Genomic DNA, 256,030 nt, shown 5'->3' on the forward strand with positions numbered 1-256,030 from the left:
GTATAAAATTAACTCAAATAAATCAGTAGCCTTCCTCTACACAAAAGAGAAACAAGCTGAGAAAGAAATTAGGGAAACGACACCCTTCATAATAGACCCAAATAATATAAAGTACCTCAGTGTGATTTTAACCAAGCAAGTAAAAGATTTGTACAATAACAACTTCAAGACTCTGAAGAAAGAAATTGAAGAAGACCTCAGAAGATGGAAAGATCTCCCATGCTCATGGATTGGCGGGATTATTATAGTTAAAATGGCCATTTTACCAAATGCGATCTACAGATTCAATGCAATCCCCATCAAAATACCAATCCAATTCTTCAAAGAGTTAGACAGAACAATTTGCAAATTCATCTGGAATAACAAAAAACCCAGGATAGCTAAAGCTATCCTCAACAATAAAAGGACTTCAGGGGGAATCACTATCCCTGAACTCAAGCAGTATTACAGAGCAATAGTGATAAAAACTGCATGGTATTGGTACAGAGACAGACAGATAGACCAATGGAACAGAATCGAAGACCCAGAAATGAACCCACACACCTATGGTCACTTGATTTTTGACAAAGGAGCCAAAACCATCCAATGGAAAAAAGATAGCATTTTCAGCAAATGGTGCTGGTTCAACTGGAGGTCAACATGTAGAAGAATGCAGATTGATCCATGCTTATCACCCTGTACAAAGCTTAAGTCCAAGTGGATCAAGGACCTCCACATCAAACCAGACACACTCAAACTAATAGAAGAAAAACTAGGGAAGCATCTGGAACACATGGGCACTTGAAAAAATTTCCTGAACAAAACACCAATGGCTTATGCTCTAAGATCAAGAATCGACAAATGGGATCTCATAAAACTGCAAAGCTTTTGTAAGGCAAAGGACACTGTGGTTAGGACAAAACGGCAATGAAGAAATTGGGAAAAGATCTTTACCAATCCTAAAACAGATAGAGGCCTTATATCCAAAATATACAAAGAACTCAAGAGGTTAGACCGCACGGAGACAAATAACCCTATTAAAAAATGGGGTTCAGAGCTAAACAAAGAATTCACAGCTGAGGAATGCCGAATGGCTGAGAAACACCTAAAGAAATGGTCAACATCTTTAGTCATAGGGGAAGTGCAAATCAAAACCACCCTGAGATTTCACCTCACACCAGTGAGAATGGCTAAGATCAAAAACTCAGGTAACAGCAAATGCTGGCAAGGATGTGGAGAAAGAGGAACACTCCTCCATTGTTGGTGGGATTGCAAACTGGTACAACCATTCTGGAAATCAGTCTGGAGGTTCCTCAGAAAATTGGACATTGAACTGCCTGAGGATCCAGCTATACCTCTCTTGGGCATATACCCAAAAGATGCCTCAACATATAAAAGAGACACGTGCTCCACTATGTTCATCGCAGCCTTATTTATAATAGCCAGAAAATGGAAAGAACCCAGATGCCCTTCAACAGAGGAATGGATACAGAAAATGTGGTACATCTACACAATGGAATATTACTCAGCTATCAAAAACAACGACTTTATGAAATTCGTAGGCAAATGGTTGGAACTGGAAAATATCATCCTGAGTGAGCTAACCCAATCACAGAAAGACATACATGGTATGCACTCATTGATAAGTGGCTTTTAGCCCAAATGCTTGAATTACCCTAGATCCCTAGAACAAACGAAACTCAAGACGGATGATCAAAATGTGAATGCTTCACTCCTTCTTTAAATGAGGAAAAAGAATACCCTTGGCAGGGAAGGGAGAGGCAAAGATTAAAACAGAGACTGAAGGAACACCCATTCGGAGCCTGCCCCACATGTGGCCCATACATATACAGCCACCCAATTAGACAAGATGGATGAAGCAAAGAAGTGCAGACCGACAGGAGCCGGATGTAGATCGCTCCTGAGAGACACAGCCAGAATACAGCAAATATAGAGGCGAATGCCAGCAGCAAACCACTGAACTGAGAATAGGTCCCCCGTTGAAGGAATCAGAGAAAGAACTGGAAGAGCTTGAAGGGGCTCGAGACCCCAAAAGTACAACAATGTCAAGCAACCAGAGCTTCCAGGGACTAAGCCACTACCTAAATACTATACATGGACTGACCCTGGACTCTGACCCCATAGGTAGCAATGAATATCCTAGTAAGAGCACCAGTGGAAGGGGAAGCCCTGGGTCCTGCTAATACTGAACCCCCAGTGAACTAGACTATGGGGGGAGGGCGGCAATGGGGGGAGGGTTGGGAGGGGAACACCCATAAGGAAGGGGAGGGGGGGAGGGGGATGTTTGCCCGGAAACCGGGAAAGGGAATAACACTTGAAATGTATATAAGAAATACTCAAGTTAATAAAAAAAAAAAAAAAAGACACGTGCTCCACTATGTTCATTGCAGCCTTATTTATAGTAGCCAGAAGCTGGAAAGGACCCAGATGCCCTTCAACAGAGGAATAGATACCGAAAATATGGTACATCTACACAATGGAATATTACTCAGCTATCAAAAACAATGCCTTTAAGATTAAAATGGAGACTGAAGGAACACCCATTCAGAGCCTGCCCCACATGTGGCCCATACATATACAGCCACCCAATTAGACAAGATGGATGAAGCAAAGAAGTTTAGGCCGACAGGAGCCGGATGTAGATCGCTCCTGAGAGACACAGCCAGAATACAGCAAACACAGAGGCGAATGCCAGCAGCAAACCACTAAAGAATAGGACCCCCGTTGAAGGAATCAGAGAAAGAACTGGAAGAGCTTGAAGGGGCTTGAGACCCCATATGAACAACAATGCCAAGCAACCAGAGCTTCCAGGGACTAAGCCAATACCTAAAGACTATACATGGACTGACCCTGGACTCTAACCTCATAGGTAGCAATGAATATCCTAGTAAGAGCACCAGTGGAAGGGGAAGCCCTGGGTCCTGCTAAGATTGAACCCCCAGTGAACTATTTTGTTGGGGGGAGGGCGGCAATGGGGGGAGGATGGGGAGGGGAGCACCCATAAAGAAGGGAATGGGGGAGGGGGATGTTTGCCCGGAAACCGGGAAAGGGAATAACACCCGAAATGTATACAAGAAATACTCAAGTTAATAAAAAAAAATCTTGAATCAAATAAAAAAGAAATCTAGAAGTCTTTAAAAGATGAAAAACCTACAGAATGAAATTCCCTGCTCCCAGAGATTTTATAATAAGAAATCTGGTATTAACACTCCATAAATAATTTAATTGTTACATTCATAAATCTCTTGGGTGACATCTTTCTTTTTTAAAAACTTACATTTCCTTTTGAATGTGTTCATTTTTCATAATATTTTACACTAAAAAAAGTTATTAACTCAGGATTAATAGGATAGAAAGAAGAATATATAAAGGTTCCCATAAATTTATGAGCCTTGTTTTAGTTTTCTGCTTATTTTGTTTTATTGAGACAAGTTTTCAATATGTCAACTCCCACCCCCCAGTGACCTGGAACTTGATATGTAGATTAAGCTAACCTTGAATTCACAGAGACCTGCGAGTCAGTGCCTTGTCAGTGCTCGGGTTGAAGTTGGGCACTCACTACCTTGCCCAGGACAAGCTTTGTTTGATCATATTAAAGTTGTTTCAGTCTTGATCTTTCAAGTCATAATTGATTCCATTATCTACAATCTACCTTGGAATATTAGTTGCAGCAATCAGATGTGTCACATTCATTAATAAAAGGTATTGTTTGGGGGCTAGAGTGATAGATGGCCCAGTAGTTAAGAATACCTACTGTTCATTCAAAGGACATGGTTTCATGCCTAGCTCCCACCTGGCAGCTCACAACAATCTGTAACTCCTGTCCTAGGTGATGAAACACCCTCTTCTGGCCTCTGGCACTACATGGTCATGGTACACAGACATACTTTCGGGCAACAAATCCACACATAAAACATAATCTTAAAAATAAAAATAAATTTTAAAAGAGTATATTATATACCAAGCTAGGCATATGCTTCTCATAGGGTATCAGAGTAGATTGATAAAGATATATAGATGTGTACACTAATCTATGTACACACACACACACACACACACACACATCAATGCACTTACATAAACATTTCTGTCAATTTCTATTAGAGTTCTTTGGTGCATGAATCACTATAGCACCCTCTCCTTCCTTATCTACAACCTCTTCCTTTAACATTGAAAACCTGCTGACATTTATGTTTATTCAGCCCCAGCACAGTTTACTTAACAATTTCAAGGTGACCAACGTGTACCCTAATAAGAAACAATGTTGTCACACAAAAGGACTGAACCTTTTTTTCTCTAGTTATATTACCTTTTACCTGGGTTGGTGATAACTAGAACACACCAGGCTTGAAGAAAAAGCATGCTCCAGAGGAAGCTGAGGCATCCCTGCTTAAGAGCCAGTGGTTACATTTTTCCTCTGCTAGGTCCTGGATACTGTCTCCATGGTGATAACAGCTGTGCCATGTCATTATCAATCCACCAACAGAAAGAGAAGCTTTTAAGCCAAGATAATGTTTAGCAGACAGCAGGGTTTCTGCTGGACACTAAGTACTGCTACAAAACCTTGAGTTTCTAAAAATATTGCTGGAGGTGAACTGTTTCAATCTGGAGAGTAAATGTCAAATCAGAAAGTCCACACAAGTGAGCAATGAAGCCTACTAAATCATCACTCAGTGGAAAACTTGGACTGACCAGCTTGGTCCTTTTTTTAATGATGAGCCCCAAATTAAAATATTTTTATTTTTCCAAGTGAATAAATATTCATTTAAACTAACTGTTCCTCGAACACAGTGGTTTCTTAACCTTCCTAATGTTTCGACCATTTAATACAGTTCTGTATGTTATGGTGACCCCCCCAACCATGAACTTTTTTCATTGCTACTTCATAACTGTAATTTTGCTACTGCTATGAATGGTGGCAACCCACAAGTAGAGAATCACAGCTCTAACACAATCCTTTGGGATTTGAAGATCTACAAAGACATATATTATTTTAAATCAGGAGTACTTAATAAATTAAATTCAGATATTATCCTGTGGTTGTTTTATAGTACTTGCTTTTTGTTCCTTCAGCCAATAACAAGTACTTACTCTATGTCAGGACCTTGAACAGATATCCCTGGGGAAAGACACTGCCTGAGAATATCCATTTACATGATGAAAGGCATCCTCTATGATTTTTTTTTTGCTTTCTTTGCAATGGCTAAAATGTACAAGAGGATGGGGATGGCGTGTCTGGTTAAATAGGAATCCAGTTCTGTAATTAAGTATCCATCCCTCCTGGTGAAAAGATAGGAAGATGAAACCATTGTAATGGATGCCCTAAAAATTCAGGGTACAGTACTGCCCATTGTTACTCATACCTTATAGATCTTGATAAGAACAAGTATTAAAGAGCCTTGGGTTGACTACAATGACTTTGCTATACTTATTTGCCAGGGCTGCCACAACAAAATGTCAGGTGCTTAAGCAATTTCCTGGAAAATGAAGTCTAAGATCAAGATGTCAGCAGCAGATTCCATTTCTTCTGAGGCCTTACTCTTGGCTTTCAAGTAAATACTTCTTGATGTTGCCAAACAGACCTCTCCCTGTATATATGGGCCCAAATATCTCTCTGTATGTGCCAATCTTCCCTTTTGATGAGAACACTATTCAGCTTGGAGATAAGACCCACCCTACAACCTCATTTTTAGTTTAATTTCTGCCTTAAAGTCTATCTCCAGTCCATAACAGTACCCCAAACAATTGCTGTATCCCTAACAATTTTAAGGAACAAAATGTTGCTATATTGGCCAGGGTGGCCCTGAACTCCACAGCTCAAATGATCCTTCTGTCTTAGTTCCCGAGATTGCTGGCCCACCAAGCTTGTTCCACCACACTTGGCTTTAAAACAAAATCTTGAAGTGATGAATCTGTAGTAGCAATGGTAAGTTGGAAAATTATAAGTACAGCTACAAGGTCCGTGGCTGCTTTTTTGGTTCAGTGTGTAAGACTGTATATGTAATAAATCTAATATATCTAACTCAGACAAAGATGAGGCAGAGTGACAGCATATAATGTCAGGGTTTATGAGGAGTTTAGACACATCCAGATACTGCAATATATGCCCCAAGCCCCAAATCATTCCCTCAAGTGCATTTTATAAAACATTTGGGAATTTTTTAATGCACCACAAAACTTACCCAGTTAAAGTACAGCAGTGCAACAGCTCCTATATAATCTGTTCTATGCAACTATTGCTCCTAACTTCAGAATATTGTCATCATTCCAATACTGTACCCATTGGCAGCCACTTTTCCTGCCTTTTATCGATCCAATAAATGGTTTGTCTCATGGAGACTTGCTTACTGTGGACATTTTATGTAAGAAGAATAAAAGAACATGTGGCACTTTGTGCTTAGCTTCTTTTATGCCATAGCATGGATTGGTACATAATTCTGTTTAATTTTTAAGTAATTATCTATTACACATTTAATTTATCCACTCATCAGTTGGTAAGCAGTTATTGTCAGTCTTTGGTCATTATGAATAATGTTGCTCTAATCATTTATGTAAACTTGTTTTGTGTGAACATTAATTTACAGTTCTTCTAGATATGAACTAGGAGTAGAGTTGCTGCGTCATATTATTTTTATTTGTTTTGAGAATCTATCAAGATGTTTGTCACAACTCTGACTTTTTGCATTTCTATCTACTGCTGTAAAATAACTAAAATAGCATTCAAAGATAGCCTTACTATTTTACAATATTTAAAGTTGCATTTAGATTTATTTTTATTTCACATTTATATGAATTTCCTATATATATGTCCCCACATATATATCTGGACATCGTATGCATTCAGTGCCTACAGAAGCCACAACAGTGTTGGATACCTCGGGAAATGGGATTTTTGTACGGATTCTGGGGATAGAACCTGAAACCTGTAGAAGAATAGTCGATGCTCTTCGAAGCCATCTCTCCAGCCCATACTTAGTATTTTTCAAGATTTATTCGTGTGTACACACACACACACACACACACACACACACACACACACACCAATGTGTTGTAGGTACCTGCTGAATTCTGGAGATGTTAGATGGACCTGGAGTTAAAGGAATTGGTGAGCCATCCATCATGGGTGCTGAAAACAGAGGCTAGTGCTCTGAAAGAGCAGCACTTTTAACTGTTCCTCTCCTGCGCTACTTTTCTATATTTAATTTCGTTTTACACATTTGTATTTAAGAGCCTATATGATTATACAATATAAGTAGAATAATAACCATGCTACATATCAATGACATTTTTCACATATATTCATGGCATGTAAATATTCCATCTTATCGCCACAATTTAGACAATCTTCTAACATTCAATATCCACCTGTCTATATCATGGTGACAATGGAAGACAGAAGTAATGTATCTTCTAGGATTTCTGACTTGTGATTTGGGGTTGATCTTTTAAATAGAAGTATAAGCACAAACCCTTAAGAAAAAGTCCTAGATTGTGTGCATCTCCTGCAGTGGAGCAGAGGCCCCTGGTTTGAAGTCTTGGTAACTGGTGACAATTAAAATCTTTTAGTGCATATTATTCATTATGAGGTTAGAAAGACCAATAGCAATAATTTGAAATTGGTAGAACAAAATGACTTAGATGTTAACCATCCATTACTAGGGGAATAGGAAGGAAGAGGGCCCCTGTAGGGACCCCGGTGCTTTACTTCCATTAGGATCAGCACCAAACAGAACCCAAACCAAATAGCAGCCATACATTGCTCTATCTTCTGATGCTTAAAGAGACTTCAAATTAAGTTTTTAGTGAACCATGAAATTAACCTTAGACATTTTTAAAACAAAAAGATTATCTTGTACTCTAAAATAGAACTGCACCTTTCCCCTAAACATTTAAAAATCAGCAAGAAACCACTAAAAGGATGCTCATCCAAGAGTGCCGTAATCTCAACTACTTAGGAAACTGAGGCGTAAGTTTGAGGCCAGCTTGTACAATGTGTCAAGACACTGTCTCAAAGAAAAATAAAACTAAACAAATCACTTGGGCAAAGAAGACTTAAGTAGAACGTAATCTTGGTTAAGTCAGAATCCTTAATCAAAATAGTCTTCCTTGGGGTAAATTTTGGATGCAGTGAAACAAAGGGCACATTTGCTTGGTCCTCATGGTGTTCTATGTATGGCAAGATCAGATAGAGTAACTGCTGAAGTCCCAGATGGGAAGTAGAGTGGATGCAGACAGACTGCAGAAGTAGTAGCAACTGGGACATATACTGGCAGCAGTGGGAGTGGAAATTTATGAAAAGCCTTCAAAACCAATGGGTGTAAAGTTGAAAGGGATGAAGCAGAGAACTATCCCACATGATTGCTGACTTTTCTAGATGGACTTTACCCAAGGAAACTATCTGAAAATTAATCATAAGTCTTAGAAGTAAGGGGCACTCAACAAACGTCCAAGCCATTGGATATACAACAATGTGTAGGCAATAAAAAAGGTTAGAAAAATTGAAGAGATATTAAGACCACTCCCCTCCCTGTGACTTCAATGGCTTCGGTTTTTACTTTGTCTTGGGCATTCACTAAATCAAAAGAATAATGAATTGTAAGTTGTGTTCAGTTCAGCAATTGTTCATGCCTCTCTTTGTCGGAAATGATTTATTTGAAGCTTATAAATAAAAACAATGACATGAAAACATTTCACTTTTATACATTATTGCCAAGAACATGACATTTTGGTTTTTCTCTTTCAAGGTCCTCTCAGTCTAATGAGGACTTCTTAAGTGGTGCTCTGTCTGCATTAGGGTCTTTAGAATCATGGTGGGTAGAGGGCCTGTTAGATTCTGGGACACTGTGAATCACAATCTCTGTGAGAAGGGAAATAGGGATCTGTTTATAACAACTTTCTAGGGAATTGTTTCACACCCTCAAATTGAAGAATCTGTGATCTAGGAATAGAATTTCAAGCATCTAACTTATTTGCATAAAGACCAAGAGACAGATAAAAAACTGTATAAATGGCCCAAGGTCTACAGTCCTTCAGCAGTGTGCTACTCAATACTGCATCTAATAGTGGACCCTCAAACAAACCAAAACAACCAGAATAGTTTCATTTGCCAGTTTACACAGTATAAATATTCCCACCATGTACAATTTCAAGCAAACAATGCTTAGCCATGGTGTGCACACTGTAAAAATGATATTTTGACCAAATAGATATAATCATTGTAAATAAGCTTAATATAGTATAATAACATAATTAGAATATGATAAATGTTGCCTTTCTATTTCGTTGCTATATAAAATGTAATTATGGGAGCCAGAGAGATAACCTGTCTTCTGAGAAGCTGTCTTCTGACCTCTTGTGTAACAACATGGCACATGATACGCACATATATATGGATACACACACATATACGCACACAAGTAACAGAATGTAATAAAAATTACAATTTCAAACACAACTCTACTGTATGGTTTGGAAGTTTAACCAGCCAGAAAGCACACCACTGAACAGAGACATTCCTCAAAAATGCACAGCACTCTTGGTCTACCTATGGACTAATTAATCATTCCATGTGAGCTATCATGGAGAACATTTCTTCTGCCAGGCAAGAAGAAAAGGGTGTGAGAATGATAAAAGAAAAAGTTGTTTACAGATCCAGTCTGTAAATCTGTGTCTTTTTACTGGAGAATTGAGTCCATTGGTGTTAAGAGATACTAAGTAACAGCATTTTGCTGCATATAGGAAATGCACCTCACTAACAAAGACAGACACTACCTCAGAGTAAAAGGGTGGGAAATTTTTTTCTAAGCAAATGGTCGCAAGAAACAAGCTGGAGTAGCCATTCTAATATCAAATAAAATCAACTTTCAACCAAAAGTTGTGACAAAAGATAAGGAAGGACACTTCATATTTATCAAAGGAAAATCTACCAAGATGAACTCTCAATTCTGAACATCTATGCTCCAAATGCAAGGGCACCTACATTAATAAAAGAAACCTTACTAAAGCTCAAAGCATTTATTGCACCACACATAATAATAGTAGGAGATGTGAACACACCATTCTCATCAACAGACAGATCATGGAAACAGAATCTAAATAAAGACACAGAAGTTATGAACCAAATAGATTTAACAGATATCTATAGAACATTTCATCCTAAAACAAAAGAATACACATTCTTCTCAGTATCTCATGGTACCTTCTCAAAAATTGATCATATAATCAGTCACAAAACAGGACTCAACAGATACAAAAGATTGAAATAATCTCATGCATCCTATCAAATTACCTTGGATTAAGACTGATCTTCGAGGTCCACATCATTTAAAAAAAAAAAGACTGATCTTCAATAAAAACGAAAATGGCAGAAAGCCCACATGAACATGGAAGTTGAACAATGCTCTACTCAATGATAACTTGGTCAAGGATAAAATAAAGAAATTAAAAACTTTTTAGAGTTTAATGAAAATGAAGGCACACCACACCCAAACTTATGGAACACATTGAAAGCAGTGCTAAGAGGAAAACTCATAGCTCTGAGTGCCTCAAAAAAGAAACTAGAAAGATATACATTATCAGCTCGATGGCTCATCCAAATGCTCTAGAACAAAAAGAAGCAAATACACACAAGAGGATTAGATGGCAGGAATAATCAAACTCAGGGCTGAAGTCAACCAAGTAGAAACAAAAAGTACTATACAAAGAATCGACAAAACCAGGAGCTGGTTCTTTGAGAAAAATAAGATAGATAAGCCCTTAGCCAGACTAACCAAAGGACAGAGAAACAGTATCCAAATTAACAAATTCAGAAATGAAAATGGAAACATAACAACAGAAACCAAGGAAATCCAAAAAATTATCAGATCCTACTACAAAAGCCTATATTAAACAAAACTGGAAAATATGGAGGAAATGGACAATTTTCTAGACAGATACCAGGTACCAAAGTTAAATCAGGACAAGATAAACGATCTACAGTCCCATAACCACTAAAGTAACTGGATATAAAATTAACTCAAACAAATCAGTAGCCCTCCTCTACTCAAAGGATAAACAGATTGAGAAAGAAATTAAGGAAATGACACCCTTCACAAAAGCCACAAATAATATAAAATACCTTGGTGTGATTTTAACCAAGCAAATGAAAAATCTGTATGACAAAAACTTCAAATCTCTGAAGAAAGAAATCAAAAACCTCAGAAGACAGAAAGATCTCCCATGCTCAGGGATAGGCAGGAATAATATAGTAAAAATGGCCACCTTGCCAAAAGCAATCGACAGAATCAATACAATCCCCATCAAAATTCCAACTCTATTCTTCATAGAGTTAGAAAGAGCAATTTGTGAATGCATTTGGAATAACAAAATACCAAGGATAGCACAAACTCTTCTGAACAAAAGAAGTTCTGGAGGATTCACAATCCCTGACCTCAAGCTGTATTACAGAACAACCATGATAAAAAATACTGCATGGTATTGGTACAGAGACAGGCAGGTAGATTAATGGAACATAAATGAAGACTCAGAAATGAACCCACATATTTATGGTCACTTGATCTTTGATAAAGGCTCCAAAACATACAATGGGAAAAAGAAAGCATCTTCAATAAATGGTGCTGGTTCAACTGGAGGTCAGCATGTAGAAGAATGCAAATCGATCCATTCTTACCTCCTTGTACAAAGCTCAACTCCAAATTCGTCAAGAACCTCCACATAATACCAGATATACTGAAAATAATAGAAGAGAAAATAGGGAAGAGCCTCGAACACATGTGCCCAGGGGGAAAGTTTCCTGAACAGAACACAAATGGCTTATGCTCTAAGATCAACAATCAACAAATGGGACCTCATAAAATTGCAAAGCTTCTGTAAGGCAAAGGAAACTTTCATTGGGACAAAACAGCAACCAACAGATTGTGAAAAGATCTTTACCAATGTTCCATGCAATAGAGGGCTAATATCTAATATATACGAGGAATTCAAGAAGTTAGACTTCAGAGAACCAAATAACCCTATTAAAAAATGGAGAACAGAGCTAAACAAAGAATTCTCAGCTGAGGAATATCAAATGGCTGAGAATTACCTAAAGAATGGTCATCATCCTTAGTCATCAGGGAATTGCAAAACAAAACAACCCTGAGATTTCACCTCATACCAGTCAGAATGGCTAAGATCAAAAACTCAGGTGACAACAGATGCTGGCGAGGATGTGGAGAAAGAGGAACACTCCTCCATTGTTGATGGGATTGCAAGCTGGTACAAACACTCTGGAAATCAGTCTGGAGGGTCCTCAGAAAATTGGAAATAGTTCTACCTGAGAACCTAGCTATACCACTTCTGGGCATATACCCAAAAGATGCTCCAACATATAAGAAGGATACATGCTCCACTATGTTCATAGCAGCCTTATTTATAATAGCTGGAAAGAACCCAGATGTCCCTCAACAGAGGAATAGAAACCTAAAATGTGGTACATTTACACAATGGATTACTACTCAGTTATCAAAAACAATGACTTCATGAAATTCATAGGTGAATGGATGGAACTAGAAAATGTCATCCTAAGTGAGGTAACCCAACCACGAAAAAAACATACCTCGTATGCACTCACTGATAAGTTGATATTAGCTCAAAAGCTCGAATTACCCAAGATACAATCCACAGAGCACATGAAGTTCAAGAAGAAGGACGACTGAAGTGCGGATGCTTCAGTCCTGCTGAGAAGGAGGAACAAAAATATTAATAGGAGGAAATATGGAGACAAAATTTGGAGCAGAGGCTGAAGGAAAGGCAATCCAGAGACTGCTCTACCTTGGGATACAGTACACACATGTATAGCTACTAAACCCAGACAATATTGAATATGCCAAGAAGTGCATGCTGACAGGAGCCTGTCTCCTGAGAGGCTCTGCAGAGCATGACAAATATAGGGGCGGATGCTTGCAGCCAACCATTGAACTGAGAATGGGGGTCCCCATTGGAGGAATTAGAGAAAGGATTGAAGGAGCTGAAGGGGCTTGTAACCCCATAAACCAACAATATCAACCAACCAACCATAGCTCCCAGGGATTAAAACACTACCCAAAGACTATACACGGACTGACCCATGGCTCCAGGTACATATGTAGCAGAGGATGGCCTTGTTGGGCCCTTGGTCCTGCCAAGGCTTGACTCCCCAGTATAGGGGAATGTCGAGGAGAAGGGGAAGGTGGTTGGGAGGGAACACCCTCATAGAAGAAGGGGGAGGGGTGATGAGATAAGGGGGGTTATGGATAGGAAATCTGGAAAGGGGATAACATTTGAAATGTAAATTAAAAATTATCCAATAAAAAATGGAAAAGCATTGTGCTGCTCTTAAGATTCCACTAAAGATAATGTAATATTTCTTCTATGATACTTACAAAATTCTGGAAGTTCACACTTTGGTATTTTCATTCATGTTATAAACATGTAGGTGTCTATTTTTAAATTTATTAGAAAGGACTGGAAATACAGCTCAATGTAGAGTATTTTTCCTAGCAGATATAAAGAATTTGGTTCAATAATGAAAAGTTCCTTTAAAAAGAAAAGGTGTCAAAATTATTTTGACCAACACAACTTGAAGCATAACTTAAAAAGTAAAGGGGGCTGGGGAAAGGTAAGCAAGTGCTGAATCACAGGAGAGTTGTCAGCCATTGGGGCGCTGTTTTCCGAGCAGCAGGCTGCGTGGTGGAAAGGGAAATGCATACATAGAGATGATTTGAAAGGGTTAAGTCCCACAACTGCCTGTAACTCCAGCTCCAGATGGATACATCTCTTCTGGCGTCTTCAGGCAACTACACTCAAGAGTTCTCTCTCTCTCTCTCTCTCTCTCTCTCTCTCTCTCTCTCTCTCTCTCTCTCTCTCTCTCATACACCACACACACACACACACACACACACACACCACACACACACACACACACACACACTTCAAAATAATAAAAACAATCTTTTAAAAAAAAATAAGGCTAAGAACAATACTAAGCAAACAGTTAGAACATTGCAGTAATCCAGGCAAGAAATGGCAGTTGGCCTGGACCAGCCATGTATCTAGCTGTTGGCTAGTCATTCCCTCACAGGATTAATTTGATGATGAAACAATGATCAGGAAAGGGCTGCGTGTGGCACAGTGGAGACTGCTGTTGCTAAACGCAGACCTCATAAAGCAATCGGATGTTTTCTACTAGCAATTCAAATTGTAAAGCATCAAGAAAGACTAAGTGTTTGGTACATTTATAAACCAACAACTGGATACTATGTGTCTTAGTTAGGGTTTTACTGCTGTGAAGAGACATGACCAAGGCAACTCTTATAAGGACAACATTTAATTGGGGCTGGCTTATAGGCTCAGAAGTTTAGTCCATTATCATCAAAGCAGTAGCATGGCAGTGTCCAGGCAGGCATGGGGCTAGAGAAGGAGCTGAGAGTTCTATATTTTCTTCTACAAGCAGCCAAGAGGAGGCTGGCTTCCAGGCAGCTAGGACAATGCTTTTAAAGCACATGCCCAAAATGACATACTTCCTCCAACAAGGCCACGCCTACATCAACAAGGGCACACCTGCTAATAGTGCCACTCCATAGGCCAAGTGTATTAAAAACAGTCCATTCCCTGGTCCCCATAGGCTTTTTCAAACACGTGAGCCTATGGGGGGCATACCTGGCCATAGCATAATGCAAAATATATTTAATCCAACTTCAAAGGTCCCCATTATCTATAGCAGTTTCAACAATGTTAAAAATCCAAAGTTCAAGGTCTCTTCTAAGATTCATGCAGTCTTTTAACTGTAATCCCCAAAGCAAAACAGGAAAACAGCTGGGCAGACTCCAAACCAGTCTAATGCTTAACCAGTCGTCAAATCTCCAACTCTTTTTTCATCTTTGCTAATTGCAGCAAACTTCTTTCTCCACAACCTGTTCCATTCCTTGTTAGCAGCTTTCCTCAACAGATATCCCACAGCTCTGGCAACTTGAACATCCTGGGTTTTCCAAGGCAATTTCAATGTCACAATGTTTGGGAACCACACATGATCTTCTGAGTTCCTCCAAAGGGCTGGTGTCACGTCTCCAGCTATGCCCTCTGTGCACTCTGGTTGACTTTACTCCACTGTTGCAGCTGTTCTTGGTGATCATCCCATGGTACTGGCATCTCCAGTACTCTGGAGTCTTCTGCTGCAACTAGGCCTCACCAATAAGCCTCTCATAGGCACTTGGCACCTTCACCAATGGCCTTCTATGTCCTTTCACAGTGCCAAAACTCAGCTGCTCTCCTTTATACTTTCAAAACCTGGGTGCCTCTTACACATTCCCAAATCCAGCTGCACTCATGCTACAATCTTAGCTGTCTCTGGAACAGCTTCAGCAAAATGTGAAATTCAGCATTTCAGGTTTTCCCATCTCTAATCAATGAGCTCCCTGCCTGATTCTCTGAATTCAGTGGTCGCCAACCTTCCTAATGCTACAACCCTTTAACACTGTTCCTCATGTTGTGGTGACTCCCACCCATAAAATTATTTCCTTGCTATTTCGTGCTCTCAGAAGAGGTCCATCTAACCAGCATCAATTGTCCCAGTGGTGCTTTCTATTTTTAACTCTAAAGCCAGATCCCCATGTCCAAAGCTGCCGAGTTATTGTGCTTGCTGGGGCTGGCACATACCCTACACAAACATTCTATTACCAGCTCTTCTCCAACTCCCTCACTGCCTAAGCTTGGCTGTCCTGGACCTTACTCTGTAGATTGACCTTGATTTGCTTGGCACTGTCTCTTGAATGTTGGGATTAAAGGCATGTACCACCACACCTGGATTTAAGCTGGTAGCTTTGTTGTAAAACATCATCAAATAGGGTGGATCCTATGTAAGACATCATCAAAGCAGGCTCCCCTGAAAGACATTAACAACAAAAACATTGGCTCCCTTGCTACATGTCATTAAACAGGGATTTTCTTCTGGAAGACATCGGGGAAGGTCAGGAGCCTTCCTTTAATACATCATGGGAGCAGTGCCTTACTCTCCTGCTATTGTCATAAAAAGGGACTCCCCTATGAAGCTGTCTTCAGAGGAAAAAGGCCAACCTTGAAGATGCCATCTGAAAGGATGGACCCTCTGAAAGAGGTCATCAGAAGAGGGTGGGCCAGCCTTTAAGACATCAACAAAAAAGGCTATTGTCTCTACCACAAGACATAGTCAAACAGGGAAGCCCCTGCAGAAGTTATCATTAGAGGTCATCATAGTATGGGAGCAGCTAGCTGTATTGGAAGACACATAAAACAGAATGGTTCCTCCATCAGAAATCGTCAAAGGAGTGAGGGCCTTTAGAAGCCAAAGAGTTCAGTGTCTGTGTCTGCCGCAAGATGTCATCAAACAGTGTAGGCCCTCTACAAGATCTATTTGGATGCCCACTGCAAGATAGCCAGCCGTGCTACAAGAGTTCAACAATGAGACTGGCCCAATTTCAGAACTTCATATTAAGTGTATAGGAACCTGAACTCATAAAAAACACTTAATGGAAAAATTTTCAGGGATTTTTTGAGACAAGGTCTGACCTGGAAATTATTATGAAGCAGATGATGACTTAGAACTTCTAATTCTCCTACCTCTACCTCCAACACGATTGGCTCAGAGTGTCTTCAAAATGATGTACAGTACTTATGAGTAGCTCTGCTATTAGCTTTCTTCTTCGGAGCAAGTAGCTTCCCCCTTTCCTGGCCTTCAGCAAAATGTGAAATTTAACATTTCAAGTTTTCCCAACTGTAAACAATGAGCTCCCTGCCAGATTCTCCGAATTCAGTGGTTCTCCACCTTCCTAATGCTGCAATCCTTTAACGGTGTTCCTCATGTTGTGGTGACCCCCAACCATAAAACTATTTCCTTGCTACTTCAGAACTGTAATTTTGCTACTGCTATAAATCGTCATGTAAAAAATATCTGTTTTCCAATGGTCTTTTGGGGGTTGCAACCCACAAGCTGAGTACATAATTACAACTTTTCCCTGCTGTTTACGAGCCTCTGCTTAATTTCACTCACTTCCACTAGAGGGTGACCAGGGAAAGGAGATGAGGCTCAAACCAAATTCTTGTGTTTGTGGCAGTCAGTCTTAGAAAGGGGAAAAAGAAAGTAAGCTAAAGAAATTGATGCCACATGGAGGACAAAATGAAGTCGAGATTTCTGATTGCTGTTGGCTTTTATTTGTATTAAAGCTCTGATCATGTATTAACCAAAGAAAATATGAGAGGTGTTTTACATAATTTCTTTTTAATGAAAATATAGAAAGTGTACACACACACATATGGAATATATTAAACCAATACATTTATAAATCCAGTCTTTACTAAGCCTTGATATCCACGTGGATGTCCCATTCTCTTTATTAAAATGAATTGAAAATTCCTATTAGAAACTTCAACACACACACCCAGACACACACGCACACACACACACCATTTAATCAGCACAGAAATTTCTGACACTCTAGACAACTTTCTTTTTTCTTTTTCAATTCCTAAAAAATGAGTATTGGCCTCAGCTACTGGAGGGGGATGAATTGGGAGGAGTGGCCGGCGTGCTTCAGGGGCTTGTAGGTGATGGAGGACTTGCCCAGGGAGTGGTTGATCATCTCTGGTTTGATCTCCACCTGGTTGAAGGTCTTGACATTATACACACCCACCATGCTGCTGGCTCTCTCAGGCAGAATGATCATGTCCCTCAGGTGGGTCTTCATCACTTCGGGCTTCTCCATGGGTGACGCTTCCTTCTTGAGCCCTTGAGCTTTGAGTGCTGCTTCTGCTGCAGGCCAAGGTTCAGGCGCCGCCTCTGGCGGGTGCTGTACAACTGCAGCAGCTGCTCATAGGATATGTCCAGCAGTTGGTTGAGTCACGCCGAGGTAGGTGAATTTGCGGAAGGTCCACTTCCTCTTCTGCTCCACTTCAGCCATCTTGGCTGCTGCTATGAAAAGGAAATACAGGCAGCATCTGCTCTAGACTTTCCTTTTTTTTTTTTTTTTTTTGCTATTGGAAATTTTTTAATTTGCATTTCAAATGTTATTCTCTTTCCCAGTTTTCTGTCCATAAACCCCCTATCTCATCACCCCTCCCCATTCTTCTATGAGGGTGTTCCCCCATCCACCCACCCTTTCCTGTCTCCCCACCCTGACATTCTCCTACACTGGGGTATCGAGCATTGGCAGGACAAAGGGCTTCTCCCATTGGTGCCCAAAAAGGCCATCCTCTGCTACATATGCAGCTGGAGCCATGGGTCTATCCATGTATAGTCTTTAGTTAGTGGTTTAGTCCCTGGAAGCTCTGGTTGGTTGGCATTGTTGTTCTTATGGAGTTGCAAGCCCCTTCAGCTCTTTCAGTCCTTTCTCTAACTCCTCCAATAGGGACCCCAGTCTCAGCTCAATGGTTGGCTGCAAGCATCCACCTCTGTATTTGTCATGGTCTGACAGAACCTCTCAGGAGACATCTATATCAGGCTCCTGTCAGCATGCACTTCTTAGCATCAGCAGTATTGTCCAGGTTTGGAGGCTGTATGTATATGGGCTGGATCCCCAGGTGGGGCAGTCTATGGACGGCCTTTCCTTCAGTCTCTAGACAACTTTCTAATCAACTTTATTTCCTACTACTCTCTTGAAAAAATGTCCTGCATTTTCAGGAAAGCAGTTTTCCATGGAAATTCAACAAACATAACCTTGGTGTTTGTAAGTTTGATGCAGAAAATAATTTTGCTCTGCTAACTAATAAGGGCTAGATGGCTAGGTGGGTGGTGTGGAGCATGCCATTAATCTCAGCACTTGAGAGGCAGAGGCAAGCAGGTATCTGTGAGTTGAAGGACAGCCTAGTCTATAGAGTAAGTTCCAGGGCACTGAGAGCTACATAAGAGAGAGAGAGAGAGAGAGAGAGAGAGAGAGAGAGAGAGAGAGAGAGAGAGAGAGAGAGGAAGGAGGAGGAGGAGGAGGAGGAGGAGAAGAAGAAGAAGAAGAAGAGGAGGAGGAGGAGGAGGAGGGAGAGGGAGAGGAGGAGGAGGAAGAGGAAGAGGAAGAGGAGGTTGAGAGAAGAGAAGAGAAGAGAAGAGAAGAGAAGAGAAGAGAAGAGAAGAGAAGAGAAGAGAAGGAAAGAACTACAAGCTGGAGTCAAAAAATCATATGGTACCAGAGATAATTAGCTGGTTGCAGTGCATGGTGAGGTATGCATAGAAAGAATAGATTGTAGGTTCAGAAATTACAAGATGCACAAAATAACTGATGGTGGAATATTACAAGGACAGGGATCAGCTTATAGGGGTCATAAGCTAAAACATGGAACAAACAAAACTAAAACCAAATGGAGTGCAGTAATACACTGGAAAGTACTAAAAATAGAAAGCCAGAAGTACATACTTATAATATCCAGATAATAACTCAATGATATAATGGGGTAGTGCACATCGTATTTACAAAAGGATTCCTTGTATTTGATTATGGAGGGGATGATAGAATTGGAAACTCAGTATTCTGTGACCATCATGATAAATACTGATTCAGAAAACAATCTTATAAAGATTGTTCAACATGGGTGGGAAGATGGATAAAGTGCTGAGAGCACACATGTAAGGAACTCCTGATTTCAGATCCCCAGATCCCATATAAATGCAGCCCGATGGGGCTAGACAGATGACTTAGTAGCTAAGAGTACTTGCTTCTCTGGCAGACAACCTGGTTCCATTTCAAACACCCACAGGCAGTTCACAAACATCTGTAATCCCAGTTCTGATCTGATGCCCCCCCCCTTCTATCCTTCCCAGTCACCAGGCATGCACATGGTATCCTACAGCAAAATGGCAGGCAGAGACAAGCATTCTGAGTAGTCCACAGACCAGCTAGTCTGGCACATACAACAGATTGTCACTCAAACAAATGGAAAGGCAAGAACCAACACCCCAAGGGTGTCCTCTGACCTGTACATTCACTCTAATGCAGACATATACACACATTTTACACACACACACACACACACACACACACACACACACACACACACATACACACACAAAGATATAAAAATTAAATTACATTAAAAATTTAAGACTGCATGATAATCCTACTCTGTATGAATTGATATTCATTATGCTAATTGTATAATAAATAGTAAGTAGTAACAGAGAGGAATGAATGCAAATGTCATCTGACCAAATGATTAAAATTAACATCACCAGTAAGGAATAGAGAGACGACTTATCTTTCAGGTGGGGAACCTGAGACAGACCCAATAACATTTGTGTAACAAATTAAGTAGCCAAGTATAGCGGCACATGCCTGTAATCCCAACATCTGGGAAGCTGAGGCAGAAGGATCACAATTTTGAGTCTGTGTCTCAAGAAATCCCAGATTATAAAATGCGAGAATGTAGCCAATGGCAGAGCATTTGCGCAGTGTCAGTTCACCTAAATCTAATCATCATGAGATGTTAAAAAAATAGGAAGCAAAGAGCATTCTATTGGGCCAAGAAAAGAAGAATGGGTAGGGAGTGTATTAATAAAAAAAAATGGCAATGTCATAAAAAAATCTGAAGAAATAATTGCAGATTAAAGAAGATTAAAGCAACATAACAATTGCAGGTCTCCCTCATCCTAGACTGGATCCTATAAAAGGTGAGGTAGGGAATGCTATAAAGGACACTAATTGTACAACTAGACAATTTGGGATAAGGAGATTCAATTGGATTAAAATCACTGTATCAATATTTAGTCAAAGTTGATTACTATGGTTATGTATAAAAACATCACTCTTGAAAAATATTCAAAAAGGCATTGAGGCCTCGTAAATAATAGAAAATGTAAGTGTCTCAGAAAATATGAATATCTATAAAGACTGGGGGATGGATGAGTTGTAGTGATAACAACATGTGGGTCTGGGCAAAGGATGTATGGTGCATTCTGTAACCATCATGTTCTTGAAGTTTCTGGGTACATTTGTGAGTGACAAGTTAGGCAAGGTTGGCACTGATCTCTTAGATTCTCATTTTCTTTCTGTTAGAGTGCTACCCCCACCCATCTCTCTGTCTGTTGGCACTGATCTCTTAGATTCTCATTTTCTTTCTGTTAGAGTGCTACCCTCACTCATCTCTCTGTCTGGAAGCCCAGTGCTTTGCAATTCTATCAGGAATGCCCTGAAATCAATTTGTAGAGCAGGGGTCAATGTGGAGGTTAGGAAAAAAATATTACAAAAGGGCTAAAGCTTGTTTAAGAGATTCTGAAAGGAGAACCTACAAGCTGGCGTTTAGGTCTGACTCTGTGATCACAGAAAGCCTGGCTGCAAAGGATCTTGATGCCAACACTCAGTTTCTGACATCACCAAGTCAAGTAGAAACATGCTGTCCAGTATTTCACAAAAACCCCAGGACACCAACCAAGTAGGCAAAAGCGAAAAATCATTATACAAGTTTTGACAGGGAGAAAGAAAGCATTGCTGCTTGTTTCCTTAGTTACACTGAATGGTTCTTAACTTGATAAATAAAATGGCCGCCATTCTCAGCTGGCCTGTCAGGGATAGGTGTTACAATGAAGAAGATGATTGTTCAGTTCCTGAAGGAAAATGAATGTCTGCTTATGACCTCCCATAGAAGTAACCCAAAGACAGGTATACAAAAGTGCTGCTGCAAGCACAATTAAATATACATACATACATATATATATATATATATATATATATATATATATATATTTGGAGTTGCAGGCTTTATTTACAAATTCTATGCAATGTTTGCTTTCTGTTCCATAGTATAACCAGATTTTGGTGGGATTTTGGTGGTTTGTATTCGTTATGCTGAAGATTAAACCCAGAGCCTGACTCATGTTATAGACATGTACTACACCCAACTCCCACTTTTATTATAAAAATACCACTTAAAATTAGTTGCTGTCTCTAATAGAACCAACAGTCCTGAAAGATGCCTCTTATATGTGACTCTCTTTCTCTCCTATACTGTCCTGCCCTGTGCTGGACTCATTTATTTTCATTTGTAAAGCAGACTGTATTTAAAATCATTTTGTTCTTGATATCAACCAGGTCAATGGATTTATATTTTCATGGGTACACCATATCTAAGCTTCCCAAAAGAGACACCACAAATGAATCGAAGGGCCCTTTAGCAAGTGGAAAGCAAACAGTCGGTCAATAAGAGAAACATTGCCCTAAGAGTCTTGGTGTAATCCTCCCAAAAGTCATTTCCTTCTACATGTATTCATTTGTCTTTATGGGAATGAATGTACATGTGCTCTGGTATGCATATGAAAGGCAGAGGAGAACTTTAGGAGTCTATTATTTCCTTCTACTATGTGGGTCCTGGGGATTGGACTAGGGCTGTCAGGCTTGGCCAAAGGTGTCTTTACTGTTAAGCCATATCACAATCCAAAGAGATTGGTTTATGAATGACACAGAAAGGGGAGGGGTTTGGTATTCTGATCCCTGCCCTAATTTGAGAAATCTCTAAAATTCTGTTGTGCTTCTATAATCCCCATCCCTGGAGAAGTCACCAAGGGTTTGCACAATGCAAGTCTGGTGTGGTAGGTCATTCAATATGACTAGGTCAAAGGCTGAATATTTTTTGGTCGTAGTTGGAGATTGTTAGTTTAGGGAGCTATGAGGGCAATTCTTATTCACTAATAAACATATTGGGAAAATAAGCATAATCTATTTTTTCATATTTTCTTTCAGATTTTTCTCTGACTTCGTCAAGGTAATCATCACAGCACACACATACTTTTATCTCAGTCTTGTTACCTAATATTTTCCCATGTCCTTAAAGAATCCTCTAAGGGGGTTGGGGATTTAGCTCAGTGGTAGAGCGCTTGCCTAGGAAGCGCAAGGCCCTGGGTTCGGTCCCCAGCTCCGAAAAAAAGAACCTCCCCCCCAAAAAAAAGAATCCTCTAAGGATTCTGATTAGTAACTACATCAGTATCCCAATGTGTAACTGTGTCAAAATTTATTCATCATTCTCCTTAATGTCAGAGGCTTAAATTGCTGCTAATTGTTCAGTTTCCTAAATTAAAACTTAGGTGAACATCTTGTATGCAAAATATTGCCTATGTTATGAAGTATACATTGCCATGGTGTCTTAGAACAGAACTGTAAAGACTTACATATTTTGAAGAGTCTGACACATAGTGTATCAGTCAGGGTTCTTAGTCACAATTAACAAGGCTGATTGTGAGAGATTGAGCAGAGTAGTTTCCTAAAGTATCTTAAGCTTTTTACAGATTTATGAGGAGGGTTAAGCTACCAGAAAGGATACTTCAACCAAGCAACAGAACTATCATCATGAAAAAAGCTGTTGAAGCCTTCTGGGCCTATAACCCCAGCAGTACTCAGGAGACACTGGCAAGAAGATGGTCATGAGTTCATGGCCATTCTTGTGCATATAGCGAGTTCCAGGCCAGCCAGGGTTACAAGTCTACATACTGAAACTTTGGGGCCGAAATAAAAGGAGGGACTATTAAAGTCTATGCAAATGACATTCTGTAGACTTGTACTAGCAGTGGTTTTAAACCTGGCTGTAAAAGAGCCTTTCCCCTGCAGTGGTGCCAGTGCCCACTTTAGAGAAATTGATGAGCACAAATGGAAGTCCGTGCTGAATCTGGTTCAACCATGTATCCCACTTATGTAGGACTCCTGAAAGAAAAACTAAAGTCACATGCTTGTGGGCTATCTGCAATGGACATTAAGAGTCTGAGAGGATGTCCACAAATCTAGAAAGTAAGTTTGCCAGATAAGATAGGCCGGGCATGATGGCACAAACCTTTAATTCCAACAATCTGGAGGCAGATGTCAATCTCTGTGAGTGTTAGGCCAGCCTGGTCTATATGTAGTTAGCTGCAGGCCAGCCAGAGCTATACCTTGTCTCAAAAATTAAGAAAGAAGAAGGAGGAGGAGGAGGAGGAGGAGGAGGAGGAGGAGGAGGAGGAGGAGGAGGAGGAGGAAGGGGAGGAGGAGGAGGGGCAGGAGGAGGAGGAGGAGGGGCAGGAGGAGGAGGAGGAGGGGCAGGAGGAAGAAGAGGAGGGGGAGGGGGAGGGAGAGGGGGGAGAGAGAGAGAGAGAGGATAAAAAAGCTTGGGGCTCATTGAACACACACACACACACACACACACACACACACACACACACCATTTCTGTTCTTTGTTCTTCTAGAGAACTCTGCACAATACACTTGCCATGAACGAGGCCTTGGGCTTGATTCTCAGCACTAAAAATAAAAAGGGTGCTTAGTTTGACTTGAATTTTAGATAAAAATGAAGTCATTTTTTATACTAGTATACACAAAATATTTGGGAGCAATTTTAATTACATCTATCATTTTTGTGAGTTTGCATATATTGGGGAAGGGGCACATGTGTTGGATTTGAATTCAGAGCATCAGGATTTGTAGCAAGTTGTTTTTATCCTATGTGTTATCTTGTTGGCCCATAGTTTCTTTTGTTTGTTTGGATTGTTTTGTTGTTGTTGTTGTTGTTGTTGTTGTGTGTGTGATTTGTTCTCACCACCACCATTTGTTTTTTGATACTTATTTTTGTTGTTTTTGTGTGGTTGGTTACAAATCTTTACCTGGAGACTTTTTATGACCAAGTCTTTTACTCCCTGCCCTATATACAACAGATTTCCCCTATCTGGAGATGATATTCATCCATTCATTCTAGCTTATTATGTTTTGTTTTTTTCTGCTTAATGTATGTGGGAAAGGATAATTAAGAAAAAGATTTTTCCCCTAAACTGTTAATAAATTATACTGGTAGGATTAATTAAAGAACCCAGGGGATTTCTTTTCTCAAAGTATCTCTTTATGTAGTTGCTTTCTCTCTTGTATTACCTAACGGCACGGAGTTCTTCCCATTTCTTCTTTGAGCATTTGTCTGTGTTATTTAAAACCACTATGTGCCAATAATAGCAAGAGTCTCACTCTATATCCTCTAGTTTATAAGTCAATAAAGTAAAAAGTTCTCTCTTCAAGACATGTGTAGCCATGCATACCTGTTATCTTAACATCTGGACACCTGAGACAGAATTGTCTCAAGTTTACAAGCCACCCTGGGTTTGGGACTGATTAAATAAACAAAAAAGCAATAATAACAACAAACCTTCTCTGTACACTCAAAAGAATCATACCTGATATTTAAGTAACCCAAAGAATGATTAAATTGACGTTTCGGTACCAAGTGGCCTTCCTGATTGGTAGTCAGGATTTGGACGGAATCCCCAAGAATGAAAAGCCCACACAAATAGCAAAATAGTAAGGAAACTAGTAATGGTAAAGAAAATTGAAGATTTAAAAGATGTTAACAGGTGGAATATGCTGCAAAAGAGTAGCAGGGGAAACCAGCACAGGAGGGGAGGTACTCAAAGTTGTTTGATAATTATTTGTGGTTCCTTCTATTGAATTCAAAGGGAGGAGTGTCATTGACAAGGGGTGGGTGGTTCTCTATTTTGGTTAATAGATTTTAACTATGAAAGACTTTGTTCACTACAGATGTTCCTCTCCATTGTGCATCAAATTTTAATAATATGCATGCCTGATTATGTAAGGGCATAAATAAGATGGCAAATAGGGGATTCTCCCTGAAACTTCATCCAGTTCATCCATGTTTTCATACATGCCTTATTGTGCATGTATGAAAAACTAGTTCTGGCCAGATCGACCCTCTAACACCATTTGCATGCCCTTATGTGAGTAATAAATTTGCATAGAAATTGTCAAAGTACAGTCGTCCAATCCTTAATGGATGGAGTAACTTATCCCATTGTTTAAAGTAGGTTTACACAGTCTGATTGTTTTAGTTAGGGCTAGTAGTGCTACCATAAAACATCGTGACTTGAAAGTCACTTGGAGAGAAAAGGGTTTACTTGACTTACTGTTCATCATCAAAGGAAGTTGGGGCAGGAACTGAAACAGGGCAGGAATCTGGAGATAGGAGTTGATGCAGACACCATGGAAGAATGCTGTTTACTGGCTTCTTTAGCATGGCTTACTCACCCTGCTTTCTTATAAAACCCAGGACCACCTATTCAGGGATTTCACCACCCACAATTGGAAAGTTAAGAAAATGTCTCACAGGCTTGTCTACAGGCCAATTAAGTGGAGGCATTTTCTCAATTAAGGTTCCTTTTTTCCAAATGACTTTAACTTGTGTCAAGTTGACATAAAACTAGCCAGTACACTCCATAAGATAAATTCCTAAGTCCTATTTAAATATTTGTGGAAGGATAAAATTATTTTCTCACTGTGTGGTGGCTTATAGTTATAATCTCATCACTGAGGAAGATGAGACAGGAAAAATTTGAGACTACCCTAGATAACATAGTTAAAAGCCATTCCAAGCTATGTAGCTAAACTTTGCCTCAAAGAAATATACATTATTTTCTCACCATGAGGTAATTTTTAACCTACATTCTTCTGATAAAAGATTTAGGTCCGGGGTTGGGGATTTAGCTCAGTGGTAGAGCGCTTGCCTAGCAAGCTCAAGGCCATGGGTTCGGTCCCCAGCTCCGAAAAAAAAAAAAAAAAGAAAGAAAGAAAGATTTAGGTCCACTCCACTGTCACCCTCTCATCTTATCAAACTACAAATCTTTAATTTGGCTCCTTGTCAACAAGGGGGTGCTGTGTCTCATTTTATGTTCTCTCCTTTCTTCTGGTACTAAAAGTAACTTTTTCCAGAAAGAAAAAAAAAAAAGATCGATCATGTTAATTAGCAACACTCATGTCAGGCAAACACTATTACACAAGCCAATTCATTTACTGTCATCTGGTGTATGAATTGATTACATAAGGTAAGCGCCTGTCTTTGACCAATCTGTAGGTACCATTAAGGAGTACCTAAGGGCCATTTGTTTCAGCAGGGAATTGTGAGAAGAAATGAAAACAGTAGTTGTAATTTCTGTTGAGGTTCATATGTCTAATAAAAAGGGCTAGAAATGTATCTTCTCTATTGTTGGACACTCTATAGCAGAGCTTCTAAATTTTTTTCTATGTACAACCAATTTCTGCCTTAAAAATGTAGTTGTTTGTTTTTAAATAAATGATTAAATCATTAGACTCTGTGGGAATGTTTGTCAGAATTCGTTAATAGCTTGATTTTATAATTGCCAGTTCTGAGAGCACTACTTCACCTAAATATGTAGTGTAGAGTGGAAGACATATGTTTAGGGACTGTGATAGTTTGGTAGGAATGGCCTCCATAGACTTATGTTTTTTTAAAGCTTGACCATAGGAAGTGGCACTATTAGGAGATGTGGTCTTGCTGGAGTAGGTGTGACCTTGTTGGGGGAAGTGTATCCCTGGGGGTGGATTTTGAGGTCTCATATGCTCAAGCTATGCCAAGTGTGGCACTCAGTCTCCTGCTGCTTTCCAATCAAAATGTAGAACTCCATCTCCAGCACCATGCCTGCCAGCATGCCACCAGGCTTCCTCCCATGATGACAGGGGACTCAGACTTCTGAAAGTATAAGGCAACCCTGATTTAATGTTTTCCTTTATAAGAGTTGCTGTCATCAAGGTCTCTTTACAGCGATAGAAAACCTAACTAAGATGAGGACATTTAGAAATTATTGGAGATTCTGTCCTAAAACCAAGCCAAAATTAAGGATAATGGGTTTTTTTTTTATGAGATTCAAGTCAGCAACTTAACCAGCAATGTTTAAAATTAGATATTCTAACACAGTGCAATGCAAAGATACACTGATTTGACATTTACATAATAAATGATGGTGGTAGGAAAATATTGGAAGTCTTTGTTTTGTATAATAAAACTATACTGGGCAGTGGTAGCACATGCCTTTAATCCCAGCACTAGGAGGCAAAGACAGGTGGATCTCCGAGTTCAAGGCCAGCAAGTTCTAGGACAGCCAGAGCTATACAAAGAAACCCTGTCTTGAAAACAATAACAAAAGCATAAACACAACAACTATGATATTGAAGAACAGGAATCTTCATGTGCATAGTAAAACATCATATGCTGTAGTCCACAACATAATATATTCCCAAATCCAAATCGAGAGATTCCATGTTGGGTGTACTGGTGTTTATGTCGACAGCACATACACTGCGTGAGTCTAGTGTTCATAAGCAAAGCTGCAAAGAAGTCCTCAAGTGTGACATGGCTCAGTGCTGCCCAAACCACCTTGGATTCATTACACAATTTTGTTTTTGTTTTTGTTTTTGTTTTTTTGGCTCTTTTTTTCGGAGCTGGGGACCGAACCCAGGCCCTTGCGCTTCCTAGGCAAGCGCTCTACCACTGAGCTAAATCCCCAGCCCCTCATTATACAATTTTGAATAAATCTTCAGGTATTGCATCTCAGAAACCTTTTCCTGTTGGCATTTTTTTCTTTGCAACACCCACATCCAGATGTGTAACTCTATATAGTTCACAAGCCACAGTTCAAGAAGCTGTGTTGTACAGTAAATCTACATAGAGGTGTGACTATATGAACTTCACAGGCAGAAGTAAAGAAGTCCATCTGCTCTTGCAGAGAGAAACGTCTATTTTAAAGTTTTATTGCATACACTCATTGTACAATGAACTTTGATTCAAGTATGTATTGAACATATCTCCTCCCAATGCCCCTGACCCCTACTTTCTCCCTGCCAGTTCCCATTAGGTCCCTATTGTTCCCCATAGGGCCTAGACAGTTTCAGTTCTACATATTAAGAGCCCCATGGCTGGGAGTTGTCCTCTGTTCTTCCTTCTTGGTACTGACATTCATTCTTAAAGCAACAAGTTTTGGCTGCAGAGATGACTCAGTGATGAAGAGCACTTGTTGCTCTTCAAGAGGAGCGGAGTTCAAGACCAGAACCCATATGTTATCTCATCTGTATTCCAATTCCAAGTGATCATGCGTCCTCTTCTGACCTCCCTGGGCATCAGGCATGAGTTTAGTGAGCACACACACGCGCGCACGCGCGCACACACACACACACACACACACACACACACACAGATATGTATATGTATACATATATATAAAGTATAATTATATGTATATATATGTATATATGCACATAGTGTATATATGTACACACACGCACATCTCTATCCTGTCTACATATTTTCATCGTTACAGCCACCACTCTAGTCCGTGTTTCCATATCTTTCATTTGGGCTATTGTAATTGCTACTTAACTAATTTCTACTTCTAATTTTTATACATTTAGTGTGTGGTATATGTGTGTGAAGTTTAAAAATTATGCAGATTCTTTGAAAAAATATCTGGAGTTTGGCTAAGGGTGTCTTGACTTTTTTTTCCTAGACAATGGGGAACTTATGAATGTTTAAAAGCACAAAAATAGTCATGGAGAAAATTAAACTGATGGCAATGTGTAGCCTATTGGAATCGCCTAAAGCCAGGAAATAGATCTGTGAAAATGGGAATGGGGAAAAAATGAAATAGACACAGCACATTGTACAGAAAGAGCCAAATGATTTCAGACATTCAACAAGAATTCAACTTCAGAAAGTCATTTGTTGTAGTGGCACAGGGTGGCACAGGCTTGTCATTCCAGATACTCAAGAGGTGAAGAACGGATAATTACAAGTTCAAGGCCTGCTTGAGCCACAGAGTAAGTTCAAGGTTACCCTGTTTCAAAACAAAAAGTGAAAAGAGAGCTGGAGGTGTATGGTCTCAGTGGTAGAGCCCTTAAGTAGCAGGTGTGAAGAGCGAGAGTCTGTGTTTGGTTCCAGGTGGTAGGAGAGGAGAAAGGGAAGAGAAAATCATTTCATATACATCACCAGTCAATGAATAAGGAACAGAAATATGTGACTGTATCAACACAACCATGAAGATTATATCCAATAAAATTCATCAGCCCTTTATAGGAAACAAGCTTGAAATAGTAAGGAGCATCTTCTAATTGTTAAAGAGCACTTTTATCAAAAACCTATTTACTCCAAATCTAATGTTAGTGTTTACAATACTTTGTAATAGTTTTATTCCTCGGGACTTGTCTCTAATTTTTAGTGTTGTTCTTGCTTGTCTATACAGTGTAGTAAGAGACAAACAAAAGAAATATAAGAATTGAAAAGAAAGGAATAAATTTGAAATGTTTCTACATAGAAAATTCAGTACACGCGGATAGTATACAAACTACAAAGTACAAGAAGTCAGCAAGATTGTTAGGCTTACAGTAAATGTTAAAAAGGCAGCAGAGACAGGCAGATCTCTGAGTTCTAGGGCAGCCTGGTCTACAGAGTTAGTTCCAGGACAGCCATGGCTAGACAGAGAAACCCTGTCTTTAAAAAAAAAAACAATCAAACAACAGTTCAGTAGACAAAGAAGCGAGATGACTTATGGATAAAAGTGCCTGCCATCAAGCCAGAGAAACAGTTCAATCCCAGAGACCCACATGGTGGGAGGAGAGAATCAATTCTGATAATGTGTCCTCCAGTCCCACCCTCCACACAAACTCACACACTCACACACACTTACAGACATACACTTATACACACAAATAAATGCTTACTTAAACAATTCAATAAGGTCCTGTATACCTATACTAAGTTTTAAAAAAGGGGAAAAGATACTCATAGTAGAACAGAAGTTATTCGATTAGGAGCCTTTGATAAATAAATCTAACAAAAGATTTGTTAACCTTTTTTGATGTGTTTTATTACAAGGTAATATTCCTAAAAAAGAAAAAAATTTCCAAGTACTGTATGTTTAGTGATAGAGGAACATAATAAAAAGATGATGTTCCTTCTACCTGACATATAAATTCTGATAACCAGACCAAAATATCTACAGTTCTTTTGTGAAATTTACTATATTGATCATACAAAATATATGTAATAAGAAAGATGCCAATACCAATACATTTTTAAGAACAATATGAGGGTATTTTCCTTATTATAAAGGTAAAGCAATGAAGAGGTGGAGCTCCTGGCACAGGAGTATATCACAGAAGCAAAAACAGACCTACCCCAAGATGGAAACTTTTTATATGGTAGAGGTCACACCAAAACTAAGAGAAAAAAATGGACTGGGGAGATAATAAAGTACTTACCTCACATGAGAACCTCAGTTCGAGAATCTCAGAACCCATGTGAAAAAAGGTCAGGTGTTGTGGCACACTCTGGTAACCCTGGTGCTGGAGAAGTGAAGATGGGGGAATCCCTGGGGCCCAATGGTCAACAGACCTAGCCTACCTGAAGAGTTACCAGACAGGGAGACGTGCCATCTCAAAAGGAGGGCAGGCAACACTTGAGGAATGACAGTCAAGATTGTCCTCTGACTTTCCATATGTACCTGCAAACATGTGAACACACAAAGACAGGCAGGCAGGCAGGCAGGCAGGCAGGCAGGCAGGCAGGCAGGTAGACAGACAGACAGACAGACACACACACACACACACACACACACACACACACACACACACACACACGAGAAATGATAGACTGAAATGATGCCAGAATAGCTGGTTTTCAGAAGAGAGAGCTATGTGATCACGAGCACATGCTGTGCACACATATACACCCAGGTAAATTAAACACGTGGACACTTTAAAAAGACTTCTTCCGGAAGTTTGATGATAGTACTCAGGAGAATGAGGATAGAGAGACATGGGAAATGGAAAGTCTTAAAAATTACACAGTATACTGCCACACCGAAGAACAATTGGACAACAGATGAGAAAGAAAGTGCTACATTAAACAAACCCAGAGAGACTCTCACACATGTGCACATATAATACTGAATTCCAGTAAGTAGAGTGTACTTTTGGAATTAAAAAAAAAGGCCTAGTTATCTTTGACTGTCAATTTGACACAGCCTTGAGTCATTGAGAGAGGTAATTACATAAATCAGATTGGCCTGTGGGCACGTGTGGCTGGGTGGGTCTTGATTGATAATTGATGTAGGAGGTTCTGGTCCATTATGGGTAACACCATTTCCTAGGCAGTTGGCCCTGGGCTGAAAAAGGAAGCTAGCTAAGTGTGAATTGGAATGAGCCAGCAAACAGCATTCCATCATGGTTTCTATTTCAAATTCCTGTTTGCGTTCCTTGCCTGACTTCCCTCAGGAATAAACTGTGGCCAGTAAGCTGAAATAAACTCTTTCCTTCCCCTTAGTCACATTTAGCCAAGTTACCTTATCACAACAGAAAGGTAACTAGAATGAAATGACGTTCAAAATAACACACTAAACAAAATAATGTAATGTATTAATTAACTGATTAAGGTATTTCTTCTGAAATAAAACATTTCTTCCTGGAAATGGAGGACTAAAGTCAGGAAGCTTATGAAACTTAGGAAGCTTTGAAAGTTGTCTGATTCACAAGGTCATTCCCCAAGGTTATAAAAAGCAGTAAACAGTCGCTCCTGGAACAGAGGCTCTGGTGGAACTGTCTGTAGGTTGTGAAGCTGCTTTTGAGTAATGAGTAAAACCCGAATAAATAACCCCAACAATTTCACCAATTCACCAACCCCAAATTAGATAAAATTATTTCTTTGTTCTGTCCTTAGTGCCATATCTGTTATGAATAGACATTTGTTTCTCTCCCCAGGATAAGTCACACAACATTATCACAACATTGTGTGAAACAGTAGACACACAAAATCCTTAGGAAGAGTATGGGGATAGTTCAGTGGTTAGAGTACCTGCGTAACAAGCACAAGGCCACTTTTTTGCATTGCCCAAATTACTATGTTCAACCACAAGCACAGGTTGCAAAATGATATCCCCAATAAGTTATGCAAAAAAGGAAATGCAGAAGGAGAGAGAGAGAGCACCTGTTGCACTGACAGAAGATCTGGATTTCAGCTATTCAAAACAAGGTCATAATGAATTTTGCAGGCAAATGGATGGGACCAGAAACTATCATCTTGACTGAGGTAACACAGACCCAAAAGGACATGCATGGTGTGTACTCACTGATAAGAGGATATTAGCCAAAAATTTCAGAATACCCATGATACAACCCACAGACCATAAGAAGTTTAACAAGAAGGAAGGGTCAAGTGAGGATTCTTCAAACTCACTTAGAAGGGGGAACAAAATAATCATGGGAAGCAGAGGTAGAGAAGAATCTGGGTGGGAGAGGGGAAGAGGGCGTCAGGATCAGGTATAGGGGGAAACAGTAGAGAAGCCCAGAGGGACAGGAAAATGAATGGAAATATGATGCTGCCAGGGACAGAGCTGGGAGGAATCTCTAGGAAGTTCCAGAGACATGGGATATGAGAGACTCCCAGGACTCAAAAGTGGTGACTTTAGCTAAAATGCCCAACACTGGGGAGATAGAACCTAAAGAGACTATCCCTAGTTGATACACGGGGACCTCACTGGACGGATGAGGTCACCAACCCACCTTCAAAATTTTTGACCCAAAATTATTCCTGTCTAAAATAAATTCAGGGACAAAAAATGGAGCAGATACTGAAGGAAAGGCTTTCCAGTGACCAGTCCAACTTGGGATCCATCACATGCATAGGCACTAAAGCCTGACAACATTATGATGCTATATTGTGCGTGTAGAAGGGAGCCAAGCATGGCTATCCTCTGAGAGGCTCTATCCAGCAGCTGACTTGAGACAGATGCAGATCCTTAACCTAACCATTAGGCTTAAGTCAAGGACCCATATGGAAGAGGACTGAAGGACTGAAGGAGGTGAAGGAGATCACAACCCCACAAGAATACCAACAGTATCAACTAACCTCAACCCCTGGGAGATCCCAGAGACTAAGCCACTAACCAATGAGCATACATGATCCACGGTCCCTGGCAAATGTAACAGAGGACTGCCTTGTCTGACCTCAATGGGAAAGAATGCACCTAATCCTGTAGAGACTTGGTGCCCCAGGGAAGGGGGATAACTGGGGGGGGGGCAGGAGAAGCACTCTCTCATAGGATAAGAGGAGGGCAATGGGGTAAAAGAACTCTGGGATGTGGGACCAGAGGTGGGGACAATATTTGGGATGTAAATAAAGAAAATAGTTAATTTTTTAAAAAGGAAATTCACGGGAAGGGTCTGGAGAGATGGGTAGATGATTAAAAGCCCTCTTGCTCTTGCAGATGACCCAGGTTTGATTCCCAGCACCCACATTGTGGCTCACAACCATAGGGTAACTCCAGCTCCAGGGAATCTGATACCTTCTCTTGACTTCTATAGACACCAGGCATGGATATGATGCACATACACACAGGGGAAAAAAACTCACATTACAGTAAATAAATCCTGAATCTTTTAAAATGTGAACTACATATGTTATATGGATAAGTAAATATGTAGTAAAAGTATACAATCTTGCTCAGGAAATAAACACAGTGCTAGTGGTATCTTCTGGGGTAAGCAAAAATGGCATAAGCCTGTAATCCCAGCACTAGGAAGGTTGAAGTCAGAGAAAATCAAGTTTGGAACTAACCTGGGCTGTGATGAGATGTCTCCTCAAAACAAACAAACAAACAAACAAATGGTAGAAGGGAGAGGGAGAGGGGAAGGGAGGAAAAAGGAAGAAAGGAAGCAGGGAAGAAAGAAAGGAAGTGAGGGAGGCGAGAAACAAGGGAGGAATAGGAAGAGAAAAACAAAGTAAAGGGGAGAGAGAAAGAAGATAGAAATTATTTCCGAGGCAGTGGAGAAGTGAAGGGGGTCAAAGAAGGCAGGGCAAGGACTTAACACGCATTGGTAATACTTGTTATCATCAAGCCTGAGTGGTACCATAACTGGGGTCTATTCTGTCCTCCATGTGCGAAAAAATTTTCATCAATTCAAACCATTATTTTTTTTTAAAAAAGTCAACAAGGGGGATGATTGACAGACTGTGGGCATGCAGTCAGGGAGTGAGGGATGAGTCAGGTTGTTTATCTGGTGCTGATGTCAGTGACAAAGAGCAACGATGAGAAGCCCGCTTTCCGAGGATGCTGGGCTGGAAGTCAGACATGATAAGCTTCAAGGAATAATAGAGCAGAGATGCACACCAAGATGTGTCGTGCTGGAGATCAGAACAGGAAACTAGCTTGCAAAATTAGTGACAAATCAGGTCATTCCCTGTGAGCACTGATGTTGCATGTGTCCAAAGGGCCAGGCCAGAAAAGCATTTAGCAGCAAAGAGACTCCAGAAGGAGAGGGGAGGACCAATAATTGAGCTCAGACAATGAGAACTGAGGAAAGGTTGCTCATTAACAGTTCTGACAGGCCAGGGGACAGAAAGCTCCAGTGCTGAGTGAGTGACACCAAGGAGAAAGTGTTAGATGACCATTCATTTAGAATGTGGGAAATGAAAAGGAGGGCAGTGTTACATATATTACTTACAGATATGTATGTATCTGGTAAAAGTGTAAAACTGATTATACTGAAAGGAAGTATAGACCATATACAAGAAAATACACGTGTGCAAATATGCATGAATTGTATATATACTTATATGTGCATATATGTGTAAATTACGAAATGTTTTCCTCACTCATAATACTAATTAATATGCCCTCCAAAGTCTCTCACAGTGAACAAATATATTTCCTTACATATACAGTGTTACTGTGACATATACATAATAATATATGTCCCTGTAGATGTTTTGCATTTGGGATGATCTCAGGCCCTATGTTTTCATGGCAGAAAGAGTCAGTCTTAGAAAGCTATTCATGAAAAGGACTGTGAGGATGAGAAGGAACAAAGTAAATATAAATTGTGCCACAGTCAGCCATTTCAAAAGAAATATGAAACCGAAGTCAATAGCCATTAAGAGTGATTCAAAGCAACACATCGTCCAAAAGGGAAGACGTGAGAATTGCACCCTGACTACTAATGGAAAGGCAACATCTGGAGAGAGGTGGGCGCCAAGCAGAACATGTGGTCAAATGAAGTCCCCTGAACTGGAGGGAGACAGACAAAATAGGAAAGAAGTCAGGAGATTGGAGGAGTGTTTTCACAGAATAACAGACTTAGCAACAATTCTCACAGGTATAAGGCCAAGGGTTACTCCTTCCCCTCCCCTGTTAAAATATTAATTTATTTAATTTTATGTATATGTATGTTTGTTACTGGGTGTATATATAACAAGTATATATAGTCCTGGATATAGAAGAGACATCAGATCCCCTGGTTATAAGCCACCATATGGGTGCTGGGAACCAAACTGCAAAAGCAGTAAGCATTCTTTTTTTTTTTTATCTTTATTAACTTGAGTATTTCTTATTTACATTTCAATTGTTATTCCCCTTCCTGGTTTCCGGGCCAACATCCCCCTAACCTCTCCCCCTCCCCTTTTATATGGGCTTCCCCTCCCCATCCTCCCCCCATTACCGCCCTCCCCCCAACAATCACGTTCACTGGGGCTTCAGTCTTGGGAGGGCCAAGGGCTTCCCCTTCCACTGGTGCTCAGCAGTAAACATTCTTAAGCACAGAGCCAACTCTGCAGCCCATTCATCCCCTTCTTGCAGTGCTGGAGTAGAATCCAACACTCTACCACTAAGCCACTTCCCCAGTATCAGGGGCCACTCATTTATTTTATTTAAAAAATTCCACCTGTTTATTTCTTCAAAGTGTGGTTGAATGAATGCCACAACATGCATGTGGAGGTCAGAGGACAACTTGCAGTTTTCTCCATTTGAGAGTCCGAGAGAATGAGCTTGGATCATCAGCCTTTGTAGGCAAGCATCCTTATCCAATGAATCATCATGCCACGCCTTACCGGCCCACTTTTTGGATTGTCAGAGACAGGGTCTCATAGTGTAGCCCAGACTGGCCTATTACTACCTACTAAGATCAGGTTTTCCTAGAACTTGGGATCCTTCTACTTCCGCATCAGATGCACTATGATTCAAGGCATGAGCTTTCCCAGCTGGCAAGGGACAGCCTTGAAATTAATACATACAGCTGAAATAACACCCCGAGACAATGTGCATTTGAACTACAGTAGGCAGGCAATCAGCAAAAAAGTGGTTTACAGGCAAATGAATTGTTCCTCAAAGCTATTAAAGTTCAACTCATCTGCTTTATAAGTTTTCTGAGACATCAAAACACTTAAGGTAAAATATGTTTAAAAAAATTGAAGATTTTTAAATTTAAAATGTATTAAATTCAGCCACGTTGTGTTTTATATATATATGGACAATTGTGTGTAGTGACTTTCAGTTACCCATATCATCCAACACATATTCATGAAGCACTTGCCTTGGGCCAGGCACTATGCTAAGCACAGTGCCAGGTGCTGGAGCTATCTAAATGAAATAGACAAAAGACTCTGCTCACCCAGAGCTTCTACTCTGCTGGGGAAAATTCAGTCAGCAAAAACTTTAAGTAGTATGTGCTGTGGAAGCAAGCATGTTAGACAGAAAACAAACAAACAAACAAACAAACAAAACAGCAGCCTCTAGGGAAAGGGATGGATTGCAATGTTAAAGAAGATGTGCAGGGAAAGCCTTGCTGAGAAAGTGCATTTGAGTAAAGGAGAGGAGTAGAGGTAGCCTTGCAGCTATCTGGGGTGACTGCATTCCAGACAGAGGGAGCAATCAGTGTAAAGGCCTGAGGCTGGAGCAGGCTTGACCTGATGAAATTGTGCTAAGGAAAAACTCCTGGGGCAGGAGAGCACAGAGGTCACAGGAGGTGACGGCATAGAATCATTCAAAGGACCTGGAGTTTTTTTTACCTAGCGAAATGAGAAGCATGGCAGTTTCCTAGCCGACTTCTATAATACAACTTTCATTTCATTGTTGTGTTGTGGCCACCTGGACAGGACCGAGGCTGCAAGCACAGAGGCCATTGGGTGGCTGTTGTCAGTGGAAGATATGACCACCTTAGAAGAGATAATGAAGCTTTAGACCCTAGCATTAGTAGCAGTGTAAGAACTGCTCTTGTGGTTAGAAGGTAGAGCAGCCAGGGCGTTTGTTTGTTTGCTTACTTGCTCGCTTGATTTTATGGATTTAATGCAACCCATGGAAGAAGAATTAAGAGTAGTACAAATGGTTTAGGACTGGTAGCTGGAAAAAGTTTCTGGCCATTAACTGATGTGAAGTGGGCATGGTGACATCCACTTGCAATCCTAGCACTCAATATGTTGCAACAGGAGGGTTCCTGTGATTTCAAGTCTTGCCTGAACTACATAGTGAGACCCCCCTGTCTTAAAAACAAAAGTTATGGAGACCTCACTGCGAAGTTATACACACATCTGCACTTGATTTCTATTGAGCTATCATTAGAAACAAAGTTCTATACATCTGTCTATCTACATATAACCTAGCAGTCTCCTATATTTATATTTTATCAAATTATTTACATTCATTTTAATTATTCTACTTTTTTGATAGATTCAGAAACAATTTGAGTTTGCCAAACTCTGGGTTTGTTGGTTCGTAATTTTTCATGCAGTCTACTATCCTGGAGAATGAGAATAAGGCAAGGCATGTAGAAAACACAGGGCCACTTGCATATGGATCAACAGACCATGAATATCCATGAGGTGCCATTCACATAGGCTGTAGTGTGTCTGTCCTTTTCCTGTTTCCCATGGTGACTATAGAAGCATACAATATAGTACAACATTCTGAAAAATGTACCTCAGAAATCAGTTGTTGGGGAGGGCAATCCATTTCAGTACAAGGCTGAGCTGGGAATTGGTTCCTAGTGTACATGTATCCATGCTCCTGCTGATCTCCCAAGGACTTCCAAGAGCTCTAGGGAGCAGCACCGAATCTTTGTAACCAGGTTATTATATAATAAGAACTATATGAATGTAGTCCCCTCTACCATGTTGCTTTGAACACTCTGGCTTCCTTGGCAGTGTCTTCATCCCCCAAACCCCCAAAAAGTTTGTCAGGGCTCAATGAAAAGGAATTTGTAAAAACAGACTATATCTATTACATGGCTACAGTTTTACAAGCAATTCCACATGGTCTTTCTACCATGGAAATTCTCATGTACAATCTTTTTATGTACAGTTGAAAAGTAGGAAAGGTAGAAACAACTGTGTTTCTTCTCATGCACCCAGCTTCAACATGTGGCTTCTAAAAATTTTATTTCATGTGTTTAAGTGTTTTTGTCTGCACACAACCACCACATCTGTGTCTGGTGCAGACTGAGTTCAGTAGAGGCCTCAGAACCCCTGGAGATGGAGTCATAAGTAGTTGTGAGCCATATGTCCTCTGCAAGAGCAATACATGCTTTTAGCTGCTGAGGCATCTCTCTATCCCCCATCTTTTGGCTTTTTAAATATAATACTTTGAGAATTTCACACAAGTTCAGAACGTAGTTTGATCATATCACTCCCCACTCTAACTCCTTCCAGACATACCTCCCAACATCTTCCTTTCCCAACATCTAGTGGCCCCTTTAATTTTTAAAAATATTATTTATGTAAGTGATTTGCCTGAATCTCTTTCTGTGTACCATGTGTGTGCCTGGGTTCTGTGGAGGCCAGAAGAGGGTGCCAGATCCCCTGGAAATGAAGTCACAGACAGTGGTGGGCCACTATGTGGATGCTGATATAGTGAAACACATTGATCCAGGCCCTCTAGAAGAGAACCCAGTTCTCTTAGACACTGACCCAGACACCACTACTACTACTACTACTACTACTACTACTACTACTACTACTACTACTACTACGTCATCGTCGTCATCGTCATTGTCTTCTTCCTCTTCCTCCTCTTCCTCCTCTTCCTCCTCTTCCTCCTCTTCCTCCTCTTCCTCCTCTTCCTCCTCTTCCTCCTCTTCCTCCTCTTCCTCTTCCTCCTCCTCCTCCTCCTCCTCCTCCTCCTCCTCCTCCTCCTCCTCCTCCTCTTCTTCTTCTTCTTCTTCTTCTTCTTCTTCTTCTTCTTCTTCTTCTTCTTCTTTGATAATCTACTGAGTCTAATAATTAGTGCTGCCTTCATGCACATGGATGTGGGCCCATCCACTGCAACAAGGACAAACTACCAGTGACCACATCCACAAAGGTAAGTGACGCCCTCACAGCAGTCATCAACTGACAGTGGTTCCTCAAGTAGGGGTAGGGCCTTGGGACTCCCTCCCCAACCCATGCTGGAATTTTGACTGGCTTAATCTTGGAGAGGCAGCCCCAGCTGCAGGTATTCTTGAGTACAAACCTGCCATGTCCAGAAGTCAGCACTTCACCGCATTCCTCTCCATACTTCAGCTTTTCCATTCTTCCAGCTCCTCTTCTTTGATGTTCTCTGAGCCACAGTTGAGGCTTGGTACAGATGTCCCATTTCGAGCTGAGCACTCACAGTCACTTATTAGCACTTTGACCACTTATGAGCCTCTGTATTAACTGCAGCCCACTGTAAAAAGAACTTTCCTGAGCAAGGTTGAGAGCAGCACTTAACTATGGGTCTAAACATAAATATTTAGAAGGATTGACAACAGGACCACTTAGCAAAATAACAATAGTATGTTCTTCTAGAGCCTTGTAATGGGCTTTTGACTGAGTTTACCATACAAGACATGAAATCTCTCCTGTTGGGTAGGCCTCACCTATAATCAAGAGAGTAATTGGTTTCCTCCACAAACAGTCTTGCCACTATTTCACATTGTAGCGTGCAGCAGCAACTTCCAGCTCTGGGTAAAGCCTTTTGATGTCTCTCCCCAGACCAGCATTCCACATAGCACCTTTCAGCACTATGGAAGCTAGCCAACAGCGATGGGTTCTCAATCGGTTCCCAATTAATTTCTCTCTTCCTTGCAACCCAAGTGTGTGTTGTCTTGCCATCTGCTTAAAGTAACAAGATAGTCCTTAAGCCTAACAGAATAAGAGACAAACCAAAGCAAAACATATACACAAATAGAGGACATGAAAGGATAGAAAATAAGCACTAAAGAAGAACACTTAATGAACTGATGGCCCAGTCATGCTGAGTTGAAAAGTGAGTTCTCCTATTGGCACTAGCAGGCTGTGTGGGGTGCTGTGTCCAGGAAAGGGGACTGGTTGCTGTGGCGTCACAGATACCGCTGGCAAGATGGTGATTGGAACGTGAATTGAACAGTTGCCGAGGCTGAGCTTGCATTGCCTTCACCTTCCCTCACCGGGGATTGCCACAGAGGTAGTTTACACCTCTGCATGGTAGACTCAGGATGGCTAGCTAGCTTGCTTACATGGCAGACTGAGGGCTCCAATAAAGGTACCCCAAAGACCACACAGGTACTAGATCACTCTTTCTGTCTGTATCAGAAGTTACGTTATGTTAAGTCTGACTTAGTTATAAGTCCATCTAGACTCAAACAGGGACAGGAAGACAGCAGGACTGTTACGGATGTGCCACGGGTGTAGTCCCATAGGGCTTCTCACTCACAAGATCTCTGCACTAGGCTTTAATGCTCTTGAAATTTGTATTGAATTGTGAACACGAGCTGCTGCCTTTTTACTTCGCCCTGTTCCTGATTTTATAGCCAGTTTTGCCTTGAAAGGAGAAATGCCAGAGCCACGCTGTGAGAAGGGCTCATGAGATGGGAGGTATTGTTGCAGATGCCTTTGAGGAACACAACCTACCACACTTAATCCTTAAGTATGTGGCGTGGACTAGGGCATTTTATCTCCTTAGGTTTCACTAACAATGTCAACCAAGTACTGTTAATATTTCCACTTTGCAATCTAGTAGAGGGTGGAGGAACAGGGTGGGACCCAGTAAGTGCAGTGTCACTCTGGCCCCTACTACTTACCGACCACCTACCTATTCATGTTGGTTAGCAGCCTGAGTTGGTCCTAGCCATGTGGGTCTTGTCTAGTTTTGGTCTCTAGAGTGGCTAGAGAATGTAAGTTATTGTACTGTCAACGTCATAGTAGAGGTTCAGTAAACTTTGTCATCCTCCCTTTCCCTTGCTATAACCTTCCAGTTAAGGGGAATCAGTAGATGGTTTTTGTCTTCATTAATGAGGACTATTAACTACTAAGCGTCAAGCTGGTTTCCATCCTTGTCCTTTGGTTCGTAAGATGGCCCCACTTGCTGGGTGGTTTGTGTTCCCATATCTAGATGAAACCCAGCCTTGGCTTCTGTTCAAAAACATTCCCTTTGCCCTACCAACTAGTCACAATAGAATGTCTAGGGTCTGTTCCAAGTTCCACACATTTACCTTCCCTGTCCTCTTCTTGCTCTCATCCTAGAACAATGTACTCATTCCATACAGGCTCCTGAAAGCCCTTTGCTCTTCAACTCTGCCCCAGGATGAGTGTCTCAGTTTGTTTTCTGTTGCTGTGATAAACATCATGAGTAAAAGCAAGTTTGGAAGGATAGGGTTCATTTTGCGTACAGTTCCACATCACAGTCCATCCTTGAGGGAAGCCAGGGCAGAAACTCAAGTAGGGCAGGAAGCTGGAGGGAGGAACTGGAGCAGAGGACATGGAGGAGTGCTGCTTACTTGTTTGCCCTCAATGGCTTGGACAGTCATTCAGAAGTTTGCATTTACAGTGGAAAAAGCAATCTCTGATGCTTTCTGTAACATTTGAAGTATTTAAGAAGCACACGTTGGCATTTTCATAGATCTACCACTGCATTCCTGAAAGATAAGAGGTAATCTTTAAATCCACAAAGTGCTATGTATAGAGAGTATTTTCTCCTGACATTCCTGCTGGTCTTAAACCTTCCAGCTGACTCCTGCCAATTTAACTGAGGCCTGGTTGTTCCTGGTACTTCTTGGTACTGCTACACATATCCCAGACACTACTGAACTGGACTGCTAATATATCTGTAAATTGTTTACAGTGGATCGAGCTGACGCTACTGACCTATGAACTGAACTGCTGAGTTCCTGACAACACAAATAAGATTTGCTCCAAAGAACCATTTCTAAACAGGACTACTTCCCCCATATCATAATAACCTTTCTTTTACACTACCTCTGGTGGGTAGTAGGCTAAAAGCCAAGCTACTACATTTCAAAAACCATCATTAAAAATAGGTCTTTAAAAAATTAAAACAACATAAGAGGTCATCTTTAAATCTACAAAGTGCTATTTGTAAAGAGTATTTTCCTTTTTCAATGTGTGTGTGTGTGTGTGTATGTGTGTGTGTATGAACATGATAATTTATACATGCATATGTGTCAGTGTGCATGAAGAGGTAAGAGGAGAACCTCGAATGCCTTCTTCCATTTTTCTTTTAAGATGGGCCCTTGCTATGCAGCTGAGGGCAATTCACCAGCCTCAGCCTGAGTGTTGAGATAATTGTGAGTCACCCTGGCCTACTGGAGTGTATCCTTACAGTATCCTTCGAAGAAAAGTAAATTTAGAAAATATAAAAATGTTTGTGGCTTTGCCTAGGAAAACAAGAAATCTCCCATTATCCGAAAGAGTGCAAACATTCCAATAATACTTTCTGTAATGTCTGTATTATTTGAAATGTCTTACAATTGCAACAAGATTTTCCATATATGTCTTCCTATATTGTATCTGCTATTACATCTAGTCTGACACCCTCCATATAAATTATTGGTGATGAGTTCACAATGTATAACGATTGATGGAATTGTTCTAGAGAACAATTGGCTTTCTGGACACTATATGGCATATCTGCAAAAGACCTGTCAAAGACCGTCTCTGCCAACTGCAAAGAACCATTGTCTTTCTTGGTTTCTTCATCTATGAAATGGGAAAAATGACATTAAATCTGCCTACCTCTCAAACATGTTTCAAGGACTGAAAGAGATATGGGCATGGAGCTGGGGAGATTGCTCAGTGGTTAAGACGATTTGTTGCTCTTGAGGAAGAGCGAGGTTCGAGTCCAGAACTCATACAGTGGCTCAAAATTATTCACCATTCGACTTCCATGGGATCCAATCCCCTCCTCTGACCTGTATAGGCATCAGCCATGCAAGTGTTACACACACATACATGTGAACAGAATGCTCATATTCGTTAAACAAATAAATACATAAGTCTAAAAAAATGACAAAGAAAGATGTTTTTAGAGAATATTCAGCTCCCCAAATGACCATTCAGTTGTTATAAAGGCCTCAACAATGCTCAAAAGGTGAGCACAATATTACGATTATTTATGCTGTCTTATTTTTTATCAACCACTAAATTCTCACAGTCCTGAATTGCTTTTATGTCTAAACCTTCTCCTAGGCCTGCCCTGCATTTGACTACTGTGCATGTGCAATGTGGCTCAAGTGATGGAGAAATGACATTTATAATATTACCTAACATATTGTTAAACAATCAAACATGCAGGTTCAGGAGTACACATTTGCAGTCCCAGTTGGATAATAAGGTATAAAGGCCCCTAGCTTCTATTTTCCACTCATGAGACACTTCCCCACCCTCTTAATTTACATATAAGGATATAAATATAGGCATACATGGTTTTTCCTAATAGTTTTCCAGCTTCTTCTCTTTCCACACCACCACCTCCATCTCCTCCTCTTATTTCTTTGAGACAAGTTCTTTTTAGACAGTCTGAGCTGGTGTCTATTCCTTCAGGGTAGCTTCAAACTTCGAATTCACAATCCTCCTGCCTTAGTCTGCTCACGTCTGGGATTGCAGGCATGCACCACCATGCCTGGCTAAGATAGTGTTAATATGATAGGTAAATTTGTGAGAAACATCCAAGCTATTTTAACAAATGTAGACAAGAAATCACCAAATGAAATAGCCTCTTGGAGGCTGGAGAGCTGCCACAATAATTTCTCTCTACCATAGGAGCTCAGTCCTATCTGCATCCCACTCATTCTTCAATGTCCAGCTCTAACAGCCTCTCCTTCAGAAGTGCTCCATAGATGTGCTCTCCACCACCTTTTCATTGTAAACCTGGAATAAGCTCCGATCACAGACTACCTTGTATCACAAACACATGCTCATGAAACTCCCACTTTCTCCCCAGTGAAGGAAATAGACAATGCCATTAATTTATCACCCTCTCAGTGGATAGCACCACTCTTGATGTGTAAGTAATTAAAGAGAAGTTCTAAAGCAGAAAATGTAAAACCTACGCTCTCATTAATGGGCATGGAGTGTATACAACGGCTGGATGGTGTTTGCACAGCATCAGCATGACATACGCTTCCTGTGCCTCACAAGTCTGAAGAAACTGCTACTTTGCTGGCTCCATTTCCTACCTTTCACTTCAATCCTGCAGCCTCCCAGGTCTTTTAAAACATTCTTTGAATACATTAAGTCTGCGTCCCTCTTCACGGTATTCCTTGCTTTCTTGCTCAACCTGCATCACTCCCTCCCTAGGATTCAGCTCAAAGAGGCTTTTCTTGACCATATTATCCACATTAGGACCCCAACTCCAGTGACTCTATCACATTACTTTGACTGCATGGAATAAGCGTGCTCACTTGTTTATAATGGAAGCCCAGTTCTGTGAGAAGGGGGTACTTTTGTCATGTTCAACGCTAAGCAACTTCTGTGGCTCAGAAGAGCCTTCAGTACTAAGGATGCTTTTGGCTAAAGGAAGCAGAACACTTGACTACCTAATAATGACTGGAGATATAATTCACTTGGTCGGGTACTTGTCTAGAATGCCCAAAGCCCTTGGTGAGATACCAGCACTGAAGCCAGCAGGGGTGAGTTCAAGTCAAACTTCAGTTGCAATGAAGAGTGTCAAGGCAGCCTGGCAGGGAGACTGGGTGACTCAAGTATTAATTTTCCGTCCCTGAAAAGAAACACAGAGCTAAGTATGACGGTAGATTTGAGGGCTCAACACTGCTCCGTTCTGATTTGGCTTCTTTAACATCGTCTTGCTCTTCCCTGTTAGTTACAATACAGCTGCCCATTCTTTACATACAAAAATACATCACTCGGGAGAAGAACGAGGGACAGATCTCCCCCTCTCTCTGTATGTATTTATGGATGGATGTCTTTTATGTGTGTTGTATAGGAGTATCCTCTAAGCCAAAGTGTAGAGTATAAAGGCCCCTTGCTTCTTGCTTCTACTTTCCATTCATGAGATACCTCCCCACCCCCTTAATTCCCATATAAGGACAATTGTATCTTAATTCTGCATGGCCTCATAGACTCTGACAAGTAGGGATAAGGGAATTCATCTACTTTGCTGCCTTGGGTTAAGCTATCATCCCCGTTGGGTGCAGACCTTTCAGTGTGACTGCTTTTATGTCAGCCACATTCTTGCCAGTAACATCTCATGTATTGCTTTGTAAGTAAGTCTAACAAACTCCTTGGTTCCCCAGGTGAACTTTGGTGGAACTGTACCTTTGAGGGTCATTGAGACTTTAGCAGGAAGGGTAGATGTTGTTTACATCTTGCCCAGGGAAGGGATTTTAGCAATAGTGTATAAATGTTTTGACTGAATGTGTGTATGTGTACCACATGTGTACCTTGTGCCTGGAAAGGTTAGAAGCACTGGAGTAATCCCCATGGAACTGGACTTCAGGGTGGTTGTGAGCCACAATACAGGTGCTAGGAACTGAACCCATGCCTTCTGCAAGAACACCAAGTATTCTTGAGTGCTAAGCCATCTCTTTATCCTCAGAGGGGAATAGACTCTGCTCTAAGATTTGACCATTGGACCTATGGGCTGGGAAATGAACACCTTCTCTTTCTATCAAGGTGGAGAACTTTCCCAGGAGTTCTCTTGGTCTGCTGTCTTACACCCATTGCCTAAACTGAGTAGGAGTCTAGGCCATTCTACAGTAGAGAAGAGAGGCGAGCATTCACCAATTATGATTCATCAGCACCTAGAGCACTACCTCTCTTTCCCCTGTGCTTTTATGCCTGTACCTAAAGCAGTGAATCTGGGGTTAGCAAGGGGGAAAATGCTAGAGTATTCTGCAGATTCTGGAGGTCACCAACTAGGAGCCAGGTACACAGATATTCACCATTCATGGAACACATGACATGAATTTGTGCTGATCTACCTGCAAGTAACAGTTCCTGCATATCTCTCCCTTCTCTCTCTCTCTCTCTCTCTCTCTCTCTCTCTCTCTCTCTCTCTCTCACACACACACACACACACACACACACACACACACACACACACACACACACTTTGAGGTCAACATATAGGACAATGCCTCAATGCCTGTCCCTTAGAGGACTTTCAGGTCCCGGGTCCTGGAGGAAGCCTTCATCTGTGCTTTATTAGGACCAATGCAAAAGTGGCCAAATTGGCTTGCTGCTAAGAGACTTGATCTTTTCTGGGTTCCTGGAGTCCATTCCCATGCTCTTGTTTCCATAACAAAGTCCTTGTGTAGGTGTGTGACTGTTTGCTCTTTGAAGGCCTGAGAAGTGTGGAAAGTGCCATATGGGTACCAGTGGAAATCCTCAAAGGAGCAGATTGGATCCCTGGTGGTGGGCCATTTCAAACTTAAAAAAAAAAAGTGAAGTGGGGGCTTTCATTTCAGAGTTAAGGCTCGGCAGGATCACTAGCATCCCAAGACTCGTCTTATTTGTGTCTTAAGCATGCATGCTTTACACCTAGTAAGAAAATGTCCTTTGATTCTTGGGAAAACAATTTCTTGGAAGCTGAGGAAACTAAGGAAAGACTGAAATGGTTGCAGGGCACAGGTAAAAGCTAGAGGATTGACATGTCCTCCAAAAGCCTTCCCAGTGAGCACTGGGGCCACATTCTCCTTGTGGAGTCACTGCAGAAGTAACCACTCATCACAGGCTCTGAGGCCCCTCACCACCCAGCTCTCCCTGCCTGGGTAAGACACACTTCTAGAAGCCTGTCCCCTGGTTGCCCTATGAGGTGATGTCTGAGTGAGGAAATGAAGTGGGTTGGGTACAGGACCCAGGCAAGTCTTTCCTGAAGCAAACCCGCTCTTCGTTCCTTTGACATAGGGCAGACCCAACCAGACTGAGTACACAATAGGAGACATGCTGCTCCATGTTGTTTCCAAGCCTCTAGCCGCTTGGGACCTAGGGGCTTGCGGGCTGGGGGCAAGTGAGACTTCTCCCACCCCCTCGCTGGTCTCGAAGTCTTAAGGGAGGCAGAGGACCCTTGAGGCCCAACACAACCCTAGTCTTGGAGACATTTCCTCACCCACCTCTGACCCCCTCCCGCACTATACACTCGAAAAAAGAAGCAGCCTCATCTCGCCTCCCGGATGCGGCTGCACCAGCAACATCAGCTGCGGGCGGAGCCCGGGTGCTTGCCACTTCCCCCTCTTCCCGCGTGACCCTCGCCCCCACCTCCAGCAACCCTCCCCCTCCAGGAGACACACCCTCCTTCTTCGCCTGTTGGCCACTCAGGTCGGGGCCTTTGCGGAGAGGGAGCAGCCGCCGCCGCCCGGCAGGACCCGGAGCTTGCAAAAGCTAGAGCGAAAAGGAGGGAAAGAGGGAGGAGCGGCGCTCAGGAGGAGGAGCCGCCGGAGCTGGGCGCGGGGCGGTGAGCTGAGATGTGGCCGGCCGGTCGGCGTGTAAACACAGGCAGCAGCAGCAGCAGCGGCCGCCCGGGCCCCGGGCACTGAGCGCGCCCGCCGAGACCTGCCCGCCGCCGCTACCATGGCCGAAGTGCGCAAATTCACCAAGCGGCTGAGCAAGCCGGGCACAGCAGCCGAGCTCCGCCAGAGCGTGTCGGAGGCCGTGCGGGGCTCTGTGGTGCTGGTGAGTGGTCGAGCGAATGGGAGTCCCGGGGGGCGGGGGGGGTGGACGCTCACACCGAGAGAGGCGCGGTGGCTTCCCGCGCGCGCGCTGGGGACCGCGGGCAGGATGGGCGAAGCGGCGGTCGGTGCGCTAGGAGCTCTCTTTCACCCTCTGTTCTAGTTAAGTTTTCGCTCTGGCTACCGGCTGCCCGGGGGTGGGAGTCTCAGGCGCCGCGGGACAGCGCTCTGACTGCTCCACTAGCGTGCGCTGGCTAGAAGCGGAAGGGAAAAGCGGGTTTCACAGAGAGCGTGGGTCCCCACCCCGGCGGGGGCGGCAGAAAGCTTCAGATCGCACCTCCCGCTCCCCCGGACCCCCGCACAAAGAGCTGGAGATGAGGGCACAAGGAGATCCGAATCTCTTTAGGAGGGCACCTGGGGCAGCCTAGGCGGAAGGATGCGATGAGCACAGACATACTTGAGCGCGGATACACATCGAGTATACGCGCACACACGCACTCACACACAAAAAACCCCACCCAAAAGCCCAGGGCGCCCAAGCTCTAGCGGGCTGTGTGGACAGAGGAAGCACAGCGACTTCCTCCTGCTACTGAGAAGAGGGAGAGTGGTGATGGGTGGGTGTTGAAGGGTACTGCCAAGTAAGGCAGAGGGAGAGGATTGGAAACAACGGGGGTCTGCGTCTGAGTGGGCTTTGAGTCAGTCGCCTCTGGGAGAGGATGGCCTCTAAGACTTCTGAGTGCTTGGAGGCAAGAGGATGGGGAAAAGACTGGATGTTGCTGTCTAAGGATGAAGACCCTAGAACCAGATGCCTACCACAGAGAACTGGGGATGTCTTGTCGGCGGATAGAGCTGGGGGATGGGGATTGAAAGAGTTCTGACACCCCCCTCCGGGAAACCACCCCTCCCCCGTACGCCAGAGTACCCTCATAAGCCCGGTTCAGATTGTCAAAATCTGGAGGGAAGCCTTGGATGCTAAGGGTCACTTGCTCCTTCGCTTTTAAAGACCTTCGTTGCCAATTTTTTGGACTAGGGACCAAACCTTAAATAAGCAGTGGGACTGATTCATTAGCGTGCTTTTTGTTACTATGTTTTGCAGGAGATTTGCTGGCTTTTGTCTCTTTCCACTCCTATATTATTTTGTGTCATTTGCTGTGTTTAAATCTCACCACTTAAGAGAAGGCTTTTTGTTAGCACAACTTATCCTGGGAAGGGAACCTCGCAGCTTTTCCTTGTAATTTTTATGTTGATCTTGTAGAATCAGCAATACAGCCAACATTAAAGCGAGGTAAGGGGCCTGATCCTAACAGTGGGGAAAGTTGACATTAGTGGGAGTTCTGGAAGAGGATCAAAGGTAAAATATGTACCTTTGAGATAAAAATCAGATTTCTAATAGCTGCCACTGTGCAGAGCCAAGTGACTTTAAAAAAATGTCTTTATCGTGGCTGGACCCTTGAAGTTTTAATCCTGCTGCTTGGTGAAGCTAAACCCAGACCTTTAATGTTGTTTTAATGGATTTGGCTTATTGTATGTTTTGCTCGGAATTTGGAGCCAGACCCTGTTGAGGTCAGATCAGAACCTCACTTGTCATCGGGGCCATTTAAGAGAGGACCACAAGCTGTGTGCAAGGCCTTTATTTTATACTGGGCTGTCATCTTCAGTGGTTATTAGCAAGTGTTCCAGACACAAGTGATCCTACCACAAGGATGGCTTTTCTAAAATCGTAAAGAAAGAAAACCTTGCCCGAGAGTGGCTGGCTACCTACCACTGTAGAGTGGGAAGAGAGAGGGAAGATGGACAGATGGTATCAAGAGAATAAATGGGACACAGGCAACCTCTTCTGAGATTTGACCAGCATTTGACCTGCCACCCCTAACAGTAAAAGGTTAATATTCCTTCTGAGGTTTTAGGTTTTAAAAAGATCAGTTTTGAGACAAGGTCTCAGTGTGTAGCCCAGGCTGGCCTGGAACTCTGGCCTTGTACTTGGTGGTAGGACTTCTGCTTCAACTTCCTGGGTGCTAGTATTACAGACAAGTGCCACCTATAACTTTTGTGCAGCATAGGTGCAGTGGCTTCTTCCTACCTCTCCATCCTTAACAACAATGGAACAAAAATCTATTAAGAGAGAAAGACTTCTTGGAGCTACAGACTATGGCCGGGGTTTCCTGGTCAGTCAATCTCACTTGGGATCAATTTTTGGCTTTTATACAAAGGAATATACAAGTGTGAAATCTACTCATTTCGGTGGTGTGTAATGTGTATTAAGACTTGGTGGGTGTTGAGTGAGTAGTTTCTAGTGATCTAAATCAGTCCATTGAGCCCTTACTGTGTACAGGACATGACGTTAGGTGCTTTAGGACCTTTTATTCATTTATTTAGTTCCAATCTAGGGTGTCTGTATGTGATCTACTAATCACTCTTCCATAGTGTTATTTGTCAATTAAGATATAAATAGCTTTAAAAATACATTTACTCTTAAGAATTACTTTCCTTCCTGTTTCTTGTTGTTTGCTTGGTTTTTGTTTGTGTTGTGTTTCACATCACAGACCTGTTAACCATGGTTAGGAAAGCCATGGGTGACTGGAGAGCAAAACAGCCATGCTGCAGCTGCTGTCAACTTCTGGTTCAGTTCTGATGTAAGCCCCAAGTGTTTATTGAGGGACAGCTGAGATGGGATTTACACTTGCTGCCATAAACCCAAGATAGTAGTAGAGTTTCAGCATAAGTTGGAGTTGTTAGCACAGCAGGGCACACTTTTCTTCCCATGTAATTCTTGACAGAACTTGGAAACCCTACCAAGCTGAACAAATATACACTATTTCCTTTTTAGGTTTTTTTCTTTTTCTTACAGTTACACCCTTGTTGGCATGTCCATAACATCATTCGGTTTTGCTCACTGTTCAAAAAATTCAGAAGGCTTGGGCCCTGGCTATATATAGCATGCCATTATTAGTATTTCCACAATGTATTAACTATGTAATGAAATGGGCAGAGAAAGAGAGGCTGTTTCATGGCTGTATGTTCTAGTGAGTTCAGCATTTCTATGAGGATCAGGGAAAGGGATAATGACCAAATCATCATCGACTGGGATATCTCAAGAGAGCTTTTGAGAGCAGCAAGATAACCCACCAGTGAGGATTGAGGCTACTGGAAACTGTTAATATACATGCATATTTAAAGTGCAGAGTGCTGTCTTTTTGTTATTCTTCAGGTTCTTGGTGCCTGCTGGGGACCAAAAGCATTTAATAAACCTACTGTATCTCCTAGTAGGAGTTTAAATAGTGCTTGCTACTTATGATCAGCAAAACGTTGTTAGACATTACCAGTCATAGCCCCCTTGAGGCACAGTAATTCGGACAGGTCCTTTGGCTGGCATCAGGAATTTCAAATGAGAGTAGTTAGCTCTCTAGACTTGAGAAAGGCTGACAAGGGTCAGCAGCTGTTCACTTCCTCCACCCGCCACTCAAAACTGCCTTTGAGCAGAATGGTTGTCTTGCTTGCCTTTAGGCAAGAGCTGAAGAACTCAGTAAGTAGCTCCACTGTTCCCTCTTCCCAGGGGGCGTGTGGAAAGTACTTAATATAGGACAAAATCTATAGCTTTATTTGGGAGGAGGTGAAGCCTTCCACTGTGGGCTTTGCCCTCTCTGATGCTGGGGACAGAGCTCATGGCCCTGGAGTGTGCTAGGTGCTATTCTACCACTAAGCCACATTCCTAGCCCAACTTGGTTGTGCTTGTTTACTTTCTTAAGTCATGATGTTCCTAACTCAGCCTCCTGAATGCTAGGGGTTTACAGGCATGTACTGCCATACCTGGCTTCAATGTTGGCTTCTTGAGCATGCCTTTCCAGTTCAAAGATTTAGTTTATCTCTTATTGAGTTGAGAATGAGAAAGGTTAGCCACAGCCTTGGCACCTGAACATAAGAATCCCTTATTATTCCTTTTGGTAGTTTCTCTTGTTAGAAGGGTTCAAATGACCCACTCCTCTAAAGTTTGTCCAGAGGAACAACTCAGTTGGTTAGAAAACCAAAGACCTCACTGAGCCTTCACTGAAACAGCAACTAGAATCTTTACCCCCACTTTTTGGTGCATGTGTGTGTGCATGTGTATGTAGGTGTCCGAATCTGTCTGCACCTATGCAGAAATTAGAGAACACTGGTGCCCTGTTCTGTCACTTGACAACTAATTTCCTTGAATCAAGGTATCAGTGACCAGAATTAGACATTCTTTGGGTAGACTGATCTATCTTCTTGTCTCTGAACACCAGTCCCACTATGCCTACAGCCACACCTGGCTCTTTAACAAGGTGCTGGGGATGCAAATGCAAATACTCATACTCAAACAGCAAGCACTCTTACACACTTCGATATTTCCCCAGTCCTAGGATTTGTTTTCTAAGTTTAACATGTTAAGTTAAATTCTCTGGGTTGAGACTTTCCCTATCCTGATTACCAGTGATTTTTCTTTAAACATGTATTACTTTGCCACTTAAAAATACTTATTCATCAAAGAAAACTTAGAGAAGAAAAAAGATTGAAGTATTACTATGTCTTGGTTGGAAGGAACTCAATATTCTAATGTATGTATTTTGACTTTTATATATGAATATTTAAATGTTTTTATTTTGTGATTATGCAAAGCCATCTAGCCAGCTCTTATGTAAATTTTCTCTTTTCTATATCTTATTTATATTTGCTCATATTAGCCAACCTACTCTTACATAAGCGTATTTAATAAAATTGCCAACAATCCTATTAGTAGTTTTTATAGATTAAACCGTCCTTCGTTGGTTGATTCTTTATAGTTTTTAGATTTAAAAAAAAATGTTGTGTGCATACATGTGTGTATGCATGCTCCATGTGCCCATGTGTGCATCTCAGCATTTTCATCACAGTGTCTATGTGGAGGTCAGAGGACAGTTTTCTGCTTTGTTAAGGAGGGGCCTCTCTTGGTTTTGGTGAGCAGTATACTCTAGGCTAGCTGGCCCAGGATATTCTAGGCAATTCTCTTGTCTCAGCCTCACATCTCTCAGGGGGAGGGGCCCTGGAATGTCAGGCCCCTGCACCTAGCTTTTTACGTGTGTTCCAGGGATTAAACTTAGGTCATCAGGCTCGATTTGCTAGCCCTTTTACCTGTTGAGCTGTCTCCCTGACCCAGTAGTTTCTAGTTTCATGCTGCTGTAAACATGTGTTGTCTAGTGTCATAGATACCTGGATTTTTTTCCTTTATTTTGTATTTTCAGATAGTGTCTTTCTCTGTAGCCAAGGCTGGCTTTGAATTTGTAATTCTTACACTTCAGCCTCCTGGGATTTCAGGCATTCCTCCTGTCCCTGACACTTTAAATTTAAATGAATTAAAATCACTTCCTAAATTGCCCTTGCCATAGATCAACTTCTTAGTAGCCACCTGTGGTGGCTACCATATTAGATGGTGCTAAAATACAGCTTTCCATCATTGCAGTTCTGTTAGCACTGCATCCAACATCTTTGAGAGGGTATTTTCAGATTTGCTAGATTTTGCCCATAGATTACATTTCTGGCTATGGAATTCCCGTTCAAAGCCCATATTCATTTTTAGGATTGAAAATTTCTCTTATGGGTGGAGATGTAACTCTGTGTGCCTTGCCTTGAGCTCCATCTTCAGCACCACAAACAATTCCCTGTTTAAAAGAAGTCAAGCCAAACCAAAGCAAAGCAAAGCAGAATACTGTGAGATTGTCCTTCAGAAAGTTGTTCCAGTTATTCCACCAATAGAGCACGAGAGAGTATATTTTTCCTCTCCTGTGCTGACACTGGTTAAGATTCATCACCTTTGTAATCTGGTGAGTTATAAAGAGTATGTTGATATAATTTCTATTTCTTTGATTACTGTTGAAATTGAAGTGTTTCCTGTGTTGATGACCCGTCCACATTACCTCTTTTAAGGACAGGGCCTGACTCAGCCTTGTTTCCTTGTTTTGGATTCTTATAATAATCATCTCAGTCCTTCACAATTCTGTTTGGCTGAGTCAAGGGTGGGGCTACCCATCCCTGTTCTTTAAAGTCACCCCAAGGCTGATCTGGCCACTCATATACTCCAGTCGAGAATGTCCCCTAGACACATCTGAAAAAGGATTGGTTAGATTCTCCTTAAAGCCTTCTTTATGTTAGGAGGCTGTGTTGGGAAACTTGAGTTGAAATTTACTCTGCTGAGTTCTGTGCTGATCTGCAACAAACATTTTGGAACCACATGGAAAGTTTGCTTCCTCTTCCATATGACAACCCTTGAAACATGTGGAGATAACCACCAGGCCATTTAAAATTTCACTCTTCATAAGCTCTGAGACCCTTCGTTTCTTTCCTTCATTTTGCACATGACTTGCTTTTAAGATTCTTCACGCCATGATCATTGCGTTTGACTTGGTTCCAAGTGTTCAGGTTTCTGCTGAACAGAAGAGGCAGAGTACTGGGGATGAAATGAACCCTGGTCTGAAGTCTGACTTCTGCTGCTACTTGCATTGAGAACAAAGGCAGGTTTTCTTGTTTGTCGAGTGGGGACAGACATAAGTATTGCCCTCTTGAGGAATAAAGTAATGTATGAAGACTAGTGGACAGGTGGTTTGTATAGTATTAAAATGAAGGTCCAGGGAGAGACAGTTTTTCTGGTATGTTGACCATGATGCAGTGGAAGGCCACAGATTCAAGTACATTTGGGCAACACAAATTGGTCATAATAGGTTTAAAATGCAAAAGACACACAGTTGAGTGAGCAGGGAAGGGAGTGTGGATCTGTGAAGATTTGGGGGAGCAGTGGATATGATCAAAACACCAGAGCACATTGTATGAAACACTCAAAGAACAAAGAAAGAAAGAAAGAAAGAAAGAAAGAAAGAGAGAAAGAAAGAAAGAAAGAAAGAAAAAAGAAAAATTTGAAAACTCAGTAGAGAATGTTGGACAGCAACAACAAAACAGAACACCTCAGTATCTACCACAGAATGTTCCCTATTCCTTCAAGGTATGAGCACAGCATAGGGTACCTGGAATGCAGTAGGTGCACAGTTTGCATTTTGTACATAGCTGTGGGATTCTTGAGTATTGGGAGAAGAGCCTGGAGTCAGGGAACTAGTGAAAATATATAGTCCAGGAGAATGATAACAGAGGCCTTAACTAAAGCAGTGAGAATGGAGATAAGAGACAGCTCAGTGATTAAATCTATAGCATGTGATAAGTGCTGAAGCGGGAGTGGGAGCAGAGGGAAGAGAAACAACAGGGAGGAAGAGAGAGGTGGAGTCAAGCTAATTTTGAGATTTTACAGCTTAGGTGAATAGGAGGAAGGTGATAGAGAAGGGAGGAGAGAATGAGCACACTCTATTTGAAAGAATTGTGAGGGTCAGGTTTGAGTGAGAACATTCTAAAGGGAGGCCAAGCATGTAGGGTTCCATTTTGGCAGAAGACTAGGGTTCTTGAGGCCAGAAAGGAAAGTGTTGCAAGTGGAGTCAGGAAAGGGAGGAAGAACCAGAAGAGGACTAGGGTTGAGCTGAACTGACAAAGATTGTAGGAGTGATTAGCTGATGGAGGAGGATTGCACTATGGGGGGAGATTAGGGAGTAGGAGCCAGGGTAGGGAAGAAAAATTTGGAGGCTCGCCCTAGACTTCCCATTAGAGTGATAGTAGAAGTTCTCTCTCTCTCTCTCTCTCTCTCTCTCTCTCTCTCTCTCTCTCTCTCTCTCTCTCTCTCTCTCTCACAGACACAGACACACTCTCTCTCTCTCTCTCTCTCTCTCTCTCTCACACACACACACACACACACACACACACACACACACACACACACACACACATCCATACTCATGAGTGGGGATGGGGAGATCTTGCTCTAGTTGTTGGCTTTAGTAGATCTTGGGAATGAGAAACTATCCAGATTCCTTTGGGTGCCTGGGGAAACTAACGTAGTAGTTTCTACCCTTAAGGGACTCCTGATCCAGACATGTGGATGGGATGCACAGTAATGACTGATGTAGAGAAGATGGAAAACAGACACAACGCTGTAATTTTGTCTTCTCTCTTCAATTGGTTAATCCTGTTATCCTTGTCCCAGATCCCTGACACTTTCTGATTTTTTATTCATTTGTTTAGATTTTAGTCTCTTCTGGTCTTAACAAGGTTGAATAAGTCTTCACTAATGAATACTGTTAATCTGTATGACCTTCCTGTGGAGTTCCCCTCCCCCATGTTTTATAGGAATGGTGAGAGTTAGCAGTGACGTGTAATGGTGAGAAATTTGTAGTATATGTGTATAGCTCATTGTCATTCCCTTGCTTCACCTCTGTGGACTCTAATCAGTGGTTGTTACCTTCCAAACTACCACACTCCTGGCTTTTAGGTAATTAATTAATTTACTATATTAAAATTTTATTAGTATGTGGGATGGGGGGCACACAGAAGTATGGCACAATGTGCTTGTGAAAGTCAAAGGCTAACTATCTTGCAGGAGTTGTTTCTCTCATCTCACCATGTGGATGTCTGGGATTGAGCTCAGTTCAGGAGGCTTGGGTAGTATGTCTTAACCTGCTGCACCATCTTGCTAGTCCCACCCTTGCTTTAAAAAATATTTCCTTTTTAAATGTTTTGAGTAGTGATTGCCATAACTCTTACCGCCACTCACTTTCCAAGTCCTCCCATTCCCTCCAAAATTCATGATGTCTTCTTTAATTATTACAGAGAGAGAGAGAGGGGGGGGGAGGGAGGGAGGGAAGGAGAGAGAGAGAGAGAGAGAGAGAGAGAGAGAGAGAGAGAGAGAGAGAGAGAGACTTGTACAGGCTTGCACACAGAGAGATACACAATCTACTGAGTCGTTTTAGTGTTACAACTTAGTACAGAGGATTAGTTCACCCACTTGATATTTTTCTCCTGAGATACAGAGTCATTGACAAGATGTGCTGAAAACTGTAGTTTTAGTCTCTAAATTTTATTTACCACTGAAACCGGAAACCACAGGAGGGAGAGGGAGCTCAAGCAGTTCCTCCTTTCTTATGGTTTTTGTTTTGTTCTGTTTTGTTTTATGATTTACAAACCATAAGGGTACTTTTAGAATATGTTTCTTCTTGGGATTTAGATCTCCTGACTTCCTATAGATTTTACCAGGAAGGCGGAAGAATTCCTGGCTAACATTGGTCTGTCATTTGTATCAACCTGGAGCCAGATGCCTTTTTGGTTCTTTGTACAGCCCCACCCCGGAGGCTTCCTGAGCAGAAGCTGGAGTAGAGTAAAGGGACAGTCTCACTAAGCTGCTGTTGCCTCTAAGCTCACGCTTGCTTGTTAGAGCAATGGGTAAGAAGAGCCTGAGCTCTGGAAGCACGTCATCCAACTGCGTACTAGCAGGATGACACTAGGCCAGTGCATTAAGAATACATTGGAACATATGATCCACATGAATGTTGTGCTAGGAGAGATACCTTGGTCAGTAAAATGCTTAGATGAAGACGTGGCCTTGAGTTCCAGAATACATGGGAGAAATGCCAGGTGTGGTAGTACACCCTTGTAATCCCAGTTCTGAGGAGGTGGAGACTAGTGGATCCCTGGGCTCAAGGCTCAGTCAATCTAGCCTACTCTGTGAGCTCTAGGCTAGTGAGAGATAGTTGGGGTGGGAGAGAGAGACAGAGAGTGACAGACACACACACACACACACACACACACACAGAGAGAGAGAGAGAGAGAGAGAGAGAGAGAGAGAGAGAGAGAGAGAAACCACATATGCATGAGCACACATGAGCGTGCATAGCTTCCTGTATATACCTGTGCTCTTGAGTGCAGGGAAACACAGACAAGCAGACAGACAGACAGACAGACAGTCTCTCTCTCTCTCTCTCTCTCCCTCTCTCTCTCTCTCACAGACACACACACAGACACACACACACACTCTCACACACACACACACACACACACACACACACACACACACACACACACACACACAGACCATGCCTTGTTGCTTCTCAATATCAAGGCTTTATGTCCTTTTTTTGTGTTGTTGGGGATAAAACCCCAGGGCCTCACAGATGTTAACCATGCATGCTACTACTGAACTACACCCATCGTCCCAATGTCTGTCCTTTTGTATTCTACCATTCAGGTTTGTAATAACAAGCTAGATTCTTTTAAGGGTGGCATATCTACCTCCCCAGTCAAGTCTGTCGGGAAACACAGCAGTCATTCCAGCTACACGTGGTTTCTCTATTGTTCATGCAAAACCTTGCACAATCACACCTAGATTTTGCTCTTAATGATTTCCTGTGATTCTTTGCCACTTTATTTTTATTGCCTACAGAGTTTATCATCCACAGGAAGGCTCTTCCTGCTTTCTTGACAGCTTGTATTGGACTGCATATATTTCAAGGTGCTGTAAAGCATTAGGTGTTCAGATTTTTTTAGTTTCTCCACATGGTGCTTCCTCTAATAACAGAGGTATTTTACCAAGTAAGATACAACTGGAGATACTTTGCCAGTGTGCTTTGAAGTCCTTGAGTCAGAATATCTTTATTTGAAGCTTTTCGGTGCCTTGTGATGGAAGGCCAGCTAGTTTATTTGTGTGGAATGTTTTTCAGATGATGACAAGGCCTTGTATTTCCATAGCCCCAATTTTTGTTTCTAGGATTTATTTTATTTTATTTTATGTGTATAGATATTACACTTGCATTCATACACATTCTCCTAGAACTGAAGTTACAGACAATTGTGAACTGCTAGGTGGGTGCTGGGGAATTGAACCTAGGAACTCTAGAGCAGCAGACAATTCTCTTAACTGCAAAACCATCTCCCCACTCCTGTTATAGCCAGAATTTTAAGGAGAGTTAAAGGGCCTGTGATGTCTATGATGTCATATGGCTGTGGATGAGTGTTAAACATCTACTACATTGCTATCACTCCTATGCTATAAATGGAGAAACAGAGGTGTGGGTTCTAGTGAGGCAGCCCAGAGGTCATCCATCACTTTCAAATGATAGAACCAGTAATGAACTCCAGCTGTCTCTTCTCCTTCGCAGTAGTCATGTGAAAAAACAACAGTGGTGTGCCTCCCAGGTTCCACAAGTAATCAGGGGAAGGAACTTCCTGTGTGGCTTGGTGATGGCTTATAGGAAGCCATGTTTATTTCCAAACAAGCTTGGTTTCTTTAGTGGGAAAGTAAAAGTTAAGGACAAGATTATTATTTTGTTATTTAAGAACAGGTTACTGTCAGCTGTTCTTCCTTTATTTTAGCTATTTGAATAAATATATAGAAAAAGAAGACTTCAGAACTTTAGCTCTGCAGACGTACCTAGGATATTTTCCTGAAACTTCTTTTAGGATTTTTTTTTTCTTTTCCAAATTGGTTGGTTCTCTCCAAATATAACACCATTTATATTTCTTTCCATGCCTTTTATATTAGTAGTTTAGTTTTCTCTCTTGAGAATTGGCCAACTTTATGCCTTACAGGGCCTATTGTCACAGTGCTCACGAGTACATGGAACAGTGCTGTTGGCGCGACCAGTTTATTTTTAAAGGCTAACAAGTGCTTCAGTGCACCAAACGGCTTCCTAGAGACCTGAAAGAAGGAATGCCAGTGTCTAAGGTGTCTACCTTACCACCAAAAAATGGCTGATGTCCAAGGAGACTTGGCATCAACTGTTGCAGAAACTAAACAGAATCATTAGTTAAGATCTCATAGGGGCCTGTGACTCTCATTTGTGCCTAACAGAGTATTTATGACATGCTCTATTGCTCTGGAAGCAAAGAGTGCTCTCCTTTCAAACTTGCCCCAGGGAGACTTGTTCCTTCACTTCTAGTGATTGACCTGACAGCTCACAGAGGAAATTGGTATCTGTCTGTCCCTATCAAATGGCTTGTCAGAATTCTCCCTAGGAGCACCAAAGTGATCCCCCAAAGAATTTGATAACTCTTCTTGCTTCAGTTCTCTAATAACTCACTAGCTTTCTCCTTGACTCCCATCCTCCTTACTTTCTCTACTTAGAGCACAGTCCTACTCCAGTATTGGAAGCATCAAGAGATTCTCACATTCAGTGTTCAGGTCCTTGGGTTTAAATTGTATAAACTGCTGGTTTTTCCTATATGTTTGTATTTATTTACTTGCTTATATTTATTCATTCATTCATTCACTTACATTGAGACAGGGTCTTATAGAGCCAGGCCAACCTCAACTTTAACATATAAATATTTTATATTTTATATATATTTTATATACTTTTATTTTAATATAATTTCTATATTATATCATAGATCACGTATCATATTACATATAACATATAGTAATATTATACAATATATGACACAATATATTCTATATCTATAGATAGATAGATATTATATGGAGATAGATCTCTACTAGTTCAAGGCCAGCCTTGTTTGCATAATGAGTTCCTGGTCAGGCAGGGCTTAACAATGTGACCTTGTCTGAAAGGCAATACAAAAATATGTGTGTGTGTGTGCGTGTGCGTGTGTGTGTGTGTGTGTGTGTGTGTGTGTGTGTGTGTGTCAGTGGTATCACTGTGCTGCTAGACGGGACCAACAGACTCCCATACATTGAGTCTACAGCTTCTCAGCTTACGCTCTATACAGCTGAACAGTGTACTGAGAAAGGGAGGGGCTGCTTAGCAAACTCACTGAGTACCAGGTAAGAACATCCAGCAGGTGGGCCAAGCAGACCGCTGGACCAGTGAGACATATGGTGCATCAGTTTCCCACTCCTGACTTAGCAAACTGTCACAAAGTTCCTGTCTTTGTTTATTTACTTATTTTATTGAAAATAGTGTTTTTCATGCAATATATTCTAATTGTGGTTTTCCTCCTCCAACTCCTAAATCCTCCTCACTTTCCTACCTACCCAAACCCACACCTTTCTTTTTCTCTTGCTCACTATAAAACAAACAGGTGTAAAATAATAATAATAATAATAATAATAATAATAATAATAATAATAATAAGTACTAAAATAAAAGCAAACAAACCAGAATAATAAGACAATACAAATAGCAGAAAAAGCCACAGAAAAAGCACACATGAAACATAAAGATGGAGGGACTCACTCATTCACATACATAGAAATTCTATAAAAACAAAAATTCAAAGGATCTGTAAGGTTAAACACACAATGACCAGACAAAGCATTAGGAGACAAAAAAATCCTTCAAAAATACTCTTGAGTTCGTTTTGTGTTGGGCATCTACTGCTTGGCATGGGACCTGTCTGTAAGTATAGATTGTATATTTCCTGTTGGGGGAAAATGCAGTGTTCTTTTGCAAGTGATTGTCTATTAGAGATAGCTTCTGGGTTAGGGATGCTGGCTTGTGTCCATTCCTCATTTCAGTACTGGCTTCCCATCTGGCTTACACCTGTGCAGGTCCTGTGCACGCTGCCACTGCCTCTGGGAGTTCATGTTTGTCAGTCATGTTGTGTTTAGAAGGCCTTGATTCCTTGGTGTCCCCCATCTCCTCTGGCTGAGCCTGATGGGAGGGATTTGTTGGAGAAATCCCATTTAGGACTGAGTGTCCCAGGTATTTTACTGTCTGTATATTGCCTGGTGTAGGTCTCTAAATTTGTTCCATTCTACTGCAAGGGGAAGCGTGTCTGATGATGGCTGAGCAGAGCACTGATCAATGAGTACAGCAGAACGTCATTAGGCACCATTTTATTATTGCCTTTAGCACAGTCGTTCTCAACCATCTTAAAAGTGTGACCCTTTAATACAGTTCCTCATGTTGTACTGACCTCAAGCCATATGAATATTTTCATTGCTATTTCATAATTGTGATGTTGCTACTGTTATGAATTGTAATATAAATAATCTGCTTTGTAGGATATCTGAGATGCGACACCTAGGGGGTCACTAACCCCAGGTTAAAAACCCCTATTTTAACCTGTTTTCCCCTGGCCTAGCTAGCCCCAGATAGAACAAAGAAATTTTTGGTTCTAGAGGTTGTAAGTCTGACACAGGTTTCACTGGGATGAAATTAAGGTTTGGCAAATCTATACTCCCTTCAGGAGCTCTAGAGAAGAATCCTGTATGTTGCCATCGTCTTCAGTTTCCAGAGGACTCTTGCATTCTTTGGCACCTCTGTCTCAATTTTCAGCCCAACAGTGACTGGCCATGTTCCACATCATAGCACACTGCCTCTACTTCTCACCTTATATCCTCTTCTCTGCCTCTGATTAGCCTGTCCCCCCTCTCCATTATAAGACCCCCTTGTTTTGTTTTTGTGGTATTGGTGATTGAAATCATGGCCCTGCACATGCCGGACAACGGCTCCATCACTGTGCTACACTGCCAGCCACATAGAAGAACTTTTGTTTTGACTTTGGTCCTACCTGCATAATGCAGTATGGTCTTCCCATCTCAAAAATTCTTAAAATCACACCTGCAGCTTCCTCTAATGAGTAAAGTAAACATTTCCTGGTTTTAGGGACTGAGCTGAAGCCATGCGTGGGAAACCATTTTTGTATGTAAACTCCATGAAGTCTGGCTAAAGGCTCATGAGTTGGTGGGCTCCTGAGGTTGGATGGGTTCCTGGTTTTATAATGGAAGCCAAGAGAAAAAGAATCTGATAGACTAGCAAACAGTGGGCTAGTGCAAATGCCTTCCCACTGGTCTAGTGAAGAAGCACGGACCCTTTTGAGTATTTTAGCTGAAAGAAAGCACTGCAAGGGTTGTCATCTGCGATTTTCATTAGTTTGTTTTCTGAAATTCTTCATAATTAATTTTTCCCCACAGAGGACTCCATTGGTCTGGAGTTCTTATAGAGGGCACTGCTTTCAGACTTAAGGTGTTTCAGGATACAAGTTGGCCAGACACAGGCAGGCACTTAGCCAGTTCAGCCCTATGGAATTTTCCACTTGAAGTTAAGGAAAAGAGGAAAGCAGTAAGGGTATGTAGGTGTGTGTTGGGGAGCACTGTAGATATATGTGCAGGAGACTAAAGGGAAAGGAATGATTTCACATCACTGAGTAACTCTGGCTCACAATTCCCAAGATGCCTCTCATATGTCCTTTGTAAGAGATACTTCACCTTGGCTGAAGGTCAAGTTAGACAGGGCAGCACCTTCCAGAATTTTCAAGGAAATTGCAGGACGCCTTTCCAGGTAAAGTTTCTAAAAACACATGGTTGGAGAAGGTAGAGGAAAAAACTGGGTACTCTCTGAGTTCCTTCTTGAGTTCATGATGATTTTAACTGAGAGGTAAATTGAAACTTCCTCTCTCTGTAGAATGAGTCTCTGCCATTTTAGAAAGCCACACCATAAATGCTTTCTGGCTGTTTTTGTTTCAGCCTCCTCATGCTGGCCAGGAGAGTACCCATGATGGTCTGATGGCACAGCTCCTTGCAGCTCTGAAGAAGCACTCTATCATAGACATGGGTTGTGTTTGCTATTTTTGCAGCAGTTCCAATTGGCCACGGCTACATTTCACCCTGGCTCAACCTATCCTTTTACAGGTCCTGGGGTAACTGATCTGGCTGTGCATTGAAAATCCTTATGAAAAGGTCAGGGAAAAATCACAGATTTTGTTTCAAAATCTGGAGCTACAAAATGTCCAGCAACTCTCTTCACTCTCTTCTATTCCATGTTTTTTCTTGGACTCTTCAATTAGGAAAATAATTCCCATTATTTTTTCTAAGCAAACATAAGATAAATCTTTAGATATTTTCAGTCAGGTTGTATTAATTTTTCTGCTGTTACATAAGAGTAATCCACTACTTTTTAAATGTGCAAGTATATTAACTATAGTCCTATTTGGGACTTCTTTAGAAAGATTTCTAAGATGGCATTTATTTTTCCGTCTTATGGATCCTTTTCCTTCATACTGACTAATTTTTAGTTTTGTTTTCCCAATTTACTAATCTCTATTGTGGGCCCTCTTCCTTTCTGCTTGCCTTCCACTGAGCTCCATGGCCTACAGGTAGTAGGTACATTGATTAATTTCAGGACAGACTTGATGCCTTAGATGCCAGGGAAGTCTTGGCCTGTTGTAGATAGCAGAAGAAAGTAGAAAGCAATGTGTTGTTGGAGAGTGTGCTAACAGGAGAGAAAGGTATGTTGTGATGTGGTTGATTGCTGCTTTGGCTGATGATCAATACAGATACTTTCATTCACTTGATGCTAAAATCCCAAGGGACAAGCTTTTAGATCTGTTGCTTGAACGGAACAGAAGCAGAGGTTCATTTTCTGCTGATTTCCTTATAATGGATTAAGTCTATTTAGAGCAAACTTGCAGACATAAGAGAAGGCAATAGGATATCTGAGAGAATTGAAGGGTGTGTGTGTGTGTGTGTGTGTGTGTGTGTGTGTGTGTGTGTGTGTGTGTGTGTGTGTTACAATAGGCGAAAAGACAAGAGATTAAAATACTAACAATATCCAATGGGGGATAGCAACCTATTTTTAGAGAACCAGAGAGGAGGAAATCAAAAGCTTCAGACCTTGTGCTAGGTAAGTAAAATGCTTTTGTGAGTAGACACATAGTCAAGCCTGAAGACAGTTCATGCTGCCAAGCAGCGTGAGTCAAGACCCCCCAAATCAAGTAGCTGAGGAATTTTGAATCAAAAACTAACCGTCCAAATCAGGTTGAGGTCCCAGTTTACTGGCTACCAGACACCAACAGGTGTTTTGGGACCCATGAGTGGAGGGGGGATTTGGGTACCCGGCATGCCTACCCTGGTTTCCTTCTTCCTAGCTTTTCTTAGCCTTGAATGACAACACCTCACACCTGTTCCAAACCTGTATTTCTTGAAGCAGCAAACCCTGCTGGACAGGAATGGCAGCAAATGGAGACTGCGCCTCTGAACCACAGCAAGAGCAGCCCCCCACCAGGTCTGACTTTCCTCTTACTATTTCCTTTGTCTTCCAAGTCCTTTCTTCTCTTCTCTAACTTCTACTCAACACTAAGTGCTCTCTCCTCATAGCTCCTCCTGCTCAGCAGGCACCCTGCCATCGAGTTACACGCCCAGCCCTCTCTCCACATGCATACTCCGCATGTTCCTGGTATTCACCTTTTAGGCAAATCCATGGCTCTAGATCTTCTGCACTCCACTTCATTGCCTCCCTGCTTCTCTTTCCACGATGCTAATTAATATCACCCCAGTGTGGGCACATGCCTACTTTATTTCCTTTGTTCCTTCTTTCTTTTTCTCTCTCTCCTTCATCCTCTCTCCTTCCCTAGTGCTAGGAAAACAGGTGGGACCATCACATCCAGCTCTCACTTCTGTCTGCTCATCTTTTCTCCCCCTCCATTCCTTTCTTCTCTTTGACTACAAAGTGCTCACCATGGGGCAGAGACATTACTTTGTTTATTTTTTTTAACCTTTTTTTAAAAAGCCAAGGGTGGAAAATTCCAGAGGCCTGAGTTAGTGATGGCTAGGAGCCTTTTCTGAAAATCTAGTAACTGGAGTGCCAAGGGAATGTCATGGGACCGCACATCTGGAAAAGTCGTTCCCTAAAATGTCCTGGTTTTGAATTTAGGTCTGAATAAAAGAAGAGGAGGTTTTTAGCCATGATGAAATCAATCATTACAACTGAACATCCGGGTTTACATCACTTTCTTTTTCTTTGCTGCTGGGCTTCATTGGGAAATCATAGCCTTTGGCTTTTTAGGACTTTCTACAGTCCAATCCTTTGCATAAGAAATAAATGCATTTCTTACAGCTCAACTTAATTGAGGATTTCACTTTGTTGGAGTCATTGTTTGGCAAAGGCCAGCTCCATTTCACAGTAACCAGAGTGGGTCTCCTGGGGCAGGGGAGCATCCTCCCAGATGTTACTTGGTGTAGCTGAGTAGATGAACCCCACCCTCATGTGCCTTGCTTCTTCCCTGGAGAAATAACCTGGGCAGGGTTTTGCTTGCATATCCCTGAGGGCTGTTACAAATTAGAGGTGACTATCTTGACAATTCGCCAAAAAGCAATCTTTTTGAAATGCATAGAAGTAGTCCATCATTCTGCTGCTTCTTATGAAGGTGGGGGTGGGGGAGATAAAATCCCCAAGACCAGAAAAATGCCAACTCCATTAGCATTGCTTTCATGAGACTATAAAGAAGCACTCAGCTTTTCTTCAAGTCACCCAGCCAAGGACATAGGCTCACCTTTGTCCCATCTCCCCCACCACAGCCTCAGCTACAGATTGAACCCCAGCCTCTCTGAGCTATCACTGCTCAGAAAGACACTATCTGTTCTCTCCACTTTTAGCCTTTCCAAACATCCCTCTTAATCTGAAATGCCCCTCCATCCTTCTCTTATCGAAGGGAGGCCTTAGTCTTCAACATGACCACCTCACGGAGTAGCACATTGTTTTATTTTGTTTTTCCTCTCTGAAGGCATGTAGTATGCCTTCAAAACACATTTTAGACCAAGTGGCGTGAAACAATACATTTATTCTCTCATAGTTTTGGAGGCCGGAGGTTCATAAATCAGAATGACAGGGCCATATTCCCTCAAAAGACTTTAAAAAGTATCTGTTGCTTTTTCTTCTTCTGCCAGCTTTAGTAGCTCCCAGCTTCCTGGGTCCAAGGCTGGATGACTCTGGTCTTTGCCTCTGAGAGCCTGTTACACATCATCTTTTGAACCAAGACAAACTCCCTCTGCTTCTTTCTTATATTAAAGGACATTTGAAATAACATTTAGGGCCTGGCCTTATAAACCACAGTGAACTCCTCATTTCAAAACCTTTAACTCAAGCACATCTCTATGTGCCTTTTTGCCATAAAGTCACATTAGAAGGTGCCAGGCTTTAGACAGGGTATGTGTTTCAGAGGTCATTCTTCACATCACCCTACTAGTTGTTAGGTTTTACAGTGTATTGATTTCATTCTGTCTCATCAGGGTAAACTGTTGATAACTCTTTTCTTCCATTAGAATATTGATGGCTTAAGAGACCGCAGGAGAGTGGCAAACGCTAATGTGCCAGAGGACTCAGCATAGCTCATTTAGTTTTTATTAACAATGGGGACTTCCATGCAGTCGTTTGTAAAAGGGAAAGAATAACATTGTCTTTGGGACTTGGCAGCACTTATTAAAAGACCAAAAGAAACACAAATTTAAGTGTTCAAAAATAAGGGCTAGGAACTTGAGAGATGGCTGAGTGGTTAAGAGTGAATGTTACACTTGCAAAGGACCCATCCATGTAGGGAGACTTAAAACCACCTGAAACTCCAGCTCCTGGGGAACCCAATGCCTCTAGTCTCTATACACACACACATGCTCAAAAATGATAATAAATCTTTTAAAGTAAGGGGCATACACCAGAAACCCATGCAGTCATTGACATGACTTCTTACTATGATTCACATTAAGGAAAAGTTACACTTATGAAACTGCATATAAAGTATCATCCTGTCTGTGGAATAATACACATCTGATTGGTGGGAATTTAGCTATTTAATTACTCTCCACCATCACCTCCTCATCTGCAATATGGATATAATGCTGCTATAGACCACAACAGCAATGTTATGAAGCTTAATTAAAGCAGTAAAATTCTTACAGCAATGCCTAGCACAGAAGAAGCACTGAATTAATATAGCCATTGGTATTATTGATATTCTCAAAGAAACTATCAGTGAGACATTTGAGGGTTTATGATGAATATAGGCCTGTGGATATTAAGAGTGTATACTCTGGATGGTGGTATTGTGGATAAGTTTTATTCTTGCTTTATGTTTTCTGGGTTTTGTTTTTGTTTGAGATAGAATCAACTGTGTATTCCTACCTGGTCTAGAACTCAATATACAGACCAGGCTGAGCCAGAGCCTATGGAGATCCATCTGCCTTTTCCTCTCAGGTGCTGGGATTACATGTATGTGCCACCATGCTGGGACATTTGGGGTTGTTCATTTGTTTGTTTGTTTGTGTTGTGAGACAGTTTCACTAGGTAATCTCTAACTCTTACTACTTACTATGTAGACAGGCAGGTCTTGACTTTGTGGTGATCCTCCTGGCTCCGCCTTCTGAGAGCCAGGATGACAGGCATGTGCCAGCACTCCTGGCATGCTTTCTGTTTTTAAAACTTTTATGTATTTTTACATTGATCACAATCATTTTTAAAAGCAGAAAAGTAGATTTCAAGACAAGAACTGTACTTTTTGGATGGCTATATTTTTTTTTCCGGAGCTGGGGACCGAACCCAGGGCCTTGCGCGTGCTAGGCAAGCACTCTACCACTGAGCTAAATCCCCAACCCTGGATGGCTATATTTATATGACAGACACTTGTATAGCACTATCTGTAATTTACCATATGTTTAATCTTTTTAGACAGGGTTTTGCTATGTAGGTTTTGCTACCTAACCTGGTACTATGTAACCCAATCTGGCCTAGAACTTGTGGCAGTTCTCCTGTCCCAGCCTTTCACATGCTGGAATTATAGGCATACTCTACCATCACCGATTTACTATTTATTTATTAGTTCCACATACGTGTGTGTGTGTGTGTGTGTGTGTGTGTGTGTGTGTGTGTTTGTGTGTGGTGTGTGTATATGTGTGTGAATGTCTGCCATGTGTGTGCATGACAGTGTTCATGGAGGCTATAAGAGGGTGGTAGATCCTCTGGAGCCTATGTTACAGGCAGTTGTGAGTTGCCTGACATGGATGCCAGGTAACTAAATTCAAGGCCTCTAGAAGACCAGTAAATTCTCTAAACACTAAGCCATTTCCAGTCCTATGTGTTGTTGTTGTTGTTATTATTATTATTATTATTATTATTATTATTATTATTATTATTATGTTGAGATAGGATCCCTCTATTATGTAGCTCTGTTCTGGAACACGATATGTAGTCCAGCTGGCCTCAAACTCACAGAGATCCACCTGCCTCTACATCCTGAGTGCTGGGATTAAAGGTGTGTGATATCACATCCAGCTTCAAGTATTATTATTAAGACAATTTCTTCTACAGACCTTCAGGTCCTTGCCCAATGATTTGCACATCTCAAGTTCTCTGTTCAGTGAATACAAGTTTGCACAGTCTGGAAGTTATAGACTTTGATTCCTATTTCCTTTCATTCCTGTTTGCTCAATTATTTCAAGCTTTCATCATAGTATGCTTTATTTCCTCTGCCTCCTTCCTCCCATTCTGTGTCTCAAGAGCAGTGGTTCTCAACTTTCCTAATGCTGAGACCCTTTAATACAGTTCTTCATGTCCTGGTGACCCCCAGCTGTAACATTATTTTCATGAATACTTCATAACTGTAATTTTGCTACTGTTATGAATTGTAATGTAAGTATCTGTGCTTTCTGATGGTCTTAGGTGACCCCTGTGAAAGAGTTGGTCAATTCCCAAAGGGGTCTAGCCCCACAGGTTGAGAACTAATGCTTTAAAGTCTGCCCTTTTTGTGGTATAGAAAAGAGTTTATTCAGAGCATGGAGAGAGGAGTTAAGAGGGTAGTAGAGACAGAGAAAGGCAGCAAGAGATAGAGAGTAGAGGAGTAGAGCCCACAGAGAGAGAGGGGAGAGGGGAACGGGAAGAGAGAGAGGGTAAGGAACAAGAGGAGAGAGCAAGAGCGAAAGAGCCAAGAGAACTAGAGTCTGCCTTTTTTGATAAGGTCTCACTATGTAGTTCAGGCTGACCTTGGACTTGTGACCCTCCAGTCTCAGCCTTCCATTTGCAGAGATTACAAGTTGTGTCACCACATCTAGCTTTGTAGTGTGGGTTTATTGTTGTTCTTTTGTGGTTTTTTCAGAGAGAGAGGGAAAGAGAGAGGATTTTACCCTGTAGTACAGGTTGGCCAGACACTCATTATATAGACCAGGCTTGCCTTGAACTTGAAATCTTCCTTTCTCTTCCTCCCAGGGGCTCATATCTGTGAGCCACCATATCTGGTGGGGGCTTAAATTTCAAGTCAGATTAATTAGTAGCTTACATGCACTATGACTACATGGGTGTATAGCAGTGATTTTCCTGACTTTTTGAATATGCTTGTGTCTTGGTCCTTTTATTTAAAAACATTTTTGATCTTTTGACATAGGAGTGCCCCTGTGTTAGAAATTACGATGTATAGTATGGTATGGTCATTTGCGTCCTGAAGGAATTCTTTACTTTGCAAAGCATGTCAATAGAGTCTATTTAAAACAAAAATGGACTAAGTGTATGCTTAAATTATATGATTTCCCTTAAATTTAACTTTGCTATGCAGCTGTACAAAAGCCGGAACAGCAATTGACAGCTATCTATGTACCATGACTCTTGGCTGTTCACAAAGCCATTTTATGGACACACTGCCACCCATGTCACAGAGTGAAGAGTAGAAGTTATAATTTCTGACTCATAATCCCTCACATTAACAATAAAGTTGCTTGGCTTTTACCTAGTAGCTTTCATCCAAAACCTTCAAAGTGCTCAATCCACATTTGTTTCCCTATAATTAAACCAAATGAGTCAGCAACAGAACTAGGAAAGCAACCTTCCAAAATATGAGCAACAGGAGAAACTAATTCTCTGCTCTGTCCTTTGACAGCAGGAAGTACGCACAAAATCATTACAGTTTATTTTTAGAGAGATAAAGATAATATTTTATGTATATTTTAGGAGCTATTTTTAGAGTAAGTGTAAAGTCTGAGGTGAAACAGAACAGCAAACATTGAGTTCACTTCTCATCTACTGCACAGCCTCCCTTCATTAGCACCATGCACCAAAGTGGTGAGTTACAACAAGAACAACAAAACCTACATTGGGTGGTGAGGTGGGGTGACACTGGCCTGCTGTAATCCCACACTTGGTAGGTTGAGGTATGAGGATAGTGAATCGGAAGGTAATCTGGGCTACCCAGTAAGAGAAAAATAAAGAGGAAATGTCTATAGCAGACTAGAGAGTTGTCTCAGTGGGTAAAGGACTGCTGTGCAATCAAGAGGGTCTGAGTTCAGATTCTCCACACTAAGTGAATGCTGGGTGTGTTTGTGCATAGACTTGTAACCTCAGCTCGTGGGGGTAGAGGCAGGCAGATCTTTAGTTCCTGTACTAGACTCAGTGAGAGGCTTGTCTCCAAATCAGGGTGGAAATGGACAGAAGACAGCCAAAATCAACCTTTAGTCTCTATACATGCACACACAATTCAGTGCACCCACAGAAATACACAAGTACACATATAGGCATTACACACACAAACACACACACACACACACACACACACACACACACACACACACGATGAAATTTTGCTACTTGGTCTCAGTATGCTCTCAACAAGATTATCTAACAATAGCCTCAGTACCAGTGTTGTGTGTCAAACTTTTTTCTGAGGAGAGATTCAATAGAAATATCTACTCACTACAGATAAGGAGCCCAGGACAGACCAAAGTACAGATACCACCAAAGTTCAACTTGGAGAACCAGTGAGTTTTATTGATGTTGCTGACAAGGATATGGGTGAGAGGTTACTTACAGGAGCAGAAATGATGCAAACACACACACACACACACACACACACACACACACACACCCCACACAGTGTCACCAAAGCTTACCTGAGCATGGGTAGCATCTCACAAAAGCTGGGAAACTGAACACAGTGCACAGCCTAGGGGTAGCTCAAGGTTTGGAGAGTTCCTTCCCGAGTTACTCAGCTGCTCTAAACCTCTTCCAGGCAGCTCAGCTGCTATCTGATGCTTCCAGGCATCTGGTCTCTACTCAGAGTCCTCTTTGCAGCTTGGCTTGTCTGAGAAGGGACTCTCAGCTTTTATTGCTTATACTGGCAGAGAGGGTTCTGCTGAACCTGGTTCATTTCAGGGACTTCCTGAAGCTATTTTGAGTGGCTTGCCTTCCTGCTTAAGGAGAGGAAATCTCAAAGGAAACTGTTACAAGGCAACCAAGCAGAAGAAAGCTCTGTGCAAGTAGTTGGTAGGGGTAGTCCAAGTGACTGCCAAAACAATATAGACTATCACTGTTTCCTTTGGTTGTCTGTCAGAGGTTGAGGGCAAGTCCCTATTGTCTAAGATAGCACACAATGCAGACCTAGGACTTCGTTGATATTGAAAGATTTCAGCTGGATCTAATCTGAAAACCTCATTCCTGAAGTCTAGTTTACCATAAAGTGCTATGTAAGCTACCAAGGGAGGGAGGCAATCAATAGTCCTAACCAGCAGTGATGCCTTCAGAGTACTATGCTCAGCATAACAAGATATCCCTAAAGGTGTGATAATGACACTTATATCTTGGTGCTAAAACAACAGCTGTCTAATTGCATGTAAGGCACACACAGGAGGGAAATCTTGCCTGGTACTAGAACCCTAGCCAGCTACCTGGGGCTAGTGATGTCATGGATATTCGAGGAACTTTCTATAACCACGTTACTAGAATACCATAATTCTTAATTGCATTCCAAAACTTATTCATATATCTACCTGTAGACAAAGAACTATAGGCTGTTAATGACTGCCGAGAGAGGGAAAATTAGCTTCTCTCAGGGATGAATCCCTTAATTAGTTATCCAATACCATGTGGTTAGCTCTGAAATCACATAACACAAGCAATGCTAAATGGACTCAGAATGTTGTATTTATATACTTAGGCATAGATAGATATAGATATAGACACACACACACACACACACACACACACACACACACACACACCCCACACAGTGTCACCAAAGCTTACCTGAGCATGGGTAGCATCTCACAAAAGCTGGGAAACTGAACACAGTGCACAGCCTAGGGGCAGCTCAAGAGTTTGGAGAGTTCCTTCCCAAGTTACTCAGCTGCTCTAAACCTCCCAGGCAGCTCAGCTGCTATCTGATTGGGGAACCTGGTTACCATGTGGTTAGCTCTGAAATCACATAACACAAGCAATGCTAAATGGACTCAGAATGTTGTATTTATATACTTAGGCATAGATAGATAGATAGATAGATAGATAGATAGATAGATAGATAGATAGATAGATAGATAGACAGACAGATATAGATACACACACACACACACACACACACACACACACACACGCCATCAATTTGAGAGGGAATGGAGGGAGAAGAGAGGTTGGAAGGAAGAAAGGGAAGGGATGTGATATAATGTTAAATTTTTTAATTTAAAAACCGGCTCGGTATAATCCCAGCATTTGGGAAAGTTTGGCAGGAAGATGACTAGTTCAAGACCATGCTGTGCTACAAATGAATTTTATCTCCAAAAAGAAGAACAAGAAACAAATAAAGCCAAATTGATGTGAAAACCAAAGTCTACAGTGTATATTAGGGATGACTCTTCTTATTAAACATTCTATGAGTACAAATCTGTACCTGTACTATGGAATGGTTTCTCCATTTTTATTTTCTCTGTAAGATATTTGTGTATGTTCACCTTATAGTATGATGAGTGTAGTGCTTGAAAAGAAATGGCTGGGATGAGCAGTGTGGTGGGAAAAGAACTTAAACAAAGAAATGGCATTTAACGATGTGCATGCTAGTAAGGAAATTGGCACACAAGTGCAGAGGGAAAAGGAGGTGCTGGTTACAGGGGTGAGTGCCATAATCCAAGTGTCCTAAGTGTCAGAGACAAGCCCTTACATTCAAAGTTCCCACTTCAGCAGTCCACCTTTCCATTCCTTTTGTTGTGTTGTGTTGTGCTGTTTTCGAGATCTCACTACATAACCATGCCAGGAAGGGAAATCACTATGTAGACCAGACTGGCTTCGAACTCGCAAGCATCCTCCCGTACCTCCCTCCTGAATGCTGGGATTAAAGGCCTGTGCCACTGTGTCTGGCTCCCATCCTTTTGCTTTTCAGTTCTTGAGAAGTATAAGGATTTTTCTTCTTTCTTTTATTTTTTTTTTGAGATTGTAATATAATCACACCATTACCACATTCCTTCTCCTCTAAACCCTCCCATAATCCCCCTGCTCTGTTTCGTATCCACGGCCTCTTTTTTATTGTTACATACATATATGTATGTGTATACACAGACACACATGTATATATGATATATACTTTATTATTATTAAATAACTGACTGGTGTGATCTTCCCTGGGGAAGGCTGTTCCTCCAGCTCTTAGAATTCATTAGTTGTCTGTGGTTCTTTGTGTAGGGTTGATGCCTTGTTGGCTTTTCCCTGTTCACTTTAGCATGTTTCTTGTTGTTGTACTTGTTCAGCTCATGTTTAGGCAGTCATGTTTCTGGACCTCTATGGGTATAGCTTCTGGCATTCGTAGGAGTAATGATCTTACAGCAAACTCCCCAGTCCTTTGGCTCTTACACTCTTCCTACCACCCCCTCCTCAAAATGTTCCTCGAACTTTAAGGTGTAGGAATTGTTTTGTGAGTGTTATCAGTTGATTCCAACTCCACAATGCTGCATTTTGATTGGTCATGGGCTTTGTAGTTATCTCTGCCTGTTGCAAAACAAAGGTTCCCTGATGAAAAGTAAGGGCTACATGTATCTGTTGGTATAAAAACAAATGTTTAGAGTATAGTTAGGGAATTATGCTAGTTTAGGGAAGTTGTATTTCTAGGTTCCCTTAAAATAAGATTTGGTGTTAAGTACGTATAATCAATTGTCATTTGTTGTTTCTTTCTGAGAATTAGTGAACGCAGCCTCTCCATTTTTTTTTGTCTTTTGAGACGCTTTCTTCTTAAATTGAAAGTAGATTCTTCTCTCATTCAATATGTCCCTGCCACAGTTTCCCCTCCCTCTACTCTTCCCAGCTTCCTCCCACCTCCCTCTCTACCAGGTTGGCATTGAACTCCTTAACCTCCTGCCTTCAACTTCCCAAGTGGTGAGATTACAAGGTATGCACCACCATACCTGGCTGTAAACTGCCTGCCAGTAATATGAGCACGGGATTTATTTCTTCATTGAAACCTGAAAGAAATACAAGGCCCAGAAGACACTGAGAAAAGGATTTACATTTTGCTTCTAAATATAAATACTGGAGGTCTTAATTATTAGGAAGCTAATGTAATATGGGTTAAAAATAAATGGTTAGAGCCACTATATTAATATGTGGCTGAAAGGGGTGTACTGGCAGCCATTTGCAGATTATTCTTTTGGAGAATTTATTCTGAAAGCCCCATGGGTCCTGAGCACTAGTGAGACTGTATACTGTGGCCTGCTTTCCTCTTGTGTTTAGGGAGCCCAACCTATCCCTGACCTCATGCATTTTGGAGTGTCCTGTCTTTCCATGCCCTCATGGTGATATTCTGCTAGCTTTGATCCTTGTTGTTTTTCTCTCTCAAGTAGTCTTTAGATCCAACTTTTGTGTGTGACCAGTGAAAAGGAAGTAAGAGTGTCAGTGTGTCCTGTATTAGTGCCTGAAGAAAGATTGTGCTTCTGTACCTCTTAAACACATGTTTTTGACAGTTGAGGATAGGACTGTGGATGGTAAGTTTCTCCAAGCCTGGGTCAGACTGCCTTTCATTGACCTCACTGAATGCTACTTAATGGAAAAATATGATAAGGGCTCACCCTATGGAATCGTTGCTTAATATTGTAGATGACTCATTGGAATTAGTGTGTTAGAAAATCATTTCCAGATGTGTAGCAGAAACTTTTCCAAAAAGAAGAAATCAACTCTGGAAACTGGGTTAGTTTTCTTTAAGTGATCTTAGAGCCAGAGTTAGTCAGTTCTTCTCATTTGTGGTTAGTCAACATTTATTTGGGGTTCTCCCTGGTATGATCCCATTCATGGTCTTTTAGAATGTCATACACAAAAGTAGGTCCTGTCCCCAGTCTATCCCTTTATTCCATGTTGCCTTCTTTACTCTTTAAGACTCCCCATATTTTGAGAATGATGAATGATCTTGAGTGATCACTACTCCCTTGGGCTCTGGCCTTCTTCTTTATCAGTGAAGATTTGTCGTATATTCCTGTGGGAAGGCTTCTTGCTAGGTGCTGTGAAGAATGGGGGAATACCTCAGTGGCAGAGGAAGAGCAGAATGGGTAACACAGAAGTGACTAAGAATGGCTGCTCGAGAGTCTGGGTTTGAAAACTACTTTCTATCTATAGAATATGAGAAAGTTAACTTTAGCATCTCTGTTTCTTTATTTATACAATGGGAGCAATAGTAATAACATTCTGAATGAGGTCATTCCCTTGCAAACACTCCACATAGTTCTTCTCTCAGTTGCCTCTGTGTGTAGTTTGGTGTGAAGGAGGAGAGAGAGAGAGATCTGACTTGCAGATGGAGGCTCTCCAGGAAGCCATCACGGCTTTAGGGTTTTGCAATTCCACCTTTACCATACTTAACTCCAGTAGGGAATCCACAGGCTTCTCACATTTAGTCAATTTTTAGTTGAGCCCTGTGAAAAGAAGTACTGTGTTGTCATCTGCTTGCAAGCAACAGACAGATTTTGTAGTTCGTGCAATAGTCAGAAGGAAAGTATTTGCCAGTAGCACAGCCTGGAGTTCTAGCAAAAGCCAAGTCCGCTCTAATAAGGTGTTTTTGGTAAATATAAACTTGTGTTTTCTGTCCTGCTCGGTTTTCATGACATACTTATAATGTCTCACGTTATAGCTGGACAGCTTTCCACTGGATGTGTGTTCTCTCAGGAGATCTCAAAGACAGCATCAGCAAGTGTACTTGTGTGCTAGTTCATGGGCCTCCAAATTCTTAAACTTGGAAATCATCATCAGAAAAGGAAAAGATGATAAATCCTGTTGTATAGATTTATTGATTTTTCTCATTCCTTCTCTCTCTATTTCTACCTTTATTCCCCTACACCCTGCAACTGAGGATGGAACCCAGGGTCTCACAACTGCTAGACAAATGTTCTATCATTGAGTTTTATATATCTTCTCTACTGGTTTTGAAGTTTTGAAATGTTTAGGAATTTGCACAAGTGCTACAAAAATTCTTGTACTGGTTAAGAGTTCAACTCCAGAGTTAAGCAGCCCTGACTTTGAATCCCTAACAAATTACTTTTCTATTATTCCATGCACATTATCACAAACCTAGAAGCTTAAAATAATGCACATTTACTAGTTCCTGTTTCTCTGGGGTAGTACCATGGGCAGGACTCAGTGGGAGGCACTTCTCTTAGTTCACAAGTCTTGGCAGCACTGGGTCCTCATCTAGATGCTTGTAGATATTTTCCAAGCTAGTTCAGGTCGGCATAATTCAGTTCTTTGTGCTTAGTTGTAGGAACTGGTCCCATTTGCTGTCTGTTGGCTGTCAGCCTCCATCAACTCTCAAGAATAGTGTCAGTTCCAGCCTGGTGGCTGTCACATTACATGGCAGTCTATCAGTCAAACTCAGCAGGTTAGTCTTTCTTTTCAAGATGAGCCCTGCCCATCTTCTAGGTATCATCTAATATGGTCAGGTCTTCTTTGGGTGAATTCTAGGTCAATTGTTCGGTAACCTACTTGGGAGGAGCAATATTTCCTAATAGGCGCAGTTCCTGTTTACGTGTAATGGAGACAGACATACCACAGAGGGGGCTTCATAGAACTCCACTTGCTCTACCAACTCTACCAATCACTTGGGTTAGTGACCTAAGCTCTCTTCTTTTGTTTTCCCAGTGCTAAAGTATGAGTTGTGGTAGCATTCTCCACCGTATGAGGTTGTTGCTAGAATGCACGCTATATGCAATGCATCTCAGCTTAGCCTTGTTGCTAACAGAGCTTTCCATAGACACCAGAGTCATAGCACAGAAGTGCTTCTTTCTGGCCTTCTTTCCCACCTTGTCTTTACTTACTCCTCACCCATAATGAAATGGTTTTGAGGGTGAAGCTCAGGCTAACATGCTAAAAAAAATGTTCAGAATTTTCCCTTAGTGCTTTGTGTTACTTCAAAGAGAGATGACATACATTTGTAATCCCAGTACTAGGGACGCTCAAGAGGATGATTATAAGTTCCCAGGCTGTTTGAGCTATACAATGAGACCCTGTGTCAAAACAAAAAAGAGATAAGGTGAAACATTTCCCAGACGTTACTCGGCTTTTGAAAACTAGCTTGAAGCCAGGTGTGGTGCAGGCAGAGTGGCATGCACTTTTCATCCCAGCACTCGCAAAGGCAGGCATATCTGTGTGAGTCTGAGGCCAGTGAGTTCTAGAACACCCAGAGCTACATACTGAGACCCTGTCTCAAACAAAACAAAACAAACAACCTTCCCCCAAACCAAAACCAAAACCCAAACCCAATCAACTAAACAAAAAGAAAACCAGTTCGGTAGGTTACTCATCTGTAATTGACAGTACTGTTTGGTGTGTGTTTGTTCAAGTAGTGTGTGTGTGTGTGTGTGTGTGTGTGTGTGTGTGTGTGTGTGTGTTTAAATATGTATGAGCACACATATTTTCAGGTATATGAAAATATGCACATAGGGGTGTACATGTTGGGGCCTGAGGTTGATGTCAAGTATCATTCTTAGCTTGTGATTATTGAGACAGGGTCAGTATCATTCTTAGCTTGTGTTTATTGAGACAGGGTCTCTTGCTGACTCCAGGGTTGGCCAGTTCTAGCTAGTATAGCTAGCCAGCTTGTCCCAGGAATCCTGTGTCTGATTCCCCCGCCTTCACTAATGTGCTGAATCTTCCTGCTTGTGGGAGCCTGGAGATATGGATCCATACTTGTTGTATATTCATGAAGACTAGATTTCAGAACCCAGCACCCATGTGACAATCCAAGCATTCTCTAAAGACTTGTAATGCCAGGTCTGACTCTCTTTGGCCTCTGGGCATACAGGTGCCCATATACAAAAAAATCCTTTGTAAGATAGCAATTTTCAAAACCTGAACTGTGTTTCTAACCTATAGACTAAGGACATGGAAGTTCTATAAATGGGCACTCAGTTTATTGTGTAAAAATTATAAAGATCCCGTCTTCTAAACTGAAAAGAGACACATCTGTAGTCATAGCACTTAGGAGGTGGAGACATTTGGATCACTATCTGTATAAAGCTGGTTTGAACTAAGTAGCCTGGGCTACCTAGCAAAATTCTCTTTCAAAACAACACAGAACTCAGCGCTTTGGTTGTTCACATTAGAGGTCACTAGCCAGAGTGAAAAGGCAAGCTGCAAGATGGTTGGAAATATTTGCAAAACAAGTGGTGAAAAAAGAACTTGTTTTAGATAACAAAGGAGTTAAATAGACATTTCTCTTAGGAATATTAAACAAATGGCCAGCAAGCACATGAAATGATACTCAGAACTATGGCAATATGAAGCAAAATGACAGTGAGATGTGAGATGCCATCTCACACATACATGGGTGGTTGTTGCCCACCCCTTCAAAAAAAATCCTGAAAAGTAACAAGCATTAAGATGTGGTGCAATTGGAAGCTGGGCCAGTACCAGTGAGAATTTAAAAATGGTGTAACTTCTGTGGAAAAGAACTTAGTGGTCCTTCAGAATTTTAATTATAGAATTGCTTCTAGATAGAATTAGTAACTCCTCATGAAAGAACTGAAACAGAGACTCCAAAAGATATTTGTACACTGAGGTTCATAGCTGTATTACTCACAGTCACTGAAAGTTAGAAATATTCCAGATGCTCATGGACAGATAAAACAAAACCAAAGTGTATATATGCATGTATGTGTGTATGCATATATATCACAATTATATATGTATTATATACTACACACACATATACATAGTGTAATATTACTCAGTTTCACAAAGTGAAATTTTAATATAAATGACACAATGGGTGAATCTTGACAGCATCCTGCAAGTGATAAAAAACCAGACAAAAATGGACCAATTTTGTTCAATTCCATTTATATGAAATATGTTGACAAAGCAAATACATAGCAATAGAAACTAGAGATCACCAGAGGTTAGGAGGAACATAGAGCAGGGAAGTGATGTTTAATGAGTCTGGAGTTTCTGTTTGATACCATTTAACGTTTGGAAATTAGTAGCGCTGACTGCAGAACAAAGACTACACTCTATTTTTATAATTTGGTTTTTTGAAATAAAGTGTCACCATGTAGTCCAGGGTGGCTTCAATCTCATAAATCCCCTGCCTCATATTCCTGAGTGTTGGTATTAGACATGTGCATCACTGCACATGGCAATGGGACTGTACTTACTGCCACTGAAATGTACCCTTAAAAGAGTGAAAGTGATAGATAAATAGTATGTAGATTTTTCTGCACAATAATAATCTTTCCTCACATCCAGTCCTTGTATGTCTTCAAACTATACCAGAAATATATAGTACTAAAAGTCTCAGAGGGAAGCCTAGACACTAAAAAAAAAAAAAAAAAAAAAAAAAAAGGTCATCACATCCACAACTCTAGGTAAAGCTGATGTTTTAATATCTCCAAATTTTTATTTAGCCACTTCGCCTTTGGCGGTTAACAGTCATTTTCTACCACTTCCTGTGCAAGCGGTATGCTGACATCTACTTAGTGAAGCTTCCCAGTCTTCAACTACTATTAGAAGAAAAATAGAAAGAGCCTCAGAGTTAGGGCAAACACAGCTCCACACCAGGCATTCTGTCACTAAATATGTCCTCAGCAGCAGTGGTTCTTGGGTTCCAGCCACACTATGGGAGCAGCCGTAGCAGAGAGCAGAGAACCTGGGGTCAGCCAGGCTGGCTCCCAGCTAGAATAACATGAACAGTATGTAGCAGGATGGGGAAGTGTTTCACCATTGTCAGAATACACACAGGGCACTGTAACTGAAGCACATGTTGTGGAGGACTCTTACTAATCCTTTCAGCTCTGAGTGCTTCTGCCTTGCCCTCATGTGTTTCTCTCTGGGCCTTCCAGTGGATAGTCTGGCAGTGAGTAGGTCTCTGAGCCAGGGAAAATTGCTGCTGGAGCTTTAGAAGTCTCCTTACAAGGAGACTGATTGCCTGTTTGAAACTGCGCACTGTCACATCTTGGAATTCACCAGAAAACAGGGTAAGTCCCTGAACTGGCTGGGGCCTGTGGTTCCTACACTGGGTGATGCTGGGTTCCCCAGTACTTTAGAATTCTTGCTGACTGAGTTTTGGATTCTCCTTCAGAGAAACTGCCTGGTGTCTAAGGAAGAAAGACTAACAGTTTAGCAGGGGAAGGGGCTGAATGTTGTTGAAATGTATCCAGCATTTGCATGGGCACTACCTGACTTTTGAAAAGAACTGTATTGGCCTTCTTTTTGAAATAGGGTATTATTGGGTTGTGGGTGTAGCTTAGTGATCAACTTGCCCAATAAGCACATGAGCCTGCATTTCAAACTCAGGAAGTACAAATGAGAGGGAAAGGTGTTGGGAGGTGAAGAAAAGAGAAGAAATCTCAACTTAGACATAAATGGCAATAAATCTCTTACTTGATCCAAGAAAATCAATAATCTTGTTTTGCCAGAATTATATTGATTGTGAAGTATGTTGGTGAAATAACTGCACCAAATGGATGTCCCTAAAAGCCACCCACATAGGAAGCCATACACTTACTCCCTAATATTACTATTGATGGAAAGAAGAGGTTTACCTCACAATATACTTACTATATGTTTTATCATGAGTACTTTTCTGGAGTAAAGGGAAATATATCATTTTTTGTAAAATTGACTTCTATGGACCATTGATATAGCATGGCAAGGAAATTTGCTGGCTGCCCACCTCAATAACCTGAGTTTGATGCCTGAGACCCAGAATGTGGAAAGAGGGAATTGACTTGTCCAAGGTGTCCTCAGACCTTCACTCATACACAAATAACTTGTCTCTAAAATATAGGAGCATTGTGTGTATGAGATGCCTCAGCAGGTGACAAGCCTGACAATCTGAGTTTGATTCCCTGGGACCTAGATGGTCAAAGGAGAGAACCAATATCTGACCATCACAAGGGATGAACACTCTTTCTCTCTCAATAAAAATCAATCAGTAAATAATAAATAAAATAAATGTTTAAACATTTTGTAAAAACTGACTTGGTCTAATTGCTTCTCTCCAAGTCTGTAATTGGATTATTGCTGCCATCTGTCTCTGTTTTTCCCCAGTTGATGCAAGTCCAGACATTTAAGTGAAAATATTCTATTTGGTAGGCTGGGGATTCGCATAGCCTACTGAAATCCTAGAAAGTTTATTTGAAACAGGGCTCCTGATGTGTTCCTGACACCCCTTTGAACTTGTGAAGCTCCTGGTTCTACCTTCCAACTACTGAGATCACAGGGGAGCACTACCATGTCCACAATAATGCCTTGAACTTTTAAATTTATGCCCTTTACTCGCCCAGCATATGGTGTTCACATAGTGCATGTGTTCATGGATGTATTTTGGAAATTAAAGGGAGTTTTTTGAACACTCAGCCCAAATTCCTTTTATGCTAAAGTTTCTATGACATCATTTGAAACACTGTGGCTACTGGAAAGCAACTTCACATGCAGTCAGGATCCAACTTGAAATCCTAATAAGATGGGGAACAGCAAACTGTCAGCAGTGTGCTCACAGAGGTGGAGAGTTTCTAAGTAAGTGAGTTCTATTTTCTAAGTTGTAGTTTTAGATTAAAAACTCTTCAGTGAGCCAGGCAGTGGTGGGCCACGCCTTTAATCCCAGTACTCAAGAGGCAGAGGCAGGCAGATCTCTGTGAGTTTGAGGCCAGCCTGGTCTACAGAGTGAGTTCCAGGACAGCCAGAACTACACAATGAAACCCTGTCGCTTAAAAGAATGAAACCAAACCAAACAAAACATACAAACAAAAAATTCATCCATGAACATGTATCACTTTTACAATTATGGAAAATCGGAAATTCTCACATAAAATAATGCAGCTTGTTTATAGCAAAGTTGGCGTGGTAAGGGTTAGCCTTTCTTGGGTCTCACATTCTTTTGAAATTGCTGGAAGTTCCTGACCCTTCTCGAAGGATGTTATGCATATGGTGTTGGCAATGAATTCTCTCCATTCACAAAACCTCAAGTTTCCTATTCTTCTAGGCAACTGCACTATCATAGCTGAATCTCCCAGCTCTTTCCAATTCTTTTGTAGGCTGGTGACACAAAAGTACAGGGGACTTTGAAGCAATTAGAGTGTGCAGGGCTGACAGCCTGGCTAATCTTAGAACTGGAATCAGTGAGGAAACCTGTGAGCACCAGGTTGGGATTTTTCCCCTAGGAATAGGGCATAGCAGAGAAGACAGCACGGAGGCTGATCTTGGGCTTAGAGTGGTGGCAACAGTAGCTACAGTTTAAAAAGGACAACAGCTACATGAGAGCACTCTCAGCCTTTAGGCTCCAGTTCAACTAATAATAAAAGCAGAGCCCTAATGCACTGTCACATGGGAAGCACAACAATTATGTCCTCTAGCTAAAGGATAGGTAAGAGAGAAGGTGCAGAGCATTCTCAGGGTCAGAGTGTTTTGTCATTGGGATAGCCTTTCAGTCAGTGCTCTAGGCAAAGGCCTCTAGAAGTCCTCCATCCTCATGATAGAATTTGTCAGGGGTAGAGTGGGCACTGCAAAGTGCTCAGGTAATGGCATGGGGGAGTGTTTGTTGAAGCAAAAACCTTCTTTGCTTTCTCAACGAATACGATTGTCCTTTGGAGTGCTTTTAGCCAGAGGAAATCAGCAAATATTCTTGTAGGCATGTTCAGCACACAGACTAAATGTGAAGTCAACGGGGGGGGGGGGGAGAGCAGAAGGGAGAAACACAAGGACAGACAGACTGACTGACTGGCTGACTGACTGAATGAATGACTGACTCGTTGGTTGATTGTTTGGGCAGAAAAAAGGCACTAACTACTCTGTTGGGACCTTTGCTTGAGTCATAGTCTTCCTCTCAGTTTTAACTCAGACGCCATTTGGAACTGCCCAGCACAGGGCTTCTTTGTGTCGGTATGCGTTGTCCTCTGACAACTTCATATACAGTACAATGAATGTATACTGAGAGTAATGTGTCAATGACGTTCATGCTATTCAGATGGGTGGGGCAGGGCTCCTGGGTCCTTCTCTAATGAGTGCCTTTCAGTGAGTGCTCATCTTGGAAAAAGTGCAAGAGGAAGACAGTCCTACTGCTGAAGGTCAAAAAGATGTTGGCAGTGGGTCTGCAGTTTGCCCATTCACCCATTCTGGATATAATGTGGGGGAATTGGGGGCCCAGCAGTGACCAAGACCAACAACCTACAATCACAAAGCTTTCTTTGGGTGGGGAGGGAAAGGGAGAAAGACTGATGAACACTAACTACATCTGAATCTTTCAGTGGTGGACTCGGATGGGAAAGCAAGTGCGTAGCATCGGTATCAGAGACTGGCCACATGTACCTGGATGCATCCGGTAGCTTTACTGGGTTTCACAGGGTAGTGGAGGAGAAAACTGAACAGAGGGATCAGGATCAGCAAAAATGAGATCCTGTGAGCTCCTAGGGGCTTTATCCACTCTAGTCAGAGGGCATGGGCTAGACATTGGGTTAAGAGAACAGATCATGAAGAGTCTTAGAGCCCTTCTTGGAAGTCTGGGTCTTATTCTGTAGATTCTGGGAAGCTGCTGAAGGAATGGAAACAAAGGAATACTGTGAACCAACCTTCGTCTATGGAAGAGTTTAACAGATTTGGATCAAATTAGCCAACAAAGAATGAGTTGGGAACAAACTAAGTCACAGATTGGTAGTTGATTTTTTTCAAAATAAAATGTCCAGGTTAATTTAGTCTGACACAGGGGAGATAGATAGGTGTAAATGCTCTCTTGGTGTTCTTTAAAGAAAGATTCTTCATGCAAAGTTCCTACTTGCTTTCCCTCTAGAGTTTTGAATGCAACTCTAATAAGCAGTTTTGCATAATTCGGTGTACTGCTCCTGAGAAATAGAAACAGTAGGCTACACGTTAAGTCTGTTTTGTCAGTTTATGGATTAGTTTCCATTCCGATGGGCTTTCTGGCTCTCAGTACATGAGTATACCGAAACATCTGTTCATGTCTTTCTCTTGCTGAAAACAACAACAGCAGCAAAACCAACAAGAATAAAAAAAAAAATCCAAACAATCGAACCAAAACCCCTCTGCTGGCTCCCTACTCCGACATGAGGAACTAGCTCCAGGTTATGGTCTCGGTGAATGTGCCTCTCCGTGAATGGACCTCTCTAGCTTGTCTCATCCATCTTCTCTTTGCAGAACCTTAGCAACCCACAAACAGCCCTCTTAGCTCTCTGCACTCAATGTCATTATCTTTACTGTTTTTCCCATGCTGCCTGTATTCACATTGCCTGCTCTGAGATGATAATCTCTCATCATCCAGGGATCAACTCAACTGTTTTTTTTTTCTCCTTCACCAGAAGAATGAATCTCTCCCTTACTGGGGGTCCATACACCACTCTATGTATATCTATATCTATTGTGGAACCCCACCCTCTGACCATAACATGGCCATTGCAGTATTAAAATCCGAACAACTGGGATTACCGACATGAGACTGTCAGGAGCTAATGTTCCCTTGCTGAGTGGAAGGAGGGCTCCTGTGGCTGTTCAGGAGATGGTCCCAAGGCCTTCCGGAATATAACTAGTTAAAAATTGCCAGAAACTGGGCTTTTTCACCCATAAGTCGCTAACAACTCAAACTAATTTCATTGAGTCACCAAGCCTGACTTCCCTGGAATCAGTTTTCTGTTCTGTCATTGGTGCTCTACTTAAATACATATTTATCTCCACCCAGGAAATGTTAATATGCTACCATTGCAGTCTTTCCCATGCTCTCTGTGGAAAAGCATGATTGCCTGCCCCTCTAGTTCCTGAGGTCACTAAGAGCCCCATCTGCGTCTTATCCACTTTTCAGCACTTTGTAGCTCACTGCCTGGCCCAGGGCTGATACTTGGTTAGTACATGTGACTAAGTTAAATATTTTCTAAGTATCCTGGAAGAATTCTCAGGGAATCATCGACCAGGAAGCCTTACTTTTGTGGCAGGTTGGCTAGGAAAATTTTGACTGAGGTGTAGGATCTCCTCACGCACCAAAATCTAACTGTGCTAATGAGTAACTGGATTTCTGTACTGGGAACCTATCTCTTAGGAGACCCTGGAGAGTTTTTACCTTTCTGTGTGTACAAGGAAGTGAAACTAGGTAGGCTATTTTTTATGTTTTAGTTTTCTTTTTAATTTTTGTTTACCTTAGCTTACATAGTAATTGGGCTTCATCATACTGAAGTATACTTTAGGTATTCAAAAAGCCTTTCATAGGTCCTGACCCATTATACTTCAAGTCCTCTTTCTCTTCGTGTTGGTTTAACTTTGTTATTTCGAAACAAACAAGAGTCATCTGGGAAGAGGGAACCTCAGTTGAGAACTGTTCCTATCAAAATGGCCTATAAGAAAACCTGTGGAGCATTTTCTTTAATAATAATTGATATTATAGAGGGGGTTGGCCCACTGTGGGTGGTGCCACCTCTGGGGAAGTGTCCCTGGGGTTTATGAGAAAACAAGAAGAATGAACCCTTCAGGAAGCAAGCCACTAAGCAGCGTTGCTCCATGGTCCTGCTTGAGTTTCTGCCTTGACTTCTCCATGATGGACTATAAGCTGTAAGATGAACAAATCAAACATATTAGTAGCGGAGTATTTGATTTAGGCTAAAGCAGCATGGGTATGGTTATAAATCTGTCCAGAGTGTGTGGAGGTCAATAGGGTGGTGAAATACAGAGCCAAACCGAGGCAGGTGTGCCAATGGAGTTATAGTAGCATAGATAGGGTTAACATGGACTAGGTCACTGTGTCCTGTAATAATAAGAAATAGAAAAGTTCCCAACGTTTTATAGATGTAAATTTTGCCTTTATTTCTCTAAGTAGCTTTTACAGTGTACTGTCTCATGCAATGCTACAGACTTCTTCTATTGGGAGGGATTCGCAAAAAGGATGACAAGATGACAAATATGGAGAAGGCTAAAAGGCTTGTTACAAGATGCCATTTTCTCCTTTTCAAGATTCATTTTCAAACTGGAACGTTTCTGTTTTCTTTACTCCATTGTCAGAAGCAAATCAGTGAAGTGGGCGGACTTCTGGTGCAACCTCAGGTGGGAAATGACATGTGGCTGCATGCTTCAGGTGTTCACTTTTTCACTGACAGTAAATCTATGGAATATTTGTACATTTGGATTTTTTTCTAGAAGAATGCAAAGTATGCTATGACTCTCTTTAAAAGTAAGGAGAAAGTCAGGGGGAATTTTTTGTTGTTTCGGGTTTTGCTTCTTTTCAGACAGGGTTTCTCTGTGTAGCCCCAGCTGTCCTGGAACTCTCTATGCTATACTGGACTCCAAATCACAGAGAGCCACCTGTATCTACCTCCCAAGTGCTAGGGTCAAGGGTATGTACCACCACTACCACCACAAAGAGAACGTTTATTTTTTAATGTCAAAACTGAGCTTGAACTCAGGGCTTACATAGTTATGTCTCCGTTTCCCAACTAGTTAGGACTGTTGGAAGTGGGTTCCTCTCCTAGTGAGAGTTTTGCAACTCTGTGGTGATCACAGACACCCAGGCAACTTAAGCATGGAATAAATTGTTTGTCATAATTGGGTATGTCTTGAGAACTTGTTTTTTGATATTTTTTTCTGGAAAGTCGTTATATCTTACCAAAGTGCATTTTCCCCTATCAATAATGGTGTGCTACAAATCAAAATAGCATTATTCTAATTGATATCTCCAAACCCTTCTGTTCATTTCCCCTTCTTCCTGTCTTGCTTTTGAGTCATTTCAAACGTATTAGCACAGAGTGAGTAACAAGCCAGGAGGAATTGAACCCAAATCAGTTCTTGCCTGAGAGCAAGTGGGGTGAGTCAAGGTATAATTAATTATTGGCTGCAGTGAAGTTTGGGGTAGACAGTTCATCAGCATTCTGTTTACCCCTGTGAACAGAATATGGGCTATTTGCATAATATCTGAGTTGGCAGTAAAGAAAACATTTGTAAAGCCAGCTGAGCCTCTCATGGAGCATGTTGTATCATTAGAATAAAATCTTTTTGACTTTTTCAGACTAGTTCTCAAAATAAATAGCAAGTAGACTTTGAAAGGGGAAGTACTCTTGTGTTAAAAATTTCCCGTGTCAAAGTCCTAAAATTGGGGAAAAAATAGGGAGGGATAGGTAAAACTATTTTTGCCCGGTTATCTTTATATTCAGTCTTGAGTACCTTTGAAATCTCTTTTTCTGTTGATTTTTAGAGTTGTAAGTAATTCCTTAAAGCTAGAAACTGAAAATCAGTTCTGAAGTCTCGGCTTTCCTGACCTCCTGGGTGGCCCCTTTGGCTTGAAAAGCTTGTACAGAAGACCAGCCTCTTTGTGTTATGCAGCTGGCTATCCCCAGGAACCACAAAAGCTTCTGGCTTTAGAGTTCTCATGGCTCTCTGCTAGGTTCTGTGGAGGATATTGAGATGAATTAGATACAGGTCCCTTGACAATATTTTACTTTTTTTGTAATTTTATTCTTCCCCCCTTGAATCTGCCAGCTCCTTTCCTTAAAGTAAAAGATTCAAGGTGTTAATCCCTACTCATTGAAGACAAATGCTAAATTGGAAGCATCAGCCTCGAAATGCAAAACTCCTTATCCAATTACAATACAAGCTCTCCCAGTCGCCGTTCTCAGCGTCATCAGGGTAAGAAGGGAGGCTCCCACAGTGGCACATGCCTTTAATCCCAGTACCCTGGAGCCAGACACACACACACACACACACACACACACACACACACACACACACACACAGGTCTTTGTGAATTTGAGAGAAGCCTGGTTTATAGAGCAAGTTCCAGGATAGCCAGGGTTACACAGAGAAACCCTGTCTCAAAAAAGCCATCAAAACAAAAGAAAACCAAAATCCCATCTTTCCAAGTTTTAGAAAATTCTAAAATACAAAGTTCATCTAGAGAAACAGAACATGGTAGTCAGGATCAAGAATGAAGAAATACTACGTACCTGTTGAGTTTAGAGCACACAGGCTTATGGGTACACATTATGGTTAAGGTCAAGATTGCACTCCACAAATATGATGCATTCAGTCAGTCTGACTAAACCTCACTTTCTTCATATGTAAAATGTACATAAAAAAGAAGAAAGCCTTCCAGGTTTTTTTAGGGAATTAAAAGAAGAGACATATGCTTAACAGTGTGCATAGACTATGAAGCAAAGTGCAAGACATCATCTCTGCCGAGAAGATTCTGCTGAGCAAACTAAACTGCAAAGTAATTGAGTGCCAAAACAAAGCTCTGTCTAAGTGCATGCCACAATCAATGAGGAAAATACTGTGGGTTAGAGAAGAGGCAGGTTAGGCTAGCTCAGAAATAGAAGGCCAAGGGAGATGGCTCAGTAGGCCACACAGCCATGAGGACTTCAGTCAGGATCACCAGCACCTACATAAAAGATAAGCAAGCTAGTGACCTGTCTATAATCTCAGCCCTTTCAGGAGGTCAAGACATGGGGGCTGGCTGTCCAGACCAACTGAATTGGTTCAATAAATAAAGTGGAGAATAATCAAGAAAGATACCTGATATCAACAGGGACTTCTACATACATGTGTACCTGTACCACCACATACATTTCCACACATGCAAACAAGCATACACATATGAATAAACATGTATAAGTGTAACAAATTGACAGAATATGATGTTCTGAGGTTGGGGTCTTTTCCGTGTGTGCGTGCACACAGATGTGTAGATAAGGACCTCCTGTGTAATCCAGCCTGGCCTCAAACTCATCTTCTTGCCTCAGCCTCCTGAGTGCTAAGAAGCCAGGGGTGCCACTGCACCTGACTTTCTCCTAGAGTTTCTGAACAAAAGTAGAAATGCAAAAATGATGCTAGACTACATATTTTCACACAATGAAAGCTTTTCATTGAAATAAATGATACTAGACGGATTCCTGTTTTTATGTGTGTGAAGTGATTTGTGCCAACACTTTGCTAGAGGGGACACTGGCTATTGGAAGGTATGTAGAAGTGCAGAAGCTAAGTGTGGTTTTAAGACAGCTTCTAGGATCAAGTCAGATGTCTGGGTTTATCTGCCTTCTACAGTAAGTTAAGAGGCTTCTCAAAGGGTAAGGTCCAGTTTTTTGTGTGTCCATATCAACAGCAGCTTAGCACAGGGTCTGGCCCTTAGTAGGAACTCATTAATATGTCACATACTGAACCTGCTTTGTTTTCTCTCCTGCTGGTAGGAAATTGCCTTCCCCCAGTGGCCATTTTGAGTACAGAGGGTTATTTTAAGATATTCTCAAGAGAGAACACTAGAAACTGCTGTTGAGTGTAAAAGGAGGGGAGAGCCAAGTGACAAAGGGGAGGGTAGAAAATTCCAAGTGAAGGGGGTGGAGGGAGGATGGGATGGAGTGACTTCTCTCCTTTTGAACATGGTACTTCTTTCTTCACACTGTCCTCATCTGTAAGAGAATGTTCAGTGAGGCACAGCCTTATTCCTGTCATCCTGGGGCACTTAGGAGTAGTGTCATGAATTTGGGGCTGGCCTGGGATACATAGTAGGTTCCAGGCCAGCCTGAACTACAGAGGAAGACCCTTTCTCTCTAAAAACAATAACAAAAGAACAAAACCATAGAATTGGGACCCTATTGTCTTAAAAAATCACAGAAATTATATTTTGGACAAAATCATTGTTTTTAGCCATTTGTTGCCATGATCTTTATTATACTGAAACCTAGTGTGGAGGATTCATTCTTGGTAGTGAAGGTTTGAAATTGGCCCCGTTCCATCCTCATTGCTAAGCTTTCTGCTCTCCCTTCCAGTGTTTGATAAAGAAGGGAATCTGTACAGCCAGTGCTCACTTTAGACTTGCAGAAGACACATTCTCTGAATTCTTCAAGACAACTGGTTTCTAGAATAGAAATTTTACTGGTGACCTTTAGTGTAATACCTAAGCAGAAATAAGTCTAGTTGACTTTGTGGTGAGTGCAGAGAAATATGAGATTATTTGTGCTTTAAATTTTATTCTTGTTTATTGTGATTATTGTATGCCTGTATTGTGTTTGAGGGGGGAGGGTTATTCAAATGTGCCATTGTGTGCACGTAGAGGTCAGACAACAGCTCCATAGAGTAGATTTTAGTTGTTTCCTTCCACCTTGAATGGGTTCCCAGATCTGAGGTGGTCAAGCTTCTGTGGCAAGTGCTTTACTTCCAGAGTCATCTCTGAGGCCACTTTATTGTGTGTTAAATGAATGGATCTGTGCTTCTGTTTCTAATGGTAACGTATATAGACTTAACTAGCCATGTGTGCTTTGGGCAATATTCAGGGGTTGCGGTGTGTCAGATATGGTATTTTTCACATATGTACTTAAAATGATGAAAGATGAGCGTGTTAGATGTGTAAGAGCCACTCCAAAGAAGAGTGTCCAAGTTGTAATGCTGTAGACAGACCTTCAGTTGGGGTCCATTCTTTCCAGTCTTTTTAACACAACACATACTGCAGCTGAATCTATACTGATGGCTTCCCTGTTTCTCTAATGATAAGATGGTCTCAATTTGCAAAATTGTGCATTTCTTCCTGGTTTTAGGATTTACACAATGAAGGACATCGAGAGTTTTACTTAGGCAGCTTAAGTATACATGAAACCATGGACTACATACATTTCAAGCCATGGTTTCAAAATGACTGCTGAAAGCTTTTTTTAATACTAGAATTATGTAAATGATTTATTCTCTTTTATAGGAGTTTCAGAAGGCTTTTTAGTAAATAAATGCATCTCAACATAGATGTTTTTAGAGCAGAAATTGAGCCCAGGGTCTCATATAATAATCTAGGCAAGCTCTGTATCTCCGATTGTTTACAAATACATCCAGTCTGTGCAACACTGACAAGAAAAGGAAAAGAATCAGGAGTTGGAAGGTGTGTTTTGGGCTGCGGTGTAGCTCAGGCACTTGTCTGCCATGAACAAGGTCCCGTTTCCAGCATGGCAAAGAGAATGTGAGCTTGAATGATTATAATAGTGATTCTGCTGATATTGATAGATGAGCCTCTGAGCCACTCCCCTACATAGTATTACATATGTAGTAATACTACATAGTAATAGTGATAGTAATTTATGTGTGTACATGATGGACCTTCTGTCAGGTTAGTGGAATGCAGATTTGAGTGATTTCTTAATGATGCAAAGTGATTTTCAAATGAGCAGAAGGAAAGCAAAACAAAACAAAACAAAACAACACAAGACTACTACCAGCAAGTTATTTCGAGAGAACTTATGGCTCAGTAAATAAGGACTTTATTTTTTTCCCTGGTAAAAACTGAGTAGATTCCAGATTTGGACTGAAGTTTTTCTTGTCACTCCTTAGGAAGGCAAGACTGAAACATTTGCTCACTTCACTCCAGATTGTATAAATATATGCCTTTGCCTTTTGTTTAACACTGTTACAGAACTGTAGACGAGCATGCAGTGGGGCCTTGCTGTTACTTGAAGGACTAGTGAAATTTTATTCATTGCAATGTAGGTTTCCGGGGTTATAAAAAGTCTTTGTAGGCTTATCATTATACAGACTAAAAGGGTAAATCACAAAGATGAAGTCCATTTTTGCTTCCTTCTTTTGTTTCTTTTCCGTTCTTTTTTTTTTTTTTTTTTTTTGAGACAGAATCTCTCTATTTATCTCTGGCTGGCCTGGACTCATTAGGATAAGGCTGGACTCAAACTCAGAGATCCACTTGCTTCTCCCTTCCAAGTGATGGGATTAAGGGCATGATCAGCTTTTATTTTTTTAATATTTAATTTAAAATATTTTATTGAATATTCATACATACATACAGTGTATTTTGATCAAACTCACCCCCCCCCATGAAAACTCTGTAAATGTAGTAAGATGTTTTTCTTTGGTAAGCATACAAGTCTAATGATAGAATGATTTTTTAAAAAATTAAAACAAACTTAATAAAGATTATAGTCTAGATGGCTGGGGAGAACTACTATTAAATCCATAATTCTAACCTTTTCCTTGTCTTCAATAACTTAATCCCACTGGAAAGGGAAAAGTAGGGTTTCAGTTACCTCTCCTTTTTTCCACAGGCCTAGCTCTTCTGTTACAGCAGTGGTTCTGAACCCTCCTAATGCTGCGGCCCTTTAATACAGTTCCTCATGTTATGATGACCCCCAACCATAAAATTATCTTTGTTGCTACTTCATAGCTGTAATTTTGCTACTGTTAGGAATTATAATATAAATATCTGGTATGCAAGATATCTAATATGTGACCCCCAAAGGGGTTTCGACCCCCAAATTGAGAACCATTGTGTTGCAGTAAGCATTGTGGTACTCAGAACAGTTACTCTAATTTTTCTAATATCCTGCATCTCGTGACAAAGGAAACAGAAATGACGACTCACAACCTTAGGTTGAATCAGTTTGAAATGAAAAGTAAAACCTTTTCTTAAAATGGAGCATGCAAATGTGACCTTTAAAATGTGGGGAAACTGTAGCTTTCATTTTTACAAGGCATACAGTTTACATCTAAACACATGATTCATTTTTTATATTGACATGACATGAAAAAGCCAAACGAAGAATTTCTTTTTTGTCATTTTGCTAAGTTGCTTGAAGCAGGTATGTGTGAAATTACTATACAGAGATGTTAGTAGATGTTAATTCAACAGGTTACACATTGAATTTGGACTAGTTTTAATATATCTTAGTTTAATTAACTTTGCAATATTGAGGATTGAATCCAGGACCATTTGCATACTAGGAAAATGCTCTACCACTGGCTTATATCCCAACCCTCCTTTTTAGCTTTTTTTTTTTCAAGGTCTTAGTATATAGCCTGGGGTGACCTGGAATTCACTATGTAGATCAGACTGGCATTGAACTCAGAATTCTGCCTGATTTTGCCTTCTGAGTTCTGGGATTAAAGGGATGCACCACCATACCCAGCTCATAAACAAAACTGTGGAAATTATACATACTAATGAGGTTGTGTAGTATTAAAAATGCATATATTATACAGTGTTTAAATCACATTAAACATATTTTTCTCTTCAAATGTCATTTCTTTGTGGCGAAGATTTAATATGTCTTTAATATTTTTAGATTTATTTTATTATTTTTTTTGTGTATGAGTGTTTTTGTCACACGCAAGTCTGGTGCCCAAGGAAATGGTGAGCATCAATGAAGGTGCTGGGTCATTTGCAAGAACAAATACTGTTAACCACTGAGCCAACTGTCTAGCCTCAATTTACTACATCTTAAATCTTTGTTCAGTTTCTATCACTACAAGTTAAATAAATTCACTTAAATAAAAAAACATCCTTATTAGAAATTATTAACAAATATTCTTTAAACAATTAATGTGTATTATTTAAAATAACATGTCAACACATGGTTCTAAGTGAGTCTGAATACCTCAAAGTTCATTGCATAATGAATGCTCAGATGCCTACCGTGGGCAGTGAACAAATTACAGCTTTTCCTTGGCTCTGATGCTAGCAGTTCACAACTGAATCTTGCTGGAAGGGAAATGTAGAGTAGTCCTTTTTCCTTTTACTTCTCTTAGAGATGAAGTTTGGTTCACAGGCCTAGGTGTTCTATTCTGGGAGGCTCCGTGCCTTTGAATAGTCCCAGAGGTAAAAATAGATCATGGTATGTTCAATGAAAGAAAATGATAGGCAGGTAGGTAGTGGAATAATCTAAGTTCAAGACCTTGCACATTCATATCCTTTTGTATTTCTGAGTGGGAAAGAGACTGCTTGAGAGAAAAAGAATGAGTCTTTTACAGGCACAGACCTGGGGTTGACTCTTGACTCTGAAGATTTATTTAGCCTGTTAGGTCCAGAATTTCCTCAACTGTAATATGGGAGAATCAATTATGCCTATTTCATAGGTAGTTAGAAGCATTGCATTGGTAAATATACAGAAAGCACTTAGCAAGTTCCTGCTGTATAGAAAAAGCTCAGGACCTACTGTCACTTGATGGCTGCTGAGCAAGTTTTCTTCAGGGACATAGGCCCTGAGAAGCCATTCCATGCTTTAGAAGATGGTCCAATACCCATGCACATATAGGCATCACCAAATGGACCCAATGGAAGTTAAGAGATGAAGTAAGGGAGATAGGAGAAGAATTGAAAGGAGAAAATAAATGTGGACTTCATCACATCACACCTTATATGCTATTATTATTATTATTATTATTATTATTATTAATGATAATAATACTCTTACTATACCATGTTTTGATTTCTCATCTTTATTGGCCCTGTTCCTTGTAACATGACCTTTAGGCTGGGGCCTTTTTATCAATGGTTAGAGCACTTAACTGTCTAACTGAATTCCACAAAGTTTACCCTCTGAAAGCTCACCCTTTCATGCCCTATGGGCAGGATGAAGCATCTCAAGGTCTTAGCTTGCTATAGCAAAGCTGGAACGTAATACACTCTTTGGACTGTGTATCTGGCCCAGAGAGGGCACATTAATGCTCATATTTTCTCCACTTTATTTACCCAGCAAATAGAGCATATTCACTAAATCACTCATAGGCTTTTAAATATATTATTTTTGTTTGACTTTTGGAAGACATACAGATATAAATGATATGGTACTATATCTTTGGAATTCTTACCTACAGCAGGAAAGAGTGTGTTGGTGCATGTGCTTGATGTTCACATGTGTTTGATATATGTCTGGATGCAGACATATGTAGGGAAAAGGTTTCTCTTATTAAAGCACTTTTATGTTCTTATTACTTCAACACCCCCGCCCCTTTGGCTTATTGAGACAAGGTTTCTCTGTGCAGCTCTGGCTGTCCTGAAACTCACTGTATAAACCAGCTGGCCTCGAACTCACAGAGATCTGTCTGCCTCTGCCTCCTGGATACTGGGATTAAAGACATGAGACACTACCACCGGAACAATTCCCTTTCTGTGAAATAGTGAACCTTCACTACACAGAACAGAATTTCCCTCTTCTGGGAGTCTGACAGTAACATTTATTTTTGTTTCTTACAAAGGAAAAGGCCAAGTTAGTTGAACCCCTGGACTATGAGAATGTTATCACCCAACGGAAAACACAGATTTACAGCGATCCCCTCAGAGATCTGCTTATGTTCCCCATGGAAGACATATCTGTGAGTTCACATGTTCTTTTTAAAAGAATGGGCACTTTATTTTCCAAGCCAGTTCTTACAGCAACAATGTGATTTGATTTCTAGCTCTCAGTGATTGGTCGTCAGCTCAGAACAGTGCAGTCCACTGTACCAGAAGATGCTGAAAAGAGGGCCCAGAGCCTATTTGTCAAAGAGGTAAGGGGCTCAATATCCAGCCAAAGAACTTTGATTCATTATTCACTGTTATTTTTGTTTTTATTTTTTATTAGTGTCTGTGTGTCTTTGAGAGAGAGAGAGTGTGTTAGTTACTTAGTTTATGTGTACCACGTGTGTGAAGGTGTCCCCCAGGCCAGAAAAGGCCTTTGAATTCCCTGAAACTAGAGTTACAGATAGTAACTATGATAGATAGATAGATAGATAGATAGATAGATAGATAGATAGATAGATAGATGGATGTGCATATGTGTTTATGTATGTAATACATCTATGAAGTTCAAATTTAGTTTATACACTATTAAAATATTTTTTACTTTTTTATAATTGGGAAATTAAATTACTAAACCTAACCTGAGTAACAAATCTGTATGTAAGTCAAAAGCTTACACATTTATAAGTAGTGTATGGGGTGTTGTTGTTTGTTTGTTTGTTTGTTTGTTATATTTTTCTTTTAGATTTCAGTACTTTGTCATGTACTTGAAGTGAGAGTTTTCAGAAGGACATATGAATTAGGGTCTGTCTTTGTCAGTTGGGCTAGAGCAGTGGTTCTCAACCTTCCTAATGCTGTGACCTTTTAATACAATTCCTCATGTTCTGGTGACCCCCCAACCATAAAATTATTTTTATTGCTACTTCACAACTATAATTTTGCTACTTTTATGAATTGTAACGCAACCTTCTGTATAGTCTGATGGTGTTAGGTGACCCCCAGTGAGAGGGTCATTTTACACCATCATACTTGATCCCAAGCCAAGATCCCTATACCAACATTACTCAATTAATTAAAACAATTCTGTGGGTATTTCACCAGACTTTGGCTTTTGTGCTTGAGACTTGAACTTGAGATTGACTTTAGATTTACAATCCTACATTCTCTGCTCTCTGGATGCTGGGGGTTACAGGTGTGTGCCACCATGGTCAGCTCTCCCAAACATTTAAAAATATATTTCTTTGTGTTCTTTCTCTGTTTGAAATGGATGATTCCCTACTTTGTTCCAGTGTATTAAAACCTACAGCACAGATTGGCATGTGGTGAACTATAAGTATGAAGATTTCTCTGGGGACTTTCGGATGCTGCCATGGTAAGCTTAGAAGTTAAAGGAAATAGAATTATTATTTTTATTATTATTGTTATTATTATTATTACCACCATCATTAATATCATGGTTATTATTTGGCTTTTTAGAAAATGCTTCTGAAACTCTTGTTATGATTTACAATAAGTCAGACCTCAAACAGCAGCATTTTTGGTTCATGCAGTATTTTGGCCAGTCAAATATGTTTTGATTTTGCTCGTTGACACTCTTCCCAGTGTGAGCTCATATAGTTTGACACATCCATATTGACTACAGAATAATCTTTAGTTCATTCTGGAAAATATAGAGACAGTTTTCCCAGTGGTTTCAGTGAAGAAGTTAGAAACTATTTAGATCAGTTTGACACCTGCTGATAGCCCATGGATGAGAGTGGGGTATAATCTCAGTGAAGTTGAAGGACTGTCATGAGGACACAGACCCAGCAGTCATGGTTCAAGTTGTCTTTCTGCTCTTTCCTAGTGGGCTAGGTTTGAACCACCCAATCAACCTGTTTGAGCTCTCCTGTCACCCCCATTTCTCCGCTGCATGACAGCTGGTCTCACAGCATCTCATCTAGGAAATATGAAGGGTGGGGGGAACGGGACATATTTGCGTAGTCCTCTGTAGCTTTCAAAAACATTTTCCTAGGAAAGAAGCTACTAACATTAACAGTCCAGGTTCCCAAAGCAAACAAAAAGGAGAGCCCAAATGACACAGTGTTGCTTTCTGACCCGTGGAAAGATAAAGTTCTGCCACTGCTGACAGCCCTGGCAGACGTTCCTTAGCAACCTGTGCTCTGCTTGACTCCTATCTGGTCTCTGTTTTATCTTTGCAGCTGGCTGCATATGTGGGAGTCCATCTATACAAATAAGGCAGGGGCGAGGAGGTAGCTTAGTCAGGAGTTTTTGCTTTAGTGGAAATCAAACAAGCAAACAGAAGAGGCTTTGCATGTTTACCCAGGAATAAGGCCTGTGCTTGAAAAGAAGAGAGCATTTTTCCATCTCTTGCCTTGCTTTTTTTTTTCCCAAAGAATGAAGTTGACTTCAGGTTTTGTTTGTTGGTGATGCTTATAGGTTATACTCAGTGTCTAAATTAAATTTTCTTGCACTTTCAGCAAGTCTCTGAGACCAGAAAAGATTCCTAATCATGTGTTTGAGATTGATGAAGACTGCGAGAAAGATGAGGTAATGACGGGGCTAACTGTGTGCCTTTCTTCAGGGGTCACTTCTGCCGAAAGGGAATTCCTTAAGGAAAGATCAATGATGCTGGAACAAGTGGCTATGTGTATCTGTGTCCACCTTTCTAACCAATGAATGGTTTTTAATTAAAAAAAATGGTTGCACTTCAGTAACTACTGAGTGCCTACTGTGTTTATACCGTTGGGCCTTTCATCTATCTATGGTCAATATTTTAAATATTTATGAAAAGTGATAACTTCATGTTTAATTAGGAAATGGGAACAGGTCTAGTTCTGTGTCTGCTAAATGTTGACTAAATAAATGGTTGGATGACCTCTATTTTCCTGATGGCTTTTATTCTTTTCCAGGATTCATCTTCTTTATGTTCTCAGAAGGGTGGTGTGATAAAGCAAGGATGGCTGCATAAAGCAAATGTAAATAGCACCATCACAGTAACCATGAAGGTAGGAAATAGTTATATTACTCCATCATTTAAGTGTATTGACATACATAATGAACCTGGAGAAATGTTTATTTTCTAATCAACCCTCATAGAATCTTTTGTTTTAAGATTAACATGTAGAATAGTAGATTTCATTATGGATTTTTTAAAATACATATGTCATTATACTTTGTTTTCATTTGTTTTCCCCTACCAAAAGTCATTAATGAAAGAATCTTAAGGGATACATGGAATTTTAAAATTCCAACCTCAGAACAGATTTAGAAATGTTACCCTTTAAAGACATATTATGAAGCTCTTGATGTCTGAAGGAAGTTGCCAGTTGAATGAAGGAAATAGCTTTGCAAAAATAGGCATTAGAGGTTGCTATGTGGAAATGGATTTAATGAGTGAATTTGGCTCTTATTAAATACTAGTGACTGGGGACATTTATTGACATCTAAGATGGGCAAGTCCATTGTGTTCAGTAGCTTCATAATTATATTATAAACATTCCACATTAAGTCCTATGTAAAATAGTGCCTTGGGGTGGTCAAACCTGTTTGGAAAATGAAATGGTTTGACTAGATAGTGAATTTGTGTAAGGCAATTGTGGGGTCAAAACCAAGAACAGTGAAAGGCTTTTGTTTGGGAGGCAGTGAAGAGCCATTAAAATCCAGAGGAAGAATAAACGAGTTTCTTGAGGATTCTCGGCAGAAATTATTCCGTGATACCAAATATAACTGTTCTTTCAGATATTCACTCTAAGATCATGTGGCTTCCTGAGTATGATTCACAGTTCCATTAAGTATTGAAAGTCATTCTAGCTTTCAAATAGTCTGAAAACAGAAACCATGGATGTCTACCAAAGGAAGACTCAAATTCAATCTTAATTTAATATTTTGCCTACTGCTTTTCCTTTAGTGGCCATATCCTGTTCTCACTTTCATTTTCTGGCCCCGAAGATAATGAATCCAAATTGTAGGATGTTTCCTATGTATATGTTATATCGAGGCATGGGATTTTTATACATGTGAGAGAATTATTTCAAATCCATTTACTAGGGGATCAACGTATCTCATATTCTGCATTTAATCTGCATGGCAGCCCTATGTGATAGGCACTATTATTATTATTCCTAGTTTCCAGATATGGTAAAATAGACAGAGAAATCTGATGGCTAAATAGATCTCTAGGGCTTGGGCTATGGCTTAGAGAGGAAGGTGCTTGCTGTGCAACATGGGGGCCTGAGTTTAGATCCCCAATAGCAATATAAACAAAAACCCTGGCTGACTACCTTCATCTTGGTTCGCTGAGACATCCAGGCCAGCAAGGTAAATAAAAAGGGAGCTCCAGCTTTACTGAGTGACCTTGTCTTGAAAACTAAGGTGGAAAATGGTAATGGGAGACAATGGCCACCTCTAGCTTCTGCATGTGAATGCTCAGGTGAATATACCAGGACACACATTTGCACATGCATGTGTGTGTATCCCACCCATACAAATATATAAAAACTAAATAAACAGAGCTCCGAGTTTTCAGGAGTGCAATTTCATCCTATGCAATCTATTCTCTTGGCCAGTACATTGTCATCCTCACTAGCTGAGTGCCACATTGCATGTCCTGTCAGTCTTCAGATTCAGAAACACACGTGTGGAGGTTATATCTCTGTGCAGACTCTCAGAAAATGGTTCTGAGTTTTTATGCTTTTAAGAAGGTACATAATGTATGTATGTATGAATGTATGTATAGGTTACAATGTAAACTTTCAATACATATATAATACATAATAAACAATGAATAGATTTGGGTAATTAGCACATATATTAGCCTAAATATTTATCACCATTGCATGAATGCATGTGTATGTTCATACATGTGTGTGCTCCTGCATGTTCTTGTATGTGTGTGGGGGGCATTTAAAATAATCTTTACTAGCTCTTTTAAGATACATGATTAGTGGTTGCCATCTGTAGTCTACTGAGCTGTAGAAATTATTCCCCTCATCTGACTCTATACCCTTGCATGCTATAGATTAGACTCCATTCCTTTCCCCTAACATTAACTATTAAACTATTTTACATCTACCTTAAGTTTATCACAGAGCTAAGGAAATAAGCTGTATGCCATGCTGGATTCTTAAGACATTAGTAAGAAATAAATATTTACTAAGCAATTCAGAAGACTGTTTTAAATTATTTCTCAAATAACACTGAATTACCATTTACTAACTATGGTTCAACTTCTCAAGAAAACATTTTAGGTTAAAAAAAAACTCCAGTTGCCTGTAAAACAGTTCATGTTTTATATCTTCTTTCATAATTTTTAAATTATACACCACTGTGGTAGCAAGACTAATGAATCCCGAAAGATGTTCGTGTCCTAATCCCTAGAACCTGTAAATGTTTGCTTACATGACAAAAGGGAATTCAAGTTGCTAATAAGCCGATAGGGAGACGATTTGGAATTACCCAGGCAGGCCCAGAATAAGCACAAAGCTCCTGGTACATGGATGATGGAGGGAGGCAGGAAAGGAGAGTTGGAGGAAAAGATGTGAACAGAAGCCATAGAGGGATGCTATGTGGCTAATTTTGAAGATGGAGAAAGGAGTTACAAGCCCAAAGATGATGGACATCGTCTTGAAGCAAAAAGAAAGCAAGGGGGGTGGAAATGGACCTTTTCCTACCTGTATTTTAGCCTTGTGAGATCAGGCACACTATTAACCTACTGAACTATAATGGAATAAATCTGTGTTGTTTTAAGCCACCAAGTTTGGAGTAATTTATTATAACCCTAGAAAACGAATACAGTCAGCCAAAGATTGATTGTCCAGCTTGGCTGTTATCTCTGAGGTTGAAAACTCCCACACTTATAGAGACCAGGGAGGAGCCATAAATTCATGGAGTAAAAGGGTAAGTCTAAGGTAACCTGGAGACCACATGGGTGAGGTAAAAGAGGCCAGCTGTTGCTTTTTGCCAGCTAACCAGGGTCTTGTCCTGCTGAGCTAGGTTCTTTGCTTTGTCTCTTTATTTCCATCTGCTTGCTATGTAGCTGAGGATGAACATGAATTTCTGGTCCTCCTGCCTCTACCTTCATGGACAGAACCCAGGCCTTCATGATGCTAGTTATATACTCTATCAAATGAGTTGCATCCCCCAAATAGGTTGTTTCTTCCTAAAACCCCCAGCCTGAGGGCATTGTCCTTGCAACTGTAGGTGCCCTGTCACAGTGTGGGAAGAAGCTCTTCTCAAGTCTACATTCCTTCCGGCTTAATGAGAAGCTAAGTGCCCACGGCTCAGGAGAGCAGCCAGCCCAGCTCTTGCAGTCAGGAGGGGCAGAGGTATAACTAAGTCAGAGGCTCACAGAATTAGAGGTGTGCTGGAAGGAAAGCTTCTGTTTGTTTCTAGTGTGTGACTCTTCCAAATAAAGACTGCTAATCAATTACATAGGAAAATGGAAGATCATTCCAGTGTGAGGTTATCTGAATGAATTTCCCTGCACTCGAGGCAGGTTTATCCTGGGAATAGCCAGAGTTTCCTGCATGCTGGGGGCCTCTTTCTGAACTGGTTAAAAAGTAAGAGAAAGTTTAGCAACCACCACCACAGAACTGGCCCCCAGAGACTCTTTTCTTATCAGAAAATCCATGCTTTAACAATCCTTGCTAACTCCCAGCAAGCCAGGAAACTGCTGCAGAAGGGCCTAGGTATTCATCACGACTCATTGGTAAATAAAATCCCACAGAAGCCAAGCTTCTTTCTTTGTATTTTATCTGAGTCTCCATGATGGGCTGTGGCTTGACACCAGACTGTGTAGCCCCTTGTGCTTCTTCGACAAGTTATGTATTCAAAAGTTTTCAAATTCATTTTAAAACATACAAACAAAAATATCTGAATCTAAAATAATTCTGTTGGAGTAGCTGGGCCTGGTGGCACAGGCCATAATCCCAGCACTTGTAAGGTGGCAGCAGGTGGATAGATCTCAAGGTCAGACTGGAGGAATATACAAGGGAATGATGTTTCATACAACCAAATCAGGAGCTCTATGTAGATTCAGTTCTTTAAGATGTTTGAAATTATACACAGTAGCTTCAGCTTTTTTTTTCTGAGACAGGGTTTCTCTTTGTATTCCTAGAACTCACACTGTAGGTCAGGCTGGCCTCAAACTCGGAGATCCACTTGCCTCTCCCTCCCAAGCCCTAGGTTAAAAAAAGATCTCCTAGATCTTTGAACTGTCACAAATAAGAGAATCAAAGAGCAAGACAGAAAGGAAAAATTAGAATCATGAGTGAAGGTGTCAAAGAAAAATGTGAAAAGATCAGAAGATACCCAGTATAGTTCTGTTGATTTACAAAAGACTCAGAGACTAGTTATTTATGCGATCATTTGAGAAAGCAACCATGCAGCCTTATGCAATACCACCAACACCAGCCAATGCAAATTATGCCTGGACTACTTTCAAAAATTAAAACTACTGTTGTGACTGCCAGAACTCTGTCACAACATTCAAGTTGATTGTGATGGACCCTACAGAAAAGAAGGGCTGGCACACGGACTATCCTGAGTTCTTAATGCTGGAATAAAAATTATATTTTCCCCAGTGTATTGTTCCCCCACACCAGCCCAGAACAGTTAACTTTAGTCAATACTATTCACTGCAATTGTCATTATCTTCCCCAAAGTGCTTTCTGGGTAACCTCATTATCCGCCAACAAAGTCTCACAGAGACATCCAGGCAGTGAAAGAGCTGCTAATGATGTATCTAGCTTCACGGTGAGACACAGTAAGTCACAGTGCCCAAGCATTTCCTCTCCTTAAAGAGGATGCTGGCCTCACACAGCTCTTGCAAAGGCAAAGGCGTTGATTGTAGTCTGGACACAGTGACTTTTTTTTTTATTTCCAGCACTTGTAAATTGTGTTGTTGTGAGCAGTCCTGTTAAGACAGGACATGCTTTATTACAGTGAGCAATTTCCTCAGTTTGTGCTTTCTAGTTAGTGAGAAAACGCCCCATTTCAATTCCTGGAAAAGGACTGGAGAGAAGCTGAAGAGAATCATAGAGAATCCATGATCACTTAGGCAGAAACTGCAGTCCCAGGAGGAGCCTATTTGGTTGCGCTATCTTTCCTAAGTAGCTGCTAGAGACATCTGCTTTATTCAACTTGTTCTGTATCACTGAGAAAAATTAATGTGGACTAGATAACTGCGCTATCTGGCATGACCTTCTCCCGGTATTTAGAACTATTTTTTTTCCTAAGAAGCATAATGATATATGGAATAAGGAAAAAAATTGATCTTGAGGGTGGTTTTTAGTTTAAAAGAGTTGCACATTCTTGGCTAACGCTTGGGACACCCACCTTTGTGCATCTTCTTGGCTCAGTTTGATCACATTCCTTAGGCTCTCTACTCCCTATTCTCAGCAATTAAATGTTGAAGTGCCTTGCTGTGTTATCGGGGTTGCAAGTTCAACTGTCTGATGTATGACTCACTTCGGGTGCCCTTTCTTTTTTCTTTTTTCCCACAAAAGAGAGCCATTTGTTATACATCCAGAATCGAGAAGTCTTTATTACTCTTTGACTGCTGCAGGAGAATTCTCTTCTTGGTAGGGGGAAAACAGCAAATCGAAAGAGGATTTCATCCACGAAATCACATCCAATATGAAAGTAATTGCTAGGAGTTCCAGGTCACTGTGTGTATTGGAACAAAAGGGGGATAGGATAAGATATATTACTTTGATTTGCTACTCCATTTGAATACTTCAGTCTACTAGAGTTACAGTAAAAAAAAATGTATTAATGCTTGTTTATCCTAAGCAGGGGGTTTCTTACTATTTTGTTTTTCTGTTTTATTTCCACTTGTTTGGTGACTACTGCTCAAAACCCATTTATTAGGTGCTTCCTATAAGCCAAATACACTTAGTAATCATCAAATTTATTCCCATATATACAAGGAATACTTTATGAGTACATTCTGGAAGATAGAGAGAAGTATCACATGTGGCCCTTAAGGCTTAGCACCTCTTTGGAGATGTGAGATACAGAATAAAAATAGTTATTTAATGCTTGGCCCAATACCAACTCCGTTAGCATTGGGTCTAAGAAAACCAGGACTTGAAGGGAGCAAAAGGGAGAGTAAGTGTGGGTGTAGTATATAAAAATCATATGCTAGACGAACACTGGTAGCCATGCTAGGTTAATTATCCTATGCATCATGCTCTTTTTTGTGACATAGAGATGAAGATAGTGACAATCACACACCACTGTGTGAGTGGACATGAGCACTCAGAGACAATAAGGCACTAAGGTATGCCAGTCATTATTATTTTATAGTATGAGGATTACAAGAGGCCAGGATCTGACACCTGAGCCTGATCATACCAGAAACATGACACCATCAAAAATTTAAGCAAGAAAAAATGGTTGGGTATGTAGGCTCTTGATTTCAGGCCAGTACTTGGGGAGATTAATGCAGGAATATCACTATGAGATTGAGGCTACTCTGAGCTGTAGAACTGTAGAGTGAGATTCTGTCTCCAAGAAAGGAGGGAGAGAGGGAAGGAGAGAGGGGAAGAAGGAGAGAGAGGGGAGGGAAGGAGAAGAAGAAATAGGAGGCAAGGACAGCAGGAAGTTGAGCAAGGCCATCATTGAAATAAGTCTGAGAAAATAATGTGTCCACAATGACAAGGGAGGATTATAGCTGCCTTCTTTCATGGGTTGCTTCAAAATTGTTTTAAAAATCTCCAGTGCTCAGCTATGATGGAATTATTCAAGAAAAAAGAAAAATTACTTGATTTTTAACCCAGTTTCCCATAGGGTAGAATTGTGAAATCTATTAAAATGTGATAGGAGTATAAGATGATATGGAAAGAGTGGTAGGTTGCCAACCTTCTGGAAGGGGCTCTCCAGAAAGACAAGATTTTCCCATTCTAGTATAATTAAGTATCAGTTTCCTCATAAGGTTTTGGGGGTTTTCTTCCTTACTGTTCCTTCCATCTTTGCATCCTTTCATCCTTCCGGTTTTGAGACTTACCATGGCTCTTGCTCCCCTTTATCCTTGGAGACAAGAGTTTCAAAATGGAGCCACACGCTAGTCCTGAACTTGTAATCCTTCCACCTGTGTCTTACCAGTGCCAGAATGTTGCTTTCTCTTTCTCTGTGCTATCCTGTCATTCTGTTTAGTTGAACACATCAATTAAGTAGATCCCACTGCCTTGTTTCTACATTGCTGTTGGCCCTCCTCCTCTGTCTCTTATCCTTCAGAGCATTTCTTCTTAGGACTTCTGGTTCATATAATGTAGACAAAGTACCCACACTCCAGGTAATGAATATAGGAAAACACCTTTGAGGTTTGTTATATGAGATGGTTAAAAGTTTTCCTAATTGGAAGGCAGGGTAGTAGGCATAGGCAGTCCACCTTTCCTGCTCATCTTCCTTCTTTGTTCCTGGTCCAGAAGAGGTCTAAAATGTTACCTTCCCAACATCTCAGGGCCATGAAAGGACTTGGTATGACATGAACCCTGAGAATCAGCTCTCCTGAATAGACTACTCTTGACAATCCATGCTTCTCATTAACTAAGATGGGGCATTGTCACTATTTTTCTTACTATGTAAGAAAAATAAAAAAGCCACAGAGGATGAGAAGGATGTGGGTGTTACAGAGAAATAGCGTTCTATTGCATGAAAGTGTTGAAAATATGATGGAAGATAAATTGTCATTCTTTTAAAAAAACATGTATGAATTATAAGCATTATTGTGGATTTAAAACAATAGCTGACCTTAACAGTCTAGATAAAACAGTAAAATTTTAAGAAGACATAGATAAATGGAGGTAGATTTGAATAGGGTTCACACTACAAAAGAATGCTACAATATTTACAGGTACTTACGGAAAACCAGTCCAAGGCAGTGAGGCTCAAGTACAGTCCTGAAAGGAAGTGGAAAGGGAATTGTGCGACTATTCAGGAAAGAGGATCCCAGGATAAGGGCAAGAAGAGAAAAGACTTAAAGGAGTTCTTTGGGGTTCATGAGTAATGGCACATAAACTAGTGTAACTGGAGCAGTGTGATTAGATACACAGGCTCAGAAGATTGCTTAGTTGGTAAAGTGCTTGCCCCTTAAGCAGGAGGAGCTGCTTGATCCCCCAGAAATATATAAAAGCCAAATGCTGCCCTGCTTTTAATTCCAGGACCAGGAAGGCAGAGACAAGAGGATCATGGTGCTTGCTGCTCTGAGGTCCATTGAGAGAAAAGATGGAAAGCAATTGAACACACACACACACACACACACACACACACACACACACACACACACACAGAGAGAGAGAGAGAGAGAGAGACAGACAGACAGACAGACAGACAGACAGACAGAGACAGACAGAGACAGACAGAGAGACAGAAACTGAGAGGGGGAGGGGAAGGGAGAGAGGGAGAGAGAGAGAGAGACTGAGACCTGAGGTCATATGCACCATGTTCTAAGCTATGGTACAGATGTCATTTATTTAAAATCTATTATTATTATTGTTTTGGTGGGGTGTTTTTTTTTAAGACAGGGTCTCAAGGAGCCAGGATTGGCATCAAGCTCTTGCTCCTCCAGCCTTCACATCCCAAGTGCTAGAATTATAGGTATGTGGCAACATACCTAGCCATTTTAACTATTTCATACAAACATGTTACATGTTAATGGGATAGCATGAGTTTGGGAAACAGATATACATTGTATCATGTTTAAATTAGATTGAACATATATTTTATTTATAATTTCTATATTGTGAAGACTTTCAGTCCTTGTTATTGTGAAGTGTGCAGTACATTTCATAATCACATGATGATGTAATAGCACCCCAGAGCTGCTTCTTCCTCCCTGGCTGTTACTGATGACCCCTCCCCCACTGCCTTTCCTCTGCACCTTCCACAGCTTGGATTTTGCTCTAACATTAGTGGAAAGCCATTGCAAAGTTTGGGAAACAGGCTCCTTGTGGATATCACAGGATTCTGACTCCAATTTAAGTAGTGACCACTGTGAACTTAAATATGTTTTACTCCCTCTGTTAGGCAAGGTGGGTGGATATATGTCCTGTAAAATAATTATGTATTGATATCCAAGGACTAGAGAGGTCTTTTAATAAAAGCTGTGATGTAGAATTATTACTTTACCATCTACCTTCTTTCTGAAATGTACAAAAATATTTACCTGTACACTAAATACTTACGTCTTGGGAAAGTTTTAAACATCATGCTTCTGTTTCTTCTTGTGTCTGTAGGTTTGATTTAGGATGTTCCTTTCTTCTTTGAAAAATGGACTTATAAACTTCAGAGAAGTTAAAACCCTAACACATAGTGGTGCTAGAAAGATGCCTCAGAGGTTAAGAGCACTTGCTAATCTTGCAGAGGAGGCAAGTTTCAGGTTTATCATCACTCACATAGAAGCTTAGAATCATCTGCAACTCCAGTCTCAGGAGATCTTATGCCCTCTGTTGGCTTCCGTTGGCATTAGTCGTGCAAGTGGTGCACATACATGGAGGCAAAACACCCATACACAAAAAATAATTTAAATAATTATTAAAAAAAAAACAGATACATCCTTGAGTTTGAATTTTAGAATGAAAAGAGATCATAGCCACCTCCCAATCTGTTGTTCAACTCACAAACCAATTTCTACACAAAGTTGATTTAAAATAATTCCTAATCCACACCTGTGTGGTCATGGCTACTCTGGTATCTGAGGCAAGAGGATCGATTGACCCAGGAGTAAAAGGTTATCCTGAGCAGTGTAGTAAGACCTCCATTTCAAAAAAGAGCAAACGAAATAATTCCTTGCTGTGCAAACATTGTGCTTCTAATGTGCAGGCTCACAAGTGTTTGTGTGTATTGGGAGTATAACTGTCAGCCCAGGTAAGTTAATATATAACTTGTTCAATGAGCTTCTCATGCTGTGCAGCTTCTGACCTGTAAGTGTATGTGGTGGGGAGGTTCAGGGGGGTTGAGATAACTGTCACTAGGAAAGCTAATGTGTCACTTATTCGTGTTCAGTGAAATGATTGTAGAGTCTGACAAAATTATTTTCTAAATCATCTGACCTGGTCCAACCATGTTACAAGCAAGGAGACTAAAAGAAGGATATTGTCACAGGAAGTCCTGAATGATGGGCAAGATCTAAGACGTTGACACATCTGTTGCTTCCAGGTGCTCTTTTAGGCAGATGCTCTCGTTGATTTGTGAACTAACCACCTCCAGCATTACCGGGAGGTATAATTGCTAAGTTATGTGGAGTGATTTCCTACAGTTTCGTAACCCCTTACTAATCTTGGAACTGGCGGCTGCTGCAGAATGTCTTTGCTGGGTGAGACAGCTGTATGTGCAAGCATTTGTGCGGACTGTAATTGGACTCCAGGCTACACATAGTTTGCTCTTTGTCCTTCCTTCATCTGGCTTCTCTTTATGGTTGACTGTAGGATCTGCATGCAGATTTGGCCAGCTGCATCACTAAATCTATATAATTTGAGTTTTAGATTTGACCACAATTAAAATTTTAATTAGGTTGCAAGTTTTTTTTTAAAAATTCAGATTAATTTTGCCCAGAAGATATATTCTGATTTTTTTGCCGTGTAAATACTGTCATAACATTTAAAAAAAAGTCTTATTTGCATCAAGTCTCAGTGCTCAGTAAATTATTCACTAAAAACAAGCTCAGAGTGTAATTTTAGGGTTTTCTGGTTCCATCATTTTATTAAGAGATGTGAACCATTGTCAAGAAAAATCCATAAATGTAAAGAATATCATTACCAGTTTTATTATTTCTTTTTGAAACAGGATGTCATATTGCCCAGACTGGCTTTGAACTCACTGTGTAGCCAGGGATCCTTCTGCTGATCCTTCTGCTTCCTGAGCACTGAGATTACCGGCATGTGCCAACCTGCCCAGCTATACTAGTCATTTTTGTTTAACAATTTTCTTGTGTGCGGGAGTGCCTGTGAATTTGGATTAATGATGTAATCTTCTAAAATACTTCTCTGGCACCAACCACTTTAGTTAAAGGTTATTCAACTTGCATATAATGTATGAAAAACATAAATGCACATACAAGAACATTTTCTGTATTTTTGAGTCTCAATAAAGTAATATTTACTTGAGGCACTAAAAAATAGGCTGGTGTTTTCTGCTTGGTCTCCCTTCTGTTGATACAATGTATACCATATGGCTACTACCTGAAATAGAAGCTGCAGCATTTATCAGTCTAACTTGGTAAGGGGTACTTAATACTGGTTTATTTATGTATACATTTACAAATAGATAACACTTAAGTCCAAAATGTCTTTAAGCATTATTTTATAAATTTTTTATTATATATTTCTTTACTTACATTTCAAATGTTATTCCCCTTCCTGGTTTCCTGTCCATAGGCCCCCATTCCCTCCATTCGCCCTCCCCCATACACATGTTCCCCCCCATACATTCCCCTTATCCCCCCCCATATTCCCCTGTACTGGGGGTCCAACCTTGGCAGGACCAAGGGCTTCCCCTTCCACTGGTGCCCCAACAAGGCTATTCTCTGCTACATATGCAGTTGGAGCCCTAGGTCAGCATGTATTGTCATTGGGTAGTGGCTTAGTCCCTGGAAGCTCTGGTTGGTTGGCATTGTTGTTCTTATGGGGTTGCAAGCTCCTTCAACTCTTTCAATCCTTCCTCTAATTCCCCCAAAGAGGGTCCTGTTGTCCTGTTCTCAGTTCAGTGGTTTGCTGCTAGCATTGACCTCTATATTGGACATGCTCTGGATGTGTCTCTCAGAAGAGATCTATATCCGGTCACTTTCAGTATGCATTTTCTAGCTTCATCAATCTTATCTATATCTTATATATATATATATATCACATGACGACCAGGCTCTGAATGGCCATTCCTTGAGTCACTGCTCTAAACTCTGCTTCCATATCCCCTCCTATGAATATTTTCCCTCTTTTAAGAAGGAGGCAGAGCATCTGCATTTTGCTCATCCTACTTCTTAAGCTTCCTGTGGTCTGTAGATTACATCTTGGGTAATTTGGGCTTTTTCGCTAATATCCACTTATCAACGAGTGCATACAAAGTATGTTTTTCTGTGATTGAGTTACCTCACTCAGGATGATATTTTTTAGTTCATTCCATTTGCCTATGAATTTCATAAAGGCATTGTTTTTGATAGCTGTGTAATATTCCATTGTGTAGATCCACTCCTCTGTATCCACTCCTCTGTTGAAGGGCATCTGGGTTCTTTCCAGCTTCTGGCTATTATAAATAAGGCTGCTATGAACATAGTGGAGCACGTGTCTTTTTTATATGTTGGGGCATCTTTTGGGTATATGCCCAAGAGAGGTATAGCTGGATCCTCAGGTAGTTCAATGTCCAATTTTCTGAGGAACCTCCAGACTGATTTCCAGAATAGTTGTGCCAGTCTGCAATCCCACCAACAATGGAGGAGTGTTCCTCCTTCTCCACATCCTCACCAGCATCTGCTGTCACCTGAGTTTTTTTATCTTAGCCATTCTCACTGGTGTGAGGTGAAATCTCAGGGTGGTTTTGATTTGCATTTCCCTTATGACTAAAGATGTTGAACATTTCTTTAGGTGCTTTTTGGCCATTCGAAAATCCTCAGCTGAGAATGTTTTGTTTAGCTCTGTTCCCCATTTTTAATAGGGTGATTTGGCTCTCTGAGGTCTAACTTCTTGAGTTCTTTGTATATTTTAGATATTAGCCCTCTATCAGATGTAGGATTGGTAAAAATCTTTTCCCAATCTGTTGGTTGCCATTTTTTCCTAATGACAGTGTCTTTTGCTTTACAAAAGCTTTGCAGTTTTAAGAGGTCCCATTTGTCGATTTTTGATCTTAGAGCATAAGCCATTGGTGTTTTGTTCAGGAAATTTTCTCCATTGCCCATGTGTTGGAGACTCTTCCCCACTTTTTCTTCCATCAGTTTGAGTGTATCTAGTTTGATGTGGAGGTCCTTGATCCACTTGGACTTAAGCTTTGTACAGGGTGATAAGCATGGATCGATCTGCATTCTTCTACATGCTGACCTCCAGTTGAACCAGAACCATTTGTTGAAAATGCTATCTTTTTTCCATTGGATGGTTTTAACTCCTTTGTCAAAGATCAAGTGGCTATAGGTGTGTGGTTCATTTCTGGGTCTTCAATTCTGTTCCACAGATCTACCTGCCTTTCTCTGTACCAATACCATACAGTTTTTATCACTATTGCTCTGTAATACTGCTAAAAGTCAGGGATGGTGGTTCCCCCAGAAGTTTTTTATTGTTGAGTATAGTTTTCGCTATCCTGGGTTTTTTGTTATTTCAAATGAATTTGCAAATTGCTCTTTCTATCTCTATAAAGAACTGAGTAGGAATTTTGATGGGGATTGCATTGAATCTGTAGATTTCTTTTGACAAAAGGGCCATCTTTACTTTATTGATCCTGCCAAACCATGAGCATGGAAGATCTTTGCTTCTTCTGAGATCTTCCTCAATTTCTTTCTTCAGACACTTGATGTTCTTGTCATACATATCTTTTACTTGCTTGGTTAAAGTCACACCAAGATATTTTATGTTATTTGGGAATATTGTGAAGGGTGTCATTTCCTTCATCTCTTTCTCAGCCTGTTTATCCTTTGAGTAGAAGAAGGCTACTGATTTGTTTGAGTTAATTTTATACCCCAACACTTTGCTGAAGTTGTTTATCATGTTAATAGTTCTCTGGTGGAACTGTTGGGGTCACTTAAGTACACTATCATATCATCTGCAAATAGTGATATTTTGATTTCTTCCCTTCCAATTTGTATTCCTTTGACCTCCTTTTGCTGTCTGATTGCTCTGGCTAGAACTTCAAGAACTATATTGAATAAGTAGGGAGAGAGTTGCCAGCCTTGTTTAGTCCCTGATTTTAGTGGGATTGCTTCAAGTTTCTCTCCATTTAGTTTGATGTTGGCTGCTGGTTTGCTGTTTTTTGCTTTAACTATGTTTAGATATGGGCCTTGAATTCCTGATCTTTCCAGGACTTTTATCATGAAGGGATGTTGAATTTTGTCAAATGCTTTCTCAGCATCTAATGAAATGACCATGTGGTTGTTATCTTTGAGTTTATTTATATAGTGGATTACATTGATGGATTTTTGTATATTAATCCATCCCTGCATCCCTGGGAAGAAGCCTACTTGAACATGATGAATGATCGTTTTGATGTGTTCCTGGATTCGGTTTGCAAGAATTTTATTAAGTATTTTTGTGTCGATGTTCATAAAGGAAATTGGTCTGAAGTTCTCTATCTTTGTTGAGTCTTTGTGTGGTTTTGGTGTAGGTGTAACTCTGACTTCAAAGAAGGAATTTGGTAGTGTTCTGTCTGTTTAAATTTTGTGTTATAATTTGGACAGTATTGGTATGAGGTTTTCTATGAAGGTCTGATAGAATTCTGTACTGAACCCATCTGGACATGGGCTCTTTTTGGTTAGGAGACTTTTAATAACTGCTTCTATTTCTTTAGGAGTTATGGGGTTGTTTAGATGATTTATTTGTTCCTGATTTAACTTTGGTACCTGTTATCTGTCTAGAAAATTGTGCATTTCTTCCAGATTTTCCAGTTTTTTTGAATATAGGCTTTTGTAGTAGGATATGATGATTTTTTAAAAATTTCTTTGGATTCTGTTGTTATGTCTCCCTTTTCATTTCTGATTTTTTAAATTTGGATACACTCTCTGTGACCTCTGGTTAGTCTGACTAAGGGTTTATCTATCTCGTTGATTTTCTCAAAGAACCAGCTCTTGTTTTTGCCGATTCTTCGTATAGTACTTTTAGTTTCTACTTGGTTTATTTCAGCTCTGAGTTTAATTACTTCCTGCCTTCTACTCCTCTTTGGTTTATTTATTTCTTTTTGTTCTAGAGATTCAAGGTGTACTGTCTAGCTGCTGACACATGCTCTTTCCTGTTTCTTTTTGCAGGCACTCAGAGCTATGAGTTTTCGTCTTAGTGTCGCTCTCATTGTGTCCCATAAGTTTGGGAATGTTGTATCTTCATTTTCATTAAATTCTAAGAAGTCTTTAATTTCTTTCTTTATTTCTTCCTTGACCAAGTTGTCATTGAGTAGAGCATTGTTCAACTTCCACGTATATGTGGACTTTCTGTCATTATTGTTGTTATTGAAGACCTGTCTTAATGAGTGGTGATCTGATAGGATATATGGGATTATTTCTATTTTCCTGTATTTGTTGAGGCCTGTTTTGTGACCAATTATATGGTCAATTTTGGAGAAGGTTCCATGAGGTGCTGAGAAAGTATATCCTTTTGTTTTAGGATGAAATGTTCTATAAATATCTGTTAAATCCATTTTGTTCATAACTTCTCTTTGTTTCTCTAGTCTCTTTTTAATTTCTGTTTCCATGATCTGTCCATTGATGAGAGTGGGGTGTTGAAATCTCCTACTATTATTGTGTGAAGTGCAGTGTGTGCTTTGAGCTTTAGTAAGGTTTCTTTTATGAAAGTAGGTGCCCTTGCATTTGGAGCACAAATATTTAGGATTGAGAGTTCATCTTGATGGATTATTTGTTTGATGAATATGAAGTGTCCTTCCTTATCTTTTTAATGACTCTTGGTTGAAAGTCAATTTTATTTGATATTAGAATGACAACTCCAACTTGTTTCTTCAGGCCATTTGCTTGGAAAATTGTTTTCTAGCCATTTACTCTGAGGTAGTGTCTATCTTGTCTCTGAGATGTGTTTCCTGCATGCAGCAAAATGCTGAGTTCTCTTTCTTATCCATTCTGTTAGTCTATGTCTTTTTATTGAGGAATTGAGTCCGTTGATGTTGAGGGATATTAAGGAATAATGATTGTTGCTTCCTTTTATTTTCGTTGTTGGAGGTGGGATTTTGTTTGTCACTCTTTTGGTTTCATTGCAAGGAAATTATATTCTTGCTTTCTGTATGGTATAGTTTCTCTCCTTGTGTTGGCGTTTCCCATTTATTATCCTTTGTAGGGCTGGATTTGTAGAAAGGTATTGCATAAGTTTGGTTTTGTCATGGAATATTTTGGTTTCTCCATCTATGTTAATTGAGAGTTTTGCTGGATACAGTAAGTTGGGCTGGCATTTGTGATCTCTTCGGGTCTGTATGACATCTGTCCAGGCTCTTCTGGCTTTCATAGTCTCTGGTGAGAAGTCTGGTGTAATTCTTATAGGACTGCCTTTATATGTCACTTGACCTTTTTCCCTTACTGCTTTTAATATTCTTTCTTTGTTTTGTGTATTTGGTGTTTTAACTATTATGTGAGGGGAAAAATTTCTCTTCTGGTCCAATCTATTTGGAGTTCTGTAGGCTTCTTGTTTGTTTATGGGCATCTCTTTCTTTATGTTAGGGAAGTTTTCTTCTATGATTTTGTTGAAGATATTTACTGGTCCTTTGAGCTGGGAGTCTTCACTCTCTTCTATACCTATTATCCTTAGGTTTGATCTTCTCATTGTGTCCTGCTTTTCCTGTATGTTTTGGTCTAGGAGCTTTTTGCATTTTACATTGTCTTTGACAGTTGTGTCAATGTTTTCTATGGTATCTTCTGCCCGTGAGATTCTCTCTTCTATCTCTTGTAGTCCGTTGGTGATGCTTATATCTGCAGCTCCTTGTCTCTTCCTTTGGTTTTCTATATCCGGGGTTGTCTCCCTTTGTGCTTTCTTAATTGTTTCTATTTCCATTTTCAATTCCTTCACCTGTTTGGTTGTGTTTTCCTGTAATTCTTTCAGTGATTGTTGTGTTTCCTCTTTAAGGGCTTCTACTTGTTTACTTGTGTTTTCCTGCATTTCTCTAAGGAAGTTCTTTATGTCTTTCTTAAAGTCCTCCATCATTATCAAACAATGTGATTTCAAATCTAAGTTTTGCTTTTCTGGTGTGTTTGGATATCCAGTATTTTCTTTGGTGGGAGTGCTGGGTTCTGATGATGCCAATTATTCTTGGTTTCTGTTGATTTGGTTCCTGCACTTGCCTCTAGCCATTGGGTTGTCTCTGGTGTTTGCTTGTCTTGCTGTTTCTGGGAGTGACTTGACCCTGCTGTAGGCCTCTTTGTCAGCACTCCTGTAGAACTGTTTTCCTGTTTCCTTTTATCCTTTCCTGCGAACAAGGGCTCTGATTTCAGGTGTGTTGGTGCTCCTGGAGACTGTCTTCCAGCTCTAGGTCCTGGCAGGAATCAAGGATCCTGCCCCTGATTTCTCTTAGGTCCTTGCACCCAGCAGGCACAGTTGGCACTATGCCATTCCCTCTTGGGTCTGGACTTTGGGCAGAGGGTATTCTTCTCTGACTACTCAGGAGTATCCACACTTCTGAGGGTCCAGCTCTCTCCACCACAGGATTTAGGTGCAAGGAACTGTTTGGTGGGATCAGTTTGGACCTGGGTGCAGATCAGAACCGTGGGTACTGGTGGCTGTCTGTTCCTATATCCCTCTGTCTAGAGGCACTGTGCAGTTTCCCCTTGGATCTGGGATGTGGGCCGAGGTGTGCAGAGGTGGCAGTCTGTCCTGCGGCCTCGGGATATCTGCACTCCTTGGTGGTCCGCTCTCTTCCCCATGCGATTTGGGTGCAGGGAACTGTCTTTAAGCATTATTATGATTATTATTATTTTACCGCTTTTTATCTCTAAAATGTGTTATCTCTAACACATCTGTATAATTTTATTGGTTCATCCTATAGAGAAGTAAATAACTGGTGTTTCGAGATGCTTTGCCAGAAGTTTATTATGTATGTAGTTGGCAGGAATGATCCGGTCAAATGATGTTCTTTTCATGATTCCTTTAAATACCAGATCACAGATCATGTTGGATCATCTGCAAATGGCAAGCTTAAATCTTAAAGCCAGCTTTTGTGCGTGAGACATTACACATAGGATGCACATTGTATTTCCTCCATAATTACTTAGAGTCTGTTTTTTTTTTCTGTCTCTGTTACCATTCTCATTCTGCAGTGGTTTTAGACACACCATCCTAGGGAATTATGGCTGGAGTAAGTTTTCCTTTCACTATGACAAATGCTTGGAACAGCCTAAAGTTTCTGACCTATTGAAAAAAAATACAAACCTGAAAGTGTTCCTAAATGCCCTTTGCTCACTCATTCATTATGTTCTATGGGAGTGTTTCGAGGGAAAAATAAAGGAACAGCATGAAGGAATTCAGGTAGTCTTCTTCTTTTTCCTCATTCCTTTGTGCTTTGCTGTGAGTTGTAGCAAAAGGCTACTCCTGTCTCTGATCTCATAGCACAGTCCCCTTGGGCCTATTGATCCAGAGTTCAGCACTGCAGACATCCAACAACTGTTTGGGCAGCTAGTGATTCTCTGCTTCCCTGGGAGGAAGCTGTATGTGGGGTTTTAGAGAGCAAGAGTCCTAGTCCACTGTGTCATACGATATAAAGGTGATGTAAATGTGTATGCATTTTTATGCTTGGATTGATGGTAATAAAACAAAATTGGAAAGGATCCAATTTTAGCTTGCAATTAGACAGAAAGGGATTCTGGGTGAACAGTCCAGTGATTCATATGTAAAAGTGCTTCATACATATTCATGTGTTAAATACTCACCATTTCCTATATATTTCCTTATCTGAGGGTAAATTACTTGAATTCATGCTATCTTTAAAGAAACAAGGAACAAAATTAAACCTTATTATTTATTCATTCATTTATGTATTTATTTATTGGGGTATGTGTGTGAATGTGTTTGTGTGTATATGTATGGGTACATGCTTACCATAGCACATGTATGGAGGTCAGAGGACTACTCAGGAGTTGGTCCTCTCCTTCTACCACAGGAGTCCTGGGTATCAAAATCTGGTCAACCAGCTTTGTGTCGAGTCCCTGACTGTGCTGAGCCGCCTTTTTACCAGTCCAGAAGTCTGATTCTTAAACATTTGTGGGATTGTCTGACTATTGTTCAGATTTGGTAGCTGGCAAAACGTTTAAAGTTTTTAGTTCAAATACACAGCCCTGCTGCTATGAGTTTATGTTATAAGTGGATCTTTGCTGCATTTCTCATTATAGGTGTTCAAGAGACGGTATTTTTATTTGACTCAACTGCCCGATGGTTCATATATTCTCAATTCTTACAAAGATGAGAAAAATTCCAAAGAGTCTAAAGGTTGCATCTACTTGGACGCCTGCATTGATGTTGTTCAGGTAAGGCTATTGCGGTAATCATTCTTTTTCTTTTGCCAAGAAGGTTGTTGTTGAACAATTGAGAACCTAAGCATTCTTTACTTCCTGGTTGATGTTATTCCCATGCCCAAATGCCACTATTGGAAATTTCTAAATCTTTTCAGTACACCACCTTCATTCAGTGCTGGTATTTAAAGGTCTATCAAACCCATTTGAGTCTGATTCCAAATTACTTTTTGATACATATTTTCTTTTAATTCTCAGCTTTTTCTCTGGGTATCCCTTGTATTGCCTGTCCTAGAGTTCTGCCTTCTTTTTTGTTTTAAGATTTCTATTTTTATCATTATTTTGATTATGAGGACTTGTGTATGTGGGTATGTGCACATGTGTGCAGGTGCCTGTGGAAGCAAGAAGGGGGCATTGGATTCCCCTGAAGCTGGAGTTACAGGTACTTATACCCTGCTTAAGGAAATTGCTGAGAACTGGACTCAGGCCCTATGTGTAAACAGTGGATACTACTAAACACTGAGCCATTTCTCTACCCCTAAGTCTTGCCTTTCTACTTCCCAATTTGCTGTTTTATGTGAATCCATCTTCTTGAGACATAGAGTGGATAATTCTGTTGTCCTTTCAAAACTTTTGGATCTTGTTTTCCTATCGCACAGAGGGAGATTTAAAAATCTTACCATGGAATTCAAGGCCCATGAGGCTTTTCCTTAGCCTATAGTCTAATTTCATCCCTTTGCAGTCCTATGTAAATCCGTGTTCTGATCACAGCACACTGTGTATTCCATAGAGTTGGGGCATGTGTGTGACTTCTTTATTTATTATTTATTTTTTTGATGCTCAGAATTGAACCTAGGGTTTTGTGCATGCTAAGCAATATTTATAGCCAATGTTTTAGGTTAACAGAAACCTCATTAAATTGTCCTTATCTTTTAAATATTGGTTTAAAATACATTTCAACCTTAAAGTGCTTTCCATTTCCTTCCTCACTCTCGTGTTCACAGGCCGAATCCAGCTCCATGTCCCCTGGGCTATCATTTGGCTGTTACCTTTATCAAAAAATCATACTTTAAATTGTGTTTTGTTCCCTTTTGGGGTTGCATTGCAAAAACCCTGTCTCACTCATTTCTGTATCTCCTACAATAATTAATAAGGCTGTGCACACCCTAGGGAGTTAGCAAATGTTTATTGATTTGGATTACTGGAGCTATAGACAAAGGTTAGGTGGGAAAGAGAAGTGCAGAGAGAGTATTTGAATGGTATGTCAATTGACAGAGAAGGGGAGCCCTGAGCTGCTGAAGAGGAAGTGGTGATTAGTTCAATAACTTCAATTTATTTGAATCCTTATTTTCAAAACTGTAGCGTTAGATTAATAAGCTGCATGTACTCTATCCAATACGATTACCTGAGGCTCAAATGCAAAGAAATTAAACCTGTGAGCATCTGTGTAAATTCAACATACTTTAATCTGGTTTTATTTAGTGTGCTAAGACTGGAACTTCAGTCTTAAGTAGACTTGGCAAGTGCTCTCCCTCTGAGTACCAGTACCAGGCCAGAAGTGCTTTTTATTTATTTATTTATTTATTTATTTATTTATTTATTTATTTATTTGGTTCTTTTTTTCAGAGCTGGGGACCAAACCCAGGGCCTTGCGCTTCCTAGGCAAGCACTCTACCACTGAGCTAAATCCCCAACCCCCAGAAGTGCTTTTTAAATACAACATAATCACACCTTTGAATTTTACTTGAAAGAAAAGAAAGGCATACATGATTTCTAGATTGTCTCAACCAGCCCTCACCTAGTGCCCTTTTTGTATTGTTCCCACAGACATCCATTTATGATTCCCCCTTTCTAGTATTTTCAAATATATAAACCTTTACAACTTGCTACACCAGTTTACTTTCGTCCTTTCCTATGCTTTGAGGACAGAAAAGGAGACCTTGGTTGGTTTCTTCTTAAATAATGACCACGCAGTAGAGAAATATTGATTTATGAGCCTATGAATCTTGACATGATTGCTGAGGCACTGGAAGGGATGCTTTGTCACTTCATTTGCCATGACAAAGAAGGTGATAAAAGAAAAAAATGTGTTCTTGGGTTTGAAGACAGGATGGGGGTTTTCCCTTCTATTCTAATATGCAATGCGGCCCACTCCACATATTTTACTTAGTCACAGTTATGCCCTTCTTTTACCCTAGTGATGTATTTGATACAGTTCTTGTTGAAGTGAATCATATATCTGTTAACTAGTAAATATAAAGGAAGCATTGTATTTATTTTATTTTAGGTCATATTTTAGCTTGCTTCTATCACTGAGTTTTGAAAGTCTATAAATAAAGCAAAAAAAAAAAAGAAAGGTTTTGAGTAAAGATAGCAAAATGCGTTCTTGTTTGAATGGTGGTTTGGTTTTCTAAACATAAAGGATTCCAAGCCTTAAATAATTGGTGCCAACTTTGCCTTTATTCCATTTTGTTCAGACCTGGGAGGAGCATTAAAGATAGGTTTGATGTGGTTGGGGGTGTGCATACCTTATGGAAGAAGCAATGATTTTGTGAAAGTATTCGCGTACATATAGGCTGAGCTAAAAGTAACATGTAAATGAATGCATTTAATATTTAAAAGGGTAGCTGATCTAATTGAATGAGTGTTTTCCTTTCTCCCCTTCTCTAGTGTCCCAAAATGCGCCGTCATGCTTTTGAACTCAAGATGTTAGATAAGTATAGCCATTATCTGGCAGCTGAGACTGAACAGGAAATGGAAGAATGGTTGATAACATTGAAAAAGATTATTCAGATCAATACTGACAGTTTAGTGCAAGAGAAAAAGGAAACAGTCGAGGCAATACAAGGTAAGGATTTTGAAATTATTTGCTCTTGGGTAAGGCCCTCATTTTAAATCCATGGAGACATCCTATGTGCTGGGTGAAGATCGAACCTTAATATTGAAGGCCGACCTGCTTCTTTATGAAGAGTCCCTCCAGAAGAGGCTTTTTAAAGAGCTGGTACTGCATGGGACCAGACACTTAAAACACAATGGTGCTGAAATGGATAAGAAATTTGCAGCAGATTTTCAAAAATCCATTAAAGCTTCCCCCTGTGCTTTCATAATCCCAATTCTTTGCCATAAATCTAGTAGGAAAAGATTGAGTGGGAGCAAGGAGAGTCCTCTTAGGTAATTAGTAACGGTCTGTATGGTTTGGAACATCTGCTTTTAATGAATTTGCAGAGGAGGAAACTAGCAGCCAAGGAAAAGCCGAGAACATCATGGCCAGTTTGGAAAGGAGCATGCATCCGGAACTGATGAAGGTATATCTTTCTTATGGCAGCTTGCCTTCCACTGACATAAGGCAGGGAATCTAGTAAGGTTTTGGTGCTGGATTTCATCTGAAAATGTCACTTTTAAGTTCAAAACCCCACCAAATCGGTTAAACAGGTAGAGAGAAAAGATGCATTTAAATGATGCCCTTGAAAGTATCCATTCGTGTGGAAAATCCTTTCTCTGTCTCTCTCTGTCTCTGTCTCTGTCTCTGTCTCTGTCTCTCTCTCTCTCTCTCTCTCTCTCTCTCTCTCTCTTTCTCTTTCATAGACACAAGAGAAAAAAGAAAAAAAAGCATTATAAACTTTTGTAACCTTATCTATTTTATCTATTTTTATGCAATTTGATTTGATGTATAATTAAATAAATATTCTTATTTCAATGGGCTAATGATGCAGTTCATGCAAATGATATTCAGCCCAAAAACACATGCTAATTTCTTTTGTAAATTATGTGAATAATTTACACCGATAAAGACTTTGGAGAGCAGCTATCGTTTGTGTTATTTACCCTTTGTGGATTTTGAAATGATCAAATTTTGAAAGTAGTTGTTACTGTGCGTTTCTTCGAATATATATTTGCTCTGTGCTCTATGTTATAATTAATTGAAAGTGACAAACTACTTATTCGTTTCAGTCTTTGTTGTGTCTACTTACATTTTTTCTTTATTCATTTCCTTGGACTGGTGATACAAACTTAGTTCTGTTTTTCTCTTTTTCAATTTACCTCTCTCTTAAAATTTTTAAAACGTCTTTAAAATACTGCACTGTACGCATGGCCCCATGGTCTGTGCTGTCTATGGTTTAGTGGATTTTAATTGAATCCTTTTTGTATGTTTTAGTCATGACAGACTGTTATCCCCTTTCCCAGTTCCCCTCCAGGAACCCTGTATCCCATCTCCCCTCCCCCTGCTTCTATGAGAGTGCTCCCCTTCCCACCCACCTGCCTCCTCCCTCCTGCCTCCCCAACCTAGCATTCCCTTACACTGGGGCATCAAGCCTTCATAGGACCAAGGGCCTCTCCTCTCATTGATGGCTGACATGGCCTTCCTCTGCTACATATGCAGCTGGAGCCATTGGTCCATCCCTGTGTACTCTTGAGATGGTGGTTTAGTCCCAGGGAGCTCTGAGGGGTCTGGTTGGATGATATTGTTGTTCTTCCTATAGGTTTGCAAACCCCTTCAGATCCTTTAGTCCTTTCTTTAACTTCTCCATTGGGGACCCTGTTCTCAGTTCAATGGTTGGCTGTGAGCATCCACCTCTGTATTGTCAGGCTCTGGCAGAGCCTCTCAGGAGACAGCTATATCAGGCTCCTGTCAGCATGTACTTCTTGGCACCAGCAATATTGTCTGGGGTTGTTCGCTGTATATGGGTTGGATCACCAGGTGGGGCAGTCTCTGGATGGCCTTTCCTTCAGTCTCTGCTCCACTCTTTGTCCCTGTGTTTCTTCCCATGAATATTTTGTTCCCCCTTCTAAGAATGTCTGAAGCACCCACACTTTGCTCTTCCTTCTTCTTGAGCTTCATGTGGTCTGTGAATTGTACCCTGGGTAATCTGAGCTTTTGGGCTAATATCCACTTATCACTGAGTGCAGACCATATGTGTTCTTTTGTGATTGGGTTAGCTCACTCAGGATGATGTTTTCCAGTTCCAACCATTTGCCTACGAATTTCATAAAGTCATTGTTTTTGATAGCTGAGTAATATTCCATTGTGTAGATGTACCACATTTTCTGTATCCATTCCTCTGTTGAAGGGCATCTGGGTTCTTTCCAGCCTCTGGCTATTATAAATAAGGCTGCTATGAACATAGTGGAGCACGTGTCTCTTTTATATGTTGAGGCATCTTTTGGGTATATGCCCAAGAGAGGTATAGCTGGATCCTCAGGCAGTTCAATGTCCAATTTTCTGAGGAACCTCCAGACTGATTTCCAGAATGGTTGTACCAATCTGCAATCCCACCAACAATGGAGGAGTGTTCCTCTTTCTCCACATCCTCGCCAGCATCTGCTGTCACCTGAGTTTTTGATCTTAGCCGTTCTGACTGGTGTGAGGTGGAATCTCAGGTTTGTTTTGATTTCCTGATGTTGAGCATTTCTTTAGGTGCTTTTCAGCCATTTGGTGTTAGATTTTTACACTGAGTATAAATGTAGAATTTTTAGGTCTTATGGAAATGTATAAAAATCAAATCTGTATCTTATTATGAGTCTCAGTGATGTGATGAAGCTGTATAAATGAAACAGGTATTTGGCATTCTTTTGAAGGAAATGTAGCAACATTATGTATTTTTAAATTTTAGTATGGCAGAGAAACAGAACAGCTGAACAAACTCAGTAGAGGGGATGGAAGACAGAATCTCTTCTCTTTCGACTCGGAGGTTCAGGTATTGATCGATTTCTAACTCAAATTTGATTGAAATGTTGAAATCATTGATGTTTGGTCACCTGCAGGGAAAGCAAATTGTTTGAGATGTCTTAATTCACTTTGAACATGTACTTTGACTGATTCTCCGTTTAATAGGACTGTCAATAGCATGGGGCTGAATGGATATATCGTTTCCTCAGTCCTTTCATCTTGCTGCTCACCATGGTTAAATTAAATAATGCCTAACAATAATTTCAGTATTCTCTGAATCCATTCAGTACATGTGTGATCTCGTGGTAATGAATAACCATAATTTAAAGAACATTGAATTTAATGAACTACGGATTTTCTCTATTTGATATTGCAATAAAGTGTGTAGAAAAAGTCTGTGGTATATGACTCCTATAGTTTCCCTCAGAAAGAATATTTCATGAAGGAGTTGGGGATTTAGCTCAGTGGTAGAGCACTTGCCTAGGAAGTGCAAGGCCCTGGGTTTGGTCCCCAGCTCCAAAAAAAAGAACCAAAAAAAAAAACATTCATGAAACTATTTAGAGGAGTGAATTCTTTGTTTTCTTCCCCCTTTTCTATATGAAACTTCATTGAACAATTTACTATTGTTGGTTTTGTGTGTGTGTGTGTGTGTGTGTGTGTGTGTGTGTGTGTGTGTGTGTGTGTGTGTGTGTGTTATGTTATCTTTGCAGGCAGATATGCCATGACACATTTGTGGAGGTCAGAGGACAACTTGGTGGATTTGGTCCTCTCCTTTACCCTTAATGAGCACTGGGGATTGAATTTAGAATTTCTGGCTTTCATGGTAGTGCCTTTAGCCGCTGAGTCATCGTGATTTTGTTTTAATAAAAAAAGTATGATCACAACAGGTTTTACCTCAGTAAAAACATATTAAGAAATTATAAAATAACTTGAGAAAAAACTGATTTTGTTATTTCTTTTTTATTATGCTTCATAGAGTTCTCTAATTGAGTTTTAAATTAGGCTTGACATTGACATAGTGCGTATGTATAATGCATACAATTAAAAAATTTCCATGTAAAATTGATACTGTGTGCTGTGTACGTGTGGAGCATGCATGTGTATGTGGGAAGGATATGTGTGCACCTTTCTGTGCACCTGTGAAGGCCAGCATTTGCCTTGGAACATTTTCTCTTATGTCTCTCCACCTTATACTTTGACACGGATCTCTCTGAACCTGGAGCTCACTGTTTTAGCTAGACTGTCCAGCAAGGCCCTGGGATCCACCTGGTCCCTGTCATGTTCTTCTCCAGCTCTGGGCTTACAGGTGTACAGTATTATGTCAGACTTTTCTGTGGCTATCCAGGCTCCCGACTGAGGTCCTCATACTTGCATAGTAGGCACTTTACCCAGTGACCTTAATGCCAGTGAATTATTTTTTTAAAAACAACTTCTCTCTTGCCAATAGCAATGTTATAGATTGTTTTAATGTCAGTTATGTGATACATACACACACATACATAGATGTTGGTGAGATAAAATGCTTGATGACTTAAATTCCTAGAACCCTCTTTAAAGGTGGAAGGAGATGATTCTAGAAAATTGTCATCTGACCTTTATGCATGTGCTATTGTATATATATCACACACACATAGTAAGTAAATGTAATAAAACATAGAACAGTGAGTTTCTGAGATGGCAGCTCTGGGATACTCATTCAGAAAACTACTTGTGGCAGGCATGACTGAGCCTTTGATTGCCCTCAGTGATTGGGCTGTAATTGGACATGTCAGACTCTTTGACTGAGTACAAAGGAGGCAGTTGATGGTGGTTGAAACTAAATCTAGTATCTTTAAAAACTTGTGGTTTACTGTTTTTGTGGTCATGAAACTGAACTGATTTTGTGTTTATCAATGAGCTTCAGTGAGGGAAAAGCCACAGATGCGATGAATCTTTAAGCACCATCTTTAAGAATTTAGTGTTCATTGTGGAAGGTCATCTCACCACAGAGTAATGTCGTGTTAAGTAGAAAAGGTGAAATGCTATCCCATAATTTCAACTTCCTTTTCTGGTCACATTTCAATGTAGAGAGAGTAGATTTTTGCCTATGACCTTAGGGAATAATGAAATGCTAGTTTCGCTGAAGGGATATGGATCAAACTTTAAACTGCAGGGGAAGGCCATATAGCTGAACATTTATACTTGGGGCCCATAGAAGGAAAAGGATTTGGGGGCTGGGGTGCTTTGGGCCACTTCCTCTACACATTCCACTGTTTGAGTAAGACAGAGAAGAGAGCAGATAAATGGGCAGAAATTAGAATTGATCTCCATGGCAATGGCTTGACTCTGCTGGCCCATAGATAAGTGTTTAAGGGATCTGCCTAGTCCCACACTTGCTTTATTTTTGTAGATCAATAGACTCAGAGTGGGAAAACCATACAATATTCAGGTAAAAATTTCACACATTAGTCCCCTTAAGTGGGGATTTTTATTATAGACACAGGCTGGGTCAAACCGCCATAATTATTTAAGAGGTATAGTACTTGGTTTTACTGAGAAAAAAAATCTTATATTTCTTGGCCTGACTGTTCCTTCTTGGGAACAGTTTTGATCAAATTCATTTTGAGTCATTTTGCCCCTGCCATGCTTATAGCCTTCATGAAAGTGTAAGTTGTTCCATTATCTACATTTGGCTTTCGGTTTGCAACCAGAATGACAAAAGACTGTGTGAGCCTTGGGAAGTGCAGAGCTTGCTACAGGTTTTTCTGAGGAGACACAGAAGCCTGCCCTGCTCAGAACAACTGACTCCCAGTAGCTTTTGTCTAAAAATTGTATTTATCTTGAAATACAAGTATTTTTTTAAAAAAAACTGTATCCTTTGTGGTAATTAGGGCACATTCCTCAGTTCTGTTAGAAGCTGAGCTCAAGTTTATCTGTCTTCTAAACAGAAACACCTCTTTGTCTCTGTCTGTCTCTGTCTATCTCTCTGTCTCTCTGTCTCTCTCTCTGTCTCTCTCTCTCTCCCCCTCCCTCCCTCCGTTCATCCCTTCCTCCCTCCCTCCCTCCCTTCATCCCTTCCTCCTTCCCTCCCTCCCTTCATCCCTCCATCATTTAAATGTAGGTGGTTATACTGGGTTCCAGCCTTGGCTGCCTCTCACCCTAGATGCCACGACTTTCAAATCCTTATCAACAACCAGACCTCTCAGTTTTCCAGCCAAGTCTCAAACTCAAAAATGTCAAACCATCCCTAACTGAACTGCTCATTTCCACTCACTTTCCCCCAAAATCTACCATTCATTTGCAGGACACACGAAGTTTTTAACATCCGTCTACTGTGCTGTTCTCATTGCCTTTCAAACCTGTTCTTGTCAGCTTGTGAAGGAAGTGCATCCTACTGTCTTTGAGGATATATTTTATGAAGAGGAGGAGGAGCAGGAGGAGGAGAAGAACCAATTAAATAATACTAAAAAGTAATGTTAGATAAATCTAAGAAAGGACATATAGACTGTCAGGATGTATGCAATTTTTTTTACAGGAAGTTGGGGAAATACTTCTCTTCAGAAGTTCATATAGATCAGAGAGACTTGAATGAAAAAGGAGAGCAAGCCAGACAATTCTCTGGGGGTAGGGTCCCTGAAAGAGTAGCAAGTACAAAGCCCCTGTGGTGAGAGAGATACTAGATGTATTAAAAAAAATAACCGAGGAGGGACATGTGATTTGGAGCAGTAAAATGATGGGGAAAGGCAAAAGGCGTGAATTGCAAGGTCACAAACATGAGAAATGAGAGTCAGGAGTCACACCATGTAGGGTAGGGGTTTCTAGGCCCAGGTGGATTTCTGTTGTGTTCATTGCCTTAGGTCAGGTTCTCATCATCTTCTTCCAAGAGTTGTCTGTCCGTGCTCAAAAGCTGTCAAGTCTCCTGACAGATCCTGTTGAATAAAAGCATTAAAGGGGGTTCAAAGTGTACAGGACTGTTGGGTTCTGCCAACTCTAGCATGCTGCTCTGAAGCTGTATCATTCAGTGTTATTATGAATACCGTCTTCTTAAACAACTCATCTATCTGTTTTTACAGAGGTTAGACTTTTCAGGAATTGAGCCTGATGTAAAGCCATTTGAAGAAAAGTGCAACAAGCGTTTCCTGGTGAATTGCCATGATTTAACTTTCAATATCTTGGGTCACATTGGAGACAATGCAAAAGGACCACCCACAAATGTATGTATGACCCTTCCTCCTACTGCCCTGGATCCAGCATATTAAAGAAATACCTTTCTTTTTTATAAGTAGGGACTAATTGGCGGGATGAAAACTCCGGTGTTAGATATTATGATAAATTTGACATGAAGAATTTTATCTCTTTCTTTTGGCCAAAATACAAAAGATGTTTTCTCATCTTGAGAGGATTCCTGCAAGTCTTACCTACTTAGAGTAGCTGATAGAATGTGTTCTCTTTTCAGGAGTGGAATGTCCCCAGAAGCTGGAAAAAAATCTGCCCTCACATGGGATTTGACTAAGGAATAGAATTTCTTTTAGAAAATTGGTTCACAGAAATTAGTTAGTTTCCCCAAGCCTTAGAGAGATATAGTTGCTGTTCAATCCGCTGGGCTCACTCATTGTTCTATAGAATGAAATTCATTTTTGGTGTAAATATTGGGTATCATGAATTGGTGTGGTCAGAAATGCTTGCCACTGTAAATTTCCAATCTTCAAAGACACTAATGTTCATCTTTAGTTTTGATTTCTAGTTCCAAAACTATCAAGTAAAGATGGATTCTTTCACAAAGTACCTAAAATACATCAGAGCACTTTCCTGCCTGCAAAGGGTTAATCTTTACGCCATTTGGCATGAAATTTTTCTTTCTGACCAGGTTTCAAATGCCATCTGTAGGGAAGAATCATGTCTTCCAAATTTGCTGATGGGGCAGAACATTTTTTGTATAATTTGCTGTTGACTGATGCTGGCTCTTATGAAATGTATAGTCTAGTACATTGCAATATCCCATAAAGGAATTTTTTATAATCTATAAATTAGCAATTTTTGGAGTCATGACAGTAAATGTATAAAGACTTAAAATTTTATTCATGGATCAATTTTTCTTTAGGGGAAACTTTTGAATTCTGTTCATCTCTTTAAAACTATAACTTGTTAATTTTTGTGAATTCACAACTTATAAATTTATACCTGATGAAATTAAACTTTTATCTTAATTTAAAAATTAAAATTGAAATAATCATTTCTGAATGCCTTTCCTGTTATTTGACCCAGAACAAATGTAGGTCACTTTTAACTAAATATTAAATGAGAAGGTACCACAATAAACTCAATCCTGAAGAAAAAATAAACTCATTTTGCAATTTGTCTCCCAAAGGCTTAATTTTCAAGTGTCAATTGTATTTCTTCCTAGGTTGAGCCCTTTTTCATCACCCTTGCCTTATTTGATGTAAAGAACAATTGTAAAATTTCAGCCGACTTTCATGTAGACTTGAATCCACCCTCTGTCCGAGAAATGCTGTGGGGTATGTCTACCCAACTGGCTAATGATGGGAACACAAAGGGCTCTTCACCTGAGTCTCTCATCCATGGGATTGCTGAGTCTCGGTTATGCTACATAAGGCAGGTGAGCGTGGATGCTGAGCAGGTGAAACTTTTTGGAATGTATTAATACACCGTTTCCACCAAAGAAAAGGCTAAGAATGTCAGCAGACAGCACCTGAGGACGCTGCAGAGCTGCTCTTTGCAGTAACCCACATACCTTTGTTCCATGTTTAGAAAAACTTCACAACACAGTTACCACATTGGAACACGGGATTTTGGATAACCTGAATCTGTGTTACCAGGCCATGGTTGCAGAATCAACTGTCACTCATCCCCTTAAAATAAAAGTATTAATCAAAATAGAAAGGACTGAATGCAAGGTCCAGTTCTAAGCATACCTTGTGTAGGAACAGCGCGGATAGTCTGTTAGCCAGGCTCAAAGTTCAAGCAGCGTCTTTAAAGCAATACCAGAAACCAAGTTCTGTGACTGTGATATAGTTTGATGGGCCACCCTAGTGATAACCAGACCCCTAATATGTGTTATTCCATTACACCATAGAAGAAGCTTCTGACAACAATATTACTCTTAGTCCCATCATTTCATAGGACCCGAGATGTAGAGAAGATGTGAATTGCCAAAACTAATAAATGGCCAAGCCAGAATCTGAACCCAGGCTTTCTAACTCCTCACCCATATCTTATCCACCTTGTTCCATGTTTGTGCTTGCTGCTTAGTAATCCATCACCCAGACTTGCTACAAGTTTTTTGACTTGGTGGCGGAGGGGACCACTGCTAACCTCACACTGTTTTCTATCATGCTCTGTCAAACTTAGAAACTTCAATTTGGAATTCAATTTAGGAGGTAATATGAAATGCTTTGAAATGCTTTGAAAACTAGACAGCCCTATTTAACGAAGTTGGTAATATACCAAGTAGGAAAACAGAACTTGCTAAAGACCCACTGATGGATTATTCTATTCAAATTCATTTGATGCTCCTTCAAGTATGAGACAAAAATCAGACACAATAGTTAGAGGATTTCCTTTCTCTTTTTTTCAAAATACAAAAGATGGTGTCGTTATTCCACACACATTCAAAGAAAATAATGTCACTTTGGTTGTATCCACATTCGTGCCCTTGAATAGAGGATAAAGACACTAGGCAAGTTCTAAGCCTCTGCTGCCTCCCTTTTCATGGACAGCACCAAAGCTTTTTTTAAACTGCAGAGTTTTCCATAAGATGGTGTATGGGTGTTCGTATTGCCTGTATGTGTCTATGTGGGTTTATGTACATATATGTGCATGTAGGTGTGGAAGGCAGAGTTCCAGAATAGTCTCTTCCTCAGTCACTCTTCATCATATTTTTTTCTCTTTAAGAAATATAATTTCTCTTTAATTTTTTTGTTTTAATCATGTGTGGGTCGATGTATGCATATACGGGCAAATGCGTGTGAATGTCTGTGGAGGCCAAAAGAGTGTTAGGCTCCTAGAACTGGAGATAAAGGTGGTTGTGAGCCCCACCCCCAACACGGGTGCTGGGAAATGAACTCAGCCTTTGCAGGAGGAGTAAGAGGCAACTTTCTAGTTCTTCCACTATTTTTTTTTTTGAGTCAGCATCTCTCAGTGAATCTGGAGCTCTTACATTCAGCTGGACTGGTTAGCCAGTAAACTCCAGGGATTTACCTGTTTCTTCCTAAAACTGGGATTATAGGGCTGACTTCTGGCTCTCTGTGACTGCCGATCTCAGGCGCTCATGCTTGTGTGACAAATGCTTTGCCACTCAGCCATTTTCTCAGCCCCAGATGGTGAGTTTTTATGTTAGGCAAGCAGTGGAAGTGTATTCCTCCTTTTTCACTGTATTCAGTATGAATTGGGAGGGAACCATTTGGTAGTTTTAGCTACTTGGGAGACATACCTTAGTATACACCAATTAAGCCAAACAGTGTCTATTGTATTCATTAGTCCTTGCAAAACAGCTAAACAGAAGGAGCTTGGATGCCTAGGGTGAGCTAGTAAGAGAATAGGAACTGCATTTGGAAAGATACATTCATTGGAAGCTTTGGAATCTGTAGCAAAAACAGCCAGCACTACCCTCTGGATAGCGTGGTGCAGGCCTAGGGTATTAGTAGAGCTCCAGCATTCAGGTGGCAGGGCCAAAATGATTGCTTCAAGTTCCAACCTAGCCTGAGTTATGTATAGCTAGACTGTCTCAAAAAGCAGAAAGTCCCCCCAAATAACAAAAATGTTCTACCTATTCCTGGAATCCTGGACATGATCCTATGTTGAATATCAACATTCTGTACTCTCCACACTGCAAGATATCAGTTGCCAAACAGCCATATGTATGTTACAGAAAAATATCTAACAGAAGTCATTTCTCCTCTAGGGAATCTTCTCAGTGACGAACCCACATCCTGAAATTTTTCTAGTTGTGAGAATTGAAAAGGTGCTGCAGGGAAATATCACACACTGTGCAGAACCCTACATCAAAAACTCAGATCCCATAAAGGTAATTTAAAATTGGTAAATATTTCTGCACAGTAGAGAACTCACCTTTTACTGATATTTTAAAAGGGCATTGTCAGAGACCTTTGTGATGAAAAATTATCTTCTCTGAGGACTTTTTACATTGTCTACTATGGAAAACTGTACCTATATCCACTCCTGTCTCTGATGCAATGAGGCTAGACAATAAGCACATTATCGATGTATTGACTTCAAAGGGTTACTGTTCACTGTGGTCCATCTCGCCCTTTATACTTTTTCAGTATTACTTCTTTCATGACGTGTTCATATATTACATGGTGGGGATTTTTCATTGTTTATTTTTTTCCTGAATGTTCTTAAATGGCAAAATTAAAAGTTGTCCACTTTTATCATTACTTAAATCCTTGGATCATGATATGTGACTGGTTAGAAACCTGAATCCTGTCCTTTCCTGTTATAAATGAGAAATCGAGACCTAGGGAAGGGAAGGATTTGTGGGACAATTAATTCATAGCACCATAGTTATTGTGTATTTAAGAGCCATCAATCTATTGAATGTTAGATTTTAGTGCATTCAAGTAATATTTATTAAGTGGAAGATGCTGAGGAGGCATGACTAATAGGTGGGGGACATATTTGCAGTGTACACAAAAGCCTCTAGCATTTTGTATCCCCAGAGATAAGCATCTAGCCATTGCTTCGAAGCCTATTTAGGCCTTAGCTTATCGCCTTTGTCATCTCTCATTGCCTGTTCAAACAGTGGCTGCTGCCCACATGAGACTAATTGCATTGACTCTTGTCACTTGTGCCTTATCTTGGGAGTAGAAGGTCAACTGTATCTAGGACAAACTTCCCCTATGAATAATGAGTATCTGCCAGCAGTATGGAAGGGAATACACGTTAACACTGCTCAAAGTGTTCCTACCAGAGGGCTGTGGTACAAAGCAGTCCAATATCTCATTAGTCTGTCTTCTAAACTGAAGAAAGAGTTGTTAGGGAGAAAACAACATGCCTTTAAGAATTACGTTTTTGCTAGGGATGTGGCTCAGTGGTAGAGTGTGAGGCTGTTGATTTGATCTCTAGCATAACACACACACACACACACACACAGAGTTTAAAAAGAAATACTTTAGTCTTGGAAAATGGGTACTGAGGATATATTTTAATATTTATTTATAGATGTTTCTTTCCAGGGTTTTTGGTGTGTTATAGTGATGATTTGGGGGAAGTTTGAAGATGAATCCATGGCAGATTGAACAAATCTAAACTCACCTTTTTTCTGACTGTAGACAGCCCAGAAGGTACACAGGACAGCTAAACAAGTGTGTAGCCGCCTTGGACAATACAGAATGCCCTTTGCTTGGGCAGCCAGGTTAGTGTAAATGCAGTCCTGACTCTTCTATTTTTAGTTCTCTGTGAAGTTGAAGACCAATGTCCTTACCAGCAATTCAGCGGTCCATTTCTGTCAGGTTAGTTGTGCCTTGTGACACTTGGGATGTAAAGCTTCTTCAGAATTTGCTATGCATATAAAACCCACTTCCAAACCCCAATTGTGATATGGGAAATTTCTTTTGGTTTGGGTTAATCTGATGGACACTACTTAACCTTATATTTTAGCTCATCGCTAAAGTGGTAAAATTTTCCCCATAGAACTAGAATGTATAACAAATTATGTATAATATTCTCAGCTTTTCAGAGTTGGCTGAGTTTATGACTTTAAAACCTATCAGAATCATTTTGGAAAATGTACTCAAAATTTGATGGCAAAGCATGCAGATTTTCTGGTAAATCCTTTGGAAATAGTGTATTTAGAAACATACATTTTCTATGATTCTTATGTTATAGTAGCTTATGAAAGCGTTTTATCCAAACCTTGCAAATGTACAAGCAATGAGGATTTGAAGCCTGTTTCTTGCTTATCCCCACTTTGAACTATAAGTTCATCAGCTTGTTTGTGGTACAGCCTGTACAACTGACTGGGAGTTCTTGGGAAAGGGCACCATGTTCTGAATAATTCAATTAATTCTGTTCACTGGGTGCTGGGGAATAGCACAGGGTAGGAGATTTAAAGTGAATCAGCTCTTCTGTCACTATTTATAACTATTTCATTTGGGGTAAGGATCTCAAAATATATCATGTGCTGTTAGATGAGAAGGCACCACTTTGCCTTGTTTCTCATACTGCTAAAACAAATGATTGCCAAAGATAGGTGAATGGCAAAAACTAATGCAGGTTGCTGTTCTAGAAGGAAAATTGTGGCTTATAAACATACATATATAATTTTTATAAAGCATCTACCTTAAAAGTCCATTTCTGCTGCTACTACTGTTTAAAATTGATATTTTACTTATAATAATTAAGTTTAACCCTGTCCGGAATACTTACTTATCTAAGTACTTAATGCATATTTTGTTTACTTATTTTTTAATACATTTTTTGCCTTGTAACTCTTCTTAGTCTAGAGCTCACTATTATGTCAACCAGGCTGTCCTTGAACTTGCAGCAGTTTCATGCCTCTGCCTTCAGAATGCTATGATCATAGACAGCCATGCACTCCTCTGCTGGGCTTAATGTATAAATACACATTTAAGAGACAGGTACCACACTTATCTTTGAGGTAAGGAAATGGAGACACAGAAGGAGAGGATGAAGAAAATGAAACCCATGTCTAAACCTTAGAGCATGTAGTAGAGTGGAGATCAGGATACGGGCTACCCCGCATTAGTACTGACTCCAGACCAGTGTGCCATTCTCCTGCTCTTAGGCAGTTACGGGAACTGCCTGCTGCTCTTTTGCCAGGCGAGAAAATTAATTCTGAAAGCTTCACAGAGAAACTCTGATCCCCAATTCTGGCAAGGTCTTATGCTACTTTTTCCTTCCTGGATTGTTTCCATCAGCTGCAGTCGTAGGGATTTACTAAGGTTTGTCCAGGACATTTAAAAAGGGTCTGATAAGCCCCTGTTACTGGGAATAAATATTTTAAAGCAGAAGCAGTGGGCTTTGCTGAGGAGTAAGTAAAATACCAATTTTAAACAGTAGTAACAGCAGAAATGGACTTTTAAGGTAGATGCTTAAGGTAGATGCTTTTAAGTTAGATGAGTTTCTGGCTATTGCTACTCCTAGTGCATTAGGTGTTCATATATTACTTTCCATTTTAGCAGCAAAATAGCTTCTTAAAATGGTAGAAGAGCCTGGGTATGGTGGTGCACACATCTTTAATCCTAACACTTAGGAGGTAAGGGGAGGCAGGCAGATCTTTTCGAGTTCGAGGACAGCCTGTTCAAGACCAGCCAAGGCTATCTAGTAAAACCCTGTCTCAAAAAAAAATGTGGGGAGGACCTCTCAAAATGTTATGACTATATATGTAGTAAACTTTATGTAAAATTACCTTTAGGAACCAATGTAATTTTTATCAGTTTTATGCTGATAAAATGACTCACTATTGGTAATATGTATTTAAGAATCCACCTTAATAAATATTCACAAATGTAAGGACCACTTTAACCATAACTAGTATAATATAGATAATGTTTCTTCCCAGAAAGGGTCCTCATGCCCCTGTCTACTTGCCTTTACCCACCTTTATGCATCCTTGTGCACCCAGGCAACTATCCATCTGATTGTCACTGGATAAAATTTTGTCCCGAACTCATCAAAAAGTGGAATCCTGCAGCATGTATTCTTGGGATTGGTTGTTTCTGCCCAGCAAGCTTTGCAGATTCATCCCTGTTGTGTAGCATTCATTTTCAGTAGCATTCCACAGCACACTATGCCAGTTTGTTTATTTATTGATCAATTTCTGATGTATTACCAGTTTGGAGTTACAACAAATAAGTCCGCTGTGAGCATCCAGGTAGCCTGTGGAACCGTGCCTAGAAAGACAATGGCATTGCTGTAGGGTAGGTGGTGTGTGCTTCACTCTGTGATAGCCCAGCAAAGTACTGCCGTGCATGTTTACAGTTTTGCATTCACACCAGTACAAGTTGACTTTGTTGGTAATTCCTTGTTTTAAAAGCCTTTCTATTGCCGTTCTAGACCCATTTTCAAAGATCTTCAGGGCTCTCTGGATCTGGATGGGAAATTTTCCCCTTTGTATAAACAAGACAGTAGCAAGCTTTCAAATGAGGATATTCTCAAGTTGCTCTCAGAATATAAAAAGTAAGTGTGTGACATTGTTCTACTAAATGAATAGAATGGATGAATTATCATCGACTTCCTAAAGTAATGAATATGAGCTATATATGGGCAAGGTTAAAATTCTTAAAAATTTGAGATTGGGTTTCAGGTAACTAATGTATTTAACAGTCAGTCATCATTTTTTACCTCTAAACTATTCTTGATTTCTACCTAGGCCAGAAAAGACAAAATTGCAGATTATCCCCGGACAGCTGAATATCACAGTGGAGTGCGTTCCTGTAGATTTACCAAGTAAGACTGTATTGCAAACAAACATTGAGAGTTGGAATCAGAGCTTGAGTAGCTATCAATAGTTTACTGCAGGTTTGCACAGTGTCTTAATTCCCTAGGGCTTCCCTAACCACCAAAGGAAGAAGCTAACTAGCAAAGGATGTTTGGGGTCATATGCTGCAGACTGAGGGCATCCTATATATTGTAAAGACCTTGAGATAGAAACATTCTTAATTTTTATGAATAGAGAGGAAATTGGTGTGACTCCATGGTAGGATGTGGTGGGAACAATGGAACAGGAAACGGTAGTAGAAAAAGAATATAGAGAATTGTATAGACTGGTAACACCTTAGATTTGTACTTTATTTTAAGAACATTGAGAAATCACTAAAGGGTTGTATACAGGGAACAATACCCAATGTGCATTTAAAAATATCCAAGAGTGAAATAGATTATTTTTTCACAAAAGGAATCATTGAGGGGAATAGAGAAATGACCCTGTAGCTACTTCTCTTCCAGAGAACCCAAATTCAGGTCCCACCACCTATATGTGGCTACTCACAACCACTTGTAACTCTAGCTTTAGGAAATTTGACAACCTAGCCTCTGCAGGCACCTGAACACATGATTGTGCATATGAACATGTGTGTGTGTGTACATGCACATGTGTGTGCACACATGTGCGCATATGCACACACACACACACACACAGAGGAAATCTTTAATAAGATAATTGAAATATAGCCAGGAGTTTATACATATGCACACAGATGCTTTTTACAATGTTCTTTACTTTAGAGGGAACTTGGAAGCTAACAAAATCAAGATTGTCAGTGAGTTTCAAGTAATTATGGTACAGAATTACCGTAAAACTTGATGCAATGATTGAAATTGGTGTTTATAATTTGCTCAATGAGCTATCAGATAAACTATCAAGTAATCAAGATTGAGTTGTGTACACACCATGGGACTTCCACTTTGCTATGTAAAATGTGCTTAGCGAGAAGACTAGAAGACAACACTCACAAGTATTCATGCTACTTATCAATGCGATGACTGATTGCTATTGTAAATCTTTAATTTGTGCCTCCAGATGTTCTATTATTAGCATGCATTGTTTTAGTAATCAGAAGAAGAAGAAGAAGAAAACAACTGTAACAAAAATGCTGTGTCCTTAGGCTCAGTTTAGCCTTGGTCTTCCTTGTCCACCCACGTGGCTGGACAATAAAGTGTCCTAGCCCTACATAATGCTCATGACCTCTCCTACAGTGGCAGCTTCAGAAACACACATGGTTCAACTGCTTGGCCATTTTGTGTGTTTTATTTTATTAGTGGTAACACATCATAAGGTCTATTATTTCAAAAACTTCCATTATTTTTTAGTGAAAATTTGCACCTGCACTAAGTTAAATTTTTAAAAGCGATTCACCATGAGCTAATTGGAAGCATAAATTTACTCTCTTTGCTTTCCCCGACACTAATAAAAACTTGCAGCGAAAGCTAAAATTGCAGCCACAGGAGGGAAAAAGCAGTGGGTTTCTTTGCAGAGTTTAAATTTGTCAAAATTATGATGTGTTATATTTGGCAAGTCATTCAATGTTGAAAATAAAATTGCAACCCATGTCTAGTGTAAAGGGTCTCATGAAAATTCAGAATTCTACTGTGTTCTTTTCAGGTTCTTAAAGGTGTTTGACTTTTTGTCACCAACTAAGAATTCTGTTTTGAAATTGTTCTTTGCAAACACAATCCATGTATATTTCCACAAATGCAGGAATGTGTTAATGACTGTTATGTTACATGCTTATTTTTGCCTCACCATAGATTGTATTACCTCTTCATATGTGCCCCTGAAGCCTTTTGAAAAGAATTGTCAAAATATTACTGTGGAGGTTGAAGAGTTTGTTCCAGAAATGACAAAATATTGTTATCCATTCACTATTTACAAAAACCATCTGTATGTCTATCCCTTGCAATTAAAATATGACAGCCAGAAATCGTTTGCCAAGGTAAGGCAACTATACGTTCTTGGAGTATGCAATATTTTGATCATCTGTTCACTACATGACTCACTTTGACTGATTAATGATTTTAGGCTAGGAACATTGCCGTCTGTGTGGAATTCCGGGATTCAGATGAAAGTGATACATCTGCGCTAAAGGTCTGTTTATGGTGGTGATCCGTGTGTATTTTTGGAAGAGATTGTGGAGATGAAAATTTAGTACTTGATGGTGTCATGCACCAAGTTTAATGTCTTTATATTTCAACAAGAAAATATGCTAGAGTGACAAAGGTAATATTTCCTTTTCTACTATTACATGGGAACTAAAGGGTCTGTTTAAATAATCTATATTACAAGGTAGGGTGATATGCAGATATGGGAAGATGGGTGAATTTGGGCTGGGGATGTTTATCTATGTGGTGATCCTGCTCTGTAGTACATGCCTAGCATGTACAAGTTCCATCTTGGAAATGAGAAAGTGGATGAGATTTCCTTAGTCCCTTCTTGCATTTGCTCCACTTGAATTTTCATTGCTTAGAGGCCCAATCACCAGGTCAGTTTTTAATGACTGGATAGTTTATAATGTTTCCTTCAGGGGACCTTATGGTGTTACTATTAGGAGACCTTCAGCTCCTTGCGCTTTGAAGCCTGAACAGGCTTGTTGAGCTGACAGAAGCACAGCATGACAGCTTTGATCTGAGGGAGGACTTCTGCTCCATGACTGGCCAAACAGTGCCTCCAAACTTAGCTGTGTGATCTCTGCAAAACAGAGTCTCAGTAGCATGCAGTGCAACCAGGAATACCCATCATGGCGCAGTGCCTTTATGGTTTCACTATAAACATTTCTTCTTAAGCCCAGTGATCAGAACCTGAGGTAGAAGCCCCAAACAGCACAGCCATCACAAAAGTGTGTGTGTGGTTCCTTGCTCCTAGCCTGAATCTAAAGCAGTCAAATGGATTGTTTGGTAGTCATACTCTAACCCACTAGAGAAAGGTACCCCTGCACTCCCAACTAAGTTGTTGAATATTGCACTGCCCCTATGTTTGAAAGGCACTCCCTTTTCCCCCAAAAAGAACATTAAATGAAATTAAAGGTTAGCTGACTCAAATGCAGTAGAATTTTTCCTCTCTCTGCTGGTCTCTTCAGTGGAGATGAGAACAACCAGTTCCCTTTCCTCCCTGAGATATCTTTTGAGTATCATTTAGAAACCCTTAGGTTGGGCTGGAGAGATGGCTCAGCTGTTAAAAGGCTAGGCTCACAACCAAAAGTATAAGAAACCCTTGGGTTACTTTTCAGCAGTTCTTGAAAAAAAAAAGAGCCTTGACAACTGTATTTCAGGAGAATTGGCTGTGGACTTGTGGAGTCTCAATTTCATTTCCTAGCTGGCCTAGAGGCTCACTCCACAGTAACAGTGGAGCAGTTAGTAACTTGGCATGCTGGCTCTGTATTCATTCTTAAACTTATTGGGTCAAGGGAAGTAAAAGTAAATCACAGTGGTCTTGAAATGGGAGCATTCCAAGGAACCATAGAAAGCCTAACATCTAATAGCAAAAAACAAGTGATTTTGAAAAAAAATGGGCCTTATAAAGTGTCAGGTTAAAATGTAAAGAGAAGCTGGGCACACCTTTAATGTCAGCACCTGAAAGACAGAGGCAAGGATCAATGCAGATCTCTGAGTTGGTGATGAACCTGGTCTTCATAGTGAGTTCTAGGCCAGCCAGGGCTACACAGGGAAACCTTGTTCCAAGAAGCAAACAAACAAAGCTTTATGGTGTAAGGGAACAGTAATCTTATCTGTCTGCAGCTTAATAGACATTTTATTTTTTAGATTTTTAGGTTGTTGTTTTTAAATGCACCTTTAAAAAAAAAGTCACTGAACAAGGAACATGCAAAAAGAAAACTCTTGCTAAGGTTCACCTATCTGTCCCGAAGAGCCAGATTATAGAGCATGTCAGTCCTAAAGGAGAAAATATCTGCAGCATACCACTGCCAGCTGGTTGGGAGAGCATACCTTTGGTGGCCAGATGTAGGAAAGCGTTTTATAGCTAGCTGAGATAGGCACTTTCTCAAGTGACTGCATAAACGCTTGGACACTTACAGGCTCATGATAGCAGAAGAGTGGACTTGGCCACGCCCCCTCCTCTCACTGCTTCTAAATGTATGGTTAAGTAGTATCTTATTTAAATACTCGGGTTAGGGATGGTGACTCTGTTTCCTATCTTTTGCAGTGCATTTATGGAAAACCAGCAGGGTCCGTTTTTACCACAAATGCATATGCTGTAGTCTCCCATCACAACCAAAATCCGGAGTTCTATGATGAGGTAAAACTCTGACATTTCAGAATTTTCAAAATTTAGTGCTTGCTAATTCCTTTCATTTTATTTTTTTTTAATTTTCAAGCCATTCACCTAATCATATGATCCCTGAATGTTTTGTCCATAAAAATTGAAAATGTCACATTGAAAGGAAGGGCTCATGCCTTCATGGTATCCATGATGACAGGGAGAGATTTACTTACAATGTGAAAGGCTTCTCTAGTTAAGATAGTACACATATCTGAAACAGGACTTGCAACTCTGACCCTCCATGTTTTTCTCAGACTGGTTCTGTTTCAATGAGAAAGTCACTGTCACTTTTGGGGTCTCCATTTTTTCAGCATTCAAATAAGAAATCCAGAGCCAGGCCTGGTGCAGTAGGCCTGGAATCCTGGCTGTTTTGGAGTATTATAAGTTGTAAGTTCAAGGCTTGCCTGAGTATCTTAATAGGGATGTATCTCAAAATGAGCATTAAAGGGGAAATATAAGCCAACCATGGTTATTCACCTGTAATCCCAACATTTGAAAGGCTGAAACAGGAGGGTCCAAAGTTCAAGGTCATTCTCACTAGCATAGCAAGTTTGAGGCTGGCCTGGGCCATACAAAAGTGTGTCTCGAAAATTATTGAAAACAGATCTGGGGATGTAGGTCTCAGATAGTGAATTTATTTGGTATATACAAGGCCCTAGGATCAAATCCCAGGGCCAGAAGTTAAGTAATTAACTACACAAATGTGGGTGTAGGCCATGAAATTAGAAAAGAGAATGCCAGGAGAGAGGAAAGAGGTGTTGAGGAAGAAAGAAGGGGAGGGGCAATAGTGAATACCTGTGAATGAAGCCAAAGTGAGGCTAAGGGGATGGAGTGAAGGTAGAAAGATAGAAGGCAGCAGGGACATGGTGGGGGCAGAAGGGGGCTATACCAAAAATTGTCTTTGAAAATCCCATACTGAAACAATACTTCAAGTGTTAATTTTAAAACACAAATAAATAGAGATAGATAGATAGATAGATAGATAGATAGATAGATAGATAGATAGATAGATAAACTTCACTAAAACCAGACTAGCTTTTCTGAAGGCATAGCCGGCTCTTTCCTCTTATGGTTTTAAATGGTAAGGGGCAGCTTGAAGCACTAGAGGGAGAAAGCTATACTGCTGGGTGTCACAGTCCTACTGGCTGTCCTGTGTACCTTGCTGAAAGGGATATAAAGGGGATTGCTGTGGCACTGTTTCCCTCTAGTCTGTCTGGTTCTTTCTTGCCACTTCTCTATCTCTGTATTACCCAGGGTGCCTAGTCACAGCCTCTTCTAGCCTCTATGCCTTTGCTTATCCAACTCTGCAGGCTGCTTTTGATTCCTAGTATTTGCATGTGGCCTGAATGGGTATCCTGGGCCAGTTGTTCTGCTGGTTCTGCCTAGGTGCTAAAATCTCCATTCTTGGCTTGGTCTGAAACTCTCCCTCCTGCAGTCAGGATTTCTCTGATCTGCCTGCTCTCCTATGGCCCCTTCTGCCCCAGCTCTGGGCCCCACTCATTCTGTTTTCAATGCATTTTCCCTGGTTTCTTTGGGGGCAGGGAAGGAATTAACAGTGTCTTGCATTTTTGCTACCCAGGGGGGAGAGTATGTCCATGTTTATGTGCAGTAGAGCATTAGATGCCCAGATGGTCGGGATGCTCTGAACAGGCATATTCGGTAATGAATATACCTATAACAGACCTCGGTGATAATGCTCCCAACCATGGCCTTGTATGCATTATAATTGGACCAAATGACCATTGACATACTATTCTTATGTGCCTCTCTATAGCCAGTATCACCCAGTGCAGAGATGTAAACATAATAAATGAGACATGATTATTTCCAGAGTGTCTAAAATAATAGATTTTTTATTCATTCACTATATATTGACTAGAAAAGACAGAGAAAGCAGTTATTTTCATGTGTATCTGTATGGATATGTGTATCAAAGTTAAAATTTTGTTTCTTACCTGCTAATAGGAGATATAAGCGTACAATTGGTTTGTAATTAGAAAATTCCTTGAAATTGAGTCTTATAAGCATCTTTTGAACCTAACGTTTGGAGTTATATGTGACATCTTTTTGTCTGTTCAAGAACAAAGTTTCATTTGTTTTTCCTTGAGAAAGTCTTATGAACTCTGATTTGAGGGTACGTGATGGTGAACATTTGTACATTACTTGTAGGATTTTAATTTTGTCCATGCACAGAGGAACCACAACTTAGGTTATGTAGCATTTCAAATTCAGTGTTCATTGGATTGCACTGGACATGAGGATGTGGTTTTTAATCTACTGTTTTATAAAACCTGCTTTAAAACTTGGGGAATCCATTGAACTATACAGAAAGAAGTATTAAATCAACAAAAGTATTAAATCCCCACAACTCAGGAGAATAGTGCTGTCAAACTGAGGATGAGCAGAAAAACATCTGAAGTGCATTGAAATGATACCTGCTATTAGGCCACTTAGCTTATCCTTCAGGGGGTATTTTTGGAACAGTACAGTGAAACTGAGTTACATGTCTGACAGCCTAACCTAACAGCTAAAACAAAGCAAACCAAAATGGCCTATGTAATGTCTCTACCATTTCAGATCAAAATTGAGCTTCCCATCCACCTCCATCAGAAGCATCATTTGCTTTTTACTTTTTATCATGTAAGCTGTGAAATCAACACAAAAGGAACAACCAAAAAGCAAGACACAGTGGAAACTCCAGGTACGTATGCTGCTTGTTTATTTATTTGTGTGGGGGCAGGGGACTAGTGGTGGTATGGTGTGCTGTGGTATTGGGGATCAGACCCAGGGTCATATAATCTTTCTCTAGGATATAAAATCTTTTCACCAAGTTGTCAACTGCTTCACTCCTTGACCAAAAATTATATCTCTGGATTATACAGCTCATGCTGAGTCAAGCTAAAAGCATTACCGGATCTCAGGAGTTGAAGACCAGCCTGGGCAGCAAAACAAGCTTCTTCTGAAAACAGTTCATTGACAAAAGACAAACTATACATTGATTTTATTATCATGCCTAACAAATATCTTTGTTCAGATGCTCACTAGTACAGCCAGAGTACTTTAAGCGACATCAAGTAATAATGCTGTTTTGGGGAGAAACACATATCACAATACAGCATTGTTATTTCTTTTATGTAGAATTGCCCAGCAACTAGAATTTTCCAGTTCTGCTTATTGAAGAAGAGAAAAGTTAGCCCAGAGCCAGGGACATCTGTGAGCTTGAGGGAGACTGGGGACTGCCTGTTGCTAATGAGAACAGATTTAATGAAGTTGAATAAGCTTTAGCAGTTCTGGTCCTGTGTCACAAAGGCTTTAAATAAACCAGTAGAAGACAGCTTTAGGAGACCATCCAAGGACTGTGAGCATACCCCGTGTTACTTCCGCTTTACAAATGTCATTATGCCTTAGGATGCATTCATTCAGCAAATATTTCTGTATATTTTTGTGAACTATTTTAGTAGATACTATGGAGAATGTAGTAAAAAATTTAATATAGAGCTTGTCTTAGCGTTAATATTGATGTGATAAAATACCATGATCACAAAAGCAACTTGAGGAGGAAATGGTTTATTTCAGTTTGTAGCTTGTAGTCTATCATGAAGGGAAGTCAGAACAAGGACTAAGAGCAGGAACCTGGAGGCAGGAGCTAAAGCAAAGACCACAGGAGGGGTATTGCTTACTGGCTTGCTCCTTATGGCTAACTCAGCCTGCTTTCTTATAGCACTTATGACTACCAGCCTAGGGATGGCACCACCCACAGTGACCTGAACACCCCACCCCCATCAATCATTAATCAAGAAAATGTATGATAGATGTGCCTATAGGTCAGTCTTAGGCATTTTCACAATTGGGAGTCCTTCCCAAATATCTCTATCTTATATCAAGTTGACAGAAAAACCAACCAGGTCAGAGTTCATCATCATTGAGCCTATAATCTAGTTAACTTCATGGGTCCTATGTAGACAATTCTATCTGAGATAATAGTGAACCCTTGATATGTGAACACAGGTGAGCGAATGACTCAGCTAGTGAAATGACAGTGACTGTGACTCAGGAAAGTCTTTCAGGAGATGGTATTGGAATGAAGTCTTAAAGGATGGGGATTGAGCTTAGAATGGTATAATAGAAGGAAGGTGGGGTATTCTGAGATGAAGGAACAGCTTTTACAGAGTTAGAGTATTAAGGGGATAGGGACAGAAAACTAACAAACATACTTATGTTTGTTCTTAACAAAGAAAAAAGAGCCCAGGATGCTGGGTACACACAGGATGTCAGATTGAAAACATTTTGGAAAGCCTTGAAAGCCAGGCTGTGGATCTGACTTTATTAACAGTGTGGGACTATTGAAAGGTTACTAACACCAGTGTGAGCCGTTTAAGAGGAAAATGGTCCAGGAAGCAAAGTAAAGGGCACTGTGAGTTAGAGCAGGAAGAAGGAAGGAAGGACAGAAGGATACCAGTTGGAGACCTATTTAAAAGGTTCTATAAAGGAAGAGAGTACACTATGATCAAATCAGGAAGGAAGAATAAGGAAGAATTACAGAAAAGGAAAGTCAAGGGTGAAGACTTATATCTGTAGTTGTAGCACTCAGGAATCTGAGGCAGGAGGATTGTCATGAGCTTAATGCTAGCCTGTGCTATAGTATGAATCTGTTATTTTTTTTTTTTAAAAAGGAAAGAAAAGGTTTAAGGTTCATGTTCTCTCAGTAAAAACCTCCGTGGGTTCTTTATGAATATACTCAACCACCAGCAGATTAAAAATATTATCTTGTATGTGTGTATATGTTCACATACATGCATGATCAAGCCACAAGACATTCTCAGTATCGTTCCTTAGGCGTCACTCAGTCTTACTGAGACAGGGTCTCTCACTGACCTGGAACTTGGCAAGTAGGCTAGGCTAGGTGCTGAGAAAGCCCTAGGGATCCATCTGTCTCCACAAGTGCCCTGAGCTGGGAATTGCACATCACCACACTTGGTTTCTTCAAAGATTTGTGCTAAAGATTGAACTCATGACTTCATACTTGCATAGCAAGCACTTTACCAAGTGAGTTCTCTCCCTGGTCCTTGTAAATGTTATTCTGGATCCGAAGCTGAGTGTGGTGGCATATGCTTTTAATCCCAACACTTGGGAGACTGAGGCGGGTGATCTCTTGAGTTTGAGGTCTACTAGCTAATTCAAGGATAGCCAGGACTATAGAGAGACACCCTCTGTGAAAAAAATAAAAAAAATGCATCTGTACTAAATTCATATAGGCTTTCCCTCTTGTTTTTGTCCCCTAATTAGTGTAATAAAACATCTCCATAGCAATTACATTCCAACAGATATTATATGTAATCAAGAAATACTTTGAAATATACGGAAGGATGTATGTAGGGTATATGTAAATACTATGCCATGTTATAGGTAAATTAAGCATGCAAATTTTAGTGTCTCTGAGATGGCCTTTGGCCAGTCAATCTCCTGGGAATTCCCAGGGCTGACTACCTGGCAATTAGCTGACTAATTGATGGATGCTTGAGAGTAACCAATGAAGTTTCAAAATTAGGTGATCACAAAGAAGACACAGCAGTATGTGGCAGGCTCCAACTGATGTGTTTGAGGAGCTAGTGAGATCTCGGAGGGATACCATCAGGCCACAGGGTTCAGTATTAGGGAGCCACCATTGAAATTGCAGTTAGAGCAGGAGCCTGGAGAAATGAGTTGAAACCAGGCAGAACTAGAAGAATCCATGCAAGTCCTTTCCACCTGAGTGATAAACTGCAGTTTTCTTATCCAAATTCTAGACAGAAATGGGCAAGGTGTTCGGTGAAGCATGAGGTGGTGATTCTTCACGTCACTCATCAATTCTAACTGTCCTCCCTTAAGTGGCTTCCTACCTTTGAGCCAGATGGCATGCTCGATCGCGTACCTTACAGCTTCCAAGTGCTGCCTATGAGTTTCAACTAAGGGAAACACTTGGCCGTGCTCTGATAATTCACAGTGCAAAACTGTCACCTAAGCAGAATTAGGCAGACAGAAAGTGAATTGATGGTTTTTTGGGTTAGGGAGAAAATGACAGTTGGAATGACGTGTTAAGAGTTTCTTTTTGAAGTGAAAATTTTCTGTAATCCTTTTTAATGGAGCAACTGCAAATACACCAAAAACCTATCACAAATTATACCTCAATAAAAACTTCATGAGGAAAAATATTGTCTAAGAGCAAGAAATAGTTTCTAGTTTGGAAGTGCCTGACACCCCACCCCCATTGGTTTAATTTTCACTTTCACAGTATCGATAGTGTCATTTCTTTATTTCTCTTTTTAATTTTTTTTATTTTTGAGATTATAATTACATCATTTGCCCCTTCCCCTTTTCCTTCCAAACTGTCCAATTGAGGACTGACCATTTGGTATTTAATAACCTTTGGTTTGCTTTTCCCTGGGGAAGACTTTCTTCCTCTCTAAGCATTCCTTAGCTGCTACAGTCCTTTGTGTAGGACTGGGGCCTCCTGGGCTTCCTGACATTGTCATTTTTAGTGGTGCTTCTGCACACAGCACTTTCCTGCTTTTTCTGTGAGCAGAGGTCTAGGGGAAGCATTTTTGAAGTGGGACTAGAGAGGATGCTCTTCGGACATGATACGGTGTATGTGAAAGCCTTTCAGTCTACTGAGAGAAAGCCATATTTTGGTGGTTTTCTAAGAGCAAAAGCACTTGACAAATTATATATGTCCATGAAAGCATTGTAACCAGATTTGTGTTGACTTCTGAGTTCACAATATAAACACACACATGCACACACATGCACATACGTGCATAGGCATTCATGCAAAGAATTTTAAAGACTTGGAAAGCGGTGGATTTACAAAGTGCTCTTCAGCCAACACCCCGCTTCATTTGCCAGAAGTCCATCAAGAGCAAGGTTGGTTTTTTGTTTTTTTTTTATTATTTTATTTTTTACAGCTAAGTTATAAACACTCAAAGCCCAGAGTGATCTGTATAATGGAAGGACAGACACGATGGAACTCGAGCAACACAGACGGCTCTGGTTAGTTATAGCAAAACAGAATGAGTTTCTAATAGAAAGCCAAGGCCCCCCTTTGGGGTAGAAGTGTTAAGAAATGTAGAGATGGCAGGAAATCTCTTAGTGGACTGAAGTCATAAACACTGTAGCCTGGCTGTGTTCCCCTTCTACTCCTCGACCTCCGGGCAGGAAACCTCTGCCTGTCTAAATGATTGACTCCTTTACTACCTTGTATCCAATGCAGGCTGTAACCTTGATTTAGGACCTTAATTTTCCATACTCCAGTATCCCAGGGTTCCCATAAGAAGTTTTAGAACACATGATTGCTGTCCGAGATGGCGTCAACTGTGAGACTTTCAACTCTAAGTAGAAGGCTAGATAAGAGGGATTAGAACCTTCTAAAACACGAGTCTACCCAAACAGTCGCCAACAGTGGTGTTAAGGCACATTTGAGACATTTAAATATTTTCATGAATAACCTTAGGCCGGCTCCTTAATCCTTTTAACTGAAAGGGATATGTTGCTCCCATGTTTACTGCCAAAGATAGAGAGCCAATAACTTTTAGTGGACAGGCTGGGATTAGGAAAAGAGCCAAATGCATTGTTCCTTCCCGGCACCACAGTTGCCTGACACCTGGGCTCCCACATATGGATCCCTAGAAACATCACCATCCCGCCTGCTTCCCCAGCTTGCAGGCATTTGTGTAGCTGATTGTATTTGCAGTTTCATTTCTTATGGTTGATTATTGTCTTGGCAGTTGGATTTGCCTGGGTCCCTTTGCTGAAGGATGGGCGAGTCACCACATTGGAGCAGCAGCTGCCAGTCTCAGCCAATCTTCCCCCAGGCTACTTGAACGTGAATGATGCTGAATCAAGAAGGGTAGGGGGATATCTGTGTTTGGGGAAGCGCTCCCGTTTTATACATTGAAAAGTAGAATTGCGTTGGTATAGCGTGGTGCAGGAATCCTGAAGACTGTTCCTCCTTCGCAATCAAGTTAAGCAGGAAAGACTGCTCTGTGCTTACAGCTGATGATTTCAGTATCTTTTTGAGTTTTTTTTTTTAAGATTTATTCATTTATTATATATAAGTACACTGTAGCTGTCTTCAGATACACCAGAAGAGGGCATCAGATCTCTTTACAGATGGTTGTGAGCCACCATGTGGTTGCTGGGAATTGAACTCATGACCTCTGGAAAAGCAGTCGGGTGCTCTTAACCGCTGAGCCATCTCTCCAGCCCGATTTCAGTATCTTTTAAAACTGGATTTGGGACATGACTTTAAAAACCTCATTTATTTAAGTAATTCATATTATGGTAATTTATATAAATCTGGAGAGGAGTAGAAATCCAAAATTATTTGGGACATGTTTATTCTAAAGGACACTTATGTTTTTCCAGTATTTCCTTTGGTTGAACCTAATACATTTCTTTGCGAAATCTCTTAAAATGCATGGGTAGTATCGTAAGTTGTTCATGTATCTCTGGCTGTAATAGATATGCTCATGGCTGTATTTTTTCCAGCAATCAAATGCGGACATCAAGTGGGTAGATGGTGCAAAGCCTTTGTTGAAGATTAAGACCCACTTAGAATCAACCATTTATACTCAGGTAAGTAGCAGCACCCAAATTCTTCATCCGAATACTGGAATATGTTTCCTCATTAGACTGGACTAATTTTAATCTCCCAGTGCCTTGGAGAAATTGAACTTTAAAAGGCATGTAGAGGCTATCATCAGCATTTTAACCATGAAAAAAAAAAAAAACCTAAGTCTAAGTTAGGAGAAAATAGCTTCCCTGAGGCACAAAATAATAATGAGTGCTAGTTCAAAGTACATATTGCATTTTTCCACCTCCAGATGTGACCCATGTTGTCCAGAAAGTCAAGATGTACAGACTTCATATGAGACAACTGGATTCCCCAGCAGAGTGTCATGGCTTAAGCTGGGTACTAAATACCAGGAATGGTTCGCCAGGGAATCATGGCCCTTCCTGATGCTATGTTTTCTTCACCTGTCATTTCAGAGCTCTGTTCATGGTCACTTCATTAAAATAGAGAAACAACTCAATGCGAGAGAATCCATTATTTCTATTTTGATTTGTTTTGTTTTTTTAAAGCCTTAAATAAGTGCTTGCCTAGTTGGGTATGTTTAGCAACTTCCTGTGTGTTCGGGGACACACTATGTTTTCCTGGTCGTGGTCCTTCATATGAAGATTGAGAAGATGTCAAGGGCTTATGCAGAGATGGCCCCAGGATCTAGGTCTGAGAATATCCAGATAGATAGATAGGCCATCATGAGGCTGCATCAGGGAGAACTGGAGAGCCTGTGCTTGAGGCTAATGAAACAAATTTCATAAGGCTGTTTCCATCTGTGTTCCAGGATCTGCATGTGCATAAATTCTTCCATCATTGCCAGCTGATTCAGTCGGGCTCAAAAGAAGTTCCAGGGGAGCTCATTAAATATTTAAAGGTAAATGAACAGGTTCTGCAAAAGGTTCATTTTTCGTGCCTTTCTGCTGCTACATTTTTGACATGAGAAAAAAAAAAGGAACCAGGCAAACACCTGAAAATCCTCTGGGCCTCAGGAGGGCACTTTCTCTTTTGTACTTTTCCATCAAGTGGCTGTTTAGAGGCAGACAATAGCATGGCTGCATTAGGGAGAAAATGTTACAGCCAAAATTTGACATCATGGTTTAGAAACCTCATGAATTTAGTTGGCGAAATGGCTTTGGGGGGAGGGGAGTCTTGGCTCTTCCTGCTAACTACCACTAAAAGGAGAGCATGTTGTGGTGGGGGAAGGACCAGAAAGAATAAAAACAGTTTTCCTTGCAATAAAATGTGAAATGGTCCTATGTCCATTAGTGGGAGACTAGACTGTCATAAGGGCCCACTAAAGCTAGAAGCATTTTCTGCATGTAGCGCAGGGGAGGGAGTCTTAAGGGGTCTTAGGGATACCATACTGTAGCAATCAGAGAACCTCATGTTAGGCTTATTCCCTCTGTGTGGAGAATGGTGTGCATCCTAGGACCCACCTGGCAGCAGTTGTATCTTTTCATTACTTCATTACTAGGTAAGCTGAGGAGACTATGAGGCATTCTAATTTGATGAGTACAGGATTTCCCTTTACCCGTTGGCTTCTGCCTACCAGTGGTCTCAGGAAGCCCTTTCTTTCAGAGAGATAGCTAGTATGCTGTGACATCGAGCATATGGGTCTGGAAGAATAATCTGATATTGTGCTGCAGAGCTGTCATTTACTTTGTCTGCGGTTAACCTTTACCAAGACACAGAACTTCTCTTAGCTGTCACATTGGGATAAGAGTAATTAATGCCCATTGCTTGTGAGGTTAAAAAAGACACCTCATCCTCTGGGTCGTGACTGTTCGTGACACACTACTTCTGGAGTGCCTCCTGGGAAGCCCGCATCAGGGATCTGAGCAAAGAGAACAGTGTCACCTGTTGTGGAGGGAATGAGCATAGAAACGAGCAAGGAGAGGGGACACATCAAATGATTATAGATACTATAGAGCAACAGTTCTAAACCTGTTGGCTGTGACCCCTTTGGGGGGGGTCACACATCAGATACCCTGCATATCAGATAGTAACATTACGATTCATAACAGTAACAAAATTCCAGTTATGAAGTAGTGACAAAAATAATTTTATGGTTGGGGATCACCACAGCATGAGGACCTGTATTCAGGGTTCACACAGCATTAGGAAGGTTGAGAAGCACTGCTATAGTGAGATAGGGAATGTGGTAGACTTTCTGTCTTACCAGGGAGGATGCCTCTGGCAAAGTGTTACTTGACCAGCTACTTAAAGGATGATGGTGGCCAAGTGTCTGGCTGGGAAAGAGCTGGGAACAGTCAGTACAGAGACCCGGAAGAGTTTGGCTTGGTGTGTTGTGCAACAGGAAGACCTGTAATATGGCTGGCGTATGACGTTAGTAATGCGTGACCTCAGGACATCTGGGGAGCCTCTGAGGGTAGCAAGTAGAGTTAGTTTTTGCAACTCAAATAGCAAGTCTTGCAGGAGTTTGACATAGGCATGACTTGCCATTGTTTCTTTTGCTGTTTTATGGGAGCATTAAACCCAGGGCCTCATGCATGCCAGGTATTTAACCACCCTACCATGCAGCTATAGCCTCACTTTTTGGTATTTTGTATATATGTGTCTGTTCATGTGTGTGGGTACCTGTGTGTAGGATGATGTCATTGTGTAGGATGGTGTCATTATGCAGCAAGGTGGTTCCAGGATGAGGCGAAGCCTATCATTGGATGAGAAGGAAGGGTAGGCGGGGAAAAGTCTAGGAAAGAGAGAGGAGGAAGAGGAAGAAAAAAAAAAGGAAGATGGAGACAGAGGAGGAAGATGATTCCGATCCAGGTGGTCTAGGTCAATTTTATCTAGTCTGGGTGGGAGGTTTCTATCTTTATTAATTGGCAGTGAATTTATTCTGTAGATGCATTGAAGATTGGGAATTTAACATATAAATCGAATTGGTAAACTACAAGTTTCTATAGCTTTGATTTTACCGGACTACAGGGGATGTGAGCAAAGTTCCCAGCAGGCAGACAGACAACCTGTCTCAGTTCTGGAAGCTGTGCTAGGCTATAGAATGCCTGGGGCTAGTGTGGCGTAGTGCCACACTAGAATGGCCCATGGAATGGGATGTGTGTGTGTCAGGCGTGATAACAATCCGCCAAGGGGACAGTGTGTGAAAGCGGCTGGCAGAGAAACATTTGGAACACGCGGCTTCCCATGGGAGCCATTCAGAGTGAGAACTCTCGGGAACCAGTTCTGCCATTATTTTACCGCAACACCGGTGTGGGTAAGCATGTGCATGCATATGTGTGTACATATATATGAAGGCCAGAGGGCAATCTTAGGTTCTGTTTACCAGGAGCTGTCTACCTTGTTTTTTAAGACAGTATCTCTCACTGTCCATGAACTTGGCAAGTAGGCTATTATAGGCCAGAGAACCCCAGGAATCTGCCGATTTCTCCCTCTTCCCTATGAATAGAATTACAAACTGCCAACACCATGTTTTTAATGTTGGTGCTGGAGATCAAAATCAGGCCTTCATGCTTGACTGGCAAGCCACTTACCTACTGAGATATCACCTCAGCCCTGTGTTTTATTTTTAAAATTCAAAATATTTTTGTTAAGTTGCCTAGGCTGGTCTTTTAACTCACTATGTAGCCTAAGTAGGCCTTGAACTGCCAATAGTCCTGCCATCATCTCCTCCCAGACTGGACTGGACCAGACTGGACTGGGATCATAGTTACTAGGTCAGGCTTGACTTTTGTTTTTATAGTACTATCCTGACTGCCACATAAAAAATGTTTAATTTTTGCTCAAGAGAGACAATCAGTAGTGACTCTCAGCTTCAGTTAGCATTCAGGACTATAACAGTCATATAACTTTCAAATCCAATCCTTAGTACCATCTAGGAAGACTCCAGTTATATGGATGGACAGTTTATCTGTTAAAGTCATTGATTTTTCCTTTTGGAGGGACCTTTGTGAGAATTTTCATAGAGTGGTGTTAGATACATCATTTTCAAATACTGGTATTCTTCAAATGGAACAAAATGTGCACTGGTATTTGCTTTTAAGGGTGTAGAATGTCTACGAGTTACACAATGCACATACGCTCTCTGGTGGCCATAAGTGAAATGGCATGCCATGGCAGAAATAGTGCAGAAAGGGGTTGTGCAGCATTTTCTTTCTGAGGATGAGAAAACAGAAGTCTTAAGGAGAGGTGATTTGTCTACAGTGCTCCAGCTGCTTATTAGCTGAGCTGAGTCTGTGACACATCTCTTGATGTGTCCTATGAACATCCCAGCAAAACTTTCTATTATCCCTGCAAATGGCGGTTGCATGAATTCATTTATTTGTTGTTTTGTGATGTATGTAGCACCTAAGGAGCTTGCACAGGAGAATGACTTAGAAACATTGTCCGTATGGATATTACAGCCTAAGCAAAGGCAGAGCAAAAAGTAAGTTAGCTAGCAACTTCTTCATAATACCAAGAGCTGTCAAAAGACAGAGGTTATTAAATGTCATATGTTTGATACAGAATTGCAGGTATTAAAGATTCAGATCGGGGTTGGGGATTTAGCTCAGTGGTAGAGCGCTTGCCTAGCAAGCACAAGGCCCTGGGTTCGGTCCCCAGCTCTGAAAAAAAAAAAAAAGAAAAGATTCAGATCTTTGAGAAGACCATGTAGAGCAAGGACTCCCATTTTGCCTTATTTATTTATTCAGCCATTCACCAAAGATTTATTAAGCACCTTATGTGGGCAAGGCATTGTTCTGGATGCTAGAAGTGTCACTGAGGGAAATTTGGACAGAACTATTTTTGCGTGGGTAGAGTGATTATAAACTTTAGGGGGAAAATGAGTGCCATGAAGAAAAGAACAGGTTAATGAGAACATTCTAGGTAGAGTTGTCAGGGAAGGGTTGTCTGTGGTAATGCCAAAAAGAGGGACCGAAGGAAGGCTGACAGCCATAGATTGAGAAGAGACTGTTATAGCGGGTGTGTGTACCCTATACTGGTGTGTTTACAGGAAAGCGAAGACAGCATAGCTGGCCCACAGAGAGCAGAGAGTGGGGGATGAGGCTGCTGGGAGCTCAACCTGAAGATCGGACTGATCATGGAGGCCCGTGATGGCCTTCGTAGTGCTTTTGCTTGGTTTGTATTTAACAAGGGGAAGATGGCATTAACTAATTTGCATTTCAAAAAGGACACTGTAGTTACTGTTGAGAATAAATTATAGAAGATAATAACTATATAGTGGTAGCAGAGAGCACCATCCTACATGGAATGCTCATTTGCCTTGTCTGCCTGGTCTTCCTTGCCAGAAACATTCCTCTGCTCAGCTCACATTTGCTACCTACTTGCAGTCCTATTGTCACTTCTTTAGTACACGTGGTACACATACCCGCCCTACTATTCACTATTTGTACTGAAGTGATATAGTTCCATGTCTTTGCCCCTTTCGATAGTGAACTCTCAAATGGTAGTAGCTGTGTTCAGCCTTTTTGGTCCGCTTTCTGTCGTTTGGCTTTTAGATGTATATCCAGTACACCTCCATTGAATGATATATGAAATGATGCACTGAAATAAGGATTTGAATTTGCCCCGGATGAGTAATTGGGAATGGAACAAAACAAAATAAAAGAAAGCCTATGGTATATTTAAAGAGCAGTGGTGATGCTAGTTTGGCTTTCTGAAGAACAGTTGTCAGTTTTAAGATTCAAAAACGCAGACTAGGTCTTCAATACACTCAAATTAATTCTATAGCTCAGGATTTCTCAAGTTCAGCACTAATGACATTTAGGGGAGGATAGTTCTTTGCTGTAGAATGTTTAGCAAAACTCCAGGCCTCTACCTAGTAGAAACCAGTAGCACATGCATGCATATGCAAGTTGTGATAGCCAAAACCAGCCACACACATCGCTAAAGCTCTCAGAGACCATGTGATTCCTGAATGAGGACCACCTACTCACAGGAACAGGAACACATCACATTGTAGACGGCTGAGGATGTAGGTCAGTAGGAAAGTGCTTACCTAGCGTGTGGGAAACTGTCACATCTTCAGCACTAATAGAAGAAAGAAGATGAGAACCATTTTGGTAGAAAGTGGCCTAAGGTAGTCAGCATCCAAGGTGGGTGGGCAATCAATTTGGAAATATGTGCTAGGTATATTGAGAATGAAGAGAAACTGTAGTTGTTCTGGAAGAATGTCAAGGGGGTGTCCTGAAAGGGGCCCTCAGAAGAGAGAATTGCAGAGAAAATGCACAGGAAGGAAACCCTTGGAAGGACAACCCTGTGTTCCTGGAGCTTGCCAGCTTATCCCGTGAACCCAATAATGGAGAAGCTACACAGAGGCCTAAAGCTCTTGTTGAGATACAAATGATTGAGTCCTGGAAAGGGGAGGTGCATGTGAGGATGTGAAGACAGAGGAAAGCAGACCAATAAAGGGAAATGATGAGTTCCCTTAAGTGCAAAGACTTGGCTCGTTGTGTTTCCCATAGCACTACACATAGAATTGATTTAAAAAATGTCCTCAGTAAAGATGGATTTTTCTTTTTTGCTTGGCTGATGGAGTGATGAAGCTAGTGACTATGGAAAGAAGAAAGTAGCAAGCAGCCCTGTAACATTTCTACATATACATAAATATATAATATGTCAGCACACATTTGGATGTTTGTTACACCCTTTATTAGAGATGGAGTGCAAGCGTGTGGAATAAATGTAGTCAAAGAATGTTAGAGGACTGGCCAGATGGCCTTGTGGGTAAAGGTGGCAAGCCTGACCATCTGAGTTTGATTTCTGGGACCCATGTAATAGAAGAGAGAAATGATTCCTGCAAGTCATACTGTGGCACATAAGCTCCCACATACATGTGTATGTGTGCTCCTATACAAATACACACACACACACACACACACACACACACATACACACACACACACAAAGTAAGTAAAATATAAAAATTTTAAAAGAATGTTAAAGTGCAAACTATCTCAATTTCATAGATGATGTGGGATAAAGCAAATACCGTACAGACATGTTCTTTACTGAAGCTCACTTAACTTACCATCAGGTTAGCTGGAGGCTATGATTCTCTTAGAAAGCATGTAGAATGAATGGTGTTTGTAGGCAGATCTTTCCAACCCCCACCCTGGCAATGATTATCGATTTACCAAAAGCCGTTTTCTTCTTATCAAGCCCATAAATAAATTGTACTTGCTATCTTCAGTTAGATATTCCTGTCTAATTAACTCGCAGAACCCAAATAGCAAAACAAACAATGGGGTGGATTAAGTCCTTAGCGAGTCTCCTGTCTAGGAAGTGCATATTTCAGCAAGCATATATTCAAGCCAATATGTCGCTCATTACTTAATTTTCTTATTGTTTCGCATTTGCAAATTAGATCATATTTCTGTTTGTTTCCATAACTAATAATGACTTATTTTAGTGTTTGCATGCCATGGAGATCCAAGTCATGATACAGTTTCTACCTGTAATTCTTATGCAACTCTTCCGAGTTCTCACAAACATGACCCATGAAGATGACGTTCCCATCAACTGCACCATGTGAGTTTCGGTGTTATAATGGAAGAAGCTATTTCCTTCAGGTCTTTCTTCTTTTCGTTCATGGCTATAAACTTCCCTCTTAAAAATGTGTTTGTTCTGTTCCATTGGTTTGGTCATGTTGTCCTCATCATCACTTGTCTGAAAGATTTTTTTTTAATTTTCCTTTTGATTTCTTTCTTTTTAAAAAAATTAAAGTAAGTTTATTGTTTAAAAAACTTTCAACTAAAATAAACAACACACACCTAAATGAATGAGACCCAACGTTTATGCATCTCTCAGTGAATTTCTATACAGTCAGAAGAGCCATACAGAATGGAAGCCGTGGAACTTCACTATTTATCATATTTTTATGCATTTAACCATCAACAAAACCAACAACTACATGGCAGAATTATGAGAAAAAATTAGCTGTGTATCCTCTTTCGTGATGTTCATTTATTACACTTGTTCAGTCCTTTCTAATCCTCTAATAGTCAGCCTTTCTTGTTCTTCCATATATGTTATACTGAGCCCACAGGCATATTTGTTTACATATATATACATGATATTGGCTAGGTTCGACATGTGATAGAGACCATGGCTAGTTTCTCCCTGAGACTGTGTGACCTTACTTAATATTAGATATTCTGAATCCATTCATTTTCCTGCAAGTTTACTTTTATTTCTATCTATCTTTTTTCTTTCTTTCTGGCTGGTTGTTCAGAAACATGGCATTTACTTTTCACTGTTGTTTTTGTTTTCCACAGTCTCTTCTCTTACTGATTTTTTTTCTTTTTTTTTTTTTTTTTTTTTTTTGCTTCACCGTACTGTGGTTGAAAACTTTATCTGGTATGATTGCAGTCATCTTAAATCTTATTAAAACTTTTTAAAATAACCCAATGTATGTTCAATCCTGGAGACTATTGTATGCACACAGGCAGAATGTGTCTTCTTTTACTGTTGAATGAAATGTGTTCTGTGTACATATATATTTTGTTAAAGTATAGTTAAGTTCAAATATTTGCTTCCTGATTTTATGTCTGGTTGACCCATCTATTGTTGAAAATGATACATTGAAATCCCACACTGTTCTTGCACTGTTGTTTACTGTTCTACACCTATTTATAAGACAAACATACATTTCAATTGCCCTTTCTCCAATCATGTTCTCTACTTGTATTATACTGATATGGTAGCCACTTGGCACATTTCACAACTGTGGCTAGTTCTTCTGAGGAATGAATATTGAATTGCAGTTCAGTTTAGTTTTAACCAATATAGTCAGTTACCTATGACCAGTGTTTCTTATATGGAACAGAGTGTGTCATTAAAACCATAAGTTTTGACTTGGAAAAGTATTCTATTTCTGTATGAAAACAAAGGTACATTGTAAGGTAGAGGGTGAAACATACTCGAATTTCAGAATGAAAATATCTGACTTGAAAAACTGCTGTGCTCAGTGCTAGATGTCTTTGACCCTGCTGCCCTTTACTGCCTTTGCCCCTAGAACTCAGGCTACAAACACTTCCAGGCCGTGTGCCCATATCTGCTGTCAGGCACAGTCCTTTTCCTGAAAGTTTAAGAAGCATTATTCGAATATAATGGTTCTCGCCATGCTCGTCCCAGATGAGAAGCAGCACTATGCCCGGGAAGCTTATCAAGATGCTAATCACTGAACTTTAACCTCAGCCCTACAAAGTCAGAAACACTAGGCGAGGAGCCAAGCAATCTGATAACACGCCTTCCAGATGACGCTGATGCCTGCTGAAGTTTGAGAGGCACGGCTAGTCTCTTAAGTTTACCTCCAACTTTCATCTCATTTTATTTCTCTGCCCTTCCTTTTCTCTTGACACAGTTTTCGTGTTGTCTTTTGTTTGGTTGGTTTTGGTTTTGTTGAGACAGTCCCATTTGGTAGCCCAGACAGGACTAGACTCATGGTGATCCTCCTGTGTTAGCCTCCCACGTACTAGGATTACAGGTGTGCACCAACCACCTTTCCCAGCCACTTTATCTTTTCTGTTCCTTTTATCATCAGTGGAAGGGATGTGAGTATTTACTTTACTTGAGCTCTTTTACAACCTAGGGCTATGACTATACTTTTAAGTGAATACACAGATTTAGAAAGGAGGTGAAACATCCGGGCTGCTAAAGTAAAGTATCCTTTTGAACCAGGAAGTATATTTTTCAAGGTGCCAAGTGGCTTCTTCAGTGGACTCTTGTAGACCTAAGCCACTGTCACCTTTTTTCTTAACCCTCTGTTGTTGTTCAGGCATTCTGTTCGCTTTGTTTTGTTTTCTGGGATTAGATTTGCTCATATGTGTCAATCACATTAAAGTCAGGAGTTGAAGCATGGCCTGCTGACTTTCATGAATGTTGTTTCAGGGTTCTCTTGCACATTGTGTCAAAGTGTCACGAAGAAGGCCTGGAGAGCTATTTAAGATCCTTCATAAAGGTTTGTGGAGTAAAGCTTTCTTGCTAGATGATTTACTTTTCCCAGGATGGTCAGATCTGATGGTTTACTTGGTTCTGTTTGCAGTATAGCTTCAGACCTGAAAAACCAAGCACTCTTCAGGCCCAGTTGATACATGAAACCCTGGCTACTACTATGATAGCAATATTGAAACAGTCTGCAGATTTCTTAGCTATAAATAAACTTCTAAAGGTAAGGATGGAGGACACAACTGGAAGTTAAGCCAGTCGCTCCATACTTGCTGTGACCTTTCATTTTTATCCTCTTTTGCCCCTGACCTTCGCTCCTTCTCTTCCACTGCACACGTATCTTTCACAGAGCCTTCTTCTCCCTCCATGTTTACCCCTTGCTCTGAATTAACTGTTGTTCTAATTCTTTTTACTATTTCTTTAATTGGTGATAGAATTATGGGCCTTTTGAAAAGAATCAACTAGAGATTTGATGCTAGCTTTCAAATTATATGATATTGCAAACCATATAGGTCATGCAGGCTTTGCCAGTATTGTATCATAGCCAAAGTTGATAATCCAAACTGAATGTAGACAGCAGTAATATTTATTACCTTTATTTGTGAAAGGGGGACAATAGAGGGCAATGAGGTGAACATGATCAAAATATATACATGTATGAAAATGCCATCATTAAACCCATTTAATATATAATTAATATATGCTAATAAAATGTTTAAGTGTTCATTGTAGAGAATTTTTAAAAAGTAATGAAAATAATTAAAAGTTGGTTTACTCTCATTACTAATAATATCACTGTTAAAAAAATTCCTCTCCCATGAAGCAACCTTCCTATTCTTCCACTGTTCCTGCTTATAGAAACTTTGTATTTTTTGTTGGCTAACTATTCCTGGGAATAGGGTCTTCTTGCTCTGGATCATGGCTGATACACACAGTGTCATTTCTTTCTTTCTCTCTTTCTTTCTTTTCTTTTCATTTCTTTTCTTTGTCTGAAACACTTGGGAAGTATTCTGTGAGAATTTAATAGTGAATTGAGGTCACTTGAAAATGTTATCAAACTTCAGAGACAAGATGTCTGTTGGTTCGTCCAATGTTTCAAAGCCTCAAATATTTGGGTAATTATTAAGACATATATGTGTTTTCTTTTTCAGTACTCATGGTTTTTCTTTGAAATAATTGCAAAGTCGATGGCCACATACTTATTGGAAGAGAATAAAATTAAGGTAGGCTCAACAATCATTTAATTAATTAATTAATTAACTATGTTTGAGATAGCCTGTAGTCCAGGCTGGTGTCCAACCCATGTTCAACCTCCCAAGTGCTTGGATTACAGACTTGAGCCATCTACTAGGCCCATTTTAATTGCTAAATGGTAATTGCACATATTTATGAAAATAACCTGTAACATGTATAAAGCTAACTTTATCCATAGCAATAATATGCAAATTCCCTTTTATGCTAATAATGCTTGCCCTTCACTTTCCCAATGTTGCTTATAGAAACAATGAGTATTTGCATAAATCTAAGGTCCCACACTTCATGTTCTTACATGTTCTTTAATTTGCAGCATATAGTTAGAAATAATTATAGTAGAATATAGGTAATATCCTACCGTTACTTACTATATAGAATGCATTGGCTTTGACACTTTGCATTCCTTTTGTGATTTAACAATGTCAATGTTGAAGAGCTGAAGACATGGCTTAGTGTTTGTTGCTCTTGCAGAGGACACAAGTGTGATTCCTAGCACCTCTGTCAGGCAGCTCCTAACCACCTGTTACCCCAGCTTCTAAGAATGTTGCCTTCCTTTGAACTCTACACGCACCCCTACTCCCTCCCACATACACAGAAGTAAAATATATTTTTTGCAAATAAAAGTTTATTGAAAAGATTCAATGAGAAAAAGGAGCATATCAGACATGTTCTGTCTATGAGAAAGGATTAAGGTATATAACAGAAAGGGTAATAAGAAATTTATGTAAATATTAATATAGATTTCTGCATGTGTAATATTTCTGCATCATGTAATAATATCAAATATTTCTAAAATGCAGTATGTACATTGACTTGTTTTTCTATTTTAATGTTATTATTAATTTGTCGTCATCGTTATCATGTATATGTGATGTATGGACAAGACCCCATGTGAGCTACAGAGCATTTGTTGAGACGTCTCGGAGTCGGTTCTCTCCGCCACTATGTGTGGGTTTCTGTGTATCAAACTCAGATCAGCAGGTCCTGCACAGCAAACAATTTTCCCACTGAACAGTCTCACAGGCCCCTTATTTGTTTATGAATCTTGTTTATGAATGTTGAAAATTCCTGAACTGAAATGCCTAGAACTAGAAGGGTTTCCATTTTTTGCATCTTCAGATTTTAGAATATTTGCATATACATAGTGAGATAGGTATCTTGGGGACAGGATGCATGTCTAAACATGACACATTCATGTGTCTTGGATACTTTAAACACAGCCTGAAGACAGTTTTATGCTTTACTTTACATTTGTGCCTGTGTTTTGACTTCAATCAGCAACACAACATCGGGTGTGGAATTTTCCATGTGTAGTGTAGAACTCAGGTTCAGGTTTTAGTGCACTTCCGGTTTGAAATTTTTCAATGACAAACAACCTGTACAAAGAAGTTTTCTTGGTTACAGAAATCATAATGGTGAGGCGTGTAAAATAAAATCTCTTCTCATAGAAATTTCATAGAGTAAGTTGACTGAAATTGTGATACATGCATATGTTCTATATCAGAAAAATAACATACTAGAAGTGTGCCTGCGTCCCAGGAGCTCGGATTCTACAGCTGGGTTATACTGACCAATGCTATGCCTAATGATAATTTCAGATGCTTATATTATTAGAGAATCAGGTCATTCCTTCATTTTCGAGGTCTAGAATAACAGTTCTCAGCCTGTGAGTCACAACCCAGTTGGGGATCTAATGACCCTTTCATATCACATATCAGATATCCTGCATATTAGATGTTTACACTATGATTCCTAACAGTAGCAAAATTCTACTTATGAACTAACAACAGATATGCTTGGGAGTCACCACAACATGGGAGTTGCAGCATTAGGGAGGTTGAGAACCACTGCTCTAGAATAAAGTTTACTTTGAACAAATAGGGGGTCATTTTTAGTTGAAAGAAAAAAAAGTACTTTTTAAAGCCATTTCCACAATGGGACATGTTTGAAAGTAAGGTGACATTTGATCTCTTTAGACTTTTTCAAACTCTGACTCTTTTTCTATTTGTATTTAAGCTTCCCAGGGGACAGAGATTCCCGGAGGCATATCATCACATCTTACATTCTCTGCTTCTTGCAATAATTCCCCATGTGACCATTCGCTATGCAGAGATTCCTGATGAGTCCCGAAATGTGAACTATAGCTTGGCCAGCTTCCTAAAGGTGAGTTGAAGGATCTTAGGATCTGGAAAGCCAGAAGAATAACAGTTCTCTTTTTTCCTAGAAAAGCTGGGTGTTTGGCTTTTTTCTTTTTCCATTGTTGAGGATTAAACCTATATCCCCTGCATGCTGGGCAAATGCTACACTCCTTAGCATATCCCTAGCCCCTAGCTAGGTCTTTTCAAAGCTGTTCGAATGACTCTTCAGACTGATGGGTCAGTTCATCCAGGTTTACTCTCCCTCCACCTGCAGCAAGTAGTTAAATGGCTCTGCCTGAGCCAAAAGACTGGCCATGCTTATTTCACAAAACAGTTTTAAATATATTTCAAATGGAATGCTGTTAAGTGGAGCAAGTGTTGGCCTGGTCAGTGCCCAGTCTTTATCATACTCTGACATCTTTATGCAGTTAAATCATTTTTCTAGTCTGGTTAGCTTTTGAGTTTGTCCCTCTCCTCTCCTCTCCTCTCCTCTCCTCTCCTCTCCTCTCCTCTTCTCTCTCTCTCTCTCTCTCTCTCTCTCTCTCTCTCTCTCTCTCTCACACACACACACACACACACACACACACACATGTGGAGGTGGGGAGAGAGAGAGAGAGAGAGAGAGAGAATGTGTCTGTTGTGTTTTGAGTGTGAGTGTATGTACCATTACATTTGCCCTGAGACTGGAGCAGCACATCTGCTATTTACTGCCATATTCTTTTGCAGCAATGTCTCTCATTGAACCTGAAGCTACACTGGCAGCCCTAAAGCCCTAGAAATCTCCCTGTCTCTCCCAATCCCCATGGCACTGGGCACTGGAGGTACAGGGCTACATGTGGCCATGCCCAGCTTTCTTTGACATAGCTATTTGGATTCTAATTCAAGTCTTCATATTTGTATGGCAAGACTCTTACCGCCTGAACAATTTCTCATGGCCAAAAATTTTTAATGTTTGAACTAAAGGTACCTCATTGCTATTGTCAGCAGAAATTGTTTACTTTGCTTGGTGAGGTTCTTTGAGACGTAACCAAACTCCCACCCTTACAAAAGATGTCAGTTTTTTGCTTTTTGTTTTATTGTCATATATGTGGGTGGATGTGTCTTGTTTTTGGAAATTAGAGAGTTGAAGCCCTTAAGTCTTGATTCCACTGAATACTTACTTTTCTCCTTTTAAGGTCACCGAAAACTCTTGACAGCTCTTCTCGTATTATCCATAAAAATGATATCCACTTTGTGTAGAACAGATTTTTAAATTCTTTAAAATCATGACAAGAACCACTTAGAATTACATAACTAATCTTCCTTCTTTGCCTTATTAGCGCTGTTTGACACTGATGGACAGAGGCTTTGTTTTCAATTTGATAAATGACTATATATCGGGATTTAGCCCCAAGGATCCTAAGGTAAGTTCTAAGGACATAATTGTAGTAGCTATTGGACATTTAAGCATGAAGTCAAAGTTGACAGTTCTAGTCTCTTTTGGAGGATTCAGAAAAGTTCTTCTCATTTGCAACTTTGAGCATTGTTAAAAGCAAGAACTGTTGAGTAGTTTGGAGAGCCACCACGACCACCCACAGATTGGGCAGTTTACTAATAGAATTCAACAGAGAGCTGTAATTCTTCGTGGTGACATTGATTAGAGTGACAGGATATGTATACCCAGCAGGATCAAGAAAGAAAAAGACAGCAAGTGAAGTCTGTGGTGATCCCCATGCAGACAGCTCGTGCCTTTTCCCTCTTGTGAAGATACACTTTCTCACTAGGGGTGAGAAGACAGCTAAAAAACTGCTGTATTTCTGTTTAGAGTCTAGGGTTCTTTGGGATTGACCCAGATGTGGAGATGGGAATGAAAAACATGCAGAAAGACCTAGGGTTAGGTTAGCCATGATGGAGAGATACCGGAAGTCTAGAATCACAGTAGGTTTATTAGCTACAGCTTAGTGGGGATGCAGGTTTATTATACACAACTGATGGAAGAGGTAAGGGCTTCATTTTAGGGGACCACTCTCAGGGTGCAGTCATGCAGGTTGCACACACTGTCAACCTCTACAGATCAAAATTCTAGACTAGTGATTTATGCTGAATACCTACTTTACTTTCTGATAGTCTAGAATTTTGATCTGCTGTAACGAAAAATCAGTTCCACTGGAAGAACTGTGGGAAGCGAGTATACCCCTGGACATATGAGCATTCATAACATAAGCACAGCCATGTCCAGGACCCCAGGTGACTTAAATCCATAGGAATAGCAAGGCCTTCCCCTGGCCAGAGTACAGAGGTTGACATGTTTCCTCTGTGATAAGGACCTTGTAGACTGGCACCAAGAAACACAACCTTATCACAGAGGGAACATGTCAAAATCCCTTTTCACAAATGACAGCCAACATCAATGTTGCAACAGGCCTTTTTTTTTCAATCTACCACTCTAGGGCCTGCTATGTTAACTCTTTCCTGTACAGATTGTACCTGCACGTATACTTTGGAAGATAAATACTTCACGTCTGTTAGGAAACTAGAGATCTTATTTTTCAATCATCAACCAATAAATGCCTACAAAATGAGACCTGATATATAATTTACCATTTAGGTTCTTGCTGAATACAAGTTTGAGTTTCTGCAAACAATCTGCAATCATGAACATTACATTCCTCTGAACTTGCCAATGGCATTTGCAAAACCTAAATTACAAAGAGTTCAAGGTATGTGTTTGTATTTTCCATTATTTGGGATTGTTATTCCTTTTGGGACAGTACTAGTGTAGCATAATGTTTTCTAGTGAAACCAGTTAACTTTATGGTAACTTGGGAATTGTTACTATGTGAAGACAGGTTCCTTAATGGCGTTCTGCATTTCCTCCATTGTATCAGTAGCAGTAGTCTCAGTATGAGACATTTGGATATGCTACATGTATTGTTGCTAAACACAATGTCAAGACACCAGTGAAATTCATTTCTATAACAACAGTGTATTGAATTTTATTTAAGAGGAAATGGGAAAGTATGTGAATGCCTTTCTGCTGAAAGCATCAAAAATAAATATAAAAAGTAAAATGATAATTTTGTATGCAGTAAATTTATGAAATGCCTCAGATTTAATCTCCATTGCTAGTTTTATTGAATGCTTTGTTGTATAGCACTATTCTTATGTTATTATGTTTTTTATTTGTCCCTTTTCTTTTCATATATTAATTAGATTTTTTTTCATTTGCGGTGGACCGTTTGACTTCAGTAGGTAGGTTTAACTCGGTTCACTCTCAAGTAGTATGTTGTGTTTAAACACAATTGATTTGATGAATGGCCAAGATGAATGGGGGCTTTATTTGCTTTTCAAATCCTCCCTAGCCAAAGTGAGCCTTTAATTTCTGGTACCTAAAAATCTTAAAGGCAAGTGCTTGTCTACCTTTAAAATGAGCTTCAGTGCTGTCTGAAGAATCAACTTTCAAATGTCTGTCCTTAGAAAGCAAATTCCTTTGCTGCAAAGCAGCTTGGGAAAAGGGGATGGAATGAATATCTGTTTTAAATGTTTGTCACCTCTCTCAGGCTTGCTGCCTTCTCTGTCACCCTATTAAATGGCTACTTGGCCACAGTCTTGAAGGTGTACTTGACAACACCAAACCGAATTTATTCAAGTCACTGAAGCAAAAAAAAAAAAAAAAATCACTTGCCATTTGCAAATTCTACCCAGATAAGTCCACCTTGGTTATTCAATGTTGTCCTTGGATTTAGAAAGTGATTGGAATTCACAAAAAGTATGAGAATGCAGGAGAGTCTTATGCCGTGGTCTTTAAGGAAGTCTCTACTCAGACGTAGTAGTTATAGAAGTGGTTAAATCATAGCCAACAAAAATAGGAAAATAAATATTTTAAGACAATAGTACTACTATCTAACCACCCATTACTAAGTTAAGAGCTTGTGTGGCTCACGTACTTCCCCCTGTCTTTTTGATAATGATGAGGCAGTAGGGAAAAAGAGGAGATAGGGCATTGGGATTTGAGATTCAATTGGAGAATTCCAACATTTAAAAGTCCTAACTGAAAATGCTGCATTGCATTACATTCTGAGGCAGACAAAAGAAAGTAAAAAGGCATTTTATGTAAAATAAATGGAAATACAGTCTACTACCAGAAATTCCTTAATTTGATCCCCAGCCGCCCTCTAATTATTTTAAGTCCCACAGTATTAATGTGTAGGATTTAGTGGAGATCAAAAAGTCTAGAAAGGAGTGAAAGATGCTGTTTGCAGTGGTGATTTTATGAAATGGAAGGTCTGTATTTATGTGATGGTGAATTGATGTGAGATGTGATGCTGACCTGATGTGCGATGTGGTGGCTTTTTGTATTAACATTGTATCTACTATGAATGGTCAGGCCAGAATGTAGTGATGATCGTAATAATCAATACTTAATACTCTTGACATCATCCTGTTTTCTTCTTTTCACTTTATAAATCTAAATGGATAAGGAAATCAAGCATTACTCTATGAAATTGAGTGCTTAGAGTTAAAATTAAATCTCTTTTGATAATAAAGAAATATGTTAAAAGATGACCAAATATAGAATTTTTTTCATCCCAGAATCTAGTATAATTGTACTGAGATTTGAAATAATTTAGGGGGAAAAGTATCATGGTGACTGAAATAATCATTAAAGCAAATCGTCTGTCCCTAATTTAGGAGTAGTCTTATCATTCAAATTTTGCATGCTCATTCTATAGTACAGAAGAATTGTACAAATCGATTAATAATAAAATTTTATAGTTCTTGCTAGCATGACCACAGATGATCAAAATAATTATAGTATTTTAGTTGTCTAATATTTTTTATTCTTTATTAAAAGTTACAACTTTTATTATACTGCAGATTCCAATCTTGAATACAGTTTATCAGATGAGTATTGCAAACATCACTTCTTGGTTGGGCTACTTCTGCGGGAAACGTCCATTGCTCTTCAAGACAATTATGAGATCAGATACACAGCTATCTCGGTCATAAAGAATCTTTTGATAAAGCATGCATTTGATACTAGATACCAACACAAGGTAAGGATGTCTGTACAGTAGCACACTAGCAAATTTCTACTAAGATTTTTCACTCCAGATGATTACAGTGAGGAACATAGTATGAGTTATCAGTGAAGAGGTAATTTTATAAACTATTGGGGTTTTTTCCTCATTTCAGGCTATTAAGTTTTTTTTAAATGTCATGCAAATTAAGTTAAAGGAAAACATTTTCTCAAATCATTTTTTAATAATTTGATGCTGGGGAAAAAACAAGCTGTGGCCCTGTACACAGTGAACACATATTCTACCACTGAGCTCTGTATCCCCAGCTTCTCAAATCATGCTTTTAAATTAACATATATAAAGATCTGTACTTATAGGATGATGAAAATGAGATTAGGTTGCTGTATGTATTTTGCTTCTATTTAATATAAACATTTGGGTAGTCAAACTCTTTCCTTATTTATTCCATAAACTAGGATTTTTGAAAAGTCTTAACAGGGATTGGAAAAATAGTTGAGTCAGGAGCTAAGAGTGCTCACTGCTCTTGCAGAGGACTGCAGTTTGGTTCCCGGTACTCGCGTCTGGCAGCTTATATCGCCTGTAACTTCAGTTCCAAGGAGATGTTACAGGCAGATCCCACACTTCTGGCCTCCACAGGCACCTTTATTCACATGGATGGACACTTAAAAAATCATATAGAGTTGTACCATGCATGTGCTGTCAAATAGTTTAATGTCTGTAAATATATACACATATCCCTAAATGAATATGATATTGATACTTGTTTAATAAGACATACGAAATATAACATATATAAAATATGTAATGTGAATTTTTCTGTATACTAAAAAGATGTTACGATAATATTTAACTGTCAAACCATGGAGGGGGCTGTAAATCTTACATACATTTAGCATTATTTATGTGTGATCCTACATGGCTCTGGTTGCTGTCTCCTACTACTTCAATATGTATTTAAAAGTCATTTACATTGCAATTTAAGGTCATGGAAAATTAAACTACAAACCAAATGGATTTGGAATAACTCTGTGTGACTTCCTAATATTAAGTAACTCAAGGAAATATAATATTTCCTGTTTGATAATCCATCCTTAATTTCAAACATTCAATATAAAGAAACTTGATATAATTTGTTATTGTAGCTAATTTGAAATTTCGATTTACAGATGGACTTTTTCCTATAATTTTATCATGCTGCATTTTTTAGTTACCAAAATTTTTCTATCTACAAATCTTGCCATTTTTTTCATGATTCTGTCTGAAAGTAAATTGATCCTTCGTTTTAAGATATAAACTATATTATTGTAGTTTGTGATTTTTACAAATTATAAACAGCTTAGTTATACTGATCTTGCAAACAACCTTTTCCTTTATGTGATTATGTTTGAAAGCTGTCACTGGACTTTGTATTTTGAGCAAGTCCAAACAGCAACAAAGTTCTTGGATAATTGTTGTAACTATTAGTTCAAACCTCAAATTTTTATAGCTGTTATCTCACTCTTAGTCTTTTAAATCTGACATATGAAGTCGACCCCATTCATTTGTAGCATATACATACTATTAATCAATAAAGTTTTGGTATTTTTCAGAACCAGCAAGCCAAAATAGCACAGTTGTACCTCCCGTTTGTCGGGCTGCTCTTGGAAAATATACAGCGACTGGCAGGCCGAGATACTTTGTACTCCTGTGCAGCCATGCCTAATTCTGTAAGTGTATTAATGCATTTCTGTCTCAAGTTGTATCTTGTTTTATCTGATGAATGTGGAATTGAGGCCATCTGCTATATGATCTAAATCCTACAAATTCACGTTTTAGTCCATATTCCATTGCTACTGTTTGTCCTAGAGCAACGTGTCTCAAACTGTAGTGTGGAGAACACAGATCTTAATTCAGTAGGCTCTAGTGCCGAAGTGCAGAGTCTGTGTGTCTAACAAGCTTAACTGCCTCTGTCTACTCTAAAGACCTCATTTTGGATAAGGTGGTCCAAAGGAATGATTTTTTCCTATTGTTTTGTTCTTTAAATTTTGCTACTAATACATTTCAGTGTATTTATTCATCTTGAGAGCAAAATGAAAGTTTCTTCACTTCCAGAGTGTCAGACACTGGGGGTTAAGATTCCTTTGTTTTTCCCTACCCTTGATAGTCTCTGTTAAGTATTTCTTGATAAGTCCCCTTTAGTTTACCACAGTTGGGTTAAATTTCTCTCTATTCTCCTTAGTGCCTTAAGACGTAGAAGACCCTGAAAGGGTAACAATGTTTCTGTTTGTAAACAATCTTGCCCTTGTAATATTAAAATAGTCCCCCCTCACCCTTAGACCTAAAAGGGTTTCTGTCAATTGCTCCTAGTTTTGGCCTCTAGAGACCTGTAAAATATTTGTTTCCACCTCTATAATTTGGCCCTTACACATTGTCTTAGAGATTTACTGCTGTGCACAGACACCATAATCAAGGCAATCCTTATAAGGACAACATTAAATTGGGACTGGCTTACAGGTTCAAAGGTTCAGACCATAATCATCAAGGCAGGAACATGGCAGCATCCAGGCAGGCATGGTGCAGGAGGAGCTGAGAGTGCTACATCTTCATCTGAAGGCTGCTATGAGGAGACTAACTTCCAGGCATCTAGGATGAGGACCTTAAAGCCCCTGCCTACAGTGACACTTCAACTCCAACAAGGCCACAACTCCAAATAGTGTCACTCCCTGGGCCAAGCATATACAAATCCTTACACACCTTCTAAATTTATCTCCAGGCCATGTATCACCATTTTGATATTTGTCATTCCAAACCATTTATTTTCATGGTCAGTACTTCTGGATACTCTCCAATGTGCAAGTAACCCTATTAAAACAATGGCTGGGTATCACCACTTGAAAGGCTGGAGCGAATTCAAGGCAAGCCTGGGCTACATAAGATGCTACCTTAAAAAGTTTCGGTGCTCAAATTGTATGTTTTGTACTTGTTGGTTCAGTGGCACTGTTAGCTCCTATTTCTCTTCCTTCTTTGAATGGTCCTTGATCATTCATGTATATACACACACACACACACACACACACACACACACACTTTGCAGAATCATTTCATATTGTTGGACAGCAAGTTGAATTGTGCTTTACAAGATAATCTAGAAAATTTTCCCTGTAAAATGCCCTTGCTAATCTTGAAAGCTACTCCTAAATTCCCAAGAAAGAATCTTTGAAAGATCAGTTGAAGGAAGAATTTTAGTTTTATTTTAAAATTATGCATATATGCATGTGTCAGAGTGTGTGTTCATGCATGAGTGCAGGTGCCTATGGAGACCAGAAGAGGGACAAATGTCCTGGAGCTGGAGTTATGGACAGTCCACATGGCTGTTGGGAACTGAACTCTGACCAAGAGCAATTAGGCACTTAGAATTGCTGAGCCATCATTCCAGCCGTATTAGGTTACTGAGACAGGATCTCACTGTGACTACAGTCCAGGCTGGCTTGGAACTGGGAACAAGTCTCCTAACTAGATGTCCTGAGTGCTAGGGTTACTGGTATACGCCACCATCACCAGCTGAAAAAACCACTTTTAAGCTGGCCTGGTAGCTTTCTTGCTTGTGGCACTTGATTGTGTTAATGACAGGAATAGGATTGTAACCTACTGGATGCCATATCGATCTTCACACATAATAAATAGTTCATGCTGTTGTTCATTCCACACACATTTGACATTCATAGTTGAAATGTTTCAGGATCTGTTCTTTTGCAGCTCATGTTTACTTAGGAACTTTTTGTTACACTTCAACTTCTAGCATTGTCTCTGGTTCCAAGGAAGAGAGCTAAACTGAACAATGCTTAGATTATACCAGTTGTAGCCGTGTGTGTGTGTGTGTGTGTGTGTGTGTGTGTGTGTGTCTGTGTCTGTGTGTGTGTGTGTGTGTCTGTGTGTGTCTGTGTGTGTCTGTGTGTATATAATATCAGATATCAGAGGTTATAACTCTTACTATAGTATGCTGGCAGCCAATATTTTGAGACGTGTCACTTAACTACTAATAGTATTTGATGTAACTTTCATAGTAAGCTTTGTTTAAAATCAGGGTACAATCTAATTAACATTTTTGTGCTAGTTTTAAAATTGGTTAAATGATTCGGGCATCGGGCATCATATCTGTTACAGGCATCCAGGGATGAGTTTCCATGTGGCTTTGTTTCACCTACAAGCAGAGGGAGCCTGGCCACTGACAAAGAACCAGGTAATTAATCACTTTAAAGCTTATGCAACACAACAAATTTTTAGCAATGAACCTCTGCTCTTTTTTAAATATTCTGTGGTAAATCTATACAAATTCTGATCTTTCCTAACGTTTAGATAAAATATAATTCACATGCAGCCATATTTTCTAATTTGTTTAAACATGATCAAGATGACTAGGTACAGTAGAAAAACTAGAAGATAAGGAAAAACAAAACAAAACAAAAAGACACTGGTTTCCTTTCCTCCTTTTTTTTTTCACTAGTATTGGGTAGGCCACTTTCCTAGGCTTGTGTTTCCTTATCTGTAATATAGGTAAGCTGTTTTGTGAAATATGTCGCTTTATTACATGACTTCCAAGGAACTTTAATAAATTGTTTTGAGAGGGGGAAAATCACTTAACATTTACTTGGGTTCTTTTTGCAGCATTTTGACATATGAATTTGACATTTTTAGAAGACCAGGATTCTCTAATAGCATATACTTATTTAAAATAATGTAGTACTTAGTTTTAAAAATATTTTGATGGTTCTTCCTGCTGTTAACAAGGACTTGGACTTTTTTCCAGCCTATGGGTCTTTTCAAAATGGTCATGGAATTAAGAGGGAAGATTCAAGAGGTTCCCTTATTCCTGAAGGAGCAACAGGATTTCCAGATCCTGGGAGCACTGGCGAAAACGTAAGAACCTAAATATATAGAAAAACCTGGTGACATATTAGGCTACCAACATTTTTAAAAAGTAAACATTCATCTATCTGCTCTCATATAGTCTTTTCTGGATCTGTAAAGTACATCCCACAATTCCTGAATATTATAGCAATACTTTCCTGTCCTTGCAGCTCTTACTTGGACGTCTTTTTCTCCCTTAAGCATAGTTAGTGTGACATTTTTAGTGGAAGTTTGAGACGAGGTTTTTCTCAAAGTTCAAGCACACCTCAGGCCATGATGTCTCCCAGACAATCCTTGAGTCTCCTGCTTCCACCTCCAATTTATTGCCCAGGCTGATCTCAAACTTCTGGCCTCAAGCAGTCTCATCCTTCTGAGTAATCCCAACGACAGGCAAAAACCAGGATGCCCAGTTTTCCTGGTTGTCTTAAAACTTTGTATTGGGAATAAGGCAACTATCCTCGAGCAGCCTAACTCTTACTTCCTTTGCTGTAGCTCACTGTAACCTAGAAGGGGAGGTTTTGATTTAAAATGTTTAATCTGCCTTGCACTTTAATGAAAATATATCAGAGCGGGCCTGATTCAGCCTTTCTTTTAAAAAAAAATAACATTTGTTTGAGAGAAACTTTAGGTCGTCCAGTTGATTGTCTCAGAGTTCCAGAATTACTTAGGGTCTTAAAGTATTCTAACTTTTCCATCAAATTGTTTCAAGCCTAACATCAAAATGTGAAATGTATCTGCTTTGAAGCCAAAAAACCACAGCCTAGAGAGTAAAGTTGTCACACTAGATAAAATTATAGAATCATGTATTACTTAGATGGGTCTGTAAATGTTTTTTAAAATAATAAACTCCCACTCATGTTTTTAAGTAAAACTGGAATTTTTACTTAAGCCAGCCATACTTGAATGCATGTTCATAAATAAGAATTTCCTACTATTTTGTGGCGCACATGATGTGCATCAGTCACCTGGAGGGCTTAAAAATAAATGGCTGCACCTCGCCCTCAGAGGATCAGTAGGTCTGAAACAGGGCCTGCTAATTTTTAATACTAAGTCCTCAGGTGATGCTGATTCTGCTGGTGGAAAGCACCCTTAAGAACCACTGGAATAGGCAGCAGCTCTCTGCTCCCAAACCCCGTGGGAGAGAGACCTCACCGCCTGGTCAGGTGGGCACTCCTGAGGCTGCAGAGCGGAGGAGACCACCAACACTGCCCACCCCTGCCCACATCCCTGGCCCAAGAGGCAACTGTATAAGGCCTCTGGTTTCCCGTAGGGGAGGGCCCAGGAGCAGCAGGACCCCTGCGCCTGAGACGCCGCCGGAACCTGAAGGAAACAGACTGCATAAACAGTTCTCTGCACCCAAATCCCGTGGGAGGGAGAGCTAAACCTTCAGAGAGGCAGACACGCCTGGGAAACCAGAAGAGACTGCACTCTGCACACATCCAGACGCCAGAGGAAAACACCAAACGCCATCTGGAACCCTGGTGCACGGAGGCTCCCGGAAAGAGTGGCGCAGATCTTCCCGGTTGCTGCCGCCACGGAGAGGACTTAGGCAGTACCCCACGAGCAAACTTGAGCCTTGGAACCACAGGTAGGACCAACTTTTCCCCTGCAAGAAACCTGCCTGGTGAACTCAAGACACAGGCCCACAGGAACAGCTGAAGACCTGTAGAGAGGAAAAACTACACGCCCGAAAGCAGAACACTGTGTCCCCATAACTGGCTGTAAGAAAACAGGAAAACAGGTCTACAGCACCCCTGACACACAGGCTTATAGGACAGTCTAGCCACTGTCAGAAATAGCAGAACAAAGTAACACTAGAGATAATCTGATGGCGAGAGGCAAGCGCAGGAACCCAAGCAACAGAAACCAAGACTACATGGCATCATCAGAGCCCAATTCTCCCACCAAAATAAACATGGAATATCCAAACACACCAGAAAAGCAAGATCTAGTTTCAAAATCGTATTTGATCATGATGCTGGAGGACTTCAAGAAAGACGTGGAGAACTCCCTTAGAGAACAAGTAGAAGCCTACAGAGAGGAATCGCAAAAATGCCTGAAAGAATTCCAGGAAAACATAAATAAACAAGTAGAAACCCATAGAAAGGAGACACAAAAATCCCTGAAAGAATTCCAGGAAAACACAATCAAACAGTTGAAGGAATTAAAAATGGAAATAGAAGCAATCAAGAAAGAACACATGGAAACAACCCTGGACATAGAAAATCAAAAGAAGAGACAAGGAGCTGTAGATACAAGCTTCACCAACAGAATACAAGAGATGGAAGAGAGAATCTCGGGAGCAGAAGATTCCCTAGAAATCATTGACTCAACTGTCAAAGATAATGTAAAGCAGAAAAAGCTACTGGTTCAAAACATACAGGAAATCCAGGACTCAATGAGAAGATCAAACCTAAGGATAATAGGTATAGAAGACAGTGAAGACTCCCAGCTCAAAGGACCAGTAAATATCTTCAACAAAATCATAGAAGAAAACTTCCCTAACCTAAAAAAAGAGATACCTATAGGCATACAAGAAGCCTACAGAACTCCAAATAGATTGGACCAGAAAAGAAACACCTCCCGTCACATAATAGTCAAAACACCAAATGCACAAAATAAAGAAAGAATATTAAAAGCAGTAAGGGGAAAATGTCAAGTAACATATAAAGGGAGACCTATCAGAATCACACCAGACTTTTCTCCAGAAACTATGAAGGCCAGAAGATCCTGGACAGATGTCATACAGACCCTAAGAGAACACAAATGCCAGCCCAGGTTACTGTATCCTGCAAAACTCTCAATTAACATAGATGGAGAAACCAAGATATTCCATGACAAAACCAAATTTACACAATATCTTTCTACAAATCCAGCACTACAAAGGATAATAAAGGGTAAAGCCCAACATAAGGAGGCAAGCTATACCCTAGAAGAAGCAAGAAACTAATCGTCTTGGCAACAAAACAAAGAGAATGAAAGCACACAAACATAACCTCACATCCAAATATGAATATAACAGGAAGCAATAATCACTATTCCTTAATATCTCTCAACATCAATGGCCTCAACTCCCCAATAAAAAGACATAGATTAACAAACTGGATATGCAATGAGGACCCTGCATTCTGCTGCCTACAGGAAACACACCTCAGAGACAAAGACAGACACTACCTCAGAGTGAAAGGCTGGAAAACAACTTTCCAAGCAAATGGTCAGAAGAAGCAAGCTGGAGTAGCCATTCTAATATCAAATAAAATCAATTTTCAATTAAAAGTCATCAAAAAAGATAAGGAAGGACACTTCATATTCATCAAAGGAAAAATCCACCAAGATGAACTCTCAATCCTCATCTTTGGTTGGTTTATATACAAGTGTGCAATTTCTAGGCTTGAAAGTAAAATGATGCTATCTGGTGCTGGATAGAGGAGCTTTATTTTTTATTATGGCAGCTTGCTATTTTTGTAACATGGTGATTTGGTTGAACACAATAAAGTACAGTAGTAACTGATCTCCCCTTCTTCCTGGATGAGTGAGCAGATGATTAAATGTTGATGTCAGCATCCTTGAGCATATTCAGATGAGCTTCTGCTTCTGTTGAAAATGATGCTGTGTTTGATTGTGGTCCGAAGCTTTGAAGAACTACTTGGCATCTCCTTCCTTGGCGGTCTCACTGCTTAAACATAACAGATTTGATAGCTTGTTGGTAAGGTGAGGTCCAGCTTGTCTCCACTAGGTCATCTTCATGTGAATCTGGTGGTTATACAGTTTTGTTTTAGGGATATTTCATTTTTTTAATAATGGTTTTAGCTGACATTCCTGGAGAGAATGAATAAAAAAAAAAAGAACCACTGGAATATACATCTTTGAACCTTTGGGTAAATAGTAATTTATTCACAATGGTTCCTATTTCACACTATTTTGAATTGTGATGATACCATCACAGATAAGGTGACAGCGATTAAATAACTTCCTAGTAATTTCATGTCTAACAAGCAATCAGAACAAGTTTGTTTCAATCTAATTCAAAATCCTTAGTTTTATGTACCCTGTTAGCTCAGCTCTGAGTATTGTTTAATTAGCAAGGGTAAAACTTTGTGTTATTGTTACTCTTATTTATATAAATCCTCAAATAAATGCGATATTGCCATGATTTTGGTATTTAAAGAGATCTCATTAAATAATAGGAACAACATTACTTGACCTAATTTGGAAATATTACCTGGTCCTTCTTATTTTAATTATTGTATCAGCACATTTGGGTTTTGTTGTTGTTGTGATTGTTGTTTTTACTTATTCACTTTACATCCCACCCGCTGCCAGCCTCCCTGTCAATCTTTCCCACAATCCTTGCTTCCCCTCCCCCTTCTCCTCTGAGCAGATGGAGGCCATACCCCCCTCCTGCCACCCTGGTGCTTCAAGTCTCTGTAAGGCTAGGCACTTCTTTCCCAACTGAGGCCAGACAAGGCTGACCAGCTACAACATATCCACATACAGACAACAGCTTTTGGGATAGCCCTGCTCCAGTTTTTCAGGACCCACATGAAGGTCAAGCTTCATATCTGCTACATAGGAGTGGGGAGGTCTAGGTCCAGCCTGTGTATTTTCTTTGGTTGGTGGTTCGTCTCTAAGAGCCCCAAGCATCCAGGTTAGTTGACTCTGTTGGTCTTCCTATGAAGTTCCTATCCCCTTTGGGGCCAGCAATTCTTTCTCCTATTCTTCCATAACCCAAGCTCTATCCACTTTTTGGCTGTGGGTGTCTATCTGTCTGAGTCAGGTGCTAGGTGGAGCCTCTCAGAGGACAACATACTCCTGTCTATAGCATAACCGAGGATTACTAATCGTGTCAGGGATCGGTGCTTATCCATGGGACAGTTATTGGTTGGCCATTACCTCAGTCCCTGCTCCCTCCCCCATGTCTGCATTGCTTGTTTTGGGTTGAAAGTTTTGTTGGTGAGTTGTTGTCTATCACTCCACTAGGGTTCCTGTATGGATACAGGAGGTGGCCTCTTCGGGTTCCATATCCCCAGTGTAGTGAGTCACAGCTTAAGTCACCCTCATTGATTCTTGGGTTCCTCCCTTATCCCCAGTCTCTGTCTCTCCCTGGAGATGCCCCGCCCCAACCTCATCACCTCGGTCAATTGGAGATTTCCATTCATTTTCATGGCCATGTAGCCATCTCTCCTGTCCTTCCCCACACCTGATCCTGAACCCCATTCCCCTCTGCCTTCCCCCTCCCTCCCAGTTCCCTCTCTCCATCTGCATCTTATGACTATTTTATTACCCCTTTGAAATGAAATTCAAGCTTCCTTGCTTGGGCCTTCCTTCTTGTTAAGCTGCATTGGGTCTGTGGAGTATAACATGGTACCTGTATTTTATGTCAGCCCATTTTTAAATAGGTTATTTGATGATTGGATATTAATCCATTCTAAGAAGTGATTCAAATTTTAAAGTGTAACTTTTAGGCAGTGATGGGGAATTAAACACAGAGCTTGCATATGTTAGGCAAGTGATCTACTTCTCAACTTTATCTCCAGCCCTAAAATATGTTATGTTTTCATATACCTTAAATCCCTCCTTCACATAACAGATATTCTTCCTAAAAATTTTTGAGTATTTTCAGTTTTTGTTATTATAACACAAAGCATACGGGAGTGGAACATTAATATATCATTAATAGCTATATCTTTATGAACAACTGAAGTAATTTCCAGTGATATCACTAGATACTGTAGCAATAAAGACTCAACCCATTTACCTGTAAGAAAGACTATAAAATTTATAGTTTTCCCCAGTAGGACTAGTGGTGAAAAAATAATTTGAGTTTAAAGCTGTGTAAAATCGCCATATTATTTCATAAGTCTCCTCTCTTTTATCTTACAGACCCGGCAGAGTTCGTCAAGAACTAGTGTATCCCAGTATAATCGTCTGGATCAGTATGAAATCAGAAACCTCTTGATGTGCTACTTATACATAGTAAAGATGATTTCTGAAGGTGAGAGACTAGCATACTCAGCAGGAACTGTAGTAGATACCCCCTCCTAAGTTCAGGCCTGTAAATTGAGAACATACATTTTAGAAACAGATCTTTAAAGATTCAAGTCATGAAATATCCCTTAAGATGAACATTAAAATAAGTTTCCATGGATTTGAATGTTTGATAGGATTTAAAACTATTAACTTATAAAAATTATGCAACAATTTTAAGGGTTTTTAGGCAAAGCATAAAATGTTAAGTGGTTAATATAACAGGAAGGAAATAATCACAATACAAAATTAACACTTTAGCATTTATTTGAACTAGGATTTGAAAAACATAAACACAGAAGCAAGAAACCAGGGCTTTCTGAAGGTAGGGGATGCCACCATTGTCTCTTTGAGTACCAATGGTGTTGTCTGGAGTCAGTCATTGTCTCTATAGCATCAATGGTGTTGTCTGCAGTCAGTTGTCTCTGCAGCACCACGGTGTTGTCTGGAGTCAGTCGTCCTCTCTGCAGCAGCCCTGATGTCTGGAGTCAGGATGTCAATCTGTATCTCTTCTTGGAGAAGAATGGTATCATCTGCTAGCATTACCAGTTTCTCTTTATACTATATAACTATAAATAAGGGATTACATTCATATCCTCAGGAGTTAAAATTGCCTTTTCCTCAAATGTCACATTTATTTATAAAATTCCCACCCTCTTCTTCCATTTATCTTTATTTGCTCAAAAAGTATGCAGGTCTAAAGAACATAAAATCTACCTAAGTAGGCATTATACAGTGTATACATATAATATCATATTCTTCCTCAGGAATATAGACAATTAGCAAAGTAAATGTAAACTAGGGGAGCACATGGCTAGCATATATGAGACTCTGGGTTCAATTCATAGCACATGTACAAAACAGAAAAGAAAAATAGTTGTCAACATGCAAAATCAGTAGATAAATTTAAAATAAATTCAAAAAAGCACCTGGGTTCTAATCACCATTATCATATAACTATCTTGTTCAAATTTTCTATTACAGACATATTTTTAGATTTACTATTTTTTATTTCTATTTTGGGCTTTTTTTAAAACAGAATCTCATTATATAACCCTAAATGGCCTGGAACTCACTGTATAGACCAGGCTATCCTCTTTTGCTCAAGTGCTGGGATTAAAGGCACGCACCACCATGCCTGCTTGTTTTTCTTTATGTGTATGTGTACCACATGTATGCCTACAGAGGTGGGAAAAGAGCATGAGATCCTCTGGACCTGGAGTTACAAAAGGTTATGAGCCACCATGTGGGTGCTGGGAACTGAATGAAGGTCCTTTGCAAGAGCAACAAGTACTCTTAACTGCTGAGTCATCTCTCCAGCCCCAATTTATATTCGTTTTGGAGAGAGGGTCATACTATACATAAAGATGGCTCAATCTCTTGATTCTCTTGCTTCAGCCTCTTGAGTGCTAAAATCACAAGGGTACACACCACATTTGGTTGTTTCATTTTTTTCCCATCACACTTGGCTGTTTCATTCTCCCACACATACCTTGGTGTCAGATGACAAACCAAGGGCTTCCACTTTGCACATGCTTATGCAAGTGCTTCACTGTCAAGCTAAATCCTAGGCCATATTTTTAAACTTTTTTGATACTAGAGACATGAACCCAGGGCCTAGCACATGAGCTATATACTCCCAGCTTATTTTATACATACATTTTTACTAACTATTACATACTTTATTTTTGTGACAAAGAAACATTATAACAGATTATTCAGATAGGAAAGCAAATTGTAGAGTACAACAATACCACAGTCTTTTTTTCTTAGCCAAGGTTGTAAATTCACAATCTTCTTACCTATCTTCCAAATGCTGGAACTGGAGGTAACTAGTAGTATGCCCAACTATTTCTCATTTAAATTTTTTTCTGGTACTACACAACCAGGATATCTTTAACAATTTTTAACAAACATTACTTGAATTTCTTTGATAGTACAAAATAATAATATAAATAATACCAATTATTAGATAATAGCCAGTTAGGTACAAAAATATTAAAGCCCTTAGCCACATATGAGTAACAAACTCTGAAATAAATTAGTACAACTCAAAAATAGTATTTTTTTTCTTTTTAAGATTGAATCTTTTTAGCCTAGTTTGTTCTAGAACATACAGACTAACCTTGAATTTGAAGTTTTTCTTCTTCAGCCTCCTAAAGACTGGAATTCTACCATCTCATATAGAAAAATTATACAAATAACTGAATAATCTATTGGTCTCATGAATATACAACTTAGGAGTAAACTGTCAAAATTTTATTGAAGTCAAAGATTGAAGCTCTGTGGGGCTGGGGATTTAGCTCAGTGGTAGAGCGCTTACCTAGGAAGCGCAAGGCCCTGGGTTCGGTCCCCAGCTCCGAAAAAAAAAAGAACCAAAAAAAAAAAAAGATTGAAGCTCTGTGATAGGAAGGTTCTTTGTAGTTTCAGAGAAGACATTTTCAGTAACTCATATTTTGTCTGCATCAAATCTCTTTATCTTTTGCATGTTTAAAGTCAGACTGCATCCCATAAAGTCATTCTCTTTTTATTCTAAAAAAATGTTTACTTCTAGATCGTTTTTAATGTATTAGTTCTAGTGACCTTGTCTAATAAATAGTATTTTTATTACTCTATGTGCATTGAATTCTTACAAGTTTACATCCTTCAGGTGCTCATAATTTTTTAATTGTATTATAAAATTAATAACTTTAATATCAATTTATTCTATGTATACACAATTGTTTTAGCAGCAGGGGGGATTTTGACATTTCCTTCTCTGTCTATATATTTTACTAATAGCAATTCACTATTTTAGGGTCCTAAAGGGCATGAATCAAAGAGTTTTAAGTTCTAATACTTTATTATTTGTTGCATAATCTGAATTTACAGGAACACTATCTTATTGAACACAGACACATTTTCTCAGAAGCAAACATGAAGGGAAGCTGAAACTTTTTTCTATCTGTTTTTTACTTTTCAATGAAATCTCTGAAAGAACTCTCTAGGAATCACTTTTAGACCTCTTTGCAAGATGTCTTATATCTTCAGATTCACAAGTGCTTTTCAGAGTAGTTTCTCCCCTGGAAAGCCGAGGAGCATGACCAGATTTCACTGAAATGTCATTATTCTGACTGCTAGCAGACTGTGTTGCTCTCCTTTTCTGAATATATTTTGAAGTATAGTCCACAGGAAACACCTGTGAACTATTTTGTTCTCTTTTCTTTTCCCAAGATGCCAGTGCAGAATTAGGATTACAAGGCATACTTTCCTCTGAAGTTTCAGATACTATTATAGGTTCCTCTCCAGAGGAAATGCTGGAAAAGCTCCAAGTTAAGGTCTTCTCCTTATCATGTTTTTGTGTGGAAGTACTTACTCTACGACGTCTTGAGGAATTATCTGACTCATCTTTGTTAAAGGTGTCCGATGAAGCTTTTATAGAACAAGCTGTACATGACAGTAATACATTGGCCTCTTTGGTATCATGATCCTCCTCGGGACAGGAAGAGTCCACAAAAGAGGTCTCTGAGACTACCTGGATTTCCTGACTGCTTTGTGGAGTTTGTTTACGTGAAGGAGGTGGTTCTACCTTCGGTGTACAGAGAGATTTTTTTTGTTCATCTTGTGGTTTTGTAACATACCTAGGAGACGACTGCAACTGTACTGCTTGGGAAGGCTCCTTTACTGTATAAATGTGTTTAATTTTCATTTGAGTACCTTTAACGAAATCCTCATAATCACTATCTGAAAAAGCCAACTGAACACGTGAAGGTGGAGTTGCTTTTAGCCTCTCCAAAAGCATTTTGTTTTCTTCTTTTAATTTGTTATTTTCTACAGTAAGCTCAGCAATCTGCACGAGATTTTTTTGTTGCATGTTATTAAATTCTTGTTGCAGCACATCCCTGTATGTTTCGTTCATTAAACAGCGCTCACATACTTTTGAATGGGAGGATTCCAGTGGTTGCGTTAGTGGTTTATTGCCCTTTGGTACTGGGCCACCACACCGCCTTCCCTCTGTCAACCGTGACTTTCTCATATTGCTTAATTTCACCTGTAAGCGGTAAAGCTCTTTATCATGGACCTCTTTCAGTGACAACCATGCCTTTTTAAAGTCATCAGACGCCAAATCACTTACGCTAAGCTTTATGTTACCTGCCCGTGTGGGTTTTCTACCACCTTCCCTGTCTTCACTACCACTACTGCTGGCCTGCATCGTTTTTTGACTTATCGGGAACCGAGAGAGGCAGGGGTCAAGCTTGGCAGGACCACTGACAAAAATGGCCAGAGAGCTTCTGCTAAATACTTGTCACTGACTAGTGACCACCAGGACCCACCAGCTGCTCTTTAACTACAGAGCTGTTAACTACAGTTACTTAGCATGCCACTGACCAAAACGAAAAACAAACAAACAAAAACTGTCCAAAAAAAAAAAAAAAACCTCCACTGAGAACTTGACACCGGCTAGCGACTGGTAGGACCACTGGCCGCTTTTTCACTATGGAGCTGTGGCCAGCAACTTCACATGCCACTGACAAAAAGAAAAAATGGCACAGAAGCCTCTAATTAAGGTCCGCTGACCAGAACACTAGCCCCGGCAGCCCTGCCAATCAGGTCTGTAGGCAAGGGGCGCGGCTGCCCCGTGGCCTCACAGGCCTCACAGGCCTCACCCGCCCCCCTGTCCCTTTACAGACCTGCCATGAAGCTGCCTTAAGACCAGTCCTGCAGAGACTTTTCTGTTCGTGCTGCGGACGGACAGAAAAGCACAGTTTCTTTACTCCTAGAAAGGAGCTAAAAACTTTTTGCCAAAACAAAACAAAAATACCAAAGCTTGAGGGAAACAGAAACCCACCACCGCCTTCAAAAATGGCGCCGCGCCCTCTGAGGCCAAGCAGGAATGCCCTGAGAATGCTGAGGGAGCACGCATGCGCCTGAGAATCACGTGCCAGCCCCGCTCCCTCAGGAGATACCAAGAGGCCAGGCTGGATGGAGGAGGACAGAAGTTGCCTTTAGCTTAATCTTTTAGAACAAATACTTTAGAAAAAGTATCAAAAACATTTTGATTATGAAAGATTAATAATTTAGAATCATTGGAAACTGTTGGTAGTCGTGGTTTGATAAAATACTTTTGAGTAAGGTGAGGACAGTGACTCATGCTAGGGAGCTGAGGTGAGAAAATTGTGAGTTCAAGGCCAACGTACCTCCTGAGCCTCTAGACCCCGACTTAAAAATAAAATTTAGGAAATGCTGTATAATTTGAACAATCTAGAGGCAAAGGCAAAGGAATGGAAAATTTAAGGCCATTCTGGGCTACATTCTCAACCCGGACCCTGTCTTCAACCTGGGCCACGGAGATAACTGGCCGCCGCAAAACCCTTTGCCAAATATCTCGAGTTCAGTCCCTGAAGCTCAAATGTGGAAATGGAGCACTCAGCTTGCACGTTGTCCTCCAACTTCTACTGGTATATCAGTTTAAACATGTTCCGAACATGCACAAGAAATGTAATAATATAATCATGATAATTAATTTTTTAAGAACTGGTAATATAGCTGTGTGATAAAGTACTTTCCTAGAACATATAGAGTATTAGATTTAATCCCAGGATCAGAAAAAAATATATTAAAAAATGAGAGAAGCAACATCAAAGCTCCTTCATCCTACCTCACTCAGTTGTAAGGTTGGCGTTGTCTCCTCAATCCTTGTCTACCTAAGACTGTTGCTTAGGTGAAAAGAGAGTAGTTTTTCTACTTTTTGTGACAAAAGATTTTGTCATTTACAGTAGGATAGCCAATGCTGCTAGGTATATAAGAGGAGTATAAAAAAGAAAGCTATATTGTGACAAAATTTAGTACTTTTTCTTTTTTTATTTTTATTTTTAGTTTTGTTTGGTTTTAGCCAGAGCTGGGCAAAGTGGTACATTCCCTTTATCTCAGCACTTGGAAGGTAGAGGCAAGAGGATCAGGAATTCAAGGTCAACCTGGACTATGAGACCCCTGTCTAAAACAAATAAAATACCTTCTACCCCCTGTAAGTAGGTAGGTAGATAGTTAGGTAATAAAAGATTTTGGAAAAAATGAAAGAAATGTATTAAAAAAAACTTACATGGATAGGTTTAAGATGTTCTTCTCTCTGAAATAGTTGGACACACACAAACCATCAACCTCATTATCCAAAGAGGAAAATGGAAGACGATAATTTCGTTCTCTAAATTCTTAAATCTTTTGGTTAACAGAGCCCTTCAAGTAGCAGATAAAAGCACCTGACTCTATCTCTCTAGAAAACTTCCCATAAACCTACCACTATTTGTAAAATTTTAGAGTTGGCTAAGCCTTGGGTATAAAAGATAAACAAAAATTTCCTTATTTTGTCCTCAGCTATGATAGGAAGATTAGAACTAACCATCAAAAAGAACATTTATAAAGTAAAAAAGATTAGGATGTGAAATAAAGATTACTGATTCATTTGAAATCAATACAAAATATGTATGTGTATTCTTTTGAATGCAGTGTGATAAAACACATTTGTGATGTTAGCACTCTGGAGGTAAGACAGGAAGCAGAAAGTCTGGGCACCTGGGACCAGCCTAGGCCTCTGTGAAATCCTGCCTAAGGAAAGGAGAAAACCCCCTTGGTTGTGCAAGCCTATAATCCCAGAACTCTGAGGTGGAGGCAGGAGGATTAGGAATCATACTCAGCAACATAGTGGGTTTATTGTCAGCCTGGAATATATATCATCCTGTCATAGAATGTGCGGGTGTTGGGCAGTGGGAAGACAAATATAGGGATAAAGTGTGTGATAATGGGCCTTTGATCTCTGATCTAACACTACTTCTCCTATTTTCAGATACCCTCTTGACTTATTGGAATAAAGTGTCTCCCCAAGAGCTCATAAACATTCTCGTGCTTCTAGAGTAAGTTACAGTATTTTCCTAAAATACAGTTCACTTACTTGAAAAAGTTGGCTGAAGGTTATTAGATATTACTGTTTTTCTGTTTTCAACAGTTCATTTGCTATTATTGTAGACAACTAAATGATTTTTAATAGTCTAGAGTCTAGCATTCTTCACCTAGTGATAAAAGGATGGAGGTGGAATACTTGTGATCCCATAGAAAAGGTCTTATCTAGTAATAGACTGCTTTACAGGTGAGTAGAATTCTTACTATGACCTTGAAAACTAGGAAATTAGAATGGTATCAGCTGCCTTGTATCAGTCCTTTGAACCGGATACTGTATTAATGTACAGCTAAAATTTAGATGTTGAACTCTTAGAGTGGAATAATTCTAGACAGTAATCACTTTAGGAGCAGACAGCTGTAGCTCTATGAGTTTATATAGAAATACACATCTACCTATATTTTAAAACGCTCGGGGAAACCAACTATAGTGATTGAAAGGTGTTATATGCTAAGCTACTATTTATCATTATCAAAAGGTTAAAGGAAAATTATGCATAGAGAGAAATATAGGAATTTTTACATAAATAGTACATATGCATTATAGACACGATTTATATACTCATAATATACAGAGAGGATAATCAATATATAACCAGTTGATGCAACCTTTTTAAAAATTACAGAAAATATCTGCTGGTTAGCTGTTAAGATTTCAAGTAGGTTCTCCTAAATATGTATTTCTTAGACTTTTGATTAGTTTACAAAATAATGGGATTTTCATTATAGCATTTTCTTACAAATCAATTCTATTGATCTTCTCTTGCCCCATCCTTTAAACCATTCCCACTCCCGCTTACCCCATTTTTCCATTAGCCCAATTTTTCCTATCCCATAGCCTGTCTTCTATTGTATTTTGTTCCTATTTTTCCTTTTTTCCTATCCCTCCCTGAAGTTCTCTTTTTTTTCACGGTCCCTTTTAAATTGTATGACCTCCCCCAGATGTAGCAAACCCTGTTTATATGCTGGGAAATATTTACCAATAAAGACAACTGATAGTGAGAATTTGCTTGAAAAGAGGCAAGGTGAATGGCAGGGTGGAGGAAGATTAGCTTGCTTTTTATGGAGCTTAAACAAGACTGTTCATGACAGCTATTGAAGCTGGGAAGTAATGAGCATATGGGGATTTAGATGTTATTTTTCCTATTTTCATGTGTTTATGATTATTAATAATATAGAACATTTTAATACCTCTGTACAAAATATAGCATTTGCCTCTATTTCTATGATTAAGGAACATGGTTTAGTCTTAATGATGACTAGAGACCTTTGCTATGGTATGGTACAGTGCACAAAAGATGATTCACATGGGCAATTTTTTTTCTAACTTGTCATTACATTCATATGTAAAGACACAGGACTTTTAATGCTAATATAACTATAGCAAATACATGTGGAAAGGTAGGGTATGGCAGTCCTGTAAGTAGCTATCAATGGAAATGAATGTTAGTATAATATCATTTCAGTAAATTGATCTTTGAAACATATGACCCTCTACTTGTTACTTGTCAAATTGTACCAGGTAGCCATATTTTACTAATGTGCTGTTGTTCTCCTTTCTAGAGTATGTCTGTTTCACTTCCGATATATGGGGAAAAGAAACATAGCAAGGTAATTCCTGCGGGCACTACAATGTTCCATTTCTTTATTCTTTTCCAGCAAAGAGCAAGCCCATCAGTGGCATGCGAAACCTAGTGACTTTAGGTTAATGTGAAGGCAGCTGTGATTTATTCAGCGTATCCCAATTCCAAGTTAAAACCAATGCGAACGAATGCTATGTTTTCAAAAGGGTAATGACTAGAATGATAGAGAAGGCTTCTACCTTCTGAGATCTCCCTAAACTTTGTGTTTCCTGGAGGACTTAAGTAAGGGCTAAATAGGTAGGCAGAAAATCAAAAAGCAGACTTGGCTGTAAAAGTCGCTCTTGCCTGCAGTGTGTTAACATCCCAAGTGCTAAGGTGACTAGAAAGCCTCAACAGTAATTAGGACATACATCTATTTATTCTTTTGCCTCTTAAATCTTTATGAAGAAATGTTTGAGGGGCTCCATGGCATAGCTCAGTGATAGAGCATTTGTTAGCATGCACAGGGCCCTGGATTCAATTCCCAAAACCACATTTTTTTTTAAAAAAAAATGGAAAGAAGAAGGAAAATACATTTGTTCTTGGAATATGGCTCAGCTGAGTACTTTCTGAGCATATGTGAAGCCCTGGGTTCAGCCCTCAACACTGGAAAAAACAATCAGGAGTCTCTTAAGGCAAATGGTCGAAGGCAAAAAAGGTCTTGTTTATTTGAATTATGAGTGGATCTGTGTAGGTATGAATTAGAACTACTCACTAAAGGAATTCAAATATAGTCTTTTAAAATTTTATGTGCATGCTTGGACATGTCAGAGGATAGCTCATGGTCTGGGTTCTCTCCTTCCACCATGTATGTCCCAGGGATCCAGCTTGGGCACAGTGGTAAGGACCTTTAACCACTGAGCCATGTCTCTAGCACCAAATAGTTTATTTTTCAAAGTTAAAATCTATAACAGTTTCTTTCTTTTCTTTGTTTGGTTTGGGTTTGGGTTTGGGTTTTGGCCCCAGGATCTCATGGAGCCCTTTTGCCTTCAACTTGCTCTGTCTCCAAGAAGGACCTTAAACTTCTGATCCTCTTGCCTCAGCTTCTCAAAGGCCAGGATTATAGGATGTGTAAGCACACCATGCCAAGCTTAGTTCTACAGTCTGAAGCCGTATTACTGTGTCTCTGGAACAGCCTAGTAATAAATCTCAAGTGATGCATGTTCCAGTGACCACCATCTTTCCCTAAGACTGTGAGCTGCTCTGACCATTGGCATCACAGATTCTGTTACTCTGACCTGATGGTCAGAAGAGGACAAACTTTTCCTTCCTGAGTTTACAGACGACCCAGCTATAAGTGATCCAGAAAGAAACTGAATTGATATTTATACTTGAATATCTGATGCCAGCCCCTTCCCATTTCACTGTCTGTCTTCTCACTTCTTCTTCCCCACTTCCTGCAAAAAAAAAACTGAATATTATTGGAGTATTGTCTACTTAACCCCAATGTTTTGAGAAGGTTAGAAGGCTCTTTCTAAATGCCTTAGCTAATAGTATACACTCTTTTTGAAACCCATTAAAATGTTGTACAATTTAGGGGCTAGAGAGATGGCTCACAGTTTCTAATATACCTCATTTAATCTAAGCAATAGTTGATAGAATCTTTGAGCAGCATATTATATTTATCTGGAAACACATCAACTAAAATCACACTTTAGTTTAAAAGAATCAAACAATGACGTATATTATTGGAGCACTTCAGTTTTTGCTGTTACTGTTTTTTGTTTGTTTGTTTTGTTTTATTGGTGGGGATTTGAGGCAGGGTCTCACTATGTAGCCCTGGCTGCCCTGGAACTCACAATGTAGAACATGCTGGCCTTGAACTCACAGAGATCTACCTGCCTCTGCCTCTCGGGTGTCAGAATTAAAGGAATACACCATCACTGCCTGTCTTTACTTTTGGTTGTTGATTTAAATTTTTATTTTAGGGTGCATGATGCCTGGCTATCCAAACACTTTGGAATAGATCGAAAGTCACAAACTATGCCAGCTCTTCGAAACAGATCAGGGGTCATGCAGGCTCGGCTTCAGCACCTTAGCAGCTTAGAAAGCTCATTCACACTTAATCACAGTAAGTAATCTTGGGTCAGAGGCATATCAAATAGCCTGGTAATGCTATTTAATCTTTTTTTTAATTTAATGGGTATGTATGTGTGATGTGTACGCAGATATGAGCATTGTGTAGATGCAAGTATGTATGTGGAGGCTCCGTTGAATTTTATTTTTAATTGTTTTAGATTTATTTATTTTATTTAATTTTTTTTAATGTTTAGCCTGAATATATGTATTGCGCCATGTTTGCCTGGTACCTGTGAAGGCACTTGACCCCCCCAAGATTGGAATTGGGCATGAGTGTGAGTCACAATGTGGGTGCTGGGACTTGAACCCAGGCCTCTGGGAGAGCAATAAGTGCTCTTAACTAGTGAGCCATCTCTTTAGCTCCATTAAATTTTAATAGAACATATTAATATCTTAATAAAATAGCATATAAAATATTCAGTTGGAGTTACAATTGTTCATTTAATGACTTATGACATATATGTCCTGTGCTGACTGCACTACTGTTTTTAGTAGTTCAGGCCTGTAATTCCAGCTACCAAGGAGGGTGAGGCAGAAAGTTCACAAGTTCAAGGCCATCCTGAGCAGATTTGATCTTGTCTAATACAATAAAAAGCTAAAAAAAAAAAATACTGGGGACCTAGCTCACTGCTAGAGTGTATGCTTGCCTAGCATGCATGAGACCTTATGTTCAATCCTCAGTAGCACCAAATAATCATAATAATGAGCTCTAAATACTACTTGTTGAAGGTATATTTAAATAGGATAAGAAGAGAAATCTTGCCTAACTGAGGCCATTAAGGGGATTAGATAAAGGGAAAGTACCCTCTGACTGCAAATATTAATTTAAAAAAACTCAGAGAAAGAACACTTTCATTTTCATGCAGGACTCCAACTGGCACAGGGAAAGAGGCCAAGAAAACTAAATTTGTGAAGCCCGATTATAATGATAATAAATTATTTCCTGCATAGACAGACAGACCCTGAGCTAAAAGACTTAGTACACATTTTTTATTGTTTGTTAATCTTTTTTTACAGTCCAGTTGTTGGCCCCCTCCCGTTCTGCCCGAGTGTTCCTCATCCTGCTCCACCTCACCCCAATCTCCATGAGTCTGTCTCCACTCACTCTACCAAACCTCCCCACTCCCTGGGACCTGAAATGTCTTGAGGGTTCTGCTGTATATGTGTTGGGAGTCTCATATCAGCCGGTGTATGCTGCCTGGTTGGTGGCTCAGTGAGGATGCAAGTTTTTAAAGTTGTTGTAAAAGTGCAACAAACCTGCCTCCATCAGCCCATAAATAGCCTGGAATGTAGAAACAAGTCTCCTGTCACTGGTGGAATTGACAACATATGTAGGATGCTGAATTTGCGTGGCTTTGTCATTTTTCTTCACCCATGTTGGCAGCACAGCTGAAGATGCCTTTCACATGACTTCCTAATTCCATCACCATAGCTCATTATGGAGATCACATCACCAAAGAAGGGTATTACCTAAATACATGCTGCAGAGAAAAAAGTGACCAGAAGTGATTACAGCAGACCATGGCTCTCAGGAATCAGCAGCGAAGCTCATGATTAGGTCTGGTGGTGTGAGCTCCTTCTAAGAAGACAAGACTGTCTCGCTATGGCTTTGGGAGGAAGCTATTTGGTGCTGGTAACGAAAGTCTGTGTTGGGCATGGTTTAATATGCTTCTCTTACCTTAGGTTCTGCAACGACAGAAGCAGACATTTTCCACCAGGCACTTCTAGAAGGCAATACTGCTACTGAAGTGTCTCTGACCGTACTAGACACCATCTCCTTTTTCACCCAGTGCTTCAAGGTAAAGATGAGTTTGAAATCGGTCACCGTCAATTGCAAGAAAGGGGGGAAAAAAACCTATTGTAACTAGCTAGTTTGAGGCACGATAGTTTAGTTTGAAATAACCTGGCAGGGGCGGTGAGAAAATACTGGTGACAGGCCAAATTTGACGAGGTATGGTATAACCTTGGGAAATCACTGAGACTCAGTCATCCATAAAGTGAAGTGTTCCTACTAAAATGTCCTTAATCCCCCTAGGCCTCTTTCACTCTATTGTTTTCTATTTGTCTTTAGATCCGGCTTTCTGCCAAGCATGGTAATACATGCCTATAATGTCAGGACTTGGGCAACAGAGGCAGGAGGCGTGCCAAATGGGAGGGTAGCCTAATCTGTATAACAAGTTCCAGGTCAGTGAAGGCTCTGTAGAGACAGATAGGAGGTGGGGGGGGTGGAGAAAGAAGTAGGGAAGGAAAGAAGGGAGGGACTGTTTTCTCTCATGTCTTTATTAAAATAACTAGGAGTTTTTACTTGAAATCATGAGAGAATCAGTTTGCCAAAGTACCCATTATAGCAAGATATCTTGTAAGGGCAATGTCTAGGTTTTTCTCAGATGTTTTTTCTCTCTCCAACCCAAAGCATCATTCCTTTGATTTGTAAAAGAAAGTCGCTTAGCTTGCATGCTAGGTGGAAGGGTAAAAGAAAACAAGTGGATGTGAAAGTGCTTTGAGAGGAAAAACTTCATGAGCTTAGTGCAAGGTAGCATAAGTATTAGAACCTAAAAGGGGAAAACACACCTCCTGTTTCTCATCACTTACATAGGATTTGGCAGTGTTGTTGGTTTTGTTTGCTTGTTTGTTTTGCCTTTTTCCTTTCTTATATAATGTACTCAATTGCCCCAGGCTTCCAGATATATACAAAGGAAACGTGACCCATGCTTCTCAAAAACATTACATAAAGGAGAATTGAATAACAAACTAATACGTTGTAGTAGGTGATCTTACAAAATATTAGGTTTGTTTTAATTAAAATAATACGCACATCTGTTTTTCATCATGTCAGTAGATAGAACATCCGAGTCCATGACTAGTCTTCCATTCCTCCCTGCTTTTCTGATACGTTTTGTTTATTTAAAGATATCTGTGTATTTCTTGGTAAAAAGTCACGTACTCTCTTAAGCATTTTACAAATCTTAATTTATTATTTCTGGTGCTGGGGATTAAACCATATCCTCATGCATGCAAAGCACATATTGTGTCGCTGTGTTACCTCCACCTTTTCTTTTGATGACTGGGGTAATAAAGAGAGGTAATAGCATAAGAGGACATCTGAAATTTATGAAGTAACAAAACTGCTCTGAAGTTGGATTGTGATAGTTCAGTTCTGGTGCCAACAGGAACTGAATTGTACTCTTAAAACTGATGACATTTTGGTAACACAAATTATATCCCCATAAGCTAAATACAAACAATAAATTATCTCTTAATCCTTATAATAGCCTTATGTATATAGATATCATTCACATAAAAATAAGGTGTCTTGCCCAGCTAGTTGGTGGCAGAAACAAAATTTATAGAAATTTATAGAATTTATAAATCACAATGCAAGTCCATAGTTCTAAGTACTGGCCACCAATGGGCCTGTCACCATTTTGTCTAGTTTTGTGTGGTGGGCAATATTAATATAACCTGCTTAGTTTCTTGAGAGTCGAAAAGGCAGAGTTGGAGAATTAAACCAATGTTTTGATTTTATATAATTTGCTGTGTGTGTGTGTGTGTGTGTGTGTGTGTGTGTGTACATGTGTATACTGTGTATGAATACAGGCCCAAGTGTGGAGGGCCAGGATGTTATTGGGCATCCATACTTGACTTGTTTGACACAAGGTCTCTGTTCTTTTTCCACTGTGTACTCCAAGCTGGCTGGCATATGAGCTTCCAGAAATTCTGTCTCTATCTCCTGTCTCTCATAGGAACACTAGAATTCCAGATGATTCTGCTAGTTTGTATTGATTTTATATGGTTCGTGGGAATTTGAACTAAGTTCCACATGCTTTCTTTCATGCCAATCACTTTTACCCGCAGAGCCATCTCTCCAGCCCTGATGTTTTGATTTTGATTTTTGTTTTTTCCATTTTTTTGCAGTATTAGAAATTGAACTCTGGACTTCCCAGAGAGACCTTCACATAGCAGACATTTTCTCACTCAGTTATACACTGTAGCCCCTTCATAATTTATTTTAGAGCAAATTTTATGAATCAACTGATATCCCTTGTATAACTGTACTGTTTACTGTTTTTTCTCATGCCCATTTACAAGAGGCATTTAAACAGTCAGGTGTGGTATTTGTTTCTATGGTATCATGAGGTATCATGGAGGTTTCAATTTGTCACCAGTGCATAAATATGTCTTATACAAAATACATTTCCAAAAGTAAATAAGATAATAGAGTTTTTAAAAGAATTGGTATTTCTCTTAATTATTGCTGTCCCAGAGAAATACAAAGGCCAATTGCCTTGTATTTGTTTTAAATTTCTGAATGTGTAAGGTAATTTTAAAAATTCCTCCCAGCCAGTCATGACTAAATATGTGCATAATCCCAACAAAAGAATTATGACTTTGAGGGGCTGGGGATTTAGCTCAGTGGTAGAGCGCTTACCTAGGAAGTGCAAGGCCCTGGGTTCGGTCCCCAGCTCCGAAAAAAAGAACCAAAAAAAAAAAAGAATTATGACTTTGAGCCAGACTGGCCTTTGTATATAGCAAGTTCTAGATCCCACTGAGCTACAGAAACAGAACTTTAAGAAGAAGAAAACAGAAAAGGAAGAAGGCAGAAAGGGAGGAGGAATAGAAGGTGAAATATTCTTCCCAAACTCATTTTGAGTTTTGATGTTCTCTATAGGAAGAATAATTTTGAAGCTATTTTAAATGCTAGAGTTTCAATATTCTTGTGGTGTTTTGAGATTTTCAATTCAAGTTGAAGATCACATGAATATTCTCAAATAAAATACTGAAAATATTGAAAAAACTTCCAAAGTCCTAACAGCATTTTCATAAGCAGATATTGATGATGCAGTAAAATTAGTTCTCCTGTAAATGGGGGAGAGGGACAAACTAAAGGCTTCTATGAACTTTCTTTCCATGTTTTATAGAGCCAACTTTTAAATAATGATGGTCACAACCCACTAATGAAAAAAGTATTTGATATTCACCTTGCTTTTCTTAAAAATGGACAATCTGAAGTGTCACTGAAGCATGTCTTTGCCTCATTGAGATCTTTCATCAGTAAGGTAAGAACAACTTGAAAGTGTTGGAGTTCCAGGGAAGATGGAGGACTGGGGATCATTGTGTTGACATCTACAAATAGCCAATAACTACCGCAGCCTTTGACAAGCATAGCATAGCAAAATAGATATAGAAGACTTGGCAAAGAATCCTCTAAAATCAGAACAGGCTTTCCCTTTTACCATCACACCTTCCATTTTCCGGAGGCCCTTTTCAGGGGTCTCTCTCTCTCTGTCTTAGTTAGGGTTTCTATTGCTACAAAAAACACCATGATCAAAAAGCATCTTGGAGAGGAAGGATTCAGCTTACACTTCCACAGTGTTGTTCATTATTGAAGAAAGTGAAGTAGAGCAGGATCTTGGAGACGGGAACTGATGCAGAGACCATGGAGGGATGCTGTTTACTGGATTGCTCCCCATTGCTTGCTTAGCTTGCTTTATAATAGAACCCAGGACCACCAGCTTAGGGGTAGCTCCACTCACAATGGGCTGGGCTCTACCTCATCAATCACTACTTAGGAAAATGCCTTACAGCTGGACTTAATTTATTATATTTTATTTACATTCCAACAGCAGTTTTCCCTCCCTTCTCTCCTCCAAGCTCCTCCCCACTCTACTCCTCCCGTATCTCTTCAGCAAAGGTCAGGCCTCCCCTGAATATCAACCAGCCATGACATATCAACTTGCAGTAAGACTAGGCACCTCCTTTCCTATGGGGAAAGGATTTCAAAGGCAGGCAACAGAGTCAGAGACGGGTCCTATCCCCACTGTTAGGAGTCCCACAAGATCAAGCTACATAATGGTTACATATGTACAGAGGGCCTAGATCAGTCTCAGGCAGGCCCCCTGGTTGATGGTTTAGTCTCAGTGAGCCACTGTGGACTCAGGTTAGTTGAGTCTGTGGGTTTTCTTGTGGTGTCCTTAACCCCACTGTACAGCCAGATCTTATGAAGGTATTTCTTCAAGTAACGTTCCCTCTTTCAGATAATTCTAGTTAGTGTGTCAAGTTGGCATAAGACTAGCCTGTATGCTCTACCTCTGCATCTTCTTTTCTCCCTCAAGATTCAACCCAGGACACCACATTTGTAGCCCCAATGTTATTTTAAAATTGTCAACTTCACCAATTTTTCTTTATCTTACTTTATCATATGGTGAGACTATCACAACACATACTGTACTAATGAAACATTAATCTTGCTTATTTGGAAAAAAGTCATGTGTAAGCCCTTTGAAAGCAGAAACTAATTTTTAGAACTCTGGGGTCTTATATAATATCTTGCAAACGAACCATAAGCAGCCAGTACATGATCAAAGAAACAAGTCCTACCTTTCATGGTATGGAAAACCGAAATTGGATAAATATGAAGGTTTAAAAGTTTTCTATTCTTTAATATACTTTAGGAATAAAGGAATCTATGGGGAATTGAGTTCTGTAGGAGCATGCTAGAATAAATGAATGGAAATACATTATAAAAAATTCATTTAACACTTACAATGTAGGTAGTTATTTTGTGAAATCCCGAGGGCTTACCATGCAATCAATGAAAAACATACACATAACTATACATACATGCTGCACCTTATCAAAGTTTCCCTTCAGTAGTGGTTGGTGGGGTTCGTATGGACTCACAAGGTACAAGTGAAAGTATAAATGGCAAGTAAATCAGTGTGTCGTCACCTTAAGAGCTAGACTTCATCTTTTAGGAAACAGGCGGGCATGGAAATGTTTTGAGCATGGAAGCAACACAATGTATAATAAAAGAGAATTGGTATGAGCAAGGGAAAGTAAAACTTTCTAAAGTTAGACATTGGGTGAGAAGCAGAGGCAGACAGATCTCTGAATTTAAGACCAGACTGGTCTATGTAGCAAGTTCCAGACCAGCCAGAGCTTCAGAGAAATATAGTAAACAACAAAGGGGTGAATAGAAGGAAGGAGTACAAAACATAGTACAAAATGATGTAAATAAAACATGTAAAAAAATAGATGAGGACCTGGAAAAAGGCACTGGTGTGTGGATATGCAGGTAGAATACATGTTAACAAGAATTTTTGGACTTTATCACCCGTTCACTGATAAAACATCAGCATCAAAGGGATACTGGAACTCACCAACTTCAGTCACTTACTGAGCTTCCTCTGGGAAGGATATAGAGGGAAAACAGAGATCAGGATCAGAACATTGGAGAAGGTAACACAGAAAGGGTTGAAACAGAAAACAGTAAAGGAGACAGGAGGAAACAGTGAAAGAGGTAGCCAATACAAAGAAAAAAAGAAAAAAAAAAACCACCAAGAATGGACAATGGACAATGTCACAGAAGCCAAAGGGGAACAGAGTATGGGCATCATCATGAGGTACAGAGTGTCAAGTGAGATGAAAGGGCACATTAGAACTGGCATTGAGGAATTTGCTCATGACTTTGGTCATTGTTCCTGTCACTAGTAATGTAAAAAAAAAAAAAAAAAGACTTATCGTAAGGATTAACTGCACACAGCTATGCCTGCCCTTAAATGTTTTAATACTAGAGTATCTTGTCTAGCAAGAGTCGATCTAATCCTGTGAAACTTTATGAGATTTCCCAATCTGTCTATCAGAAATCATTTGTTACACGCCTGTTGCTTGTCAAACACTGCACCTGCTATGAAGGTAAAACGATCAGATCAATTCCTGAAATGTGAATTAAAATTCACAGTTTCCAAGAGGCCATTTTGAATGGCTGACGCTCAAGCTTCAGAAGTCCTAAAAATATGGCCAATGTGCACTCAGAAGCAGCTTGCTTGTCTTTCCTTTCAAGAATAGAAGACTCTAATAAGCCCACACTAGATATACAGTTTATCTTCCCCAAAGCAGCAGGCTGAATACATTCTCAAAGCACCAAGCCTCTTGGTTGGTTTCAGAATTCAGTGACCACTTGAGCACTCTTTTTCTATGAAAAATATGTCTTAACTGACAGAGTAGAAAATGGACAGGTGTACATGAACACTTCACATAAACTCCATTTTGTGTAATAAAAAGCGATCAATTTCACCACTAGTGATTTTCTCAGCAGGTGGAAGTTTAGAACAGGAGCCATCACTCATCATTTCAGTCATTCAGTTGCTCAGCATGCCATCGATACTGTTCCTATTATGTTTTGGACTATCTTGGGCTCTTCTCAGATTGATAGCGTTTATGCCAAGTACCTCCATGTTACCTTCTATACTGACTTGACTTGTTCTATCATTGACAGATGCTTGTCTGTAGGATCTCAAGAACAGAGTGCTAGCCTCCTGCTGACTGGTTATCCTCTAAAGCTCCGAGCATAGTTTTAAGTGAGGCTTCAGTCAACACTTGACTATTTGGTGGATTTTATTCGTTTTTCAGATATTCATTTCTATTTTCCTTGTTTAGTTTCCCTCAGCCTTTTTCAAAGGAAGAGTGAACATGTGTGCTGCATTTTGCTATGAGGTTTTAAAGTGCTGTACTTCAAAGATTAGCTCAACCAGGAACGAGGCATCCGCACTTTTGTATCTTTTGATGAGAAACAACTTTGAGTATACAAAGAGGAAAACCTTTCTGAGGACACACTTGCAGGTAAGTACCAATCAACGCTCTTCTTGATTGTTTTCTCTTCGATCTACGACCTCCATCAAAATTAGTATCTATAGCTAGAAAGATAGCTAGCTCAGTTGGTAATGTACATGTTCATAGTGCATAAGCACCTAAATTTGGTCCAGAAAGCTGTGTATGGGGCTACAGGGACAGCTCAGTGGTTGGGAGCACGGATTGTTCATCCAGAGGACCTAGGTTTGATTCACAGCATCTATATGGCGGCTCACAACCACCTGTCACTCCAGCCCAGTGGATCTGATGTCCTCTTTTGGCCTCATCTGGTACTAGGCGTGTACAAGGTGTACAGTAGCATATACATACAGCTATCCACATACAGATAAATCATTTTTGTTTTAAAGCCAGGCATGGTAGTATGTACTTGTAACCCCAGAACTGATGGATGGGGACAGACCAAACCCTGGGGTTCTCTGACCAGCTAGCCTAACCTTATTTGGCAAATTCTAAGCCAGTGAGAGATCTAGCCCCCACCCCCAAATTAAGATAGACAGCATCTGAAGAATGGTTAAGCGCCACATGTAGGCATACATGTGCACCTGAAAATGTGTGTGTGTGCGCGTGTGCGCACGCACGCGCGCGTGCGTGCACGCATGCACCCACCTCTCACTCTGCTCCCCACAAAGAGCAACATTTATAGCTACTTCAAAACCTAAAGCAAGAGGATATCGTCTTCAGGTCTTACTTTGTCTAGAGAGTGAGGTCAGTGCCAGCTGGGGCAACATGAGAGACACTATCTCAAAACAAAAAGTGAAAAGAGACCTAAGGTTATAGCTATATAATAATATACTATAATTATTATATATTATACAACACAACATATATAATGCTTGCCTACTATGCACATGGCTCTGGGTTCTAGTCTCAGTACTGCAAAAGAAATCAATATCTGGATTTTCCTTTCTGTGCTATAGCTCAGACCATGTGGCTATCTGCCACTTGAAATGGGACTGGTCCAAACTGAGATGTGTCAGAAGTATAAAGACTAAGTACATTAAAAAAATAGAGCATTCTAAGTTGTCATATATTGTTTATATATTGAAATAATTTGTCAAATTTGGGGAGTAATTAAAATATATTAAAATAAATTTGTAGTTAGTAAGGTGACTCAGTGACTAAAAGTACTTACTGCAAAGCCTGATGACCTGAATTTGAGCACCAAAAACCAAACTCCTGAATGTTGTCCCCTAATATTCACATGTACATAAAGCAAGTGCCCATGCGACTCACATTCTCTTTTTCTTGCAGAAGGCTACTCTAGAGTGTAAGAATGTGTGCTCTAGTTCAGACTCCATGACAGTCTGCCATGGAGCACATAGCTTCCTTAGCCTCTCTGTACCTCAACTTCTTTAAATATGAAATAGGAGAAGCTCTCCTTCAGAATTTTTGTGAGGCTTAAGTAAGATGATTAAATAAGATCGTTCGATGATTAATGGCAGGTGATACAGGTTGTTTTGCATGCATCTGCTAAACCTTTATTTAACAATGAGAGATTGCCAAGCATGATGGCACATGCCTAAAATCCAAACAAGAGCTACAGGACAAGAAGTACCTGTCTCAAATAAGCAAAAATTAAAAAGAATTGACCTGGGAGTGCTAGCCTGCACCTGTATACTCTCATATACTTGAGATGCCAAGGCAAGCGGTCACAAGTTCAAGACCAGTCTTGCTAACACAGCAAGACCCTGTCTCAGAAAACAAACAAGCAATGGAATTAACCTCAAGATTTTGTGGAAATCACAAAATGTATAGAGATGACTATTTGCTTGTGCTCAACTCACGGACCAACTACCATACATGCTGTGTGACACTAGGCAAGTTACTTAATCTGGCTGAACCAGTTTGCTCATCTGTAAAATGAGACCAAGTGTTTGCCATCTTGTATGGTCATTAGTATGAGGGTGAAAATGAAATGCATACAGCAGCTGGCACCATTCGAGCACAGAGAACACACTGGGTGATAATTAGTATTCTCTAACATACTGATTAATTGATGAAACAACTCTAAACACAGTCTAAACACAGTTGGGATTTCTTGGCTCAGTAATCTACTTTGCAATATAGGAAATCTCTAGTTATGTATCTTCACTGCCTTGGTCGGTCCCATTAGAGCTCTTCAATAGGGAAAGGATTGTTGATAAGAACCTTTAGCCTGCAGTCCAAGCTATTGAAGAGACTGAAACAGGAAGGCAGAAGCAAGGTAGATGTTTGCCTGGGCACAGTATAGTGATACCTCTCCTCACCTCCCAAAGCAGGTTTTTTTAAAGCCATTTGAAAAAGATAACCTTTATTTCTTCCCACAGATAATCATTGCTGTAAGTCAACTGATAGCTGATGTAGCACTGAGTGGAGGATCGAGATTTCAGGAGTCTTTATTCATTATCAATAATTTTGCAAATAGCGACAGACCTATGAAGGTATGGAATAAACTCGAACCACTTTGGCTGGGATTGTGAGTTGGTGGCACTAACCGTGAACGGTGCCATGGGTTTGATCCCCAACACCAAAATAACAAATAAGAATACCTTAATTAAATAGGAGAGTTTATGTTCTTAAACTGTGGTGGAATTCTCAGTGACTCATGATGGAATGTATAGAATGTGAACTTTAAGAGTTGATGGCTTTTACTTACCACTGGATCTCTAACAATAATATTCAGCAGTAACTAAATCGATTTTTAAAATGTGTGTCTGTTAGTAATAAAATCTGTTGTTTTCTCTGCTTCATTTCTAAACTTGCCCAAAAAATAAATGTTTACTTTTCTTCTTAACAATTGTGACCATTTATAATACTGGGTAATTAAACACTGAGTTGGAAATTTGAGAAAAATCTCACTTGTTATTATGGCTAACAGATCCATTGCCAATAGATAAGAAGTGGAACAGACGACTTTCATTATTTGTTGGTTTTGTGACTTTCAAAAGTTAGGCTAACCAACTGTTGCTTGCTGTAATAGTCCAAAGCTGTCAGTCTTTAGTACCAATCCATCAGAATCAAACCTAGGATTCTGAGCACTACATGTTTAAAAACTAGGACGTTGTTAAAAAAAAAAAAAAAGAAAGAAAGAAAGAAAGAAAGAAAGAAAGAAAGAAAGAAAGAAAGAAAAATGCATCTCCTACTGTTGCCTGGAAAACAGGTCTTTAGTTCCTCCCGAGGGGATGAACTGTCCCCATTCTCAGGAAAGGTCATATTCTAGTATATTTGACAGTAGTGCAGGAAATCCTTTTCAAAAATTCAAAAGCTCACAGTCACAACATGCTTGATGTTTGGGACGTGTAGAATCTATGTACCAAAAAACCATTCCCATAGGAGTGTGCTTACAGGGAGCAAAACACTGAGTGGTGCCAGCGGCTCATAGGCTGGGAAAGTTTGCTTTCAAGCAGTGCTGTGGGTTTCCCAAGGGATCAGAATACACTTCAGCTAATCCCAGGAGCACAGAAGCAATGTGTACTATTTCAACTATTTTACTCCAAGAAGTTATGTTTCTAGTTGTTACCGTGCCCACTGCCATATTATACAGGTAGATTAGCACAGCGTTTTGCAAGTGAATGAGGCTGATGTTAGCTCTCTAGAAAAGAGCCCCTTTGCCTTCCCTTTACTCATTTGTGAATTAGTTTTATTGGCCAAGGTCACCTGTAGCCCTGTTACTATAAGGTAAGCCTTTCAGGAAGTAGAGTTTCTGTGAATGAGCACAAAGGGTTTAGATGCATCTAATAATTATTTTTAAAGCAGACAAAAAGTCAGAACAGTATATTATATTCCTATTAAGTTCCCTAACCATGTACTTGCCCTATCCCTATCTTGGGGTCAGAAACACTGTGAGAGGTTAACGTTCTCTTTAACCTCTCTGGAGTATGATGTTACTCATAAGCTCTCATCTGTGGAAAGTTGGCAGCAGAGTTTTCACTGAGGTGTGCGTTATAGTCAGTGGGCAGGATAGGCACACTTCTATCACGGGAGATTGCCCACAGAGCACCAGCCCTGGAGCCAGATTGCCTAATAGAGGTCCTGTCTCCATGACTTGCCAACCAAGAGATGTTGACTCAGCTTCTCAACTGCTCTGTGCCTCAGTTTGCCCATTGGTGGAAATGCATGAGAAGGCTACTTAATTAAAACATAAAGCACCCAGATCGGTACCTGGTACCTATGTGCTGTCAATCATTTTCAATTACGGTGACAAGTAAACCAAACATGTAGATAATTCATAATGAAAGCCGGATAGTCTGACCCTCCAAAGATCATGTTTTTATGGGCTTTGAGTATATTGCCAAAAGCTTTAATTTTTTTTAAATAACTAATTAAAACCCCTTTAGACTTGCCACATGGAATACAGTATTAGCAACTGTTAACAAGAAGTAGAAACCATACTATAGTCACCAGATTTGGATGTTCATGCTTCAATCCTTTTGATAATACTGTTAAATATGTGGGTTTTTTGTTTTCTTTTGTTTTGAAATTAGGCAACTGCTTTTCCCACAGAAGTGAAAGATTTGACCAAGAGGATCCGCACCGTTCTTATGGCCACTGCCCAAATGAAGGAGCATGAGAAAGACCCTGAAATGCTAATTGATCTCCAGTACAGCTTAGCTAAATCTTATGCCAGCACACCAGAGCTGAGGAAAACATGGCTTGACAGCATGGCCAAAATTCATATTAAAAATGGAGATTTTTCTGAGGTGACTACTTAAAATTTTGCTCCCACTGGGACTCTTCAAACTCCTTTGAACACATTCTGACACTTCTGTCTTTGTCATCCACTTCTAGGCTGCAATGTGTTATGTCCATGTAGCAGCTCTGGTTGCAGAATTTCTTCATCGAAAGAGTAAGTAAGACCTTTCTGTTCTGAGATGGGAGGACACTCGGTTGGCAAAATAATCTTTATCTTTGCAGTGTACAGTTGTGAATGGGAAGGAATTGAGCTCTTAAAAATATGTTTACCTTCAGCCTCATTCAATGCTAAACAGACGTTGTTATAAAAGAAGACTGGATTGCTCATTTTGGCTTTGGCTTCTGTGGGAGGTTACAAGAATAAGTTAAATATTACACGGCTGGGCTTCATGCCCAGTGTTTATTTCCCAAGACTATCTCCCTGGATGACTGCCACAAATTCAATTCTTCTTGGGGCCTAAGAGAAGCTCTGCACAATACAGACAGATTGCTTCTTTCCCCTCCTCATCCTTAACTTCACCAACTGCGAATGGACTAGGTATCGAGAGCTATTTTTATGCAGTGACACCTGAGTATTAAAGGGAATCAAGCCCTTGAAGGACATCCACAGCTATGCATTCATAATTCAGAGATCAGGCTGAAAGCTTCTCCATCCCCAAATAATTTGCTGAATTTTATAACTACTCAAATAGCAAAGCAATTGAGTAAGGTTTAAAAGTTAATTAGTAGTGGCGATTGCAATCAAGACATCTGCTATCTATCACAATGAGGTCAAAATGAAAGCAACTTAAAGGAGTCAGAGTATGTGGGCTTTGGGACTATGGGGACACAAGGTTTTTTTGATTTATTATATTTTTTTGCTTTGTTTTGTTTTTAATCTCTGGAATTTCTGTGTTTTTCATTTCACATGTAGACTAATGGGAATTGTGGAGATTCTTCCCCAAAATGACTGTAGTAATTAAACTATGCATTTGTGTCATTTAAGTTTGGGGAAAGGAGTAGGATTTCATACAGTCCAAGCAAACCTAAGACTTGCATGTATCGGAGGACAACCTTGAACTTCTGCTCTTCCTGCCTCTAGCTCCTGGGACTACACGCATGCACCACCACGCTCAGTTCATGCAGTGTTGGAGATCAAGCCCAGAAGTTTGTGAATGCTAAAGCAAGAAAGCATAACACTACTACTGGAGCAACATTTTTAGCATTTTACTTATGTTTTAAATTGACAGTGAAATTCTTCTGAATAATCTGTTTATAAATTGTTATACTCAGCTAGGGATTGTGGGGTCCATAATCCCAACACATTGAGGCTAAGGCAGGAAAACTGCCACAAATCCAAGGCACCCTGGGGTACATGGTGAATTCCAAGTCAGGGTGTACTACAAAGTATGAACCTGAAGTAGAGTCCCAGACTCATTAAGAATTATTAAGAATTAACTCTCTAGATTTTGAAAATACATAATTATATTAGAGATTCTTCCTGAGAATCTTGTTTTACAAGTACAAAGACTTTATATTAAACAAAAAATAAGAATGATTTATCATAAGAAAGCAAAGCAAAAAATAGTCTATTTCTATTCTTTCCTTTTAGTCTATATATTGTTTTCATTTTCTCCTGGGGGGAGTGGGTCTGGGGATTGATAAAATGGCTACAAGCATGATTAGCAAATGCTTGAAGACCAAGCTGTACAGGCAGTCCCTAAAAGTAGTTCTGATGGAGAAAGAATTGATTAAAGTGAGACTCATTTCATCTTTTTCAATTAGAACACTGATGTTTGTCAAGTTGCCCTAAAAATAAAAATCAAAGTTGCGCACCTGGAATTCCATACCCATCGACAAATGTGAGGTTCTTAAATACCATTCTGTGGTTTTAAATGCTTTCCAGAGAAACTGGCTTCCTGTTACCCCAGCTTTCTAATTAGTGAGCACCTGAAATATGAGTTCCAGGCCTATTAAGAATAAACCCTTTCAATATAGATAATTATATTAGAAGTTCTTCCCAAGAATCTTGTTTTATTCACGTGTATAAAGACCTTCAGACCAAGAATGATTTGTCTCCACTAGCCAGTCCTTAAGTTTAGAAGGACTATTTCTTGCTCCAGTTATTTCAGCATTAGGCAGCTACTTAATCAGCAATCTGTCCTGTCTTAACAAGTGGATGTCGCCCAAACTTGTTATTAAAGTAGTTCATAATATTCTTAAGGTTCTTTCAAATTTATCTCTCATTAACCTCAAAGAGCTAAGGAGGGGAAAATGATGTCTTACCCTTTAAACAAAAAAAAGTTAAATGTGAGTGCTGTTTCTATATCTATTTATGAGTGCTGTCCATTTTTGAACCCGTAGAATTCAACTATCTTAATGTAGAAAACCTTATTCTAAAAGGACAGCAGTAGTAAAAATCCTCAGGGTTTTTCCACCTTAGCTTTAATGATTCAAGTAAAAAAATAAAAAAGGAATCCAAAACAGCTTTTTTCAATTAGCTGCTTAAACTATGAGAGTGGTATCAAGATACATAGTTAATCTAAACCAGTTAAGTATACTATAAAAATATTCCTAATGAAAATAGACTAAAAAGCTACCTAGCTGATACATTGTAAGCAAATGTTCTATCATGTAGACTTTGGAAAACAAAAACAAATTTTCTTCTAGCTGGTGGTTTCCTGGCCCCCAGGGACAACCACTATCCAGTGTGAGAACTCTGCAACCCAGCAGGATTTAAAAAGTCTAAAAAAGACTTGAATCTTTAAGCAAAATATGCTTTAAATGACATTTAGCGATGATCCTCAAGACACACTAGAACTTACCTGTTTTCAATTAATTGTCCATTGATACAGAAGAGTGTTCACATTGTAAAGCCCTGACAGCTATGTGGCACCAAAAAATTGTTTTCTGTCATTTCAAAGTACTCTACTTGCAGCTCATCTCATCCAGCACTTCTCTCCCTCCCTCTGGGATGGAACTCAGGATGGCGTACATAGTACACAAGTCCTTCTGGCCCCGCAGCCATTTCTCTTGAAGTGCACTATAAAAATATTCTTAATCATGATGGAATAGAATGCTAATTAGCTGACATATTGGAACCAAATGTTCTATCATTTAGACTTTCTTTTAATAAAAATAAAGTTTGTTCTGTCCAGTAGTTTCCTGGCCCCAAGGGGTGTCAGCTTAAGTGAAGGACCACAGTGCTGGAATCTTGTTTCGGGCACTGGAGTGGCAGGAAAAGAGAAAGGAGGAAGCCGGGAGTGGCAGCTCATGCCTGTAATTGCAGTGTGCAGGAGTGGAAGGGTTAGAAGTTTGAGGCCAGACTGGCCCACACAGTACCAGCTATGGTCTGATATCTCATCTTATTCCTGCCCCTCCCCATAGAAAAAGAAGAAATAAAAGAAAATGAAAGTGGAAGGAGGTCTGTGATTGACCCTGATCCCACCCCACCCTCTGACAGGCCCTTGCTCTTTGTACCAGAGATAACCTTACAGATAGATTCTCAGGCTTTTCCCTTGCCCAAGTCAAGTGGAAGCAGTGATAATGGAGGCTTTGCTGTGTTACTCTTTCTTGTTCTCAAATAGAAGATCCAAGACAAGTCAGAATTTCTAGATCTCATTCTCTAAAGCCTAGACTTTGGCATTCTTCTCTCTTTTCCTGAGAGAGGGCACAACACTTTTTTCCCCGGGGAAGACAAGAGTCAAGTTTTCTGCATTCTTGTACCACCACATAGCATCCTCGTTCAGCAAAACTTTTGGGTCTTCATATTCTCCCATAAGCCTAAGAAATGTGATTTCCTCCTCTTATAGAGTCTCTTTTTCTCATTCCTTATAGGGTAATGCTGCTTCCATTCCCATGTCTTTGTACCCAGTGTCATATAGCTAAAATTTCACAAAGTACTTCATTCCCTTATTTGTTCCTAGTTCCAGCTTCCCCCTTTGTGCTCACCCCTCAGGATCTTACCTCTAACTCCTCTGGCTGCCAGTCATTTTTATCAAGGATTGGCACTACAATCCCATCCTCCAGAATCCTACTCACCGTTTTCACTGGGTCACTTGGAATAAGTGTTTGTACCTTCCTGGACTGTTCCCATGTTTATTTCTCTAGAATGACATATGGGAATGTAAAAGCTATAGCTAATGAAGCAGTGAGATTGAGATTCCATGTCAAAACCGGGTGGAGTGTACCTCAGCCACATCTCAGCGCTTGGGAGGAAGAGACAGGAGGATGGTTATAAATTTGATGCCAGCCATATCTGAAATGTGCCTTTGTTCCCCTCTAAATCACAAGATCCTAGAAAACGCAGACTGTAGGAAAACCATTTGATTTTCTCCACCTAGATTCTCACTCCACGATAACAATTTTGGTCACAGTTATAAAAGCTCTTTTCAGCTACAGTTTAAGCCCCACTTCCCAGGCTTCAGGAAGTTACACTGATAGACTTACTTAGCAATGATAATTAATTTAGTCCTTCTTATACACTAAGCTCTATTCCAAACATGTGTTCAGGTAATTCTCACAAACCTCTATTATTATTCTTGTTATCACAGTAGTGGTGGTAGTAATGATGATGAAGAAACTTTATAAAGACTAGAGAGACAAACATCCAAATTCATGTAATGACACAATGCTAGAGTCAGAGTCGTCTAAATTTCAAATCTATGGTTTTTTTTTAAAGTCCCATTCAATTTCTCCAACGGTGGTTTATCTCTGCCATCTGTTTCACTTCCTGTCTGTCATATAAATCCTAGGCTAGGCTCTTCCAATAACTGACTGACTTCTCGTTCCAACTCTACGTGAAATTTAAACACTAGAAATGATTACCAAAGGTCATCCAGGGGTTACCCAGAAAGTGTCCACCCTCTTGTCTAGATAATATGTACAGAGCAAATGTAGAAAAGATAAGCATTTTCTATATTTTTATACTAGGAAATCATCTACACCAGCCATTGAAGATAGTGCACCAAATCCACAATTCACTTATAATGAATTTGACTTCACTTTGTGCAAGAGGAAGAACCATAGAATATAATAAATCTGAGTAACATATGAAATTACTTTTACAGCTGAAACATGTACTTATGACTTTGACCCACTTCTATTATTAAAAATAGCATGTCCTTTTAAGGGTGTCTGTTATTGACCAAACTTTTTTTGTAATAAAGACTCCATTTCTGGTTTTCCACACAGAATTATTCCCTAGCGGATGTTCAGCATTCAAGAAAATTACTCCCAATATAGATGAAGAAGGCGCCATGAAGGAAGATGCTGGAATGATGGATGTTCATTACAGTGAAGTAAGGTCCCAGGGCATCATCGTTTATAGACATTTCCCATTTCAAAATTTATTTATATTAAATTACTAGATCTGGCTTAAATTTGAAAATGACTAAAGGTTGGTGAGCTTTAAGTAATCAATCTGTCTAGGCAAAGGAATTCTGTTGGCAGGGTAGAATCTTGTCTCAGTAACTCTTCCCATTATCTTGTTTTAAAATACAATATTTAGAGGGCTGGAAAGATGGCTTAGTGGTTAAGAGCATTTGTTCTTTCGGGGACCCAGACTTGATTCTCAGCACTCACATGGTGGTTCATAGCCACCTTTAACTCCAGTTTCAGGGAATCCGACTCCCTCTTCTTGCCTTCATGAACATCATACACTCCAGTGGTATACCTATGTACATGTAGGCAAAATAGTCATAAATAAAATGAATAAAAGTTACTTTAACCTGGGTTCGGTCCCCAGCTCCGGAAAAAAAAAAGTTACTTTAACCTACAATATTAACCATCTTTATACCATGATCTCTGTGACCAGGTCCCACCTAGCATATGAAAAATGACTCCAGAAAACTAGAGTTAAAATTGTCTTTTACTTAAAAATAGGCAAAATATTTGTAACAAAATAGCAGGAATGAAGTGTCCTGCTCCCTACTTCAGATAGATAGAAAACAGCTTCACTTGTTCATCAGTAAAGATCTGTTAAGCACCAACATAGGATCAAGCCTACAGACTTGGAGATAAAAGGACTGTAAAATAATGAACTATGATCTCCAAGTTCTGCTCTGGAGATAGCCATTGAAATAATATAGGTGTGCGATATGAAAAGTCAGAGGTATAAGGCAAGGAAGATTAACATGGTTGTGATATGAGAGGTGAATTTCAGGTGACTAGATAGAGACTGGAGGTGGAGGCAGGGAGAAGGCCAGTCTTATTGTCTAGATGTGTGGCAACTATGTCATAAACCACAATAGTAAAAGGTCCAGTTTAAGCATGTTTCTCAGTTGGCAGAGTAATTGCCTTCCGTACACAATCCCTGTGTTTGATATTCAGCTACACAAGAACTGGTTAAGGTTCTCCATGTCTATACTTCAGTAGGATTGGAAGTTTTCATTTCAAGCCTATTTTTGGTACATAGAGAGTAGGACACTAGCCTGACCTACATGAGACCCTTCCTCAAAAAGCAAAACAAAGCAAATATTCCTAGGAAATACCATTAGGAAGGGGAGGAGAAGAAAGAACTGCCGCTTAGGAGAGCGAACAATCTATAGGTATCTCTACAGCTTTGGGAATTGTGGGGAAATGATAGCTACTATTTATAGGGAGATTGATGAGTGCAAGTTTTTAAACTGTTTATAAAAAGAGCTTTAATTATATATTTTGGTGGAAGATACATGCAGAAAACAATTCAATGAATGACTATCATTATACTCATATACAAGCAAGTATCTTCAACAGAGTTATATAATTTAACTATCAAAAATTTTCTATTTCCATGATAGAAGAGAAGAGAAGAGGGGAGTACATGATAGGGATGCATGGTGATGTCACAAAGAAACCTGTTGTCTTTGTAAAAGACAATGAAGGAAGAATAATCAAAATATTTTAAAATGTATTGGGGAGGGGAAGCCTATATAGAAGGGGAGGGGGAGGAGTTAGGGGGATGTTGGCCCGGAAACCGGGAAGGGGAATAACAATCAAAATGTAAATAAGAAATACTCAAGTTAATAAAGAAAAAATATTTTAAAATGAAATCTATTACCTCTAAAATAAAATTTTAGATGCCAAGTTTTACAAAAAGACAAATGTGACATTCACAGAGATATGTATTTGTTTGTTTTGTTTTTAGAGACAGGGTTTCTCTGTGTAGTCCTGGCTGTCCTAGGACTAGCTCTGTAGAAGAGGCCAATCTCAAACTCACAGAGATCTGCCTGCCTCATGAGTGCTTGGATTAAAGGCATGTGCACCACTGTCTGGCAAAATTCCCTTCCTTTCATAACAGTTGCACTGACCCAGGTATGGCGGTAAATGCCTATAATTCCATCTTTGAAGGCAGAAGCAGAAAGGATCTCAAGTTCCAGGCCCACCTGAGCCACATAAGAAGGCTCTACCTCCGAAGAAAAATTGCACAAGGAATGTACTATGCCAGGCATGGTGACTCAGACCATGTTATCAGAGGACTGAGGCAGGAGTATTGCCAAGAAAATTGTCAGGTGTACATAGTTCCTGAAGAGCCTGGCTACAGAACAAGGCCCTGTCTCAAGTGAGGAAAGGAGGAAAGAAAAAGAGAGGAAACAAATCATTTCACTTTTCACAATCTGAGACTTAGATATACTTTAAAATTCGGTTGGTATTATTATGTGACCCCACTCACAAACAGTACTTCACAGAAGACATATTCTTCAGCTTATCCTCCCCTTCTAAATGGCAGCTTTAAGTTATCCATACAGATGACCTTGTAAACATATTTATTGGGATACTTTTTGCTCTATAGTAGTAATCTATACATTTGGGTTTTTTGTTTTGTTTTGTTTTTGTTTTTATAAATTAGAGTACGGTGTTCAACCAAGTACCAGTTTTTCTGGGCCCACGTAGGGTTTCCACCTCATGCTCTCATATCTGAAGTAGGTTAAACTGATTTAGAAGTTATATTAAAATGAGTCATATTCGACAGTACACATCATCTTTTATCTCAGAAGTCTACAGGAAGAGGAAAGAAGATTGTTGTGAGTTTTGTCTCTGCATCTGCCTCTCTGCCTCTCTGCCTCTCTGCCTCTCTCTCTCTGCCTCTTTCTCTTTGCCTCTCTCTCTCTCTCTGCCTCTCTGCCTCCCTGCTTCTCTCTGCCTCTCTCTCCCTCTCTCTGCCTCTCTGCCTCTCTCTACCTCTCTCTGCCTCTCTCTACCTTTCTCTGCCTCTCTGCCTCCCTGCTTCTCTCTGCCTCTCTCTCCCTCTCTCTGCCTCTCTCTGCCTCTCTCTCTGCCTCTCTCTCTGCCTCTCTCTCTGCCTCTCTCTCTCTCTCTCTCTCTCTCTCTCTCTCTCTCTCTCTCTCTCTCTCTCTCTCTCTCCCTCCCTCCCTTCCTCCCTCCCTCCCTCCCTCTCTCTTTGCCTCTGCCCCTCTGCCTCAGCCTCTCTGACTCTGACTCTACAGTGCTAAGTTTAGAGTTATGTGCCACCATGTTCCTGCTAAACTTCTTACTATAGCTATTGAAGGTTAATATGCTGACTCTTTACTCAAGTGGTCACCCTGATTGAGTAACTGCTGTATAGGAGGACTATATGAGTTACAGAAGAAAACAGTCTGGATAAATAAGCTTGTTCCCACCTTTAAAGAATTATGGTTTATTTAGAAGGTCAGTTATTGAGACAGTATGTAAATATTGTAGAACTATAAATATTTGCCCCATTGATTAGTTAAAAGGGGAACAAATTATTTTACCTTGCCTTCCTTATCTGGACTAGGAAAAATATCTAGGAGGTCAGTACCTAAACTATTCTAAGAAGGGGCTTGAAGTGCTTCTCTGTTTTGGAACACTTGGCTTGTTGAATGAGGAGATTATAGAAATATTAATCTCATTGCAAGCTTTGTGTCCACATGAAGGAGCTTGTTCCTTGTGTGAGTGATGGAATGTTTTCAAGTTTTCAGTGACATGATCAGTGACAGATGAAAGCCTTTGGTCTGTCTGTAGAGGATGTATTGGGAAGTGCCAAGGCTACAGTCAGGAAGATCAGTCAAGCAAAAAAGTAGCAAGGTGTTGAGCTTCAGCAATAAATGGAGAAGTGGAGAAGTGTTGGATTTGAGAAATATCTAGGAAGTAAAATTAATACAGCTTGGTCCTAAGCTCAGAGGATGAGTGAAAGAAGCGGTTGTATTCATTCCCTATCATCTTCTTCTGTCCGAAGTGCTATACCATAGCATAATATGTTAGGTAGCTGATTAACAGCAGAAATTAATTTCTCAGACTTCAAAGTTCTAGAGGAAAGCATGAGTGACAATGTGTCCAGGAAGGGCAAAACTTTCAGTGCACTGATAACACCTTCTTGCTGTGTACTTGATGGTAGAAGAGATGGGCTCCATCTCTGGATTTCTTTTCAAAGGGTGCTTGAAATCCAATTCAGGGTTGCTCTGCCTTATTATGACCACAACTAACCCACCTTCTACTACCATTAGCAAGCTTAGAATTTTCACACATGAATCTGAGAGAAACAAATACTTAGAGCAGAGCATTGAGGCTGTCACATTCAAAACACCTTCAAAGTGTGTGGCTTCAAACAACAGAAATGTACTATGTCGCCATGTGGAGTCCAGAAATCTGAAAATGAGGCTTCATTGTGGAACTTCTTTCCCGGAGTCCAGGTAGAAGCCTTCCTTGCCTTCTGGTGATATCTGTTGATCCTTAGCATTCCTTGGCTTGTAGCTGCATTGATTCTGTTTCTGTCTATGTAGGCACATATTTTCCTGAATACCTGCAAGAAAATAAGGGTGCCACCCATATTGTTTTGAAGGTTCACTCTTTAGCAGTATATTCATCTTTTTATTAATGAATTATTTTATTTATTCAGTATACACATCTTAATTATATCTATAACACCCTTTTTCTGGATCAGGTCACATTCTGAGGTGGCTGAGAACTTCAACTTGCAGTTTAGAGCAGTGGTTCCTAACCTTCCTAATGCTGCAGCCCTCTAATACAGTTCCTCATGTTGTAGTAACTCCCAACCATAATATTATTTTGTTTCTATTTAATAACTGTAATTTTGCTACTGTTACAAATTGCAATGCAAATATCTGATATGTGACCCCTGCGAAAGGTCATTTACCACCACCCCCAAGGGGATAGCAGCTGGTAAGTTGAAAAGCTCTGATTTAGGGAAATACAATTAATTCAGTTCATAACAGGATAAAGTAAAAACTGCACCTCGTTTCCAGCTAAAAAATTTATAGAATATTGCCACTTGCTACATAGAAATGATATCTACAGGTTGCATTCAGTTATCTAAGAAACAAACAAAGGTCATTTTGGCAATCAGTTCTGTAGATCTGATGGAAAACAAATTATTAACTCAGCCAGAAGCACAGCAGTTGGCCTAAAAGTCTTTTTCTGTTGTTGAGAACATGAGATGATACTTCACAAAGTTGTAGCAAGAGGCTGTTACGATTCTCGCAGGTGAGAGAGCTCTATCATAGGACATTAACCTATCACTGATGTTCAAATCACATGAAGGAAGAGTTCATCCTCTGGGTTGTATGAGTTTAATTAAGACCTAAATCACTAATTCAATAGCTTGAAAAGCTGTCCCATTCCCTTCAAACTAATGTTCTATGCATTGTTTCAGTATGAAAGAAAAGTGATATAGATGTACAAGCTTAGTGGAATTTACCTTGTTAAGCATTGTTACATCATCTATTTAGTTACTTATTGTTAATAAAACATATTATATGTGTATGATTCATTATTGATCTTTATATACATGCATACAAATCCATTGATGAGATCTCTAAGCATACTTCTTCTACCCTTACCACCTGCCCTTCCCGACCCTGGACCTTTCCATTCTGTAGTATATCACTCTTCAACTTTCAGGTCAACTGAGCCCATAATTTAGAACAAACAAAAGATTCAATTCAACATGATACTATCTGCAAGTAAAGTCTCTATTTTCTCTTAAACAAAACACATACAGTTTACTGTTGACATTAATGTCATATGTTAGAAACATTTCTAATTTCCTGTTAACATTTGATTTTGAAAATACAGTTGTGAGACTGTATGTGCTGGCACATACTTGTAACCCCAACAATTACAAGGCTAAGGCAGGAAGCTCACCAGTTGGAGGACAGGGCTCCATAGCTAGGTCCTGATTCTAAAGAAAGACATGGTTGGGGGAAGGTGTGGCCATACAAATATATTTCTGTGCATTTGCTTGAACTTAGCCCATTTGGCTTGTTCTTTAATAAGTTAAGATGGTTAAAAATTGATTTGTCTAAAGCTATTTTTAATACCCAATTGAATGTTTCTCTTTATCCAGGAAGTTTTGCTGGAGTTACTAGAACAGTGTGTGGATGGTTTGTGGAAGGCAGAGCGATATGAAGTAATTTCTGAGATTTCCAAGTTGATCATTCCAATTTATGAGAAACGCCGTGAGTTTGAGGTAAGGGGTGAACACATTGCCTTACATACTTTGTTTCAGGCTTGTCAAAACACTGATATAATGCTGTTCCTATCTTTATATTCTGATGTCTTCTAAAGAAAATATTGTGACATTGGAATTTTATCACAGAACAAGTATCCTTATTTTGTCCTTCTTGTTTCTGGTGTCAGGGATGTAATTTAGGGCCTTGAGCATGATAGACACATGTTCTGTCTCCAAGACTCCCTCAGTCCAAATTCTAGCTTTCCTCCCTGGACTGTCGAAACTATCAAACATCCATATCAGCAAGAATGACCTAAAAACATTATTCTTTTCTTTCAACTTGAGTGCAGGGACTCAAAGTACTGGCTGACCATGATAGAAAAACATAGTGTGATGCCAGTAATAAGCCAGCTGTAAACATTTGTCTATCAATGTGCTCTGCCAGGAAAACTGTTGATAAATTCTAATGAGTGGCTACTGCCATGTACATGGAACAGAATTTTTTAATATTCAAGTCTTTGGGCCCATATTACAATTTCCACTGCAAATGTACAAAAAAGGGGAAGGAGAATTCAAGCTATTTTGAGAGGAGGTGGTGGGACGAGCTGAATATAGTGACATACAAAAACAAACAAACAAAAAACCTCAAAACCCATTTTAAACTAAAAGACTTCAAGAAGTCCCTGAAGCTGACCAGAAGTGCTAAATCCCTCCTTCTCCAATATAAATGGTAAGGACTGCTAGAAGACACTCTCAGACCATCCGAGCTGCCCAGAAGAGTCTCAGATCAACCTAGATTCCTGAAACAGATACTCTTTGACAAGTTAGCTACCTGCAAGTGTGCTCCAGGATTTTAGCTCTCCTGGGCTTTCACGAGTCAGGCTCCAGGGTTTAGACTTTTGAAGATACTGCTATCTTTCAGTCATTTTTGCTCATATAATGGCTCAGCTTGCCCATACTATTAGCAATCCACACAAAACTCATTTACTCAACAGAAAAAAAAATGTTTGAAAATATTGACAAATTGAGCTGGAGAAACAGCTCAGCAGTTAAGAATACCTGTTGGTCTTGCTGAGGACCTGCGTTCAGTTTCCAGCACCCACGTGGTGGTCGACAACCATCAATAAATCCAGTTCCAGAGGATCTGATATCATCTTCTGACTCCTGTGATGTACAGTCATACATGCAGACAATGCATCACACAAATAAAAATTAAATTTAAAAAGGAATTTAGTAAGTATACATGAATAGGTAAAATTCACATGTTCATATAATATAAAATATTTTGCACCTCCAGGCATTGAACCCAGGCTAGGCAAGTTTTCTACCACTCAGCTGTAACCAGATCCCCTTTATTGCAACTTTTGAGGTAAAGTCTTGCTAACAGCCCAGGATGGCCTAGTACTGTAATAAATACAGTAATACTCTGTCTCAAAAAATAAATAAAGAACAAGAAAAAGCCAACATTAAAAACCTAAACATGGATAGTTTTTTTCATAAAGATGAATTGGGTATTTCTTATTTATTTATTTCTTATTTCAATTGTTATTCCCTTTCCCGGTTTCTGGGCCAACATCCCCATAATCCTCCCCCTCCCCTTCTATATTGGTGTTCCCCTCCCCATCCTCCCCCCATTGCCGCCCTCCCCCCAACAGTCTAGTTCACTGGGGGTTTAGTCTTGGCAGGACCCAGGGCTTCCCCTTCCACTGGTGCTCTTACTAGGATATTCATTGCTACCTATGAGGTCAGAGTCCAGGGTCAGTCCATGTATAGTCTTTAGGTAGTGGCTTAGTCCCTGGAAGCTCTGGTTGCTTGGCATTGTTGTACATATGGGGTCTCGAGCCCCTTCAAGCTCTTCCAGTTCTTTCTCTGATTCCTTCAACGGGGGTCCTGTTCTCAGTTCAGTGGTTTGCTGCTGGCATTCGCCTATGTATTTGCTGTATTCTGGGTGTGTCTCTCAGGAGCGATCTACATCCGGCTCCTGTCGGTCTGCACTTCTTTGCTTCATCCATCTTGTCTAATTGGGTGGCTGTATATGTATGGGCCACATGTGGGGCAGGCTCTGAATGGGAGTTCCTTCTGCCTCTGTTCTAAACTTTGCCTCTCTCTTCCCTGCCAAGGGTATTCTTTTTCCTCATTTAAAGAAGGAGTGAAGCATTCACATTTTGATCATCCGTCTTGAGTTTCTTTTGTTCTAGGCATCTCGGGTAATTCAAGCATTTGGGCTAATAGTCACTTATCAATGAGTGCATACCATGTATGTCTTTCTGTGATTGGGTTAGCTCACTCAGGATGATATTTTCCAGTATGGATATGTTTTTAACTCTTGCATGATGATACTTAATGTCTGCCAAAATCATAAATATAAGTTCTCTATTCTCATTTTTTCAGAAACTGACTCAAGTCTATAGAACTCTCCATGGCGCTTACACAAAAATTTTGGAGGTTATGCACACCAAAAAAAGACTTTTAGGTACTTTCTTTAGAGTTGCCTTTTATGGCCAGGTGAGTATGCTTTAGCAAAGTTCATTTATCAAGTTGTTTGACGTTTTAAATGTTTCCTTTGACTTGTTAGATGGCCTTTGTGCAGTTGTTCCTTCTGGAAGTATGTATTGCCTTTCACACAGCAGGGGGCTTGTTTTTAATATTCTAGTTCACTTTGGTTCTCCTGTCTTTAGGTCAGGGATGCAAGGTATGGACTTCTCAATAAAATTCATGAAAAAATACATGTTACTTTCGTCCTTCTACCAACAACGTGTTTATACACTTATGAATTTGAATATATACACGAAAATATTACATGGGAATAATTAATAAAATTAATAAAAAATAAAAGCATTTTCATATTACTTCATCCCCTTCCAGACAATAATATGTTAGTATGCTTGGCCTTTTGACAATTCTCAACTTATTCAAAGTTAGAAAGTTGACTATATGCATGTGACTTTTAATATATTATTAATACACTAAAATTAAAATATTAATATGGTCTTAGAATTTCTAGTTTTGTGTTAAAACACAGTTAGTAAAAGCAACTTTTGGAGGAAGGATCTATTTCAGCTTATAACACTCTGATCATAGTCCATCACTGAAGGAAGTCTGAGCAGGAACTCATGCAGGGCAGGAACCTAGAGGCAGGAGCTGATGCAGAGGCCATGGAGGAATGCTGCTTACTGGCTTTCTCAGCTTACTTTCTTATAGAACCCAGGGCCATGTGTCCAGGGATGGTCCCACACAATGGGCTGAGTCCTCCTACATCAATCACGTACCAAAAAATCCCCTACAGCCTTATCTGATAAGACATTTTCTCAGCTGAGATTCCAACTGCCCAAATTACTCTAGGTTATTTCAAGATGGCATAAAACTAGGTAGCATAAATATATTAAAACTAGTATTAATAAGTATTATTTTAAGTGTATTCAGATATATTGTCACTAGTTGTGCTGATACTCTTGAATGTGTTTTCACATACTGTTTGTAAATTGTTATTTGTTTACCTTTATAATAGTCCTTTTTTGAAGAAGAAGATGGGAAAGAGTACATCTATAAAGAACCGAAACTCACGGGCCTTTCAGAGATTTCCTTCAGACTTGTAAAACTTTATGGTGAAAAATTTGGAACTGAAAATATCAAAATAATTCAGGATTCAGACAAGGTAACCTGTCTCATACATTTGGAAAGCATTGTTCGTTTCTTACAGGCCTAGTACACTGCTCCTGATTTGTGGGAGGGAAGTTGTCTCTAACTCCCTGGGATTAAGATTACAGGTGTGCACTGCCTGCTTTGTTACGTGGCCAAAGGGGTCACATTTGAGGCCCTTCTGCTTGCACTGGCAAGGGTGTTACTGCAGCTCCTGATTCCCCCAATGTTTTCTTTGTTTTTTGTTTTGTTTGGTTTTGGTTTTGGTTTGTTGTTGTTTTTTGGGTTTTTTGTTGCTGTGGTTGTTGTTGTTGTTGTTTGATTTAGTTTGGTTTCTTGACTGATCTCAAACTCAGAACAGTTTCCCTGCTGTTGTGATTACAAGTATGGGCTGTATCTGCATGTCTAATGAAGTCAGTTTACAGAGAGTTAGTTTTGGTCTCACCCTAAATATTATCTACCCCGTTAGGCCCTATCATGCATAACAAGGTGTAAAAGGTCTAACAAGAGAGACTTTTGTGGGAAATGCACTAATCCTTCTAGACAGCCTTTGGGAACTAACAGTCAGACTGCCTGAGTCCTAACAGTTCCCAGGATGAGAGCTCATTACCTAGGTAGAAAGGATTACCACAGTGCAGAGTTTGTGGCCACATTTATTCAATAACTTTCTGTGAAGCCCCTGAAGTCAAGTCGACAGCAATGATAGAAAAATCTCACCTCTTTATTTCCTAGAAACACCTGTATCGCTTGTTAGCTGAATTATCTTTAACATGGGCTTAAGAGCTTTAAAAGTAGATGTGATGATTGGTTCCAGATATTTGGCAATACCTCTCTTCAAGTTTCACTAGTTTTGTTTCATTGGATTAAGACAGTAGAAAATTACCTGTCCTTGCAACCTCAGCTCATTTCCATGCTCTTGACTGCTGTAGAAATGAATAGGTGATGGTTAGTGAGACACTGTGGACAACCTGTCTTTCTCCTTTATTCTGCCTTGAAAACCTAGCCCCAGATGCTGGTGAAAAACCACTGCTGAGCAGCCAGACTCCTGACATTATTCTATACTTCTCATAGGCAACATACAAGAAGCCATCTTTATTCATATAAAATGCAGGCATTAGTTATAATCAGAGTTATGGGTTCTACAGCCATACAGTCAACCAACCATGGATCCAAACTATTCAGAAAACCAAGCAGTTTGAGACTTTTCATTATTTCGTTTTCCTTAGTTTTGAGACAAGCTCTTACTTGTAGCCCAGAGTAGTCTAGAATTCCCTATGTAACCCAACGATGTGTGTCAGCATTCCTAGGGAGACATGAGCAAACATCTACTCATCCCAGATAGAAACCCAATAGCAGACCAAAGTGAGGATGCCACCAATGTACAATTTATTGAACCCGTGAGTGTTTTCAAGGTTATTTAGAGGAATATAGGTCGGAAGTTATTTATTAGAATAGAAATACCTCAAAGACAGCTGTATCAACCAAAAGCCCAACCTAGCATAAATGACAGCTCCCAAAAGCAGGCAACTTCCACAGATTAGAAAGTATCTTTTTCGGGCAACTAATAAGGGCTGGGCCTCTTCCAGATAGTTCAGCTTGTCTCTGAATGGATCTCAGCAGTCCTTATAGAAGCTTAGAAAAGGAGAGATCTGTTGAATGTGGTCAGTTTCAGTGACCCTATGAAGCTACCGAGTAGTTTACTTCCTTATCTGAGCTTCCCTCCAAGATGGAATATTTTATGTCCAAGAACATTGTGTGTCTTGACGAGTTTCCTTGAAGAATGCAATGTTTCACCTCCCTTTAGAATATCCTGTATCTTAGGGATCAAGATGAAGGGCTTTGTTTACCTTGTAGGAAATTGTTACACAACAACATTCACCCTAGCCAAACATTTTTTTTTTTGGCCAAACATTTTTTTTAAACAGGATCTGACCTAGGCAGGCCTGAAATGCAGGACCTGCCTCCACCTTCAGAGTGCTGAAATTATAGGCACATATCACCATACCTGCAAGATGTTTTCCTTGTAACTGTTCCCTCAGTAATAGAGTATAACAAGCAATTGCCTAGCGTTTACATTGTGTTTGCTAGAAGTCATCCCTAGATGGTTTAAAAGCTACAGAAGGGTAATTTTTAGGTTCGGTTCTCTGCACCAATATTGCCAAGATTATAAGGAATTTTACTTTTAATATGTAATGGTAAAAGTAAAGGCATTCTTGTGTGTTTTGGGGGGTGGGGGGAAATTACGGGCCTGGGCTACCATGCTAAGCAAAATAAAAAGAAAAGCAAAGGAAACTACTCTTTTTGCTTGCCAAAGAACAAAACCTGCTTAAAGACACAATCAATTTGAATAGAAGTTTAGCAGTGTCTTTCAGGTTCTTAAATGTATGTGTCCTTTGGTCCAACAATATTATGTTTGAAGTTTTATACTATAAATATACATGTATATGGTTGTTTGTTAAAGGAAGTTTGGTGCTATAAAAGCCTGGGGAAAGCTTGATACTCATAATACCTACCTGCATGGTAGTAATAATGTTTAATAATAATAATAATGTGTAATATATAATAGGTAGAGTCTTCTAGGAATGAAAAGAGTGAATTATTTTTATTTGGGGGGGGGAGCGTTGTTGAGACAGAGTCTCACTTTGTAACCTAGGCAGGCTAGGAACTCTTGTGTAGTCCAGGCTGGCTTCTAGCTCTTAGCAGTCCTCTTGCTTCAGCTTCACAAGTGCTACAATTATAGGTGTTATTAGCCACCATGTTTGACAGGGTGAAGGATTTATAATCAGTATGATGATATCAAAAATATGTCACTAAAGGGGAAAAAAGCAAGGTGCAAGAAAATACAGATGGTAAGTACATTTAAATCCGTATAAACTTATCTCCATACATAAATGGGGCTAGAATCTTGGCTGAAAAAAGTTTTTTCTGCTATTTATGTATAAACCGTCTATTACTTATTATGTGCATGTATGTTTGAGGATTTGACATCCCACTTGAACTTTTTATTTTCTATTTATGTTTCATCTTAGCCAAATAATTACTTTTACTTTGACTGAAGGTTGTTTTTTTTTTTAATAAAATTCTAGCTTTTAAATGTTAGAGAATCATTTCTGGGACTTTTGGCTAAAATAAGTGTAATAAGAAAGAAAGGTTAATGTTTCCCGAGCAAGCTAAATAAATAGAAGGTTTGTAAAGAGGTTAGTAGGGTTATGACATTTACAGTTCCCTGTCTTTATGCCTGCATATGTGGCGAGGATAAAATCATACAGAGACTGTTTGGGGAGGGGTGGATTTTTATTGGCTTTCTTTTCCTTCCTTCCTTTCTTCCTTTCTTTTCTTTCACTAGACAGACAGATGTGATGATAAATAACCAAGATAATAAACAAGTCACCCAGGACACTAGGCAGACTTTGTTGAGAAGACACTGAAAGCAGATCCTGAGTTTTGTCTGGAGTTAAGGCGAAATGCTAGAGAGTTTGAGAATCTGCAAGTGAACCTTCAGCAAGGACAGCAGCAGCAATTCTTGGCATGGAATTTTGGCAACGGTCACTAGACTTCTGCATTATCTTGTTGTTGTTGTTGCTGCTGCTGCTGCTGTTCTCACTGGGAATTGAACTACATACCTTGTACATGCTAGGCTAGCATTCTACCACTTGAATTATACCCCCAATCCTGCATACAGCTAACCTTGTACGTCTGCAACATACAATCACTGGATTTTCTTTTGATCCCTTTCCTCTCATGGCTAGGATTAAACTGATGTAGATAAGAATAGCTACTCCTGAAGGCTAGAGAGATGACTCCATGGTTAAGAGCACTTGCTTCTCTCATGCAGGATCCAGGCTCAGTTCCCAACACACACATAATGGTTCCCAACCACGTTTAACTTCAGTTCCAGTGATTCCTTTGTTGTTCACTTCTGGGCTTGGCAAGAACTACAAGCACATGGTACATATGCATACATACACACACATGTAGACAAACTCATACACATAAAATATAAAAATAATAAGACTTTTACAATATTCATTCATGATATAGATACTACTTGTGGATAGCCAAATTGGTATACTACTTTGTCGCATAATTAGGTTATATATACAATTAAAATAATTAAAGCTATATTCATCTTTGAACTAAATAATTGTTTTCTAAAAACCACACCATTCAAATTCAAAGATGTTCTCCAAAACATGATTTTCCTAGCAAAATGTAAGAAAATGAGCAATATAATTCATGTGCATTCACTCAGCCATTAAAATTATATTAAGCCACTGGGGGCTCACACCTAAAATTCTATCACCACAGTAGCCAAACCAGGAAGACAACTGCAAATTTAAAGTTACTGAGGTTTACCTAGAGAATTCTAAGCTAGCCTGAGCTACAGTGTAAAACTCTGTCTCAAACAATATAAATAAATAGTGTTAATGCTATGGTCAACACTCCAGTACAAACTATAGTAGTTTCAGCGTGTTCTTATTGTGGTAGACTTTTCGTATTACACAACTATTTTAATAAATATTTTAAGAATAGGATTACAAAATTGTTCAATGTAATCTCAATTTTGAGAACATATATGCATACAAAATTGGAAAGAAATATGTGAAATGTAGAAAATGCTAATTGCTGAGGGATAAGATTGCAGTGGTGTTCTCTGTTTCTCCTATATTTCTGTAGTCTCTATAGGTTTCTGTACCTTCCCTATAATCACTGATAAATGTCTGTAAAAACACAGCTATAATCTCACAGGTAAGTGTACAATAAATCAGGAGCACACTTATAATGGCTTGTTTCTTGTGTAGTCTCAAAGCAGTAAGCTATGCTTTCATTTTCTTTTCATTGATTTAAAAAACTCTCTCTTTATAGGTAAATGCCAAAGAGCTTGATCCAAAATTCGCTCATATTCAAGTCACTTATGTGAAGCCCTATTTTGATGACAAAGAACTCACAGAAAGAAAGACAGAGTTTGAAAGGAATCATAATATCAACAGATTTGTTTTTGAGGCCCCATACACGTTATCAGGCAAGAAGCAAGGCTGCATAGAAGAACAGTGCAAACGCCGCACCATCTTGACCAGTGAGTAGGAATTTTATGTTACTTTCGTATCTGTCTTGGTCCCTTCTCATGTACACAAACAAGTACCAGCTGGCCAGCAGGAACATGTGGCTGAAATTTGAATCATTTGTTATTTTACAAGTTTATACAAACATGTCCTTGTAATAAACGATCGTTTTCCCATATGTCACTCCTAATTGCTTAAAGGTGTCTCATAAAGATAATTATATCCTTTCATCCTGAAGCAGAAGGAAGCAAGTTGGCACCCTTAGGAATTTTTCTAGGAAAAGTATGGGAAGGCATAAAGCAAGTTGATTCTGGGTTTTTCCTAGAATTCTACTGAATAAATTATTTTCTAAAATTGGTTTTGTGCTGCCTCATCCAACCTTGGTATGACGAGGTCCTGGTCTAATTGTAGCTTGTTGTGCCTTGTCTGGTCGATAATGCTGGGAGCCCTGCTCTTTTCCGAAGAGAAAGGAGGAGGAGGAGGAGGAGGAGGAGGAGGAAGAGGAGGAGGAGGAAGAGGAGGAAGAGAGGCAGAGGAGGAGGAGGAGGAGGAGGAGAGGGGGAGGAGGAGAAGTGAATTTGGGGGAGAGGGGAGGTGGGAGGTAGTTGAGAGGAGTGAAGGGGCGAAAGTATTATATGAGAGAAGAATACATAAAATGAAATGAAAATAAATAAAATTATTCCATTGCTACTTTCAAAACATTGGTCTTTGTATTTCGTAGCTTCAAACTCATTTCCATATGTAAAGAAAAGGATTCCTATAACCTGTGAACAGCAGGTGAATTTAAAACCAATCGATGTTGCTACTGATGAAATAAAAGATAAAACTGCAGAGCTACACAAGCTTTGCTCCTCTGCTGACGTGGACATGATTCAGCTTCAGCTAAAGTTGCAGGGCTGTGTCTCTGTTCAGGTATGTTGGTTGATTGCACAACAAACACAAAAGGCTGTTGATGTTTCTTTTGCTTTTGTAAGGGCACAGAGCAAGCATCAACTACCTGTTAGGTTCTTTTTGGGCGCAAAAAAAAACTCAATATTCTTTTTTAACATGAGAAACAAATCACATTTAGTTTATATGAAGTTTGTATTATATCAGAAGACATTACCACAAACCTCTAAGACTGGCCATGCCCTGTATTACTGCATCAGAAATCATTAACTAATTTATTGGTGTATCATTTTGCCAGATTAATCCCTTTGGTTAATAATTTTTTTCACACAAGCTTCTCACGAGCAAAATAAATAGACCTCTAAGCTATGGGTTCCTTAGGTATTTTATTGTGTATCTGCTATCTCCTCAGCCCTTGGGGGGTGTTTAATGAAAAGGAAAATGCAAACTCTTCCTGCACATGCTTGCCACACTCTCATTTCTTTCTCTTCTGTAATTTAGGTCAATGCTGGTCCATTAGCATATGCGAGAGCTTTCTTAAATGAGAGTCAAGCTAACAAGTATCCACCTAAGAAAGTGAATGAGTTGAAGGACATGTTTAGGTAAGTGTTAGTCTTCAGATCAGACCTCTATTCTATTTTCTTCAAAAAATAAAACAGAAATAAAAATATTCACTAAGTACGGGTGTTCTCTGCATTTGCAGTGATTAATTGATCGCCAAATGGCACTTTAAGTGGTTAGGAACCGTATGATCTGTTTCATACTCTGAGGCACTGTCACTGCTCCTGTGACCCAAGGGATTAAACATCCCAGCTTACTGTATTGCTTTGGATATTTTAAACGACACAAACATGAGTCTGTATTCATTACACGATTTCCTTCTTTGCCCGGTTGACCTTGTATTCTAGTGTTTCAGACCATGTAGGAAGGGGTGCCGTGGAGCCACGAAGGTTGCACAGGCTTTCTTCTAGTCCTTGTGTTGTTCCTTCTACTCAGACTCAGCACCACTAGCGACTATCTTACCTTGTCTTCAGTGAGTAGCTCTGTAAGCTAAGGCATGTCTGAAAGGTCAGAAAAAAAGTCTGACTCATATGTAAACAGATATTAATTATAAAGCATGACTAATAGAGTGAAATAGACTAAGGAGAAAGGTAGTAACCAGTAAGCTTCTTTACTCCTAGCTGTAATCATTTACTTTTTCTGTCTGGGAGTCATCATCCATTCCAGCTTGCAGACTGACCTGTATTCATTCCTTTACCAAAATGTATTAATAGTGTCTGCCTGGCAGGTACAAAGGACTCTACTAGTTGCTATGACAGGAATACATACTATGCAGGCAGTGAGGTACTTTTTTCCCTGTGTACATCCTCTCTTCATTGTGGGCATTAAACACACAGAAAAATAAATGAAGAAAATTAACTTTAACATATGAAATAATAGGAGAAAAGGCTTTCATGGCAGTGCCTCTACTCTTTGCCCCTATTCCCATCAGCCCAAACACTTTGCCCACACCATTACTAGCCAGATGGTAAGCCCCAAATGAATTCTGTTTCAAAGAGTGACAGTAACCAAGTCCATTAAGCTTCCTAGGGGGCATATATTTTTGAGCCAGGTGTTGAATTATTTTTGTTTTGTATTGAGACAGGACCTCACTATATAACCTTGACTAGTCCAGAGCTGACTATGTAGACCAGGTTGACCTCAAATGTACAGAGACCCACTTGCCTCTACCTCCTGAGTGCTGGTATTAAAGGTATGCACCAGGTACTGACCAAGTTTTAAAACAGATCAGAATACAGAAAACAAAGATAAAAAATGAAAGGTTTTTTTTAAATGTATTTTAAGCTAAGGAAGTAATCATAACTAACAATGAGTCTTTCTTTAAGATTTGTAAGTTGTCAAACTTATGGTTGGTAATTAATTTTTCTTCTTTGTATCTTCATGTTCATCCGCAGGAAATTCATACAGGCATGCAGCATTGCACTTGAACTAAATGAGCGGCTAATTAAAGAGGATCAAATTGAGTACCATGAAGGACTAAAATCAAATTTCAGAGACATGGTCAAAGAATTGTCTGACATTATCCATGAGCAGGCAAGTATTAACATCCTTAAAAGTAAGGGCAGAATCTGGGGTCCCTTGTGCTACTTAACAAAATATAATGGTTTGAAATGTATTACCCTAAACTTATTTAGCTCATAATTTTCATTACATTTTAATTTATTTACTTTGTTTGAATGCATCCATGTGTGGGTGGGTAAGTAGGTATGTGTTGTGTATGTGCCACAGTGTGAGGTGGCATGACACATATATTACCATGTGTGTATGAGTGGAGATGAAAGGAAAGCACGCGGAAGCCAGTGTTTCCTTCCATCTTGTGAGTTCCCAGAATTGAACTCAGGCTGTTAGGCTTGAGTGCAAACATTTTTACCTACTGAGTCATTTCACTGTTCCACACTTATATTTTAAAATTTGTTCCTCTCATATCTTCAACCATGTAAGTCATGTAATATGAATGAAACTTGAAGCAATTACCTGAAATGGCTGCAGAAGTGCTGATCCAGAAGAGACGAATTTATTCTTTATGCTGTGACATTAAAGACGACTAGCTAAGCAAGTTTACATTGATCTGATGATTGGCAAATTTGGGAGAATCCCAAAGAGGTGAAAAGATTATCTCGGTAGCTATGTTCCTAGATAATGTTCTTATCTTGGCTATAAGAAGCTCGATACTGGCCTTAGAGAGATGGCTCAGTGAGCATTGTGCCCATTTCACAAACATAAGGACCTGAATTCAGATACCCAGCACTCACCTGTCACCCCAGTGCTTGGAGTGGAGAATGGAGGATTCCTGGAGCCCATTAGTCAGCCAGCCTAGCCAAGTTCAGTAAGGCTCTATCTCCAGAAACAAAGTGGAGCCCGATAGAAGATACCCAATGTCATTCTTCTGGCTTCCACACACAAACACACAAGTGCACCCACATGAACCTGTACACCCCCATATAGACAAATATATATATATATATATATATATATATATATATACATATATATATATATCACATAAGCAAATACCATTACAGTTTTTTTTAACACGATGGCGTGATGTAGGTGACAGGCTGAATTACTGGGTGTTAGTATCAACTATAACTACCTTAGGGAAATGGCCTGAAAAAATAAAAGTGAAGACCTGATCCTAGCTCATAGGCAAATTCTGTCACCATTAAATAATTACCACTTTTACATATCTACTGATCCTTATAGAAATCCTGACCATGTTTGTAGACTATCTCTTAAGGCCCTAGAATTTTTGTTTACATATATTTTGCATATGGATTGCCTGTTAACCATTGAAATCTTTTTATCGTGTTTGTAAAAGTTGTAGCATAATTGTCTGCTTCCTCACTGAGAGTATTAGAGCTTATCATAGCACCTTCTTCCTTTCCCCATGAATGAAAACATGGAACAGATAAATACTTTTTCTCTCTGAACAAGGTTACATGTAGTCCAGACTGGCCTCAAACTAAAGCTAGTTTTGGATTCCTTATCTTCCTGCCTGTCCCTACCTTCCCAGTGCTGGAATTATAGACATGGTCCATGCTAAGCTCCAGAGAAAATAATTTGAAAGCTCGTTCCTACAGTCTAGCATGGTGTTATAGCTATAATTCCAGTGCTTAGTATGCTAAATATGTATGAGGTTAGTGAGTTCAAGGCCAACATGGATTACATACAGACTACATGCTATATAGCTTGGACTATAAGCAAGACGCCATTCCAGGGAAGGAAAAAAACTCACAAACTATTCCCAGAAAAGTTCATTTGTCTTAGAGTCTGGGTTTTTGTGATTGAAGGTAGTCATTCCATGCAGGAGACTCTCACACAGAGGTTTACCTTGCATTATGGCCCAGTGAATGGTAGATAGAAAGACTTGTCAAACAACAAAAGCTAGCTGGCTTTCGGTTAAGCTTTCTAGATCTTTGCATTTTTTTTCCAGAGCTGGGGACCGAACCCAGGGCCTTGCGCTTCCTAGGCAAGCGCTCTACCACTGAGCTAAATCCCCAACCCCGGTCTTTGCATTTTTTGATATGCTTTAACTTAAAGAGCTCTGGGAGATTTCTGGTGTTTCTGTGAGTTCACTTTTGTAATCATTGTCATCTACTCATTATGGAGAACCAGAGTGGACCAGAATTAAGTGGTTAATGAGGTCAAGTCTGGTCTCCTATATATCCATTCTTTTTGTTGTTTCTTATAAAGAAAAATAGTTAATTGGGGCTGGCTTACAGAACTCAGGTCCTCATGCTTAAGCAGATCCTTTCAGTCCTCAGAACTCATGCTGTTAAGACAACCTTTGATACAGAAAGAGGATGGGAAACCAAAAGTATTCAGCAGACATTCAGGGTAAAAAATCTTGTTTATCAAGTTCTGGTTGGCAAGATATGTCCATTCTTTGTAGCTGGAACCTTGAAGGCTGGAGGGACTTTCAGTGTTCTTTGTCTTCTTTTTGCCACCTTTACTAGCCTATTAGGGCTGAATGCAAACAGCAAGACATTTCTTGATACTAGGCAGGGACCTTTCTGCTTCCATCACTGCAATTCGCCCTTACTGCTTAGCACAATTGCAAAAGTACCATCACTGTCCTGAGGCATGTCCTATTAGGAAATGGTATACATAGCTGGTTCTTTGAAGCTGTCTACTTGATGACCCTCATTCCTCATAATACATGGGGAAAACCAGTAACAATGACTCCTTCACAAAAAATAGAAAACAATTGCACATGCTGTTTTCAGCCCGTGTGTACTGTCTGACAGTTACTTCATTTGCATGCAGCTGCATTGCCTAGTCTTGAATTCCAAATTATTCAAATTCAAGGCAAATTATTCAACTTGTTATTGCTACCTATGATCAAGATATTTAGAATGGTCATGTCCAGTTTTTCCACTAAAAGCATGAATTTTTCAAATCAGGTGGCTTCCTCCCACCTCCTGCATGTATCAATTATTTCATTATACTGTTGATATTTTTCCTAGCTGGAGGCCAATAATTTAGGCCCTTGATATGAGCTAACATTAGCTAACAAGAAAACTTTTTGTTTCTATGTGTTACATGTTTATGTAAACCATTAACTTTATAGTGAATTTTATAAATGAATTAATGTATTCCATAAGATGTTAGGTTAAACAAATATTTTTCAGCCATATCATTGAAAATGATCATGCTATCACAAAATAAACCAAGTGTAATTAAGTATACACTTAAATAGGAACTTTTCTATCGAGCCCCATACTTGATTTCTTCAAAGAAGAAATGGCCTTAATATTCCTTGGCAGTTTGCAATGTAATTTGTTATAGCATACCTATTATTTAGTAAAAGTCAAATTAAGTATACTTGTTTTCCTTAAACTTTTGGCCATAAATTTTTTAAAGAATAATTTAAGATTATTAATTGGAGATTTCTTATTTAGGTGGAGTCGGTGGTAGCCACTGTAGGATCTGGTAGGTTTTTCAACACAGCCTCAATGAACACCCCATTTGTTGGTCACATCTGAGAGACAGGAATAATTGTCATCAGTTAAATCTGTAGCATGCTTTCAGATTAGTATCATGAGTTAAGATTTTTGTATTCCTCTATGATCTATTTAAGCCTATTATTTATAACACAAATGAGAGGGGCACACAGAATTGTCATTTGTAGGACAAGGCTTAATACTAAGGCTTCAAAGCCAACTTGAAACCCTCATTTCCTAATTTGCATACTGTTACTGTATTAAAACATTCTGACTAAAAGCAACATGGATAGGAAAGGGTTAATTTGGCCTACACATCCCTCTCACTGTCCTTCATGCAGGGAAATCAGGAAGGGAATCATGAAGTAGAACTGTTTATTGATGTGCTCCCATAGCTTGCTCAGCCTACTTTAATATAAACTAGGCTCACTTGCACAGGGTGGTCCTATCCACAGTGGGCTGGATCCTCCTCCCACGTCAATCATTAAAGGCCAGTCTGTTGAGGACATTTTCTCAATTGAGTTTCCCTCTTCTTATGACCATAGCTTGGATTCAGTTGAAAATAAACGAACAAAAGCAACCAGCACATCCAGTATTTTTTATATTCTTTTTCATTTGTGTGTATATGTATGCATGTATGTGGTAGAGGGAGGGGTGTGTGTGTGTGTGTGTGTGTGTGTGTGTGTGTGTGTGTGTGTGTGTGTGTGCCTCATGTATACAATGTAGAGGCAAGGAGAAAAGGGTGTCAAATCTTTTGGAGCTGGACTTTCTAGCAATATGAGCCTCCCAGTGAGAGTACTGGGAGCCAAACTCAGGTCCTTAAGTCCTTTTAACCACTGAGCATCTTTACAGCCTTGAAAACTCAATATTAGAAAACCAAATCAAAGCAAACAAAAAAACTTAAGACCTGAGTTAAGACTCAAAGGGAGGCAATGGTAAGGTATGACTCAAAGAGAGGCAATGGTAAGGTATGACTCAAAGAGAGGCAATGGTAAGGTATGACTCAAAGAGAGGCAACGTAACGTGTATACTATTCTTTTCCTTTGTCTATTTCATTTAAGCATAAAACCTTTGTTGCTTTGGCTTTTGATCACATTAACTGACTAATTTTTAAAATATGTAGAGCAACATGAATGTATATCTTTATATAGATGTGGAAATATTATATTCACATTTTGTATCTCATTTATTTACATTGATTAGCTTATATAATCATATTTCAAATAGGTACTTTTGTTTCCTATCTTCATTTAATGTTATTCCAAGTGTGCAGGGAAGGAGCGTTCGAAAAGTCCCTGGGTGACTCCGTGCATAACTCTGTTAAAAGGTACATGGGTGATCCGTAAACTCTTATCAAAGAAGCCCTGGTGATGACCAATTAAAATAGAATTCAAAGATCACATCCTGTCTCTTTTAATTGAATTTTGCATTTCCCGAACCTTTGTTTTTCCTAATGAGTAACCAGATCTTTTCTGCTTTTTTGATACGCTGCCTTTGTAACTCAGCTGTGAAGACTAAAGCCGGTAATGTTATTCTTTGCTCTTTCTGCTTTCCGTCATTTTAAATAGCCCAGTGTCAGTGATAAATTCAAATATGCCTGTTATTTTATATACACAGTCTTTTTTTGGCACAGACAGCTTCAGTTGGTGATAATCATGTGGGTTTTGCTTTTGTTCTCTGTTTCAGATATTACAAGAAGACACGATGCATTCTCCCTGGATGAACAACACATTACATGTATTTTGTGCAATTAGTGGTACATCAAGTAACAGAGGGTATGGTTCCCCAAGATACTCTGAAGTATGAAGGAAATGGCAAAGAGACTGACCTTTCTCAGGAATATTTGGAGCTGTGCAAAGGGTAGCATTTAGAGATTGATATCTGTGGAGTATTGCCTCCTGACGCCGAAATCGTCATGCTTTCATACAGGGTGCTTACGTATCTGTAAATATTTAAGCAACTCGAAAGTGCCTGAAACTCGCAGCCGTGCGCTTGCTTTGTACTGTTTTGAGGTAAATCTATATGCTGAAAAGGAGAGCTCAAAACCATTCGTTCCATTTGCTTCGTTACCACTTACTAACAATGAGAATATGTAAAATTGTATAATGGAACTCAATAAAAGGTAAAACTTATTTGTAATTCGAAGTGAAAGAAATAATTCTTTGAATTTAGGGTTGTTCTTGATAAGAACTTAAATTCATTCTCATATAAACCCCTGGGCAAGAAAATGTTTTTAAAAACCCACAGGTCATGGATAATTGGGGAGAGAATTGAAACTACCGCCTATTAGGAGCTAAAGCCAGGGTGAAAAACAAAACTAAACAAAACACAGGACCATGCTTTAACAGGAAAACTTGGGAAAGAAAAGGCTCTCCTAGAAACACCACCAGCCTTACTGCTTGCCATTTGATCCAAGGGCACTCCGCGTCAGGGTGGGCCCCTCTCCCTTATACAGCAGGAGGGATTTGTTGTCTAAGCTTCTTGCTCTTTGGGGATGTCCATGAAGCTGAACAAAACATCCTTGGAGAATCTGTAGTTTCTATATCCTATGCAGCTTCCAGGGTGTCAAGGAAGCTGGAGGAGTGGCTGGAGTGGTGATTCTTTTCTCCGGCTGCAAAATTAGCAAGCGCTGTTTGAGAACATGGCGGTTACTTGAGTATGTCTTGGATTAGAGTAGGAACACAGATTCAACACTGGCAAGCTTAACACTGGTACCTACAAAGGAATCTCAGATCCCTTCAGTAGTTCAGGATAACCCCGGGGTGTAAAGAACTTTTGAACAGTATCAAAAGCATAGATAAAATAGCTCATTTCAAGCAAACTTTCATAGTAGCAGACCACAGATGGCATCATGCCTATATATGGAATTGTTATTGTTACATTATTTATATGGTCTGGCTCTGTCGACAAGTAGCATAAACATCTTTTTTTTAAATGAAATAGAAAGTAGTGTTAGCAACAGCCTTTGAACCGTGACCAACACACATAGAACTCAGGATGACTCACTAGCTGATAAACTACACAAGTCATCATAAGAACTCAGTCTTTTTAGTATAAATACTGGTTTACCTGAGGTGAAGGATGAAGTCATCGATTTACAATCTCTCCCTCCCTGCCTCTCCCCTCCTCCCCTATCTTCTCTCTCTCTCTCTCTCTCTCTCTCTCTCTCTCTCTCTCTCTCTCTCTCCCCCTCTCTCTGCCTGTCTTTCTTTCTCTCTCTGTCTCTGTCTCTGTGTGTGTGTGTGTGTGTATGCGTGCACACACGCATGCACACATGTGCATGCTTTATGTCCATCCTGAGTCTTGGAGCTTTGGTCTGTTGAGTATGAAATATATCACTGAGCATCAGCCTAGTCTACCTTGTTCTAACAAGATAATATTTCAACTATGGAAAGAAAAAGGAAGGGAAATGAAAAGAACAAAAGGTGGGGAGTAAATCTGTGCCCAGGCTATGCTCTGGTCCTGGAAGTTGGTCAGTAAGAGTATACTTTGTTTATCTAGTCAACTTTCCTAATCCCTAAACACATAAAGGTCACTCTGAGGAATAGGTATGTCTGTTTATCCAAATCCTAATGGAAACTGAAGCTAAATTCTTCTTCATGGACTTTGCGTGTGTGTGTGTGTGTGTGTGTGTGTGTGTGTGTGTGTGTGTCATTTGAAAACTTCTCCAGTCACTTTCTGAGTTTTCCTTTTTATTAAGATGCAATTCACATACCATATACATCCATTTGTTTAAAGTACACAATTCACTTGATGTTTTAGTACATTCATAGGGTTATGCAAGCATCTCAATTTTAGAACCGTTTCTCACCCACAAGAGACCCAGATGCATTAGCATTTACTCCCCTGTCCCCACTATTCAACCTCCAGCACCAAGCAACCATTAATCTGCTCTCTAACTCTATAGATTCGCCTCCTGGAAACACATAATGTATCTTTTTGTGCTCAGCTTACTTCACATAGCACAAGGTATCCATGTCCATATCTCCTCCATATAGCATATATCATTAATCCATTCCCTTCCAGCCTGAATAATATTCTTTCAGATAAATATGCTGTCTTTTATCTAGTCGTAGGCATTTGGATTATTTACATTATGGAGCTCTTAAGAACATTGTTAATCTGAGCAAGAGTTTCCAGGTGCTTGGGTGGGTGTATTTTCAGTCCTCTTAAGCAGAGATGTGCAAATGGAATTACTGGATCTCATGGTAACCCTAACCTTTGAACCCAAACTTTCCCACAGCAGCTGCAGCCCTCTGTGTTCCCCTCAGCAGTGCACTGGGTTCCAGGTTCTCCTAACTCCCCCAGCACTGTTATTTGCCACTTCGATTGTCATCCCAGTAGGATCCATATGGGGTGTGTATTTAAATTCCCCTGATAGCTGACAAAGTTGAGGATTTCACATGGATATTGACCGGTTTTCCATTCTCTCTGGAACAGCATCAATTTACGTCATTCGTAGAGTAAAATCAGGTTGTTTGTCTTCTAATTGTTGAGTTGTTTTTAATTGTCACGGTTTTTTTTTTTTTTTAACCTATTTTTGGCAGAACATTCTATCTCACATATATTATTTGAATATATGTCTCCTGTTGGTTTTCTTTAAAGTAACAGGGTCTTGCTAGTCCACTTAGGCTGGTTCTAAATGCCTGGGTTTAAGCAATATTCTTGTCTCAGCCTGTCAGTGGCAATTTGGGAGACAGCTGAACACTGACAGCTATAGAACACTCCACTTAGGTGTGGCCCACATCTTGATTTACACCACAGTGCAGAATTTCAGAATGAGTCAGTATGAAGCAAAGTTGGGGGGTTTTTTTTTTTGTTGTTGTTGTTGTTGTTGTTGTTTTTCTTTTTTTCGGAGCTGGGGACCGAACCCAGGGCCTTGCGCTTGCTAGGCAAGGGCTCTACCACTGAGCCAAATCCCCAACCGCAAAGTTGTTTTTTTAAAGACCCTTTCTCTCCCTCTCCCTCCACCTCTGTGTGTTTATGCCTGTGTGTGTGTTCGTGTGTGCGTGCGTGCGTGTGTGTGTGTGTGTGTGTGTGTGTGTGTGTGTGCACATTCTTAATTCCTTTCTCTATGTTATAAGTTTTGAAAGTGGAAAGTATGAGCTCTTTAATTTTGCGCATTTTCAAGATATCAAAAGCTATTCTGTTCCTTCGCATGGATATTACGATACGCTTATTGATTTTTGGAAAAAGAAAAGGCAGTGGGAATTTGCGTAGAAGTTGTTGTAACTCTATAAATATAAGAGTATGACCATCTTAAAATATTAAGGGTACATGAACACTTAAATGTTTAAAATGTTTTTCCATTTATCTTAATTTTAATTCTTTCAAGAGTATTATATCATTTTAAAGTTTAGATTTATTTTTATATGCATGAGTGTTTCGCCCACGTGTATGTCTATGTACCATGTGCCTCCTGGTGCCCGGGAGGTCAAGAAGGTAGCACTTGATCCACTGGAACTGAGGTTACAAATGGTTGGGAGCCCCCATGTGGGTGGTAAGACCTGAACTCAGGTCCTCTGCAAGAACAACAGTGCCTTCTTAATTCTTACGCAGTTTTTAAGTCTAAGTCTTGCATTTATATCTTTATTCATTCTTTAATTTCTTGTTTTTTAATTTTATGCTATTGATAGGAAATTATCATCTTTATTTTATTTTTACATCGTTAATTACTAGTCTATAGAATCAATTGTGTGATACCTTGGTGGGTTCCTTTATGACCTTTAATAAGGTTCAATGGGTACTTTGGATTTCCTCCACTTAATAGCCTATAATCCTCCTTTCTAATCTTTTATTTGGAGGGGCTTTTTTTTTAAGACAAGGTTTCTCTGTGTAGCTCTGGCTGTCCTGGAATTCATTCTGTAGACCAGGCTGGCTTTGAACTCAAGAGATCTGTCTGCCTCTACCTCCCAAGTGCTAGTATTAAAACTGTACGCCCCCACCACCCAGGCTTCTCTTTTCTAATCTTGATGCCTTTTGTATTATATTTGTACCTCACAGCTCCCTAGAACTCCCTAACAATTGTAAATGACATTTTACTCCTCATCCCTGGGAGAAGTGTGTGAGTCCTTTTCCGTATGGTGTCAGTTGTGCGGCTTTAGTAGGTCTCTTAAAATGTACTTCAGGAAGTTTCCTCTAAAATGATTTGCATCTGTATCCTCACAGATTCAGTTCTTCCTGTGTTTCAAATCAGGCTCAATTATCCATAAGAGCTCTATATGTTACATGGAAATTAACACACAAATGAACAAGAAATAGATTTCAGTTTACCATGAATCAGCTATGATGCCAAGATATCCTGCTTCCATATTTTTAACTATTCTATACTCCTTCCTATGATGTCTTACATTAATGTTCTGCAACTTGCCAGAAAAACCCAGAATAATTCTTCTAATTTTTCTGGTATGAAATTTGTGCCTAAAAGTTTCATGTATTTTCTCAGAACCGGGCACAGAATAAGCACTTGAATGGTCCTAAGCAAAGAAAGCTTTGTTATAGAAATTGATCTAGCTCCCCTGAAGCCCTTCATAATGAACAAAATGATGGGGACAGAGATCCTGGCCCTCAGCGAGGTTGTAGTTTAAGGAGATAGGCAATATTATTTCTGTAAAACAGATAACATATGCAGTCTGATGAAACAGTATACCCATGGTGGGGCAAGTGCTCCACAAGGCAGAGCCAGTCTATATCAAAGCTGAGGCTTCACAGCAGAGACAGGGTGTGGACAAACTCCGAGGACTGGGAAAGAACTAACTGATATGTGCTGAATAAACTTCAGGCACAGCTTTAAACAGGAAATGGAAAATTTTTAACTTCATTTGAGTTGTAATATGAAGTCTGGGCATTAAGTCCAATCACCACTGCTTAGGATGTGCAAAATAAAGGTAACACATACACACACACACACACACACACACACACACACACACACACACATTAGATATCATAACATTCTCTATGGAGTTTTAGCCTTGGAAATACAGTATTTGGGAGAAAAAATTTTCAAGTCTCCCAGTAGGTTAAACTTTCTTGGGTTTCTTGTCACTAGAAGTGTCAATCATCACAGCAACCTCTGAATAGATTCCATTAAAACCCTTATTCTAGATAACACAGTTTGGTTGATGTGTAGCACCTAAGGATGCTCACCCCTCAATCTCCACTGCCCAGGGCTTTGACTGGCGTCATTCATTTGAAGATTTCAGCATTCTTTTGTGTAAGATAGCTGTGTCAGAATTCCCAACTTGCCACTAAATACATTATTCGATCCTTCTATGCCTACATTTCCTTGCCTATAAAATGGAGGTGTTAAATTACCTGTGACCCTAAAGGCTCAATAAGTTATCATGTATTATATGTAGAAAATAATGTCTGTGGGCAATAGGACAATGATCAGCCACTAAAATCTTTGTGCCTTTGCAAGCACAACAACCTGAGTTTGGAACCCCAGGACCCATATAAAAAGCCAAGCATGGTAGTTTGTGCTTATAATCCCAGGAATACTGAGATGAGAGTGCTAGAGACAGATCTCCAAAGTTCACTGGTTAGTTACACTACCCCTGAAGATGCTCAGAGCCAATGAAAGACCATGTGTCAAAAGGTGGAAGGTGTTCAAGGAACTGACGTCGTCTAAGGTTGTATTCTGGCCTTCATAGTAACTTGTGTAAGAGCTGTACCCACCCACATAGAAACACTGCTTGTACACACACACATAAATGTGGTGCCCACTACATCTACATAATTATCACATCATATGTGAGCTATAACTCTGATCTTGTCCCTAAAGCTTAAGAGAATTTTGACAGCATTACAGCCTCGCTGTCCGGTTTTAACCACCGCATTATAAATGGAATGGTCCATGATTAGGTGACGACTAGGCCGTTTTTTACTTTTGATAGTACATAAATCACCTGTGGCTTCCCTTACTCTCACCAGATCATGGAGTTCTTTGCCCCAATTTAGGCATGTAATTTCGTGTGTGTGTGTGTGTGTGTGTGTGTGTGTGTGTGTACCAGCCAACACATACAAATGTTGGCTGTTCTCAACCAGCACCACACATCCTAGCTGAACAAAAGCCAGGTGTCTTTCTTGTGCTTGCACAGGCTTCTACCTGCCTTACTGCTTACTGGAACCTACCCTGGCTTCCTTCCACTGGAAGAAAGATTCAGCAGCTGTAGGGGAGAGAAAACTCTCGTGAACAGTCTTCTTAAATTGAATGTAGACCTCTTGTTCATATTACCCTGCCAATTCCCACATAACTCTGTGGCTCCCTTGCTTTCAACCAGGGAAAGTTTTCAGACTTCCCCTTCCCCTTTCCCACTGTCTATTCATTCCTCTGTAATTTTTTTTTATAAAGAAAGGGCCTTGCTATGTAGCTAATGCTGGCCTCAACTCAGCAGCAATCCTCCTGCCAAAGTACTGAAGTTAAAAGCATGTGCTACCACAGCCAGGCCATTTCTCTCTATAACAAACATTTTAGAAGCAACTCAGCCCAAACAAATATGTTTGCAGATAAGTAATAACCAACCTCGGATAGTGTGCATATAGTTGGGATATATCTTCTCCTTCCCTTTCTGGCAAAGCACTAGCCTGTCTCCCCTGAACATTGCTGAGCCACATTGTCCCCATCCCTCAGTTCTTTCATCTCCCCAGGAACACTCCCATACTCCCATCCTGTGTGTTCTACTCAATTTCCACTGTCTAGCAGAGCACAGCCCCCACAACTGTGCTCCATAACTCCAAGCCAATTACACCTAATGGCATTTGAACAAGGTCCCAAAGCTTCTAAAACTGGGACAAATTGACAGGATTTGAACAGTCCCCTCCACTAGGTCTTGAGATGGTTCTGACTATAGTATCACCTTTGAACAATGACCAATAATTTCTTTATGAGTAATGCCTCTAGACCTTAACACACACATACACACACACACACACACACACACACACACACACACACACACACACACACCAAGCTCTGCAGGAGATATTTCTTCCACAGGGTTATGAGAAAATCAGGCCCCTGGTCAGTTTCTTTCCACTCCTGCTGTGATCATGACACATCCCTGGGACATCAGTTAGGCCACCACCCACCAGGCTACCAGGATGTGGCTGAGGTGGGGGTGGGGTTCCTTGTACTTCCCCTTTCCAGGAAGCCAACTAACTTTAAATTGCTCCATCCTTCCCACTGACACACTTGTAGTTGATTTGGAGTGCTCACTTCCATGGTTTTTCTCAGGAGTGATTGCTACTTTAGATCAGTGATTGTCAACATGTGGTGGTGTGTGATCTCTTTGTGGGGACGGGGTGTCGAACGACCCTTTCCTAGGAGTGACCTAACACCAGATATTTACATTACAATTCATAACAGTAGCAAATGTACAATTATGAATTAGCAATGAAATGATTTTATGGTTGGGGGTCAGCACAAAGTGTCACAATGGCATTAGGAAGGTCGAGAACCATGACTTTAGAGCTTGGAGCCATGGTCCTTAACTAGAGGTGATTTCACCAGCCACTGGACATTTGGCAATGCCCAGAGACACTTTCTGTTGCCATAACTGAGTGGAGGTGTTGCTAACAGCATCTAGCAATGTCTAGGAATACTATTAAACACCCTACTATACACAGGCATAACCAACCCCCACAGCAACAAAAGCATCGACTTAGGCCTGGAGAGATGACACAGTGATTTACTGGCTGCTCTTCCAGAGGATGTGACTTCAGTTCTCAGCACCTTCAACAGGACACTCAGAGCTGTCTAACTCCACCTGTGACACCTCTGGCTTCTACAGGTCTCTGCGCTCAATGTGAACATACCCACACATGCATACACACATCTATATATAATTTAAAAGAATAAAACTAAGTCTTTAAAATAATTGACAGTGCATAGAGCATAAAAGATGAGAAACACTGTCTTGGAAGGACTGTTTGCCTCAGTGGACTTTTGCATGCCTGAATTATTTTTTTACCATTAGTCCCAACTATCTATCCCATTGCATGCTTCTGTGTCATAAGCAGTGATAATCTTCCTGACCTTTGTTCCTAACTCAGCACTTTACTTTCAGGTTAGCCAGACTTGGGGATCAGAAGCTACTGAAGATTAGCTTCATAATCTCCCACCCTCCTGGAAAGTGAAGTCTTTCTCATTAGTAGCAACCACCATTGCACTGACTAGGGCAGGCAATTCTAACTCTAGTCATGTTGCCACCTGAGAAGCAATTCAGTTCTTTAATAAAATGTAATGAAAGGAAATGAAACAAGGCCTCTAAAATGATTAATCCTAAAACAGATGCAGTGCTGTACATCTTTAATCCCAGCAATCAAGAGGCAAAAACAGAGGCAGGTGGATCGCTGTGAGTTCCAAGCCAGCTTGGTCTACATAGTGAGTTCCAGGATAGCCAGGAATACACAGAGACCCAGTCTTGAAAACAACAGAAGGAAGAATATGCCAAGATTATTAATCCTGAACAAAAAACAGTAGGTAGGGTCAGGGTTAGAAAGCTATTTATTGAAAGATTAAACAACAACAACAAAGTCTAGAATCAAGGAATAGATGAACCTTTTCTTATGTTGCTCATAAAGGTGAAATTTCTCTCCCATATGTCTATCATTTGAAGTTCATCCCAATAAAAATTACACAGTAAAAATATTAAACTTGACCAAGTGATTCTACAGTTTATTAGGAAAAAATAAAAATAAAAATTTTGGCAGATATGGTGGTACAGATCTTTATTCCACACAGAAGGCTGAGGCAGGAGGATGCCAACCAAGATCTGGGCCAGCTGTGCTCCATAGCAAGACCCTGTTCCAAAACAAGTCTTATTTTAATATTTTTGGAAATGCTAAGTAAATAATATTGAAACAACTGACTATGCATTTGCACAAAAATTGAGAGTTTAATTGATCACAGATTTTTAACATGAAAAAGCCAAAAACTTTAGATAAACTATTACAAGAGTCCTTACAACTCAATAAGATGACATTTCTCAGTAAGAAAATGGGTAAAGTTTAGCTGAATATATAGTTCCGGCGTAGGGTGCTGGCTAAGCATATGTGAGGTCCTCGTTTCAGTCCACAATAAAGAAAACAAGTGGGGCTGGCTCAGTGATAGGTGCTAACCCAGTATGGTAGCTTGAATAAAATGTCCCCCATAGGTCCACAGGGAGTAGCACTATTAGGAGGTGTAACTTTGTTTGAGTAGGTATGGTCTTGTTGGAGGAAGGGAATCAGATCACTCCCTACTGCCTATGGATCAAGATATAGGACGCTAAGATCCTTCTCCAGCACCATGTTTGCCTATATGACACCATGTTTCCCACTTGGTTTTAAGAAAGAATCTCCAATAATTTCTGAATGTCCCTATCTTAGGGTTTCTAGTGCCTTGAAGAGAGACCATGATCATCACGGCAATTCTTATAAAAGAAAACATTTCCTTGGGGCTGGCTTACAGTTTCAGAGCTTTAGTCCATTATCCTCATGGCCGTGAGTTTCATCTCCACTAACATATAAAGCCAGATGCAGTGGTACACATGTGTAATCTCAGTCAGCACTTGGGAATTAGAGATAGTAGGATCCAAAATGCAAGATCATCCTCAGCTACATAGTTAAGCTTGCAACTACATAAGACCCTGTCTCAGAAAAGAACAGAACAGAATAGGCAAACTTGGAAGACATTACAAATGGCCACTAAACATATGAACAGATGTTCAACTTTATTATTAAAGAAACACAAGGCTGGAGAGAAACAGAACTCAGCCATTAAAGGCTAAGGCTCACAGCCAAAACATCAAGAAATGTAATTAAAAACAATAGCGAACAGAGGATGAGACACTTTATTACACTCTTAAGAAAAAACAAAATGGGAATAAATACTGAGCCACCTAGTTAAAAAAAAAAAAAGACGGCTGCAACTTGTGTCACCTTCCCTTGTTTTCTTGCATATTTTCTTTGTTTCTTACCACCCATAACTACTACTCCCCAGAGCAGGCCCCTCCTAGATGTCTTACCATCTTGATAAAGATGGAGTAAGTCAGAGTTTCAATACACATGCCAAGAAAGGTTTTCACTTCCATTACAAGTCTGCTCAACTTTGTTCTTGTTGTTTTGTCATTTCTTAAATTTTTTTTCCTTTGGTTGGTTAGTTGGTTGCTTTTCTTTTCTGCTTTGAGGGACAGACCTTTTATCCAGGTGACTAATGCTGAGAATGAATTCGTCCAGGTGAGGACTCACTTCTGAGTCATGAAGGTACCGCATTTCTGTTGGCCCGTACAGAACATTATCTAAACAAAACATAAGCACGGCAATTATAAGGCAGGACTCAAGGTGAGGCAGCACTCATGTGACTGCTGCAGTTGGGTAAGTAAGGAGGGAAGAAGAGGGCAGCGTGTAAAGAAATTATATCACTAGAATGCACGTAGTCACTGGCCCTGTTCTAAGTTTGAATAAAGTTATCTGATTCAGTGTTCAATATAACATTGTAAAGTCATTTATTAATCATTCCCTTATTTTTAATGGGGAACCTCAGAGAGACTGAAGCTAGCTGACTTGTTTGAGATTAATTAATAATTGGCAGAGCTGGGCTTTGAATCCATACCTGCTGACGGGACAATTTTCACTCACATTTCCTTCTGAGAGGAATCAAAGGGAAAAGAGAGATCTAAGAGAACAGAAGGAAGGTGAAAGAGAGGCTCAAGTTTTCAAACATTGGGAAGCAGTTGTCAGAGGGTGTCCAGACTCCTTTGCAGTTCTAACCCAAGCTCTTGCAATGCCAGTCCCTGGTCGCTGCTACCAAAGCTTCCTGAGATGATCTGGTTAGAGGGGTTCCATCTGGGAAAATAGGCACTACACACAGAAATAAACACTCTTTTTTTGCCATGAAAAAAAGCATTGTTTTCAGAAGGGATCCACTTGAGTTCAGTAACATAAAAGTACTGGCTTTGGGTTGCTTTTCCTCCTTTTCCCCTAGGCATAGCCTAGACAGCAACCAATTGAAAGGGTCTCTTTTGCTGGGGATTTAGCTCAGTGGTAGAGTGCTTACCTAGGAAGCGCAAGGCCCTGGGTTCGGTCCCCAGCTCCGAAAAAAAGAACCAAAAAAAAAAAAAAGAAAGAAAGAAAGAAAGGGTCTCTTTTGCCCTTCTCCAGGCATTTAGCTGACATTTAAACAGGAAAGGATAAGCTTTCAGCATTGTTATTTAGTTCACTCTTTGAGACAGAATCTCTCTGTGTAGCCCAGGATGGCCAGAATTCTCTGTGTAATCCAAATTGACTGTGGACTTACAGCAATTGTCCTATCTCTATCTTCTGAGTGCTAGGATTACATTCGGCAACCCGCATGGCTAACCTGCAGGTTTTGAATGGTAACAAACCATTCCACCGTAGTAAGCTTAGATGTGTTCAGTTGGGTTTTTTTTACACTCCAGATTTTATTCCCCTCCCAGTCCACCTCCCAACTGTTCCACATCCCATACCTCCTCCCTGCCCACCTGTCTCCACAATGATGTCCCCACCCCACCCATCTCTCCAGACCTCTAAACTCCCTGGGGCCTCCAGTCTCCTAAGGGTTAGGTGCATCTTCTCTTACTGAACCCAGACCGGGGAGTCCTCTGCTGTGTTATGTGTTGGAGGCCTCATCTCAGCTGGTGGATGCTATCTGGTTGGTGATCCAGTGTCTGAGAGATCTCAGGGGTCCAGGTTAATGGATACTGCTGGTCCTCCTACAGGGTTGCCCTCCTCAGCTTCCTCCAGCTTTTCCCTAATTCAACCACAGGATTCAGCAGCTTCTGTCCATTGGTTGGTTGCACATATCTGCATCTGACTCTTTCAGCTGCTTGTTGGGTCTTTCTGAGGGCAGTCATGGTAGATCCCTTTTTGTGAATGCCCCCATAGCTTCGGTAATGGTGTCAGGTCTTAGGGCCTCCCCTTGAGCTGGATCCCACTTTGGGCCTGTCCCTGGACCTTCTTTTCCTCAGGCTCTTCTCCATTTCCATCCCTGCAGTTCTTTCAGACAGGAACAATTATGGTCAGAGCTTTGACTGTGGGATAGCAACCCCCTCCCTCACTTGATGCCCTGTCTTTCTCCTGAAGGTGGATTCAGTAAGTTCCCTCTCCCCACCGTAGCCCACCCCCACCTTGAGTCCTGAGAGTTTCTTGCCTCCCAGGTCTCTGGTACATTCTAGAGTGTCCTCCCAACCTTCTTCCTCCTGAGGTCATCTGTTTCCATTCTTTCTGCTGGCCCTCAGGGCTTGCTTCAGTCCTTTCCCCCACCCAATACCAGATCATGTTTCCCTCTCCCTCCATCCACCCCCATCCCTATTCTGTTTATTTATCCTCATTTTACTGACAAGGGAACTTAGACATTATATATATATATATATATATGCATATATATTTCAGAATAATTGAATATACATAAATATTTCATTTCCAAGCGAATATGGGGTACAACATAATGCTTTAATAAATATATATATAGTAGTAGAATAAAAATAAAAAATTAGCATACTTATCCTATATATTTATTTCTTTAAGGTAAGATTGTCTAATACCCACCCTTCCAGTTATTTTGAAATACATAATGCATTAATCTATAGTCTTGGTCAGGAGGTTTAGCAGACTCCGTTATTTCTGTCTAGCTGCAACTTTGTGCCATTTAACTAATCCTCCCCTCTATCGACAGGATTTATATAATTTATAAAAGCCAGTTTTGATTCATTCCAGAATCTACTACACCTTTCTTTTCCATTTTCTAGCCCCTGAAATAAATTCTAAAGAGCCCTCTGGCCTTCATCCACTTTGTATCTCGATTTTAGGATTAGATTAGGATTGGTTCTTTTTCTCATTGCTAGGACCAAATACCTGACAAGAAGCAGCTTTAGGGAAGATGAGTTTATTTTTGGCTAGCAGTTGGACACTGGAGCTCTCTGCTATGGCAACAAGAGAGTGAGAGAGCAGAAGCAGAGTAAAGTAAATGTCAGGGCTCAGCTCACTTTTTCCTTTTTCCCTTATTATCCAGTCTCCAGCCAATGGAAAAGTACCACCCACAGTTAGGGTGAGTCCTCCATCCTCAGTCAGTTAAACGTCTCTGGAAACTACAATCACAGAGCTGTCTCCTAAATGATTCCACATCCAGTTAGGTTGACAACCAACATTAATCATTGTGGAATTCTGTAGATATTAAACCTTTACTACTCAATCAAACGTTGAAACATAAGATATAAACAGAATTCTAGACCCTTCGTGAAGTTTCTGGAGAAGGGGAAGAGTGTCAAGATCCACTTCCTCAGTCTTCAGCTAGGGCCTCTTTCATGAGTCCCAAAGCCACATACCCAACTGTTCACCGACTTGTTTTCCTCAGGTGGCCCCTACACACTTGCCAATCACACGTCTTTGCAAGCTTCCTCCTCTTCCCTTTTAAAAAATTATATCTTTATTTATTCTTTGAAATTCATATAGGCTCATAGACTATTTTGATCATATCCATCATTACCATCCTCCAATTCTCCTCAGAGTCCTGCTCTAAATGTTCTTCCAAAATTTATGAACTCCAATTTTTGTTGTTATTGCTAACCTCCCAGTCAAATTAGTACTGCCCATATGCGCATGGGTGAAGAGCCATCCACAAGTATGAACAATCTACTAGCAGCCATGTCCACACAGGAAAGTAACTCGACAGCATGTCTGCCAAGGGTGAGACATTGCTCTCCCACTCCTGTTGGAACTTCCACTGGCTTAATCTATGCAGGTAATCATAGTTGCTGTGAGTAGGGTATGCAAAAGCCATATCCAGTCCAGAAATCAGCATTTCATAGCTTGCCCACTTAGCTGCCAGTTCTTACATTCTTTCTGCCCACTCTTCTGAGATGTTCCCTGAGCCTTGTATTGGGGGCGTATACTATAGATGACCAATCCACAGCTTAGAACTCAAAACTCTTCACACTTCGCACTTCGAACAATTATCAACCTCTGCATTAATTGTTGCCCATTTCAAAAAGAAGCTTTTCTCCCCCAAAATTAGAAGCAACATAAATCTATAGGTATAAACATAAATATTTAGAAAGCAGTTTGACAGAATGACCATTTACCAAAACAACAACCATAGATTCCTCCTAGGACTCAAGATCTCCCAAGTCGTGAGCTTTTGACCAGGTTTACATTGCCAGGCAAGAAAACCCTCCTATAGAGCATCTTCATTTTCAATCAGAAAGCAGTTGGTTTTCCCACTAGCTGTCATTGTCACTATTGCACCGGTGGGTGCATCTTACCAGACAGGTTAGTCAGGATGGTAGCATTCCATGTCCAGTGTTAAGTGAGAGCATTGGTGTCTTTTCTCCCTTAGCAGCCTAAATTACACCTTCTGGCACTATGTAAGCTAGCCAGTATGGCCTTTCCTAGTCAAAAGAGACTAATTTCTCTATGTTCTGTATCCAAGATGACTAGAATAAAATGCGTATTCCAAAGTAATAATTGTTTATAAGTAATATTAATAATAATGTGATGATGCCTTTCTTAGCATGTCTAGTGAAACTCTGCTAAACTTCTTTACATCTTGATAGAGAAGAAAAAAAGCAAGAAACCAAGAGAAGGTGACATAAGTAGTGCTCGTCTTGTATTAAATTAGGTGGCTCAGTGTTTCTCTGCCTTTTGCAATATTCATTTATTAAATTATATCAATCATTAATAAAAACTTAAGAATCATTATTAATAATTTATTTATTTATTAGACTTTTGTGGAAGGTGTATAACCAAGAGCAATGGAAATAGCCTGTATTGTTTTAGGTGATTCTGAAGCGTAGTGTAAGACTCTGCACTATGCCTGGCACTGAGCTTTTCATTTACTGACCAATGTCCTTTGGCAGCACTGTTAACTGCCCATGCAGAGTGCTTCCATTCAAACTCCTTTTTCATTTATATATACATATGCATACACACACACACACACACACACACACACACACACACACACACAAGCTAGTGTATTTCCACAAGGCTTCTTCATATATCCTTACCTTTAGCTAACCCACTTCTACACCCTTCTCTCCTCTATTTCCCTCTCCCTATCCTAATTTATGCTTTTAATTATTTTTTACACACTCTTCCTCCCGTGTTCTCTCTCTCAGTGGCCACTCTGTTTCCCATCCAGCTTTGTAGGTTACGAACCCAAAAGTGATCTAGAATAGTAGTCAGTATCCTTTCCTATTAAAGATTTGAACATAATTTTTGTTCCTGTATAAATTTATGTGTGGGGAACTTGGTCGCCAGGGTGATGAAATGGGAAGGTTGTGTGGGCCTTCCAGAGATGGAGCCCAGAGGGAGGCCATTGGGTTATTGGAGCAGGAAGTAGTCCCCTGGTGATTCCTTGGTTGTTTTCAAGAGATGGGTATTACAAAATGAACATGTCTAGTCCCTCATGTCTTCTCAGCTTCCTGACTCAAGGTAAGTCTGCTCTTTCCCAAATGGGTTTCCACCATTGCTGTCTCTGCAGGGAAGTGATAACCCTGCACTATGGAGCCTTCTCAGTACTGTTTAAACTTTGGACCTGAAGAATTGTGCACCAAATAAACTTCGTCTTCACAAGTATACTGGTGCACGTATTGCAAAAAATCTATACAAAGTGAAATATAGAAGTATAGTGGTCCCTTGGTATCCTCACAAACTAGGTTCCAGAACCTCCTACAGATATCTAGGGAAAGCTCAATGTCTACATATTAAACGGCATACTACTGCATAACCTACACATGTCCTCATAAACTTTTCTTCAATTTTTATTTGTTTATTTTATGTGTATTCGCGTTTTGTCTACATGTATATCTGTGTACCATGTGAGTGCCTGGTGCCCACAGACATTGGAAGAAAGTGTGGGGTTCCCTAGAGCTGGCGTTACCAATGATTGTTAGCTACCACGTAAGTGCTAGAAACCAAACCCCAGGTCTTCTCCAAGAATAACAAGTGCTTTTAAGCCCAGAATAATGTCTTTGGCTCCATATGTATTTAAATAATCTCTACATTACTTACAATGAAAAGTTATGCAAACGGTTGCTTTACTACTTTATTTGGAGAATAATGAGGAAAAAAGTGTACATTCTCAGTACAGGTGCAATGCTTTTTATTTTTTTTTATTTTTATTTTTTTTGCAATGCTTTTTAAATATGATTCTACCTTGTAGCCCAGTCTAGCCATGATCTGTGTGGCCTAGACTGGCTTCAAACTCTAACAATCCTCCTGCCCCAGATTCCTAAGCACTGGAATTACAGATTTGAGCCAGCATGCATGGCTGCAATTATTTTTTAATATCTTCATCCAACCATTGACTCCACATATTCAGAACCTGAGGGAATGGGTAGCAGGTTGTAGCTGAGTCTCTATAATCCATACACCCTCTGCCCCAAGTATTCAGCTCTGCTGTGGCAGGATGAGAGCTGTCATCAACAATATGTAACAAATGGGTGAGGCTCTGCTCCAATTACAGGCAATGAGAGATGGATGTTATGACGTATCCCTGTCATAACAGTATGCTATGTACAGCCAAGTACTGTCAGAACAGCACTTGGGTTATAGAAGCAAGATGATAAGGAGTTGAAAGTCATACTTGGCTACTTATTGGATCTGAGACCAGTTTGGGCTACTCTCTCAAATAAACAAAGATAGACCAGATTTGGCACATGAACTTCAACTCCCACTCGCCAGGATAACTATCTACTTTCCTTTCTTACATCTAATCATGAAAACCCCATGTATCTCACTTTCTAAGTAGTTGTTAAATGTATCCCCCTCTTCACCCACATTTATACTATTTTAGTTCATGTCTTTGTCCATTGTGTTTTCTGACTGGGACAAGTTAAGGAAAGACGAAGATTTCATGGAAAGATGCTTTAGGAACACAGTCCATGTCCTTCCCAGGTTTCATTTCACTTCTGTTTTTGTTTGCTTTGTGAGATAAGAATCTGGCGAAGGAGCCCCCAGGCTATGGCTTAGGAAGGTAAGCAGTGATGTATCATCCTTGTTGACTTGGCACGATACTGCACGAAGCTATCTAAAGAAGGGAGAGTTTACACTGGTTCTCAGTGTGAAGGTACAGTCTCTTCTAGTGGGAAAATATCAAAGGAGACTTTTTTTTGGCAAGTGTTTTATTTTTGAGACAAGGTTTTACTAAGTTGTCCCAGGGTAGCCTTAAAGTCACACTCTGGCCTATAAGCTCTTCAATTTTTGATCCTCCTATGTCTGCCTTCCAAGCAGCTAGATTTACAGGCCTGTACTGCAAAGCCACTGCAAACTCAGTTGCTGTCTCCCAAGATCATTCTTTTCCAACAGTTCTCCATGTCAGCTAAGTGGCATCACCGCTCAAATATGTCCTTAGACCAGAAGTGTCAATGTCACACCTATGACCTTCCCCTTTCTTTCCCACCTTCTGATTCTTCAGTAAAATGTTTTTTACTCCACCTATAAAATCTTAACACCTCACCTGCCCTTTTTCTTACTACTATGCCAGTCTAAACAGTTCTCATCTTGTGCCTCGAAAACTACTGTGGCCTTGAGCTTCCCTCCCTGCCTCCACCCTTCACCACCTGGAGTCACCTCAATAGTCAAATAATCTATTTTAATTTTAATTCTTTGTACGTGTGCATGTGTCTGTGTGCATTGTTCATATGCAAATGTATATGCATGTGGAGGCTACAGGTAAACCTTAGACACTGTTCCTCAGGAGCTGTCCGCTATATTTTTCACCTTAGTTTAGTTTATTTGTCTTGAGTGTTTTGCCTGCATGCATGCTCAGGGAAACCAAACGAAGGTATGGAGCCTCCGGAGCTGGAGTTGTGAGCTGCCATGGAGCCCCACTGCACCATCTCTCCAGAGCCTCACTTATTTTTTGGATCAAGTCACTGAGATCAGAGGCTCATTGATTAGGTTAGGCTAGCTGGAAGACGACCATGGGTTAGAGAACAGCTAACCGGACCAAGACGAAATCCAGAGCTAAAGCAGCTATCTTAGACCAGGAGCTTACCTGACAAATAGAAGCTACAGACAAAGGAATAACAAAATGGAAGGAGAAACGCGAGTGCCTGGGATCACTAGGGGCTCAAATACTTTATATGAGCCTCACACTGCTTTTTTCTGAACTGTTAGGGAAAGATTGCTTTTCTTGTTTATAAAACTATTCTTTTTCACTTTTTGAGACAGGGCCTCTCTATGTAGTCTTGCCTGTCCTAGAACTCTCTATGTAGACCAAGCTGGCCTCAGACTCAGAGACTCTGTTGTCTTTGCCTCCCAAGAGCTGGAATTAAAGATATTCCACGAACCAATTGTAGTGCCCAGTTCCTGAATGACACCTTAACATATGTGCTACAGCCAAAAGACTCACAGCGCTAGCACCTTCAAATATATGTTTAAGATTTTACAGTGGACTGGAAATCAATATTTGTCAAAGAGATTGCCCACAGTTCTCTACAAAGAACAGTAGCAAATAATTATATTGATCGTTTGCTATGTGCCGGACCCTGATCTGAACACTTCCCATGTTTGAACACATTCGATCCAATAACACCTGAAGGAAGGGCCATAGTCATCGTAATTCTCTAAAGGGGGAAGCAGAAGCACTGAGAATTCAAGGAACTTGCTTGCAACCACACTAACAGCAAGTGCTCGAGCTGGGATTCCACAGCAGACATTCTGGCTACACAGCCTTTGCCCTTAACTGTCAGGGCATCTTATTTTCTGTGTCATTACTTTTGCAGCAATGGTCCTTTGAGTTGTTGCTGTGCATCAAGTGGAACTGTTCTCATGAGTTACTAGACAAAAGCAGATAGACACTATTTTTATTAGATCATTAATATAACTTTGGTAGAGCTGTCTGCTTATAGTTTTTCAGTACTACTAATCCCCCACACACAAGCATGAAAGGGTTACTTTCTGAGATCAATCAGGAAAGACAGTGCTCAAGAGAGTCTTGTCTATTAGTTTCGTTTCCGTTAACCTTTCTGTCAATAGCAGCTTTGCACAGTGGGACAGAGGCAGGGGAGAAAGCTAGATTTCATGAAGCCCAGGATGCCTTCCAAATTGACTGTGTAGCAGAGAGACTACTCTTGCTCTTCCTGCCTCCAGCACCTGAGTGCTGTCATGACAACCGCTCCATGATCATGTCCAGCGACAGCTGTTTTATTTTAGTATAATTTACTCATTCATTGTGAATTCAGACCTGGAGATATAGCTTAGTGGTAGAGCAGTTGCCCTGGATTTTAGCCTCAGAACCCTATTAAATATAGCTCTAGAAAATTCAAGGGGGTTCAGTATGCTCTTGTGCTCACTGGGAGTCACTTTCCATCATATTCGCATCTTTTTTTTTTTTTTGGTTCTTTTTTTCGGAGCTGGGGACCGAACCCAGGGCCTTGCGCTTCCTAGGTAAGCGCTCTACCACTGAGCTAAATCCCCAGCCCCTCATCTTCGCATCTTTAAATCACTTCTAAATCACTCTCTGTTTATTTGCTTTTCTAAATATCTGTGTAATGAAATGGCATAGCAAGTAGTCTTTTGTGAATAACTTCTCTCCCTTAACATGATGTTTTCATGGCAAGGCAATAAAAACAAATGATTACTTAACCCTTTTTATGTGACTAGGGGATGGAAATTGAGTCCTTGGGCATGGTATGTAAGTGTTCAACTCCCGAGCTACAACCAAAGTTATCAGTAATCTAACTAATGTACAGAATTCAGATATTTTGGACTGTAGAGATAGTTCAACAGTTAATAAAAACACGGGTTGCCCTTCCAGAGGACCTAGGTTCAATTTCCAACATCCTATATGGTAGCTCATAACCATTTAAAACTCCACTTTTAGGAGATATGATACACTCTTCTGCCCTCCACAGTGTACAACATGCAGGTGGTATTCAGTTATACTTGTAGGCCAACACCCATATGCATAGAGGAATTTTTAGAAAGTAATTCTAACATGTTTATCCTTTTAAATCTTTTTAATTTCTTAAATTTTTTTTTTGCCTGTTTGATGCAAGAGTTTCACTATGTAACTCTGGCTGCCTGGGACTCACTATATAGACCAGGCTAGCTTCAAAATTACACAGCTCGGTTGGGCTGGAGAGATGGCTCAGTGGTTAGGAGCACCGACTGCTCTTTCAGAGATCCTGAGTTCAATTCCCAGCAACCACATGGTGGCTCACAACCATCTGCAATGAGATTTGATGCCTTCTTCTGGTGTCATGAAGACAGCTACAGTGTACTCACATACATAAAATAAATTAATTAATAGATAATTCTTTTTTTAAAAAAAAGTACACAGCTCTACCTGCCTCTGCCTCCTCCATAGTACTGTGGTTATAAACCTGCACCACTAAAACCATCTTCTTTTTTTTACATGGATTAGGGACAGAACTCAAGCATTTCATTGACAGAACTATTGCTCCAGTCCCTAACATTTTGTTGAGAAGTAGTATCTTTAATTATAGTTTTATTTGCATTGCCCCAAGGTTTATTCCTTATAGTTTGTCCTTTTTTCTTATTTTAGATAATCTATAAACACCTTACAAAAATTAAAGACTCAAAAAAATGAATGAAACATCTGTTTATGAAAGAAATAATTCACACATGGATACAAATTACTAAATTTAGTTTGTTTAAAGTCAAGTTCACCTGTGCCTGAAGAAACCAATTCCTTCAAAAATTTAAACATCACCATGGCAGACAGTGCTGAACACTTGTCACAGGTTAGGTTAACCAGAAGTCAACTCCCTGTAAAGATGTTTAGGAATGATCAGAGGATGAAGTCCTAAGAGAGGTAAGAAAAGAAGGCAGTATTCAGGTGCTCAACAACGCGCTCACATTCATGAGAATATGTAGGTATACACCATTGCGTATTGCATATGCCGAGTCAAAATGAGGAAATTCAGTATCCTCCTCTATCATTTGTCTTCCTATTCCCTTGAGAAAAGATCTCTCACTGAACCAGAAGCTAGATTGGTCAGCCAGTGAGCTTCCCTGATCCTCCTGTTTTCTTTCACCTGCCAACACTGGATTGACAGGCACAAGCAGACATAGCTAGATTTATGTGTGGGTGCTAGGAATTCAAACCCGGATCCTTATGCTTACACAGCAAGCATTTTTATCCATTGAACCATCCCCTCAACCTCAACATTTTTTTAGGCATTTAAAGAGCCCTTCAATCAGAACACTTAAGAACCACTGGTAGAGCATACTAGAAGAGGTAAAATTCTGAGTCACTTCAAATCAAATATTTATTTAGATATTAAGACTAAAAGACCCACTCTCTCATGTCTCATCTCATGTTTTTGTTTCTGTCTCTCTCTTTTCTGTAGAGGAATTTAAATCAAGTAACATGGCTGTTCTCACAGGAGATCACATCCAAAGACCTAGGTCTATGTGGTCCGGCTAGAATGCAAACATGTCCTTGGTATTCACCACTAATCCTTAACAATGAAAGTAAGTTTAGTCTGTAGAAGGAAGGAAAGAGCCATGTTTGAAAGTGGTGTCTGATTGAGGGGCAGACAAAGTGATGAATCAGAGAAAGATCTGACAGAATGAGTCAGAGATAAGATAAGCCCACATGAGAACAGCAAAGGAAGGAAAGGCTACTTAAGAGCAGCACAGGGAGAGAGAGGTGTGGCAGTTTTAGCTGGACAGTTTTACAGAAAAAGGTTACAGAGAGAACAATCTAGACACAGGTGAAGGCAGAATGAGCCAGAAAATGAGGAGTCAGAAGATGAGAACAATATTGCCAAAGTTAGTATGAGGCCAAGTAGAGCAATTCTGTGAGAAGCAGAGATAAGTTGAATTGAATTAGTCAGATTGGAAGGATTGTACAGAGGTTAGATGCTTCCAGTTTTAGACCTAGAGATAAGTCAATCAGAGAAAGAAATGTTCTGAGTTTAGCCCAAAGTGAGTATTCGCACAGCTTGGGTGTAGCTAGCATTTCATCCCTTCATCAGAGGAAATAAAAGTGACATTTACAATTTTCTCCATTTACTTCCCCCAAATTCTTTCCCTTCCCATATTATTTTCTGTACCACTTCCAGGATATGTATATCTTATATTCCATCCTTGGATATTTTCTATAAATTGTTCCCATATTTGCTATAAATATACAGGCAATATTTTGAAGATAATTAGTAGAATTTAGATTCAGTTTGTTTTCTAGAACTTGTAAACCTAGAGACATTGTGTTGTCAACTGTGCTGACAATCAGCCACATAGTCCATTTGTGTACATCATTAGGTAAAATTTCAATTTTGAATTAAGAAAGTTCTAAATACCAATATTATCTATTCAAAATTTATTCTAAAGAATAAAATAATTGCCATCAGAATGTTAGATTGCCAAATCTGAGTAAGACATGGTGTAAATATGGAAGTTCAGTGCCTCTATTTATTTCAGTAGGATTGTGGAAAACACCAGAGAACAGAAAAGCACCCAAAACTCCACCACAGCACCAGTGTTCCTGCAGTGGTACAGTAGGTCTTAGAAGAATGTCCTGCCACAGGAACACAGGAAAAGCCAAGATCTGAAGCAATTGGAGTAAGCAGTCTCTACATCAATTAAAACGTCAAGAGAGATGAGACCATTTTTCAGTTTGGGAGCTTTTGGCTTTTTGGCAAAGAATGTACACCGCTTTCCTTAATTGACATGAACACACACATATGCATGTACACCTGCATACACACATTCATATTTCTGTCACTTGCTATGTTTAGTTGTAGCTTTGTTACAAAAGTGATGATGAAACTTTCCTCTGACCACAGTGTGTTTGAGTACAAATGCTTCCTCTTTCCAGGCCCAGGTCTGAACATAAATAAATTGGTATTGGGGTAACACCCATTCTCCCACAACAGGACTCCCTGGGAGTGGAGAGTAGGATGCAGTTGTTCTTCGTTAAGTAGGGAACATACTAGGTAGGGAATTGAACTGCATCCTTGTGGGGAAGCTTTACTGTCCTTATATCTCTCCACAGAAACTGATGTCTCCTGCTAATCTAGCTTTACCATGGCCAACCCAGAGCATCCTGCATGGTTGGATGTGTACTGGCCAGTATCTTTACTACCCTGTGGCATGAAAATCAGTGAATTAGAGCCTGCCTATTCCAATGCTTTTCCACAGGGACTCTTTTCCTTAGCTTGTGTACATAGCTGGTCTGGGGATAGAAGGGTAAGAAGAAACAGGAAACTTTGTGGCAGCAAAGGAGAAATGAAAGAAAAAGGACCGAGAACAAATAAGATAATGCCAGCAGAAAGGAGAACAACAGATGCGGAACCATAAGCAATGAGGGAACTATAAAGTGAAATTTGAAAAAGTGCTAGAAATTCTAATAATAGTTCCCATTTTAGTATGTTTTATGTGCTAGGTACTAGATAAACACTTATTTGAGTTTTTATCTTTCAAACCTTACTGAATACAATAAACTTTCTAGAAAGTACCATTGGTATGCCTAGTTTAATATGATGAAAGATACAGATACCTTGTGGTAAAAATTAATAAAACCCCCTCACAACATTGAAAAAAGTCAAGAGAAGAAAGGATGAAAATGAAAAAGAGTATAAAATGAGCCAACTAGCATAAAACCAGATGACAGAAATAAAAAATATTAGAATAATTGTAAGTAAACTAAATTCTATAGTTAAATGGCAATGGTTTTATACTGGAAAGAGAAAGAAAATTTGGACTTCATAATGTTTCTTAGAGCAAAGATAGAATTTAATAGTACAGAAAAGAAAGTAAAGATGTAGAAATGTACCAAGCACATACTACCAAACAAAAGCTTATGAAGGTATAGTCAGATTAGTCAGAACAAACTTTAAGGCAAAACACAATACTTAACTAAACGATGAATGTCCGGTTCACTAAAAACCAGTAACAATTCTAACAATTTGCATGTATCTGATGATATAGCCTTTAAATACACATTTAAAAGAGGCAAGTAATAACTATAATATCATAGTAGGATATTTTACTACTTGCCTCCTCGTAATTACTAAGTCCAGTAGGAAATAAAAAAAAGCAAGTAACCAGAAGCAGTGCAGACCTCTATTATAATACCAGCCCCAAGGGAGGCTGGAGCAGGAGAACTATGAGTTTAAGTAAGTCTGGGTTACATAATGAATTTGAGCCACACACATCAAAACTCTGTCATAAGAAAACAAAAACAGAGGCAGGAAGGGACACTATGAGTTTGAAGATAGCTTAGTCTACATAATGAGTTTCAGGACATCCAGGGTTATGTACATAGAGAGTCCCTATCTCAAAAAATTAAAAAAAAAACAAGTAAATTAACCAACCAAACAACCAACAAACAAACAAGAAAACCAAAATCAGCAAGTACATTTTTTTGGCCTGTAGAATCCAAGAACTTGATTTTAATGGACACATGCAGAACACTGGGCCCAGTGAGTAGAGAACAGACATTTTCCTCAAACACTCATAGACCATTTGTAGTAATAAACTAGACATTGTGCCATGAAGCAAATTTCATCAACTTTGTAAGGACAGCTACCATCACAGACCCTGAAGACACAAAAGAGTGGAATAACTGAGACCTGCTTCTGAGTGAAAACTGGTAAGTTCTCTTTTAGCTAAGTGGGTGCAGCCTCAGCACTGCATAAAAGGTTGCTGTTGAGGAAGTCAGTTTATTCTATTATCCAGGATCCAAATAGGCAATGCACTGAAGGGATGTGGGAGAGATGGGGGTAAGGTGGAGGCTTCACTGGGATAGAGTTTTTTCTCTCTCCAAGCCCGATATTTTCCAAGTGGATGGTGATGCTTCAACTCCATGTTTGCCTAGGGATCTATCCAAAGGGCAGATAGATGTGCAACACAGTCCCTGGGGATACAGTTAAGATGATATACAAATCAGAGCCCTGACTCTTGGGGAAGAGTTACTGGTATGCCAAGAGACTCCTACTCAGTGAACCTTTGTGGACTGAGGTCTGAAACTGGACTTTTATTTGGTTAAATGTAAATATGATTAT

At 39.9% G+C, this 256,030-nt stretch overlaps 1 protein-coding gene, 1 long non-coding RNA gene, 1 other non-coding gene and 1 pseudogene across 5 annotated transcripts; 2 read left to right on the forward strand and 2 right to left on the reverse strand.

Annotated features, from left to right (window-relative positions):
* Positions 1-4,291: 4,291 nt before the first annotated feature.
* On the forward strand, positions 4,292-4,562 carry LOC120099448 (small Cajal body-specific RNA 13). The gene has a single exon (XR_005498626.1). It is a non-coding gene; the product is annotated as a small Cajal body-specific RNA 13 (non-coding RNA).
* A 12,826-nt stretch (positions 4,563-17,388) lies between these two features.
* On the reverse strand, positions 17,389-17,948 carry Rps15-ps3 (ribosomal protein S15, pseudogene 3; annotated as a pseudogene).
* Positions 17,949-48,070: 30,122 nt separating this feature from the next.
* Dock11 (dedicator of cytokinesis 11) lies at positions 48,071-231,191 on the forward strand. 3 transcript variants are annotated; one of them, XM_017602037.3, is made up of 55 exons: positions 48,071-48,459; positions 96,194-96,310; positions 96,395-96,484; positions 97,505-97,587; positions 98,696-98,765; positions 99,128-99,223; positions 118,222-118,356; positions 121,012-121,189; positions 121,567-121,646; positions 123,954-124,037; positions 128,062-128,202; positions 129,393-129,605; positions 131,910-132,032; positions 133,300-133,382; positions 136,046-136,168; positions 136,362-136,438; positions 138,239-138,423; positions 138,510-138,575; positions 140,646-140,738; positions 143,340-143,463; positions 148,523-148,644; positions 149,286-149,372; positions 150,143-150,232; positions 156,746-156,864; positions 159,226-159,295; positions 159,380-159,505; positions 160,434-160,505; positions 162,553-162,699; positions 163,994-164,077; positions 165,262-165,373; positions 165,867-165,905; positions 167,532-167,710; positions 169,285-169,401; positions 171,839-171,914; positions 172,482-172,591; positions 178,466-178,577; positions 185,430-185,496; positions 187,103-187,150; positions 189,090-189,232; positions 190,924-191,039; positions 194,160-194,297; positions 197,680-197,862; positions 200,199-200,312; positions 202,356-202,571; positions 202,660-202,717; positions 207,736-207,842; positions 213,848-213,970; positions 216,344-216,457; positions 217,461-217,607; positions 222,458-222,668; positions 223,376-223,566; positions 224,044-224,144; positions 225,498-225,636; positions 230,552-230,569; positions 230,733-230,871. In XM_017602037.3, the coding sequence occupies exons 1-54, from the start codon at positions 48,358-48,360 to the stop codon at positions 230,555-230,557; spliced, it is 6,147 nt and encodes a 2,048-aa protein (XP_017457526.1). In that variant the 5' UTR covers positions 48,071-48,357; the 3' UTR covers positions 230,558-230,569; positions 230,733-230,871. The 3 variants fall into 3 exon arrangements, with proteins under 3 accessions (XP_017457526.1, XP_006257515.1, NP_001178689.1); XM_006257453.5 differs by lacking the exon at positions 230,552-230,569 and having other exon boundaries at positions 48,073-48,459; positions 230,733-231,178; NM_001191760.1 differs by lacking the exons at positions 165,867-165,905; positions 230,552-230,569 and having other exon boundaries at positions 48,259-48,459; positions 230,733-231,191.
* LOC134484095 (uncharacterized) lies at positions 178,859-184,357 on the reverse strand. The gene is made up of 2 exons (XR_010061445.1): positions 183,280-184,357; positions 178,859-179,121 (listed from the first exon to the last, which is right to left on the reverse strand). It is a non-coding gene; the product is annotated as an uncharacterized LOC134484095 (long non-coding RNA).
* Positions 231,192-256,030: the final 24,839 nt, after the last annotated feature.

The sequence above is a fragment of the Rattus norvegicus genome, chromosome X, assembly GCF_036323735.1.
Source record: "Rattus norvegicus strain BN/NHsdMcwi chromosome X, GRCr8, whole genome shotgun sequence".
In the NCBI taxonomy this organism is placed as follows: domain Eukaryota; kingdom Metazoa; phylum Chordata; class Mammalia; order Rodentia; family Muridae; genus Rattus; species Rattus norvegicus.

Coding starts and splice junctions, on each gene's coding strand:
- Dock11 (XM_006257453.5), top strand. CDS start 48,358: ATGGCCGAAGTGCGCAAATTCACCAAGCGGCTGAGCAAGCCGGGCACA. Junction 138,424..138,509: donor GCCAGAAATCGTTTGCCAAG/GTAAGGCAACTA, acceptor TAATGATTTTAG/GCTAGGAACATTGCCGTCTG. Junction 150,233..156,745: donor AGCTCATTAAATATTTAAAG/GTAAATGAACAG, acceptor GACTTATTTTAG/TGTTTGCATGCCATGGAGAT.